Source organism: Mya arenaria, chromosome 3, assembly GCF_026914265.1.
Source record: "Mya arenaria isolate MELC-2E11 chromosome 3, ASM2691426v1".
Taxonomy (NCBI): domain Eukaryota; kingdom Metazoa; phylum Mollusca; class Bivalvia; order Myida; family Myidae; genus Mya; species Mya arenaria.
In genome coordinates this window covers 54,507,051-54,795,408 of record NC_069124.1, presented here as the reverse complement: position 1 = coordinate 54,795,408, position 288,358 = coordinate 54,507,051, and the positions used below count along the sequence as shown (strand labels likewise).

Sequence of the window (288,358 nt, the reverse complement as noted above, 5' to 3'; positions counted from 1 at the left end):
AATTAGTTATAGCAATATATAGTAGAAATCGTTCTTCAACCATCATACATTCAAGCATTATCTCTTCGATCAAACCTATTCTTACTCTTAGTAATACAACAAATTACATATTAAAGATCATATTAAGATACTGTTTCTATTTATAGCAACGACGCAAAAAATCTCTGAAATAAAGGTACGTTGGCAATTCATGTCATTTTAATCATTATGGTTATATAATTATAATTCCTGACTTCAACAGATGTTTTCTATGCATTAAGCTGAAGTTACTTATACCCTCAAGTAATTTAGAAATCAAACGGTTAAGATTCAATAACAAACAATATACAAATGTAACTTTCATGTCTGGTTATTCTGGATGGATTACTTAACAATGATAGTGCTATATACATATCTATTTGTTTATGCATCAGTATATAAACTGTCTCTTTTTCTTCCAGATGCAGCTCACAGATGTCGATGTTGAGATTGGTGCTACCGTTGTAACGGTCTCCGTTACCAAGGCCACCACGTGTCGTGACGTTATCAACATGACCACCAGTGTGGAAAAGTCCCAGTACGCCTTGTTCGAGTCGAGCCGTGGTGTTGAGCGGGTGATGGCGTCTGATACAAGGATCCTGAAGCTGGTTCGGTCCTGGGGCGCGCACGCCGGAAGCTACACGCTAAAGATCAGACCGGTAGAGAAAGTCACCTCAAAGTTGCCGTCAATATCTCTAGCCAAGAGGAAGCTTCTTCGACTGAAGTCAGCCATCTTGAGACACGAGCTTCCCGCCAAAACAAAGCTGCAGACGACAATCCACGATAACTTGGACCGTGATGTCCAGAAGACGTACACTAAGAACATCAGTGTTACACGTGTTCCCACTAGTGGTGTGAGTGGTAAACTGGACATAATGAAGCGGTTCATCCGAGATACAGAGATATTCCAAGCCGCCGAAGTAGAAGACATGACCATAGCCCTTCCGGTCAGGACATGTGGTGATGGTATGGACTTCAGTGAACTAGCGCATAGGACACGCGGTGATGGTATGGACAGTGATTGCGAGGAAGAGCTCTGGGATGCTACGTGTGTTGGAAGTTGTGACATGGACGCTGCCTTCCTATCCGAGGAAAGTAGCTCCTCTGACACCAGCGAGCTCAACCAGTGTGTTCTCCATGACGACGAATTGACGTCAGGCTCTGAGAGTGGATTCAGTGACTGCAGCAGCGCGTGTGACTTGGAACGTAACGTGTACGATGGATGTGACGTCAGCAGTGGCATGATGACGCATCTGAGGGCTATGTTCAGTGACGGCGATCCTGCTGCGTGCGTGGAAGACGCGGCGCTTGAGAGTTTCATGAACACCTTGATCGAGACAGGAAGTCTGAGTGACGAGGGTCTTGGCTCGATGTGAAGTGATGCGTTTGTTTGACAATGCCACTGTTCTTGTTAAATGTTGCTATATTTACTCCTAATGACGTTTACTTGTTCACCATTTATGTCATTTTGTTTTGATAATGTGCTATTAAAATGTTATTCAATATAGATGTTGTGTGGTTATTGACACAAAAATACAACTAAATGTGTTGTATGGTCAGGCGACATATACATTGCATGCATTACCTTTGGTGGTGTCGCCGGTGAGAGCTTAACCATGTACAAAACTTAACTTATGGTAAGTAGTTATTAGCCGATTGTCATGAAACTTGGTGACAGTTTATGTAGGCACAATGTCTTAAACAGATAAATCGATCGAGTTATGTCCTCTTTAACAGAAAATTTAGATGGGAAAATCAATCCTACTGTGACTTACCGACAACGTTTGTAGTCACAATGTCCCGATCAAACCAAATCGTCAGACGAATCTCTCCAGTAACACAAGAGTAATTCCCCTTTCAATCAGAAATAAAGTTTGTCCATTTCTTGTGCAGACAATAACTTTTCAAAGGTTAACAAATACAATCATGGTGAAACTTGGTGTACGTATTTGTGGTTATTAAATCTATAATATATGTCTTAGTTACACCAAAATTGGCGTATAGTGTTGAACACTGTTATGTAGCAAGCTCATATGGAGATGTACCTTGGGATTGCATTGAGTGTATTTGGAGGCGAGTGTTTCTTCAAATATAAAACTGTATCTTCTCAATAACTTAATAGTCACGAGTGATGTATAGTGTTGGAACTTGGCTTGAATCAAGCCTATATGGAGACGTACCTTTGCATAAGGTAAAAACCCTGTGCTACACTTACATGTAACCCTTAAAAGGGACTTACTCGCACATTTTATTATTTACGGAAGTCGAGTTATTTTACTTATTTTTTATGAGCAAACAGCAACTGAAGATACCCAGCTTAGCAGAATTTTGTAAATACAAGCCTGAATAAATCGTTCATTCTTTAATAACGTTACTAAAATTGAGCATATTCTTTAATTATTTACAATACAGCCTTCATTTGAACCTTTGTAATACATTTGGATCTAAATTGGCTTTGTTTCAGTATTGTTATAGATTTACATAACTTATTTATTTAATATGCCAGTCGATTTTAGTGTTATTAATCAGCGTATACTGGATCATTATCATCAAAGCTGATATTCATCCATAAATAATTCCGGTCATCTCGGAACATGTAGTCTATTTACATATACATTTCTTTATTATAGATCTACATAACACATTTATTTAATATGCCAATCGATTTTAGTGTTATAAAACAGCGTGTACTGGATCATTATAATCAAAGCTGGTATTCATTCATAAATAACTCCGGGCGTCTTGGAACATGCTGTCTATTAAATATACATTTCTTTGTTATAGATCTACATATCACATTTATTTAACGTGCCAATCGATTTAAATGTTATAAAACAACGTGTACTGGATAATTAGCCTCAAAGCTGGTATTCACCCATAAATAACTCCGGACGTCTTGGAACGTGTAATCTATTTAGATATTCATTTCGCATAGAAAACTATCTAAATGCTGTAAAAGACTCAACGTTTAGAAAAGCAATGACTAATTATAGGACTTCCTCACACGATCTATAAATTGAACGTAGTAGATACGTAAATACACCGAAAGTGAATATCACTTTTTACTTATATGTCCGATATACGCAGACTGAAAAGCCAACTATGTATAAAGATATTACTACACGTGGCCAACGAAGCAAAATGTTATTACTTAGCAAAATGTTATTACTTATCATAAAATTCAAATAAATCTCTAATAAATTTATCAAAAATTTATATACTTTGCAAACATCTTAAGAAACTAATAAATATTTTGTTGTTTGTATCCATAAAAAATGTTCTGCTCTTCGATGTTGCTATAAACATGTTGAATATGTTTAACGCAATAAAGATATTAAATAGTAATTAAAATTATTTAACTCGACGCGGATATGTTTAACTTGGTTCCAAATATCTATTATTACAAGAGGTACTAATTTTGGTCTGTTTGAGACAAACACAATTTATGAAACAAAACGTTCAATAATCAGTGAATTAGAAACTAAGTTAATAAGCAATCATTTAAACCAGCACTCTTCACACTAAGGAATCGGCTAATTATCGACTGTCTGTACACGGCACGAGTTTTCCTGGTTTTAACTGATCCCTAATTGGCGTCAGACGGGAACGTGCCAATTACCACGGTTCAATTAACGCGTGTCATCCCGCGGAAATACTTACCACGTGGGGATGTTTACTTTATAATTAGTTATAGCAATATATAGTAGAAATCGTTCTTCAACCATCATACATTCAAGCATTATCTCTTCGATCAAACCTATTCTTACTCTTAGTAATACAACAAATTACATATTAAAGATCATATTAAGATACTGTTTCTATTTATAGCAACGACGCAAAAAATCTCTGAAATAAAGGTACGTTGGCAATTCATGTCATTTTAATCATTATGGTTATATAATTATAATTCCTGACTTCAACAGATGTTTTCTATGCATTAAGCTGAAGTTACTTATACCCTCAAGTAATTTAGAAATCAAACGGTTAAGATTCAATAACAAACAATATACAAATGTAACTTTCATGTCTGGTTATTCTGGATGGATTACTTAACAATGATAGTGCTATATACATATCTATTTGTTTATGCATCAGTATATAAACTGTCTCTTTTTCTTCCAGATGCAGCTCACAGATGTCGATGTTGAGATTGGTGCTACCGTTGTAACGGTCTCCGTTACCAAGGCCACCACGTGTCGTGACGTTATCAACATGACCACCAGTGTGGAAAAGTCCCAGTACGCCTTGTTCGAGTCGAGCCGTGGTGTTGAGCGGGTGATGGCGTCTGATACAAGGATCCTGAAGCTGGTTCGGTCCTGGGGCGCGCACGCCGGAAGCTACACGCTAAAGATCAGACCGGTAGAGAAAGTCACCTCAAAGTTGCCGTCAATATCTCTAGCCAAGAGGAAGCTTCTTCGACTGAAGTCAGCCATCTTGAGACACGAGCTTCCCGCCAAAACAAAGCTGCAGACGACAATCCACGATAACTTGGACCGTGATGTCCAGAAGACGTACACTAAGAACATCAGTGTTACACGTGTTCCCACTAGTGGTGTGAGTGGTAAACTGGACATAATGAAGCGGTTCATCCGAGATACAGAGATATTCCAAGCCGCCGAAGTAGAAGACATGACCATAGCCCTTCCGGTCAGGACATGTGGTGATGGTATGGACTTCAGTGAACTAGCGCATAGGACACGCGGTGATGGTATGGACAGTGATTGCGAGGAAGAGCTCTGGGATGCTACGTGTGTTGGAAGTTGTGACATGGACGCTGCCTTCCTATCCGAGGAAAGTAGCTCCTCTGACACCAGCGAGCTCAACCAGTGTGTTCTCCATGACGACGAATTGACGTCAGGCTCTGAGAGTGGATTCAGTGACTGCAGCAGCGCGTGTGACTTGGAACGTAACGTGTACGATGGATGTGACGTCAGCAGTGGCATGATGACGCATCTGAGGGCTATGTTCAGTGACGGCGATCCTGCTGCGTGCGTGGAAGACGCGGCGCTTGAGAGTTTCATGAACACCTTGATCGAGACAGGAAGTCTGAGTGACGAGGGTCTTGGCTCGATGTGAAGTGATGCGTTTGTTTGACAATGCCACTGTTCTTGTTAAATGTTGCTATATTTACTCCTAATGACGTTTACTTGTTCACCATTTATGTCATTTTGTTTTGATAATGTGCTATTAAAATGTTATTCAATATAGATGTTGTGTGGTTATTGACACAAAAATACAACTAAATGTGTTGTATGGTCAGGCGACATATACATTGCATGCATTACCTTTGGTGGTGTCGCCGGTGAGAGCTTAACCATGTACAAAACTTAACTTATGGTAAGTAGTTATTAGCCGATTGTCATGAAACTTGGTGACAGTTTATGTAGGCACAATGTCTTAAACAGATAAATCGATCGAGTTATGTCCTCTTTAACAGAAAATTTAGATGGGAAAATCAATCCTACTGTGACTTACCGACAACGTTTGTAGTCACAATGTCCCGATCAAACCAAATCGTCAGACGAATCTCTCCAGTAACACAAGAGTAATTCCCCTTTCAATCAGAAATAAAGTTTGTCCATTTCTTGTGCAGACAATAACTTTTCAAAGGTTAACAAATACAATCATGGTGAAACTTGGTGTACGTATTTGTGGTTATTAAATCTATAATATATGTCTTAGTTACACCAAAATTGGCGTATAGTGTTGAACACTGTTATGTAGCAAGCTCATATGGAGATGTACCTTGGGATTGCATTGAGTGTATTTGGAGGCGAGTGTTTCTTCAAATATAAAACTGTATCTTCTCAATAACTTAATAGTCACGAGTGATGTATAGTGTTGGAACTTGGCTTGAATCAAGCCTATATGGAGACGTACCTTTGCATAAGGTAAAAACCCTGTGCTACACTTACATGTAACCCTTAAAAGGGACTTACTCGCACATTTTATTATTTACGGAAGTCGAGTTATTTTACTTATTTTTTATGAGCAAACAGCAACTGAAGATACCCAGCTTAGCAGAATTTTGTAAATACAAGCCTGAATAAATCGTTCATTCTTTAATAACGTTACTAAAATTGAGCATATTCTTTAATTATTTACAATACAGCCTTCATTTGAACCTTTGTAATACATTTGGATCTAAATTGGCTTTGTTTCAGTATTGTTATAGATTTACATAACTTATTTATTTAATATGCCAGTCGATTTTAGTGTTATTAATCAGCGTATACTGGATCATTATCATCAAAGCTGATATTCATCCATAAATAATTCCGGTCATCTCGGAACATGTAGTCTATTTACATATACATTTCTTTATTATAGATCTACATAACACATTTATTTAATATGCCAATCGATTTTAGTGTTATAAAACAGCGTGTACTGGATCATTATAATCAAAGCTGGTATTCATTCATAAATAACTCCGGGCGTCTTGGAACATGCTGTCTATTAAATATACATTTCTTTGTTATAGATCTACATATCACATTTATTTAACGTGCCAATCGATTTAAATGTTATAAAACAACGTGTACTGGATAATTAGCCTCAAAGCTGGTATTCACCCATAAATAACTCCGGACGTCTTGGAACGTGTAATCTATTTAGATATTCATTTCGCATAGAAAACTATCTAAATGCTGTAAAAGACTCAACGTTTAGAAAAGCAATGACTAATTATAGGACTTCCTCACACGATCTATAAATTGAACGTAGTAGATACGTAAATACACCGAAAGTGAATATCACTTTTTACTTATATGTCCGATATACGCAGACTGAAAAGCCAACTATGTATAAAGATATTACTACACGTGGCCAACGAAGCAAAATGTTATTACTTAGCAAAATGTTATTACTTATCATAAAATTCAAATAAATCTCTAATAAATTTATCAAAAATTTATATACTTTGCAAACATCTTAAGAAACTAATAAATATTTTGTTGTTTGTATCCATAAAAAATGTTCTGCTCTTCGATGTTGCTATAAACATGTTGAATATGTTTAACGCAATAAAGATATTAAATAGTAATTAAAATTATTTAACTCGACGCGGATATGTTTAACTTGGTTCCAAATATCTATTATTACAAGAGGTACTAATTTTGGTCTGTTTGAGACAAACACAATTTATGAAACAAAACGTTCAATAATCAGTGAATTAGAAACTAAGTTAATAAGCAATCATTTAAACCAGCACTCTTCACACTAAGGAATCGGCTAATTATCGACTGTCTGTACACGGCACGAGTTTTCCTGGTTTTAACTGATCCCTAATTGGCGTCAGACGGGAACGTGCCAATTACCACGGTTCAATTAACGCGTGTCATCCCGCGGAAATACTTACCACGTGGGGATGTTTACTTTATAATTAGTGTAGTGTGGGTGTCCCAAGACAAAACCACTCAACTTCGGAGTTCGAATATTATTTATTTATACGTAGTCGAACGAAACCTAAAACATATAATAAAACATATAAAAGAATATGCTAACATAATCATATTATTAATAGCACAAAATACAAAGACAATGGACAGTGATCGGTAAATATATCAAGGGAGACTTCGCGGTTAAATACATAAAACATTCTAAGAACTATGAGCAATAAACTTACCAGGCACGTCTAAATAATAATTAAATATGAATGAATATTTGAGCTCAAAGATAAGAGCGAATATTAAATAAGTAAGAATATAGTAACAACTGTTACAATTGAAAATCTTGACTTGCGTCGATGATGATTCAGAACGGAATGATATATGTGTATATATAAATAAGGGCATGTGCAATGAAGCGGGAAAAAGGGGAAAAGGCATTATGAACCAATCAATCACTCTATAAATTTAGACAAACTCGCATAACCAGTATTCACGCTCTGACGCACTCGGACATAGACGGACATTGACGGACATAGACGGACAGTAACGCACAGAGGGACAATAACTACGTAGCACAACACTAAACACGACGATACACAAACAATACAAAACGATATACGATATAGAACCATACCAAACACACAAACTAATAAAATACTGAAATATGCACCTTGCTACATACTCCCCCTCCTAGTTGGAATGTACCCTACATTCAGGAAACATACTTTCCGGGTAAAGAGAGTAAATAACTTTATCTCAAGGAAATGAAATATGATAGATATCAATATTAAGTGTCGACGATATTGTATTCAAATAATATTACGAGAAGAATAAAATCTCATAATGTATAGCAAAGGCTTAAGTATTGTTTATAAAACATGAGACAAAGGATGTGGCAAATACAATAGAGTATATCTCAAACAGATACAACTGTTAATACATATATGTCACAAAGGGCAGCCGTCACTTCGCAATGAAAATGCCTGTAACGCAATATGAATATTATAATGGGTAAAACCATAGTACACTACGCTATAATAATAAAACTACTAATACTGTTGTGAAAACTACCTGAAATGCTATAATGGGAGCAGTACAACTCATACATAAGCCTACTCAATCTACTTAGTCTCAAACAAAGAATTCAGCTGTTTGCTGATAAGCCCACTCGCCATACCTATCAGGTGGACGTTTAGTACGTCGCGGCCTGGGCACGGGTATGGGAGTAACAGGACTCGGACTTAGTCTAGAAATAACTGGATCAGGAGTACGTAAGGACGGGACAGGACTGGGCGTAGGTGGAGCGTCACTATGAGGGGTTTGGACTGGAGAGGACGGGGCTAAAGAATTGACACGTGTGGCCGGTTGAGAAGGACTGAAACGACGGAGACCTCGACGCTGAGGGATGATATAGACAGCGGAGGAACTTGACTCATCCGAGCTAGTGTCGCCATCATACTCCTTGTCAGTAGGGGCTGCTCTGGTCCTCGGTCTGGCTTTTGGGACAGGTTGAGGTGCAGGTGACTCCTCGTCAGTGGGAATTGACTGAAAAGGGAGAAGCATGTTCCGGTGTAATGTTCTTACAGGTCCGTTGCCGGACTCCAGGCGAACCTTGTACACCGGCTGACCATCGTACGGAACGTCTACGATAACGTAGGGGCTACGTTCCCATCGGATGGCGAGCTTCTGCCTTCCCTGGAGGTTGACATTCCTGACCAAAACGATATCACCAACGACAAGCTTATTCTCGTGAACACGACGGTCATAGTGGGCCTTGTTCTGGCTGGCTCGCTTTTGTGCGGCTTCTCTGGCAACCTTGTATGCATAGTGCATACGTTTCTGTAACCTTGCGGCGTAGCTGGAATAATTAGAGTCAGCAAGGTTACCCGGACTGGTGCCCATAAAAGCGTCAACGGATAAACGGGGATGCCAGCCAAACATCAGGAAATGCGGGGAGAAACCTGTAGAAGAACTTTTAGTTGCGTTGTAAGCTTGAACAAGGGCTGGAAGATAATCTTTCCAGTTGGCCTTAAGATCATCGTTAAGCGTGCCAAGCATACGTAAAAGAGTGCGGTTGAAACGTTCCGCAGAAGGATTACCCATAGGGTGAAAAGGTGTAGTGCGCGTTTTGCGGACATTCGCAAGAGTACATAACTCCTTAATAACCTTGGACTCAAAATTACGCCCTTGATCAGAATGCAATTGCTCGGGAAAACTGTAATGCACGATAAAGTGCTCATATAGGGCCTTGGCGGTGGTAGTCGCCTTTTGGTTGCGACATGGAATCGCCTTAGCATAACGAGTGAAGTGGTCCGTTATGACAAGGACATCCTCGTACCCACCCTTGGACCTCTCGAGCTTCAAGAAATCCATGCATACAAGCTGCATCGGTCGTGTGGTGTTGATGGGTACGAGTTCTGCACGTGGTACCACAGGCGTCTTCCTACAGACACAAGATAGACAGGAAGAAACATGATCCTTAATAAAGGATTCCATACCAGGCCAAAAGAAGCGTTGGCGGGCGAGCCATAGAGTCTTGTCGACGCCAGGATGACCGACATCATGGTGGATACCACGAAAAGCAACAGATCTGTAAGCAGCAGGAACAACTAACTGACGGACCTGCTCACCATCCACGGTAGCGGTTCTGTAAAGTATACCATTATCAAGAGAAAGAGATGAAAGATCACGGAGTAGACAACGGACTTCTCGAGACAACTCCTCCCCCCTCGGCCGAGAACCGGACCGCAGGATGGAAACAACCCTGGAAACATCAGCATCCTTGGCCTGCTCCTGCACCCAATCGACAGGATTAACTGGGACAGTATCTGAAAAAATATCATCTCCAAGGACTGCATCACTATCACAAGAAAGACTCTCAACATCAGCAAAAGAAGTAGTAGCTGCCAGACAAATAGCTTTGACAGCTTCAGCAAACATCTGTGGCTTACGACTCAAACCATCACAGTCGTTATTAGATTTGCCGGACTTGTAAACAATATCGAAGTTGTACGCAGACAAGGCCGCCACCCAGCGGTGACCTGTCGCGTCAAGCTTCGCAGACGACAAAACATAAGTCAATGGATTGTTGTCCGTGAAAACAGTGAAGGTGTTACCAAACAAATAGTCGTGGAATTTGTCGGTGACAGCCCATTTGAGCGCGAGGAATTCTAGCTTATGAGCGGGGTAATTCCGCTCACCTGCCCGAAGACCTCGGCTCGCATAAGCAATCACCTTCTCCTCGCCTGTAAAAGAACTGCGCCTAAACCGGTCCCACACGCGTCTGTATGGACGATGAAGGGTTTACTGAAGTCAGCGAAAGCTAGGACGGGAGAAGAAGTAAGTGAATATCACTTTTTACTTATATGTCCGATATACGCAGACTGAAAAGCCAACTATGTATAAAGATATTACTACACGTGGTCAACGAAGCAAAATGTTATTACTTAGCAAAATGGTATTACTTATCATAAAATTCAAATAAATCTCTAATAAATTTATCAAAAATTTATATACTTTGCAAACATCTTAAGAAACTAATAAATATTTTTGTTTGTATCCATAAAAAATGTTCTGCTCTTCGATATTGCTATAAACATGTTGAATATGTTTAACGCAATAAAGATATTAAATAGTAATTAAAATTATTTAACTCGACGCGGATATGTTTAACTTGGTTCCAAATATCTATTATTACAAGAGGTACTAATTTTGGTCTGTTTGAGACAAACACAATTTATGAAACAAAACGTTCAATAATCAGTGAATTAGAAACTAAGTTAATAAGCAATCATTTAAACCAGCACTCTTCACACTAAGGAATCGGCTAATTATCGACTGTCTGTACACGGCACGAGTTTTCCTGGTTTTAACTGATCCCTAATTGGCGTCAGACGGGAACGTGCCAATTACCACGGTTCAATTAACGCGTGTCATCCCGCGGAAATACTTACCACGTGGGGATGTTTACTTTATAATTAGTTATAGCAATATATAGTAGAAATCGTTCTTCAACCATCATACATTCAAGCATTATCTCTTCGATCAAACCTATTCTTACTCTTAGTAATACAACAAATTACATATTAAAGATCATATTAAGATACTGTTTCTATTTATAGCAACGACGCAAAAAATCTCTGAAATAAAGGTACGTTGGCAATTCATGTCATTTTAATCATTATGGTTATATAATTATAATTCCTGACTTCAACAGATGTTTTCTATGCATTAAGCTGAAGTTACTTATACCCTCAAGTAATTTAGAAATCAAACGGTTAAGATTCAATAACAAACAATATACAAATGTAACTTTCATGTCTGGTTATTCTGGATGGATTACTTAACAATGATAGTGCTATATACATATCTATTTGTTTATGCATCAGTATATAAACTGTCTCTTTTTCTTCCAGATGCAGCTCACAGATGTCGATGTTGAGATTGGTGCTACCGTTGTAACGGTCTCCGTTACCAAGGCCACCACGTGTCGTGACGTTATCAACATGACCACCAGTGTGGAAAAGTCCCAGTACGCCTTGTTCGAGTCGAGCCGTGGTGTTGAGCGGGTGATGGCGTCTGATACAAGGATCCTGAAGCTGGTTCGGTCCTGGGGCGCTCACGCCGGAAGCTACAACGCTAAAGATCAGACCGGTAGAGAAAGTCACCTCAAAGTTGCCGTCAATATCTCTAGCCAAGAGGAAGCTTCTTCGACTGAAGTCAGCCATCTTGAGACACGAGCTTCCCGCCAAAACAAAGCTGCAGACGACAATCCACGATAACTTGGACCGTGATGTCCAGAAGACGTACACTAAGAACATCAGTGTTACACGTGTTCCCACTAGTGGTGTGAGTGGTAAACTGGACATAATGAAGCGGTTCATCCGAGATACAGAGATATTCCAAGCCGCCGAAGTAGAAGACATGACCATAGCCCTTCCGGTCAGGACATGTGGTGATGGTATGGACTTCAGTGAACTAGCGCATAGGACACGCGGTGATGGTATGGACAGTGATTGCGAGGAAGAGCTCTGGGATGCTACGTGTGTTGGAAGTTGTGACATGGACGCTGCCTTCCTATCCGAGGAAAGTAGCTCCTCTGACACCAGCGAGCTCAACCAGTGTGTTCTCCATGACGACGAATTGACGTCAGGCTCTGAGAGTGGATTCAGTGACTGCAGCAGCGCGTGTGACTTGGAACGTAACGTGTACGATGGATGTGACGTCAGCAGTGGCATGATGACGCATCTGAGGGCTATGTTCAGTGACGGCGATCCTGCTGCGTGCGTGGAAGACGCGGCGCTTGAGAGTTTCATGAACACCTTGATCGAGACAGGAAGTCTGAGTGACGAGGGTCTTGGCTCGATGTGAAGTGATGCGTTTGTTTGACAATGCCACTGTTCTTGTTAAATGTTGCTATATTTACTCCTAATGACGTTTACTTGTTCACCATTTATGTCATTTTGTTTTGATAATGTGCTATTAAAATGTTATTCAATATAGATGTTGTGTGGTTATTGACACAAAAATACAACTAAATGTGTTGTATGGTCAGGCGACATATACATTGCATGCATTACCTTTGGTGGTGTCGCCGGTGAGAGCTTAACCATGTACAAAACTTAACTTATGGTAAGTAGTTATTAGCCGATTGTCATGAAACTTGGTGACAGTTTATGTAGGCACAATGTCTTAAACAGATAAATCGATCGAGTTATGTCCTCTTTAACAGAAAATTTAGATGGGAAAATCAATCCTACTGTGACTTACCGACAACGTTTGTAGTCACAATGTCCCGATCAAACCAAATCGTCAGACGAATCTCTCCAGTAACACAAGAGTAATTCCCCTTTCAATCAGAAATAAAGTTTGTCCATTTCTTGTGCAGACAATAACTTTTCAAAGGTTAACAAATACAATCATGGTGAAACTTGGTGTACGTATTTGTGGTTATTAAATCTATAATATATGTCTTAGTTACACCAAAATTGGCGTATAGTGTTGAACACTGTTATGTAGCAAGCTCATATGGAGATGTACCTTGGGATTGCATTGAGTGTATTTGGAGGCGAGTGTTTCTTCAAATATAAAACTGTATCTTCTCAATAACTTAATAGTCACGAGTGATGTATAGTGTTGGAACTTGGCTTGAATCAAGCCTATATGGAGACGTACCTTTGCATAAGGTAAAAACCCTGTGCTACACTTACATGTAACCCTTAAAAGGGACTTACTCGCACATTTTATTATTTACGGAAGTCGAGTTATTTTACTTATTTTTTATGAGCAAACAGCAACTGAAGATACCCAGCTTAGCAGAATTTTGTAAATACAAGCCTGAATAAATCGTTCATTCTTTAATAACGTTACTAAAATTGAGCATATTCTTTAATTATTTACAATACAGCCTTCATTTGAACCTTTGTAATACATTTGGATCTAAATTGGCTTTGTTTCAGTATTGTTATAGATTTACATAACTTATTTATTTAATATGCCAGTCGATTTTAGTGTTATTAATCAGCGTATACTGGATCATTATCATCAAAGCTGATATTCATCCATAAATAATTCCGGTCATCTCGGAACATGTAGTCTATTTACATATACATTTCTTTATTATAGATCTACATAACACATTTATTTAATATGCCAATCGATTTTAGTGTTATAAAACAGCGTGTACTGGATCATTATAATCAAAGCTGGTATTCATTCATAAATAACTCCGGGCGTCTTGGAACATGCTGTCTATTAAATATACATTTCTTTGTTATAGATCTACATATCACATTTATTTAACGTGCCAATCGATTTAAATGTTATAAAACAACGTGTACTGGATAATTAGCCTCAAAGCTGGTATTCACCCATAAATAACTCCGGACGTCTTGGAACGTGTAATCTATTTAGATATTCATTTCGCATAGAAAACTATCTAAATGCTGTAAAAGACTCAACGTTTAGAAAAGCAATGACTAATTATAGGACTTCCTCACACGATCTATAAATTGAACGTAGTAGATACGTAAATACACCGAAAGTGAATATCACTTTTTACTTATATGTCCGATATACGCAGACTGAAAAGCCAACTATGTATAAAGATATTACTACACGTGGCCAACGAAGCAAAATGTTATTACTTAGCAAAATGTTATTACTTATCATAAAATTCAAATAAATCTCTAATAAATTTATCAAAAATTTATATACTTTGCAAACATCTTAAGAAACTAATAAATATTTTGTTGTTTGTATCCATAAAAAATGTTCTGCTCTTCGATGTTGCTATAAACATGTTGAATATGTTTAACGCAATAAAGATATTAAATAGTAATTAAAATTATTTAACTCGACGCGGATATGTTTAACTTGGTTCCAAATATCTATTATTACAAGAGGTACTAATTTTGGTCTGTTTGAGACAAACACAATTTATGAAACAAAACGTTCAATAATCAGTGAATTAGAAACTAAGTTAATAAGCAATCATTTAAACCAGCACTCTTCACACTAAGGAATCGGCTAATTATCGACTGTCTGTACACGGCACGAGTTTTCCTGGTTTTAACTGATCCCTAATTGGCGTCAGACGGGAACGTGCCAATTACCACGGTTCAATTAACGCGTGTCATCCCGCGGAAATACTTACCACGTGGGGATGTTTACTTTATAATTAGTTATAGCAATATATAGTAGAAATCGTTCTTCAACCATCATACATTCAAGCATTATCTCTTCGATCAAACCTATTCTTACTCTTAGTAATACAACAAATTACATATTAAAGATCATATTAAGATACTGTTTCTATTTATAGCAACGACGCAAAAAATCTCTGAAATAAAGGTACGTTGGCAATTCATGTCATTTTAATCATTATGGTTATATAATTATAATTCCTGACTTCAACAGATGTTTTCTATGCATTAAGCTGAAGTTACTTATACCCTCAAGTAATTTAGAAATCAAACGGTTAAGATTCAATAACAAACAATATACAAATGTAACTTTCATGTCTGGTTATTCTGGATGGATTACTTAACAATGATAGTGCTATATACATATCTATTTGTTTATGCATCAGTATATAAACTGTCTCTTTTTCTTCCAGATGCAGCTCACAGATGTCGATGTTGAGATTGGTGCTACCGTTGTAACGGTCTCCGTTACCAAGGCCACCACGTGTCGTGACGTTATCAACATGACCACCAGTGTGGAAAAGTCCCAGTACGCCTTGTTCGAGTCGAGCCGTGGTGTTGAGCGGGTGATGGCGTCTGATACAAGGATCCTGAAGCTGGTTCGGTCCTGGGGCGCTCACGCCGGAAGCTACAACCTAAAGATCAGACCGGTAGAGAAAGTCACCTCAAAGTTGCCGTCAATATCTCTAGCCAAGAGGAAGCTTCTTCGACTGAAGTCAGCCATCTTGAGACACGAGCTTCCCGCCAAAACAAAGCTGCAGACGACAATCCACGATAACTTGGACCGTGATGTCCAGAAGACGTACACTAAGAACATCAGTGTTACACGTGTTCCCACTAGTGGTGTGAGTGGTAAACTGGACATAATGAAGCGGTTCATCCGAGATACAGAGATATTCCAAGCCGCCGAAGTAGAAGACATGACCATAGCCCTTCCGGTCAGGACATGTGGTGATGGTATGGACTTCAGTGAACTAGCGCATAGGACACGCGGTGATGGTATGGACAGTGATTGCGAGGAAGAGCTCTGGGATGCTACGTGTGTTGGAAGTTGTGACATGGACGCTGCCTTCCTATCCGAGGAAAGTAGCTCCTCTGACACCAGCGAGCTCAACCAGTGTGTTCTCCATGACGACGAATTGACGTCAGGCTCTGAGAGTGGATTCAGTGACTGCAGCAGCGCGTGTGACTTGGAACGTAACGTGTACGATGGATGTGACGTCAGCAGTGGCATGATGACGCATCTGAGGGCTATGTTCAGTGACGGCGATCCTGCTGCGTGCGTGGAAGACGCGGCGCTTGAGAGTTTCATGAACACCTTGATCGAGACAGGAAGTCTGAGTGACGAGGGTCTTGGCTCGATGTGAAGTGATGCGTTTGTTTGACAATGCCACTGTTCTTGTTAAATGTTGCTATATTTACTCCTAATGACGTTTACTTGTTCACCATTTATGTCATTTTGTTTTGATAATGTGCTATTAAAATGTTATTCAATATAGATGTTGTGTGGTTATTGACACAAAAATACAACTAAATGTGTTGTATGGTCAGGCGACATATACATTGCATGCATTACCTTTGGTGGTGTCGCCGGTGAGAGCTTAACCATGTACAAAACTTAACTTATGGTAAGTAGTTATTAGCCGATTGTCATGAAACTTGGTGACAGTTTATGTAGGCACAATGTCTTAAACAGATAAATCGATCGAGTTATGTCCTCTTTAACAGAAAATTTAGATGGGAAAATCAATCCTACTGTGACTTACCGACAACGTTTGTAGTCACAATGTCCCGATCAAACCAAATCGTCAGACGAATCTCTCCAGTAACACAAGAGTAATTCCCCTTTCAATCAGAAATAAAGTTTGTCCATTTCTTGTGCAGACAATAACTTTTCAAAGGTTAACAAATACAATCATGGTGAAACTTGGTGTACGTATTTGTGGTTATTAAATCTATAATATATGTCTTAGTTACACCAAAATTGGCGTATAGTGTTGAACACTGTTATGTAGCAAGCTCATATGGAGATGTACCTTGGGATTGCATTGAGTGTATTTGGAGGCGAGTGTTTCTTCAAATATAAAACTGTATCTTCTCAATAACTTAATAGTCACGAGTGATGTATAGTGTTGGAACTTGGCTTGAATCAAGCCTATATGGAGACGTACCTTTGCATAAGGTAAAAACCCTGTGCTACACTTACATGTAACCCTTAAAAGGGACTTACTCGCACATTTTATTATTTACGGAAGTCGAGTTATTTTACTTATTTTTTATGAGCAAACAGCAACTGAAGATACCCAGCTTAGCAGAATTTTGTAAATACAAGCCTGAATAAATCGTTCATTCTTTAATAACGTTACTAAAATTGAGCATATTCTTTAATTATTTACAATACAGCCTTCATTTGAACCTTTGTAATACATTTGGATCTAAATTGGCTTTGTTTCAGTATTGTTATAGATTTACATAACTTATTTATTTAATATGCCAGTCGATTTTAGTGTTATTAATCAGCGTATACTGGATCATTATCATCAAAGCTGATATTCATCCATAAATAATTCCGGTCATCTCGGAACATGTAGTCTATTTACATATACATTTCTTTATTATAGATCTACATAACACATTTATTTAATATGCCAATCGATTTTAGTGTTATAAAACAGCGTGTACTGGATCATTATAATCAAAGCTGGTATTCATTCATAAATAACTCCGGGCGTCTTGGAACATGCTGTCTATTAAATATACATTTCTTTGTTATAGATCTACATATCACATTTATTTAACGTGCCAATCGATTTAAATGTTATAAAACAACGTGTACTGGATAATTAGCCTCAAAGCTGGTATTCACCCATAAATAACTCCGGACGTCTTGGAACGTGTAATCTATTTAGATATTCATTTCGCATAGAAAACTATCTAAATGCTGTAAAAGACTCAACGTTTAGAAAAGCAATGACTAATTATAGGACTTCCTCACACGATCTATAAATTGAACGTAGTAGATACGTAAATACACCGAAAGTGAATATCACTTTTTACTTATATGTCCGATATACGCAGACTGAAAAGCCAACTATGTATAAAGATATTACTACACGTGGCCAACGAAGCAAAATGTTATTACTTAGCAAAATGTTATTACTTATCATAAAATTCAAATAAATCTCTAATAAATTTATCAAAAATTTATATACTTTGCAAACATCTTAAGAAACTAATAAATATTTTGTTGTTTGTATCCATAAAAAATGTTCTGCTCTTCGATGTTGCTATAAACATGTTGAATATGTTTAACGCAATAAAGATATTAAATAGTAATTAAAATTATTTAACTCGACGCGGATATGTTTAACTTGGTTCCAAATATCTATTATTACAAGAGGTACTAATTTTGGTCTGTTTGAGACAAACACAATTTATGAAACAAAACGTTCAATAATCAGTGAATTAGAAACTAAGTTAATAAGCAATCATTTAAACCAGCACTCTTCACACTAAGGAATCGGCTAATTATCGACTGTCTGTACACGGCACGAGTTTTCCTGGTTTTAACTGATCCCTAATTGGCGTCAGACGGGAACGTGCCAATTACCACGGTTCAATTAACGCGTGTCATCCCGCGGAAATACTTACCACGTGGGGATGTTTACTTTATAATTAGTTATAGCAATATATAGTAGAAATCGTTCTTCAACCATCATACATTCAAGCATTATCTCTTCGATCAAACCTATTCTTACTCTTAGTAATACAACAAATTACATATTAAAGATCATATTAAGATACTGTTTCTATTTATAGCAACGACGCAAAAAATCTCTGAAATAAAGGTACGTTGGCAATTCATGTCATTTTAATCATTATGGTTATATAATTATAATTCCTGACTTCAACAGATGTTTTCTATGCATTAAGCTGAAGTTACTTATACCCTCAAGTAATTTAGAAATCAAACGGTTAAGATTCAATAACAAACAATATACAAATGTAACTTTCATGTCTGGTTATTCTGGATGGATTACTTAACAATGATAGTGCTATATACATATCTATTTGTTTATGCATCAGTATATAAACTGTCTCTTTTTCTTCCAGATGCAGCTCACAGATGTCGATGTTGAGATTGGTGCTACCGTTGTAACGGTCTCCGTTACCAAGGCCACCACGTGTCGTGACGTTATCAACATGACCACCAGTGTGGAAAAGTCCCAGTACGCCTTGTTCGAGTCGAACCGTGGTGTTGAGCGGGTGATGGCGTCTGATACAAGGATCCTGAAGCTGGTTCGGTCCTGGGGCGCTCACGCCGGAAGCTACAAACTAAAGATCAGACCGGTAGAGAAAGTCACCTCAAAGTTGCCGTCAATATCTCTAGCCAAGAGGAAGCTTCTTCGACTGAAGTCAGCCATCTTGAGACACGAGCTTCCCGCCAAAACAAAGCTGCAGACGACAATCCACGATAACTTGGACCGTGATGTCCAGAAGACGTACACTAAGAACATCAGTGTTACACGTGTTCCCACTAGTGGTGTGAGTGGTAAACTGGACATAATGAAGCGGTTCATCCGAGATACAGAGATATTCCAAGCCGCCGAAGTAGAAGACATGACCATAGCCCTTCCGGTCAGGACATGTGGTGATGGTATGGACTTCAGTGAACTAGCGCATAGGACACGCGGTGATGGTATGGACAGTGATTGCGAGGAAGAGCTCTGGGATGCTACGTGTGTTGGAAGTTGTGACATGGACGCTGCCTTCCTATCCGAGGAAAGTAGCTCCTCTGACACCAGCGAGCTCAACCAGTGTGTTCTCCATGACGACGAATTGACGTCAGGCTCTGAGAGTGGATTCAGTGACTGCAGCAGCGCGTGTGACTTGGAACGTAACGTGTACGATGGATGTGACGTCAGCAGTGGCATGATGACGCATCTGAGGGCTATGTTCAGTGACGGCGATCCTGCTGCGTGCGTGGAAGACGCGGCGCTTGAGAGTTTCATGAACACCTTGATCGAGACAGGAAGTCTGAGTGACGAGGGTCTTGGCTCGATGTGAAGTGATGCGTTTGTTTGACAATGCCACTGTTCTTGTTAAATGTTGCTATATTTACTCCTAATGACGTTTACTTGTTCACCATTTATGTCATTTTGTTTTGATAATGTGCTATTAAAATGTTATTCAATATAGATGTTGTGTGGTTATTGACACAAAAATACAACTAAATGTGTTGTATGGTCAGGCGACATATACATTGCATGCATTATATCTGACCCTATAAGACGTGAATGAGTCCCATCCAAGTGCTGCTCATAAGCATATACGAAGGCTTCACCGTTTCTAAGGATTTTTAAACTGATTTCGTGTTAGATTGTTTTACATTGAATTTGTTTACTTACTTTCACGAACAAAGATCAAAGAGCATCTGCCAGATACTCATTAAAACATAATCAACAGATGAAATATTTGTATCTTACTCATGTCTCATTAACCTCCTAAACATGTTAATCGTTACATAAAATGCATATTCAGCCTTCTGTTCTTGTACCTTTTTGTAAGACATCAGATACGGGGTCGTAGGTTAGACGATTTAAAACGACATGCTTTTGGACTTATGTTCGAAATCAACGTCCCACACTAAAATCAAAGTCAAATTCAAACATTGAGGTCAAGGTTCATGTCCCACATTGTGGTCAAGTTTCATGTCCCACATTGAGGTCAAGGTTTATGTCCCACATTGAGGTCAAGGCTCATGTCCCACATTGAGGTCAAGGTTCATGTCCCACATTGAGCTCAAGGTTCGGTAATGTTGTAAAGTGAATGATTATATCGTTCTTGATACCATGCATAAGTCCATAAAGTCCTTTTCGTACTATTCGATAATTTCAAACAGCAAAATATGTTAAACAATAAATATTCTATATACATTTGGCTGATCACTTTAGAATTTCGTTCTTCGCGTAGATCACGCTCGTGTTTGTCACTTTTGGTGTCAAGCAGTCTTGTTTACCACCCTTTGAAATACTATTTCATGTTTTTGTTAGTATATATATTATATTCCCATGATTAGTGTTATAAACCTACTCAAATAATTTGTAATGTAAGCAGTCATTATATTACTACCCTATTGTATAGTGACTAAATTGACCAAATAATTGATTCTCGGAAATACAATGATCGTCCTCGTCATTTTAAGTTTACGTTAAATTCATTTCTTGTATATTTTTTTGTTTTAAATTGACCGAACCTGCGCTCTGCCTGGGCAAGGATCGCCTACACAATTAAAGATGTATTACTTTAGTTAGTTGATTTTCGAAACTGGTAGACTGCATTGAATACAAGCATTGAATCTGTATGTGATAGCAATGATACTATTTCGGACGCACAATTCGGATTTTGAAAGGATCATCAAACAGATGATGCCATATCCACTGTGCAAAAGTGGCCTTCCGCAGTGCAAAAGTGGGCGGGAAAGGCCCACAATTAAAATGTTTCAAAAGTGCATATTTGAAATACCAGGTCGTTGATGTGTTATGCATCTAAAATTTAAGACAAATTAAAAATCCAATCAATGAAGTTGTAGGTTCGAGCTCGGACTCTGCATTGCGTGTAAAACGCGAACAAGTAAGATCGCGTAAGTCGCTGGTTCATTCCAGGGGTGTTTTCATCATCATCATCATCATCATCATCATCATCATCATCATCATCATCATATCAAACGTAAGACGCAAACAAAATTAGGGCAATAGGTGGTATTTCGAAAAAGTTCAATATTAGCAGTTGCATGGCATCCAATTTTAATTAAATTATAGTATGACTAAACTATAAATAATAACCTGTGTCAGGAAGGCGTGTAGGGTAGTCATGATGTTATGATTCAATGAGCAAACAATTATAATAACAAAGTTTTAATAGCACATTTTTTTTAAACAAGACAACAAAAAATGGTATGTTGAAATATGAGCAAATATTATTCATTATGAATAGAAATAACGATAAAACAACATTGATCAATAACAGTGGGATTATCAAACAAGAACATCGCTCCCCAAAGAACCAAGCCCCTCGTCACTATGACTTCCTGTCTCGACCACAGTGTTCATGAAACTCTCCAGCGCTGCGTCGTCAGCGCACGCCGCCAGGTTGTCTTTACTGAACATGGCCCTCAGAAGCGATAACGTGCCGCTGGTGACTTCACTTCCTTCGTACACGTTACGTTCCAAGTCACACACGCTGCTGCAGTCACTGAATCCACTCTCAGAGCCTGATGTCAATTCGTCGTCATGGATAACGCACTGGTTGAGCTCGCTGGTGTCAGAGAAACTACTTTCCTCGGATAGGAAGGCAGCGTCCATGTCACAACTTCCAACACATGTAGCATCCCAGAGCTCTTCCTCACAATCACTGTCCGTACCATCACCGCGTGTCCTAGGCGGTAGTTCACTGAAGTCCATACCATCGCCACTTGCCCTGACCGGAAGGTCGATTGTCATGTCTTCTACTTCGGCGGCGTGGAATATCTTTGTATCTCGGATGAACCGTTCCATTATGACCAGTTTACCACTCACACCACTAGTGGGAACGCGTGTAACACTGATGTTTTTAGTGTACGTCTTCTGGACATCACAGTCAAAGTTATCGTGGATTGTCGTCTGCAGTTTATTGTCGGCGGGAAGCTTGTGTTTCCAGATGGCGGATCTAAGATGCTGAAGCTTCCTCTTTGCCTTTGATATGGACGCCATCTTTGATGTGACTTTCTCTATCCTTCTGATCTTAAACGCGTAGCTTGCAGCGTGAGCGCCCCAGGACCGAACCAGCTTCAGTACCTTTGTTTCGGACGACAACGCCCGTTCTTCACCTCGGCTCGACTCAAACACGGCGTACTGGTCCTTTCCCGCAGAAGTGGCTATGTGTATTAGGTCACGGCACGTGGTCCCCTTGGTAACGGATACCTTAACAACGGCACCGTTAATCACGACCTCGACCTCTATGAGTTGCATCTGGAATTAGAAATTATTAAACTTTATAATTTGATGTTTCAATGTATTTGTTTTAGTAACATTACATTATAAGTGTGTGATTGATTAATACGAACATATTACTCTAGAATAGAAACTATAAAATAAAAACTGGATAAGCAACAGTAGTATATTACTTCAGCATTTTTAAAAGCATATGGAAAATTGACATACCTTAAATTTAAAAGGGAAATTAAGCCGCAGCCAAATAAACAAAATACTCTTTTAGTACTGTCTTGATAATATTATGATCTATGATATCCAATTTGCATTAATTAATTCAAACTAGATGTTTCTGATCGTAGAGATAACGGTTGAATGTATGATGTTTCCAGAACGATTTCCTTATATGTATAATGCTAATACTAATTAGTAAGTAAACATCCACATGTGGTAAGTATTTCCGCGGGATGACAAGCGTTAATTGGCACGCGTTAATTGACACGTTCCCTTCTGCCGCCAATTAGAAGCCTTTTAATGTCAGTAAGGCTCGTGCCGTTGATTTTAATTGGCGACAGACACACGGACACACGGCAACAATAGCAGGTGATAATGCAATTCGTATTTTATTTAAAATCATTGCACAACCATTGACTCTGTCTGTGAGGATATAAGTTTAAATTTATTATTATTTGTCGATAATATAGTTATACTTGATGAAACCATAGGCCCCAATTTTTCGAAACTGCTAAAGCTTAACAGGCTTATTTCATTAAATCAAAATAATACTTAAATTGGATTTTGATTAATGAAACTTGTTTTATCTTGATAATCATACAGATAATTCCTATCTTAAGTATAAAAAACTTATTTAAAAAATATTTACTGTAATAGCTGGGTTTAAGAGGTAGACATTGTTAAAAGAAAACGTGTAGTGCTTTGCCAGAGAGGTGGTACATAACAAAATGAAAACTATGTATATTGAAATGAACATTTTCTGGATCAAATGTTTCGTGTTTAGTTTTTATCAAGGGGAAGTAACTACAATGCATTTTAAAAGTAGATCTTAAAGGGGCTAGACACCAGATGGTCCAAAAGTCGGCAAATGCAGTATTTCCTCAAAAGTTAATGATCATACAGCGCATCACTCTGGTGAACAAGAATGCTCAAAACCAGCCTAGAATTGTCAATGTGAGCTAGAAAGAGGCCGATGATACGTCATTTTACCTGACTAAAATAATAAACGTTCCAATCATGTTGCAATCTCATCTATGTGTTCCCCGTTTAAAATAGCGCATAACGGTTTCCCAGTTTAAATCTGTTTATGGATGCAGATATATATACAGACGCTATTTTTAAACTTACTGGATTTGACGTGTAGGATAAACGAAGTAAATTTCGAACTGGTAAACTGTGCAAAAACTGTAAAAGATGCATGTGTCGTATGCGATGTGATTCGTCAGTAGGTACTAGGTAAGATTCGATAGTTTGTAAACAGCGATGTAGGTTTTTCTCTTGGAATTGTATCACCTGGTGTTTAACCCCTTTAAAGTTGATATTTTAACTCTTATTTTGCAGTGAAAATATCAAATTAATATTTTCACTGTTGTTATTTCACTGATAAAACACTATATTTCTTCGAAAATCATGAAAGTAATAGCTTTAAATACTGATAATTTACATGTTTACTAAGAAGTAGTTCGTTTAATTATTTAAAGAAAAATCCTACTTACACATTTATTTCCATAAAATATTTCAATTAAAAGCTAGATTATATTAATTTGAAGAAAGAGAGGTAACAAGGCAATCATACTGCCATGCTTATTGCATAGTAAGTATTTAGGTTACGTACAGTTTCTACATTCATATAATTCATACCGTTTTTGTAATTAATTGACATCTTCAAGTTTACCATCTATAAAATAATAGAACAATGTATATTAGCAAAGCATCCTCTGAGTTTTGATGAATCGTGTCCTTACGTTTGAAAACAAAGCTATAAAAGCTGAGTTTGTGGACAAGTTATTAAATACCCATTATATGTGTCCAGGGGTTTGTTATACATGGTATAAGAAGACTTCTAATAAGTAATTTGTTAACTTAAGTCGAATTCTTAAAAAAAAAATCATAGTCAAATTTAAAGAAATATATGTGTGTTTTTAAGGGTTGAGTAGGGATGTGTTTTTTTAAACGTGGATGAATTTTAGAAATTTAACCAGTGCTATACGTAAAAAAGGAAAGGGAGTTAAGTTAAGAAATGACTTAGGATGCTTTAATGATTTGTGTATACCCGCCACGGGATATTATAAATGGTATAGTTTGATAAGCAGTTAAATAGTCAACAAATGCCATAACTGAAGTTTATTTGATATATTTCATTGACATCAAACCCATTGAGCGGCGCACATACGGATCAACAGTTACGTAACAGATTGGCTACTTAAATCTGGCGGTTATTATATGAAACTCCCCCGACCTCTATTTTTACAACGCCCCTTATTTGATTTTGACGGTGTCCATTTCACTGCAATGGGCTCAGACCTACTTCTAAACGAAGCCGAGCTACATTGAGTTCCCTCATACAACTCTTGTGTCCCGTAAACCTCTCAAAACGGCAATATCTTGCTCATGTGGCTGAGCTTAACGGTATAAATCCGTCGTTGGTTGCCTGTTTGATATGTTACATTCGATTCGTTATTAAAACAAGAGAATTAATGGCTACTTTCTCCTGATATAAATTAGATTTTAATCAATAGATTCCCGGCTTCGTTTGGCACATCGACCGCCAAAAGGGTAGCATAACAAGTGTCCGAATTTTATCATAATTACTTACATATTGATATATATTTAGCAGGGTTTAATGAACCTTTTTTGACGGTGTATCCATTAAGGATGCATATGGTGGCATTCGATGTGACAAAATATTTTATATAATAAACCGCCGTACGCAGACTGGCACTAACTGTTGAACGGGGCCCGCAAACGGATTCTAAATTTTAACATGTGAAATTCGCATTGTGTGAAACATGTGATTTGAGTGAAACGTGGTATAGTTTGTGAACATTGTGATAAAGGAAGACATTCATGGTCGAGTGTAAAGACACCGTCACCCGCTTTCATTAAGCCGTGCATTTTCTGCCAACCTCAAAAGACATTTTTATCGGTGTAAAAAGAAGTAAATCAATGCATTGTAATAAGTATCAGTTACTGTAACTCGTTTTGCCATGTAATAAAGAAGTTGAACGTGTGCAGTCAGATATTTTACCGCAAAAGAAATCTCAGAAAGGGAAGCTCATTTTGTAGCACACCCAGGGGACGTGAGGTAAAAGTTCTGCTGGTACCGTTTTATTTATTTTCGTCTTCCCTATATTTCTTTGTTATTTTACACATGTATAAATTTATAGACTTACGCTCGTAATGGCCACAGTGCAAATATTGGCGGGAAGGCCCACCATTAAAATGTTTTAAAACAACAACATCATCACAAACGTTAGCCGTAAACAAATGTAGGGCAACAGGTGGTATTTCAAAAAATGTTAAATATTGGCTATTGCTGAGCATCCGAATATTATTTAATTATAATATGCCTAAACTATAAATAATGATAACCTGTGTCAGACGACGTGTAAGGTAATCATGATGTAATAGTTCAATGAACAAACAATTATTATAACAAAGTTTTAATAGCACATTTTTAAACAAGATAACAGAAAATGGTATCCGAATTTAATCATAATTACTTACATATGGAGATATATATTAAGCAGGGTTTAATGAACCTTTTTTGGCGGTGAATCCATTAAGGATGCAAATAGCGGCATTTGATTTGACAAAATATTTTATATAATAAACCGCCGTACGCAGACTGGCACTACTGCTCAACGGGGCCCCCAAACGGATTCTAAATTTTAACATGTGAAATTCACATTGTGTGAAACGTGTGATTTGAGTGAAACGTGGTATAGTTTGTGAACATTGTGATAAAGGACATTCATGGTCGAGTGTAAAGACACCGTCACCCGCTTTCATTAAGCCGTGCGTTTTCTGCCAACCTCAATAATCATTCTTATCAGTAAGAAGAAAATAAATGCACTGTAATAAGTATCAGTTACTGTAACTCGTTTTGCCATGTAATAAAGAAGTTTAACGTGTGCAATCAGATAATTTATCGTGAAAGAAGTCTCAGAAAGGGAAGCCCTGGTCAGGTGATAGCTTGGAAAAGAACTGTGGCCTTAGAATAATTACGAGGTCTGTCGATAATGTAATCTTAATCTGTGTGAAAACGTCAACTAGGGTAGTCAAAATATAATTATGCAATAAGCAAACATTTTATAAGAACAGTTTTAATAGCACATTTGTATCAAGATGACAGAAAATTGTATGTCAAAGTAAACCGCATCATAAATAAATACATACAGATAACAAGATTGATCAATAACAGTGGAATAATCAAACAAGAACATCACTCCCCATAGAGCCAAGTCCCTCGTCAGTATGACTTCCTGTCTCGATCACAGTGTTCATGAAACTCTCCAGCGCCGCGTCGTCAGAGCACGCCGCCAGGTTGTCTTTACTGAACATGGCCCTCAGAAGCGACAACGTGCCGCTGGTGACTTCACCTCCGTCATACACGTTACGTTCCAAGTCACACGCGCTGCTGCAGTCACTGAATCCACTCTCAGAGCCTGACGTCAATTCGTCGTCATGGAGAACGCACTGGTTGAACTCGCTGGTGTCAGAGGAGCTACTTTCATCGGATAGGAAGGCAGCGTCCATGTCACAACTTCCAACACACGTAGCATCCCAGAGCTCTTCCTCGCAATCACTGTCCATACCATCACCGCGTGTCCTATGCGGTAGTTCACTGAAGTCCATACCATCACCATATGTCCTGACCGGAAGGGCTATGGTCATGTCTTCTACTTCGGCGGCGTGGAATATCTCTGTATCTCGGATGAACCGTTTCATTATGTCCAGTTTACCACTCACATCACTAGGGGGAATACGTGTTACACTGATGTTCTTTGTGTACGTCTTCTGGACATCACGGTCCAAGTTATCGTGGATTGTCGTTTGCAGTTTATTGTTGGCGGGAAGCTTGTGTTTCCAGATGGCGGATCTAAGATGCTGAAGCTTCCTCTTTGCCTTTGATATGGACGCCATCTTTGATGTGACTTTCTCTATCCTTCTGATCTTAAACGCGTAGCTTGCAGCGTGAGCGCCCCAGGACCGAACCAGCTTCAGTACCTTTGTTTCGGACGACAACGCCCGTTCTTCACCTCGGCTCGACTCAAACACGGCGTACTGGTCCTTTTCCGCAGAAGTGTGTATTAGGTCACGGCACGTGGTCCCCTTGGTAACGGATACCTTAACAACGGCACCGTTAATCACGACCTCGACCTCTATGAGTTGCATCTGGAATTAGAAATTATTAAACTTTATAATTTGATGTTTCAATGTATTTGTTTTAGTAACATTACATTATAAGTGTGTGATTGATTAATACGAACATATTACTCTAGAATAGAAACTATAAAATAAAAACTGGATAAGCAACAGTAGTATATTACTTCAGCATTTTTAAAAGCATATGGAAAATTGACATACCTTAAATTCAAAAGGGAAATTGAGTCGCAGCCAAATAAACAAAATACTCTTTTAGTACTGTCTTGATAATATTATGATCTATGATATCCAATTTGTATTAATTAATTCAAACTAGATGTTTCTGATCGTAGAGATAACGGTTGAATGTATGATGTTTCCAGAACGATTTCCTTATATGTATAATGCTAATACTAATTAGTAAGTAAACATCCACACGTGGTAAGTATTTCCGCGGGATGACAGGCGTTAATTGGCACGCGTTAATTGACACGTTCCCTTCTGCCGCCAATTAGAAGCCTTTCAATGTCAGTAAGGCTCGTGCCGTTGATTTTAATTGGCGACAGACACACGGACACACGGCAACAATAGCAGGTGATAATGCAATTCGTATTTTATTTAAAATCATTGCACAACCATTGACTCTGTCTGTGAGGATATAAGTTTAAATTTATTATTATTTGTCGATAATATAGTTATACTTGATGAAACCATAGGCCCCAATTTTTCGAAAGTGCTAAAGCTTAACAGGCTTAATAAGCTTATTTCATTAAATCAAAATAATACTTCAATTGGATTTTGATTAATGAAACTTGTTTTATCTTGATAATCATACAGATAATTCCTATCTTAAGTATATAAAACTTATTTGAAAAATATTTACTGTAATAGCTGGGTTTAAGAGGTAGACATTGTTAAAAGAAAAAGTGTAGTGCTTTGCCAGAGAGGTGGTACATAACAAAATGAAAACTTTGTATATTGAAATGAACATTTTCTGGATCAAATGTTTCGTGTTTAGTTTTTATCAAGGGGAAGTAACTACAATGCATTTTAAAAATAGATCTTAAAGGGTCTAGCCACCAGATGGTCGGCAAATGCAGTATTTCCTCAAAAGCTGATGATTATATAGCGCATCACTCTGGTGAACAAGAATGCTCAAAACCAGCCTAGAATTGTCAATGGGAGCTAGAAAGAGGCCGATGATACGTCATTTTACCTGACTAAAATAATAAACGTTCCAATCATGTTGCAATCTCATCTATGTGTTCCCCGTTTAAAATAGCGCATAACGGTTTCCCAGTTTAAATCTGTTCATGGATGCAGATATATATACCGACGCTGTTTTTAAACTTACTGGATTTGACGTGTAGGATAAACGAAGTAAATTTCGAATTGGTAAACTGTGCAAAAACTGTAAAAGATGCATGTGTCGTATGCGATGTGATTCGTCAGTAGGTACTAGGTAAGATTCGATAGTTTGTAAACAGCGATGTAGGTTTTTCTCTTGGAATTGTATCACCTGGTGTTTAACCCCTTTAAAGTTGATATTTTCACTCCTTAGTTTGAAGTGAAAATATCAAATTAATATTTTCACTGTTGTTATTTCAGTGATAAAACACTATATTTCATCGAAAAGCATGAAAGTAATAGCTTTAAATACTTATAATTTACATATGTTTACTAAGAAGTAATTCGTTTAATTATTGAAAAAAATCCTACTAACTCGTTAATTTCCATAAAATATTTCAATTAAAAGCTAAATTATATTAATTTGAAGAAAGAGAGGTAACAAGGCAATCATACTGCCATACTTATTGCATAGTAAGTATTTAGGTTACGTACAGTTTCTACATTCATATAATTCATACCGTTTTTGTAATTAATTGACATTTTCAAGTTGACCATCTATAAAAAATAGAATAATATATATTAGCAAAGCATACTCTGAGCTTTGATGAATCGGGTCCTTACGTTTGAAAACAAAGCTATAAAAGCTGAGTTTGTGGACAAGTTATTAAATACCCATTATATGTGTCCAGGGGGTTGTTATACATGGTATAAAAAGACTTCTAATAAGTAATTTGTTAACTTAAGTCGAATTCTTAAAAAAAATCATAGTCAAATTTAAAGAAATATATGTGTGTTAATTTAAGAGTTGAGTAGGGTTGTGTTTTTTTAAACGTTGATGAATTTTAGAAATTTAACCAATGCTATACGTAAAAAAGGAAAGGGAGTTTAGTTAGGAAATGACCTAAGATGTTTTATTATTTGTGAATACCCGCCACGGGACATTATAAATGGCATAGTTTGATAAGCAGTTAAATAGTCAACAAATGCCATAACTGAAGTTTATTTGATATATTTCATTGACATCAAACCTATTGAGCGGCGCACAGACGGTTCAGCAGTTACGCAGAAGAGAGAACACTTTAAACGGCAATTCTTTGCAGAGCTTGCCGGTATTAATCGGTCGTTGGTTGTCTGTCTGATATGTTACATTCGATTCGTTATTAAACAAGAGAAATAATGGCTATTTTCTCCTGTTATAAATTAGATTTTAACCAATAGATTCCCGGCTTCGTTTGGCACATCGACCGCCAAAAGGGTAACATTACAAGTGTCCGTATTAAGTCGTCATTACTTACATATGGATATATATTAAGCAGGGCTTTAATGTACCATTTTTGGCGGTATATCCATTAAGGATGCATATAGTGGCATTCGTGACAAAATATTTTATATAATAAACCGCCGTACGGCACTATCTGTTCAACGGCACTATCTGTTCAACGGGGCCCGCAAACGGATTCTAAATTTTAACATGTGAAAATCACATTGTGTGAAACGTGTGATTTGAGTGAAACGTGGTATAGTTTGTGAACATTGTGAAAAAGGAAGACATTCATGGTGAGTGTAAAGACACCGTCACCCGCTTTCATTAAGCCGTGCATTTTCTGGCAACCTCAATAATCATTCTTATCAGTATAAAAGAAGTAAATAAAATTCATATTATAATTAATAGTATAATGCATTTATTTAATAAATGCATTATAATAAGTATCAGTTACTGTAAGTGTTTTTCCATGTAATAAAGAAGTTTAACGTATGCAGTCAGATATTTTACCGTGTAAGAAGTCTCAGAAAGGGATGCCGTGGTCAGGTTCTACAATGTGAAAGCTTCGAAAAATACTGTGGCCTTAGAATAATTACGAGGTCCGTCGATAAAGTTTTATAATATTTGTTTTATGAGATGTCATAATTTTAGTATGCCTAAACTATAAATCTTAATCTGTGTCAAGACAGCACATGGGGAAGGCATAACGTAATAATGCAAAAAGTAGATGTGAAATAACACAGTTTTAATAGCACATTTTTTTATAAAGATGGCAGAAAATTGTTTGTCAAATATGAACAAATAAACCTCATTATAAATAGATAAATATAACAACATTGATCAATAACAGTGGAATTGTCAAACAAGAATATCGCTCCCCATAGAGCCAAGGCCCTCGTCACTATGACTTCCTGTCTCGACCACAGTGTTCATGAAACTTTCCAGCGCTGCGTCGTCAGTGCACGCCGCCAGGTTGTCTTTACTGAACATGGCCCTCAGAAGCGATAACGTGCCGCTGGTGACTTCACCTCCGTCGTAGACGTTACGTTCCAAGTCACACGCGCTGCTGCAATCACTAAATGCACTCTCAAAGTCTGACATCAATTCCTCGTCGTGGTGGGCTGACTTGTTAAGCTTGATGACGTCAGCGAAACTACTTTCTTCAGATATGAAGGCAGCGTCCATGTCACAACTTCTAACACACGTAGCATCCCAGAGCTCTTCCTCGCAATCACTGTCCATACCATCACCACGTGTCCTAGGCGGTAGTTCACTGAAGTCAATACCATCACCACATGTCCTGACCGGAAGGTCGATCGTCATGTCTTCTACGCCGGCGTCGTGGAATATCGCTGAATCTCGGATGAACCGCTTCATTATGTCCAGTTTACCACTCACACCACTAGGGGTAACACGTGTAACACTGATGTTCTTATTGTACGTCTTCTGGACATCAAAGTCCAAGTTATCGTGGATTGTCGTCTGCAGTTTCTTGTTGGCGGGAATCTCGTGTTTCCAGATGGCGGACCTCAGTCGCTGAAGCTTCCTCTTTACCTTTGATATGGACGCCATCTTTGATTTGACTTTCTCTACCCTTCTGATCTTAAGCGCGTAGCTTCCGGCGTGAGCGCCGCAGGACCGGACCAGCTTCAGTACCTTTGTTTCGGACGACAACGCCCGCTCTGCACCTCTGCTCGACTCGAACACGGCGTACTGGTCCTTTCCCGCACAAGTGGCTTTGTTTATTAGGTCACGACACGTGGTCCCCTTGGTAACGGGTACCTTAACAACGACACCGTCAATTACGACCTCGACTTCTATGAGCTGCATCTGGAATTAGAAATTATTAAACTTTATAATTTGATGTTTAAATGTATTTAGTAACATGACATCATAATTGTGTAAGTGATTAATACGAAAATATCGCTTAAGCTGAGGTAGTAAACAAACTATATAAACAGAAATTGAATAAGCAACAGTATTATATTATGTTTGCATTTTTCTTAAATCATGTGGAATATTGACATACCTTTATTTCAGAAAGTAAATTGAGTCGCAGCTAAATAAACAAAATACTCTTTTAGTACTGTTTTTATAATATTATGATCTATGATATCCAATTTGTATTAATTGATTCAAACTAGATCTTTCTGATCGTAGAGATAACGGTTGAATGTATGATGTTTCCAGAACGATTTCCTTATATGTATATTGCTAATACTAATTAATAAGTAAACATCCACACGTGGTAAGTATTTCCGCGGGATGACAAGCGTTAATTGGCACGCGTTAATTGACACGTTCCCTTCTGCCGCCAATTAGAAGCCTTTTAATGTCAGTAAGGCTCGTGCCGTTGATTTTAATTGGCGACAGACACACGGACACACGGCAACAATAGCAGGTGACAATGCGATTCGTATTTTATTTAGAATCATTGCACGACCATTGACTCTGTCTGTGAGGATATAAGTTTTAATTTATTATTATTTGTCGATGATATAGTTATACTTGATGAAACCCCAAGCCCCAATTTCTCGAAACTGCTTAAGCTTAACAGGCTTAAGAAGCTTATTTTATTCTATCAAAATAATATTTAAACTAGATTTTGATTAATGAAAATTATATTTTGATAATCATACAGATAATTCATATCTTAAGTATAAAAGACTTAAAGAAGTAAATATTAAGCAAATGATTGAAAAACAAAAATAGTAAGTTTAGCTTAATCCTGTTATAAGGGACTTCAGAAGTTTCGAGAAATTGGGAAGATTTACAAATGTCACTAGATATATTGCATATTTACTGTAATAGCTGGGTTTAAGAGGTAAACATTGCTTAAAGAAAAGGTGAAGTGCTTTGCCAGAGAGGTGGTACATAATGAAATGAAAACTATGTATATGGAAATGAACATTTTCTGGATCAAATAGTTCGTGTTGAGTTTTGATCAAGGGGAAGTAACTACAATTCATTTTAAAATTAGATCTTAAAGGGTCTAGACACCAGATGGTCCAAAAGTCGGCAAATGCAGTATTTCCTCAAAAGCTGATGATTATACAGCGCATAACTCTGGTGAACAAGAATGCTCAAAACCAGCCTAGAATTGTCAATGTGAGCTAGAAAGAGGCCGATGATACGACATTTTACCTGACTAAAATAATAAACGTTCCAATCATGTTGCAATCTCATCTATGTGTTCCCCGTTTAAAATAGTGCATAACGGTTTCGCAGTTTAAATCTGTTTATGGATGCAGATATATATACCGACGCTGTTTTTAAACTTACTGGATTTGACGTGTAGGATAAACGAAGTAAATTTCGAATTGGTAAACTGTGCAAAAACTGTAAAAGATGCATGTGTCGTATGCGATGTGATTCGTCAGTAGGTACTAGGTAAGATTCGATAGTTTGTAAACAGCGATGTAGGTTTTTCTCTTGGAATTGTATCACCTGGTGTTTAACCCCTTTAAAGTTGATATTTTAACTCCTTAGTTTGAAGTGAAATATCAAATTAATATTTTCACTGTTGTTATTTCAGTGATAAAACACTATATTTCATCGAAAAGCATGAAAGTAATAGCTTTAAATACTAATAATTTACATATGTTTACTAAGAAGTAATTCGTTTAATTATTTAAAAAAATCCTACTTACTCGTTAATTTCCATAAAATATTTCAATTAAAAGCTAAATTATATTAATTTGAAGAAAGAGAGGTAGCAAGGCAATCATACTGCCATACTTATTGCATAGTAAGTATTTAGGTTACGTACAGTTCCTACATTATATTATATAATTCATACTGTTTTTGTAATTAATTGACATTTTCAAGTTGACCATCTATAAAAAATAAAATAACATATATTAGCAAAGCATACTCTGAGCTTTGATGAATCGGGTCCTTACGTTTGAAAACAAAGCTATAAAAGCTGAGTTTGTGGACAAGTTATTAAATAACCATTATATGTGTCCAGTGGTTTGTTATACATGGTATAAGAAGACTTCTAATAAGTAATTTGTTAACTTAAGTCGAATTCTTAAAAAAAATTCATAGTCAAATTTAAAGAAATATATGTGTGTGTTTTTAAGTGTTGAGTAGGGTTGTGTTTTTTTAAACGTGGATGAATTTTAGAAATTTAACAAATGCTATACGTAAAAAAGGAAAGGGAGTTTAGTTAGGAAATGACCTAAGATGTTTTATTATTTGTGAATACCCGCCACGGGACATTATAAATGGCATAGTTTGATAAGCAGTTAAATAGTCAACAAATGCCATAACTGAAGTTTATTTGATATATTTCATTGACATCAAAACTATTGAGCGGCGCACAGACGGGTCAACAGTTACGCAGCAGAGAGAACACTTTAAACGGCAATTCTTTGCAGAGCTTGCCGGTATTAATCAGTCGTTGGTTGTCTGTCTGATATGTTACATTCGATTCGTTATTAAAACAAGAGAAATAATGGCTATTTTCTCCTCCTATAAATAAGATCTCAATCAATAGATTCCCGGCTTCGTTTGGCACATCGACCGCCAAAAGGGTAACATTACAAGTGTCCGTATTAAGTCGTCATTACTTAGATATGGATATCTATTAAGCAGGGCTTTAATGTACCATTTTTGGCGGTATATCCATTAAGGATGCATATAGTGGCATTCGTGACAAAATATTTTATATAATAAACCGCCGTACGGCACTATCTGTTCAACGGCACTATCTGTTCAACGGGGCCCGCAAACGGATTCTAAATTTTAACATGTGAAAATCACATTGTGTGAAACGTGTGATTTGAGTGAAACGTAGTATAGTTTGTGAACATTGTGATAAAGGACATTCATGGTCGAGTGTAATGACACCGTCACCCGCTTTCATTAAGCCGTGCATTTTTTGCCAACCTCAATAATCATTCTTATCAGTAAGAAGTAAATAAATGCATTGTAATAAGAATCAGTTACTGTAAGTCGTTTTGCCATGTAATAAAGAAGTTTAACGTGTGCAATCAGATAATTTATTGTGAAAGAAGTCTCAGAAAGGGAAGCCCTGGTCAGGTGATAGCTTGGAAAAGAACTGTGGCCTTAGAATAATTACGAGTTCTGTCGATAATGTAATCTTAATCTGTGTGAAAACGTCAACTGGGGTAGTCAAAATATAATTATGCAATAAGCAAACATTTTATAAGCACAGTTTTAATAGCACATTTTTATCAAGATGACAGAAAATTGTATGTCAAAGTAAACCGCATCATAAATAAATACATACAGATAACAAGATTGATCAATAACAGTGGAATAATCAAACAAGAACGTCACTCCCCATAGAGCCAAGTCCCTCGTCACTATGACTTCCTGTCTCGATCACAGTGTTCATGAAACTCTCCAGCGCCGCGTCGTCAGAGCACGCCGCCAGGTTGTCTTTACTGAACATGGCCCTCAGAAGCGACAACGTGCCGCTGGTGACTTCACCTCCGTCATACACGTTACGTTCCAAGTCACACGCGCTGCTGCAGTCACTGAATCCACTCTCAGAGCCTGACGTCAATTCGTCGTCATGGAGAATGCACTGGTTGAGCTCGCTGGTGTCAGGGGAGCTACTTTCCTCGGATAGGAAGGCAGCGTCCATGTCACAACTTCCAACACACGTAGCATCCCAGAGCTCTTCCTCGCAATCACTGTCCATACCATCACCGCGTGTCCTATGCGGTAGTTCACTGAAGTCCATACCATCACCACATGTCCTGACCGGAAGGGCTATGGTCATGTCTTCTACTTCGGCGGCGTGGAAAATCTCTGTATCTCGGATGAACCGCTTCATTATGTCCAGTTTACCACTCAAACCACTAGGGGGAATACGTGTTACACTGATGTTCTTTGTGTACGTCTTCTGGACATCATGGTCCAAGTTATCGTGGATTGTCGTTTGCATTTTCTTGTTGGCGGGAAGCTTGTGTTTCCAGATGGCGGATCTAAGATGCTGAAGCTTTCTCTTTGCCTTTGATATGGACGCCATCTTTGATGTGACTTTCTCTATCCTTCTGATCTTAAACGCGTAGCTTGCAGCGTGAGCGCCCCAGGACCGAACCAGCTTCAGTACCTTTGTTTCGGACGACAACGCCCGTTCTTCACCTCGGCTCGACTCGAACACGGCGTACTGGTCCTTTCCCGCAGAAGTGGCTATGTTTATTAGGTCACGACACGTGGTCCCCTTGGTAACGGAGACCTTAACAACGACACCGTTAATCACGACCTCTACCTCTATGAGTTGCATCTGGAATTAGAAATTATTAAACTTTATAATTTGATGTTTCAATGTATGTGTTTTAGTAACATTACATTATAAGTGTGTGAGTGATTAATACGAACATATTAATCTAGAATAGAAACTATAAAATAAAAACTGGATAAGCAACAGTAGTATATTACTTCAGCATTTTTTAAAAGCATACGGAAAATTGACATACCTTAAATTCAAAAGGAAAATTGAGTCGCAGCTAAATAAACAAAATACTCTTTTAGTACTGTCTTGATAATATTATGATCTATGATATCCAATTTGTAAACATTAATTCAAACTAGATGTTTCTGATCGTAGAGATAACGGTTGAATGTATGATGTTTCCAGAACGATTTCCTTATATGTATAATGCTAATACTAATTAGTAAGTAAACATCCACACGTGGTAAGTATTTCCGCGGGATGACACGCGTTAATTGGCACGCGTTAATTGACACGTTCCCTTCTGCCGCCAATTAGAAGCCTTTTAATGTCAGTAAGGCTCGTGCCGTTGATTTTAATTGGCGACAGACACACGGACACACGGCAACAATAGCAGGTGATAATGCGATTCGTATTTTATTTAGAATCATTGCACAACCATTGACTCTGTCTGTGAGGATATAAGTTTAAATCTATTATTATTTGTCGATGATATAGTTATACTTGATGAAACCCCAGGCCCCAATTTTTCGAAAGTGCTAAAGCTTAACAGGCTTAATAAGCTTATTTCATTAAATCAAAATAATACTTAAATTAGATTTTGATTAATGAAACTTGTTTTATTTTGATAATCATACAGATAATTCCTATCTTAAGTATAAAAAACTTATTTAAAAGATATTTACTGTAATAGCTGGGTTTAAGAGGTAGACATTGTTAAAAGAAAAAATGTAGTGCTTTGCCAGAGAGGTGGTACATAACAAAATGAAAACTATGTATATGGAAATGAACATTTTCTGGATCAAATGTTTCGTGTTTAGTTTTGATCAAGGGGAAGTAACTACAATGCATTTTAAAAGTAGATCTTAAAGGGTCTAGACACCAGATGGTCCAAACGTCGGCAAATGCAGTATTTCCTCAAAAGCTGATGATTATACAGCGCATCACTCTGGTGAACAAGAATGCTCAAAACCAGCCTAGAATTGTCAATGTGAGCTAGAAAGAGGCCGATGATACGTCATTTTACCTGACTAAAATAATAAACGTTCCAATCATGTTGCAATCTCATCTATGTGTTCCCCGTTTAAAATAGCGCATAACGGTTTCCCAGTTTAAATCTGTTTATGGATGCAGATATATATACCGACGCTGTTTTTAAACTTACTGGATTTGACGTGTAGGATAAACGAAGTAAATTTCGAATTGGTAAACTGTGCAAAAACTGTAAAAGATGCATGTGTCGTATGCGATGTGATTCGTCAGTAGGTACTAGGTAAGATTCGATAGTTTGTAAACAGCGATGTAGGTTTTTCTCTTGGAATTGTATCACCTGGTGTTTAACCCCTTTAAAGTTGATATTTTAACTCCTTAGTTTGAAGTGAAAATATCAAATTAATATTTTCACTGTTGTTATTTCAGTGATAAAACACTATATTTCATCGAAAAGCATGAAAATAATAGCTTTAAATACTAATAATTTACATTTGTTTACTAAGAAGTAATTCGTTTAATTATTTAAAAAAAATCCTACTTACTCGTTAATTTCCATAAAATATTTCAATTAAAAGCTAAATTATATTAATTTGAAGAAAGAGAGGTAGCAAGGCAATCATACTGCCATACTTATTGCATAGTAAGTATTTAGGTTACGTACAGTTCCTACATTATATTATATAATTCATACTGTTTTTTGTAATTAATTGACATTTTCAAGTTGACCATCTATAAAAAATAAAATAACAAATATTAGCAAAGCATACTCTGAGCTTTGATGAATCGGGTCCTTACGTTTGAAAACAAAGCTATAAAAGCTGAGTTTGTGGACAAGTTATTAAATACCCATTATATGTGTCCAGGGGTTTGTTATACATGGTATAAGAAGACTTCTAATAAGTAATTTGTTAACTTAAGTCGAATTCTTAAAAATAATCATAGTCAAGTTTAAAGAAATATATGTGTGTGTTTTTTAAGAGTTGAGTAGGGTTGTGTTTTTTTTAAACGTGGATGAATTTTAGAAATTTAACCAATGCTATACGTAAAAAAGGAAAGGGAGTTTAGTTAGAAAATGACCTAAGATGTTTTATTATTTGTGAATACCCGCCACGGGACATTATAAATGGCATAGTTTGATAAGCAGTTAAATAGTCAACAAATGCCATAACTGAAGTTTATTTGATATATTTCATTGACATCAAACCTATTGAGCGGCGCACAGACGGGTCAACAGTTACGCAGCAGAGAGAACACTTTAAACGGCAATTCTTTGCAGAGCTTGCCGGTATTAATCGGTCGTTGGTTGTCTGTCTGTTATGTTACATTCGATTCGTTATTAAAACAAGAGAAATAATGGCTATTTTCTCCTGTTATAAATAAGATCTTAATCAATAGATTCCCGGCTTCGTTTGGCACATCGACCGCCAAAAGGGTAACATTACAAGTGTCCGTATTAAGTCGTCATTACTTAGATATGGATATATATTAAGCAGGGCTTTAATGTACCATTTTTGGCGGTATATCCATTAAGGATGCATATAGTGGCATTCGTGACAAAATATTTTATATAATAAACCGCCGTACGGCACTATCTGTTCAACGGCACTATCTGTTCAACGGGGCCCGCAAACGGATTCTAAATTTTAACATGTGAAAATCACATTGTGTGAAACGTGTGATTTGAGTGAAACGTGGTATAGTTTGTGAACATTGTGAAAAAGGAAGACATTCATGGTCGAGTGTAAAGACACCGTCACCCGCTTTCATTAAGCCGTGCAACCTCAATAATCATTCTTATCAGTATAAAAGAAGTAAATAAAATTTATATTATAATTAATAGTATAATGCATTTATTTAATAAATGCTTTATAATAGGTATCAGTTACTGTAAGTGTTTTTTCCATGTAATAAAGAAGTTTAACGTATGCAGTCAGATATTTTACCGTGTAAGAAGTCACAGAAAGGGATGCCGGGGTCAGGTTCAACAATATGATAGCTTCAAAAAATACTGTGGCCTTAGAATAATTACGAGGTCCGTCGATAAAGTATTATAATATTTGTTTTATGAGATGTCATAATTTTAGTATGCCTAAACTATAAATCTTAATCTGTGTCAAGACAGCACATGGGGAAGGCATAACGTAATAATGCAAAAAGTAGATGTGAAATAACACAGTTTTAATAGCACATTTTTTATAAAGATGGCAGAAAATTGTTTGTCAAATATGAACAAATAAACCTCATTATAAATAGATAAATATAACAACATTGACCAATAACAGTGGAATTGTCAAACAAGAATATCGCTCCCTATAGAGCCAAATCCCTCGTCACTATGACTTCCTGTCTCGATCACAGTGTTCATGAAACTCTCCAGCGCCGCGTCGTCAGCACACGCCGCCAGGTCGGCTTTACTGAACATGGCCCTCAGAAGCGACAACGTGCCGCTGGTGACTTCACCTCCGTCGTAGACGTTACGTTCCAAGTCACACACGCTGCTGCAATCACTAAATGCACTCTCAGAGTCTGACATCAATTCCTCGTCGTGGTGGGCTGACTTGTTAAGCTTGATGACGTCAGCGAAACTACTTTCTTCAGATATGAAGGCAGCGTCCATGTCACAACTTCCAACACACGTAGCATCCCAGAGCTCTTCCTCGCAATCACTGTCCATACCATCACCACGTGTCCTAGGCGGTAGTTCACTGAAGTCCATACCATCACCACATGTCCTGACCGGAAGGTCGATCGTCATGTCTTCTACGCCGGCGTCGTGGAATATCGCTGAATCTCGGATGAACCGCTACATTATGTCCAGTTTACCACTCACACCACTAGGGGTAACACGTGTAACACTGATGTTCTTATTGTACGTCTTCTGGACATCAAAGTCCAAGTTATCGTGGATTGTCGTCTGCAGTTTCTTGTTGGCGGGAAGCTCGTGTCTCCAGATGGCGGACCTCAGTCGCTGAAGCTTCCTCTTTGCCTTTGATATGGACGCCATCTTTGATTTGACTTTCTCTACCCTTCTGATCTTAAGCGCGTAGCTTCCGGCGTGAGCGCCGCAGGACCGGACCAGCTTCAGTACCTTTGTTTCGGACGACAACGCCCGCTCTGCACCTCGGCTCGACTCGAACACGGCGTACTGGTCCTTTCCTGCACAAGTGGCCATGTTGATGACGTCACGGCACGTGGTCCCCTTGGTAACGGGTACCTTAACAACGACACCGTCAATCACGACCTCGACCTCTATGAGCTGCATCTGGAATTAGAAATTATTAAACTTTATAATTCGATGTTTAAATGTATTTAGTAACATGACATCATAATTGTGTAAGTGATTAATACGAAAATATCGCTTAAGCTGAGGTAGTAAACAAACTATATAAACAGAAATTGGATAAGCAACAGTATTATATTATGTTTGCATTTTTCTTAAATCATGTGGAAAATTGACATACCTTTATTTCAGAAAGTAAATTGAGTCGCAGCTAAATAAACAAAATACTCTTTTAGTACTGTTTTTATAATATTATGATCCTTGATATCCAATTTGTATTAATTGATTCAAACTAGATCTTTCTGATCGTAGAGATAACGGTTGAATGTATGATGTTTCCAGAACGATTTCCTTATATGTATGATGCTAATACTAATTAATAAGTAAACATCCACACGTGGTAAGTATTTCCGCGGGATGACACGCGTTAATTGGCACGCGTTAATTGACACGTTCCCTTCTGCCGCCAATTAGAAGCCTTTTAATCTCAGTAAGGCTCGTGCCGTTGATTTTAATTGGCAACAGACACACGGACACACGGCAACAATAGCAGGTGATAGATATACCGACGCTATTTCTAAACTTACTGGATCTGACGTGTAGGATAAACGAAGTAAATTTCGAATTGGTGAACTGCGCAAAAACTGCGAAAGATGCATGTGTCGTATGCGATGTGATTCGTCAGTAAGTAAGATTCAATGCGTTGCACACAACGATGTAAGTTTTTCTCTTGGAATTGTATCACCTGGTGTTTAGACCCGTTAAAGTTGATATTTTCACTCCTTAGTTTGCAATGATATTTTAACTCCTTAGTTTGCAGTGAAAATATACAATTAATATTTTCATATTTTCACTGATTTTATTTCACTGATAAAACACGATATTTCATCGAATAACATGAAATAAATTGATTTATATATTAATAATTTACATACTTTTATTAAGAAGTAATTCGTTAAAAAAAGTTTAAACAAAATAATTATACTTACACGTTTATTTTCATAAAGTATTTAAATTGAAACTTTAATTTTTATATAAGTTTGAAGAAAAGGAGGTAACAAGGCAATTATACGGCCATGCTTATTGCATAGTTGGGTTACGTACAGTTCCTTCGTTATATAACACTATTCATACTGTTATTTGTATTGACTTGTCATTTCCAAGGTAACCCATTTATCAAAAATAAGAATAGTCTAAATAAGCCAAACATTGTCCGATACTTTTTCTGAGATTTGAGGAATCTTGTCCTAAGGTTCGTTAACAAAGCTATAAATCAAATCGCGAGGCGCTGAAAGACAATCTGCGGGCAAATATGTGAGAGCTGCAAATTTTATTTGAACTATGGGAATGGGTGAAGGGCACATTGATAAAAGTGAAAATTGTGTCGAGGGCCAAGAGCGCTTTTGCACACACTGGGCGAGGACCCCTTCCCATGTATTTAATGTGACAATGCATGCTAAAGATTTTTCGTTGCTTTTATTAGATATCATGCGATAGGAAAATACAATAGATCATATATCATTTCCTTTAATGAACATACACGTTTTGTTTAAAGAAAATCATTGTTTTACAAACAACTTCAGCAATAATTCCATTCAAGATGCACAGCTTACCACTTAAGTCGACGTATTCTTATGCATTTAAAGATACAATCAGAGGCGTAGCCAGACTTTACCGAATGTTACACACTAAAGGGGGAGGGTGTGGGATGGGGAATATCCCTGTAGTCGGTTGGGGGTTCGGGGGGGGGGGTCTACCCAGTGGAAAACAATGGAAAATGGAACGAACATGCTCTGAGGTGTATTTGGAGGGATTAATAGGTTCGAGGCCGCCGACTTTGTAGTTACCAAGTGATTAATTTCGGCTCAGAAAGCTATCTATCACATTTTCTTTTGCTGCTCTTCCTTTTATTCTGATATCAATTTTTAGCTTAGTCCTCGACCTTTCATTTTTCAAATTAATGTTACGCACATGCGTAAGTGCGTAACGCTGGCTACGCCCCTGACAATGCATGCCCCTTTCAATCGCTTCTAAAGATTTTCAGTGCTTTGATTATATATCATACGTTATGCAAGTTTTATGAACATACACGTTTTAACTGTTTAAGGAAAATGATTTTATTTTTACGAATAACTTTTAATAGCAATAATTCCTATCCGATTGAAAATGCAGAGCTTATCAGATGGTCGTTTTCCCGCGGTGAGGGCAAACATGTGGTCATTTAATGTATGTAGAAACTATTTTTAGAAAATCAGTCAGTTAATGTAGTTGAAACTATTTCTAGATTATCGGAAATTGTCTGTTCTAAGAATGGGAATATGATTGTGCCTTTTCAAGTTTTATTGATAAATAAATGTTATTTATGTTTTATGTAAGTATCTGTGTAGAAATAATACTAGTGCTGTTACGAATGCTTCGCACTCTTTGGGTGTTTTACAGGTTAAATCCGAACTACTTTGCTTCATTAAAAGTATGCATAACTCACTGTCGTATCAGGGAACGTGTGTTAGAATAAATTGAAAGGCTAATGTCCAAAACTATGCCAAGAATACACCGGAACGAAGCTTTTACGCAAAAAATGTGAACATCTTATTAGAAAAGTATACGCCTAAAATCATAGAATGAATAGTATTTTGTTTTTGTATAGCAGGCAAATCATAGTATTTGAAGCATTAGCAACGCGAAACCTGGGATACAACTATTTTGACTTTCAATCATTTTTGTTTCTTATCTCATAAAAGTTATATTAGAAATACACCCTTACAAATGAGCGTGCTTCATGGTTACACAAGGTTATAATAACAAACCCTGCATGCGATGGTACACTTGCGGTCGGTAATAATTTCTAAAACATCTTGGTCTGAACTCAGAGTGAATATCAGTATGTTACCTTCCTACCAGATCATCTATTATATTGACCCACACCAATCTGATAAATATAACGATCTTTTTTATTCTGCTAAAAATAAAACGCCGGAATACAGAAATATAGCGCGGAAATAGCCGAACAAGCAAGAACTCATACTCGGATAATCTATTTTTATGGTTTCGACGTCATTCTGCTACTAAACATAGAGCGCATTGAGACAAAATGGGTTAAAACGACATGAATAGAAGTAGTTCTTTGGAGTTTGCGGTCTTAAGACAACCTGCGCGCATGCGCAGATAGTCTAAAAACCGTAACCTACGAGTTTGGGGGCAAGTTATTAAATGCCAATTACATGTGCCTATCCATATATATTCCTACGTCAAAAAAGGAAGGGTTTTGCCATTGAGCACCAAAGTCTGATCCGGGCTAGATTGTTTGTGGTAACCCCACTTTCACCTTTTGAGGGCTTTTGCCATTGGTTATCAATGTCCGACCCGTCTGAGATTAGTAGTTACTAGGAACAATGATAATACACCCGCCACATAATGGCGCTCCACCCATTCTTACTTATTTTTTGGCAGCGTTCAATCATAAACATAAGCAGTTTTAGCATGGCTGTTTTCAACTGCTTCCGTCCCGGCCAGGTGGTCTAAATCTCCACTGTAGGAATTTTAAAAAAGTATGGCAGGGAAAAGCAGGCATGAATCCCAAACAAGTCACTCATGTCCTTTCGATTTAATTAAGTAGTATGAATCCCGCTTACACACTATCTTGTAGTGCACTGCGGGGCAAATGACTTTAGGAGACCAAGTACCAGTGACATGATGGCAGAGTTTAATAACCTTTTACAGTCATCTAGTCAGCAAATGCCAAAAACAAGTTGAGTTGGTCGCAAATGATGCCCCATAAGGATTGGACATATTCAATTGATATCAAACCAATGGAGGCGGCGCACAGACATGTCAACAGTTACGCAGAAGAGAGTACACTTAAATCTGGCGGTTATTATATGAAATACCCGACCTCCATTCACACAACGCCCACTTATTTGCTTTTGACGGAGTCCATCTCACTGCAGGGGGGTCAGACTTCCTTCTAAACGAAGTTGAGCAACGTTGAGTTCCCTCATACAGCTCTTGTGCCCCGTAAACCTCTGCCTGATATGTTACATTCGATTCGTTATCACAAGAGAATTAATGGCTACTTTCTCCTGATATAAATTAGATTTTAACCAATAGATTCCCGGCTTCGTTTGGCACATCGACCGCCAAAAGGGTAACATTACAAGTGTTCGAATTTAATCGTCATTTAACTTACATATGGATATCTATTAAGCAGGGCTTTAATGAACCTTTTTTGGCGGTTGATCCATCAAGTGCAAATAGCGGCATTCGATTTGACAAAATATTTTATATAATAAACCGCCGTACGCAGACCGGCACTAACTGTTCAACGGGCCCGAAAACGGATTCTGAATTTTAACATGTGAAATTCACATTGTGTGCAACGTGTGATTTGAGTGAAACGTGGTATAGTTTGTGAACATTGTGATAAAGGAAGACATTCATGGTCGAGTGTAAAGACACCGTCACCCGCTTTCATTAACCTCACTTATCATTCTTATCAGTATAAAAGAAGTAAATAAATGCTTTATAATAAGTACCAGTTACTATAAGTCGTTTTGCAATGTAATAAGGAAGTTTAACGTATACAGTCAGATATTTTACCGTGTAAGAAGTCACAGAAAGGGATGCCGGGGTCAGGTTCAACAATATGATAGCTTCAAAAAATACTGTGGCCTTAGAATAATTACGAGGTCCGTCGATAAAGTATTATAATATTTGTTTTATGAGATGTCATAATTTTAGTATGCCTAAACTATAAATCTTAATCTGTGTCAAGACAGCACATGGGGAAGGCATAACGTAATAATGCAAAAAGCAGACGTGAAATAATACAGTTTTAATAGCACATTTTTAATAAAGATGGCAGAAAATTATATGTCAAATATGAACAAATAAACCTCATTATAAATAGATAAATATAACAACATCGATCAATAACAGTGGAATTGTCAAACAAGAATATCGCTCCCCATAGAGCCAAATCCCTCGTCACTATGACTTCCTGTCTCGACCACAGTGTTCATGAAACTCTCCAGCGCTGCGTCGTCAGTGCACGCCGCCAGGTCGGCTTTACTGAACATGGCCCTCAGAAGCGATAACGTGCCGCTGGTGACTTCACCTCCGTCGTAGACGTTACGTGCCAAGTCACACACGCTGCTGCAATCACTAAATGCACTCTCAGAGTCTGACATCAATTCCTCGTCGTGGTGGGCTGACTTGTTAAGCTTGATGACGTCAGCGAAACTACTTTCTTCAGATATGAAGGCAGCGTCCATGTCACAACTTCTAACACACGTAGCACCCCAGAGCTCTTCCTCGCAATCACTGTCCATACCATCACCACGTGTCCTAGGCGGTAGTTCACTGAAGTCCATACCATCACCACATGTCCTGACCGGAAGGTCGATCGTCATGTCGTCTACGCCGGCGGCGTGGAATATCTCTGTATCTCGGATGAACCGCTTCATTATGTCCAGTTTACCACTCACACCACTAGGGGTAACACGTGTAACACTGATGTTCTTATTGTACATCTTCTGGACATCACGGTCCAAGTTATCGTGGATTGTCTCCTGCATTTTCTTGTTGGCGGGAATCTCGTGTTTCCAGATGGCAGACCTCAGTCGCTGAAGCTTCTTCTTGGCGCGTGATATGGAAGCCAACTTGGATGTGAACTTATCAACCGGTCTGACCACGAGCGTGTAGCGTCCAGCGTGAGCGCCCCAAGACCGAACAAGCTTCAGAACCTTCGTATCAGCCGATATCACCCGCTCAATACCTCGGCTTGACTCGAACACGGCGTACTGGTCCTTTCCTGCACAAGTGGCCATGTTGATGACGTCACGGCACGTGGTCCCCTTGGTAACGGATACCTTAATAACGACACCTTCAATCACGACCTCGACCTCTATGAGCTGCATCTGGAATTAGAAATTATAAAATTTTATAATTTGATGTTCAATGTATGTGATTTAGTAACATTGCATTATAATAATTGTATGAGTGATTAATACGAAACGTTTACTAAGGGTAGAAAAAATAATAAAAATGGACATAGATGTAACATATTATGTTTGCATCATGTGAAAAAGTGACATACCTTTGTTTCGAAAATAAAAATGATTCGCAGATAAAAAATTGCTATCTTAATATGATCTTAAATATGCAATTTGTAATGATTTATTAAAACTAGTTGTTTCTGATCGTAGAGATAATACTTGAATGCATGATGTCCAGCACGATTTGCATAAATTATATAGTGCTATGCCCAATTATAAATAAACATCCACACGTGGTAAGTATTTCCGCGGGATGACACTCGTTAATTGGCACGCGTTACTTGACACGTTCCCTTCGAACGCCAATTAGAAGTCTTTAAATGTCAGTAAGGCTCGTGCCGTTGGTTTTAATTGGCGACAGACACACGGACACACGGCGACAATACCAGGTGATAATGAGATTCGTTTTATATTCAGTATCATTGCACGACCATTGACTCTGTCTGAGACCGCAGACGGACCTCTATCACAGCAGCGCGGAAACACCGGACTAGCATCGTCTAGCGACTACCAGACGCATACTGGAGGTGCGCCAAGCACCAACTAGGGATGCGCTGAGGCTGGACTTGCCATATTATCATGGAACATTAATGGTTTAACTAGTGCTAAACTAAATGACCCTGACTTTATTGATACAATTTGTAAATATGACATTATTTTTCTTTTTGAATCTTGGGGAAATAAAAATTCTAATTTTGAATTTAGTGGCTATAAATGTTTCAATTTATTTAGAAAATTTCAAAATCGTCGAGCGAAGAGAAATAGTGGCAGGGTTGTAGTTTATATCCGCAATAATATTTCAAAAGGTGTAAATATTGTCAAAAACCATTTTGATACCATTGTTTGGTTAAAATTGGACAAATCGTATTTTAAACTTGATGCTGATTTATATCTGGCCGGTGTGCATATTTGAGTTGTGAGCTCCCCTGCATATAATTTTATTAATAAAGATTTATTTGATATTGTTCAAAATGATATTAGTTATTATCAAATGCTTGGTAAAACAATGTTAATAGGTGATTGGAATGCGAGGGTCACAAACGGGGACAAAAGGGATTACATTGAATGTGATCGTTTTGTGCACAGTATTGATGATGACGAGTATTGTCCGGATTTGCCCATTGTTCGTCGTTCACAAGATCAAATTTGTAACGGTCATGGTATTAAATTATTGGATTTATGTAAATCATGTTCAATTCGCATTGCTAATGGTAGATTAGGTAACGATTTTCACAATGGGGATTTTACATATGTATGTTCCAGGTGCCAGTGTTATTGACTATTTACTGTTAAGTGACCATGATTTTAATTTAGCACAAAATTTTACCATTGGTGTATTTAACGAGTGGTCAGATCATGCCCCGATTTATTTTAGCATACCTATTGGTCATGATCTATTATATAATTCTCACGAATATGTCAAATCTAGTATTCGTTGGAATGGTGCACTTTTTGACACTTTTCGACGCAATATTATTGCAAAATTGCCTGTATTTAACTCAATTGTTAATGATGTTACATTTGTTAGTCGTGTTGCAGTTAATGATTGTATAAAAACATTTACAGATGTTATTAATTCTGTAGCAGAGCCTTTGTTTTCAAAAACTACCATTGTAACCGATAAGCCCATTGTTGATCAAGGCGTATGTAAAAAGGCTGACTGGTTTGATGAAGAATGCTTTAATGCCAAACGTTTGTATATCAATGCATTGAATAAATATAATAGTAGTAAACATGAAAGTAATAGGCGATCATTTTGTGAAAATAAAAAGCTTTATAAATGCCTTGTTAAAAAGAAGAAAAGACGTTGTGAAATTAATACATGTAAGATAAAGGCAATTGAAAAGCTAAGGCACTGTAAACCAAAAGATTTTTGGAGGCATTTCAGTAAAAAGAAATCTAATAGTAATGATATTAGCACTGATGAATTCTTTCGCTGTTTTTCAACTTTGAACGATGATATGCCAACTGCATCAAATGTAAATGCAGAGAATTTCTGTAATAATCATGATTTTGATAGTAATGATTGTATTTTTGAAGAGCTTGATACTCCAATCACTGTGCAGGAAATTGAAAATATAACAAAAGTATTAAAGAAAAATAAAGCTTTCGCCGGGCCGGTGACAAATTGTTAAATGAATACTTCATTGCAACTATTGACGTTTTATCGTCTCATTTGGTAGATATTTTAACGGTATTCTTCGGGTGTTTTCCCGACCAATGGATGGAAGGTATTATAGTTCCTTTGTTCAAGAAAAATGACCCCCTTGATGTAAATAACTATAGAGGTATTACGCTTGTCAGTTGTTTCTCTAAAATATTTACAGGAATACTTAATAAACGTATTACAGATTGGGCTGAAAATAATGATATTATAAGTGATGCCCTATTCGGTTTTAGAAAAGGTCGCTCAACAGTTGGCTGTAACTTAGAAGTTGTTGATAATTTCAACTATCTTGGAACGGTGTTTAATTATACTGGAAGTTTTATATTGAATCAATCTACGCTTGCTGGTAAAGGTTTGAAAGCTCTTGATGTCCTTCATTCAAATGTTAAGAATAAGCCTTTAAAACCAAGTACAGTGTGCCAACTGTTCGATGCATTTGTCTCATCAGTTCTTCATTACGGTTGTGAAATTTGGGGATTTGGAAAAAATAAGGAAATTGAAAGGGTTCATCTGAAGTTTTGTAAATTATTATTACATGTTAAACAGTCCATATCGACAATGTCAATTTATGGTGAAATATGAAGATATCCATTGTAACAAGGGCAGTAATGTCAGGTGCGTCCATGCTTCCCGGTTCATTGTTTTGAGTGATAAACGTCCTCGATTCGGTGAGTATTACCACTGTTTTCTATATGTTTCAACGATAATTTTTAGAAACGACCTTGTGCACCGAATGGAGAGCAATTGCTCGTTTACGAAGACGCTTGTTTTGGATCAAAACAATGTCTGTATTAAAATATCTCGTGAAAACAATGCACGTTCTTACTAGGCTTCCCGACTCACTCAATGCATTTTTTGCGTCAAAACAACTATTTAATACCGTTCTCTTGCGTACAAACCCAACCCCATGCTTTGTTTTGGTCATTAACAGTATTGCTATTATTTTCCGAATGCAGACAGCCAATTTTGGAGTTAAATCGGCTCATTTACGAAAATGCTTGCTGGTTCATTCTGTACATTTTTAGAACCTAGGTTCATCCCAAATCTGGAAGATCTATGGCACATTAAAATAACGAATAAAAGGCGTCGATTTTTTTAAAATGCATGTATATGTTCTAAAGCACGTCATAGAAAGGTAATTTTGTTCAGGCAGTGTGTGTATACCTCGTGATAAATTACGTTATATATACTACGTTGGAAGGCAACTTTTTGCTTAAAATGAAGACTTAAATCGAAGATAACTTTTCAATCACTGCACCATTTTAAATGAAACAAAGGGCAGTCTATGCCTCCTAAGGAGTCCCGCCTTCGTTGTTTTACCGGAGTTTGATAAGGTGATTAGTTTAATCAAACACTTCGACAAACCTGTTTCCAAAATAATGTTTTGACAGTGCTCTGTCAGACGGCCGTATTGTGAAAAGTTTTATCAAAGTGTTTTAAGAAACTAAACCCTCAATCAAACACTGGTAAACGACCGAAGGCGGGGCTCCGTTAGGGGCGTAGACTGCGCTATATTTCATTTAAAATAGTGAATAAATAGGAACGTTATCTTTGTTTAAAGTCTTTATACGAAGCAAAATTTTGTTTTCGGACGTAGCGTTTATGACAATATTTATCACGTGGTATACACACTGACAGGGCTCTCTACTCAGAGTAGAACTGTCATTATTTTTGGAGGTTATATAGTAAGTCGAGACACGGTTATGTCTTTACATAAAACAGTTTTAAGACCTTAAATTGTTGACTGTTTCCTGCAGGCTGCGTCCCTTTTTATTTCGATTGCCAAAGTAAACATATAGCACACTCTTTAAGGTAAACTCTTAGTTCCTTTTCATTGCTATTTCCTAAAAAGGTAGTTTTAAAAAATCCACAATTTTACCTTACATTATTACATTAGCAATTTTAAAGGGGCTGTACTCCGTATGATGAAATAGCGAAACAAAGAAAAATTTGTCGAAACCTGACATAAACTTCGTATCGATTTGTACAATGCATTGAAACTTACTAACCGAAGTACCACATATTTCACGTCTCTAAACACGAAAAAACACATTAGAAACCCCAATTTGGACTCCTCAATTTCTTATTAATTTCCCTAAACACCCCCGGGGACCCTACCCCCCCCCCCCCCCTACAGCTCGAAAACGGTTAAACATATTTTTATGCGTTTTTTTTTTATATAAAAGGGCGTCAAAAAAACTGACATAGCAAAAACAGCCAACAATTTCCAGTGCTCAGAGAAAAAAAATAACCACGCCGGAAAAAAGGTCTTAAAGATAACCTTTTTGTACCCCCGGGGAAGGAGTGGTAACATTTTTCTAGACCATTTTTTGACACTGAACACGAAAATGAACACGAAAATCCACGAAAACCACGATATATTTGAGAGGTCGAAACTGACCAGGGCGATAATGACCAGTCTAGCGCAATATTAACCACCTGGGATATTTCCAGGACGAAAATGACCATTTTCAGCACAATAATGACCAATAGACTCTAACCAAGTTAGGTATATAGCTCAAGTATTCCAACCGTTTAGGGTCAGCCTTCGTAGCACAGTGGATACCACACTGGACTGCAATTTTGGCGACACCGGTCCCAACCCGGTCTCTGACTCGATTTCTTTTTCTACATCAATGATATGAAAGAGTAAAACAATTCCTTAAATACTTGTCTTGAATTTCTGTACAGAAAAAAATCTTTTTTGGTGCCAGTCTGGTGTGTAGTGCCTTCAATATATGAAGAACCTCTATTTTTATTTTATCATCAAGTATGCAGAGTTCATTTATTATGTCGTTTATATGGACTACCTTAAAACGTCTTGTTTTTGTCTATTTAGATTCATGTTTGATCTCTTCTTTCGTTTCATCTTTTATTCCCTGAAAATATAAATTATATATCTGTACACCCTCTTGTTTAATTAAATAATTAACAAAATTATTTTTTTGTGAAAAACTAAAACAAAACGACTGGTAATTCGGGTAAATACAGTGTGCCATAGATCTTCCAGATTTGGGATGAACCTAGGTTCTAAAAATGTACAGAATGAACCAGCAAGCATTTTCGTAAATGAGCCGATTTAACTCCAAAATTGGCTGTCTGCATTCGGAAATCAATAGCAATAACTGTTATTGCCCAAAACAAAGCATCGGGTGGGGTTTGTACGCAAGAGAACGGTATTAAAAGTTGTTTTGACGCAAAAAATGCATTGAGTGAGTCGGGAAGCCTAGTAAGAACGTGTATTGTTTTCACGAGATATTTTAATACAGACATTGTTTTGATCCAAAACAAGCGTCTTCGTAAACGACCAATTGCTCTTCATTCGGTGCACAAGGTCGTTTCTAAAAATTATCGTTGAAACATATAGAAAACAGTGGTAATACTCACCGAATCGAGGACGTTTATCACTCAAAACAATGAACCGGGAAGCATGGACGCACCTGACATTACTGCCCTTGTATCAAGACATACACGAATTATAAAATGTTTGTGTAAAACACTTAATAGCGATAATCTTATCGTTAGTACATTGTATAATAATCGTTTAACAGATTGTGCGAAAGGGAAAACTAATTGGGCTAGTAATGTAAATCTGTTGCTTAACACAACTGGTTTTTCAAATGTTTGGATAAACCCTAGCTGTGTCGATGTGAATACGTTCTATTTAGTTTTTAAGAACGCCTTATTGTTCAATTTAAACAATCTTGGTATAATTCTATACATAACAGCCCAGTCTTGTGTACTTACAAACATTTTAAAACTTCTTTCGAACGCTCTATGTATCTGGATAAATTTTCTTCAAAGTATCGAATTCCTCTTACTAAATTGAGACTCTCGTCTCACCAGTTACGTATTGAAACAACTGGACGTTATGGAAATAACAGAATTGATCACCATGAATGTTATTGCACCATATGTAATAATGGTGACATTGAAGATGGGTTTTATTTTGTTTTTGTTTGTGACGTATATGATGATTTACGTAGAATGTATTTTAGAAGAAAATATATCGTTAGGCCTAGTATGATGAAATTTATTGATCATATGCAAGATACTAATTATTCCGAACAGCTTAATTTGTGCAAATTTGTTTCTAAAGCATTTGAACGTCGTTATAACATTGTAAATATTGTTTCATGATCTTTATTAAGGTATACATTTTTTTTTTGCATACCATAATATATCTTTAAAAATCTAGCTTTCATCATGAAAATTATTATATAAATATTTACTAATTAGTTGTTAGTCCATTCTCACTGTGTAAGTGAAATGTTAGTGTAATGTAAAAGTATCTAATGTTAAAATATTAATTATCAGTTCTTTTCTCATGTCTGAGATTTCAAACCTATTATGTTATCGTTGTATATATGTTTAATTGGATGTATTATATCTATCATGTAATGAGGAGCACTTTGTGTTCAAGTTACTTAATAAATAAGTTGAATCTGAATCTGAATCTGTGGGGATATCATATAAGTTTAAATTTATTACAAAGTACATGATTGTTATATGAAACGCCACTCTTCGTGACAAAAAGAATTTAAATATTTTGCTTAACGCTTGTTTGTCCATCCTCAATGTCAGTTTAAACACTATTTAGTACATATTTAATGTGCAAAATACTGATTATTAATAGTGATCATATTATAGCTGTCGTGTCTCACATTCAAACCTTTTATGTTATCATTGTATATATGTATAATTGAATTATATTTTGATCATGTAATGAGGAATACGATTGTGTTCAAATTACTTAATAAATGTATTGAATCTTGAATCTTTATTATTATTTGTCAATGGTATAGTTGAACTTGATGAAACCCCAAAATATTTACAAATTTCACAAGATAAATGGCATAGTCACTGTAATAGCTTGGGTTAAGAGGTAAATATTGCTATAACATAAAAGTGTTGTGGTTTGCAATTGACATGATACAGAACCAAACACGATTTTAAATATTTAGGTGTACATTGAATTACACTGGTAATTTTAATCTAATGCCCAAACTCTGTACGGTAAAGGAAGCAAAGCACTGGACACGTTGTTGTCAATTTTAAAAGGTATGACTGTAAACCAATGTTAGCACTGCAGTTATTTGATGCCTTTGTTTCATCTATTATTACATACGGATGTGAAGTATGTGAATTAACAAAAATTCACAGTTGGAAAGGATACATTTGAGATTTTGCAAAACTATAATTGTTAATAAACAATCAACTTTAAACGATGCTGTATATGATGAATCGGGTAGATACCCGTTACATATAAATAAATACGTACTCGTCTTAAAATACTAGTTTAAACGTAAGAAAAGTGATAATGTAGTTTTTCAATCGGTCATAAAGATGATATAGCAATGTTAAGAATCTTCTCACTCGATTTGGTTCCTATTTTATATCTTGTGGTGATTCAAAGATAAACGAAAAACATTTTATTCGTATTTTCATGCAACGTCTAATTGACGAATATTTACAACAATGTCAAAGAAATGTCAACGAAAATTGTAATCTTCATTTGACTTTGAATCTTATTTTGACAATATCGCGTCGATAAATCTTAAAATTGATACTAGCATTACAAAATTACTTATTTTTCGCATAATTTTAGAATACATACTGGTGTATATTACTAGGAAGGAACTTGCATCATTGTCAAATATGTGATAGTAATGAAGTGTTCACCGTATGTTCTGTTATGACAAAATTATATTAAACACTATTAAAGCGTTAGACCTAGTAAGTAAGTAAGTAAGTTGTTTATCATAGTGACATGTGCATAACACAAATGATATTCACAATACAAATATAAATGATGATTACACCCAGCCCATCGAGCCTATAAGTCACTTTAATGCTAACATTTCTCAAGCATGTTATTAACATATATAAGTATGTAAGTCGCGGTGCTGTTTCTCTTTAGCAAATCGTGTGCACTATTAAAAAAAAAGTAATTATAATAATTTCCAGAATACCGAACAGTTAACGTGTTTATCTATCTTCCTTCAGTTAAATGATGATACTAGGTCGTTTATGGAATGCTGAAACATATAGATGTTTAATACAAAATTTAATGACACAAGCCATTTAAATAATACAAATATAAATGCTATGCATATATTGTACTTCTTCTTAAAGCACAAGTTTTCACAGTGTACTTCGCTAACTGCCTTATTTTTTTTCATTAAAAACGCTTTTTTTCAACGTCAGTAAGATTAATGAAATGATCTTCAGAAATCACGGGACAAAAACATTAAATTCTCGTATTAGTATACAATGAGCACTTGAATACAAAATGACACTCATTCTCAACCTCTTGGGCATCGGATAGCCTACAAAGTCTTGCATCCACAGGTTCACCTAGATACCGCACAGTTTCTATTCTTAAAGGTACTATACCAGTACCTAATTGGGCCAGCAAAGAACGATCATTTTTGGTAGTATCTTTCAACTTGGACAGCTGTTGAATACACACAATAAATATGAAGCATTAACGTTAATATGATAATTAGTAGCACACCAACCTTATATACACATCTCGTAATCTTTCTCTGAGCATGAGGACATATAACCGAATATAAACAGTCTCTGGAAATATCCATACAATGCAGATTTCAACAACGTACATTTTGGAAGCGTTCAAATTCATATTATGCATTTTTCCTCTTCTGGTAATCTCATTTTGAACTCCTTATTTCGTGGGGGGGGGGGGGGGGGGGGGCAACGAAGGTAGAAGAAACCAGGGGCGCCGAAAGCAGAATGACATTATTGCGACAGAGGAGATGGGTTTGGGAGGGTGTCACCCCCCTCTATAGGTTGAGGAAATTTTGGGGGATACCGATACAAAATGGCGGTTAATTCTAAGAGTACATTCTAGTACAAATGTACGCTGTAATGTTACACATTTTATTCATACCATAAATTCATGGATCGACAACATGGTTTATAAATAGCATACAGATGATCATTCATGGCATACAAATCCAACATTGGTTCAAAAGCTGTACTATCAGATCAAGTTTTACTTAAAAGGCTGACACAACTAAGCTTGTCAATTAAAATCTGCCGAAAGTGGATTGGCGTGTTTCCTTCCATCCAACGAACTCATTAGGCCAATTAAAAAAATAGCTGTGTTTCAGGTAACACTGCTAAAAAAAATAGGGTAGGTAGGTCGGAATATTTTTTTTTTTTTTGATATATTGATTTCAGTAACTGTTGACTCAGAAAGTAACAAAAATAAAAAGTCATCAATTTTCAGGTTTATCAGTAGTTTTTAAACATGTTACATGCTTCAAAGGAAACATTCTTTATTTGTCTGGTTAAATACTTTTGACAATGATGGTTAGATTTCAACTAAGTTATGGTACACCACTCTGCTATTATTTAAGACTTTCCAGGAACGGTTTTACTTTTCTTTTTGACCGACATAAACTCACGACAATGGTCGCTGTCCTTGAGTGACTCCTTTTCTGTAAAATATTGACCCCCCACCCCAAATGATAACATGACTCAGAACGATCGTTACTGTAAATAGGTATTTAACCCCACCGAACAGAACCGACTATGTTGGTCATTTGATACGTGTGCTCTTAAGTCTTAGTAATACAGGTGGTAATGCTGCAGCTATTGTTGTTGATACTACCACTACTGCTTCTGCTATTGCCAATGTCAACACCACCGCCACAACACCACCGTCAGCACCACCACAACCACCACCACCACCACCACCGATGATGATGATGATGATGATGATGATGATGATGATGATGATGATGATGATGATGATGATGATGATGATGATGATAATGATGATGATGATACCCCTTAAACTACTGCCGCTCCTGCTGAATTGTTGTTGTTGTTGTTGCCACTTCTAGAACAACAGCTACTACTATTCCTTCTACTAACTATCATATAACTTCTACTGATGCTGCTAATCTTGCGTTAATCAACTATATGTTGCTGTGAATGAAGGAACTAAGCTTTTAGTATCAATGCGAAGACCCTTCATTTATCTATTTATAATGAGCGCAAAGTACAATGAACCCTTAAAGGGACTGTACACCAGATTTGAAATAAAGGTTTCTTCTGTAACGAATCTCAGGACAATTATCTAATGGACTGTGTTACGCTTTATCATAATTGTAAAAAAAAAGTACCAAAATGTAAAAAAACTGTGTCGGAGACCGGGTTCTTCAGTTAGTAAGTTTCAATGCATTGTACACATCGATGCCAAGTTTATGTCAGGTTTCGAAAATTTTCTCTTTTTTAGCTATTTTATCATACGGAGTATAGCCCCTTTAAGCAGATTTTCGACAACCACAGATAAACAACTCCCCGGTATCATTTTATTAAATATACATGAGTCATAACATTTTGAGCCGGAAGTTGATAAGTTTGACTGGGGTTTGTGATTCTATTTGTTTCAAAAAACATCCTCACGCCGGCCAAATCCTAAGAGCCTCTTATAGAACAATACCGTACTCAAGTTGTTAAATTAAACGACTTGATTACGGTATTGTTCTATAAGAGGCTATTATTGAATTTATATTTTTATTTTTGACAAGTGTCGTAATAAACAAAATGAGATGAAGCGTTAAATCTAAGAACCATGCAATATAGAAAGATTTTTCCGAAAAATGACCAAAATTATTGCTCCCCTGAATTTCATGCTGGTCGTAATGGCCATTAAATGAAATGAATTAGCTGTAACAGCAGATAACTGATAAAAATTTCATGGAGAACCAAGTCAGCCCTTTAACCCTTAGCACAAAACCACTGAATGGATCATAATGCATATGCTGCTAAAATCCAGGTATATGCTGACATACAGGGGTTTCCTTCTTAATCGAAAATTGGATAGGATTTCTTGGCATGAAAACAATAAAGTCAACACATTCAATGATACAGGTAACTATTAAATGTGATGAATTAAAGTTATAAATGCAATACTTAAGTTACAATAAAAAAACACCAGACACATTAATCCTGCATTACAATATCCATGCTCTCCATGAGATCCTCGTGGGTATAACTGAGTTATGTGACGTCACACAATGTGACTGTTTGAATTGAAGCCGATAAAAGGTGTTTATTCATTTCAATGCATAAAATGGTGTTGAATGGGATTTTAATTATCTTGATGAAGGAGCTACAGTGACTTATAGGCGTAATAACCATTGATAACTACGGATAAATTAATAAGTGGTAAAATGTAGACATGAAGAAAAAAGGCAGGTTTACCATACATGTAAATAAAATGTAAAAATGGTTATTTTCTATGAATTCGTAGAGCGAAAAATTAATTATTTTAAGGTGTACGAACCCTAAGGTGAAGTACGGTAAATACATTCAGAAATCCAACTCTAATATTGTCAACTTTACGTACATACATTTCGTAACAAATGCTTTTCGTACCCAAATCACATTTTTTCCAGGGAAAATAGATTAGGGTCGGCGGGAAAAAATAGGATCGGTCGGGTAACCTGAAACAGACCTATTTTGGTATTTGGCCTTAGCAGCCCCGCGTTTAAGCTGCAAGTTGCTTCCTGGTGCACGTGCACCTATATGAAAAATGATTCAAGTCTATGATATTAAGGTAACCTCATCATAGTGAATCCAGGAATGCTTCTTAATTCACTGAGAGTTAAATGAACGCTGTTCTGTACTTTATCTCGATTGTTGATTTTGCATATATAACGAATAAAGTTCGTAATGTATTTGAACATAGCCGGCCATCTATAAATAATGGTGTTTCGTAAGAGAGGTGGGTTATTGCCCAACGAAAGATGATCTAATAATGGCCGTGATATGCAAGTTGTTAACGACTTTAACTATGTAGGTGTTGTGTTTAATTATACTGGCAAATTTAGCCTTAACCAGGAACACTTGATTGGTAAAGCCCTTATGGGCAATGAATGTTTTATTTTGTAAATGTCAAGAGTATGACTTAAAACCAAAACTATCGTGTCAGTTATTTGACGCCTTTGTTGGGTCAATATTAAATTAGGTTAGGTTTGAGGGTACACCAAATTTAAGGAGTTAGACAGAATTCATCTGAGGTCTGGTAAAAGATTATTAAGAGTCAAAACCGATACTAACAATGTCACTGTTTATGGCGAATTAGGAAGATACCCGTTATATATTCAAAGATGAGATCCGTATATTGTCATATTGGTTTAAGGTTGCTTCCACTGATAATATTATTTTTTATTGTAACGGTCCGCTGTAGGCGGCGGATGTGCGTTGCTTAGTTGGTAATATGCAAATTAGCAAAACTCAGGCTCTGTGTGGATTGAAAATTTAATGTATATAAAGATCAGCGGACACAGTCAGGGTCGAGCATGCTTTTCCCTGAAGGAATCTGTTGGCCTTGTTAGGCTCGCATGTTACATTATTATTAAAAATGTTACATCGCTAGCTCAGTATGATGTGATAAGGGTTGTCGTAATTGGGCTAGCTCAGTATGATGTGATAAGGGTTGTCGTAATTGGGCTAGCTCAGTATGATGTGATAAGGGTTGTCGTAATTGGGTTAGCTCAGTATGATGTGATAAGGGTTGTCGTAATTGGGCTAGCTCAGTATGATGTGATAAGGGTTGTCGTAATTGGGTTTATAACATTAGTGAGATATTAAATGATTTTGGTTTTAGTTATGCTTATGATGGTATTCACAATGTTAATGTTGATATAATTATGACAGTCTTCAGATGTAGAAATTTCGATACGTTTAAACAAGATTGGTATAGTTCTTAAGAAAAAAGCACAGTGTTTGACACTGTCTGTCTGCCTCTGTCTGTCTTGTCCGTGCGTCCGTCTGTCTGTCTGTCTGCTCCATCGGGGAATACAAAAAAAAAAAACGATTTTAAGTCTGTCTTCACTAAGGAAACACACAACCTTTCATGGATAACAGGTAAAATCGATGAAGGAAATTAAGTTTTGAAAAATTATGTAATGAAAATTATTTGATAAGACTCTTTTGCCGATTATTTTTAGTTGCCGAAATATTGTGACGGCGGCCTTGCTCCAGCCCCTCTTAAACTAGTGTATGATGACGGAACATCACTGACATTTTGTCCAGGGGTTGAGGGGGTCCGAACCCTGATTGATTTTGCATTTTTGTAGCATACGTAGAATAAGACGGTTTTGAAACAATTAAAATCTGTTTAAAACAGCGAAAACAATAAAATTACGTAGGGATTAGAAATCATAATAACCCGTAATGAGAATAAATTTAGGTAGTGGTTAAACTACATATTTTTGGTTAAGAGTAACTCCCCTTGGTAGCAAAGACGACATTTCCTAGTGATAACATATTCCAAAAAAGCGCGTTATTTAGGCAGGGGTCGATATTTAGGTATGGCTTTTAGACTTCATTTGGTAAATGAATCCTGTTTTTTTAAAAAAAAAAAAAAAATAGCTTATTGATACATTATTGACTTAATTAGCAATGGAATATGTGCACATTGAATAGACCATTTCACAAACGGTTCCTGAAAATGACGACATTGCCCATGAATCATCATTTCATCAAAAGTTCACAAGTTTATTAGTCATTCTAAAATGCCGTCCAGGCTTGCTTTTTTAATGACATGCATTGATTGTTGTTCAGACGGGCAGGCGGGCAGCATCAAACTCACCTTTGAAACTGATGAACATTAGTAAGGGTTAACATATCTTGACTTCTCTTCATACATAGGAAGAGTTAATTGAGATCTTTCATGGGATTGCATTTGGAACCCATAGGGTCCTTATGGTCAATGTTACTAAAAATATTTCACAGAAATGTTCCTTTATCAATTTAATTGTCTTTATTTTTTTTATAGGCCTGTTTTAAAAACCCCTGTCTTATTATAGATTTACCTAATGCATACAGGCCATCGGTCAGGCATTTGGGTGGGCGGGCGGCTGAACACCACATTTGGTCAAAATGTGTAATTGCATAATATCTGTTTGGTAACAAGCCATATCGCTGTAGTCAATTGTTTAAAAACAAAATAATATTTTTCATGTTCTTAAACGCCCGTTAAAAATGGGACGACGATTATTGTTTCACCTGCAGTATATAGGTGGTTTGTGGTTTGTTGTCTTATCAATAACTTTAGAACCCGTTGTCCAAATTTAATAACCAAATTTGGTGTCGTCCGCTCAATCACTTGAGAATCCTTTGTACAGTCATCATCAAATTTGATCAGATATAATTCATATTCAGAATGTATGTGGCCATAATATGTATGAGGGGTGATCGCGAAGTTTGTGTTCTATTGTAAATAAATAAATAAAAAATATACCACAATAATGTTTAATGAATAACAATTCTCCATGCTAAATATTATACAAAATCATTAAAAAGTTTGATAGGTACATGAATTCCAACACAGTCACTATGCGTCACTTGAGGCACGCCAAAAACATAAATGACTTTAGTAAGCGTCACACGTCATCCATGTTCAATGAATGGCACACTTTTTTACGTAGTCACTGCGCAAGGCTATCCATTTCTGACGTCTCGCAATCCACTTGGTAAATGTCTCTCCAGTACCAGTCTGTGTCAAGTTGTTAAACTATTCAACGGGTTGTCAATGTCTTTCAGCAACTTCCTAGAAGGGGTGTCCACGGAGGGAATGTTTATTTCGGGAAAGGTCCTGAAATGCATGGGGGCTAAGTCAGGGTTGTAGGGAAGGTGGTTTTAGGCTTTGAATCCCAGTAATGTAATCTCTAACTGTGTAGAGTTGGCCCTATGTACAGGAGCATTATCCTGGTGCAAGATAACCCGATCCTATCAAGCAATTCGTCACCTTCTGCTGCGTACCGATCCAAGTATGCAGCTGAACACCTTGCATGCGTCTGCTTTTCTTCGTCGGACAGCAACTTCTGGACCCAGCACCCACTGACTTTCGACATACCTAACTCTTTTGCAAGAATCCCATGCATAAGTGAAGGAGATTTATCGAGTTCACTAGCAATCTGTCTCTATATTTTTCGTCTGTCTTCCCGGATGATACCCTTCACTTTTTATCAAACACTAAGAATAACTATTGAAGGCATACCTTCTCTCTTATTGTCTTCAATTGATTTCCTGCCTTTCTTAAATCTTTTGTGTCATCTGTAGACGAATGCTGGGCTAAACTTCTTCAAAGTATCGCTCGTTTTCATAATTGAAATCGTTTTAGCTGGTGTCATTCCCATTCCAACACAACATTTAATGACGCTCCGTAATTCAATCGTCTCCATTTGACGACATGAGGCTAGTTTGGTTTCCTCGACTGTTCAAATGAACAAGCTGCTTTTTTCAATCCGGATGTATTAAACAACGTTGAATTTTACGGAAATGACGTTAACATTGAACGTGCAAGATTTTTGCCGTTTAGAACAGTGTACAAATTGCATTGCTTAAGGTGAATGAATGATAAAATGTATACACATTATGGCATGTGCCGACTAGGGCCTGTTGTGTTGCCAAGGTTACTGTTTATTTTTGCTTTTGTTGGCCGATTATTTTTTTGCTGCATATTTTATCTCTTAATAAATTGATCTTGTTGATAATACAGTTTAAAATGTATTGGAATAAAATCAAAAATGTTATGAGCAATTTACACGAACTTCGTGATCACCCCTCGTAACACAAGTTTGATAACCAGCCATATTGCTTAAGTCACTTATGAGTAATATTTGACCTTTTATTAAAAAAATAACCTAAAATTGGTCATGTGTGATCAATATCTTGAAAAGCCTTTGTCCTATCATCATAAAACTCGGTCAAAATGTGTATGGACATAATATCTAGGACAATATGATAACTAGCTAATCGCACAAGTCACTCAAAAGCTATCGCCCTTTTATTATGGAAATGACCTAGAATAGGTCTTGTCGGATGAATATCTTTAGAACCCTTTCGTCCAATCATCACCAAATTTGGTCAGAATGTGTATGAGAATAATATCTGTGAAAAATTTGATTACCAGCCTTTTGGCATAAGTCATTGGAAAGTTATCACCCTTTGATTATAGAAATTGACCAGAATAGGACATATAATAGTTTCACCTGCACTGAGTACAGGCGGATGTCTTGGTTGGTGGCATCCAATAAGTTGTCCAATCAATAACTTTACAAGCATTTGTCAAATCATCACTTAATTTGGCCAAATTTTTATGTGCATACATGTAATACCTCTGATGAGTTTGATGAATAGCCAAATCCCTTTTGTCACCCTAGTGTTATTGCCCTTAAACTATAGAAATAACCTAAAATTGGTCTTGTCTGATCAATAACTTTACAAGCGTATGTCAAATCATCACCAGATATGGTCAGAATGTATTAGGGCAAAATACCTCAAATGAGTTTAATAACTCACTAACTAGCCAATTTGCTGTAGTCACCTGAGAGTTGTTGCCCTTTAATTATAAAAATTTCTAGAGCACTATTTAAGTTCTAAAACTCGTTGATTCATCCACCCCTTGTCACAACACTTGAAAATTTCCATGGTTAAAACGTTTTGCTCTGTCATCCATTAACATTACGAGTTTTGCAACCAGTTACCTAACATACCATATTTGGTAAGATCCTTGCTTTGTTACATTGTACATTTTATCACAGCCAGTTGACAATTCAGTTCTGTATTATTATTCTTAACATTGTCATGAAATCGCTGTTGTATTCAGTATTTTGTCTTAAAATGTCTTTCTCACACAATTTAAGATTGAGCACTGAGTGAATTTCATGTGCCATGATGTGGTTCCACAACATTCCGATATCTAAAACTGTCATGTCCCAAACTCCACATAACATGTGACACCATTTGTTTAACCCTTGCTTTACCAATCGGAACGCCTCTGCCATTTTCCATCGAAAACAATCTTGGATGTATATACCGGTGCAATAGAAGATGTAGTCCATGAATTAATAATAATAATATTAATTATGTCTCCCCCTCTCTGGGGGAGACATATTGTTTTTGCCCTGTCCGTCAGTCCGGTAGTCCGTCAGTCCGTCAGTCCGTCCGTACGTCACACTTCGTTTCCGATCAATAACTGGAAAACCGCATGACTTAGGATCACCAAACTTGGTAGGGAGGTTGGTCGTGAGGTGTAGAGGATCCCTATTGTTTTTGGGGTCACTAGGTCAAAGGTCAAGGTCGCGACGACCCCCAATATAAAAACATTTCTGCTCAAAATCTTGAGAACGGTTTGACCTAGGTTCACCAAACTTGGTAGGGAGGTTGGTCATGAGGTGTAGAAGATCCCTATTGTTTTTGGGGTCACTAGGTCAAAGGTCAAGGTCGCGGCGACCCCCAATGTAAAAAACATTTCCGCTCAATATCTTGAGAATGGTTTGACCTAGGTTCACCAAACTTGGTAGGGAGGTTGATCATGAGGTTTAGAAAACTCCTATATTTTGGGGGGTCACAAGGTCAAAGGTCAACGTCGCTGTGACCTCTAATGTAAAAAAATATTTCCGTGCAATATCAGGAGAATGCTTTGATCTAGGTTCACCAAACTTTGAAGTGAGGTTGGTCATGATGTCTAGATGATCCCAATTGTTTTGGGGGTAACAAGGTCAATAGTCAAGGTCGTGGTGACCTTCCATGTAAAAATCATTTGCGTGTAATATCTTTCACATATGTTTACCAAAAATTGTAGAGATGTTACTCGGGTGTACAAGACCCGCATTGTTTTTGAGGTCACTATGTCAGAGGTGAAGGTCACAGACACCTGAACATAAGAAAAGGTTTCCGATCAATAAGTGGAGTTCCTATTGCCTTTGAGTCTTGAACTTTTGCATGCTGGTAGGTCTTCTTGGACAGATGATCCGTATTGATTTTGGGGTCACTGGGTCCAAAAAGAGAGTGATGATGAAAAACGGTTTCCAATCAATAACTTAAGTTCTGCTTTACCTGGAGTCTCCAAACTTTGCATGCTTGTAAGGGTCATGCAGTAGTTGGGGTCACTGGGTCAAAGGTCAAGTCCACAAGGGCTTGAAGATGAAAACCATTTCCGATCAATAACTGGCGTCTCATTTCAACTTTCGTGCATTTTGTTTATTTTGTTTTTTGTCCATAAAAGACCTGCCGTTTTTTCCCTATTGAATTCTCACACCCTGCTTTCCAGCCAGATGTATCAGTACTTTACACCTCTAAGTCTTACTAAGCCTTCGGGGGAGACATGCGCTTTTCTCAAAAGCCCATTCTAGTTAATTTTAGTGATTAAATGTGTATTTGTATAATTAAGTTCAAATTGATATCCAGTGAAGTGCATTATTGTATAAATAATTAAGAATCTTACCCTGTGACAAGTGTGTTGGTAAGAACCAATGGCCCAGTTAGCTCAGATGGTTAGAGCGCCGTGCTAGTGTTCTTGCAGTCGTAGGTTTGAGCCCATCACTGGGGGCACTTCCTCCCAGGTTTACTAAAATAATGACATTGTTAAACAGCATGAGTGCCTCCGTCTGCCTAAAAGGTCAATGGGGAGAGGGGTGTAGTTGGTTAGAGCAGCTTGCTCGTTTTCCAGTGTTTGTGGGTTTGAGCCCCACACTGGGCGCATTTTTCCTTTCTAGTGCTTAGGTTCAACTATTTTTTTTTTAAGTACTCTACGATCTACTGGCAGCGAAGTTAAATGTAACAATTACTGACATTGTAAACCTTCCATATACATCAGAGGTTATTTTCAAGGGAAAATGGCCTTGGTGTTCCGATTGTTGCTTTGCCTATACTGCTTATATAATATCAATGAAGGGAATCATTGTAAGTGGACGCTTGGTTTTGTTTAATTATAAAATTACGAACTTAGCCTATCTGAATTTGAATTGTTGGCAAACATGAACGCAGTGGAATTGAGATAATTCAATGTTGTTTTTTGTTTCTTCAAAATGTCTTGCTTTTTTGTTGGGATATATTCTGAATATGGGGAACTTCAGAGGCTATATTTTGGGGAAAAATTGGGGTCAGTCACAGGTACCAGCTATTAAAAAGAAGCTAGGGTAAAATGTCCCGAGCTATTACTCTAGCAAATATCAATAGTTTACTACAACCTTTCAAAGATTAATTTGGGTAATTGAATATTTGATTGAAAAAAAACACACCAAATATTTGAGTATCAATCTTGTCATTCGTTTTCGTCCCTTAGGCCTTTTTTTAAATAAATTGGTTAACAGATCCGCCGCCCAATATTTTCGAAAACTTTTGGTGCACATGAAATGATATAAAACCTGTTGCCTGTTCCTTTGCAGCATAAGGATGCAGTTTTAAAAATTGTTTTCAAAATGGCAACCTCAATTGAGCTGAGATCATACAAAAAAAAATAAAAAAAAATTAATAACTGACATCAAGGCTGATGTCTGTATCAATGGTAACAAATCACATATAAACCATAGAAATTGATAAAATATATTGTCCTGGGTTTGTCCCAGGGGGCATAAATTGTTAAACAAATTATATGTAGACTACTATTCAAGTAATCTAAATCTGGGGTAACTTAAATTTTGTTAAAGCTGCAGAGAAATATGTTAACTTCAAAGACTTCATTACTGAATATAAAGTCATTTTAAGCTCGACTATTCGAAGAATAAGGAGAGCTTAGTGCTACTCACCCTGGCGTCGGCGTCACACCTTGGTTAAGGTTTTGCATGTAAGCACCATTAAGTCATTATCTCAGTAAATACATCAGTTATTGCATTGAAACTTTGGATATGTATTCCCAACTATCTTACATACTAAATTAACGAAGTTAGATAACAATTATTTGAATATAATGCAAATAATAGGCCTTTATTATTCGACTTAGAAATTCTGGTTAAGGTTTTGCGTGTAAGCACACATAGGTTAATATCTCAGCAACTACTTGAGGTATTGCATTGAGACTTTATACAATGGTAATCAACCATCCAACCTACTTAATTAACCAAGTTAAATAACTCTAGTTTGCATTTAATGCAAAATAATTGCCCTTTTTTATTTGACTTAGAAATTCTGGTTAAGGCTTTGCATGTAACCACATTTAAGTCAATATCTCAGCAAATATATCATGTACTGCATTGAAACAGTATTAGATATGTATTCCCAGATAACACTTTTTAGAATATAATGCAAATTATGGGCCTTTATTATTAATGACTTAGAAATTCTGGTTAAGGTTTTGCGTGTAAGCACACATAGGTTAGTATCTCAGCAACTACTTGATGTATTGCATTCGTTGAGACTTTATACAATGGTACTCAACCATCCAATCTACTGAAATAACCGAGTAAGATAACTCCAGTTTGCATTAAATTCAAATAATGGCCCCTTTTTTATTCGACATAGAAATTCTCAGGTTAAGGTTTTGCATGTAACCACTTTTAAGTCAATACCTCAGCGAATACATCATGTATTACATTGAAACTTTACACACAGGCTCCCATCTATTTAACCTTCTTATTTAATTAAGTAAGATAACTCTATATTTCATAATATGTAATTTTTCCCCATCATTATGCGACTTAGAAATTCTGGTTAAGGTCTTGCATGTTAGCACACATAGGATAATATCTCAGCAACTATTTGATGTATTGCATTGAAAATTTATACAATGATATTCAATCACCCAACTTAATTGAATAACCAAGTTAGATAACTGTATTTTGCAAATAATGGCCCTTTATTATTAGACTTAGAAATTCTCATTAAAATTTTTGCATGGAACCACATTTATGTTAATTTCTCAGCACACCATGTATTGCATTGAAATCTAATCTAACAGTGATCCATGCATGTTTCACCAAAACTTTTCAATCCTTACACTGAAAAGCGGCAGAATAGTCGAGCGCGCTGTCTCTGTGACAGCTCTTGTTATTATTTACATTTCATATTCCATTTAATAAATAATTGAGTCAGTGAAATTTGTTGTGCTTTTTCTGTTGAGAAGAAGTAGTGCCCAGCAATGAGGAGACACAGGCATATTCATTGTAAGGTTGATATGTGGAAATAGTGTTGCAAATAGGAGAACTCTTGCAGTCAGGATGTGCTTCAAAAAACATCAACAAAAAGTGACATTAAAACTGAGAGTTTGTAATAATATTGGCTTAAAATGTGACACTATTATAAGGTGGAAGTGTATAAAATGCTTATATAATGATTACATTAATTTGTAGGAGAGAAAATTGGACTATAAAGCCAAACATATGTGTATGACAAAGTTGAGCATTTGAGCATAATATCAATATTCATTATAATATTGAGGCATTGAAGACATTGTGTTGCATAGAAATCAAAACATACTTTTGCAATTCAAATATCATTCATATGTATCTATGAACATGTCTTTCCTGTTCGTTGTTATTTTGATCTTTTGGTTTTGGGTTTCGCCACAAACGCTATGAAAAATACATGTAAAAGAATTAGTATGAGTATGAAATCCTTTTTTTTTTTTTTTTTCGCACCACCCGTCCAACATTTTTAAAAAAAAATCTGTTTAAACCAATTAATACAAAAAAATGCCTTAACTAATGGTTACACACTCTGTAACGGCGTAAATGGAAATCCCTAAGCCCTGCATTTTGTTTTGTTTCTGGGACAGTGAAAACAGTGCAAATTGGTGTTGTCCTAGTGACTGGTTCATGATGTTTAAGTGTCTAAAAGCTGAAATAGCAGCATGATAACAAAACAATGATTGAGTGTTCATTTAATTCCCCATATTCCCCCAAATCTTTGACAAGATTATTAAGCATTAAAGTTTCCTCAGGGATTTCACTTTTTGTTGAAACAATATTAAAATTTGTAATATTGATTAAAATCTATTTTCTGTAATCTGGGAGAAATATTGTTATTGGTCCAAGTTTGTTACAGGTCCCTGCTGTAATAAACTGTTAATTAAATGAATTGATCTATTAATACCAGAGAAACATTGCAGTGAAACCTTTTAAATGCTTTTAGCTCATAAATGTTTCTGTTTATTGTTGCTATTCCGAATAATTGCAATGTAGGAATTATTGCAACATCATATTATAAAGCGACCATCCTTCCTGATTATAAATATTCACATATATGCATAATGGTTGCACATCCAGTTATTGAGTTCTTCATTCCTGGTACGTCACATGTAGTTTATTGGTAAAGAATTGTTAACGAAATATTTTCATAGCCTCTTAAAACCTCACCCATTATTCAGGCTAGTACAGTAATTTACTTCTGCCATCATTACACAACATTGAATGATATTTAATGAACATATTGATACCAGCTAAATTCTTCCCCCTGTGTAATTCCCATCAAGGACTCACCTCAGTAATTAACCCAGTAATAATTACCTTGTGAATATACCTGTAATTAGGATAATTAAAGGAAACAATGCTATCTCCGGATTTATATTCTCTCCAGTTTTTAGTCAGAGCTTATAATTCATACTTGTATTATGATTATATAATATGTTTTGCATTATGAAATATTACAAATCTGTTTATGCGTTATAATGGAGAAATAATGAATTTTGTCAGTAAAACAACAACAGCGAAGTATATTTTTGATATTTCATTGCAAACTAAGAAAAATAAATTAAAATACCAACAAATCTCCGAAAATGAGCTTCAAAGAATCTTGTGATCATTAATTGTAATTTCAACATTTTCATGAGTGGCAATAAGCAGTGAGTGAAAATGTAGCTTTAAAATGATCAAAGGATTTTTCTATGACACCCTTGAAATAAAATGTGATCTTACATTGAAATCAACAGATATAATAACCTCTATATATTCAATAAAAAATATAATTTTTATTTAAAAATTACAAATATACCAACTCGTGCATTTCATTAAATTGTTAACTATCACATATATTTAACATGAAAAATATATTTCTCTTTTCATGAATTCTTTTATTTCACTAATACTATTGTATCTTGATGATTTTTACAATATTAATTTCAATTCATTTTTTCCCTTTGCAAAGTTTAATAGCTTACCAGTCATATCTTAATTCTTAAGCAAACACTAAATTCTTACATCTGACTGTTTTCACTATATTTTACACCTTTATTATTTTTTGTCCTGGCTTCCCTGGCTTATCATAAAATATAAGCTTACATATCAACACAAGCCAGACAAGCCATGATATCTATTTACTGGACAAAGATAAGACTATTTTAAAGGAAACTATCATTCTAAACTAGCTTGTGTAAAACACAACTAATCTTCCGAGTTTTTGTACCCATGCTTTCTTAGCCCAGGTGTGACAGTTTACCTAAGACATTTCTACACTAAAGTCAGTTCTTGTCATCTTTATTCGCCTGACATCTCTGCTAATTCCTACTTGGTGTGTCTCTCAGTCAATTTATTTATTACAACATAAAACTACATGTAGTATGACATAAATGTAAAAATATATCAATTATTGAAATGATCAGATGAGATAAAATTGCTTTTTGTGGTATATCAATTATTGAAATGATCAGATGAGATAAAATTGCTTTTTGTGGTGGTAAAAAAATGACTTTTTCGGATAATACCTATTGTGATTGATGATGCTACCACTGCTGTTGCTGCTGCTGCTAATGATGATGGTTGTGGTCAATGGGGATGATGGTTGATTTTGTGGAGATGGTGGTGTTGATGGGGGTAGTCAGATAGTGATTGTGGTTGTGTTGGTGTTGGTTGTTATTGCTGATGATCACAGCAACAGCAGAAAAAAATATTTACATTTAGTAAAAGATATATCAATTATACCAGTAGTTGTATCTTAATTATGTGATTTTTATTGAGTAATTTCAGTATTTCATTTCTGGTTTGATATTTCCCCCCAACTGTTTGATGATTATCTTTCCATTATTTCATAATGATGGTAATCATATAATAAAATAAGTTCATATTATCATATTGTATAATTACAGCAGGTCTCCAATGAATTCACAGGTTCCTACAATGTGGGAAAAGTGAAATGACTGGGAGATGATCATTGGGTGAACCTATATCGAGTGCCAGTATCTCCTGTTCGTCCCTATGGGAGAGATCCACAGTGTGAAGTCAGATAGTCATTGTATGAGCCTTTGTCAAGTTTCTGTCTCATCTTCAGTGTAATCTGATAAAAAAATGTATTTGTATTAATAATAGTAGATATTATGATCTTATACTTTAATAAAAAGGTAAAGAGATCAATAGTGGGGATTTAAATGATTTTCATAAAATGCTTACTGGTAATGTTTAAGAATGTTTTGGTGATGAAAGAAATGTAGAGGAAGGATACAAGTGTTGTTGATTTTAATTGGATTAAATAATTTAGTTCTTTTTCGTTTCATTTAGTGTTTACATGGCAATACTGATTGGATTTTCAACATTACCTAATAGCTGATGATCTGCATTGCTCCATTTAAAGGTAACTATCTTTGATGATGTTGTTAAACTGAAAGTAATGGTTATATTATGTGATAATCTCAGGATGTGGATTAATCAACACTTGAAATTATACATCAGTGGACTGGGTAGGTGTAAAACTTCAAACAGGTGTAATCTGTTTATATTTTGCTTGTATAAAAGTCTGTTGATAAATGTGAGCTAAGACTCAGCAATTATTTAAAACAAACACTATGTATACACAGGGTTCTCAAAATGAACCGGCCGCCGGCCTATTTGACCGGTTAAAACCAGAAATCGGCCGGTTAGAATTGTTGTAGAAACCATAAGGTCACATTCTTTTCTGACATATTTAATACTGATGATCTATTCTTACTTCGGCATATGTAAGAGTCTTCAGGTTCGAAATCGTATTGGTAAGAATTCTCCATAATTTGCGCATGCGAAGTTACGGTTACCTCTTAGAAGAAAACATTGCCGATGTCAAAAACATAGACACCCCAATAAAGTGGCAAAATTATAACCATCAGATTAACGCAACCATCTGCTAAAAATAGATGTTTCGCTACGATGAACACTCGATATCTTCTAATTGGCCGTGATTGCAGATGGGTGTAATCGGTCCAAAAACTTGGTAGATCATAGGAGACACATTTTGCTGACTGTATAATGCAAATATTTCTGATATTGTTCGCCGAGTTAAATTTTTTCCACGTCAGAAATAAAACTTACTTTTTACTTATGTATTAATGATAAGGCTTTGCGTATACACAGGCTAAATGGCAGGTTTTATTAACATTTCATTAATCGTTATAATAATTAATCGGCAATAATCAATTGTTATTTATTTCGCCTAATCCAAGTCCCATCCCATCACAAACAGCTGCGAAAGGATAACTAATTAACACATGTATTGCAATGTGTCGTGTTTGTCGGCAGCAGATCAAACGATTCACTTTGTGATGTCAGAGCAAGAGCACACCACATTTTTCCGTTTGATATGCAGCCGACATATACAACACAGTTCAATACCTCTGTTAATAAGTTAAACTTGAGATTAAAGTCACGTGGCAATGTATTGTATTTAAATCGGTCAGTCGAATACCGTATGATCCCATTTTTCTCTAGGCTAGTTAACCATCTACCGTGTTTACCGCGTCTGCATCTAGACTTGTTAGATTATCGGAAAAATTATAGTCAATAATTGTCGTGTGAGAAACTTCAAATCACGTCTGAAATGTTTGAATTCACTGCAAATATAAAAAACTTTTAGGATTCGCAAAATATGTATGTATTTCCGAATTATAAGTGCTTTTTTTATTTATTTTTTCAACCCCCCCCCCCCCCCCCCCCCCCAGAAAACCTGTTACAAATTCAATTTGGCCTGTTCAACTCAAACATTTTGAGAACCCTGTATACATCATGCTATTCTTAATAATTCTTCTCAATATTGTTAAATCTCATATCAATACTGTGTGCCATACTGTCAGTCCCATACTGCAACATTAGTGTATAATAATCATACATATGTTTATATCTTGTACAACAATACTATATTCTTTACCTTGTGGATGTTATACAAAATGTATGGGGGTTTAATGCACTTACTATTTACATACATTGACATACACGGGATGATTTCATGTGTTTAGACAATGTACTTATGTATAAGACCTTAATTAAATAAAAGTCTGGACCCAGGTATTCATACCATTAAAGCTTCAGTAATTTCCTAACTTTAGTTGATTTTTCGTAGTAAAATATTAAAAAATGTGTAAGTGATTTTAGAATTAAAGAATGTGTATTTAATAATATCAATGAAAGTTTAGTATTTCAGATATTATTAATTATTGTATCAAGTGAACAGTGAGAGTTTAACTTTGGAAATAAGATAAGTAAAGAAATGATGTAAAAGGAATACCTGTCTTGATCTGCACTGTTATATATATATATATATATATATATATATATATATATATATATATATATATATATATATATATATATATATATATATATTATTTTTTTAAATTACATGTAGGTAATCGGTTATTTCCTTGAGAAAAATTTAGAACTGGTATGTTTTTACTTTCTTCATGGAATATCCAAAAGTGTAGTATGTTGTGCTTTTTTAAGCTCTGTGACTGTCTTTTGTCTATCACCTTTTTGTTGAACTGTAGGTCTCATTGGAAATTTTGTCAGAGTGATATTGAGTTTAAAATTTCGTTCAAAATTAAATGCCATGGTTTTCAGTGTTAAAAAGTAGGTCAGTAGGTCAAATCAGAAAAAGATGTATTGAGTGTAAACCGAAATTTATTTTAGAAATATAATTTAACCACCTTATAACAGATCCAATAGTATTCATAATTTCTGGAGTTCTGTTTATTGGTCATGATTGGTTGAAAACCAAGGTCAATAGGTTAAATATTAGAAACATTTTGTAAACAAAAAACAATCACTTTATATCTCATTTGATAATCAGAAAACAAACTGACATATTAAAAATGACTGTCTTTATATCAGTTTGTTATTGGGTCATGTTGAGTACAAAAACTAGGTTACTAGGTCAAACTATAGAAAAAACATTATTAACACATGTGGCCTCATTTTCTATCCTACATGTATATGGCAGCTAGTTATAGGGGGAAAAGTCTGAATCAGAATATTATAATTGTTGATGCAATCATGAACTTTAGTATTGTCTACATGTATAATTATATGTCTCATATTAAAAGACTTCTTTCATTGTAAGTAGTTAACTCCTAAAGACATTTTACACAGAAGATCTACATTCTGTCTATATATGTATATGGATATGACTTCATAATAAAGGCGATATTTATAACAAACATTCTCGGAACAAGACCGTCAGTTGTCATACAGGTTTATTTATGATGATCAATTATGAACAATGAGACAACTCAATATGAAACATTAACATTATCTTTTGTCTCCAAGTCTGAACAGCGGCATATTTGTTATATGGTTCATTGATTGGCATAATCCTCTACTTGTAAGATATTTGTCAGCCTTTTTTGGTCCTTAAAAAAATTGCAACAAGGGAAAGGTTTTCATTTATTTATTTTTCAAATATGTAAAACAATACCCCAACAAGATTGTTCAAATGTCGTCATTGTGTTTGAGTGTACTTTCTCACTGTTCATTAGCTTCTAAATACACTTTGCAAAATACAGAAAAAATGTTCATTTTCAGCATGGAAGTATATCCTTGTGTGTGAAAGTGTTCGTAATTGTGTGCTATTTTTTATTAAAAAATATACAAAAGGTTAATGCCATAAATGATACTTCCATATCAGTAAAAATCTATTTGCATTTACTTTCAGATGTTGAAATGATGTGATCAAATACTTGGTGAAAGTCCGAGAAAGATGACAGTTTTATTCTGGATTGTTTTATCAGGTTAGTTTCCTTGTATATGTTATTCAATTAAGACCTGAATGCTGTGTTTTCTCAGTTTCATGAAGTAAGTAAACATTAAGTTTTCATGCTGCAATGCACATTTAATACCGTGCTCAACTTGCTTATACTGTTCGAGTTATTCCCCTTTATGTATACCAATGAAACAGCATCATCAACTGCGTGGTGTCTCAGCTTGCCTGTATCTGGCAGACATTGATTTAGAAATGAGATGTACTATTTCGTAACAAAATTCTGTTATTTCAAGGGCAATTTGTGCAGGCACTGCATGTCCTTCAAGGTTATTGGTCCCTCCATTTTCCTGCCAACAGACCAATGCTTTAGTTGGCAGATTCAGCCAGTCATCTTTTAGCTGAGACTGGTATTTACTATCATTTCCTGTACTAAACACAAACTAGTTTAGTACCAAGTTAATTCCAAATTATCTTGTTTTATTGATTACAATTAACTTCATGGCAAACTACATTTGTTATAATTGAAGTTATTGTCTTTGCTGAGTATGTCAAGCTTTTTTGTTAAAATGATTTTTTTGTACAACATCATACTTAAATTATGTAGTCTAATAAAAAAAAGTGTTGTTTAAAAAAATAAAATAGTCAAGGTATGCCAAAGCACTGGTGTTATCCTTGGTGTTGCCATCCTGCAACAGCCCTGGTCAGTCATGAAGCTTGGTACTTAAATAACAGTTATCTATGACAATGCACACAAAAAACATGTGAATTTAAAAGCCCATAACTCTTACTATATTCATTTATGAGTTTCGTCACTTGGCCTATGGAGACAAATAGTGTGTTGGTATTCACATGTTTGTAACAGCTATTGTTTTCCTATTGCGAAATTGATGCCAGAAGTCAGTAAGATCTAGAAGTGTGTACAATTCTTAGTTTTATGAAAACAATACTGTTTTTTGTTCTTATTACTATAAATGTTTTACCATAACCATGCATTCAAGCATGATCTTGACCTTCATAGAGGACTATGTTAGCTGAAACATCTTGGTTGAGTTGTTTTCTAGTGATGTATTTGCCTGTGTGTATGGAAAACAGTAATGGTGTACTATTTATTATGTGCTAAGCATTGTTGTTGGTGTTGGCTGATATGCAGAAACTGTAACCTAAGCTTGCCATTACTCTAAAATCTATTGACATTGATAAGAAACTTGGTACACATGTTGCAAGAGACAATACACACATACATAGCAAGGCCCATAACTCTGGCTGTAATAATTGTTGAATTATGTCCCTTGGTTGACTGAAAACAACAACAGGTGGGCTTTGGTGTTTGGTCCACAGTTCTCTTGCTTTTTAAGTGTTGATGTAAATACACATTAAGAAACTCCTTTCCAAGACTCACGGGTGGTCTCTCACAATTCTAGACATAATTCTAGGCAAAATCTTGTACTTTATATCTGTGTTCCTGATTTGGTAGATCACTTCTGACCATCAGGCAAATCAGTTTCAGAATACTCATAAAAGCCATTTAAAGACAGATTATAGACAGAGACCTTTTTTGTACAAATCGGAAGGCATATGAAATGCCAGGTTACTGTCACCCAGCATTGGCCAACATTGATTATGTGCCAAGCATAGAAAGGTTTATGAGATTCTTTATTTTCAGAACTATATAAATCATTTACTGTGTTTGGAAACTTGCCTTGTAGTACGTAGGAGTATCTGGGGTAATAGTTGTTTTAAAACTCATTTTGACGGCTTTTATTTCAAACCAGTATATTTTTGGATTCGTTGTTAGAAAGGTATTGATTTTGATTGATTATGACTGTTCAACATTAAAGTACTCATGGGAGTATTTACAATGTGAATTGTTTTATAAACTAATTACAGTAACTTAAATGTTTTTTGTACGTGTAGTTAGATGATCGCTTTGCAGCCAATAATGAGGGCCTGTGTTACATGTCTTTGATAATGAAGTCACTTATTGTGGTCTACCGCCGTTGCTGGCGCTCCCTTAGCATGAATAAACCTAATTTGTGTAATACATAAGTTATATATAACCTATCCATCTTTGTTAAGTAAAGACTAATATGATGCTCTACAAAGTTGTTTTCAAATAGTGCTCAAATCTATGTCAAAATGAGCTCCACCCAGAGGTAACTTTTTTCACTGATGTTTTGCATAGGAATATATAGCATAAACTACTGATACCCTACCATTTTGTTTTAAAATTGCATGTTGGATCAAAAAAAGCCCTGAGAATGCTTTCCCGCGCCCTGTACTATATCTCGTATTGGGTCACCTACTTACCCTATAACATATATATCATGGCAACTTGTTTTCATTTGTCAATTTATGGGAAATGTTTCGGAATTTGAAAATAGACGCCATATTGGTATGATATATATTAGTGACCCAAAATGGAAATTTATCACACCTCCAACATAATGACTCAATGCCATTGGTCCAGGACTGGTCACACAGTGACCACAATTTTTTCCATATTGGGTCACCAAATTTATATCTTGTCAATTTAAGGTTGTCAATGTGATATATATGGCTTCACTCTCACACGATATGATTTCCTTTGCCCCGTATATCCCATAGTGGTATTCCAACGGTATACAAGTGGTATACCAGCGGTAAATTTTGGTGGTATTTTACTAAAAGTTTACCACTGGTAATTCAGTGGTACCACTTGAGTACCAGCAATAAACTTTTTGTGGAATACCACCAAAATTTACCGCTGGTACTCCAGCGGAAAACCGCTCGAATACCAGTGGTAATTTTTGGTGGTATTCCTCTAAAAGTTTACCACTGGTACTCCACTATACCACTGGAAAGTGTCCACCGGAAATCAAGTGGTATACAATGTGTATTTATGTTTACCACTGAAATGCAGTGGTATTCCACTGGTATTATGTGGTATTTCATTGGAATACCAGTGTATAAATGTTTACCACTGGAATGTAGTGGTATTCCACTGGTTTTCAAATGACATTTTACTGGGGCAGTCCTGTACCAATGGAGTTGCTTCACTCATGTTGGAGCTGTGATATTGGAATAGACTCTCAGTAATTGTTGTACTCAATATAACCAGTTGTAGACTGCCATATCATAACTTTCTCATTGGGGAACATAACTGTACATCCTTCACTTATGAAGCATGATTAAACCTCAGATGTTAACTAATTACAAAATGTTGGTTATAAAATGCAGGATTGTGTGTCAATGTTGACTGTGTCAGTCGTCAATAAACAGATCTGAGACAGTTATTAAGTGTTCTTAAGTAATCAATTCATGACTAAAATTATGATATGAAAATGAGAAACACGTGACAAGGAATAATGTGCAAGGCCTAAACAAGTCTTATTCGTCGTTAGCACTGGTATTAAGGTCAAAGACAGTTTAGCGTAAAAGTACCGATCAAGTAATAATCAACTTCACTCAATGAAATCAAATGAATCTTGATCATTCAAATAATTATACAAATAAATTAAATACACTTCAAATATTTGCTGTTAGCATTGGGTCACCAGAAAGTATTTTAATTTTTTATAGCAGTAAACTATATAAATCAGTGTACAGTTATTTCATGGTTATTTCAGGGTAAAAGTCATAAAATAACTATTTATTTCCTGATCAAAATTTAAATTGAACCAAGTGTGATGCTGTCTTACTTTGAAGCATGAAATTCCAATGACATCATATCGCTTGAGAAAAAGTTCATACGTAGTCAATCCAAGACAACAATCCAAGACGTATTGATAGCTTTCATGTAAAACAGCAATAAATAACTGATTTGACTGATAACAGAATGACTGACTGAAAACAGCAACATGGGAGCATTTGGGTGCTCATATGCCATGTGGTTGGTCACATGTCATGTGGTTGGTCACATGTCTAGTAGTTGGTCACATAGTGTTTGGTCACATGTCAAGTGGTTGGTCACATGTCAAGTGATTGGTCACATGTCTAGTGGTTGGCCACATGTCAAGTGGCTGGTCACATGTCTAGTGGTTGGCCACATGTCATGTGGTTGGCCACATGTCATGTGGTTGGTCACATGTCTAGTGGTTGGTCACATAGTGTTTGGTCACATGTCAAGTGTTGGTCACATGTCAAGTGATTGGTCACATGTTTAGTGGTTGGCCACATGTCAAGTGGCTGGTCACATGTCTAGTGGTTGGCCACATGTCTAGTGGTTGGCCACATGTCAAGTGGCTGGTCACATATCTAGTGGTTGGTCACATGTCAAGTGGTAAGTCACATGTCAAGTGGCAGTAACATGTCAAGTGGCAGTCACATGTCATGTGCTTGGTCACATGTCAAGTGGTTGTTCACATGACAAGTGGCTGGCCACATGTCCAGTGAGTGGTTGGTCACATGTCAAGCGGTTAGTCACATGTCAAGTGGCTGGTCACATGCCATGTGGTTGGTTGCATGTCAAGTATTTGGTCACATGTTAAGTAGCTGGTCACATGTCAAGTGGCTGGTCACATGTCATGTGGCTGGTCGGATGTCAAGTGGTTGGTCGGATGCCAAGTGGTTGGTCACATGTCAAGTGGCTGGTCACATGTCAAGTGGTTGGTCACATGTCAAGTGGTTGGTCACAGGTCAAGTGGTTGGTCGCATGTCAAGTGCTTGGTCACATGTCAAGTGGCTGGTAACATGTCATGTGGTTGGTCACATGTCAAGTGGTTGGTCACATGTCAAGTGGTTGGTCACATGCCAAGTGGCTGGTCACATGTCATGTGGTTGGTCACATGTCAAGTGGTTGGTCACATGTCATGTGGTTGGTAACATGTCATGTGGTTGGTCACATGTAAAATGGTTGGTCACATGTCAAGTGGTTGGTCATATGTCATGTGGTTGGTCACATGTCATGTGGTTGGTCACATGTCTAGTGGTTGGTCACATGTCATGTGGTTGGTCACATGTCATGTTGTTGGTCACATGTCATTTGGTTGGTCATTGTGGTTGGTCACATGTCAAGTGGTTGGTCACATGTCAAGTGGTTGGTCACATGTCATGTGGTTGGTCACATGTCAAGTGGATGGTCACATGTCAAGTGGTTGGTCACATGTAAAGTGGTTGGTCACATGTCAAGTGGTTGGTCACATGTCATGTTGTTGGTCACATGTCATTTGGTTGGTCATTGTGGTTGGTCACATGTCAAGTGGTTGGTCACATGTCATGTGGTTGGTCACATGTCAAGTGGTTGGTCATATGTCAAGTGGGTGGTCACATGGCATGTGGTTGGTCACTGTGGTTGGTCACATGTCAAGTGGTTGGTCACTTGTCAAGTGCATGGTCACATGTCATGTGGATGGTCACTGTGGTTGGTCACATGTCAAGTCGTTGGTCACATGTAAAGTGGTTGATCACATGTCAAGTGGTTGGTCTCATGTCATGTGGTTGGTCACATGTCATTTGGTTGGTCATTGTGGTTGGTCACATGTCAAGTGGTAGGTCACATGTCAAGTGGTTGGTCACATGTCATGTGGTTGGTCACATGTCAAGTGGTTGGTCACATGTCAAGTGGTTGGTCACTTGTCAAGTGCATGGTCGGTCACATGTCATGTGGTTTGTCACTGTGGTTGGTCACATGTCAAGTGGTTGGTCACATGTCATGTATTTGGTCACATGTAATGTGGTTGGTCACATGTCATGGTGATGTCCACATGAACTTCTGCCAAATGGATTTATGATATAATCAAAATTTGTTGCTATGCTATATTTGCATGTCTGCATGATGGGTGAATGAATATTCAATGAAGGACACACAAGTGAAAGCCCCCCCTAGGGTACATATATTACAATAGAATCCATCAATTTCTGTCCTAGAATTTCAATGCAGATGAATACTAATACAAGTTATTTTCCACCAATGGAAAATGGAAATAATTTATCTTCCTGATTCATGCAAGTGAGTAGCATCCCTTTACTTTATAAGAATATATTATTGAAAGTCTACCATATGAAGATGGTTAAAGAGTATCTTTTATGTTATGCCATGAATCCTGAAATGTTAATGGTTCCCAAGTTCAAAGAAAAACATGGAAACATTTTCTAGTACATGCCTATTAATTGATTCGTGTTTGAGAGATATTGATCAGAGAAGCATTGAATCACTGTTTGAAGGAGTCATCAATGGAAGAGTGCAATAGGATTTAATAAAGTGGGATTTCTGTTATAAAAGAAAATTATGAAGGAGATTGTAATGAAGTTATGGGAATGACCTCAAACTACAGTAAGGAAAGATCAATGTAATTATGTTTATCTATTTTGATTTAAAAATAAATAGCTGATTTGCATCATTTTGCTATATTAAGTAAACTATTATAGATTCTATTGGTTCAGGTTTTTTTTAACTATTTTGATATTGATAATAATGAATAATTGATGTTTGGTAATGCAAAATAAATATTGTTTTTGAAATATTGTATCAATAGTTGTGCTGAAGGTCAGCAAATGAACATTTTATATTGATTGCTTGTAGAGACTAGACAGACTAAACAAATGATGCAGTTTCCTGAAGCTGCATAAGTTAACAAAATGCATACAGATCGAGACATACATCTTATTAACTAAAAGATGGACCTGCTAAATCCTTTGCATAATGACTATGCCATCAGAGAAAGACCAAAAAATGAGATCTTAATGGTAAATTTGATAGGTCATCTGCAAGCCTTTTTAAACCCCCAACAAACGGAGTTTGAAAGGGGTAAATTGGAGTCGCCCTGTGGTTGGTCCGTCGGTCAGTTGCAAATTTCCTTGTGTGGAGCATTACATTAAAACTATTTGTTGGAATTTAATTAAAAACTTCACACAATGGTATTAATGACCATAACTCTATTTCAGATAAGTTAAGAATTATTGCCCTTCATTAATTCTCCCATGTTCGAATCATAACTTATAAACTACTAGATGGAATTTATTTTAACTTCATACAATGGTAAAGAACAATGAGAAGAAGTGCAGGACCATAACTCTATTTCCTCTAATTACAGAGTATTTGCCCTTTGTTACTTGGAAATAACTGGAAAACTACTGAATAGAATTTAATTACACTTCATAGAAAGGTACAGCTGGTGAGAGTAAGTGCAGTGAACAAATATTTTTTTTTTTTTATATTTTTCAGCTAATTACAGAGTTATTGCCCTTCGGTACTATATCTTCTCGGGAGTATAACTTGAGAACTACTAAATGGAATTTAATAAAACTTTATACAAGTGTAAAGCACACTGAGGAGAAGTGCAGTGTATATGGACCATAACACAATTACAGCTAATAACAGAGTTATTGCCCTTTGTAATATTTTCTTGTTCTGAGCTAAAATTGAAATTTACTGGATGGACTTTAATAAAAACTCCATACAACGGTAAAGCACAATGGGAGGAAGTGTATTGTACACAAGTTTCAAAGTTGTAAACATGAGGAAATTACAAAGTATAATGAGGTTTTATGCATGCACATAATAAAAGCATATATGAAAACAAAGTATTCAATGAATTACAATTGTCCAAAAGGAATTATACATTAAGATTCAAATGCTTTCAAATTACAAATAGAATTACAGTTATCAATAATTAGAATTTTAATTATGTCAAGATGAAACATTTCAAAACAGAAAAATCAACATTATGCCAATTATCAAAATATTCCTGAAGAGAATGTATATATAACTTATAATTATATTTCATGGTAGAATTCTAAAAAAACAAACAAACAAAAACAGCGTTTAAGATAATAAACTTTATGTGTTTGTGTGGTTTATTTTATTTATATTAATGGGAGTATTCTCCAATTCAAGAACACCAAAGAATGAGTGATACATGTATGTCATTTACATATTAAACTATTTTTAACACTATGTGCTAATGATTTTAAATGTGTTTAACAAATACAGTCTCCGTAGCCTAGTTGTTAAGGCGTCTGCTTACAGAGCGGGAGGTCGAAGTTTCAATTCTCACACAGGACATTCTGACATGGCCAGTTGCCGACCCAGCAGCTAGTTAAATCAAGGGGTACCGATTGCCTTCCTGCCAGGCGCCTGGCATATGGGATAGAAATTGAGTTTAAGATGTTCACGGATGTAGGTGTCTCATAAATGATAAGCTTAATGGGCAGGCCCTTAACAAACAGGGGTGACACTATAATAAACAAACATTTTACTATTGATAGTTTCCTGAACTCATTTTCACTTGTAGTCGTAAAGAGGTTCAGGAATTTAACATAACTTAGTGTAACATAAAATACAGGTTTTATTAATGTTTTTCTCAGATTTAGAAAAATCAGGACATTCTAATATATAGTTGTATTTGTCACCTATATCTCACTATCATCTAAGCAATGTATGGGATATAACTCCATCCTGTTTCACATGGTAAATTGTGATTTCTCGTTTGTAAATTTGCATAACTTCTTGTATTTATGTCGTAAGTGTTCTTAAGATATTTTTCCATTTCAAATTTTGTTTTATATGTTTTATAAAATCAGAAACTTTTAGACGCATCTTTATAATGTTCTGTACCAGTCATTAATAAACAAATCTTTTAACTTAGTGTTACTGAGAGGGTTTAGCCATCTACAGTTACTAAATGTATAATATGATCACCAAATTCCATACAATCCTGTTTATATTAACATACTTTTTATATTATATATCCAGATGAACTTATTTTGATCATCATAAAGACAATAATATATATGGCATAAAAAAGTTTTGTAGACAGCTTAATTGTCGAAGGTTGGACTAGATTTGCCCAAAACGCATTCATCCATGTTTCTATGTCAGTTACACCATTGTGTTTGGTGTTGAGGACTGAAGGTTTAAAATGTGCTTCAAAAATTTAAGTTGTACCTTTTCCAATAACTACCAAGTTTCCAAATCCCAATATTTCACATTCATAAAGATGTATTGGTTGAAGGAGCTGATTTTACAAGTCAATTTGCATATTAATTGGGAGGTATAACCGTAAAATTATTTAGCCTTTTTTATTTGCAATAAATTGCTTTTGTAGCTAATGGTTTGCAATATATTTTTTGGCAGAAGGAAGTGATCGACTAAAATATATTCCAAAAGGAACTACAACTCTATTTTATGCTAATTACAGAGCTATTGTCCTTTGTTACTTTTTCTTGTCCAGAGCATAACTTGAAAACTTCTGGCTGAAATTTAAGTAAACTTCATACAATGATAATTCACTATGGAAGAAAGTGCAGTGTACAAGAAATATAACAGCATTGTCAATTTTAGGTGGGATTTCTAAATAGTTCACTGCCATTTTTTATGAGGGCGGCATTCAGGGATATTAATCACATTCAGTGATAGCTCAAGCTAGAGAAAAAAAATGTTCAAGCAAACACAAAATCTTCATGGGTTTTCATTCATTGAAGACATAGATGATGATTATGTAATGATAAAAGATTGTGACAATTATATTGGCAATTCAGGTTGTCTGCAGCCAATGCCATTGACCCCTGGCGGTCAATGCCATAATATTAACCCCTGGCAGTGGTCCATACTCTCAGTGGTAATTCAGCATGGTCATAGCATGCTCATATATAACACCTGAAATAATTAATAGCAGAATTGTGAAGATATTTAAAAAAAAAATGTGTGTGGTCATAGTTAATATAGATAAGTATTATATAGAATATTCAGGTAATTATTAGCATTCCTTGTGGGTTTTTTAAACTGTTGTAATAATAATAATAATACAATTTCTTGTCAGGATTTATGCTATAAGAAGTAGTGATCTGTTGTCTGTTTACTTTTTTTTAATATGATCTGTTTGACTGGAGTTACAGCCCTTTAAGTTAAAAATGAAGCTTCATGAAATTTTCAGCAGAATAAAGAAACCATCCATACACCACATGTACATGTATTTCTTTGTAACATCCTGTTTCCAAGCTTTTATACCACAACTGACAGCTTGCGGAGGATTATGTTGTTTGAGGTTTACGGAAAGCAGTTGTGATATTGTGGTTAATGTTGCATTTATGATCGTTATGAGTGAAAGGTAATTATATTAATAACACCATAGATAACTCCATTATTTTGAGTGTGTGCCGTTTTGAAGGATTGTACATTTTATTTCACTTATGGAACATTGAATTGAAGATGCATAGGAATAATGTTGTCCGGTGACTGTCCATGTTATCACTCTTATCAGTGTGCTCTATAATTTTAGCATTAATTTTCTTTTTTCAATATTTACTGAATTTGGTAACACTGCTGGTGGGCATTATATCTCAATTTAGTTCACTTATCTGTCAAATTGCACTATTTCTTTGAGTTAAGTCAAAGCCAGAACAATTCTCACGAAAATCCAGATTTTTACGTTGTCAACACTAACGTCTAGCAAGTTATGCAAGTTCTAGACGATCAGATATTAAATTTTATTCAGAACTTTTACCTTTAGAACAACTCATGGCCATTCCTATGTGGAACTATATTCTCCAAATTTTTAAATTTACTCGTATAAACCTCTAAAAATTAAAAATAAGAAACCATACTCACTGTTTACATCCATATTCCACTCATTGGCACTACAACGGAAGACGCGTTGGAGCATTTTCAACACATAACAAAATGTTATGGCTCCAATGATTACTCGGCATGCAAATGAATTTTCCAAACTTGACCAAAATAATCTTGTCTGCTTTTTTACGTGAGTATTTCTTATCTTTTGTTTACCAAACTTCATAACAATGCCTAAAATTGGGTTAAAACCAATCTCAATATCCAGCCAGATCGCACTATATTATCTCAGAAGCTATTATGGCCCTGTATACCGTATTTCCTCGACTATAAGACGGGATAATTGGGTCCCGATTTTTAACCTGAAAGTAGGGGGCCCCCATCTTATAAGCGAGTCGATAATATATTAAAAAAAGATTCAAGTCAAAATTAATAATATTTTACATAGTGTATTCGACTAACCTGTATATTGTCTGCTGATGCAAGAATGGGGTGATTAAGTAAACAACAACACGAAATCTCTTCACCGCGCGTGCTCTGACGTCATAGTGTACCGTTTGATCTGCATTTTTTCTCATGGTGCGTGTCTGTTTATTTAGTTTGACAGATATATAAAAACAGTAAATTGGAAACTTAATATGATGTAGGTGCCTAACTGCCAATTTGATTATGCAGACAAATGACAATGCAATTATAAATCCTATATGATCGTCACCAATCAAGGGACAATATTATTGTCTATTAATTGCTAAACAAACACCTATTCGTGCGTAATTGCCACGGCTTTTTGCAGTTTTGTTATTGAAGCCATTTATTTTCATGGTATTGATTACGGTTTATTGATCACAACATAACGGTCAATCTTTTTATTGTAATTGGGTTAAATTATTTCAATTCTGATAAGTAACGTCCTGTCTTGCAACCTTTAAAATAAACGCGTTACCGTGTACTAATTATTAATCTACCTCCAAAAAGAGCTCACAGTTGCCTGCCATTTTTTTCAAGCAAAACAACAAATTTACCGCATAAGTCGATAATTGTCTGTTGACCATGAAAATTTTCACACATTTGGAGGAATTAAAGGATTTTAGATTTGCTTAAAAATTTACCCCGTCTTATAAACGAGCCGAAACAAAAAGTATCAGATTTCATGGGCAAAGTTAGGGGGGTCGTCTTATAAGCGGATCACCTTATAGTCGAGGAAATATGGTAATAAGTATATAAGTAACCATGTATGCTCCCCAGCTTGAGCAAATAATTTTGTTTAAGATCACCAAATGTGTTAACAATGTTTCTTTGGTAATATAACCATGTTGATTGGCATAAATGTATCCCTCTATCATGTTCCTCCACCTAATGTGACACTTTTGACTAATATCAGAAGGCGACAAGTGTCCTCAGGATATATTTTTAGTTAGGTCTCTTGAGCATTATTAGCTCTAATAGAACGCACCTGTGTCTGTCAGATGTCATCAGTCAGGTCAACATCATCTCAACAGCAACATGGTATATTGAAGCATCAAGTAGAGATTCTTTTTTTCTGAGAGCCTAGTTTTGTCAGACAACCCTGAACATGACAGGCTCATTTTTTTGTATTTAGAACTTTCTTTTACGGGGGATAAAAAAACTATTTTTCTAGAACAAGACAGTTTTGCCTTAAGATCATTTGGAATAAAAAATTACTTATTTTTACTTTTCTAAATCATGCCTCGATAATCAGGAATAGTGCAAACTGTTTATATCATCAGTTTTTAAATAGTAGTTCTACTTCTTTGATGTGGTTTATTTCTAACTTGCCGATGGTTTTCCAAATGTGAACCTGAAATTAGAATATCATATGTTTTGTTATAAAACATGGATGCAATGGTTCACGGTACATCTAAATGCTCCATTTCAATGTGTTAAACACATGTTGCAACATCATCGATTGAAACCTTGAACACTTTCTATGGCAGTGTACACTGTTTTTCTTATGTTTGAGTGATACTTTGGCCAGGGTTCCATGGTGCATGTTTTTCTGATTTTCTTGCACAGTCTTCAAAGCAGTTAAATTTAATGGAACTCTTACTTGATAAGAAAGCTGCAGCTAAATTGGTTTATATCAAATGTCTGGATCAAAAGCTCAAAGACATATTGATTGATTTATATAAAAAGGTTTGTAACTGCATTTTACGGATACTGTAAAAGATCTAAAAAAGATGTTTTGTAATATAATAGTAAATGTTTTTTCTGTGTGTCTATTCTAATTTAATAAAGTGAAAATGATATTGATAAGAGGAAATAATAAATCAAATTCAATTGCTTGATGTTTGCAATCTTATGGTTTCATTTTCGCAGATATTCCCAATTCCTTTATGCAAATTAAAAGTATTGCAAAGAAAGAACCTGTTCTGATATTAAGATCCTCAGTGAAGTGCCAAACAATTCTTGCTTAAAAGAACTTAATACAAAACTCATGAAAAAATTCCCTGGGCATGGGAAATGAAGCATAACACAGTATTCATTTGTATATTGTTCTAAGAAAATTATGATACTCAGTTGCATTATAAACACATTTAGTTAGATATTCATTTCAACTGAATGTAAATAAATATACGAATGAATCATAGTAACACACAAAAAGAAAGGCTGAATGCTGCTTTTGGCGTCATGGTTTTTCCTTTAGCTTGAATGTCATGTTTGATAATTTACAACAAATGATGGTGATAACTAATTGCCCCTTGATGTACGTCACATATTTCTCTTTGAGGCTTTCTGGCTAGCACAGAACATATGGATGTAAGTAGGGATGGCATAATGGCTTGCCCTTTTTTTCCAAACAATTTGTCATATATAGGTGAACTATGTTTTACCTGAATATAAACATACAAAAATAATGAAAAATATATATTGGACACTTTTCCATTATATTTTTAGAGAATGAAGGTCAAGGTGGATGGCATGAGTGAGAAGAGGTCAAGTAACTCTAGTGTTGACCACTGTGACCCTAGTCACAATGGAGAGGATACCAGTGATCCCAGTCCCCATGGTGATGAACTCAGTGATCCTGGTTGCGAAGTTCATGATACCTGTGACCCTTGTTGCCATGGAGATGTGAGTGAATGCAATCTACACAGAGAAGAAACCAGTGACCCTAGTCTCAATAGTGATGGCCTGAGAGACCCTTATCACACTTGTGATGAACCCAGTGACCATTGTTCTCATGGTGATGACTATAGTGACCTCAGTATCCATGGTGATGACCCCAGTGATCCTACACTCCATGTAGATAACCCTTGCAGTGATGATGTCATGGATGAAGAGAGCGCTGGCATTCATGAGGGGTCTGACCGTGACCCTAGGAACTTTAAGTGTGGGGGTGAGGCTGTAGGGCAAATAGGGGCCATAAAGGGACAGTATATTCAAGAAGAGGAGGGATCTGAAGAGACAGAACAGGTTTGTGTGTTGAGTAATGTTTCCAGAATGAAAGAATTTACGAATTTTGTGATTGATTAATGTGTGGATAATTGATGTCAATGTATGACAAATGGTCGATTAACATGTGCCCCCCTTTCTTGAACAATTAAGTGGCAAAAGGAATAAAATTACAGTTGAGTGATCATACATTTTTGAATGGCATATTGAAGTGAATATTACTTTCTGTTTCCCATTTACTTAGGACCTGTCAGATCTTGGCACAATTGAGCTCCCCGACTCAGCCAGCAAGCCTGACCCACCACCTCGCACTGACAGTCATGGTGTAAGCGGTGGGGTAGCACCCCAGGGGAGACTGATGGTGGACAGCCTGACCCAAGGGGATGGGGAGGAGTCATTTTCCTGGGACAAACAGAGAGATTACCTGCTCACATGTATGGGCTTCATCAATGGGCTCGGCTGTCTGATAAAAGCTGGAGTGTACATTATGAAGCATGGTGGAGGTATGGTTGGGTTTGAATGTGAATCTCAATGTCTGTGTGGGAAATTCGTTTTCATGCCAATTTCTGCTTAGTTTGCTCCATAACAAGTTCTATAAAAGATACCATATTTACTTCTCTCTCTGTTGCGTTAAGTAATACATTAGATGGAAAACTTAGTTGCACCCCACAGAATACATTTGATGATCTGAGCATTGTACCAAAATTGCTCAATAAAAAAGTAACTTGCATCAGAAGCAAACTATTACTCTTGATATTTCTCCTTTATGAAAGTGATACAAAAGAATAGCATTTTTATTGTAGTTGGTGAACCATGATATTATTGCTTGGCATCATGCAAGACACTGGCATTTAAACTTGATTTGTAATAATTGATTCCGACAAAGTGCCATTTGGCGAGGAATGTACGAACACAGTATTGTCACTATAAACCTCGTGCCTGGCAACAGATTCTGGGAATGGAACCTTTCCAAAGCTCGGCATAAATAAACTAATACTTATCCTATAGAATACATTATTAACAAGAATATAGGTAGATCGCTTATTGATTGGTAGTTTTTGTATAAGTGTTAATGATAATTATTTACCAGGTTAACAAATTCATTCTACTTTCTTATCAATACAATAACCACTTCAAGCACATTAAGTACGCTATATCAAGTGTGAATATATTGATAGTGTAATTAGATTAAAGAATTACTGCTAATTAAGTAACTCTTACCAGTTATGACATTAACATGATGACACTGTTACAAATGTCAGGCCCCTTAATTTTCAAATTGACTGATCTATCAGAAGACGGCATTCTCTGATGCTGATGTTGAGGATGATGATAAAGTGATATTCTGCTTCTCTTGAAGACGAAGATGTTGCTGCTGATGATGATTATTTTGATAAGAGGGTAATGTTTTGTTGCTGCTGCAGCTGATTATGGAATGGTATGGCAAGAATAGTTCTTATAATGGAATGAAATGTTTTCATATTTTAGGTGTGTTCTTCATCGCCTACCTCTTGTGCATGTTGGTGATTGGATGCCCTCTGGTGTTCCTGGAGACCGCCCTGGGGCAATATGTTGTTGGGGGGCCACTAAATGCCTGGAAGGTCATACCATTATTCTCAGGTTAGTAGGAGGGTGGGGGTTGAAGTAGGGAAAGAATAAGGTGTTCAGGGTTAGTGAGGTGTCATACTGAGGAGAAGGGTAATGAGGGTTAAGAGTCGCTGTTGCTTGTTGGTTTCTCACAGCTGAGAGGTTAGGTGAGTTCATAGATAGCTTGATGCTGAAGGATACCTTTTTGTGTCCTGAAATGTTATTTTGTGGTTTGTAAGTGAGGCAGAATTTAATGTATCCTTTGTATCATTATTAAAGGTAAAAATGGTGTTTGTAAACAGGGACTCAGGGGTTTGTAAGTCAAGGGTTTGTAAGGAAAGACTGAAGGGATGGCCCTTTTTATCAAGGAATGTAATAATGGGGTTTGTAAGCAGGGACTGGGGTTTGTAAGCAAGGGTTTGTAAGGAAGGACTGAAGGGATGGCCCTTTGTATCATGGAAGGTAATAATGACGTTTGAAAGCAGGGACTGGGGTTTGTAAGCAAGGACTTAAGTGACGTCCCTTTGGATTCTGGAATATTATTCAGCTGTTTGTTAGCAGAGACTGAATGGATCCCCATTTATATCCTGGAAAGTTATGCTGAGGTTTGAATGAGACTGAAGGGATGTCCCAAAATATCCTGGAATGTAGTACTGAGGTTTATAAGCAGGGACTGAATGGATGGCCATAACAATTCTAGAATGTTATGAAGAGATTGAAGGTATGCCTCTTTGTATACTGGAAGGTTATTCCGAGATTTGTAACTAGGAACTGTAATTAAATTGGAGAACAACAGATGAAGTAAATTGGCTTAAGATAGTCTATATAAGATATTTACATGAAACTAAGTATATAATGTCATGTTAACAATTAAGCTACTCAAACATCAAACTTGCGAGGTCTTTCATAGCCTTTTGTTGACATTGTTGTTGGTGTCTTGCAAAACCTGGGCCCCAAGTCAAAAACGATTAAAGATACTCAAATGAAACTTGGAACACATGTTTACAGATACAATATGCACATTGATATTGCCCATAATTCCGATTCAAATAATTGTTGTGTCTTGCCTGTTTTCTACTGAAAAAGGATGCACATTAGACTTCAATATTTGACCATTGGTGCCTGCTTACTGTTCATAACAGATAATTTCCCTTCTATTATTCATTTAAGTGATTGTGCTATTTCCTACTGTTGTATTTCCTATAAATATAATTTTATATTTCTAGTCTGCCTTTTCTTGCAAAACAAGGTGATATACAACAAAGTATCAGGCTAATTCATCATTAAATCTCTAGAAGCAGGGATCAATCACTATAATGTCAAATTAGCAGGGAATCATCATTTAATGTGAAAGTAGCTGGAACTAATTTTTGTTTATGCCCCCCATCGAAGAAGAGAGGTATATTGCTTTGCACAGGCATGTCGGTCGGTCCGTCGGTCGGTCCGTCTGTCCGTCAGTAGACCAAAGCTTGTCTAAGTGATAACTCAAAAACTCCTGGACGTATGGTCATCAAACTTGACATGAAGGTTGGGTGTGACCAGTAGATGACCCCTATTGATTTTAGGGCTCATCAGGTCAAAGGTCAATGTCACAGTGACCTTTAATGGTAAAATAACTTTAAAGCTTGTCCGAGTGATAACTCAACAATGCCTAGACCTATGCTCATCAAACTTGATATGGAAGTTGGGCCTGACCAGTAGATGACCCCTTTTGTTTTGGGGGTCATTGGGCCAAAGGTCAAGGTCACAGTGACCTTAAATGGTAAAAGGTTGTCCGAGTGATAAATCGACAATGCCTGCACCCATGGCCCTCATTCTTGACTTGGAGGTTGGGCCTGACCAGTAGATGACCCCTTTTGTTTTAAGGGCTCATCGGGTCAAATATCAAGGTCACAGTAACCTTGAATGGTAAAAGGTTTTCCGAGTGATAACTCAACAATCCCTGCACCCATGGTGCTCATAATTGACTTGGAGGTTTGGACTGACCAGTAGATGACCCTTATTGTTTTTGGGGGTCATCGGGCCAAAGGTCAAGGTCACAGTGACCTTGAATGGTAAAAGGTTGTCCATGTGATAACTCGACAATGCCTGCACCCATGGCCCTCAAACTTGACTTTCTGGTTGGGCCTGACCAGTAGATGACCCCTATTACTTTTGGGGGTTATTGGGCCAAAGGTCAAGGTCACAGTGACCTTGAATGGTAAAAGGTTGTCTGAGTGATAACTCGACAATGCCTGTACCCATGGCCATCAAACTTGACTTGGAGGTTGGGCCTGACCAGTAGTTGACCCCTATTGATTAAAGAGGTCATTGGGCCAAAGGTCAAGGTCACAGTGACCTTGAATGGTAAAAGGTTGTCCGTGTGATTACTCTTCAATGCCTGCACCTATGGCCCTCAAACTTGACTTGGAGGTTTGGCCTGAACAGTAGATGACCCCAATTGTTTTTGAGGGTCATTGGGCCAAAGGTAACAGTGACTTTGAACGATAAAAGGTTGCCCGAGTGATAACTCAACAATGCCTGCGCCTATGGCCCTCAAACTTGACTTGGAGGTTGGGCCTGACCAGTAGATGACCCCTATTGATTTAAGGGGTCAAAGGTCAAGGTCACAGTGACCTTGAAAGCAAACTCGACAATTCCTGGACCTATGGTCATCAAACTTGGCATGAAGGTTGGGCCTGACCAGTAGATGACCCCTCTTGACTTTGGGGGTCATCAGACCAAGGTCAAGGTCACAGTAACCTTTAACACAAAAAAGTTAACAAATTTTCTCCCAGTGATATCTTAACAATGCCTGAATCTATGATCATCAAACTTGATATGTAAGTTGGGCCTGACCAGAAGATGACCCTTATTGATTTTAGGAGTCATTGGGTCAAAGGTCAGGTTCACAGTGACCTTGAAAGCGAAAATGTTTCAAGTGATAATTGGACAATGCCTGCACCCATGGCCCTCAAACTTGACTTGGAGTTGTGTCTGACCTGTAGATGACCCCTTAAGATTTTAGGGTCATCGAGTCAAAGGTCATGGTTACAGTAGCAGGGACCCACCATTATTTGTCCAAGTTTATATAGCAGGGACCCACCATTAATTGTCCATTTAGCAGGGAACCATCGTTAATTGTTGAAGTATATATAGCAGGAACCCACCATTAATTGTCCAAGTAGCAGGGAACCATCATTAATTGTCCAAGTAGCAGGGACCCATTATTTATTGTCCAAGTATATGTAGCAAGGACCCACCATTAATTGTCCAAGTAGCAGGATACCATCATTAATTGTCCAGGTGTATATAGCAGGAACCCACCATTAATTGTCCAAGTAGCAGGGACCCATTATTTATTGTCCAAGTAGCAGGGACCCATTACTTATTGTCCAAGTAGCAGGGACCATTTACGGTACTTATTGTCCAAGTATATGTAGCAAGGACCCACCATTAATTGTCCAAGTAGCAGGGACCCATTATTTATTGTCCAAGTAGCAGGGACCCATTCTTATTGTCCAAGTAGCAGGGTACTTATTGTCCAAGTATATGTAGCAAGGACCCACCATTAATTGTCCAAGTAACAGGGAACCATCATTAATTGTCCAAGTAGCAGGAACCTATCATTAATTGTCCAAGTATATGCAGCAGGGACCCACCATTAATTGTCCAAGTAGCAGACCATTGTCCAGACTTATATAGCAGGGACCCATCATTTAATGTCAAAGGTTAAATGTTGTGATCAAAATTGTCTGACATTATTCTAAAATGTAACAAAAAATCTTTATTGACAATACCTTTTTTGCAATATTCTTACCACAGAAATAAAGTTTTAATATTGTACATTACTTATCTTTGACGATTGTGATAAATTGATTGTGTATGTGGAAAAACAGTAACCTTATGAACTTTGTATAATTAATGAATGTTTGTTCCAAGAGGGATGTCATGATAACTAATCAGAAGATGTCTTCCTTAATTGGAAGAAACCATTAACTTTGTTGTTTACTAGAAAGATGTGTGAAGTGAGGACTTGATCTTGGAGGAATCAATTGTATTTTAATTAAGCTTCCCAGAAAATTCAGGATGATGTTGGAGATTATTCTTAATTTAAAACACTGTAAATATGAACGATTAAACTCTGAACAATTATTCTAAATTGTATAGCAAAACCTAGAACATTATATGTCAAATGCAGTCAAACTTTTCTAGATCAAAAATGTCATTCTCTATAGGACGGCAGACCCATTAAAAAAATATTTGCAAAATTAACATTGTTATTCTCTATAAGACTGCCAATTCAGATATAAATTGCAATAGCAATACTGTCATTTGCTATACCATGACAGGCACAGTCATGAACATTGTCATTTGCTATATTACGGCAGACATTTATCATACATGTGATAATTTCTTGGGTTGATTCCGGGACACTCGTCGTAATGTCAACGCACACTAGGGGGGTCACCCCCGGAATTTTTTTTAAATGGGGAACGCTGTGGTGCATTCTATAGCATATCTGGGGCTATTGTAGTCGTTTTTAATGTCGGGAAAATGTACCTATTTTGACTGCCAAGACGTATTTTTTACTTGACATGGTTGTTTTTTTCTGCATTTTCTTGAAAAAATAAAACCACCAGATATTTTCCCAGGCTTTTAAATGAAGTGCTAACCAGGAGGATATGCAGTCTAATTTCGGTTTCATCAAAACAGGAAATAGACAACTATACGGGCACCTGTTTTCCCGCGCTTTTGAGAACATGCGTTACAAAATATTTATTTTTTTATCACATTTAAAACGTTTGCAATTTATGACACACAATATTTTCCAGACGATAAAGAAGATTTTCCAGTCGATGAGCTTTTTTTCCGTTTGGAGATGCATATAATTTTGATAGAGACGTGTCAACAATCGGCTGTATAAAGCGATCATGTGACTTACCATGGTCACGTGATTAAAGCACTCTATATAACCGCCTGTAAACCCCATATCGTCAGTTTTATTTCGGCGTAAAAATACACAGGATAGTTCGGAAAAAAGGTCAAAACACTAAAATTCCTTATGGACGCGTAAGTTGTTTAAAGTATAACGACGTATCGACTTTGAAATTTGAAAGGAATATGGGATGTTTTTCGTGTTTTAATTTTGTTTTTTTACTCATTTTGTCACTTTCTTTGAACTTACCTTCATGCTCGTTTGTTGGTAAAATGTGTGAAAAATATCAATTCATCAATTAAAAGCTATCATTCATAAGACCAAACAAATCCATATGAAAACAATGAATTTGTATACAAGAACCCTCCCCCACTCATTAAGCACAACAATAGGCCGATAGATCAATTATCGGGTGATTGACGATGACCTCGACGACACTCGTACCAATTAACGGATTAGTGTCAACATGTCCTGTGTTTTATGACCAGTGTCCCGGACAGGCAAAATAGCTGACTTACATTGGTAAAATTAAGATAATCGATTCTGATTCCGAGATTTTTTTTTTCGTTTTTTTTTTTATGACTTTCCGGGACAAATATGCACCCTCCGTGACTCCGTGACAGAGATACGATTTCTGGGACAATACCAGACGTCCGGGACGTTATCAAATGTATGCATTTATATGATGGCAGGCACAATCATGAATTGCAATAGCACCATTGTCATTTGCTATATTATGGCAGACATTTATATGATGGCAGGCACAATCATGAATTTCAATATCACCATTGTCATTTGCTATATTACGGCAGACATTTATATGATGGCAGGCACTGTATAAAGTGCAATATCAACATTGTCATTCTCTATTCCACAGCAGACACAGTATAAATTGGCTATTGGCTAAATATCAAGATTGGCAATCGCTATACCACGGTAGGCACAGTATAAATTGCAATATCATCATTGTCATGGACTTTATCATGCAGGGCTTCTAAACACCAGCAATTTGCCGGTCTGGACCGGTTTGACCAAGCCAGACCGATTTCAGTTTCGAAAAGAGTCCAAAAAATCGGTCAGAAATGTTGTTGTTGTTTTTTTATAATTTCGGCTAAGTCAGTTAAATTTGTCGAAATTATAACATACAATCCTTCTTGGGTCATTCACACATTCAAAATTACCCCCAATAAAAGTGTTCTGATTACCAAATGACCAAGGCACCCAGCTGCTTTTCCAGCCATGCTGAACACACGGTATCTGTTAATAAGCAGATGCTCTTATTCTATAGGACATCCAAAGCGACGCGCTTGATTTACTAAAGTATCAAAGCTGAGTGTGCCGCTTACAGTGTTCTCAATAAGAACCGGCTGCCGGCCAAAATGGAGGGTTCAAATGACAATTGGGCCAGTTCAAATTTGGAAAACTAAATGAATTTTAAATAGAATAAGTAGTAGCTGGTCGGTTACTTTACTATTTGAGACGGTTCAACTGAAACTTATTGCAAAACCCTGTGCTTACGTCATTTTAATAAAATATAATGTAAAATTCGTTGTCTATATCTGACTAAAAGCTAGAAGCCTTGATTATAAATATAGATATATTTGTTTATTAAATATTATCAGTTGAATGTTGATCCCTGGAAGTGGCATCAAGCAAAAAAATGACAATACTGTTTCACTTTTTGTCGTCTGACCGCTTCCCGCCGGCCGCAATTAATTACAATTGCAGGGTTTCTTGTTAGAGACGCTGCAGAATTCGATAAGAATCTTATTTAAAATTAAGTTTGTATCAAATACTATCTGAATTGCCTATTATGGTTTTAAAGCCCTCTTACGAGTTGCCACATCGCAAAAAGATATTGACAGAATACACATCACGAAAATGTGTGACATACTTCTTCAGACATTTCCTTTTCCATATTTTGGACTTTGTAACCTGTCTTCTTCTTTTTTGCGGGGGGGTGGGGGGGGGTGGGGGGGGGGGGGGGGGCGGCGATAGTCGCCGGGTCCGGACAGATTTAGGTTTAGATTTTAGAAGCCCTGATATCATGGCAGGCACAGTATACATTGCATCACATAATTGTCATTGAATTGCAATATTATCATTGTCATTGGCTTTGTCATGCCCAGGCACAGTCATGAATTGCAATATCATCATTGTCATTGGATATATCATGGCAAGCACAGCCATGAATTGCAACATCATAATTGTCATTGGATATATCTATTATCATGCCAGGCACAGTCATGAATTGCAATAGCATCATTGTCATTGAATATTTCATGGCAGGTACAGTCATGAATTGCAATATCATCAGTGTCATTGAATATTTCATGGCAGGTACAGTCATGAATTGCAATATCATCAGTGTCATTGAATATTTCATGGCAGGTACAGTCATGAATTGCAATATCATCATTGTCATTGAATATTTCATGGCAGGCACAGTCATGAATTGCAATATCATCAGTGTCATTGAATATTTCATGGCAGGTACAGTCATGAATTGCAATATCATCAGTGTCATTGCCTATATCATACAAGGCACAGTCATGAATTGCAATATCGACATGACGGCATTGCCATTCTCTATATGAATGCAAGCCCTGTCAAAATACAAATTGCAAGATCATTTTTAGCTGGACTTGTTTAATAACTTCTATACCCTTCATTCAATTGACTTAATACTTTACACAATTGTTCAGGACCATCACCCAATGAGGTTACATAACTTCATATCCTTAATACAAGTTATAGCCCCTGATTGACTTAGGTTAAAGTTTTAGGCAAGTAAAAGTTAAGGGCAAGTTGGGATTTAAATAAAAAAAACTTCTATACCGTTTATTAAATGCTCTTAATAAAATTCAAAATTATTTACGACCATCTTACAAAAAGAAACATAACTCTGTTTTAAGCCTAAATACAAATTATGGCCCTTGATTTTTTTATTTTTTATTTCGTTTGAAAGGCATATTTGTATATTCTTAACCACATTTTCATAATGGGAAATCAAGTTATTTGAATGACTTGCGTCATTGTTTGGGCGGGCTGGTGGGAGGGCAGCATCAAAGTCACCTTATGTATCGAATAATTTTAGTAAGGTTTGACATAAAGAGACCAAACTTGGTATTATTACATCGTTATTGTATTCTAAGTCAAAGCGGCGTAGTCGAGCGCGCTGTCTTACGACGGCTCTTGTTTTCATTCTTTATAGGGCTGCAAGTGCAGTCAAAAGTTCGAGATAAACATCTCATGCCCAGCCTGGTTTGTCAAGCTTTGTATGCCCGCCTTATGATTACGCATGTGGTTCTTAGTATAATGCCAGTGTTTTGTAACAACAAGAGCTGTCAGGGCTTGAGCATGCATTGATGGCTTTAACTTTTAAATTTTATCACATTTTAAAAGTGGGTTAACAACACATCAGAAGGGAAAAATATAGTAAAATCTTATTAGTTCTGTTGGTTTTGAGAGGAAATACAGATGATTAAAACAGATTAGTTCACAAAGGAGATTCACATTTCTGAAAGCTGTGTGATTAGACTGTTTATTTGTATGATTTAAGTCTACTTCTTGATGGCACATAGTTTTGTAAGAATAGGTCAATAGCTGCTGAAGAACATCTCCTAATTACACAGTCAGACACATTACAAGAGAAGTGAACAATTTGCTTGGCAGTTTTTGATTGATAAGCATCTGCAAATGGTTCAAATATAGAAAAAAGCATTGAACTTCGTGTTACCATCCACTTAAGGAGATTTTGAAACACCTTGCAAAAATGCTTCCAATATTGGCTTTAATTTGGAATCAAAAAGTCTGGTTTTCTTGCAAATCATTCAAGTTACATTGATTTAAGGTCCAGTCGAAACCGATTACCTGTAAGAGGCGATTGTCACACAAACTTAAGTGTCTGGTCTGAAATTGCTATCTAGTAGTTGTATGGGAAAAACCATACGGGAATGGTAAAAATATAGTTCCAGGTTACTGAAAATGGGAACATGAAAGGAAAAATCCATGGAAAGTCTGTTAATCTTTTGGAATACAAATAAAATAATCAGTTAAAATCAATTAATCAGCATGATCAAGTATTTCTTAAGAACAGAGTCAACACTTAGATATTTATGAGAATCTTTCATCTATCATGAGGAGATTTGAAATTAGAAGAGAGAAATTAAAATGGCTACTTTTACTTTTACTTTTGTGACTTTTGTTTTACTTTCTGGCTTACTTAAGTGCCTCATTATACCCCCAACAAACAAAGTTAGAAGGGGGTTATTTGGAATCACCCTTTTGTCCGTCAGTTGGTCTGTTGCACTTTCCTTGCCTGGAGCATAATGCCGAAACTGCATATTGGAATTTAACTTAACTTCAAATAATGGTAAAGCACAATGAGATGAAGTGCAGTATACCAGAACAATAACTCTATTTTAGCTTATTTCAGAGTTATTGCCCCGAGTTACTTTTTCTTGTCCAGAGCACTATCTGAAAAATACTGGATTGCATTTAATTAAACTTCATGCAATGGTAAAGCACGATGAAAAGAATTGCAATGCACAAGAACAATAACTCTATTTCAGTTTATTACAGAGTAATTACCCTTGTTACTTTTTCTTGTCAGGAGCATTACTTGAAAACACTGGATGGATTTTAATTAAACTTCTTGCAATGGTAAAGGACAATAATAGAAAGTTTAGTGCACAAGAACAATAACTCTATTTTAGTTTATTACAGAGTATTTGCCCTTTTTTACTTTTTCTTATCAGGAGCATTACTTGAAATTACAAGATGGAATATAATTAAACTTCATGCAATGGTTAAGCAAAATGAGAGGAAATGCAGTGTAGAAAAACCATATTCTTTTTCAGCGAAATACAGAGTTATTGCCTTTTGTTACTTTTTCCATGTCCAAGAATAACTTGAAACATCTGGACATAATTTAATCACTCTTCAAACAAATTGGTATAAGAGAGACAATGCAATGTGTAAAACCATCACTATACCCACAGCATAGTCAATATCAGCTGGTATTTCTAAATATTTCACTGCCATTTTCTAGGAGGGCGGCATTTGGGGATATTAAGGTAATCACATTCAGTGAAAGCTCGAGTTTTCATCAGCATTGAAAGTGCTAAAATCTTTAAACAGTGATATGACATGCAGAAAAAACGGTTTTATTTTCTGATTTTAGATAAATTCATCTCAATGTTAGAAACTGAAAAAAATGGAGTTTAAGGCAAACATTCTTAGTCAGGTTTTAAATTTAAAAATTCTGGGTCATCGATTGTCTAAACTGGGTGGACTTTGGGCGGATTTGTTTTCAAGTTATGCTTAATATTTCCTTTTTCTGCGTCCTTAACAAAACAGTTTTATCCAATCTTTTTGAAACTTGTCCGCATGATATTTATGATGATTGTAAATATGGGTCAGCTCATAAATAAAACAAGGTCACTAGGTCAAATATTTATACAAAATCATGTCATCCAGATTCATGTTTCTTCACAAATTTGTTGGTGTTCATTCAAACAAAAAAGGGTCACTATTTCAAATCAAGAAAACAATGCTTTCATACAATCAACAATGTTATTACAATCTTCTGAAACTTGGTCAGAATATTTGTCAACATTATATTGAAGACCTGAGTGTGAATATGGGTCATAATCCTGGAAACAAAAGTTAACATAGTCAAATATACCGGTAAAGACAAAATTTTGTGTTAAAAGTATCTTATTTTTTTTATAAGTTAAACAGTGTTCATCCAATCTGAAAGAAACGCAGAATAGATATTTAGTTATCAAGTCAGAAAATTTCTCAACATGATATTTAGGGCCAGTGAATATGGTATGGGTCATCTCCAGTCGAAAACAAGGGTAAATATGAGTCAGTAGGGTTTACATTTTCCTCCATAAATACAGTTTCCACATAAACGCATCAACTGGTCTCCTTTTTGTCATCCAATCAACTTCATTTATGACCTCTATTATATATTTATTAAAGGATCTTGGATATTTATTAGAATACATCATTAATTTGTATGTCCTTCGAATACAGAAGCTGCTGTTGAGTTATAATTATTCAAGATCATTCACTAATGAAGCAGTATTACAAACAATGATTGCTAGACAGACTCATAAAATGATAATAATTAGGCCTGAAATTATTGCTTGTACAACCAATGAGATCATTTAATCTTGCTTAAGTATACAGTAAAACTGCGATCGCTCGAGGTCACCCGGGACCGAGCCTAAACCTTGAGGGAACCGATGTTTCGAACGACCCGATATTCAATTCTCCAGTCTGTCATGAATTAGTTCAGTGTATTTCAAGTTTGAAGTCGTCTGTTTACTAAGACACCGATTATGTGTTGCATTGTGGAAATCGCTCATATGTTCAAAGGCTGTCGTATACTATATGTATACTAAATATAAAATGTAAAAGAAATATCAATAAATGAATAAATAGATTTTTTTACTTTTACAAAATTGCCATATTGAAAAGCAGTGACAAGAAGGAATTCATTTCAGAGATTCTGATGTTGGATCGATATGGTAGTGTTTATTCATATTTTTATTACTATTTAGCCATAAGGTTTTGTGCATGATTTGTGTACTTAGGACCGAGTATATTACTCGACTCCTCGACATAATTAGGTTTCGATGCAGCGTAGGTAAATTTTATATGAAAATAGAAGGAAATAGTTCGGGACCAAACTCCGACCTCGAGGGAACGCCAGTTCTCGAAGGACCGCTTGTTCGAAGGACAGCAGTTTTACTGTAGAAATGTTTACCAAACCAAATGAATAATACATTATTTGTTATATGTATATATATATATATATATATATATATATATATATATATATATATATATATATATATATATATATATATATATATATATATATATATATATAATTATCTACAAAAAAATGTTAATAAAAATCACATTAACGCTAAAACTGTCCTAAGAGCTTTGAAAAGATGGATGGAGAGTGAGACTTTGTATTTATTTTTCATTTGAATTTTTATTCAGGTATTGGTCCATGTATGGTGACCTTGACCTTTCTGCTGACCTGTTACTACGCCATGGAGGTCACATGGGCTGTGTACTATTTTGGGATTGCCATGGCAACAGCCCTTTCAGGAAGCCAACTGCCCTGGCAGTGTGGCAACATGACAGGTAACCGCAGCACTTTCAACCAAATGTATTTGATGACTGCTTGATAACCTTACATAAGATAATGCTTATTAAGTTGCAAGATGTTGCATAACATATTGATGTGCCTTCTTTCTGAAAGATAATACCCATTGTTCAGAACTTGATTTAAGTTAACAAGGGGATTAACGACATCGATGTTAACTTAAGGAGGTGAACAATTTGATGATGTACTCATATTTAAATAAAACAAATACAACTAAAACTGATGTCTAAAATCTTGTTAGGAGCACTGCAGATTACAAGACTTTTAAGTGTTCATTAAACTTCCAGATCGGTAAAGATTTAAAAGTTAAAAAAGATGTATATATAATTATCTACAAATAAATGATAATAAAAATCACATTAACGCTAAAACTGTTCTAAGAGCTTTGAAAAGATGGAGCTGAGAGTGAGACATTGTATTTATATTTCATTTGAATTATTATTCAGGTATTGGTCATGTATGGTGACCTTGACCTTTCTACTGACCTGTTACTAGATTACTGTTAACAAAGATTTTTAACCTTAATAAAGGTCATTAACAATCGGTCCATGGTTTATCATTTCAATCATGGTAGCAGCTGGTTTAAAAAAAATAAAACTTGACTAAGTTTGATTTTTTAGGCAAAATCATTTTGAACAACTTTTCAGCGTTCAACATATTGTTATGATACATGAATGTGATTGAAACAGAAATAAGACCCATTTCTCTACTTTCAGATGTACAGTGTTATTTAGATTCCTACTCTGCTTTAACCAACTCATCAAGGGACACAACTCTTGGAACATTCAACAACACAGATCCACATTCCAAAATATATAGAGGGGCCATACAGTATTTCTAGTAAATATGTGGTTTGTTATAAGTTATTATTGACATTTGTGTCTAAATATAATATTAATTTAAATGCATTGTTTAAAAGTAGTAAGAAATTTATTGACATTGAAGTCTTAGGAACTTTTTTCTAGTAGAGTTCATATAAAAAATTAATGGAAAGCTCTCATTCAAACCATATTTAATGTGCATTTCACATGCCATGTACAGAGGAATGTCCTGCATCTGATAATAACAATGTAATAATTGCATAGAAAATACAAGGGGTGTCCCTGAAGTTTGTAGACTTTTCTCATAAGTTTTGTTTTAACAAATAGAATATTAACTTGTTAGTAAAAAAAGACAAATATTGGACTTCATGAAACAAAAACAGTAAATTGTTACATTTCCATTCAAACTATACCTTAAATCTTTTCTATGGAACCCTATAAATGTTCACATGGCGCATACCAGTTTAACATTACTAAATACAAGCAAGGTCTTCTCCTAAATGCACAAAATAACACTTTCTCGAGGTGTTTTTTTACGTGTAATTTTGCCTGCCCTTTATGCGTAGTCACAACATCGTTTCCTGTTATTTTAATGTGTGTAACAATTTCATGTACAGAAATATAAAAACAACCACCTCCTATCTAAGAGAGACTTAAAACAATTATGACCTCATTTGGTGACGCGAATCAAAGGGCAGTGATACAGTTTTGTGAAGCGCTCAGGAAAACACCTACGAAGACGTTTAATATGATAAAATAGTCCAAAGAATTGTTGCAGTTGTTTGATGTTTAAGTGGCATGGACAATTTAAGGACAGCATCAGTCAATCATAGACGATGAATATGATGGTGTGAAAGATTATGGACATGATTCTTTGAGACACGGGCCTTTCACTGGAGAATTAATGGGCACAAGGTCACAGTGCCCTTGTTTCAATGTAAAAAAAAATCCTTGTTTTTTAGCTCAACTATTCAAAGAATAAGGAGAGCTATCCTAGTCACCCGAGCGTCGGCATCGGCTTAACCACATATGTTAAAGTTTTTGTAAGAGTTTTGTATCACCTCAAATATTTTCAAAGTCCATTGACATATGACTTTGAAACTTTGCACATTTGTTCACCATCATGCCTCCAACCTGTACACGGGAGGAGGTAACTCTATCAAGCATTTTGACAAAATTATACCCCTTTTTCTACTTAGAATTTATGTTAAAGTTTGCGTACCACCTCAAATATTTTCAAAGCCCATTGACATATGGCTTTGAAACTTTGCAAACTTGTTCACCATCATGCCCCCAACCTGTACACAGGAGGAGGTAACTCTATCAAGCATTTTGACAAAATAATGCCCCTTTTTCTACTTTGAATTTATGTTAAAGTTTGCGTACCACCTCAAACATTTTCAAAGTCCATTGACATATGGCTTTGAAACTTCGCACACTTGTTCACCATCATACCCCCAACCTGAACACAGGAGGAGGTAACTCGATCAAGCATTTTGACAAAATTATGCCCTTTTTTCGACTTAGAATTTACGTTCAAGTTTGCGTACCACCTCAAATATTTTCCATTCAATTTATGTAAATATCTCAGCACATCATGTATTGCATTGAAATCTTATCTAACAGTGATCCATGCATGTTTCACCAAAACTTTTCAATCCATACACCGAGAAGTGGCGAGCGGCCAGCGTGCTGTCTCTGTGACAGCTCTTGTTGTATTTGATAGATTTATAAGAGTACTAAAAAAGAGATATTAAACTTTGTATTTGTATAATTAATTATTCTTTTCGTTATCTATTATGAAGTTTAGGTGAAAACTTTTGAGACACCCCTTGTAAACTTAATTTATTGTCTCATCATTGTCAGGTGAAGATACATGTTGCAAGTTATGAATCACAACTATTACCAACTGGTTAACTCTTCAGTGAGGAGGTGCTGGTTGCTGGGGTTGACATGGAGGAACTGGGACCACCTGTCTGGTATCTATGTCTGTGTCTGCTGCTCATCTGGGCTTGTGTTTATGCCTGCCTCATGTATGGACCAACATCTATTGGCAAGGTTAGTTATTCAATTGTTCAATAATTCCCTGGTGTGGAGGCTTGGTTGCCATGGTTAACTTGTAGTCCCTGGGATGGCTGTCTGGCACTGGAGACTGGTGTTTTTCTAGGCATCTGTATTGGCCTGTCTCATATACGAACCAGCTGCTATTGGCAATGTCAGGTAATAAATCCTCATTAATCTTTCCAGTGCTGAGGAGATCGCCTGCCTGGTACCTATATCTTTGCCTTAATGGTTTCCTGTAGTCACAAGGCTTTAAAAAAGCTAGTTCCCTGTTAAATATTTAATCTTGTTTTAACATATTTAGTGGAGATTAATAATTATAGGTTAGCAAATGTCTCTCAGTCATACAGTAAGTGGACCAGGTCTTGCCTGCTCAATAATTTGAGATCAGTTTTACCTGAGGACCATCATAACTGGGGTGGTAGGTTGCCCTCATAAGACTCTTATCAAAACTTGTCTGCACAATAAGAGATTGAGACCAGTTTGACATAGGTCAATCAAAGTTATATTGTGGGAGGTTGCCGTTGACCATTAGATGACCCCTATTATTTTTGGAGTCACTAGGTCAAAGATCACAGTCAACAGTCTTATTAAAACTTTTTCCACACAACAAATCGAGACTGATTGAGCTACAATCATGAATCTCCAGGATTAGGTTGTCATAGCACTAGCAGAAGGTGCCTTTTGGTTTTACAAGTAGTAGGTCAAAGGTAAATAATCAATGCTTTATTTTTAAAATACCGGGTTTAAATCACCTTTCACATGTTTCTGACACATTGGCGCTCAGGGGGCATAATATATGACAAACATCTTACATTTTCACAAAAATTACTTGTTTTCCAGGGTTTTATCATTAGGAGTTTAATATTGTGTTCTTTAGGTGATGCATGTACTGGCCCCCTTCCCCTACCTGGGTCTACTGGTACTGTTTGTGATGTCGATGCTGCAAGATGGCAGTCTGACTGGGGTACGATACTTCCTCAGTCCAGACTGGCACAAACTAGGAGCTGTGGAGGTTAGTGAAGTCTAGACAGAAGGGAGATAATTTTGCAATGTTAAGCTGAAATATAGGATGGTTTCATAAATACAACTGAAACTGATAAAGATGACAATCTGATATGGCTACAATACTTCCTAATTACTGACTGGTAGAAACTTAAAGCTGCCAAGATGTTGGAGACTGGTTCATTATTTCATGTGAATAACACAGCTGGGTCATGTCCATTCACAAAGATGGTTTTCTGGTGGAATAGTGCAACTTTCCTAGTACTAAATATGTATTAAATCTGGTATTACATAATAATGTTAACCCTTTAATGTCTCTGCTGGAAAGTAATTTAGTCATGTAGTGCATAGTGACATTAAAACTTTACTTTTCTATTTCTTAAGATTTGGTATGATGCGGGTAAGCTTCTGTTCTACACGTTGAGCCTAGGTACGGGATGTTTACACACGCTGGCGGGATACACCCATTTCCATAGTCACTGCTACAGGTATGTGGCCTATATAACCAGTGTTCCATGATCAGAACCTGTAGTAATGAAACATCTGGGAAATAAATGTTCAATGAGTTGAAAATTGGCTCTTTTGAAAGTTGAATTAAACTAAACTAGAAATTGTTTTAAACTAAAAAGGTTGAAAATAAGTAGATATTGGTCTAATTAACCAGTTCATATCAATGAACTTCAATTAGGAAGAAACAATTCAAACTAGTTCATGGTAAAAAATCTGCAGGGCTCGACATTAACGGTGGTCCGATGGTCCGCGACCACCAGATTCATGGTCCGGACCAGTAGAAACCAGTTCTGGCTAGTCCGACTGGACCAGTGAAATTTCCAAGAAGAAATAATTTAATCAGAAATGTTAAGCACGATCCCTGACTAAATCTGACAATATGTATAATCCAACAAATAAATGCAGTGCAAGCAGCGTTCGTTGTTTTTATTTACATTCCCTTGCGCATGCGTTACATCTGCGACCGGAAGTAAACAGCACAGAACAGTTTACGATAGCTGTGAAATCATCGGAATTAGGTCAATCTTTATTACGATGTAAAATTCCAATAACTTATTTTAGCAAATCATTTCGTCCATATTTATAGCATTGAATTTGGTTTTTAAGTATTTATCTTATGCATAGTAAATTAAAGCCATTTGCTAATGTGATTGACAAATTTTAATGTACATTCAAGTCAGATATGTACTATATATCTTTTATTGCTGCCTGATAATCCAACGTATATTCTAGTCAATCCTCATACTATTGTTTCATTGTTGTAATGTTAACCAGTTAAAGTTTTATATTAAAATTAAAAGCTCACTATTATTTTCATCATGTGTGTATATAATAAACCTTCACAGGCAAAGAATTAAAATCATATCATCAAAAAGTATCAATTTGGTCAGGACCAGTGGATATTAGGTCAGGACCAGTAGAAAATATATCTACTAGTCCGAATTGACCAGTGGATTTAAAAGTTAACGTTGAGCCCTGATCTGGCAATTTAATGTTGAAATTTTCATTGAAGTTGCTTTGTGAAAAAGGACCCAGGTACCAGGAAATCTTTTACTGTTCTGTTGCTAAGACTTAATTGAAATTGTATATTTTATGAAAAATTATACAAGCCAACTTGCATGATTTTCAGACGTAGGACTTATTAAACCATCAATGTTTAAAACTGCCTAAAATAATGAATTTTGAGCTTGACTATTCGATGAATAAGGAGAGCTATACTACTCGCCCAAGCGTCGGCGTCACACCTTGGTTAAGGTTTTGCGTGCAAGCACACATAAGTTAATATCTCAGCAACTACTTGAGGGATTGCATTGGGACTTGATACAATGGTACTCAACCATCCAAGCTACTTAATGATTCAAGTTATATAACTCTTGTTTGCATTTAATGCAAATAATTGCCCTTTATTATTCGACTTAGGAATTCTGGTTAAGGTCTTGCATGTTAGCACACATAGGATAATATCTCAGCAACTACTTGATGCATTGCATTGAGACTTGATACAATGGTACACAACCACCCAACCTAATTGAATATCCAAGTTAGATAACTGTATTTTGCAAGTAATGGCCCTTTATTATTAGACTAAAAATTTCTGGTTAAAATTTTGCATGTAACCACATTTATGTTAATATCTCAGCACATCATATATTGCATTGAAATCTAATCTAACAGTGATCCATGCATGTTTCGCCAAAACTTTTCAATCCTTACACTGAAAAGCGGTGGAATAGTTGAGCGCCCTGTCTCTGTGACAGCTCGTGTTCAATGTGTTATACTTCTTTTTTTAAAAGGATTATTTTTTTGAACATCAGTTTCTTGATGATGATGACAATTACTTTACCCATGTTTCCATAACAATCACAGCTTTCTTCCCGTCTTATTTTGATTGAATTCAAAGTCTAACACCATGATTGTGTAAAAAAAAATTGAAATAATTCCTCTAACTTTTCCTTCACATTCCATAAAGATTACTTGTTAGGACAAAAACTCTAAATCATAAGCTGCCGGGAGTTAGAATTTTGATACATGGAAACTTTGTCCACATATTACTAGTGACAATGTAAACATATAGCTGGACCTGTGACATTGGATAAAGGAATTGTAAAGTTATTCCCCTTGTTTGGCAATATGGCGATATTTGAAACTTTGTTCACATTTTATGTCTAGTGACATTGTCAAGCATGTTACTAAGCCAGCATGACATTAGATTAAACAATTGTGAAGTTACTCCCCTTGTTTGGCAATATGGCGATATTTGAAACTTTGTTCACATATGACTAGTGACATTGTGAAGCGTGTAGCCAGACCTGTGACACTGGGTTAAACAATTGTCAAGCTATGTCTCATGTTTGACTGCAAAAAACTAGACCATCTTGGTGTTCTTATCACATTTCATGTTATATATTCCAGGAACTTTCTGTTGATCTGCATGTGTAACGTTTTAGCAGTGCTGTTTAGTGGGTTGACAGTCTGCTCAGGTCTCGGCATTCTAGCTAACATCACCAACACCTCAGTAGAAAACCTTCCACATCACACAGGTATTGTATAACCTAATTTCAGTTACCTTTGTGTTAGGCCTAAAAAAAAATATGTCTGTTTCCTGTAAACCGACCGACCATAATTTTTTACCAACGACCGCAAATTTTTTATGCCCCAAAATTCGAAAAGTCAGATTTTTAGCGATCTCTGACCTGTGATGACAACGATAATTTAAATAATTTAGTAGTGTCCGAACTCGTCGCATAGTTACAAACGTTTCCAGTTTGACAAGTTGAAACAATGGCAAAAAGCTTAATGGCTGTGACATTAAACTGCAGGGCTTTCAATTGACCCAAGCTCCCGGGTTTTGACGCACTGAAATCATAAATGACCCGATATTGACGCATCATACATTTGTAGTATGTGTCAGTTTTGACCCGGGAGAATTTCGGTGTGAGAGTCGGTATCATCTGAAAGGAGCCTCAATTCATGATCTGAATGTTTGTTTAACCCACAAGAGCAATAAACACCCAAAGTGACAAGTGATTATTGATCTGGAATCTGATCGGTTACCATGTCAATTAGCAGCACTCAAACGCAATGACATAATATTAACTCCACCCATTAAATTAACAGAAGCCTTCCGCTTTTTCGCTAAGAGCGATAGTTTTGAAAAACAACAATGCTAAGATATGTTTTGTTCATTTATTTTAAGTTGTTTTATTATATCTCCTGTTAATTAAAGAAATATTCTTATAAGTTTTTAAGGAGTTAACAGAAAAGTAAACATTGTTCGTACCACATGGTCTAAAAAGCACGGAAAACAGGTGCACGCTAACTTCCTGTCAATTTTAATGAAAGTGAAAGGAGAATTGCGTAGATCGTTGTCACTCAGTGTTATAGTTAAGTTCTGTAACAAAACAGTATTGTATAGTTATGGTTATGCCATTTATTAAAAATACAATGTTGCAATATTGGCAATAGGAACGTTGAATGTTTTTGTTTACTTCTGGAAAAAAAGATAAACGTGAAAGTGAAAGTTAAAGTAAGAAAGATGTCGTTGCAACAAAACAATCGCTGGTACATATTGGAATTTGACAAGGATGCATTAGGTTACATAACGAAGATGCATTAACTAAATAATACGTTCGTCAGAGTCAGAACATATTTTTCCAAATTTTGACTCTGGGAATTTTTTAACCACCGTGGTCCAGTCAAGTCCAGAAAAGGAAATAAGACAAGGTATTCTATTAAAAGTTATATTGATTTTGCGCATGCGCTAGTAATGGCGGTCATGTTTTTTTCCGGGAGTCAGTGAATCTAAATAAATAGGTATTATAGTAGTTATCACAGACTTTTGGTACCTGGAAAACATCTCTAGACGTGCAACATGCTCAGAGGAACGTCATGGCATGTGGAGTAGCAATATTTCTGCTTTATATTGATATGAACATTTTCTTTCTGAGTGCAGTACTGCAGATTGGCAGAACAGTCTTCTGGTATATAGAGGTGTTGTTAATTGTCGTGCTAGTATTCAGTATTGTCTCCGATGTGTTCAAATGCCTCTCGTACTATGTCTTCAACAACAAACTGGAAGTCACTCAGATACAGAAGCGACTCCTTGGGGTCAAGGACAATGACCCATTCGCAGCTCTGCTCCATCTAATGGCGAGAATAGCCTGGTATTCTCCAGTAGTACTCCATCCAGCTCTCATACTGCTTATAGTCCGTCCAGCCATTGGAGCAGTAACGCGGCCATGACTCCAACCAACCTTGGGTCATTTACTGCCTCCCACAGTTACGCAAGTCCGGGAAACTCCTTCCTATATGCTAGTGGTCACGCATCTTTAGGCAGGAGTGGCTTTCAAACCAGCGGTGGTCACTTGTCAGGTTTTTCCAACTCTTCATTTACTCCGTACTCGCCCGTTGCGTCACTGTCAAGCCTGGATGGCAGTGGACTTCGATCCAGACTTTCACTCTCATCATGTTTTAGATCACCTTCCCCATCTGACAAGATGATAGACTTACAGTCCTTGTCAGTGTACTTGAAGGAGCAGGATGAGAAAGATTACAAGGCAGCTCTCAGTTGCCAGGACATGTCGCTGAACAGTTCATCATTCTGGAGTTACGGCCGTCCAAGCCTGGATCTGAGCCATGTGTTCCGTAAAAACCAGTACCAGCTTGCCAGTCTCTCCCCACAGAGCCATAAGTCGCGGACGGATGATAGCGATGATATGGGAGAAGAGGTCTGGAGGCCTCTTGGAGTGACAGATGACGACCTGTTTCTCTGGATTGAGCGTCTTAGAAAGTGGCTCGGCAATACAATAATGGTGAAACTATCATGGGAAATTGACACCATCAATTCACAGCTTCGGAAAATAGGCAGTGAAGATACAGAAATTGGGGAAGTTGGTGTGTCAACATTGAAACAGCTGGCTCTGACCAAAGTGGCGCATGTTCCAACCCTCAATATGATGGTCCCCTATCTCTACTGTACATCAGATCAGGAGTACATGGTCAAGAGGATTAAAGAGTTGGGTAGTGATGGGTGTGTCAGCGAGTTCTTGTGGAATCGAGGTGGTGGTGGGGGCAAGTACGGGAAACCATGGAGCGAACGCTTGCCCACAGATACTCAGTTGGTGATGCATATGTTCTGCACATACCTAGATTCGCGGCTTCCACCGGACCTAAGGTACCCCGATGGAAAAATGTTCACCAGCCAACACTTCCTCAAAACTCCAGGCAAACCTAACCTTGAGAAGGATAACTTACTGCTATACCAGACCAGCATTAACCCAACACATTTCCAAGTGGTCATTAAAGACACTGTGTTCAACCTGCCCAAGGGTAGAAACAACATGTTCCATGCCATCCTGTTTTTCCTGTACCACATACAGCACAAGGAAAATGGAATGTTAGGAAGAGTGAATCTTGGAATGTTGGGGGTCAACCTACTATGTGTCCTGGACAAATGAATGTTAGGTGCTTACAATCATTGGGCCTTTAAGGGAGATAACTCTACTTGGATAATGGGGATAACTCTCGACATGGTATTGGCGTTTGCCTCTTTAATGGTGGGTAAGGTTACATACCATCTTTTATGACCAATGGACCTATGAGATATTGTAAAAAGTGTATAGAAAAGGGCAAACTAGTTTGACATTAGTGAACAACAGTTTTAAAATAAGTGAAGGGATGTAACTCCCTGGAAGAGTATTATTGCTCAGAGGACAATTGAATAACATGACTAAATATGGTGGTAGTACAGCAATAAAAGCATGATGTGTAGAAGACAGTGATGAACTCTGAAGGAAAGACTGCAATGTATGGAAAGAAACGACAGAACTTCTTATATTTTAATGGATGTGTTACAATGATGGCAAAGGAAGAGATGCATGTAAGCACCCCTAAATCTTGTTGAATGTGATGTCTGCATTGAATGTGATGTCTGCATTGAATGTGATGCCTTCCATTCAAAATGAAAAGCTTCATTTGAGTAAAATGAGCAATTATCCTATTTCTAGTTACAATGTTCACAATTTTTTTTTGTACATAAAAATGGATATACAGATATAAGAAAACACATAAAATTGTTATTATGACATTATTGCCTTAATGTATGTGCATTGATTTGTACTCTGTGTAAAAATGAATGAGATAAAAAAAGAATGTTCAGCTACTTTCAGAAAGGATAAGTTTATATAATTATGCTACATTGTATCATAGTAATCATTTAGTGTTTTATGACTGTAAACTTGAATAAAATTGTGTGACAAGAAAAAAAAAAAAAAAAGTTAAATTGATTATATTTTCATCGTGCTTGAGATTTTTACAGAATGAACAGCAGATCTTTTTAAAACACTGGAAATTGTTTTAAAAAAATAAGTTGTGGAAACTATTTAATGAATGAACTGTACGTTTCCTAGTTTTGCTGTTTTTATCCCTCGAAAAGGTGAGGGGATATAGTAATGGTAGGCGCGATTCCGTGCGTGTGTGCATCCGTCCGTCCGTCCCACATTCATTTCTTTGCATCTTCTCTTACATTTCTCGTGCGATTTCTACCAAACTTTCACAGATTGATGATCGTAAAGTGAAGCAGCGCAAATTTTCTGGCTTTTGCGATTCGACCTTTTTTGAAAGAGTTATAGCCCTTTGTTTAGTTTACATTTAAAATTGGTTTCTTTGCAACTCCTCTTACGTTTTTCATGCAATTTCTACCAAACTTTCACAGATTGATGATCATAAAGTGAAGCAGCGCATACTGTCGGGCTTTCCTGATTTGACCATTTTTGAAAGAGTAATTGCCCTTGGCTTATTTTACATTTAAAATTGGTTTCTTCGGAACTCCTCTTACGTTTTTTAAGCGATTTCTACCAAACTTTCCCAATTCGCCCATTTTTGAAAGAGTTATTGCCCTTTGCTTATTTTACATTTAAAATTGGTTTCTTTGCAACTCCTCTTACGTTTATGACTATATAGTGACACAGTGCATATTGTCAGGCTTTTGCAATATGACCTTTTTTGAAAGAGTTATTGCCCTTTCTTAATTTTACGCATTTCTTATATTCCTGAGAAACTACCCTTACCATTGATTGGCTTTCGTTACAAAAAATGTCCCCATGAGGCGGGGGATATAGCTGTCTGTGACCGCTCTTGTACTGTTTACAAAAAATGGTCAGTCCAAGCTTTTTTGATACTGATTCTAGTCTATTTAAACTTATTCCAGTCCAATCTATCATTTTACACTGTTCGCTGCTGAGTCAGTAGGTTAGGTTGAAGTGTCTAAGCAGTGAACAGGGTAGACCATGTACAATTCTGACAATGCTCTAAGAGTTAAATTGTTTAGTCATTGATTCTAGTCATTTATCACTCGAAGTATTGATTTATGTTTTGTGGAGATTCTTGCCAGTTCTTGCTGTAACAGCATTTTATTTCATAATACTTGTCATGTACATTTAATTGTAATACAACTTGATATTATTACACAGTCTATTTTAAAATAGTTTGTGCAATAATATCATGTTTTATTACTACAAAATGTATGCATTTTGAAAGTTTTGTTTAAAACATTTGCCAAAAATAAATTTGCTAAATGTTATTTGATTCACTTTCTTACTGGGTTATATTTGCAAAGTCTAAAGATGAACTGCTTCCCTGGTGAACATACTGACAATGCTCAAAATTGCACATAATGTTGCCACCGCTGGGAGTCGAACCCATGGCTTGCCCTTCAAAAGAATGCATTCTACAACTAACATACATGTACAATGGCTGTCAAGCTAGCAGTTTTAGTTTATTTATGGCAGAAAGTTTGAATCTATATATCACACTGAATTCTTTTTAAAATAATTCACCTGAAATAAACATGAATATTGGATCATTCTGACATTTTAAAACAAGAATTAAAATTTTTTTTTAAAAAAACCTAGCTACCGACCCATCTTTTTTTAGCATGTTACAGGAAACATTTTTTATTTTTAGGCCTTATTAAAGATGGTCATGCCATAGACTCACAGCCGGAATCTGTTCATGTGCACTTTTGCTAATGATTTGACCTTGACAATGCTTTCAATGACTCTTAACATAGAACTCGTTTCTCTTGAATTGTTTTTATATGTTACCATGTAAGATTCTATACCAGGTCAACATGGAAGCCACAAGTTTTGTATAGTTTTGCCATAACATTTCTGGATTTTATTTTCACTTTATAATAATAATTTAATAATAAAAATGATAATTCTCTTAGAGGGATGGACCAATGTTTGTGGGTTAAAGATCAAGGTCTCACTAAAGGGTCATTGGTAAAAATTCTTGAGTTTGGTTTGTTACATCAGTATATGCAAATCGGGCCTTTACATCCAGTTCGAGCCAACAAGGAATTCGAGCCTTGTTTGAACCAGTGGGGTATGGCTGTACCTCATGAAATAATTGCAAACTTCAATATAGTATCTCTTCTTACATAATGCTTGATTTTAAACTAAGAAAAGTAAAATATCATGTATTTGAAATCAATTTTAAGTCCTGTTTTTTCACAGAATATGAGGTTGGTTATGCCGTATACCCCTACATCTTGACACGGGTGTCAGACTCCACCGCGTTCCTCATGCTGTACTTCTCGGTTGTGTGTGTAGTAGGCGTGTCTTCCCTGCTCGTGCTTGTACAAACTCTTATTGAGGCGGGACTCGAGTGGCACAGGGGACGAGGTGGGACTGTCACCAGGCAGCGTCGCTGGGCATTACAACTTGTGCTTTGTATTTTCTTTATGGCGGTTGGCATCCTTCTCACAACCAAGGTATTATCCTCGTTGACAATCATGAGGTTTAGTGGTCTAGTTTTAAAGAAACATTTTAATACTTTTATCTTAATTGAAAGTAAACATACTTTACTAAATCCTGTAAAAATTTACAATATACTTCAGGGGCGGTAGTCATAAAACATCTTAAGTCTTTTCTTAACTTAAGTCAATTTCCTAAAAACATAAAGTCAAACTAAAAGAAAAGTGTTTGTTTACATAAAAGTATGTACATGTAGCTTGAATCAAGTCAATGAAAAAAGTATTTCAGATAGTATGGGTTATGAAGCAATTATATGATAAAAATAAATTATTGCGATATCGGGAAAAAATATTGACAGAAAAGAGTCGAGAAAAATGTGTGACATTTCTAAATAATCGGACTTCTGAACAGGCCTTTCTTTTGGGGGGGGGGGGGGGGGGGGCGCCGCGTCCAGACCGATTGTGGCCGGATCCGGACATACTGAGGATCCAAAATTTTAGAAGCCCTGTAAAATAATGATAAGTGAGATACATAACATAAGAAAATGACTTAAGTTAGAAAATGACTTAAGATGTTTCATGAATACCTGCCCACTCGTTTAAGGTTAGCTATAAATTATAATAATTGTTTTATGGCACTTTGACTCATATTCTCTGATTGGTTAAAATCTGCTCACATTAAGCTATGTTTGGGCTATTTTTAGCTGGGTGTGTACATTATCCACTACCTGGACGGGTATGTGACCCTTGTCATGCCCTATATCGTGGTGCTGCTCGAGTGCTGTATCCTCATGTACGTGTTTGGGGCCCAGAAGTTCCTTCACAACATCGAAGATATGACGGGACACAAGAATTCACTCTGGTGGATGACCAACTGGAAATTTGTTACACCATGTGTACTTATGGTAAGTTGTTTACGCCATGTGTTCTTGTTGAAGGTTCCTTACACTTGTGTACACGTTCCTTTTACTTGTGTACTTTTGCCAAAATTTGTGGGGTAGATTTCATGTAAGTTCCCTTACACCATGTGTAATTGTGGTCGGTTGCCTTACAGTGTGAATACTAATGGTAGGTTGTCTTACAACATGTGTGCTTGGGGTAGTATTCCTATACCATGTGTGCTTGCAGTAGGTTTTCTATTTACTTAATCATCATAAAAAAGGTAGTAGGAGGTTTTTATTTGAGTCATTCAATGGTTAATCAGTTAGATTTATGTGTGATGTTTAAAAAAGTGTGTAGCAATGTTAACTACTAAGGTACTACAGTTAATCACACAAGATCATTATGCTGCTGGTGCCGAACATTTTTTTCATGAGCAAGGGCCAAATTGTCGTAAAGTTTTTTCTCTTGGACTTATATTTTACTCATAGCTCTAATTTTTGTTTTCTGTTAGTACTTAATACATTTATGTTGTTGTATTTGTTTTCCATTCAGGGCCTGATCACATGTGCGGGAATAAATGGTGGACCTAGTCACTACGGTCATGTCCAGTACTCAGGCTGGTCAAAGGTGTTGGGCTGGTGTCTTGCCCTAGCACCTGGGCTTTGGGTGCCTGCACTTGCTGTATGGGCTCTTATTTGGGAACATGGAAGCTTGGTTGAGGTGAATGGTATTAGATTGACTTCTTCATTTATGAGCTCATGGTTATACATGTACATTAAGGCTTTAACAAAGAATGCCAATGTTAAGGCTATGCGTATTTTTATGAATCACAGTAAGATTGACTTTCTTGAAAGGTGGGCTGATTCTAGTCGCTTCCCTTTTAGTAGTAAATGTTATTTGAAAAGTTTACATTGGTGTTTTTGGTTGTATGCTTCATTTTCTGTCAAAATCTTAAATGAAAATAAGGATGCAAAGCAAATGATTTTTGCAACTTTGAAACAATGAAAAATAGTAAGTTGTGTTATCATTACATTTCTTCTATACCTAGAGGGTGAAAGTGCTGCTGAAGGTTCCGGATGGTTGGGGTGCTGGGCTTGCATTCGGACACGAGCACACACCGGCCCCAGACTATGTGATCTGCCAACCGGACAACCACCGCCCCATACACGGCCTCGCCATGATCACAGCCAGTCTCTACATTCCCCAGATGGTACAATTGACTGCTGAGGAGGTGAAGTATTTGGCCACACTTATAACTTAAAATGCAGTAGTATGACTTGGGCAATTATTAGCTGGTCTGAAAAGTGAGAGAGCTATGTGCTATATATGCTGCTTTGTCTGTCCATATATCTGCCTGCTTATCTGTTTATCTGTCTCTGTGTATCTCTGGCTGTATGTATGTCCGTCTGTTTTAAAAACAAATATTTGAATTACTTCATCATCATCTTAAATGCTTTTTTGTCAAGTTTAAGGTTGATGTGATATTCAAAATAGTTGTAGTTTTAATAGATGTATGCCTCCAGTACAATGATATACCCCCCATTGGCATCTGATTTTGCCATAAAGGTATTTTAGGTCTCTTAGTCCCTTATACAGCTCTGTAACAAAAAAATAATAATTATATTTCTCATCTTCATGTTACCATAAAAACATCTATCTGCGCTCATTAGATTTAAGCTTTCTTTTTAATTCTGTGTGTAACAAGCCGATATTTCCGGTAATCAGAAAGTTAAACGTCGGGGTTCAGGTATAAATAATGTCCAGGTGGATTAAGGATTAAGTGAATATAACACCAAATACAAGTTCCTTTCATTACATTTGTATTCCATGATACTGGTATAACAATCACAACCGTGTCGTTCTATAATATAACTGAACATACTGAAAATAGACAATGGAATAACAATTAATGCATAGTTATAATTATACATTGCATGTTTATACTTTTACTATTAAACATGTTACTTCATTATAATCTTGTACACAAATAATAATCTTGTACACAAATAATACTGAAGTTGTAATACGTCTAGTGGCCGTAACAAGGTATAATGGTAAAATCGTATGATATGACCTAACATAAACACAATGAAAACTTACAGGTATGTGGAACCAAATGTCCTATAAATATCTCAAAACGTCTCCTATCTCACCCCATAACCGTGTTGTCAGTGTACTGTTAATCTGTAAATCAACATATTATAAACATGTGCAAAATGTGCAACAAAGACAAGAAAGAGACATCACTGCTATCTTGAACTAGTATTTCACAAGAATCACGAAAATACATGGATTGCTCCGAAAATACAAACAAAGCATCCAATACAACTCCTTGCACCAAATGCAGAATTAAACAATGAAGGGCCAATACATACCAAATATCATAATGCTAAAACTCCTAACTTTAAAAAGTACAATACAAGATGTCTCCCAAAAGTAATGTTTGAAGTGAGAACATCTCACGAAAATCTTCGTGCGTGAAAACGCTAATTTCACAACATAATATTCTATCAAGGAAATAGTAAAAACGGCAAATTAGCACCGGGTTACATGTGTCTTTTATATATATTTTTTTTAACTGTAGGGCGTTTTCATTCTGTTTTTCATAATTTGCTTCCAATTTGCTATTTGTCTGAGCAATTAGTATGATTGTGTTTGCAGAAACTGGCATTTATAAGAGTCATTACATTGGCCAGAAGGTAGATACCATATTATCCAATACTTATAACTGCTATGAAACTATAGGTATATTCTATAATGTTATGACATTACCATGACAACGCTTCATGTCTCCCCAGACAGTTCATTACTTAAAATTGTCATCTAAGGCCTGCTGATGTTTAAATCATTGTTTTTAGAATCAGTATGGCCAGTGATTATTTAAAATTCACAAGTAATCTACAAAACTGTTACAATTAATCTTGTGATTGATCCCAGTATGGAGATATCCGTGAGACAGAAGAACTTTTATGAGGATTTCCGTAATACCAAAAGTGTGCTTTTTTAAAGGATTCCATCGTTGAATTTGAAGGTAACTGAAATGTTTGACTGTATTAAGATGTCATGAATTGAAGAAATGCCAAGTAATTCAAAACTTGATTTCAATTATTAGTCTAGTTATGCCTCTGATTTGACTGAGAAGACCAGGCCCCAATTTCTCGAAACTTCTTAAGCCTAACAGGCTTAAGTCGCTTATTCCAATTAGCCAAAATACATACTGAAAATAGATTTTGATAAATGAAAAATGGTTTATTCTGATAATCATACAGATTATTTCTACATCATTTTGAAAAATTCTTGAAGACGTAAATATAACACATTTTATAGAACAACAATAATAGTGAGATTAGCTTAATCCTGTTATATGGGACTTAAGAAGTTTCGAGAAATTGGGGCCTGACGTCTTCACATTTGCTAACTCTTCATGGTTATGAAACTTGGTGTATATCAACTATATATTAAGGCAGCTGGGGTCAAGGTCAGGGTCAAGAGTTTTATGCTTAGTAAGGCTACACAAGACAAAACAAAACTGATTAGACATAATTTTCATGAAGGGTATATATATTATACATAATCAAGGCTTATAAGCCCTTTAATTCTAAACCTTGAAGTTTTTCTTAATTCACAATGTTATTGCAGCTATACTGTTGCATTTTTTGTCTTGAATGCCTTTGATCAATGAAGTCCTTGAAGCAGTTCATGTAGTGATAATGGTCATTTTTATTAGAAGTAAACTAAAGTAATTCAAACATATGTATTATAATTGTCATGAAGTTTTTCTTTGTGTCTAATGTAACATGTACAAGCAGTGTGTAAGCTTATTTATATTCGCACTCGGGCCTTGCCAAATTCAGCAATTGCTCCAATAAGATTGTAAGTCGTTTAAGATTTTTGGAGCATAGTGCACAGGCAGAAAGTACCTCTAGATAGAGCTACCCTGGTTCTGTCACACAGGACCCCCATTTAACCTCCTGCCCGGAAGACAATAAGTAATGTTTTAGTGGTGCGACGGAGAATCAAACCTGCGACCCCTGAATTGACAGTCAAGTATATACCACTAGACCATGGACCAGCCTAACATACAGCAGCATCACGTTTGGTTTAATAGTTCAAGGTTAAGGTGACACTTTCTAAAAATAGACATACACATGTAGAGTATAGGTGATAGATTAGAATGGATATAAACATGACTGTGTTAACCAAACAGTCATATGGCAGATCCATGGTCTAGTGGTAACATACTTGACTATCAATCAAGGGGTTGCAGGTTTGATTCCCCATCTCATCACTACAAAATACTAATCGTCTTCCGGGAGAACGTTAAATCGGGGTCCCGTGTGACAGTGCTATACACTGGTGCTCGTTAAAGAACCAGGGTAGCTCTAACCACGGTTACATTCTGTCTGTGCACTTTGCTCCAAAAACCTAAAATGACTAACAATCTTAACGGAGCACTTGCCGAATGGCCAAGGCTCGAGTGCGAGTAAAAATATGCTTACACACTCCACGCCCAAACAGTCATAGACCCATGTGGCCAAACAAGCTAATTATAAAAGGTGACAAATACAACACATGTATAGAACATGCATGATAAATGCTTAAAGTGACACTCTTATTCAAAATCAATACATACACATGACTGTATAACAAACATAAATTTTGACTGATAAACCTTAAAATACTTACTAAATAATGCATTTATGAAAAATATTAACTACTGATAACAAGATTGTAACCATGTATTTTAAATAGCTGAAAAGGCAAAAATATTAAATGATTTGTGAATGATTAAAGATTAACTGTGGTTTATAGGCTCATAAGGTAGAAATACTGTGTTTTATGCTCATTTCTTTCAAATTAAACACCGTATTCTTCATAATAACCATTTTTCTGACATTTATTCATCCTTTGTGGTATATTTAAACAATTGTAATAATTGTGGTAAATCTTACTTGGGAGTAACAGTGCATCTTTAATTTATGAAACTATGGGGAACAAATAACTTGAAGGAAGGGATGAATAATAATTTAGTTCTGTAATTCCAAAGGTCATCTTGTTAAGTACTTGTTTAGAACGATTGTTTAAATCAATCCTTACAGCAGTCATTATATCAATCACTGTCATCAGTACGATGTTATGTGAGACTGTGGTCTTGTAATGTGGAAACCTGAGTACCCGGAGGAAACCCACATGTCTGGCTTGGTGACCACACATCTAACTCAGAATTAATTAGCTTTCAATAGTCAACTGGCACTATTGGAAATCTCCCTTGTTTAATTTCTGTTGGCATGTGATTCCCCAGAACTGGTACATGTAGGACATGGTACAGACTGGTGCAGATTTTGACTGCATATGTATATATAAATACAATAATAATACTAATGATAAAGATAAAAAACATCTTTTTTAATAATTTCTTTTATCAGTTTTGTGTGTTTCGTTATATGATTGTGTGGTTAAAATGAAGGTAAGAATTTTGTTCAACAGTTTGAAATGTAGAAATGCTTAAAGCATTATAATCTTTTCATAGGTGAACTATTGAACTTCTTCACTATCTGTCATCCAAATGACATCTTCTAAACCTCTCAGGCCAAACATCACAGGAATAACTTCTTTGATTGGTGTTGTCACTGACACTAAGTTGGAGAAATAAAACATATTGGCAAGTTTGATGTTCCTTCAGATTTAAGAGATATGTAGTTACAAACAAAACCCTTCGTAGAAACAGGGCCAAGGGGGCGTGGCTAGTTTTGCACATTCTGGCTTTATGTCAAACTTTGAAAATCTTTCTCTCAAAAATTGCTGACCTGATTTCAAATAGTTTCACAGAAATTTTCTTTGGGTGACCTTAGCTACCAAATTCCTTCAAGACATGTTAGGTATTAAAAAACATGGCTGCCAGGGAGCTAGCTTCCACTAGAAAAATAATTTGTCAGACACCACACACATGATAATAGAAAAAAAATCAGAAATGAGCCTTGTGTTACCCTTTACCAAATCCTTCCAGTGGTGATAGTTTCATGCAGTTAACAATAAATGGCCGCCAGGGGGAGGGATTTAAGTTTTATATAGACTTATATCAGGATTGTTTTAAATGCCCTGTGAACTGGGAGCACTTGTTTAACATAGACTTATATATTTAAAAAATAATCCAAAACTTCAGAGATCTGATATATTTACTATGTAGATTTGTCTAGTGGCCTTGTACCAACTTTCTTCAAATGTCTTTATTTCCATAGCAACCATGACTTTTCTCAGCAATTTTTGACTTCTATAGCAACCCCAATCTTTCTTGGCAACAATCATCTTTCTATGTGACCTATTAATGTCTTAGCAGCAGCATGCTTCCCTAGCAACCATCTCTTCTCTTCACAAGCATACACCTCCTTAGCAACCATATTTTTTAAACAACCATTGACTTCCTCAGTAACAGGATGTTTCCCTACCAACCATCTGACTTTTTTTCACAACCAAAAACCCTGAGCAACCATCAACTGCCTTAGCAACCATCTCATTTCTTAGCAACCATTCATTAACAACCTCTAACTCCCTTGGCAGCAACCTTTTGTCTATGCAACCAATGACATTCTTTGCAATAGCTTGCATCCATATTTTCTCCAGGTACTTTGTCGAGTTATATAGGGCCATATATTATTTCAAAAAGAATCTTTTGGCACCTAATACAGATTTCATATTAGTACATCATATTTTAGTATTTTTGGATTTTGTAATTTTTAGCTAGTCTGATTTTTTAAGTGTTGTGCTTGGGTCACTTACATGCAAACAATCAAAGCTATCACTTTCAGACTTTGGAATACTTGTTCAATGAAAAATAGTATAAATGAAGAATTTTACAAGTTCCATAACCCTGTAATGTATTAGGCTGGATTATTGCCCCTTCTAAACTTACAAAGTTTCACACACACAATATTTGTAACAGTCAACATAATGCAACCAACAACATGCAGTTTGACTCAGTAATGACTTAACTATGTTTTGTACACCAATTCTTTTTGTACAGAAACTTACAATATTTATCTAACCATTCTTTTCTATATAAAAGTAATAAGCTTGTAAAATATATAGTGAATATAGTCAAAAGGAATTAATCAGCTTATCTCATTTGGCTGTTCAAACAAAAACTCATCCTATGAAGACAGCCATCTGTCCGACTTGAGATCTCATTTTCATGTATTTAACTTGGATTTATTTTCCACATGGTAAATTTTTGTTAGACACTTCAAAAATAGCAGTTGTGTGAAGTTATTGTAAGACATAAATACATTGTATTCAATCCAAATTTAAAGATTTTTCATAAATAAATTATGAAATAAATAAACCGTAAAAGGATAAAATCAGACGAGTGTTCTGCACCTGCAGGCTGTGCTCTTGTTAAATATCTTTCCGACTCTACAGCTACCAGGAGTTTTGGGATTACGCGGAAAATTTTGTAATTTTATCAAACTTTAATTTCCACGTCAAGTTTTCTTTTAAAAACTTCTAAATAGGTCTTTCAAGTGTTTGCTTTGTGGATAATTGTCAGGTCAAGTCCAATTATTCCAATACTTGACTGCCCATATTTCTCGGAAAAGGTTGTTGAGAGATTGCATTTGATATCTATTTAAGGTAACACAGCTATAACAGAGTGATTATTATATCGTCATATTTGAAGAAGCCAGCATTTTGCCTTTGGTTAAAAAGCTCCTTGAAAAAAATTGCCAGCTCGTCTATGATAAGGTATCTTTTTATGGAATTCTGCCTCGTCCGCTTTAGGACATTGCTTTGGCCAGTCATAACTCAGTTTGTTTTGTCTGGCGTAGATGGAATGTTTGATATGGAAATAGTAGTTATTTGTCATTTTTCAAATAGTTCTGGATTTTTTGCTGTTAACATGTTGTTGGAATCAGAGGAAACCATTTTAAAGGTACTTTTTGTGACATTGTTCCAAACTTTTAATTGACACTATCATTTCATAGCTGTTTTTCATCCCTTGTGTAAGGACAATGGATTATTAATTATAATGGGCCGTGACCATCAGACAAACTTTGTTTACATTAGTTAAATCAAAATATGATTCAATTCGACAGAAAAGTTTCTGTATTCTTTCAATGAATAAAACTTCTTTTACTGGTTGCTGTCTTAGGCATTGACACATATTTTCTTTGAATTTTGCTCTGTGTTTTTCACCATTATCCGCAAAATTATTGAATGTGACATAATTACTGAAATGTTGATGTAAAGGCAGTTACTGCATGATTATAGAAACAAAAGCATATACCTACGACAAAGTTCTTACTTTGGTGTTATAATATAAAGTGGATATTATGACAGGATGGAGTTTACGGAGTGTAAATACGTATCTGTCGAGATCGAGTAGCAGTAGAGACTGGTGCATGTTCATACACCAAACAAGACGTGATGCAGGTTGACAGAAAAGCGACCTGATATTCTTTTTATAATTTGTCTCCTGTTATTATTAAAATGTTTAAATAAAAATTTAAACCAAAGAAACTGCACTTCGATTTACACGACATTTCCATGTCAGAAATGCAACATAAATCAAATAAATGTTTTAGTGCATTTTCTGGAATCTAAATACAAATCGTTAATAGAAAACATTCAAATTCATTTCTTATTTCTATTATAGTATGTTCCTAAAAAATTATGTTATTGAGTAGTTTATGTTATAAACAACTTGAATAAATATCAGTGTGTAAAAGTTAGCACCCAACACATGCTACAAGCGGTAGCCTGATACAGGTTTGGAAAATGACGGTAGCATCGATGATACTGATTTTTGGACTAGGGCATTTGTGGCCTAGTTCATAGCCGTAATCGCGATGTCTGCATTTTCAAGCCGAATCTGGGGATTCACTGACGTAATGTATTCATACGCTGTATTTTGATTGGATTGCCGTTAGCAAATTTGAATAATCAAAGTAGTACCAGAACTGATTACAATGAAAACATCCAATAAAAATATTTCTCCTAACAAGACAAGCTAATTGTATGTTCTTTTAATGAAGCACAAGAAATGGGTACGTAGCGAGTGAGTTAATCGGGTTAACTCCATGAATGTTCTTGCATATGGTCAGATTAAATGCAATAAGAATATGAACATATTGGAAAAGTACGCATCGACATTTTCCATCCAAAGCTCTTGATTGATAGACTGGTAGCCACTTTCTCTTTTATCCGAAAAGAGATCAGTATCAGCTAACCACGGTGCCCGTCGCGCATTCGAAATGTCTTGTGGGTACGTAAAACGAATCAAGCTTGCGGTCTAAGTAGTAAACAACCAAGATATTTGTTATTGTTTTTTTTAAAAAGTATTGTTATCCTTTGTATAGAATGTTGGTATTAATTTATTAACAGGGCTGTTCTTTTTTCGACATAATTTGCATGTTGCCGTGACATTTTCTTTTTAAATACAAAGTTTATTTTTTAACTAATCATTGCATGTCACTCTTTTTTAAATACAGCATGATTTTTGGTATTGATTGTTTAAATACTATTAATGTAAAATAAAAAACCATATGCCGCGTACCTTTATAACGTTATAACTTGTGTTCTTGAGGAAAAGTAAATTCGGGTACCAGTCTACTGTATTGACTCATTCACTCTGATCAGAGCGGTCGAATGATTCACACATGTACATGTTATCACTACTTCCGGATGCTGATGATGTGAATTTTATAGGATGCTGATGATGTGAATTTTATACGTGTTATATTGAAGAAATTTATCAATAAAGTCGCCATTGAATGATTACCACCATCAAACGGATTTATTGTCATCTTACCGTGGATAGCATGTTTAATTTGACACGTAGAATTTCAAGCAATACAAGTTCGTTTGATAAAATCATGTGATTTCAATTTTGCAAAATGGAGATAAAGAAATATCAAATATGCGCATACTTATTTATAAAGAAATATCAAATATGCGCATACTTATTTATAAAGTTTCATTTTAAATGAAGCCAAATGTATGAATATGTGCATAGCATCTGGCTTATGAATATGATGAGTGTTTACCTATGTGCATAGAAATGTCTTGGAGCCATTCTCAGTGTAAGTGCATTTTGTTCAATGACATTGTGTGATAAACCATCGCCATTTGCCTGCTCACTTTTGATTTCTACTCTTATTATGAACCAGTCAATTGTTACCACCCCCTCGGGGTATACTAGGGAAAAGGGCAGTGTTTTCACCTTTCAGCGGTGTCCTCGCAGTGCCTGATGATTGCGGTGGTTTTGTCTTCCCGCAAAATATAGCGGGGAATTACCCTTACCTAAGATCCTTGGGATGCGAGGTTATTTGGCAGGGATTTTACCACCAGTTCGTTCCCGCAGGGTAGGGCAGGGATTTTATAGGGGATTGGTTGGACTGAAAGTCAAAGTATTCCCCAGACCTGGAAAGGGGGTGGGTGGGCGTGGTTACATTTGACTGGTGCATAAAGTTCTTTTTCTGAAGACGCTTTGAGCTCACTTTTTGTTTCCTCGCCAAGAATGAAAATCAGTAATCACCCAATGTTGTGGCATAGTGAAGTTATGAAGATTTACCCTCACAACAGTCTTTCTCAAATGCTGTCCAGGCTTTTTTATGCTTAAGAATAACTTACCTGGAGATGTCAGACCAGAAATCGTCTTGGCATGAGATTGGATTACTATGGATCAGCATGCACCAGTGGATTGTAACCAGGGCCCCCACATCCGGGGGTATACCGGGGAAATGGGCCGTGTTTTTACCTTTCAGGTGGCCCCGCAGTATCGGGTCTTCGTGGAAAATACAGTGGGGATGTGGCTTAACCTAATGTCCCTTGGGTGCTGGGGGGGGATTTGGTGGGGACTTTGCCATCAGATCATCCCTGCAGGGCGGGGATTTTAGCTTGTGTTGGCTGGACCGAAAGTAAAAGTCCCCGCTATTCCCTGGACCGGGGGGGGGGGGGGTGCATGGTTACAATTAATTGACTGATGCATAAGCTTGCGTATACATACAGATTCAGTGTTTTGGTGCGCAGTTGACAAATTAACTAATTACTTATTAGAAGTTAAGAATATATATTTATTTATATAAGTTATACTTTGCAATCTAAATCATAGATTTGAAAAAAGTAACCTGTATTAATAAATGCAATTATACAAAAATAACTGTGCAAATCTTTATGAATAATCCAAATATGAGTACCTTGCAGGGTCTATGTTATTTTTTAAAAATTATACTAAGGGAGCTTTCAAGATTAGCTTTCCAATCGCATACACAATGCAGTTTGAAACCTTGATAATTCAAACAAATCTTGGTTGCAGACCATTACTATTAAATATTTGATAAGTCACAGACATTATAAGGTACATTTTAAATGGGCTGTACTCAGTTAATAATGGAAAAGAAATAACTTTCTTTTTTTATAGAAACCTGATATTAACTTGGTATCGATGTGTACCGTCAATTAATGCATTGAAACTTACTAACTGATGATGCACATAGTTTACAAATGATTTATTAATAGCAGTTATTTCGTGTTTTTCCATTAAAAAAAGATTACCGAGTATAATTCATTCCTTATGCGTAATCTGCCGTTGATGTTATTACGTGATTTAAGCGAGTTAGGTATATATCTGGAAATTCCACCCAGTCTTCATAGCATAGTGGATTCGACACTGCACTGCAATTTTTTTACATTTTGGTATTTTATTTACAATAACAATATCAAAGAGTAAAATAGTTTATTAAAAAATTGTCCTTAGATTCGTTAAAGAAAAAAATCCAACTTTTTTGGTGCCATTCTGGTGTACAGTCCCTTTAATAAACAACAGGTGAAGCCAATGCTGTATTAAATTTGAGACAGACAAAAAGAAGACAGTACAAAGTTCAACAAGTGTGACCAATTTGAGAATACCCGGTACCTTACGTAATTTATAAATATTCATGCGATTCAGACAATTTAAATGCTAGAAATCACAAAAAAAACATTCCCTTGAATTATTCCTGTCATAGTTTAAACTCATAATCAAATTTCAATGCACAGCATTTGAAATAATTTTAAACAGATGAAAAACTGTTATTTTTAAAAAGCACAATTCATTGTTTATCTTTTATGTGACCTAACATTAATATAAAAATTTATTCAGATCATAATTTAGAGACTTTTCTTGCACTTAAATGTGAACAAGTATGCTTGGGATTGAACACTAAGAAAAACAAATTTCAATGAAATTAGATGAAGCACAAAATATACAAAAATTGAAACTTTTTAGACTTTCAAAACTTTAACATTTATACTAAATACGGTTACATAAAATGATGAATACATTTGTAGGATTTGATATCCAACTAAATGTAACCGTCGGCTTCGTTCATTCTAAACTTTCTCTCAGTGATAAGGAATAACTTTTATTCACTGCAGTTGTTTTCTAACTTTATGAAAATAAGAACAATGGAAACAATGCATTAACTGTTGATCAGTGCAGATTGTGGGAGGTCATGGTTGATTTCACTGAACCACCAGTAAGCCCTGCCGAAATTGGATTCTTATTGGTCAGTCAGGTGTTTTTGGTAGGCACGATTAGTATGAATCTTAATTTTAACCATCATTTATGATTGTTTACCAAATCATTGAATATTGAAATAACAAGCGAAATGTTAGTTTGAATGATGAAAGCCATGAAATATGTGAAGTATTCAAAAAGAGACCATTTTCCAGCTTGTGTAAGTATCGAGAAAATTATTAAGTAAAATTATTTATTGTTTATCTGGAAAATGTTGAAATCTCATGTTTAGGCTTGATTGCCATGTTATTGCAATATGTTTTATTCATTGCAATATTAATGTAAAACATTTTTATGTTGACTTAAGTTTGTAGATAAAAACTAATGGTATTGGTGATATGAGAATGATCTCATAAGTCTTTAAAATCCCTTTTGGTATTGTGAGGATTTTGCTCCAGTCTTGATCAGTTTAGCTTTTGAAGATTTTCAAAGTAACTGCAAAACAAGTCCAGCTGCCTAGAAAGACTATGTCAAACCCTGACCAGATAAAATTTCTAGTGTTTTCAAATTACCACCTTGGCAATGGTTTTATCATAACATAGGATATTAATGCTAGTGGTTTTAAAGAAAATGCTAGTGTTTTTGTATTCGGAATGATATATTATAAGTTGCACTAAATTGAACATAATTTATAGTTCTCATTGATAAAACACATAGCCCCAAGTACATGTTGATCTAAGATTTAAGGCTTGGATGGAGTCAGGTCAAGAAAATTGCATGTAACATCGTCAATACCTTGTACTTTCCAACGCAAAAACTGTTTGTTTATTCAAGTATATAATGCAATCCCCACACCAAGGAAATGCAGTATTGCTTAACCAGCTCAATTGACATCACGAGTTGGACATTAAATTGCTGCAATTAAAGGCACATCTAGATATCAGAATTATTCAAACTCTGATTGAGCAACCTTATTATAGTTTAATATATGAACTACTTTTGCGAAATGAAAGCTTTTTTAGATTTACAAGGACGGGTAAAAGTATTTGTAGTAAAGTAAATGTACTCCAACACCTGATACATGTTGCCTAGGAATCTTACAAATTCTAGGCACTCCAAATGTTACAGTTCTATTCAATTTGGAGTGCCTGAAATGAAAGCTTCTTGATTTTACATTCAACATCTTTCTGTATGACCAATGACCAGGAGATTCATGAACCTACAACCATTTGCAACTATTGAGATAGGGAGCTATCAGGACAGAGACAGAGGACAATACAAGAATGGCCTACTGTTGCATTTATTGATGTCTTTTACAAATATTATCCAAAGTATGGCCCTGTGGTTTAAAGCTCCCCTGAAAAAGAGGTGACAGGTTTTCTATATAGGATATAATTACATCATTGAAAATCTTCTCTGAAACTGCAAATAACAAACCTTTGATATAAAATGATTTAATCAAATTAAACAAGTATGTGTACTTTGGTTAACATATGCCAACCACGTAAATTAATTTGTTTAGGTCTGATTTAACAACATTGAGATTTTCAAAAGAACTATGACTTTATCTGATTAAACACTTTAGCCCCCCACCCCCCTCCCTCTACCCACACTTTTAAAATTTCCTTTGCAGCTTGCAAGCAGTTTTAGTCTAAAGTTTAAGCTAGCCCATTAAACTTGTGATGTGAGCCGATTTGTTTAATGCTTAGAACATGGTTATCAACATTCCCCTAAATGAAGCCCTAGTCCATCAGTGCTTTCAGCACTTTGATTCAATATGACATGCTGTTTTTTCATTGTCGGATATGGAAAAGGAAATTCATAATGCACATTTCTTACATATTATATATGTATGAGGCAAACAATGTCAAAGGTTGATATGATTTTCAGACATGCATATAGTTATCTCTAGCTGTTCGAGATGTCAAAACATGCCTTCAGTTTTTGCGTCAGAATATCATGATTATCTGCTTATACCTTTTTTTTTAATGGAATGATATTAATATTAACTTTTTGGAATCAATTCCTGAGAAATAAGCCAAACATAAATTAATATGAAATTTGGTATAAGAAAACTCTCTGAACACCCAAATTTTTATTCACAGCTCATATGAAAATGGTCTGGATTAGTTGTTAGATGAATGTCTTACAAACTGCTTTATCAAAACCATTTTCTCTCTCTAGAGAATCAATGAATAGATATAAAACAAATCACTTAAAAATAAGTTTTCTGATATGGAAATAAATCACATGTTTCAACTTCGTCAGCAAAAATTAGAAAGGTTTTATGATATTGCATGCAGTTTTCTGTTGGCTTCTGAATGCATATCTCGTGCGCATTCTGTGTCACTTGGGGTGATAAAGTAAAAAATATAGGTCTTCAAGAATTGGTCAATGACGATGTTATCTCGTAAAGAGGACAGATTACATTGTTCATGTTAAAAGTTCTGTAATTATATTTAAGGGCCAATTTTACTCATGTTTCTCATTAATTGTAAGATGATAATATTTCGTTTCTAATTGAGTTTCAATACTGTTAAATCATTTTAGTATATAAATTTGTATCATATTATTATTAAATGCCATAGTATCTCTTTAAGTAATTAAATTAACATCTGTAGTTTTATCTAGAATAATGAATGAAAGACAATTTTAATGATATTGACCAACTTATGGCTTCTGTTTTTTGTGTTTGAACAGTTTGATTTATAAGCTTATTTTGCCTATGTTTCTGTGATTTTAGTTAATTTCTACATTCTGTGTATATTATGATTCACATGTCATATATCACATGACCTATGATTGTATATATAACTTGATTGATCATATTTTTAAAAGGAAAGCTCCATGAATTTTGGTTTCCTTCTCTAAGTAACAGTAAGATGACAAGAAGTAAATTCTTAATGATTAAGAATGTGTGGAGTGAGTGTAGCAAATGAGATCTTCTTAAATTTTAAAGATATTATTTAAGGTCATTTACTCATCTAGAATACAACCTCATAGACTAACACATTGTCAATGCAAAATCTGACGCAGGGATTGTGTATCCGATGAGTGGCGGAGTGCGGAACTTCACGCTCAAAAGTTGAAATTCTTAAATCAAGAACTTAATGCTTGCCGCCTATCTGCAAATTCATTGACTGAAAATGAAGGTTGAATTCTATTTTATGAAACAGTGTTTATAAAGTGTAAACTGTAAGATGCACTAGTTCCATGACCTTTTTTTTCGGCAGGCAGTCACCATGTGAGGCCCTTATAAATTTATACTTATAGATTTGCTTGAAATTCATCCGCAAAAAGCTGTGGCCATCGAAAACCTTTTCTGGGTAAATCAACTTTGAGGGCCTCAAATATTTAAATTGGTAATTGTTTAAATACGGCTAATCCATGAGACTGTCCTCATTCCTTGTGTTAAATCAGCAGGGAGCTTTGCCTTTAAGTCGTACAATATTTGCAATATTTCATCATAGTATTTAATATTCTTATCTTTTTATGGATAAATTGCTCGAAATATTACTTCGAGTATTGGCAGGTCTTGCGTAGGATGCCAGGTGATTTTGTCGCGTCAGAAACAATACCATTAATTACAGACTGCTGACTTTATTTACCCGATGTTATTATTCAGTTCCACAATATTGATTGGTTGTTCAGGTTTGATTTTATCAGAAAGTGTAGAATTTATAATGCAATACAATAATTGATATAATATGTTGCATATATAACTAGTAATCGAGTCTGGCATGGTGGCATCAGGAAATAATGCCTTTAGCTTTACCTTATGTGAAATACATTTAAACTGCTTGACTGTTCGTGTTCTGAATAATTTGGGAATACTGGGCAGTTTTGTTTCTTGAAAGTCTCAAGGCAAGACCTGTTTTGTATTAACATAATGAGATTAGTTGTTTGTATTGATTTTTTGATTTATTTAATATTAAGTGTTAAATTCTTAGAGAGTGATGTGGTCGAGTGTTAAAGATGTCTCTTATCCCAAGGTTGCCAGTTTGACCTTGGCTGGCTGGGCACTTTTTCTAGGTGTCTTAATGTGCAGACACCAGGGATGACTTTCTTTATGCAGTGACATGTACCTCTGAGTGCTCTTAGATAGTAGACAACACCTATGCAACAGTATGTTCAAGAAAGCCCTTCATAGTTCCCTGTGGAATTTTTTTGTTGCTTCACGGATAGTGCTTTTTAGTAGCATGTCATTGCAATCATTGTTGTTAACCTCTTTTACATTTTGAAGGTTCAGACTAACCTTCCTGGTGTACTGCTCTTTCTTCTAAAATGTTCAAAGGCATTTGAAAATCTGTTGTAGCTTACATGCCATATTTTTGGAACACTTCCCAGTAGATTATGTTAAGAAAACCAGGGAAATTTTGCTCAGAGAACCAGGGGATTTTGCCCTCAATTTAAAAAAGGATTTTCATTGATTGTCATCATAGAATAGCCCCGGCATAGGCATGATTATTTTTGCTTGTTCTATTTTTAAAAGCATCTTACTTTAAGTATCATTTTGTTTGAACTGAAAGCTCTGTATTAAGTATGTATGTTGTAATGTTGAAAGAAAATGTATTGTATGGAGCAATGTAGCGTTGTCTATATTTTATCCAAATCACACACACACATATACACACACGCTTGTGCGCGCACGCACGCACTAACTCGCATACACACATGCACGTGTGTACACGACTGTAGACAATAGATATATATTTTTAGCTCACCTAACAATTGGTCATAATCATCTTCTTCTCCTAAACCGCTTGGACAATTTTGATGAAACTTCAAAGGAATGTTCCTTGGTTGGTGCTTTTTCAAAATTGTTCAAAGAAATTAATTCCATGCAGAACTCTGGTTGCCATGGCAACCTAAAGGAAAATGTCAACAATTGCTTATAATCATCTTCTTCTCTTAAACCGCTTGGACAAATAATGAAACTGCATAGGAATGACCATGGTTGGTGCTTTTTCAAAATTGTTCAAAGAAATTAATTCTATGTAGAACTCTGGTTGCCATGGCAACCTAAAGGAAAATGCCAACAATCAGTTATAATCATCTTCTTCTCCTAAACCGCTTGGAATTTTGATGAAACTTCATAGGAATGATCCTTGGTTGGTGCTTTTTCAAAATTGTTCAAAGAAATAAATTCCATGCAGAACTCTGGTTGCCATGGCAACCTAAAGGAAAATGTACACAATAGGTTATACTCATCTTCTTCTCCTAAACCGCTTGGACAATTTTGATGAAACTTCATAGGAATGATCCTTGGTTGGTGCTTTTTCAAAATTGTTCAAAGATATTAATTCCATGCAGAACTCTGGTTGCCATGGCAACCTGAAGGAAAATTTGCAAAACTTTTTTTGGCAAATACTATGAAGCCAAGTGCTTAAATATTTGGTGTGTAACATTGTCGATTGGTTATCTACCATGTTTATTCAAATTATGCCCCTGGAGAAAAATTGGCCTCAGACCGTTGGCTACAAGTTCATTATAAATACACTTTGTTAAAATCTGATAGTTATGTAAAGTTTTTTCTTGAAGCAAGGGCAGCAAGTCTTGCTATATGGTCTCCCTTTTTGTTGGAGATTCCACTACTTTCTAATTTTAGTAACAAGGGAATATATTTTAAATTTTATTAAGTCTTCAACATAGTCACTTCTGAAGTAATTATTGTTCTATTTTTAGGTTCATAGATTCAAATAATTATTATACACTCTATTTTTTAGAAGAAATTTCATTTTTACTTAATAATAAATTTAATAATCAGACTTTTCCATTGAACTTCATGTAGATTATTGTTCATGCAGATGCTATAATCTTATCATCTGTGTGGATAGTGTTATTCACTTATAACTTATATAAAGAAAAACATTATTATAAACATTAGGAGATGGTGTTGAATGTGATCTGAGATTTGATTTTTAGAGCTTAAGGCAGTTTATTGATGGGTTGTGCACTGTTTGTTATTTGTGTATCTATACTAAAAGTTCTTTCAGTGTGCAAGCAATTTAACATAGTTTTGTCAGTGTGCAGGCAATTGAACAAAGTCCTGTCAGTGTGCAGGCAACTGAAAAAAGTCCTGTCAGTGTGCAGGTATCTATACCAAGTGCTGTCAGTGTGCAGTCAATTATCAAATCTTGTCAGTGTGGTGCGCAGGGAACTTAACAAAGTCCTGTCAGGTTGCAGGTGAGAATCAAATTCTGTCAGTGTGCAGTCGATCATCAAGTCCTGTCAGTGTGCAGGCAACTGAACAAAATCCTGTCAGTGTGCAGTCAATCGACAAGTCCTGTCAGTGTGCAGGAAACTGTGACAAGTCCTGTCAGTGTGCAGGCAACTGTGACAAGTCCTGTCCGTGATTATCCAGGCAACATGTTTGACCAGTATGTTTTTATTACCCCGAAGGTGTCCATCTGTCCGTCTGTCCTGTGTCTGGCTCAATAACTCGTGTCCGTGCTGTAACTTTCTCTTGTATGGACAGATATTAATATAACTTGCCACATGTGTTTGACATACCAAGACGACGTGTCATGTGCAAGACCCGTGTCCTTACCTCTAAGGTCAAGGTCACACTAAGTGTTTATTCCCAATGGAATGCTGCATATAAGTACATAAGAGTATTAGTTATCATGTCCCGGCTGTAACTTTCTCTTATATGGACAGATTTTAAATTGACTTGCCATGTGTGTTTGACATACTAAGACGACGTGTTGCGTGCAAGACCTGTGTCCCTCCCTCTAAGGTCAAGGTCACACTTAGGTGTTTCTGCACAATGGAATGCTGCATATAAGGACATAGAGTATAGGTTGTCGTGTCCGGTCTGTAACTTTCTCTTGTATGGTCATAATTTAAAATGACTTGCCACATGTGTTTGACATATCAAGACAACGTGTAGCGTGAAAGACTTGTGTCCCTACCTCTAAGGTCAAGGTCACACTAAGTGTTATTCACAATGGAATGCTGCATATAAGTACATAAGAGTATAAGTTATCATGTCCCGGCTGTAACTTTCTCTTGTATAGACAGATTTTAAATTGACTTGCCATGTGTGTTTGACATACTAAGACGACGTGTTGCGTGCAAGACCTGTGTCCCTCCCTCTAAGGTCAAGGTCACACTAAGGTGTTTCTTCACAATGGAATGCTGCATATAAGGACATAGAGTATAGATTGGCGTGTCAGGGCTGTAACTTTCTCTTGTATGGACATAATTTAAAATGACTTGCCATATGTGTTTGACATATCAAGACAACGTGTAGCGTGCAAGACTTGTGTCCCTACCTCTAAGGCCAAGGTCACACTAAGTGTTATTCACAATGGAATGTTGCATATATAAGGACATAGAGTATAGGTTGTCGTGTCCGGGATATAAATTTCTCTTGTATGAACACATTTTTAAATAACTTGCCGCATGTGTTCCACATACCAAGAAGACATGTCGCCTGCAAGACCTGTGTCCCTACTTTTAAGGTCAAGGTCACAATTAGTGTTTATTCACAATGGAATGCTGCATATAAGTACATAGAGTATAGGCTGTCGTGTCCGGGCTGTGTCTTTCTCTTGTATGGTCAGATTTTAAAATGACTTGCCATATGTTTTTGACATACCAAGACGACGTGTCGTGTGCAAGACCCATGTCCCTACCTCTAAGGTGAAAGATACACTAAGTGTTTATTCACAATGGAATGCTGAATATTAGGACATAAGAGTGTTGGCTATCAAGTATGGTTGGTATTTTTTCTATGCTCAGGGGCAATTTAAAATAAATTTCCATATGTATTTTACACATAAAGGGAAGATCAACTTTTTATGTACTTATTCATAGGTCAATGTCACATTCGGGGGCATTTGTCACGTACTGTGACAGCTCTTGTTCAATATTCTTTGAGAAACAAGCTATATTGATAACAAAGGATAAACTCTTTAACTCAGGTGAGCAATTTAGGGCCATCATGGCCCTCTTGTTTTTTATTTTGTGGAAATATTCAGCTACTGCCACAATTTATGGCATGTATACCATTGCTCAGGACAGTTGGTCAAACAGAAAAGCACTCTGCTTGCACAACTTGCCAAGGAGTGTAATAACGGTACTCTCAGATTTTGTTAAAAGTGAGCCCAAATATATTAATATTTAAATAAACATACAAATGAATTATAATAATATTATAAAATATAATAACCTTGCCTTATGATATACATATATTGTAATTGCATTCACTAATATTGAAATGTTCATATTAAACTTATAAAAAGATGTGTTTTGATGCTCATTTATTTAGTTTGCAGGTCATTTATTCAGTTTTTGAATTGTAAAGTCAACAGTCATGAATGCAAATTAAGAAATTTTAGTATCATTGGATTGGCTTATTGCAAACATTGCTATCAGGAGTCTTTGTGTTACATTTTTTAAAGCATTTAAAGTGCAAGATAGGTTAGAACTCTTATCGGTGTGTTTTCAATGTAATATGTATGTTTGATATGCAAAGCTTAACCTTCAGGTGTCACTCTGCTGACCATTTCAAAAATTTCACTTTGTTTCAGTTAAAAAGAGACAAAAGAGGAAGAATTGTTGTGGTAATAAATATTGTGGTGATAAGTTTGTTTCATGATTTTATTATGATATTATTCAAACTTATAAAAGGTGATTAAGTGATGTTGGAAGTGTGTGAGTTAGTGTAGCTAGGTGTCTGTCACTCACTGAAGAGGTTGTTGGTTCAAGCCTTACTAGCCTCACTAGTGGCCAGATGTCTGCCTCACTGAAGAGGTTGTTGGGTCAAGCCTCGCTAGCCTCGCTAGTGGCCAGATGTCTGCCTCACTGAAGAGGTTGTTGGTTCAAGCCTCGCTTGCCTCGCTAGTGGCCAGATATCTGCCTCTCACTGACAAGGTTGGAAGTTCAAGCCTCGCTAGCCTCTCTAGTGGCCAGATGTCTGCCTCTGAACGAAGAGGTTGGAAGTTCAAGCCTTGCTAGCCTCGCTAGTGGCCAGATGTCTGCCTCTCACTGAAGAGGTTGTAGGTTCAAGCCTCGCTAGCCTAACTGTTGGTTCAAGCCTCGCTAGCCTCGCTAGTGGCCAGATGTCTGCCTCTCACTGAAGAGGTTGTAAGTTCAAGCCTCACTAGCCTGGCTAGTGGCCAGATGTCTGCCTCTCACTGAAGAGGTTGTGGTTTCAAGCCTCGCTAGTGGCCAGATGTCTGTCTCTCACTGAAGAGGTTGTGGGTTCAAGCCTTGCTAGTGGCCAGATGTCTGCCTCTCACTGAAAAGGTTGTGGTTTCAAGCCTCGCTAGCCTCGCTAGTGGCCAGATGTCTGCCTCTCACTGAAGAGATTGTGGTTTCAAGCCTCGCTAGCCTCGCTAGTGGCCAGATGTCTGCCTCTCACTGAAGAGGTTGTGGTTTCAAGCCTCGCTAGCCTCGCTAGTGGCCAGATGTCTGCCTCTCACTGAAGAGGTTGTGGTTTCAAGCCTCGCTAGCCTCGCTAGTGGCCAGATGTCTGCCTCACTGAAGAGGTTGTGGATAATCAACCCTCTCTTGTGGTTAGGTTACTTAGACTAACAAGTAAAACAACATAAATTAATATAATAGAACAAACATAAGGAAATACCAAAGTGCAAACTAACAATAGTAAGGACATAAACAGGATCGAGGAATGCATATATAGCAGCAGGTGTCAATTGATAAACAATCACAGTTTGAATGTTTAAAAGGATTACAGAAATTTTTAGATAAAGTAAAAAAGGCTTTGATATTAGGAAATAAGTAATGGGGATCAAATGAAGCCAATTATGGACCCAAAAGATTATTACAAAATGTTATGAATTAAGAAACAACCATTTAAATGAAAACAGTCAATAAACTGATTATTATATAGTCAATAGTTAAAATATGCATGTTGCAATTTATTCAAATGCCTAAATCTAAACAATATCTTGTAAAACAGTTTCTGGAGAATTCTGTCAGAACGGTACATCATAATGTTGGATTAAGTGTTCGTGCAACGCATGTCTCAAAGGTATTTTGACTTAAGTTCAAATTTAGTTTCCCAATTTTCTTTTCTATTTCTGCTTTCAATTTGTATAATGAAGTAGATGTGGACCATATCACTTATTTTTGTATTTTCCTTGATATAATATAAAGAGTAAGTTGGCATGTGATATGATATATCTATATGGTCAGTTATTGAATGCTAAGTTGATATATGCAGGAAATAGTAAGTTATTGAACTTGATTTATATGTGCAGAATATATTGAGTTATTGAACTTACTTTATATGTGCAGAAAATAGTGAGTTATTGAACTTAGTTTATATGCGCTTATATGAGCAGAATATAGTGAGTTATTGAACTTACTTTATATGTGCAGAAAATAGTGAGTTATTGAACTTAGTTTATATGTGCTGATATGTAGTGAGTTATTGAACTTAGTTAATATGTGCAGAATATAGTGAGTTATTGAACTTAGTTAATATGTGCAGAATATAGTGAGTTATTGAACTTAGTTTATATGTGCAGAATATAGTGAGTTATTGAACTTAGTTTATATGTCCAGAATATAGTGAGTTATTGAACTTAGTTAATATGTGCAGAATATAGTGAGTTATTGAACTTAGTTTATATGTGCAGAATAAAGTGAGTAATTGAACTTTATTTATATGTGCAGAATATAGTGAGTTATTGAACTTAGTTTATATGTGCAGAATATAGTGAGTTATTGAACTTAGTTTATATGTGCAGAATAAAGTGAGTTATTGAACTTTATTTATATGTGCAGAATATAGTGAGTTATTGAACTTAAATTGCATGTGTTTATATGTGCAGAATATATTGAATTGTGTTTACTGTGTGCAGAGCATTGTAAGTTATTGAATTTCGTTGATCTATGCAGAATATGGTGAGCTATTGAATTTTTTATTATATCTGCAGATTACTTGTGGTTAATTACATGGTTGATCACAATAATTATGTTAAACCTTAATCCTATTAATCTTTGTCTTGGTGTGACTTATTTCAACTATTAAATCATTATAAGACCGCAATGCAAAATGGAATGTGTTGAGGTAATTATACTGCTTATAGTCATTTATAATACCAAACACCCTCATATTTTGGTTGGGAAACAAATAGTCTGTGTTCTCATTCAGGTGTGTTTTTCGTTTTCATGTAGCTACATTATGGTTTGATCAATGTCAATTTGTTTAATATTTGAATTGAAATTTTAGGCATTGCACATCACAAAATCCTAGTTACCGAATTCATCATATTGATGTCATGTATTTACTGCTTATTTCTCATAACCCATATCCATAGCAGTCTTCATCGTAACTGGGTTGCCCAAAGCCCGGGACAAGTAAATACTGTTTTGGGCAAGTCAAAATTCCAAGGTGGTTGCCCGAATGGGCAAGTGCATTTTTCCGAAATTTAGAATCCTGTTTTCATAATTTCTTCAGCAACAATTCACAAATCCTGATTAAAAGTTATTATTATATTGAAATATTGGCTTTTGTAAATTTACGCATGAATTGGTTATTTTGGCCATAGTGACTGTAAAAGGCCAAAATGGCATCACATTAATCATGTGACTGTAGAATGCCAAAGTTTCTCGTGAAAAAGTTAATAAGCTAAGGTATTGATTATTCTTTCGCCTTAATTTCAATAATATTTCATTATAAAAGTCATTTTATTATTTGCAGGTGCCCCCAGAGACTGGCTCAGAGATGACGGGGGGTTTCATGTCTGACTTGATGACGATCACGAGCTCTGACAGTATTGGGAGCGGGCCGGAGAACGAGGAGCGCGGCAACTGGCGGGGAAAACTGGAGTTCATCCTATCCTGTCTCGGCTATGTTGTGGGGCTTGGTAACATTTGGAGGTTTCCGTACCTGGTATACAGGAATGGGGGTGGTGAGTTCAGGTTTATCAGATTTGACTTAATTACTTTTTTCAGCACTGGTTAATGTCCTATGCTTTTATAATACTGTATATTGCTTCAATTTTCACATCAATTTATAAATTTACCGTTTTTCCCATTTGATCAGATTGCAAGTGTAAAAACTAGCAATATTTATTTGAATGACTTGCTGTAGAGACTAGAGTCTTCACATTTATATTTTTCTTGGTCTTGGTCAGTAGCAGGATCTTTTTAAATTTGCTGTCAAAAGGTCAAAGGTCAAGGTAAAGGTGACCCTTTGACATTAAGATTGGTATTAATCTGGGTTTAATGAGGATAGTGATGGGCACACCAGACAGGAGACACATCAGATTTCTAGTTATTAATATATCCCCCATTTTCAGACCCTACCTGGTAGTTGTTATCTCCAACGAGATTTTGTGTATATATTGTATACAAATCAGCATTTTCTTACCTTATTATCTATTTCTTATTCCCAGGTGCATTTTTCATCCCCTACTTTGTGATGGTAACACTATGTGGAATTCCTCTCGTGTACATGGAGATGGCTTTTGGTCAGTATGCCAGTCTTGGACCAGTAACCATCTGGAGGGCTTGTCCTATCTTTAAAGGTAAACAGATTGTGTGCGTATGAAGAACAGATAGGAAAATAAATGGGTGGCTGCTGATGTGCATAAGGCAAGGGCATATGGGGAAAGCAAGAGCATGTGTGAAAGGAGAGGGCTTATGGGGAAGACGAGGGCACTTTGGGAAGGCTAAGGGCATGTGATAAAGGCAAAGGTACATGGGGAAGGCCACCATATGTAGGAAAGATGAGGGCACATGGGGGAAGGCAAGGGGATATGAGGAAGGCAAGAGCATGTGGGAAAGGCAAGAGTATGTGAGGGAGGCGAGCCATGTGGTGAAGGCAAGAGCATATGAGGGAGGTGAGCTATGTGGGGAAGGCAAGGGCATTTTTGGAAGGCGACAACATGTGGAGAAGGCAAGAGTATATGAGGGAGGCGAGCCATGTGGGGAAGGCAAGAGCATGTGGAGAAAGCAATAGTATGTGGGGAAGGCAAGAGCATGTGGGGAAGGCAAGAGCGTGTGGGGGAAGGCAAGAGCATGTGGGGGAAGGCAAGAGTATGTGGGGGAAGGCAAGAGCATGTGGGGAAGGTAAGTGCATGTGGGGAAGGCAAGAGTAGGAAGGCAAGAGCATGTGGGAAAGGCAAGAGTATGTGAGGGAGGCGAGCCATGTGGGGAAGGCGAGAGTATTTGAGGGAGGCGAGCCATTTGGTGAAGGCAAGAGCATGTTTGGAAAGCAAGAGTATGTGTGGGAGGTGAGCCATGTGGGGAAGGCAAGAGCATGTGGGGAAGGCGACCACATGTGGGGAAGACATGTAAGGGCATGTGGGGAAGGCAAGGGCATTTTCGGAAGGTGACAACATGTGGGGAAGACAAAGGCATGTGAGGAAGGCAACACATGCTTGTAAGATGAGGGCTTGTTTGGAAGCTGAGGACATGTTTGAAAGGTGAGGGCATTTATGGAAGGTGAGGGCATGTTTGAAAGGTGAGGGCATGTTTGGAAGGTGAGGGCATGTTTGGAAAGTGAGGGCATGTTTGAAAGGTGAGGGCATGTTTGGAAGGTGAGGGCATTTATGGAAGGTAAGGGCATTTATGGAAGGTGAGGGCATGTTTGAAAGGTGAGGGCATGTTTGGAAGGTGAGGACTGGAAGGTGAGAGCATGTGTGGAAGAAGGTTATGAGGCTGGATTGAGATAAGCAGGATGGTAATCTTAATTATTAAGCAGTGTTTAATCACAAACCTTGTTTCTTTTTTTAAGCAACAAAAGTCATTATAAACTACATGTACTAAAAAGTGATAAAAAAACTGAATATTACATACATTTAGTTATGTAGTTTATCTTGAAATAATTGAAAACCATTCTTTCATTTATAGGTTCTTTATCAATGAGTTTTACAATATTATTTTCCTTCCCCCATTACACAGGAGTTGGGTATGCAATGGTGGTGACAGTGGCAATCATCTGTGTGTACTACAACATTGTGAATGCCTGGGCCCTGCACTATTTGTTCTCCTCATTCTCGGCTAGTCTGCCCTGGGCCTCCTGTGACAACCCCTGGAATACAGATGGTAAGCATCTTAAGTTTGTATGTTGTTTTTTAAGAATAAAAAATTGAGGTACAATTATAATCTTGATGTTGTTGAAATCGTGCCATCATGCAAAAAAAAATCCATTTCTATCATAACAGAAATAAATCAAGATAATGAACCTGAACATGGTACACGTTTATTAATTAATGACACACATTTTGCTGCAATTTTTTAACCGTGGACTGGTTTTCATAAAACTCTTAAGACATTTCTTAACTTAAGTTGATTTCCTAAACTTTTCGTCGTCAGATTAAAAGAAAAGTAAGAGTGTTTTTAACATTAAACAGTATGATTATTACATAAAATTAATGAAAATAAAGTATTTTTGATATTATTGAGTAATTATACTATATGACCAGTGAGACACTTAACTAAGGTTATAAGCTATGACAACTACTTGTGGTTCTCCCTTTAAGTTAATTTTATCTGATTAAAAATGTTTTTTCAACTTTTTTTTTTTTTCTTTTAACAGAAGAAAAAACTATTTCTGAATTTCATAGTTGTGTACATACTTGATCTTTCTTCAGCGTGCAGACTTAATCGCTACGAGGTGACAAACTGTTCACTGGTGAATGCCACCTACATCCTCAGTTCGGACACAGAGAATGACAACTGCTCACAGTATCTACTAGACTGCATGCATGCCACTAACCAATCAGCATTCCCTAAAGAAAATACCACAGGTAAGATTATGAGAAGAGTGTTTGAGCTCAACATATTTGTACCAGTATGGTTTTTTTTGTGTGTTGTTAATCTTAGGTGTTATAATATATGAATAAAACATGTCAATGTATCATTCGTGTGGGCCGAAACTTAGTAGAAATTGTGTTCAAGAATCTATGATTAAGAATCTCTTAAAATGATAAAAAAAATACTATCATCATCTGCTTTTCTGCTTATCCCTGAATGAAAATCTGTTTGAAGTCAACAATATCTTGCTGCATATAATATCTAGTTTAGATACTTCCTCAACCCAGACATTGATGGTACAAGATACTCCAGAATGAATAACATTGTCTTATATATTTTCCTGTACTTCAGTGTGTATCGAGTGGTTAGAGGACCAGCATGGTGAGGCCATCTATCTACCAGAAAGGCAATCGCTCATGGCCACTCTCAAGGACCCAAGTGCCGAGTACTTCTAGTGAGCGGATTATTTATTTAGCCCATTTGTGAAGATACTTTAAATACTCAATATATCAGAAGTGTATCATACTGCATGGGTTCCTTAATCTTTTGGCTATAAATGAGCTAAACATTAGAGAGCACTCATTTATGTTTCCATAGCTTCCAGTGCTAAGGTTGGAATTTTTAAAGACTATTTCCACCATGACAGAGGATGATTGACCATCAAACCATACAGAGCCCTAAAATGTACCCTTTAACACTTCCTAAAATGACATCAAAGAAACAATCTGGGTGACATAAAACAACCATTATTAATTTTCATCCAAAAACCTCCCTTGAATACTAAAAAGTAGTTCTTGTAGCCATGTGCATGCAAACTAGCTTGTATTCCCTTGTCTAAATTTAGAAATCCCCGTGTAAAACAGTCCAAAGCTTTTCCCGCAGTTATCTTAGTATTTCAGTGATTTATTAAAATACATCACACTAGTATATTATACATCTTATAATTTTGGAGCAAAGAAATATCAAGAATACAGCATGTAACTAAATACTTAAATAGCATCCAATTTGGAATACTTTGCCCTAAACTCATAACACCATGTCATCCCATGATACCTACCATTTTTGATAAATTAAATATTATGACTACTTTTGGCTTGAGCCATATTGCAATGAGCTTCCTTCATTTGTCAATACGGCATGAACCTGTATTACAGCAAAGAGGTGTTGAACATATCAGACGGCCTACATGAGATGGGTGGGGTACAGTGGCAGCTGGCTCTTTATCTGCTGCTGTGCTGGGTCATCGTGTTCCTATGTCTTGTCAGGGGAATCTACTCTGCAGGCAAGGCATGTAAATCTAGCATTTGATGTTTTCATAAATTTGATGTTATCCCTAAATCATTGTGTATAGGATGCTATCATATATAGGACGCAGGCAAAAAATATATAAGAAAAATCAAGAGACAAAACTTAGTTCTATTAAAAGCATACTTAGGACATAGTGAAAAATTGTCAAAATTGGCAGCCGCCATATTTGGTAAAATATTATAATGAGGAGAATACAAATAAAATATATACACCAGATCTAAGTAAATTTCTTAACCTGAACTATGAAATCCTTTCAATCACTAATTTTGAGACATTTTTGCTGTTGATCCTGTATTTACTCAATTCAAAAATAGTTCCATATACCTCCCCCCCCACAGGTAGCCTACTTTGTGGTAATCATCCCCATCGTCATTCTGGTCGTCCTGCTAATCTGCTCGATGCTGGTGGACGGCCACCTAGAGGGAATACGTTTCTATGTGACCCCCAAGTGGGATCACTTTTTGTCATTCCGCGTATGGAGTGATGCTGCTTCACAGGTGTTCTTTTCCCTGTCTGCGTGTAGTGGGGGGCTGACCACACTTTCCAGTTATAACAAGTTCCATAATAATATTTATAGGTGGGTTATGTGACTTATTGGTTCTGGATTTGTAAACTAAAATTCTGATAATGTCTTATTTTCATGCATGTTTTTACTTATTATAATTCTTTATTATAAATGCTATGGTAGTATAATAATTGACACAACTCACTTAAATGATTAACATTGATATTCATTCACTGTATTTGCACTCTAAAGTATGTTTTCATTTCTTAGCATAATGGTAATAAATTCAGAAAATATAACCTTATACGCTATACTCTTCAGTTAAATTCAAAGCGCTAAAGTTGTTTCAAAAAACAGTTTATAGTACAAAACTAGCACATCGAATACCGATTTTGTCATTCGAATGCCAAACGTTCAATCGAATATTCAAACATTAGAATCTTTGTTTGCATCCCTAATTTAGACCATTCTTACTATATTTGTTGTGTTTCAGGGATGCAATAATCATCTGTGTAATAGACACGCTGATGAGCATTCTGGCTGGGTTTACAGTATTTGCCTCCCTTGGCATTCTGGCTCATCAGCTGGATACATCTATAGAAAATGTTGTGACATCAAGTGAGTAGATATCTGTATGTTCTATCAAATGCGACAAAAAAGTTCACCTTGTAGTATCTCCTTGTAGTGTGTAAAGTATTTCAAGATCACAAATTGCATTTCACTTATTTGGCAAACTATAAGTCTGCATGCAAAGCAACTTGTTTTGAACATGTTAGGAAAACACAAACTTCATTTATTTAGTGGAACCAGCCAATGCTAAAATAAAACTACTGTTGTTTTGGGTGATTGTTTTTTGTTTCAACATATAGATTTATGCATGCTTAAAACTTTAATGTGATAATCTATTTCAGATATAGGCTTGGTGTTTGTAGCATTCCCGGCAGCAGTGACCAACTTCCAGCCATCAGCCATGTGGTCAGCTTTCTTCTTCTTGATGATCATCATGATGGGCATGAGCTCGCTGCTTGTCATGACGGAAATCATCGTCACAGTGATGATGGACGAAAAGGTGGAGGTGTTCCGCAAGTCGCGGATTCTTGTCCTCCTTGTGGTGTGCTCCTTGTTGTACCTTCTTGGTCTTCCACTTACAACTAGGGTAGGTGTTGATAGTGGGCTTTTCTTTTCATTGAAAGCTGGTCAGTATGTCAAGGAAAAAAGTTGAGGCAGTCTCATGGCCTTAGTGCCATTGACCATAACTCTAGAATAGGCATATAGTTCAGTACCATGTTAACAGCAATATTTTTATCTTGTCCTGGGTTTTTTAGGTAAATAGTGCAGGCCCAAATAGCATGATAATACTTAATCATATTACAATCTCAACTTATTTTACCATGTTACATCCAAAATTCTTATTGCTTGTTTCAACGCTTATTAAAAGCCTTTTCTCTCATAAAATATTCTGATTAAAAACTTTGGTCAAGATTCGAAAGAAAAAATACTTTGTCATTTAAGGGTGGCCAGTACCTACTCCAACTGCTAGATGAGTTCTGTGGGGGTACCCCCAGTGTGGTTGTAGGTCTCTTCATGTGTCTTGGGCTTGCCTGGGTTTATAGGGTGCGACATTTCTGCAAGGACATCCAGCTGATGATTGGTCACCCTGTCTCCTGGTGGTGGCGGGCAATGTGGTGTGTCGTCTCGCCACTCATTATGATGGTAGGTTTGTGTATATAATGGTCTCTGATAATAGCCAAATAATAGAAGTAATAATATGCCACTACTGATATTACTGATCATTCATTTACCCTTATTATACCCCACAAACGAAGTTTGAGGGGGGTATATAGGAGTGAGCTTGTCGGTCGGTCGGTTTTCATGGTTTCCGGACGATAACTCATGAAAGGCTAGACAGATTTGAAAAATTTTTGGTACACAGGTGTAACATCAAAAGATACAGGTCAAGTTCCATATTGGGGCTGGTGGGGCCAAGGTCAAGGTCACTGTTACTAAAAATAGAAAAATGGTTTCCGGACGGTAACTCATGAAAGGCTTGACAGATTTGAAAAAATTTTGGTACACAGGTGTAACATCAGAAGATACAGGTCAAGTTCGATATTGGGGCTGGTGGGGCCAAGGTCAAGGTCACTGTTACTAAAAATAGAAAAATGGTTTCCGGACGGTAACTCATGAAAGGCTTGACAGATTTGAAAAAATTTTGGTACACAGGTGTAACATCAGAAGATACAGGTCAAGTTCGATATTGGGGCTGGTGGGGCCAAGGTCAAGGTCACTGTTACTAAAAATAGAAAAACGGTTTCCGGACGATAACTCATGAAAGGCTTGACAGATTTGAACAATTTTTGGTACACAGGTGTAACATCAGAAGATACAGGTCAAGTTCAATATTGGGGCTGGTGGGGCCAAGGTCAAGGTCATTGTTACTAAAAATAGAAAAACGGTTTCCGGACGATAACTCATGAAAGGCTTGACAGATTTGAACAATTTTTGGTACACAGGTGTAACATCAGAAGATACAGGTCAAGTTCGATATTGGGGCTGGTGGGGCCAAGTTCAAGGTCACTGTTACTAAAAAAAGAAAAACGGTTTCTGGACGATAACTCATGAAAGGCTAAACAGATTTGAACAATTTTTGGTACACAGGTGTTACATCAGAAGATACAGATCAAGTTCGATATTGGGGCTGATGGGGTCAAGGTCACTGTTACTAAAAATAGAAAAATAGTTTCCGGACGATAACTCATGAAAGGCTTGACAGATTTGAACATTTTTTGGTACACAGGTGTAACATCAGAAGATACAGGTCAAGTTCGATATTGGGGCTGGTGGGGCCAAGGTAAAGGTCACTGTTACTAAAAATAGAAAAATGGTTTCTGCTTCATAACTTTAATTGGGCATGAGATATTGTGATGAAACTTGCTGTATAGGCAGCCTCTGTGAAGATAATACTTGTGATTGAAAATGGGGCCAGTGGAGTAAAGGTTTTTGTGCACTGTTACAAAAATAGAAAAACGGTTTCCGGACAAACAATACATGCATGATAAAAGAAGATGCAGTGTGCAGTAATCTTGGGAGTTATGGCCTCTTTTCAAAGGAATGGTTTGCCATTCCTGTGTCCAGGCGGCATTTGGGGGTATTCGTCACTCCTGTGACAGCTCTAGTTATTGAACAACCTTTGCAAATTTGATCAAATGAAATTATATTTGTTTTGAGTTAGCAAACTAGCAACAACAACAGTCAACATTAACTGGCTATAACAGACTTTAAAATGTTTGTATACAGTCACTTGTTACACTGTCGACAACTGCCCTTCATATTCCAGTAATTCCACAACCACCCTACATATTCCATTAATTCCTCAACCATCCTTCATATTCCAGTAATTCCACTTGCATATTTCAGTTTATCTTGGTGTCGACCATCGTCTCGGGGGTCGACCTGGAGGATGAAGTATACCCTGCCTGGGCCGAGGGGCTCGGGATTGTTCTCGTTACATCTACAGTCATTACCATTCCTATTTACGCAATCAAGAAAGTCTCCAGTCTAGAGGGATCTATCATGCAGGTGGCTCTAATAAAAATATTTTTGGTTGATTCATGTTAGATCAAAAAGTCACTGTCTGAGTGTTGAAGTGAACAGTTGCTTAATTGTTATTGCCATATATAGAGTACCGGTATAAGGCTTAGAACTAAGATTTCAACATCATTGATAATAGGAGACATTTTAAAAAGGAAAACTAGTGCCTTATGGCATATTGATTGCTGTACAAATTATATTACAATCAATTCATGTTTCTGTGAATTTTCCATCCCAAGAGAACAATCTGAAAGTGTATTTTTTATTATTTAAGCGTATCCGTGAGTCATGCCTGTCAGCCGAGAACTGGGGCCCTGCACTTGTCAAACACTGGAAACATGTGGAGTACTACCCTGCCGTCAACACTCATACGTTGTCTTTAGACATAGAACACAGCCCAGTACATGCCATAACAGGTCAGTCAGTTATTTATATTCATCTCTTGCTAGGAGACCGGAGGAATGTTTCGATTTCTGGGGGATATTTCCCCCACCCTGGGAATATGGCATGCTTGTAATGTCATCGTCTATCTAAATAAAAGAGATATCAAGTTATAAAAAATTTATAATACCCCAATTGCAACTATTACAAATGTTTGAAACCTGATTTATTTGAGGGGTTTAACAGTGGATACTGTGTTAAGAAGAAAGTTTTTTACGTGTATTTTCATTGTATGTTGCTTACAAAAATTACGTCACTTATCGTTAGCACAAAAATATGTTGACAGCGCATAGTAATGACCTTTGTGCATTGTGTTCTGAGATCGTGTTGACTTCTCCACAAACGATGTACGTGCTCCAAAGCTTTCTGAGGCTAGTCTACTGTCTCTGACGCGGCAGATGTCACCAAGGAAACCACAACAGCTTCGACAGCGAGCAATACTCAACCACGCATACAGCAACCCACAGTGCCACATATCAAATGGTAATTTTCATTAAATCAAACAATTATTTAGGCAACAACAAATTCGTTTTTTTAGTGCGACCACACCTTAATTTTCACTGAAAATGGGTCTTCTGTGGCAATTAGCTGTGTTTATAAAGCTGCAAAATTCTCGATTGAACAGGTTAAATATTAGTATTACTCATGACAGCAGCCGGTAAACTTGAGTGTGGTGAAATGTTGTTTTCTCACTGAAAGAAAAGTATTGACTAGAAGAAATATTTTAGAAGGGCAACAGTTGCCTCAAGAGTGCCTATTATTTTACTGTTGAAATGTTTGCCTTGAAAAAAAGAACATACATTACCGCTTTTTAAAGTTTTTGCTATCTATGTCTTTTTGCTTATAAGGCTAAATTATCTGATTCAAGTCATGACTCTTTTGACCAAAAGCCTGACCAAGTATAGACAATAACAACAATTTTCGGCAGAATATCAAAAAATAGTAATCAGTATAAAGGGATAAACACAGGTTCAGACCAACCTAAAAGTAGGTACGACTACTTTGGTATCTGTTTTCTTTAACAAAATAATCTGGTATTAATAACCTTGTACTGTACATTTTGGTAAGCACATGCCATTGCATTAACAGTTATAATCACAAATGAGTTAAATAAAAAAAACTGAAATTTATAATAGACTCAAAGTTTGATGTTAAAAAATGATATAAAAGTTGTTTCTCACATTTTTCTCCGGCAATGATCATCAAACTTAAAACCTTACTATCGTAGAAATTGGGTTGATTCATTTGAGTGCTTAAAATGGACCCAGCAAACCCATTTGTTTGAAACATTCATTTCGAGTATCTTGAATATAATCAGATAAAGTAATGTATGGAAACAAGTATTAAAACTGTATATAAGATGCTTGAATAAATATTTAACATACATTTAAACCCTTTTGTTAATTAATTTTCTTTATGCTTAAGATTCATGCCCGCATCTGTGTGTTCGGCACAGTGTACCAAGTTCACTGTGGTAACAGAGAAATGTGTTGAAAAAGTAATTTACAAAAATGTACCATGCTAAATAGAAAAAAACATCAATGGAAATGGATCTCTGTCAAAACTGGTCATAATTTTGATGTCGCCATCGACATCAAATTACTTTGCAAAACTCACAAATATCCCATGTCAAATCCATCCACTTGAAGGTGTTAAAGCCCTTTGTTTTATAGTTTTCATCATATCCTTTTAAAGTTTTTAAATACCCACTGTTTTGATGCACAGGTTCCCTGGACCAGGTCAAGCCCCACCAGCAGGAGGCCCCACTCCCACAGACTCATGGGTATACTCTCATCGTGTCCCCCAGGCGATCCACTGTGGTTCCAGGGGTTGATGTCGCCACACAGACAGATGCACGCAGCTTTACACTTGCTCTCAAACATGGGGTGGGTTGAAATTTGTTTCCGTTTCATTATTGTCTTCTTAACTGAGTATCAGATAATAGTGTTTGAACTAAAAAATGTTTATCATTCATGAATTGTCATAGACTAATCAACAAGAACAAGTAGTTCTTAAGATATTATTCCAGTGTGTGCAGTCTGAAAGAGATGAAGGTAGAGACAGGACCAGAAGTTGGAGGGCGTGACAAACACTTCGGCGGTTTGTTCTGGCCTTTAACATTGTGTGTGGGTGTCTAACAATACTTCCATTTATTGCAGAGTGTACGCAGTCTGAAAGAGATGAAGATTGAGACAGGGCCAGAAGTTGAAGGGCGTGGCAAACACCCAAGCAGTGTGTTACATGTAGAGGTCACCAGGTTTTGACCTTCAACTTTCACACCACCAACAGTTGGTGCGATTGTTCTAACAAGCGCGGGCGGTTGGCAGGAGTATACATTGAAGTTGATAGATGCAGCAAACTCCTCACCCGTGTATTACATGTTAAGGTTCTGATCTTGACCATTGGAACAGTGAACACTTTCTTAGTTGTTCTGTTGGTTAATAACTTCAGGCAGTATTAACAAGAGAATACAGTGTTTCAGTGTAACCATGTAAATCATGGAAACCTTATGCAAGAACAAGCATGATGCTTGTGATGGTTTAAAGAAGTAGCGTTGTCTTCATATTTTCAACTGAACAGTGTATTAGGTCAATACAAGGCTGCCCATAATAGCCAATTCAAGCAAGGAAATCACAGATGAGAAAATTTGCATTTGCAACACCTTCACAGCGGACTTGTATGAAAATGATGGGTGACTCAAGATTAAGTACAGAGCAGTGTCAAAAAAAATTCACAATTTTAAAAATTGGACCAAGGGCTAGTGATGGACTATAGGAGAGGGGTGTTTAGATTTAGGTCGGAATTTGTTTCCACCGGTGGTGTTCATTCCAGTTATTTAGTTAGTCTCTGTCTGTACTGCATTGCTGACCTTCTATGATATTCGAAGCATATTTCATTGGAAATTTTCAATGTTGCAATTAAACTATTGTAATATTATTGTCTTAATATATGCCAAAAAAGGGGTATTATTGATGGTTACTTTGCAACTGAGAAAAACGTATGCTAAAATGCAAAGAATGTATGACTATTTATCGTAGTATAACTTTATTTATATAACCGTTCAATGAGCAAGTTTCTTTTGTTTCACTACGAGGTATCTTTTTGTCATATTATCAAGTTGATCTCATTTTAGTAGTTCGTTTTTTGCTTGAGCATTTTTCAAACAAATATACTTTAATATGTGCAATATTTAAGCAAATTCTTATGATCTGGTATCATATGATCTACGTATTATTAAATCATTGAATTATTTGATTGTAACTACAGTCGAAACTCGTTGGCTCGGTATCTCATGGCTCGATATCCTCGTTGGCTCGAACCAGATTAAAAGGACCGTTTTTTTTTTACTCTTTGTTCATATAAAATTCGATCGGATGGCTCAATATCATGAGGGTCGATATTTCTCCACGCTCGAAGTTGTTTTCGCGTACCCAAACAAGAATTTCTCACTTTGTTTTGTTTGCTTGGGTCGATGTCATTTTCGCGGGTTCTGTTTAGAATCTCGCACCTTGATTTGTTTGCTCGGCTTCATTCAGCACAAGGCCCTAATCGATTAAAATTGCTTGACTGGTAGTATAATTATTATCAAATTTAAATAGTTGAACAGTTTGAATAAACATGCCATCACTTAAAGTTCTGTCTCTAATTGTTATCCATCTATAAATTTCTATGCATTTTGATATAACTTATAAGCTATGTTTGTGTTACCAACTGTTTACAATTGCTTGTTTGTTGTTTTCGCATAAATGTATTTTTATAATAAATAAAAAAATCAGATGATATTTTCTAAAGTAACGAATAAGTCATGTTACGAACTTGACGATGCTTAACTATGTCCAATAATAAATACTCTTCTTTTCTCTTGCGGAGATAGCATAGCCAATTACAAACGAGGTAAATAAGACTTTTTGTAACAAATAAAAAAATAACATTCTGTAAGCAATCCCGCTTGGCTCGATATTCTCAAGGCTCGAAGTATTTTGGCCGGTCCCTAGAATATCGAGCCATCGAGTTTCGACTGTACATGTATGATAATGAACATATGTATGTTGAATATCAATCAATTAATTTGTAGGTAGTCAGCACAATCAAATCATTGTGATTTTTGCACCATATCAGATATTTGCTATGCATAATTTGTATATATAATATAGATGTAAGTATTTTTCAGAATTCATTTGTTAATACCACTTCATTCCCAACATACTGTGATCCTGTTGAATAATAAACGTTTATAGTTGACATGGAATACTCTTTGTTTTTATATGACTTATAAATAGAAAGTCTGTAATTGGTTCTGACAGTCCATCCTGTTGAATAATAAACGTTCATAGTTGACATGGAATACTCTTTGTTTTTATATGACTTATAAATAGAAAGTCTGTGATTGGTTCTGACAGTCCATCCTGTTGAATAATAAACGTTCATAGCTGACATGGAATACTCTTTGTTTTTATATGACTTATATATAGAAAGTCTGTGATTGGTTCTGACAGTCCATCCTGTTGAATAATAAACGTTCATAGTTGACATGGAATACTCTTTGTTTTTATATGACTTATAAATAGACAGTCTGTGATTGGTTCTGAAAGTCAATCCTGTTGAATGATCAACGTTTATATAGTTGACATGGAATTATACTCTTTGTTTTTATATGACTTATGAATAAACAGTCTGTGATTGGTTCTGAAAGTCAATCCTGTTGAATGATCAACGTTTATATAGTTGACATGGAATTATACTCTTTGTTTTTATATGACTTATAAATAAACAGTCTGTGATTGGTTCTGAAAGTCAATCCTGTTGAATGATCAACGTTTATATAGTTGACATGGAATTATACTTTGTTTTTATACGACTTATAAATACACAGTTTGTGATTGGTTCTGACAGTCAATCCTGTTGAATAATAAACGTTCATAGTTGACATTGAATACATTTGTTATTATATGACTTATAAATAGGCAAACTCTAATTGGTTCGGATTGCCATCGATGAAGCAGAATATATATCATATTCACTCGGGTTTTACTAATAGTCTTGATCTAAATAAAGATTGTTATTAAATTTATTAATGCAATTTTTTTTTTTTTTTTTTTTTTTTTTCTCAATCTTGGTTGTTCTCTTCATATTTTTATTGGTTGGTGAAAAAAAAAGGAATCAATCAATTCAAGAAAACTCTGGTTTGGTTCGGATTGTTTTTCTATTACCACCTTGTTTGTTCTCAATTTTAAACCGGAACCAGTCTATTAACATTTCCGGAATCAACATAATTTAAGCAAATGGGATAAAACAAAGCTGTAAGAGTTGGCATTTTAAAAATATATTGTCATATAAAAATATACTTGTGGAGTGAAAACAATCTGATATTCACTGGCAGAAAGTCATATTTACCATCGGGCACAGCTATCTGAACATTAGATCATATTCAGTGGCTCACTAGTCAATAATTGTATATTATTTTTTTACTAGTCTTTACTTTGAAGGATGTTTTTGTGGTAGCCTTGGGGTTGTTAGCTTGCAAAATCTTTGACCTTTGGTCATAACTCATTTGTTTTCAAGATATTCATTTGAAACTTAGTACACGTGTTATTAGTGACAATACAAATCTGTTGCAAGGCCCACAACTCCTGCTTAAACCAGAGTTGTCACAGGAACCTAACAAATGCCCTTGACTTGACCTTCCCTTGACGGATAGCCATTTGTATGATAAACATTTTGATATAGTTACTAAGCTATAGCTGAATAATGAAATATTGCTATGCAGTTTTTTGGGGCAACATTAAGATCGAAGTGTGACCTTGACCTTTGATGTTGGAGATGGAATGCCATGCACGATAGACCTTCCCATGCTGCGCTACAATTCTGTGTTGTATGATTGAATCTAATTAATAGTGACAAAGTGATCTGGGAAATACTATTATTTCTACGGAATACCTTACAGATTCCATTGACCTTTAAAGGGACTGTACACCAGATTGGCACCAAAAAAAAAATTTTTTCTGTAACAAATCTCAGGACAATTATCTAATAGGATGTGTTACGCATTGATACCATCATTGTAAAAAAAAGAGTACCAAAATGTAAAAAAAAAATGTGTCGGAGACCGGGTTCGAACCCGTGTCGCCAAAATAGCAGTCCAGCTTCATAATCCACTGTGCTAGGACGGCTTACTCTAATTGGGTGACATAATTAAGCTATACACCTACCTCGGTAATATCACGTGATAACACCGGCTAGCCAATCACGCATAAGGAATGAATTTAACCTGGTAGACATACCCAGTAATCTTTTTTAATGGAAAAATACGAAATAACTGCTAAACTTAAATAAATTGTAAACTATGTGGTACTTCAGTTAGTAAGTTTTAATGCATTGTACACATCGATGCCAAGTTTGTCAGTTTTCGACAATTCAGATGGTCCCTATTGGCAATAACATTATTTCCACAAGACAAGCCTAGAATTGTCAATATGAGCTAGTACGAGGGTGATCATTCATAATTTTACATGATTAAAATAATATTTTGTCACTGTCTCAGCTGAGTTAACCCGTTTAAAATTAGCATGTAATGATTTCTCATTTTAAAGTGTGTACATTTAGCATTTGAAAGTCATGTGATTGGTACAGATACATATACTGACGCTTTTTTAAATTAACTGGGAATTACATGATAGACAGCCCCTGTAAGCTTTTGACAATTTCCTTTACTTCTCCCAAATGTATCATCTGGTTTCTAGTCCCTTTAAATGCTTTACGCATCACATACTAATGCTGCTCCACAAGTCCCTGATGTTTGATGAAAGTATGATTGAAAGTAACAAAGTTACAGATGAGACACAAATTATTACTATGGAATCTTTATGGGGGTTGAACATGTCTGAATGGTGGTGATGATGGCGATGATTATGTCGGTACTTCAGGATTGCAAACAATACACCACTTTAAACTACATGATTGTTAATGAAGCTATCCATACACACGTGACATTCTATAGATGATTGCATATGAATAAGGACTAATTCTTAAAGATTGTGCACATTTTATTTTACCTACAATATTAACAGAAGACAAAAATTCTTCTCCATCCTGGTAATGTAAAAGAACAAATCGAGAATCAATTCCAAACTAATACATAAGCACTACTTTTACAAATACACATATTTTTCATATTACCGGGTAAACAAATCCCGATATATATATATACAAAAACAAGATTATACACCATTAGACATCTTTGGATTATACAAGGCAAGATTAAACACCGGTTTTCCGGAACAATTTAGGATCTTTCAATCTGAGTACATGTTGAATTTAAGAAGAGCTATTAGAAACAAGAGCTGACACAGTTAAGTGATGAATGCCCTCGAAGTTCAATGGATTATGCAACTATAATAATATGGATACATTCAGGAAGGGTGCTTACATAAACTGTAAGCATTTGCCAGACCCCATGATGGTTGACATCCAGTGTAGGGAGTGATGAAGCAAGCGGTAAGGAGCTCGGTCTTCCATGTGACACATACAAAATGGTTTTTGTAAAATTACTGAAAGGCATTTAAGGAAATCTAGAACATGCAAGTTGTTACCCTGACCTTTGATGTAGGTAGTTGTGACCTTGACCTTTGATGTAGGTAGTTTTGACCTTGACCGTTGACGTAGGGATGCGAGTTGTGTACACATCATCTTTAATTATCATTCTAACCTATAGCAAGGTATTGTAAAATCCCTCTATGCATGACAAAGTAACAGCGAGTAGATGGACTTCAGGGCATAACCTTTGTATGATGATATAACAGCCTAGAAACAAACGCTTTCTATCTTTGAGCATATATGCATCAACCCATAATGATTAACTTATAATCGTGATTTAGACCTCAGAGTTAGGGACACATATTGACGTGACACATTTCCTTTATGTACTAAACAAATTATGTGCCAAGTAATTTTATAATCCCTCGGTGTATGACCAAGTTACAGCTGGACACAACCAACTATACTCTGTGCATATATGCAGCATTCCATAATGATTGACCTCAAAGACTTTAGTGTGTCCTTGAACTAAATGTAAGGTTGTGGATCTGGCACTCAACACATCACCTTTTTGTATATGAATCAATCACTCCTGTAACAAACAGAAAATCGGAAAAACTGATGCCGGGACAGGCGGACGGTGTGATTTGAATATGCCCAATGTTTGGGGCAAAAAAATATTTATCACAGGATGACATAATAGTTTTTAAATTAAAGATATTAATGAGAGGAATTAAAAAAAATGTTTTGAACATCTTTGGCAAAAATTTTAAGGACTTATCAATTCCCTTTGATAGCTTTGAGATGTTTACTTCAACACAATTAAATGCCTTTGAAACAGAGTGAAACCTAAAATTAGAGTTTGTTTTCATAACGTATAAAAATACACTTGATATGTGGAAGACCTACCCTAATAATGTTGAAGCAAGCATGGCAGACAGGGATGAGAATCATGTGATTTCTTTGTCTGGCCTAAAATGATTATAGAAAGATATGTGCTGAGTAGTAGTAAACAATATAAACTATGTTGAAAGCTGATTGAAATAATTTTAAATTTGTATATATTTATGAAAAAATGATAAATAAAAGCTCTCAATGTTCATTTTATTTACATGTATGAAAACAGAGTCAAGATGTGGAATACATTTATCATACAATCATGTAGAAGGTCCAGAACCACCTGTATGTTGTAGATCTTTCCAAAAAGGTATCCTATTTAAAAACATAATATATAATTAAATGTCTCAGTTTCATAATAAATCATAACTACAAATACAAATCTAAATCAATACAATGTACATAACAAGTTGGATGAGAATCTTCAAATAATGCTTTAATCATATGATATGAAATACTGTTAGTTTTATCATAATTTTGGTAAAATTATTTCAATCTAACATTGAAAATGATAAAAACACCAGCAATTGGGAAAATACACAAAATTTACATGTATTATAATATATCCATGTTTCAATAAAACATTACAAAAAATATATGTATAAAACAACAGCAGCATTGTTGAAATCTACACAGGTACCTCAAACAGTACACGATCAATACATGCACGCCATAACATTTCAAAAAATTGCAAGTTTCAAATCAAAACAGAGTGAATTAATTTAAACTTCATTTGTTTAAAATAATTGTTAAGGGTCAGTTATATTCTTTGCTAAGTCACTCTTGTTGACACAATATTGCTGGCCCCAATTTCTTGAAACTTCTTAAGTCCCTTATAACAGGTTTAAGCTTAAAGCTCACTATTTCTGTTTTTCAATAATTTTCATTATATTTACTTCTTTGAGAGTTTTAATACTTAAGATAGAAATTACCTTTATGATAATCACAATTAATAATTTTTCATTTATCAAACTTTAATTAAAGTATGTATTTTGGCTAATTGAAATAATTAAGCTACTAAGCCTGTTAAGACTAAGAAGTCTCAAGAAATTGGGGCCAGGAGAGTCTGGTCTTGTTTTTGTTGGACGAAACAACTTGTCTGGCTTTGTGAGCACCAACAAAACTCACAGAAGACCAGACCGAGAATCAAACCCAGAATGCCTTGGTTAGAAGCGAGTGCACTAACCACTGCGCAAATTAAACAACTTTTACCAAAAAACATTCCTTTTTCTGCATCTACATCAAATCTACTGAAAATGATAGGACAGAGACTTTCTGAATACATTTACATACTAGAATATTGTTTCAATTGATAATCTCAAAATAACTTTATGACTTAACAATCATTCAACCAGCACATTAATAAACAAACCAGATCACTAAAATATACCACTTTCAGAATACTCAGTTTTTCTAGAATCGCCATCACAGATTTGATTTAAAATGAACAAAATATATCACAACCGGTAGATCTTATGTTACTCAGCATGACAGCTTAACTATCTTTATTCCATTGAAGACTCGAGAATCTTAGTTTTTACTCTAGCAATCCATTCTTATACAGACTTAAAAAAGGTATGTAAAAACAGGACTATAAGTATCTTCCATGGCCGAGAATGAAAGATTAAGTTCATCTCAACCCGAGCGGAAACAAGGTTTACCGAGTTTCCATAGAACACCCTGTGCGAGGGTTTGGATGAACCTATCTTACACGAGTGGCTATAGTAGATGCTTTTCCCCCCCACCTCAGTTAAACAAAACAAAGGTAAAATGTATTTTTTCGCTGAAACTATTTTGTGTGTAATGCTTTAGATTACCATATGTTAATGGTAAAATCGTTTTTTAAATAGTTCTGAGGAGAGTGCAGCATTATTTTTTGAATGCAGCGTGAAAATCTTTTTATGGTGCAATTTGAAGTGAGAAATTAGAATTTGGATTTTAAATATTGCCACAAGACAAGGTTTCCATAATGCTACAGACAACAGTCTTCAACAAGGGAGGTAATTGTGTGATGACAATAAAAAGGGAGTTCCAAATGGGTACTTGGTTTATCTTTGCCCGAGGTCAAGATGGCCAAATTTTTAAATCTACATATCTGAGGTGGGAGAAGATTGTTTCCTACATGTACACCAGTTCTTCCATTGTACCAATATTTCCCTGAATAATTATCCAGCTGTTGGCCAAATGCAAATTGCCTTTACCACTTAATTAGCATACATAATAATAATAATACATAAATTTATATCTTTATTTATATCCTGGCAACAATCATTATGATATTATGATTACAGTCAAAACTCATTGGCTCAATATCTCGTGGCTCAATATCCTCATTGGCTCGATTGAATGAAAGAACTTTTTTTACTCTTTGCTCATATAAGAATCACAGATGGCTTGATATCTTGAGGGTTGATATATCTCCACGCTCTATGTCATTTTTGCGGTCCCAAGAAAGAATTTAACACATTGTTTTGTTTGCTTGGGTTGATGTCATTTTCGCAGGTTCAGGTAAGAATTTCACATCTTAATTTGTTTGCTTGGCTTCATTTAGCACAAGCCGCTAATCAATTAAACTTGCTTAATTGGTATTATAATTATTATCAAATTTAAATGGTTTAACAGTTTGAGCAAACATGCCATCACTTTAAGTTCTGTCTCTAATTGTTATCCATGTATAAATTTAAATGCATTTTGATAAGGCTACTTTCACATAAAAACACACTGCGAAACTTCCTTGAAGAAAGAGAAAATACAGAAGATCTACAGAGCCACCTGGATTACCTAGACCAATAAACGACAAGCCAATACTTCAACAAATCAGCCCAAAAATGCATCACCTCATTTTTGTAATGCTGTGTAACATGTTACATGCATTTTATTTTAGTGCTAAAATATTTTAACAGTAAGATGTGCTTAATGTTTTATTCATGTGATATCTATGTTTTCAGTGCTGAGTTAATGTCTTATGAGCTATGTTTATGTGTTACTCACTGTATAAAATTGTTTTTTATTTTTAATATGTGTGTACGGTAATTATGTGCAATAAATACTCTTGCGAAGATAGCGTAGCAAATAACAAACGAGGTAAACAAGACTTTTTGTAACGTATCAAATACAAAATCACATTCTGTAAGCAATCCCGCTTGGCTCGATATTCTCGAGGCTCGAAGTATTTTGGCCGGTCCCTAGAATATCAAGCTAACAAGTTTCGACTGTAATTAATTGGTATCACAGGCTAGTTTATACATTGGATATACAAGTGATAGACATTTTGAAATCACTACCTGTGTTTCCATATATCAACCACAACATTAATAAGACGAATATGATATTTAGTGCATGATAACCTTGTTTCCATAAATCAACCAAAAAAATAATAATATGGATATGACTACAGTGACCCCATGTATCAACCACAACATTAATAATATGAATATGATATTTAGTGCATGACTACAGTGTTTGGATTTATCAACCACAACATTAATAAATGAATATAATCTCCAGTGAACCAGCAGATGATGCTACAGCAATAAGTGAATACCAAAAATAGCAATGATGAACAAGCAAATATTTTAATTTGGCAAGTTTAGTTTGGAGTATGGTTATGATGGCCGAGTTATGACATATTCAGCCAATAAAGATAATTTAGGACACTATCTGCTATTGACTGATAACCTAGGAAACATACATCAACATAACAGTGAATGCCCTTGATGATAATGCACTTAAATATTGCTAAATAAGTTGAAATGTGTAGCAAATTAATGAAATACCATTTGACTCTAAAATGCCAGACTCTTAAGTTATTATAAATCAATTATTCCACAGACTACATGTAGTTTATTGGACTGACAACAATTTTTATTTTATCAAAAAAATTGTTATTTTGCATACTAAATCAATCTGAACATGATGTTAAGTTCCAAATATCTTCCTTCTAAATATTATTTTTTGTAAAATTAAATGTTAACCACACCATGATTTTGTCTGACACTCATATTCCCAGTTCAAGTTCACAAAGAAAAAAAGAAAGAAAAAAGAAACAATGACACATAATATAATACCACACTCCTTTAATATTGTTCGGTATGATAAAAAGAATATGGGCTTCCTTCTCGGGGATGGGGCATCATGTAAACTTGAGGGAACACTATTGACCAGCTTAAGCCTCATTCAACAATATTCCCTCGGGTTGAAAAGAGGTACCATCCCCTGAAGGAAGGCAACATTTATATACTGTTGTTGTCCTTTCAATTTTTTTAACAACAGAGCAGCAGATTATTTTAAACCTTATCTTGCTAGGTGGAGCATTTATGCCAGTCACATGAGCCATCAATAAATTGCAAACAATTAAAGATGACTTAAAGGCAGTTCTATAAAACTTATATGAGATCTTATGCACATACACAATGGCTTGCTTTGCTGTAGTTGCAGGTTGATTCGGTCCAACTTTGATCATTTAACGACTGTAATCATACTGGATATGAAATATGTTCGAGATTTTCTGCCCATAAACATTGTAACCAAGTTTGGTAAAGATTGGAATAGAACTGCTCCAGTAAGAGAGCAGACAACTTTGTGAACATCATCGGTCAGCGGCCCATAACCAGGCTGCCATGGCCAGCCCGTCATAGCCTGCCCGCCATGGGTGATCCTTTAATACATCCAGATAGACAACTGGCATATAAACACTTGAAATATGTACAAAGAACCAGTACACAAAACCCAAACTCTTCTAATATATCTAGTTATGATCTTCAAAGATTGAAATTCAACACTATTGTGACAGCTAATTTAGTGACTGAAAATCAATCATGCTAAGAATGGTTTCGCTTCTTGAGCTCCATTATGGTTTACAACATTATTGGTGTCCATCATATGTTGTTCAATAGCGTGGTCTACGTCTAATGAAGCAAGGTATGTCTCCCTGTGTTCCTTATTTCTAGGACCCCATTTTGTTGAGGGTTTCTTTAATTTCTGCATCCTCTGAAAATCCAATTCAAAAGGAGTTATATGTATAACATTTAGTCCCCCCCCCCCAAAAAAAAAAACATCCTGCATTTCTGATACCTTATTTGAGCTCCTATACTTAAAAAGAAGCTACCGTAAATCATTGAATATCGGCAGGCAGAAAAATGTGTGAAAAGTTTTGACAAATTTTATTGAATCGTGAAAACTGCAAAGGTTATTAAATAGTACAACACACGTACATAAATAATAAAATGTTTTGAAATAACAATGGTACACAGCACATAAATAGTTAATTGCAATACTGTATTAAGTAATCAATAAACAACAATTCAAGTTCAATTTGACAACTGAATCCCACATACATGTATCTCATTCTTAAAATCTGAAACAGCATTAAATATAATGTAACCCAAAAGACCAATGAACACACCCATATCGATACACTAGCATTCAGATAAGTATTCTCTTAACAATAAAAACACTACATGTAACATCATGAAAATGTCCTTACCTCCCAGAAGGTACCCTCTTCTTGCCAAATGGCGAAGGCCATATACGTGGGGATGGGGATGATGGATATGGAGCCCAGGCACCATCCAAACGTCACTGCCCACTGGGGATATGCTTTGTCTCCATAAGTCACTGGGCCCAAGGTAATGATGCTGAACAACCATATTAACTAAAAAACAAGCATTTAGAATATACTTCATTATTTATTCATGCAGGGTGACAAAATTAAAACTGGAGATTGAATATTCATACAAAGCTTGCTAAAAGTTGCATATGGACTTGGGTTACAAAGAATTTCTAGTAGTCTCCCTTTAATCAAGTTTTTTCTACATTGAAATCTGAGCATTTTGAACACCTAACCAAAATTTTGCAATGGAGTAACTGTACAAATCTATTAATACAAATGCAATGTGGTATTTGCCTCTTAACCAAGAGGTTGTACTTCAAGCCATATGTGGCTGGCACATGGTGAAGATGGTGTATATCAGTTAAATTTTGACATCAGGACATATTAAACCCTTGAAGACAATTAAGGTTGTTTTTTTTAGTACAATGTGTTCTTGGTCTCATAGTTTTTATAATATACCATGTGCTGGCCTCCTTTGATTCTAGTCGCACAGGGTCACTGTTCTTATGGCTTAAAAGAACACCAGTACTTGGGCACTCAAGTTTAAACAAACGAGTGTGGTTAAACTAATATCCAACTCACCAGAATGGCCGTTGGGGTGACAACGAGTGTCACATAACTTATATCCAACTCACCAGAATGGCCGTTGGGGTGACAACGAGTGTCACTTAACTTATATCCAACTCACCAGAATGGCCGTTGGGGTGACAACGAGTGTCACTTAACTAATATCCAACTAACCAGAATGGCTGTTGGGGTGACAACGCGTGTCACTTAACTTATATCCAACTCACCAGAATGGCCGTTGAGGTGACAACGAGTGTCACTTAACTAATATCCAACTCACCAGAATGACCGTTGGGGTGACAAATCTCCACATATAGCTCCACAGCCTGGATGGCTGATAACCAATCATCAGCTCTATATCCTTGTAGAACCGATCTACCCCTGAAATACGGAAAAAAGATAATTGTAATCGAACACAAGTTAGAGAGTGGACAAAGGATGTTGTTTTGTTTACAATTAAAGGGCAAATAACAGCGCAGATGTATGGCAACTGAAGACAACATTATCCTTGTGTGGTTACATAGTACTATGCTTTATTAAGGGCAGACAACATTATCCCTGTGTGGTTACACAATACTATGCTTCATTCAGGTGACACAAAATCTACACTGAAACAATTTCAGGCAGTAAGTAAAAGGAATTTCAAAATATCAACAAATACTGAACATAGTTAAAGTTTAAACTAACTTTCAGGCCGTGGTATTTTTGTTGTTTTGCAAAGAAAAAATTGTATAATGTTACAAGTCGACCTTAAAAAATAAAAAATGTTGAATTCTTCGACAGTAGACAACATGATCAACAAACTCTTTTCACTGATGTTATTGGGAATGCAATAAGTGTCCACCTACCATATACCCATGCAATAGCAATCACTTCACAGAGTGAGATCAGCATGAGTGAAAAGCTTGCACAGTACCAGTCAATCACTTGTAGGATGTAGATTCCTCCCTGTAAAAGTCAAATTTGAAAGTTGAAAGTTTATTGTACAATTCTGTTGACACTGACAGAAACTTTCTTGATAGGCATGAATTGCACATAAAATTCAGCAAAGAAAACAAATTGGTTTTCAAAAGGTTTAAATATATATAATTTTGAATAACTGTTGATGTTATGTGTTGACTTGAAGCATGACGTACATACCACATCATTAAAACATCACATAGACAATTTTCAGCTAGACAAGGTCAATTTTCATTCATTTTTTCTACCCAGATACTGTGCAATGTGACGAAAGAAAAGCAAGATGACTGCATAGAAATTTGGTATTATATGTAGGTACATGCTAACCAAAAACCGTCCAGTATCTTAAGCAAGGAAATGTGACAAAAGTGTTGAAATTTACACAACATTTGCTCGCCCCACTTCCTCTCTTTAGCTACTGAATGATTTTAATGGGCGTCTGTATGAGCATGCCTAACACATATGCAGTTGTCCTACGTTTTTGTTTGTATCATTGTTCATGTGGAAGTAATAATAATAAGTAAAACAAATTTATATCTGGCCGAGAAGAATCCAAAATACTAATGAAAAAGCTTATTACTTATGATGTTAAATCACTGTGTATAGACCAACATTCAGTTGGAAATCGAAGTTACAGCAACTAAGTGAACAAACCAGCCACGTACTTCTGTAATCAGCGGCAGACCCAGCAGGAACTCAGCAAAGCATGCGATGGCAGCCACCATAACGCGACGTTTCCTCAGCACATTCGGGTACTCATCAATAATTGCACTGAGGCATGTCTCAAACATTCCAAACTAGAAAATACACAGAAAAAAAATGTCAGTGCATCAGTAGATACGTTTGTTTATATGACTCTCACAAACAAAACGTGGCGGTACCAGAAAAATACTCACATTGTGTATTTAGATGGCATGCCATAGTGCAACATACAATGCCTTTATAGATACCTCTATTTTGGTAATCTGTTTTGGAAATCTGAATAAATATTCCTGCTTATTCTTTAAACATGCATCATTACTTGCTTAAGGATGCATGATCAGCTTTAGCAAAATTTACAAAAAAAAAGCATAGCAGGTTGCACGAGATTGTCCTTGAAGTAAAAAAAATAGAACGACCACAGAAAGTTTGAAATGTTATTGCAATTTTTTTTTAAAAATTATTACAATTTTACAGGAAACTTCTTTTTAACTCAATATTCAGTCAGTAATCTTAAAAATCAGTCATTTCAGTATAAACTGCTATATCAATATCTGACAAAAGATCATTCAGCTTTTACACTTTGCCGTTGAACAGTCGAAAGAAATGAGTACCATTATATTAATACTCAGCAATCTACTTTTTTAAGCAAATCAGTCAGGACATATTATGATAATGACATGATATGACTTTCAATGAGTTTATGATCAATATGATTTTAAGATATAACCAGAATATCTTGTTTTGAAACTACACAAATAGGAACAAACATTTATGTCATACAGTTGGGTATTACATGTAATTTACACAATATTATGATGGCCATGGATAATACCAATGTAACTATATAGCAATGAATGTTTGATATATTTGTCAGTCAACAAAACAACAGTTTCTGCAAACAAAGATCTCAAACAAAATATCCTGCAGAGTTATTAAGTTGGGGGTTTTCTACTTACTTTTTAACATGACAAAAAATACTGGTTTCTGGTTAAAATAATGCTCTCCTTAAGATTTGGTCAGATTTTTATCAACAGTTACTTTGTGATTAACCAATATTACCTATGCTTACAATGTTGAAAATTGTGGTATAAATGTAAGGCTTATTTATATAGTGGACAAAATGTTTTTTTCGGTGTTTTTTGGCCACAATATTAATCAAAGAAAAAAAATCAAAACCCCTGAAAAAGATTAACGTCCAAGCTTAAACATGAGGCTTCCGGTAGGTCAGGGAGGAAAACCAGAAACCAGCGTATTTTTGTTCCAAGATTTTAAATAATTGATGCAACACTGTGCAGAGAATCTGTCAGAAAACATGGCTAATGCACTTTCACCATAACTCTTTCACCCATACCAATAAATATACATTCTATTCTTTCTTTCATGTAACATTTTATATAGTCACATGCAACCATATTCACACATTCTCTTATACAGCAATGGTCAAGTGTTCTGACAGCAACATTCAACTATTAACCTTATCTCTCCCCCCCTTTTAAAATAGAATAAAAGTAGAACTTCTTGAAAAGCAACTCTGCAAGACAGTAACAATTAAAATACACAAGAACTGATTCATAAAATCATCTATGCACATAGGTGGCAGTGTCAAGCTGGGATGGTTCAATAAAAGCTTATGTTACATAATTATATACATAATAAGGCTAGTGTCTTTACAAGTACATAAAATTATAGTAAATACTGAAAGATAAATCTTTAATTTATACAGGAAAATTTAGTTTATACTAAATACAGCCTGTGCATGGAAAAATGGACGAACGTATGGACGGATGGTGTGATTTTAATATGCCCACCTTCGGGGCCATAAAAGTGTTTATATTTTAAAACACATTTTACGTCAAAGTGTGTGCACCTCCAAGCTATTCCAGGAAAATGCAAGTTAGTGCTCATTAGTTTTGGTTTATTGTTCTTAAAGTTCAGACAACAGATGAAAACAGTCTTGGATGCTATTTATTGTGTATATAATTATATGTATAAAAAAGTAACCAACCCAGACTGATACTTCCTCCTACGCTCAATGTACAATAATTGATCTGTTTCATTAAAATCAAGCCGAGTAAATTTTTGATATTGTAATTTTCCATTCATTCGATAAGGCCAAAAATAATTCTGTTTATTAGCAGATCAACTGTGAATATAAAATGCAATATAAAAACTTTCCAAGGCTTGATTCTCCGGACAAATATTGCAACCTCTCTCTTTCATGATAAAACCATCAAAGAAAGCAAACCAGAAATATATCAAGGCATGTACGATTTCTCATTATGTATATATCTACACTATTTCTTAGTACCACTGAAGGACTGGGCGTGTTGAATAATGGTCGTCATGATGATGACGGAACATCTGTGGCGAGCCTGACGTCTTCACACACGCCCGCCCGGGCGCCCTGCCCTGCACTGAACAGAAAACGGCATTTCGAAAATTTCGTCTGCATTGCAGAAATTATTTTGACCTTTGAATAGCCCTTGAAAGGAAGTTAAGTACGAAGGGAGTGTTACTTTGTATGTCACGGTTAGGCTTTATTCATAAAGCTTCAAAGGAATAGATAAATGACCATGTATTTAAGGAAATGCTTAGGAAGTTAGTCAAATCGTGGTTCATTTATTAATCTTGAAAATTATCTTGAAAATTTCAAACCATTCTTTTGGATGGCTTTGAAATTTCATAAGAATGCCAAATTAATTAATATTTCCTATATTGTTATTATCTTTTCTTAAGATTTAATTAAATAAAATAAAAAGTTTAAATACTCTATATATATTTTTAATATATGAACATTACATTAAGAAGGAAATTTACACGAATTGCTTGTTTTTATCTGAATTGTTCTAATGGTCTTTAAAATCTCTTATAATTATTATTTTGAATAGATGTCAAAGTTAATTAAGAAATGTACATTAAATATTTTTTGCATTTCAGCTCTTCTAAAATAAGCTATATATAAGGCCAAATTTAGTTAAATTTTGGTAATTTCTACATAAGATTTGGGCCAATCATTCATAAAAAATATAAATTCAAATTGAAAGAATGACACAACCTTAATTCTTAAAATGATGAGCAAGCAACACAAGTCAAACCAGACTGTCTACTAAGCAGAAAGACCGGATGTGTGAAACAAGAGAACGTAACTCTGCATTAGGTGCGGTAATGTGTGATATTAGTGACTTATCTTTTCACACCAGGGGGCATCTCGCTCGTCATGTTCTATCAGCAATTAAGTTTTAATCAAATAAATAAAATCAATTTACACTATAGGAATAAACTTTCAATCATGAAAGTTAACCTCTTAATGTGGCCATGTTTAAATTAGCTTACTCGGGTAAAATTCAGCATCACTGAAAAAAAAAAATCATGTGCTTTTAAAATTGGAAGAAATCTCCTACCTTAATAATATTTTTTGTCTCCAACACGGAAAACGACTCGCTCATTTACTTACAATATTAAACGTAGCCCTATTTCGATTGTGTCACTCAACTGAGTTAATGTCAATTTCAGATCCTATTTTAATTCACCTTTTTTCTTACCTTACATGGTCACGATACTGATACTGTAATATTTAAAAGTAAAAAGAATAGAGCATCATTAGTTACATGGTGAAATAATTCTTCACTTGGAAGTAAGTCGTCAGATTTTCTTTTAAAAATTAGTTTTCTGTTTTACGAAAGGGCATGTAAGGTTTCTACTGTATATTACTAGAGTAAACTGTATATGATATGGATATGGAGGGATGATATTTTATTTAGCCCCCAATGAAGTTACTGATCTAAAATGGACATTTTAATAAAATAATAATGAACATAGGGTCTTAATATGAGACATACAAATATAACTATGTTGTGGAATACACATACATGTGGAGGTCAATTAGTTTTAGCCAATTAAGGGCCTTTCACATGAAGATTGCAGACATTACAGTTTCACTAAACCTGGAAAAACAAAACATTCCAGCCTCTTATAATTTTATCTACTGTTTTACTGTTCACCTTGCCGAAACTTGGGAAATAATCAGCTGAATATCACAAGTTTCGGCAATGTTGCACCCTTATTCGTTTACTGTCTCACAAACGTTGTACCTATTACAACATTTGTGATTTTTCAGCATCCATCATTCATGGACAGTTGAAATCTAATACATCATTTTTTTTCGCAGGGCAAATGAAAATGTTAAAATTAAAAAAAAATCCCTAAAATAATCTTAAACAAAAAATATTTATAATAATATGCATCTTGAGATAAAATGTTATTAAAAGTCCATCATTTTAAGACTTTTGAATATAAGAAAATTACAAAGAGTCGGTTAAAATAAATGATTACAATTTGGGAAAAAACAATTTATAAAGTGTTTTTTTTTTTAAATACTTAAGTTTCATTGATCCCATTTGCCCCATCACAACAGTGCTGAAATGAAACCACTTAACACATTCATTAGACCTTTACTTCTTGCATAATGCTTGTGTACAACTGCAAACATTTCAAGTAACATGTTTATCAAGATTTTTACAAATTATTATCGTATTAATAAAATTTATTTTCGGGCATACCCTAACTTCATTAAATACATATTTAAAAAAATATATACGGTACCTGTTTTGTTTAATTCTATAAGCGGTAGAATTATGCATCAAGATAATACAAAAAAATACTTATTAAAGTATATAATGTGTAATTTATATATGTTCATATCATAGTCACTTCAGAAAAAGCAAAAAATGCGCACTTTATTTTGTGTTTCAACCCTCCAAAATGTTTTATATCAGACTTTAAAGACAAACTTGCAGCCGAAATGCTAATGCTTAAGTATTGTAAAGAATGTAATTTATTTAGAAACAATTGATTTTTTACAATATTAAAATTTATAAATAAATTTATTTCACAACGTGCTGCATATTCTTTTAATATCTTTCGAATGTTTGCCCACTATTTCACAACTAGATAAAATTTTGAAATGGAGATTTGTTTGTGACAGTAAATACACAAGCCTGATCCAAGAGCCAATCATATTAAACCTGAAAAACCAATCACATTGCTGCAGTACGCTTTCTGGCCAAAAGTTTCGTCAAGCTTAAAAAGATGAATTGTAAAAAAGAAATAAATCCAGTTAAAGAACTTAAAATGAATATTTTTTCTGGAGTGCAGGGTATACATTGTGTATTCTTGACCTATTTTAGATAAAACACAGTTGAAAATATCTGAGTTGAAAATAATACTCTTAACAATTTGCAGGATGTAAATTTTAAAGTCAGTAAAGTACATAAAAACAGAAGTGCTTGTAAACCGAACCCTACACCTTATCACTCATTTAAGAAATAATCAAGTTTTAAAGAGAATTTTGTTTACATAACAAACTTGATAAATTACAGGGAGTGTAAAATGGTGAGGATATTAATTAAAGTGTGAGTGTTTGTGTAAGGTTTGTATGGTTGCAATGAAAATTGTTTGAATAAATTTAGCTTTGAAAGAAGACCTTATTTTTGTTGGTGAAAGCATATTGCAGCAAAACATGGGTTATGGTCTGCAGACTTCATGGAAATCAAACAATATCTTCAATTTGGGTAAATCATATGAATTTTTTGTTCAAAGATAAAAGTAAACAAACTTTTTTTCTCAAAAACATCATACGTCTCTCAAAAAAGAGAATAGTGGGATTTTGCTTTTACAGTTCCTGAAGAGAAAACTTTTCAGTTACAATTCTAACTGAATTTTTTTGCAACTAAAAACAGTTTTATATTTTTCCTCCACATGTTTGTTAGTTAGGCCCAGAGATGATGTGAGGGGGGTGGGGGCAGAGGTGGCTGCAATGGTTACCTGACTGTCAAGGCCGATGATGAAGAGCATGAGGAAGAAGAGGACGGCCCAGAGTGGCGAGATGGGCAACATGGACACAGCCTCCGGGTATGCTACAAACGTGAGGCCGGGACCTGAAAAACAAGAATTGCTGAAAAAAATTTGCCACAAAAGTTGAGGACATGTAAAAGGAAAATTTCCTTCAGCATGCAAAAAAGCATGTGTCAGAACCTGAAATATAACAATTGGTTTCATTTAAAAACAGAGAATTTTAAGCAGGTAACATGGAGACAGCATCAGGGTTTACCACATACATGAGCCCCGGACCTGGGACGAGACACTGATAATTTAGTCTTAAAATCATCTCATATAAAATTCAAACTTTTCAATGCTACCAATAATTTTATACCCCAGTAACATGGTCACTGCCCAAGAGTAGTTCGTAAATGCAAGTCCACGTCCTAAAGAGTGACAGTTGGTTCATTTATTAAAAATTTGCATAAACATCAATGTTTCTATTCATACATTTGAAAACTACCTCTTGACATTGTGTATGTCTTACAGTGAGGCCAGGCACTAATATCGAAATTCTCTCTGAACTATCTAACATTCAGACTTAGCATTTTTTTCCCTTTAATAAAATAAATAAATTTAGGCAGGTATCATAGTACAAGTCATTATAAGTTTCCTATTTATAATGTAATTAATACACAACTATAATCTGTACACATTTAGACTCCTAAAATATGTAAATTAAATTTAAAAAAATGTTGCACACAGATATTTATCAAGGCTTGAAAGAATTATCATTAATTTTGTCTGCACAGCCTGATGTAAAATTCAATAATCATCTTGCACTAGCTCAGGCATGTCATTGGCACGGCTCCAGTCTCTTTTACTTGTTTGCAATATTATGCAGATGCAAATAAAACTCTCTTTTTTCTGACTGATTTTTTTCTATATTCATAATTTAAGAACCCTGGATGTAGAACAAAATCAGGAACAATGTAACAGTTCCCAGATGTGCAATATCGTCAAGTCTCCTGTAACAAGACTTGGCATTTCCAAGATGTGATAATGCATGCAGGTTCAGATATATAATGTAAGAACAAAACAGTCTTCAAGTGAATTCAGAGATTAATTACTCATAGATTATACAACATATTTCCTGACATCTAATAATGCATCAAGCAGATGGTATTTTTCAAGCAAAGATATTTTCTAAATAACATCTGATCAATATAAGAACACTATTATTCTTATTGTTTTCCATGCATTTGCTTTCAGGTTAGAAAAGGTACATATTAACAAGAATTACATAATATTGTTTGAAAATTTGCAATGTTATTCAATAATGAAATAATAATGTAACACCCTGTGAAAGCTAGTAGGCTATTTTTTGTAAACATAATTTTATCTTTGCATTTAAACTTTTTTCCTGTCAAATGCCTCTGTTCAGATGATGTCACAAAAATTACCTTGTGTAACGACATCCTCGACTGATTTTCCGGTCTCGTGGGCCATGAAGCCAAGAATTGAAAAGATGACAAAGCCGGCAAAGATGCTAGTTCCGCAGTTAATTAAGGGTACCAGCATAGCGTCCCTGAAAATAGAATTTACAGTAATTGTGGTTAAATATCTATAAAAATATATTATGCAGTAAATGACTTTGTAGAGGGTATTAAATTCTATTTCCAGGAGGTGAGAATGTTTTCCAGGAGGTGAGAATGTTTTTTAATACTTTTATCAACTTTAATTGGGCCATGTCTTTGTGACTCTCAGACTTTATAAATTTAATAATGATGATGAAGATTGGTAAAGCATTTTTTTGTTCTAAAATATGACCTAGAGATATCACATGAGAACCATGCTTTTATGACTTCATAGATGCTTTATGTTCATTTAAAATGTGTGGGTTGTAAACCTGACTCTGGCATAATATACAATACAATTAAATGCTTGAATTTCTAGAAAATCCTTGCAAGATTCAATTTGCCTGTTAAAGTGATTTTTGATGCCCTGAAACAGCAGCTGTTAATAATGATAAAGCCTTCATTTCATATCCACAAAGACACTCTTTGATAACAAAGACGTCCATGATAATGAATTTTGTTTAAATACACGCCTTGCTTGACTAAAGGTGTACAAGAAGGCACAACTATTTGTTTAGTTTAAATTTCACATTCAGTCAAGGTTCACAGTGAAAAGCCATTATATTCTACCAGTATAATTAAGTTACTGAATGATTTCAAACAATCTGTATGTAACTCTTTTTAAAATATTGAAGGGGCACTTAGGCCACAACAAATTAATAACTTGTTCATCGGATTTCCTGCACCTATTTTTTCAGAGAAAAAAAAAAAATATATTTTTTTATCACTTGCGCCCGCACCATCTAAAAAAAATAGTTATTTTTTTTACGAGCGCTAATTTGTTTAGTAGAATGTAGCCTTTCTCTTAAAACCGCGTTTTTCGATTGTAACAATAATCAAAGCACCGGCTCATTCATGCAGCCGCTCTAATTAGAATCAATGAACAATATGGACCTGGATACAAGCGTCTAGATGATCAAGACTAAATTGGCAACATTTCACTTCCTGATTCTTGAAAATTACGTCAACAAATGACAATTCTACCACCATTTAAAGTTTCATTAAATTTTGGACAAATGTGTTTGTTTTAATTTGGCTCACGCTAAAAGTAAATGTATATATACTGGGCAAGAAGTGCTTAATTTTATCGTGAATGACAGTGATTATCCAAAGTTTAAATTTGGTTCGGACATGTTTGACAGGAATTCAGATGACCGTTCAGGTGTGTATTTTAACTTCTTTGTTGTTTTGCTGTTAATATAGCAAATATGATGTATTTTTTGTATTATTTGTTTCCTTAAAAAATAATTATACATTTAATGATTTATGCATGTTTGTTTCAAACTGTTTCAGTAATGCATACTACATTATACTTATTAAAATTTCAGATTCCTCCGACTCAGCGGATCATGAAATTCCTGTCCTGATGAGGCAACAAGGGCGTGCTTGTGGTGGAGGCCTTGGTCGCTGATGAGTCAATGTTCGTGGACAGAAGGATGACGCAAAAAATTAACCTGACTGACATTCATATGTGCTTCATGCAATCCCATGAGTTTTACCATTCACACAAAAACATCAAACAAGCCGGATTGTGTATATTTTGTAAATATTAGTCAAAAAGGATAAAAAAAATGGTGCCAGACTGTGTGATTGGAAAAAGGTATTAATCACACTTTGTGTTGCGAATAAATGTTTGTAGATTTTTTAGATGTTCATGTGTATATCTAATCTATATAAGGAAAACATTCAAGTGTTACTTATTTATGCTGATTGGTTTTTGTCTATGGAAAAATATTGCATATTCTTGTATTTTTAAATATTTTTTTGCTGTATATGAAAATTGACACAATCAGTATTTGCAGTACAAAAGAAGTAAAAGTGTTTATGTTTTCTATTTTGAACAAACATTATCTAAAAAAAATAAGAAAAATCTGCAAATTTAAAAAAGATAGGCGTTAAATTCTGAGAAAGCCTAAAATCAAACTGGCGCTGGCTGGAATTTTCTGTGACATATTTTCAGCTGAAATGGTTTACAACACAGTGTAGGTTTTTTGTAAATTCTATTCCAGAACTTAAATGGCTACCAAGGCCAATCGTGTAGTCAAAGCAAGAGTGATAGTTGTAGTTTATATTTGACTGCAAATGCCTTTATTCATTTTGTGAGTTATTTTTGAAGTCACCTTGTCTAGTCATTTCCATGGCATGAGATATGACAATGTATTTTAATAGAGAATTATTTTAAACCAAGTTTTCTTAAGGAAAAGTGGAAAACTTAGTTAATTGATTTGGATATGCCATTGGGCAGGCAGGTGGCTGTGACCATTGGCGCTTGTGTCCAGGCTTAAACTTAGCCATGCATAGGATATTTTGAAAAAAACTTTTCAAAAAGGTTTAAAAAAACTGGGAAACTGTGGTTTTGAGTTCTCTCATTTATGAAATAGTTTAAAGAAATACATTTGCTTGATCTCAAATATCATTTGTTTGATCTCAAAACTAATATTTGTATAGAATTATCTTTTAGTGTTATCATTCTTTCACTGGATGTTATCCATGTACAATTTACAATATCATTGTTTAGTTAATAAGTGAATAAAATGTGAGCAAAAATGAGTTAAATCACTATATATATTTGTTCGCTCTTCGCTCGCTCCTCTTTTTTGCTAAATGCAAAACAAATAATTTTATTATTATTTCGCTCACTCACCCCATTATTTTTTGGAAAAAATCCGATGAACAAGTTATCAATTTGGTGTGGCCTTAGGCACATTTGCAAAACTTATCTTAAAGTTCAAGAATGAACTTCGCTAACTTGACCGAGTTTTCAGTTTTTGACAGCAAATGTTACTATCTCGATTTTTTATCACTGATAAAAGGCATAGCCTACCTCTGCATGGGAAAACATCATTCTCTGCCAAAATTGTTCACTTTATTCACTTATGATTGGCATTAACATGATATCATGAGACAGTAAACGCTGTAAGACACAGTTACTCAACTGCAGATCATAATCGGCATGAAGCGTATGGGGGCACATCACTCAGTCTGACTTCAGAGCGGTGTAATATTCCATCAAATGCATTGAAAAGGAACAACATTTGACCTGCATAATTACTAACGGAAATTATCAGATTTCAACCATCAACCAAGATGTCACTGAACATGGTGGTTAAAGGTAACTGGACACTAAGAACAGAATGGCTGATTGTTACTTATTATTTTATTTTTTTAAATCCTGTGTATTTTTAGTTTTTACACAGGTACAAACATATATGTAAGTAAGAAATGCTTTATTTCCAATTGAGTTCTCATTTAAAAAATAAGCCACACAAAATCATAAGGTCTGTTTTGCAGAAATGCCAGCTGCCAATGTTTGTGGTTCATACAAGCTTTCCTGCCATTACCCATTAAATCTTCCTGCTATAAAGAATAGCTATCATACAGGCTATCTATTGTTTGAGGAAATCTATACTAGGTCATGTACATCTTTTTTGAAGTAAACAAAACATGACAACAGTTATTTTTTCCAAGAACGATGTAGCCATTTTGCATAGCAGCAGAATAGTTTTTCCCTGAAAACACTTGAGGGTCTCGAATATATATATTTTTCTGATAAAAGATTATGTAATAATACTGCATTATGTCAGTGATCTACACATATATCAAGATGACAAGCATGCCTCTTATCCTTTCAAGCTGAAACAGCACTCTTACAAATCATACATACGGACGCACGGTCAATGTGTTTAAAGCCATTATACGACACTGTGATAACAATTAACTAGTTATCACACCTGTAAACGCATTTAAAATCGCTACACAGTGTCCAACTGACAACAACAATACATACCTATAAATGTTGTGTTTGAAGTCGTTATATGACGCCATGGTGATTATACCGCCCCACGCCATGCCAACGCTGTAGAAAATCTGTAAGGCTGCGTCACCCCAAACCTGCATACAGACAATTATATCTCCATTTATATCATATATTATACAACAATCACAACATGTCTCATAATAACCACAAATACGTCTTTTTAAAAAGCATTAATTTTATAGAAATCACCTTTAACAATCATGCACATAAAACAATAATCTTAATAATCTTGAGGGTCTTTCGGGGGGGGGGGGGGGGGAACCATCATTAAATTTTTCTCAGAGCTGATTGCCAAGTCTGCTACTACCAGCATAAATGCAGCATTGTGCCTCTGTTTTTCCTTCAAAGGAATCAACCTACATGTCTTATTTTCACTGCTAGAGATAACAAGAATGACTCAAACAAATGTAAACACATTTGACATGTAGTTGGCACAGTGTTATGTAAAAACATATCCATTACCTGGAATGTTGCAAGTTTCTCCCATCTTGGAATAATGTAGAACTTGATGCCATCGATAGCGCCATCTAGAGTCACTCCTCTGATCAACAACACCAACAGCACCAGATAGGGAAATGGCGCACAGAAATGCATCACCTAAAATGTATATTATATAGAATGCTTTCATCAAGAAAAGAAGTTGACATCTATTTGTATGCATACGTTATATAAACAACTCATCAATTTTTGTTCATCAAAACCATCATCATCATCATCACATCTCATCATAATCATCAATATCATTATCATCAATATCATCAATATCATCATCATCATCATCATCATCATCATCATCATCACCAACATCCATACATTTTAGATTTATTAATTTCTGGTCTAGATTTTTCACAAACAATTGATTCTCAGTTTAATTTAATTGAATTAAGCTTACGTAAAATAATCATTTTTGCTATTGAACTTTATGAATTGAAACACAATATAGGGCATATAGTCAATGAAACAGTTTTGTATGAACATTAACATTATGAACAATAATCATTGAGGAATCATTTTAACAAATACGTTGACCTCGGGGTTTCCGGTATAAAACAAGCAGGTTTAAATCATTATCAACCTCAAGCCGATAAGGAGAATGATTAAGTAGATTTTTTGCAACAGTTTGCATTTTAAACCAAATTAATTTCGTAGCATATAGGAAATTCTATCTATCTGAGCCCGCAAGAAAGGCCATTGATCTGTTCGTTGTCTTCTTTGACTCACTTGTCAAACAAAGGGTGAGCTTACAGTCCCACGAGTACACAGAAACTTAAAATATTGGGTTTCACCCACACAAATTTTCCACTACCATTTCTATGACTGACCACAGGAGGCAGTATCCGTCAGAATGGCGAGTTTTATATTACAATTATTTTATGTACCATACCACAAATGGAAATTAAAGGGAAACTACATATATTATAGCATCATATAATGATTTTACCATAAAACTACATCATATTTATATAATCATTTTTTGCTAACTTCGGGTAAAAAAATATTCAAATAAGTGGTTTAAAAAAAAAAAAATCCTTTCATTTGAAAAATGGACCCCCAAGCCAACATTATCTTCTTCATTTATCTTTTTCTGTTTACTTCTTAGTGTTCTTATTCATTTCTTGGATAAATTGCAGTTCCAAAATTTAGTTAAATTGACAGTTTTTTCCATACAGAAAGAAAAGAGGCCTCGAAACCAGTCCAAAACACACTTCACTGCAATCACAGACTTGCATAATAAGTAGTACTAAATCATGTTCATTGATTTTGTAATCAATTCATATTTGGCCCAATGTCACATTGAGAAAATCATTGCAGCCGACTTTATATGGTTAAACTTCTGCATCAAGGACTTGAATTAGAAGCCTGTGAGTCATTAATTGGCTTTGTGAATTTTGCAATTCAGCAGATTGCTGATGTGCCCTGGGTAGTACACAGACATTCACGCAACACTAATCAAGTTAATATTTATAATTGTTTTACTAAACAACTAAATTGGCAGTGGGAGCATGCTTGTCTTATGCAGATTTAATCATTTAAAATTGCAAAAAAATATTAATAACAAGAGATTTTCTGATTCACATGGAAGGTAAAGAAACGTGTCTACCTGTTCCATGGGTGATAAAAGATGATGAAACTAATTTTTAAACGCTGAAATAAGAATATCAATTAACATGCTCCCAATGCGAGATGATACTAAATAACAGTGGAGGAAATAAAAAATGTAGCATTTTTAATTATATTTTCCTTCCAGATCGGCTATTTTTCAAGCGGCGGGCTTGTAGCACATAGACATAGAATAAAAAAACAGTGGCATAAGTGCAAAAACAATTTTATTAAGGCTGTGTCTGCAGGCCTGCATGTTCTATCATCAATCACTGAGGTAAATATGATAGAAAAAGTCTCCAAACATCATTTGCTCTTAAGCCCTTATACCTTGCCCAGAACAGCAACGCCCTTGAAGAGACAAAAGAAGACGCAGATCCATGCAAGAGCCAAAGTGATTACAAGTTGCCATCGGAGACCTCCAAGGTGGTCGATACTTTCTGTCAACTGGAGAACGTGACGCCTGAAAATATAGAGAATAGAAATTAGTGCATTGGATAAAATTGACGTCATTTCCATGTAAAAACAGCAAAGCCAAATTTTTGCCATGGTTGGGAGGTTGATATGATTATGTCAACATTAAACCTAAATCTGTAATACAATGTCAGTTATTTTCGTAACATAATAAACTTATTTTCGCGACATAATTAACTTATTTTCGTTACATAATTTAATCTGCTTTGTGTGAATCATTCAGGAGACCATATTGTCATCATGAATTCATAAAGTTGCGCTTTAATTTGGACTTGTTTGCACTAGCTCTTACACAGAGAAGCCAGTGTTTGCTACTATATGTTGTATCTTACAACTACATGCTTAAGAGGAAAAGAACAAAATTAAAGATCCTAACCACTGGCTTCTAGCTCGCCTTCAATCCCACATTATAACTTCATCGTAACAAATGAGTGTTTTATGTTGCACAGCAATAGACTGGAAATTTTCCATATACAGAGGCTGCGTGCTCCAAGATCAATACAATGTCTCTGTCTCATACCGTAAATCTTCCCTCTATTTTTACAATTATATGGAAAGATGTGCATTGTTAAAGGCCACTGTTTTTTGTTTCCTTTTTAAGTTCTTTTTTTCTAAAAAGGAATATAAACAAGAAGTGATAATTGCACAGGCGCTACACTAACAAATATAATAGAAAAAAAAGAAAAAATTGTGAGACAGAGGTTGCATGTGTGAAACAAACAATGAATGTCAAACAGTACCCTCATTGTACTATTGTACATCTTTATAGGGAAATTTTGTGATATATTTGATCATTAACCTTATTGAGAAAGTCAAAGCCAAAGAACTTGAATTCAATGAAAAGTTAAATTATGTTACTCAGGAAATTGATTATTGTGACAATGAATATAAATAGCCATACGGTGTTGCCACAGCTAGTAACAGTTGGTTGCGGCATGTTTTACCATCCTTTAAAAATAGATTTTTTTAAAGAGGCTCCACCCAGATTTTAGCAGTGAGTCAGGCATAATAAATTAAAAAATAATTTCTTTTTCGAAATGAGTTATGATTGTACTGAACCAGAGAACAGCACAGCTTTAATAATATGTTATGATCATCTTGTTTGGTGTCTTTCATAATATTGCTCACCATAGCTAGTGTCCATCTGTGTTTTTCATAGCACTCAGGGTGTAACCTTCCTTGAATGTCACTTTCTTTCAATCTATGTTCACCAGGTCTTATTTCATGTGACTACTGTTACCGCCGATTCTATTGTTGGTATATATCATTGCACTACCTGGTCTGTCAGTGTTAATGTCGGTACAATAATGAGCGATCAGGGATACTTTTTTTTTTTAATTTTGACATTTCTTATGTATCCCTGTAATGCACCAGTCAATTGTAACCATGGCCCCCCCAGGTCCGGGGGTATACCGGGGATAGCTGAGAAAATGGGCCGTGTTTTAAGCTTCCAAGTGGCCCCGCAGTGCCGGGTGAATGCGGTGGTTTTGGCACCAAAAATAGCGGGGAATGGTCCTTATCTAGGGTCTCTGGTGTGTGGGGGCATTTGGTGGGGATTTAACCACAGTTCGATCCCGCAGGACGGGGATTTTTCCTGGGCTTGGCTGGGAGCAGTGGTTACAATTGACTGGTGCATAATGCTACAACTCTCTACCAGGCAAAAGAATATAATGTAATATTATGCTTCGATGTTGAATAATAATGACAGAATTGTTCAATATGTGCCTGACAATGATCTAAACTCGATTGAAATTGTCATTAGAGTTGTTATGTTCACATAAATATATTCTGGGTCACGAATACTGTTTTATTTGTCCTAGATTTACAGATATCGGGATACTTGATATCAATCGACACATGTAAGTGTTTTATGATATCTGCACATGTTTTTTGGCATAATGACATAAATAGATATGTGTTTAATAGTCGGCAATAATATTTTCGTTGAAATTTTAATTTATAACAGAGATTATTTCAAAATTGTGGCTGCGAGAATTCTCTTCGCAAGGATCATTCCCTATTTTTTGCTGGGATGGTGGAGTCTGCCATAGTAAAAAAAAAAATCAAAAGCCTCGTTGACGGCCATTTAGGTGGACTAGTATTCCATATAGCCATGCATCTACAGCACTTTTCATATCATTGCTTTGTTAGTAAATGCACACACCTCGGTCATTCGATTACTTTGCCAGTTTTGTATTATTTTACAGGTCTGGTAAGCCTGTTTCATTTGTAAAAACAATGTGTTGAAAGTTACCCAAATTTTTCATTTATTTGTTCATTCACATCAACATTTCATTTTCGTTGTTCCTAATTATCGCTTTGGTATAATTGCTTTTAATTCAAATTGTAATATGATCTAAATTTAGTCATCAATTTTAATGTCATCCCTAGAACCCATGTTTTAACAAAAATGTGTCCTACAGATTTAAATTGTCTACAATATAATTAAAAAAAATACAGTTGTAGGCAAAGCAGATCACTTGGTTTGGGTCAATCATACATGTTTATTACACAATGCACGAATACAGATGATAATAGTAATAGATAGTCGGATGTAATAAATTTGAAATGAAATTCTTCTTTTAATTGTTTTCAATCGCCAAGGTTATAGAGAATATTTTGTGATTAAAATAAGGCTAAGAATTGTCTCAAAATAACTTTTATTAAATTTTCAAGGGATAAAAGATAACATTTCAAATTCTCAACAGGTCAAAAAAGAAATTGAAATAAAGCATTAACAGTGAATTGGTCGAGCACAATGCTGCAAACAAAGAATTGTTTCAGGATGGCCTTACATTACACTTTAACAGCACAAAGAAACTATTTCTCACAGGCAATCAATAGTTTAGGGTTTCATTATCATGTCCTCAAACTCCTTGATAATTCAAATCTACTCTAAATTTCTTTGTTCAAATTTTACATCCGTGAGGATTGCATACAAGACTGACATAACTCCCTTTATAAGGCAAGGTCGTTGGCAAGGTCGTCGGTTATTCACTGACACTCCAAACCCACTCTTTATTTATCTCTCTAAAGTCTGCTTTAGAAAATTGAAAGCTCTTTTTCTTAAAGCTGCACTCTCACAGATTAAATGTTTTGACAACTTTTTTTATTTTAGGTCTTGGAACAAGCCAATTTATGCGAAAATGCATGGAAACCAGTATAATAAGACTGCTAACAAAAAAACTCAAATCGCGTATTTTCATATGTAAGTTTAAAAATGATGTTTTACGCATTTTTCTTAATCCGTTAGCCATTAAAAAATTGGCTAAATCAAAGACAAAAATAACAAAAATTGTAAAAACGGTAAATCTGTGAGAGTGCAGCTTTAAATCAAATTGCTTATCCACTGACTGGCTAATGTCATTGAATTGTTTAAAGGCCAAATGAAGATCTATTTATAATGCTATGCTTAAGTATAATCCATAGTTTGTGTCATTTCCTGAATTATTTCTTATTTATTGTCAACATAAAGAAAAATAAAAGGCAAACTAACATGGAGAAGATGCGAGTAAAGATGATTAATTCCTTGGAATATTTCTCATTTGATTATTTGATGTTCCTGACTTTACTAATAATACATAACACTATCTAATTATAGTAAATGCAGTACATTTACATGTAACCTTATAAGTAGAAAAAAAAAAAAATCAAGTCAAGATTTAAATTAAATTATAGAAAAACTAAAAACATGAGAGAAGTCTGTTGGTGGTCTTAACCAATGAATGCCAAGAGATACACTTTTAAAAGCATCAAGTGTCCACTGCTCTGACCTAAGTGTTTGAGTGATCACGTGTCCACCGCTCTGACCTAAGTGTTTGTGGTTTCCCCTCCCCATCAAAGGCACTTCATCATGGCTGATCAATATGAGTGCAGGAAACAGAGCCCGATTTGAATAAGATATCTTGGACGTTTTGAATAAGATATCTTAAGATGTTTTGAATAAGATATCTTACACCTAAACCTCATTCTGCTTAGAAGTGCTCTAGTACACCAGTAAAGTAACGGGCAGAATCTATGGGATTAATTTCCTTACAATATTTTTATTGAAATGCCTGAAAAATAACAATAATAAAAAGCCTTTCCACCTTTATGAAATTATGAAATCTTGGCCCCAGACTCCAGTTGACTATCTTGCAACTATTTGACAAGGGTGCAAAATAAAGAAGTATAAACTAAATGGTAAATACTTACTCCCAGAATTCTTCGCTGGAGGAGACCAGGGACTTCCTGTCCACAACAGAATTGGCCATTACTGTATAGTTAGCCAATGATGTTGACATGTTAGTCATATTGGTAAGGAAAGTTGAGTTGCCGATTCCGAAGGATTCATTGTTGGATGCCATCAACACCTTGCGTTCAACATCCACGCAGTTTTTGGTGTTCCACCAATTGCCGCACGTGCTCCATGGGAGGACCGCACGCAGCGACATGAACAAGTAATAGAGCGTCCAGGCCACAATAACGTTATAGTAAACACACACGAGGCCCGATACCATCACCATACCAATGCCCACACCTGAAGTGAAAAGAAAATGTGTGTTGACAGTCTTTTATCATCGATACAAGATTTGAAAAACCCATAAAGGATTAGAAGGGGGGGGGGGGGGGGATATGCCACTGATAAGGATGCACTGTTTCACAATATTTTTGTAATTGTGTAAGAAACTATTGCTAATAAATTCTAGAGGCTAAAACAATGCTGCAATAAGGGTATCTCTAATCTCGTGGCCAGAATATGAATATAGTTATGTAGTTGTACTTTTATTTTCAGTCAAGGTCTTTATCATTTGTGAGTTGGCTCTTGATCTGGCTCTCCTAAGCTGACAACAAACAAACTTGATCTCTACCATCGGCCCAAAATAAACACTTACTATTTCCTGTTATCTGCTTCTTTTTCTAATGTTACTCAAAGCGCCTTTGAATTATTATTCACTACTTAAAAGATAAACAAACTCACGGCCTGGGACATTATTAAAATTCTCCATTCTCAATAGAAATTTCTCTCATGCCTTATTCAAATTAATTCCGCACTTATGCACCAGTCAATTGTAACCACAGCCCCCCCCCCCCCACCAGGTCTGGGGAATAGCCGGGACTTGGACTTTATGTCCAGCCAACCAAGGGTAAAATCCCAACAAACTGATGGTTAAACCCCGGCCAAATGCCCCCGTACCCCAGAGACTCTATATAAGGCCCAATCACCGCTAAATTTGGCGCTATGACAAAACCACCGCGGTCACCCGGCCCTGCGGGAGCACCTGGAAAGTACAAACACGGCTCTTTTCCACGGCTATCCCCAGTATACCCCCGGACCTGGGGGGGGGGGGGGGGGCCGTGGTTACAATTGACTAGTGCATTATTAACACACCTGATGGAATATTTACTTAGACTTGTCATGAAAACAAAACGACATAACCAGAAGTCTAGTTTGTTTACTGAAATAAAGAAAAGTTTGAAATAAAAATGCTCAGTGTGAGGATGATAAAATAGCCAATCTGAAACTCCTGTCTACCTAACCTTGTTTACTTAATAATTAATTTTCTTTTACGGCCTAGTCCTCAATCTGCATTTAACTGATTATACATCCTTTTTTTTCAGTTTAAGCCAGACTACCTCGATCTTAAAACATTTATATACAAGCTGCTATATATATGTGAAATCATTCTTAAACGCCAAGAAGGATATTTCTTACCTTTGAACAGTGGTGAACATCGCCAAATAGCAATAGGACTGAGGCTTGAGAACTGACCATAGGCTGTTTCCATGAAAAACAAGGGAATCCCGCAGATACACAGGAATAAGATGTATGGAATGAAGAAGGCTCCTGAAAAAATAAATACAATTTCATCTTTACATGATACTAATTTAGCTTAATACTAGAAGAACATTGGCAAGTGCTATAAGTATAAGAAATGTTGTGATTAATTCCGAGAATCGCAGGTGAAGTAGCTTATCAGCGTTGTTATTTTTGGGATGGGAATTTATACTGTATCGTATATCTACAATTTCACTTGTTTTATACAAGCACACATTGTGTTAGCATTCTGGCCAGAATTTGATATTAAAATCCTTTTAGAACCCTTAAAAGTGTAACACAATTAATCAAATACCAGTCATAAATAACACCTAGAAATGATGTATTTTCAAGTATTCCTCCAGAAAACAGATGCTGGACTTGTTCTCTTGAAACCTGTAGACAGAACTTAAAAAGTTTGAGAAAAAAATGCCTTGTGCAAGTGTTATTAATTATGAAACAGACACAACATCAGTTGGGGAATGTGCCTTGTTTTTCTTTTGTTCTTTATACAAGTCATGTAGTCTCATATAGTTCACTGATATACTTCAACATGTTGAAGAGTAGAACACAAGATGTTTACTTCAAATCTCTTTGTTTTAAATTGGAGTAAAATATTTGTTTACATTTTAGCACGTGCCAAAAATGATGACAGGTATATAGACCCTGGGCGTATTATTTAATATTATATAGTTATCGTATAAAAAGCAACCGGAGAAGAATAACTATACCTATAAAACAGTAAGGCCTAAAAAAAAATACATTTGGTTCGGGTTACCCGACCCTACCTACGGAATAGGCGCCGACCCTACCGTTTTTATAGTCAGTTTGAAAAAAAAATGAAAAACTAAACAAAACAAAAAATAAAAAAATATTTTTTTTTTTTTTTTTTTAATTGCTTTTCAATGTGTAGTTTAAAACCTTAAATGCTTGTACAGGAGATAACTTTAACACCATTCTCCAATGATGAAAATAACATTCTTACATAAAGCCTAATAAAAAAATAAAAAAAAGCCTACCTACCCTACCTATTTTTGAAAAGGATGTAACCCTAACCAAACAAATTTTTTTTTTAGGCCTAAGTATCAATTAGTGGTCCATTATCATGAGATGCTTCCAGTCAGGTATACAACGGCACATGCATTAAGGAAATGCACTAACAGTCCGATCACTGTCACTTCTAATTAATGACATTTAACATACCTCCACCACTCTTGTAGCAGAGGTATGGAAACCTCCAAATGTTGCCTAGACCCACAGCATAGCCGATACATGTGAGCATGAAGTCAAGGGTTCCTTTCCATCCTTCTCGTTCCGTCTGCTTTTTTTCGCTGCTCGCCATTGAGTTGGAACTACTGGTTTGTGAGCTTAAAGATGAATGATGTCCACCGTCCTGCTTGAATAACATAAAGAATACTTTGATTGTATAAAAAATCAATAAAAAATACAAATAAACTCATAATGTAGTAGACATTTTATGAAGAGAATTCTCTGTCACAACGTCTAGTTACTCAAGAGGTTGTCTCCTCAAGGGTCTGTGTGGGAGTCTTGGAACGCTAATGCTAATTTAAGGAAGTCCTTGTACACCGTTTCTCAAGTTTTATTCACAAGCTGGATAACCAACATTTATTTACAACATACAATGGATACTCCACAGATATTACTTAAAACTGATTCTCTTAGGAGGTCCTAACCATACGGCTGTCAATTCTAGACTGATGAAAGCAAGTAACAATTTTAACCAGAAAGCTTTAGAACTAACATGGAATACCAAAGAGCATATTATTGTAACAACATATTTCAAGTCGCATAATAAAGGGGCAAAAATGATATAATATGAAAGATAGAGTTTTCTCCCACCTCAGATAAGTAGATCCAATAATTTAACCATGCTAGAAATTCTCAACTTGCCCACGGGCGAAGATAAAATGACCGTATGGAACTCCTTTTTAATTGTCACCACATTGTAATTACCTCCCTTGTTTAAGACGGTTGTCTGTAGCATCATGGAAACCTTGTCTTGTGGCAATATTTAGAATGCTAATTAATTATTTCTCGCTTTAAATGTCACCATAAAACAGTTTTCACGCACCTTTCAAGAAATAATGCTTCACTCTCCTTGGAACTATTTAAAGACCGAGATGACTATTAACATAATCTGAATCACTGCGCACATATCCATGACAACCTCGAATGATCGTATATCCATACGCAATTATTTTCACTATGCACTGCAATAGAGTTCCAGCAAAATATACATTTTTACTTAATTTTGTTTAAACGGAGGTGGGAGAAAAAGCATCTACCATAGCCGATCGTGTAAGATAGGTTCATCCCGACCCTCGCGCAGTGTGTTTTGCGGAGACTTGGTAAACCTCGTTTTCACAAAACACCCTACGCTCGGGTCAGAATGAACCTATCTTACCCTCTTGGCCATGGAAGATACTTATAATCTTACTTGATTAAATAAGAAGGTTAAATGGTTGGGAGCCTGTGTGTAAAGTTTCAATGCAATACATGATGTATTCGCTGAGGTATTGACTTAAAAGTGGTTACATGCAAAACCTTAACCAGAATTTCTAAGTCGAATAATAAAGGGCAATTATTTGCATAAAATGCAAACTAGAGTTATCTAACTTGGTTAATTAAGTAGGTTGGATGGTGGAGTACCATTGTATCAAGTCTCAATGCAATACCTCAAGCAGTTGCTGAGATATTAACCTATGTGTGCTTGCACCCAAAACCTTAACCAGAATTTCTATGTCAAATAACAAAGGCCTATTATTTGCATTAAATGCAAACTATAGTTATCTAACTTGGTAAATAAGGTAGGTTGGATGGTTGAGTTACATTGTATCAAGTCTCAATCCAATACCTCAAGTAGTTGCTGAGATATTAACCTATGTGTGCTTGCACGCAAAACCTTAACCAGAATTTCTAAGTCAAATAATAAAGGCCTATTGTTTGCATTAAATGCAAACTAGAGTTATCTAACTTGTTTAATTAAGTTGGCTGGATGGTTGAGTACCATTGTATAAAGTCCCAATGAAATACCTCAATTTGTTGCCGAGGTATTTACCTATGTGTGCTTGCACGCAAAACCTTAACTAAGGGGTGACGCCGACGCATACGCCAACGCCGACACTTGGGTGAGTAGTATAGCTCTCCTTATTCTTTGAATAGTCGAGCTAAAAAGTTGGTCAAAAGGTCAAAGTCAAGGACATCCGAGGACAACATTGATGCTCGTTTGCCAAATTGTGCACATGGTCAACATTTCATTGCTGTAGCTTTAAAAATTAACTACAACTCCGCGAGTCGGATGTGTTGCCTGACGAATTATTTACTGTCGACATTATAGCTGTTAGATTGGCATTTTATTCATTTATAGACAATGATGTTGCCATTTAACTTTCAAGTGTAGGTGGCATTTGAACCCTCAATCAGATATACCTACGGAATAAGTTTCAGGTTGAAACCTCCTATAGTTTACGAGATATGCCACGGACAAAACCTAAGCAAGAAAATTAACAAAGGGCAATAACTCTAAAAATATGGCAGCAAGAGTAACGATTCTTGTGCACTGCACTTGCCCTCAATGAGATCTATCTAGCTATGAAGTTTCAAGTTGATACCTCTTATATTCTTCAAGATATGCCCCGGACAAAACTTTAAGCATGAAAATTAACAAAGGGCAATAACTTTAAAACTAAGAAAGCAAGAGTTACTGTTATTGTGCACTGCACTTGCCCTCAATGAGATATATCTAGTTATGAAGTTTCAAGTTGATACCTCTTATATTCTTCAACATATGCCCCGTACAAAACTTTAAGCATGAAAATTAACAAAGGGCAATAACTTTAAAACTAAGAAAGCAAGAGTTACTGTTATTGTGCACTGCACTTGCCCTCAATGAGATCTGTCTAGCTATGAAGTTTCAAGTTGATACCTCTTATATTCTTCAAGATATGCCCCGGACAAAACTTTAAGCATGAAAATTAACAAAGGGCAATAATTTTAAAACTAAGAAAGCAAGAGTACTGTTATTGTGCACTGCACTTGCCCTCCATGAGATCTATCTACATATGAAGTTTCAAGTTGATAACTCTTATATTCTACAAGATATGCCCCGGACAAAACTTTAAGCATGAAAAATAACAAAGGGCAATAACTCTAAAAATATGGAAGCAAGAGTAACAGTTCTTGTGCACTGCACTTGCCCTCAATTAGATCTATGTACATATGAAGTTTCAAGTTGATACCACTAATAGTTTAGTAGATATACCCCGGACAAGCGAAAATGGGACGCGGACGCCGCCGCCGACAAAAGTAACCCCTATATGTCGTCTTTTCAGGCGACACAAAAAGTAAGTCAAAAAAGGTGGGGCCAGCTTTTGCCCAAGGGGCAAAATTTCAAATGTTTTGCTCCACAACAAATATCAAAGGTATGGGCCTTGTGGTTTGAAACAAGAAGATTTTGAAAATATATCTTAAATAAGTCTCTAGGAAACTTGTGACCCCGGGGGCAGTGCCAGTTTTGACCCAAGGGGCATAATTTGAACAACCATGGTAGTGGACCACTAAATAAAGCCTTGTTCAAAATAGCAAGAATCTGCTAGCTGTTTCAGACAAAACAAAAAGGTTAACATTTCCCAATTTAAGCATACCAAACCTGTGAACCCTGGCAGGGTTTGAATTTAACTTTGAGGAGCACTCGCAAAATTTTGCGACTGCATTTTGAGGCAACTCGCAAATGAAAAATCAACTTGCAATTTTATTATTTGCTTTATTCCCTTATAATATTGTCTTATTAAAGTAGAAATTAACACCAGACATATTATGAATATTAAAAAGTATCAATCTTGAGTGACTCGACTACTAGAACTTGTTGATTGCTTATTCTATTTGGGGGGTACGGAAATACTCATCTGATGCTGGCAGCTTTTTGATAACAAAGCTGTCCAATAATTTGACATTGGTCACTTTGTATATTTACCCTCGCCATCGGGTAATTTTAAATACCCATTCGACAAGCAAGCTACAGATTTCATTAAGTCTGTAAGTATTAAAATCAATAACATTATAAATTTGAAATAAAAAAAGCAACAGTAAATGTAGCGTGGATACTTTGGACCATGAAATATATTGATCAACGAAATCTATTCATTTTGACAGCTGGGCAAAATTATATTCAAAGGATGATGGGGTTTACATATAGTGCGCGAAAGCGCTAAATTTAGCCAATGATTGAGCTAGGTCATTACGTCATTCATATTCACTTTGTATAATGCACGCCTCGGAGCATCCCTGAAAGATTCGAGATAAAACTCGGCCTTTTCCGTTTTTGTTCTATTTTTGAAAACTTACTGGAGCGTGACTCCGTACTGTCTTCTTTATACTGATAGTGTAAACATGCCACTTATAGGCTGTTTTACACTCGACTACGTAGCAGAGTTAAGGTTATGTTTATTCTACTTTCCTTTTAACATTTTGTGGTCTAGAAAAAGCCACTCGCAGAATTTTGCAAGCTTGAATAAAAGTCACTCGCAATTTGTAAATGTCGCTCGCATTTTGCGAGTATGCGAGTCTAAATTCGAACCCTGCCTGGGCGTGGCCAGTTATGACCCCAAGGGCATAATTTGAACAAACATTTACAAGCAATTGTGACTTTACATGTAAACTTGGCATAAAATAGACTTCGCTCATGTAGACTTGGCTAAAAATAGACTTAGCTAAAAATAGCATTTTTTTATCCTTTCAAGATCCATAATCTAGGCATGCATGGGCGGATCTGGCTGGTTTTCGAAAGGAACCAAGCTCTTATGGATATCTAAATACTGTACAAGTTTCATCGAGATACAATAAAAACTGAACACAGTATCGTGTTCACAAGCAATTTTTTACACAATAGCATTTTTTAATCTATCAAAGCCCATAATCTAGGCATGCATGGGCGGATCTGGCAGGTTTTTGAAATGAACTGAGCTCTAATGGATATCTAGATACTGTACAATTTTCATCGAGATACAATCAAAACTGAACACTGTATCGTGTTAACAAGAAATTGTTTACAGACGCACAGACGCATGACGCACATACTACGTACACATTACAATCACATAAGCCTTAAGCTCTTCTGCGAAAGATGCATGTCTCAGAAGCGATGTGATACTTCAGTAAGGGTTAGATTCAATGCCCTGGACACAAGGATAACAATTTTATGGAAGTTTTTGACAATTTTCTTTTTATCTTGCAATGGTACTATCTGGTGTCTAGTCCCTCTAATGTTAGAAAAACGTTTTGATATCATTAACAGGGGGATGGTGACCAGTAAGGTCTGGATTACAAATCAACAGCATACCTATCAACTGCAGCTTTGCTCTGAATGCAAATGATTCGCTACCCTGTACAATTTTGAATTACAAGCTATTCACAACCTATGCTTTCTAAATAAATTTAATTTGTTCAAAATATATACATAACCCCCTTTTTTGTCATATTGCTGAAATGTATCGTTGTGCACACACGTGTGGGGAGTGAAAGTGTGTGTATCTGTTTTAATAATTTCCTCCAGAGAATCATAATAATGGAGTCGTTAAGTCTCAATTGGCTTGTTTTGTAGATTGTACTAGATACCCCCTTTTTCCTTGGCCTAGTTTTAACCTTACATAAGTAACCCCCCCCCCAAAAAAAAAAACATGTATAGTACGCAACTGGGTATTTATCTTTATCTTAATCGCCTTGTGCTGCTTATCAGATCTCTAATCTGAGTGTCCATCTGTGAAGTTAGAGAGGTTTTATTATAGAAATGGACAATACATATTGTCTTTTAGTTGTTGTTTTCAAATGATAATAATATTATTATTACCATGCCTTTGAATAATATAAAGAGTTATGTTATATAATAGCCCATTTATATGATTTAACCAGGATGCTTCACAACTGACCTTATGACAGCGGCTTCTAAGCCACGCCCCCTGATATCAAGGGAGCGAACTCTGTCTATGTCTGTCAAACAAACAAGGAAGCAATGGCGTCTCGCGTCGTTTCGCTTTCCGATATTCCTGACAAATTATCATGAATGTGACATTTCACTGCGAAAAAAAATAGTAGTCAAAGGAATTTGTAACTGGCTGCTACATCGGAAGGCTTTAGAGGATGACGATATCGAACATTTACGGGGTGAAATCTATCCAAGTCAGAGAAAATCGGATAGCCGCCATGTTGTCAACATTGACATCGATACAAAGTAAAAGCGTGTGTGTGACGCATACTGTAAATGCTCACAAGGGTAAGTTTAACTTTTAATAACACCGGTCATTCTTACAGTATTGTTGAAACAAAGATTAAATCATCGCACAATATAAGTAAATCATAAATGGCCCCTACTGTGACACCAGTGCAATAGTGAGGAGATGCACAGCAGGGGATTATCATGGCCTAGTTTAAGGAATGTTTGGCATGATAATCCCCTGCTGTGCATCTTCTTCTAATCGCACTGATGTCACAGTACTGGGGCCAATTTCCTGTGTATTCATTTATTGGCTCAGGGCCATTTAGGGGCCATTTTTATACTAACACATCCAAAACTGCACAGCAGGATACTCAGATTGGAGATTTGATAAAATAATTAGGCAATAAGATCAAGATCAATTAACAGAGGTTGTGTACAAATACACGTTTTTTTTTTGGGGGGGGGGGGGGGGGGTCACTTATAGAAGGCTTAAACTAGGCCTTTAAGGGCACAACATTTTGACATTCGCCCTTCCCACAGAAGCAAACATTACATGGTTTAAAATGTTGGCACAGCAGTTTGAGAGAAGAAAATTTAAACAATTTTTAGTCTAAAATAGTGCATTTTGAGCTCATTTTATTACTTTTTCCCTAATATTGACATATAAGAGTACGTACATACGAATGATTTGGTTTTAGGTGAGGCATGCGCCGGTAGCACCCCCTTATTTTTATAAAAAAGTATAAATACACAGCACCAATGTTTCAGGTCATTGGAGTATACGGTTTATTTCAAAATTAGCAAGGGAGTATATCTTTTAAGCTTTAGCATAAAAAAACAGAACAGGGTCACAAAGCAAACAGAATAGTCACAGCGCTACTACTGTATTTAAAGGTCTATTCGAAAAAGGTTCCTACAGAAACCAAACAAAGTAAAGATTTTTTATAAACTTGTAAACAAAGTAAAACAGCATTAACAGAGGTTTTCTCACAAAAGTCAGCAGAGTTAGAGCCTTTGACTAAGAAAAAACATTCTTAGCATGTGGAAAACATTTTAATAAAGTTTTTTACTTACAGTCCAATAAAAGTTAATCAAACGAAATTACTTGCAAGCAAATATTTCAGACAGTTTTGAAGGTTGAAAAAATGACACAACAGTTGGTGCACGTATTCACTTGTACTCTTTATTGGAACCAAGATTGATTTCAATTATCAGATTGCATCAACCAACATATACAATTAATAAATTCAATGAAGTATGACCATAAGATTGACTAAGTTTGATGTTGAATCAGGGTCAGTTTTCAACATTAAAAACTGCTCCCCCATTCAATGAAAAATGACCCCCATTTTGTGTTACGATCACCACCTCTAATAACCATTGTAAGAGTGTTTTTGTAACTATTCGGTCTGCCATTTGTTTCATGCATGCCCGAACACTTACCCATAATTGTAATCCTAATCTTGCCTAACTGACAACCTTAACTTTCAAAGAAAAATATTAATTTCATTTAGAAATATTGAAATAATCTAGATACTTAGACATATATTATATATAACATTTGTTGAAATGGAATAAATATCAAGCACATCAATGTTTTTTAATAAATCATTTGAAAATCTAGGGCCTCGTTTTCTCGAAACTTCTTAAGCCTAACAGACTGAAGTAGCTTATTTTGTTTAGCACAAATTGTTACTTTAACCGGATTTTTATAAATTAAACTTAAATAAAAAAAAACAAGTTTTTTCGTGATAATCATGCAGATAGATAATTTCAATTAAGAATAAAATATCTTACAATATAGTGAATATTTCACAAATAATAGAAGTATAAAAAAGTGAGCTTAGCGTAAAATAATATTAAATACAACGTCAAAATTTAAACAAAATATTACCATGTACATTCTATTAGTTGCCTGCGACGCAGCGTACATTTATTTTAGATCATAATAGAGTTTTTCGTATTCTGAAAGTTCAGGGCACCGTTTTAATAAGATCTGCAAAATCTATGCAATCAATGGTCCTTGAGATATTTATATTGAAACGCAGTTTCCGCAAAAAAACAACAGAACTGAAACGTGGCCTTGAAATGTATCACAAATTCACCAAAATCGCGCAAATAAAATGAGACAAGTATTAGAAAAGACAAGTACCTCTTTCAGACACATTTTCGGAGTATTCCTTTATTTCAAATGTGCACACAGTTTCACCGACATTCACAATGGCATGTGTTTCATACAGCTGCACGTGGTTATATTTAAGCAAATCGCTGTAAGGGCCGTCTTAAAAACTAAACCAGGTATATCTCTACAATAGTGTATCTAACTTGCAATGGGAAGTTTAAGAACGGTATTTTTTCAATCAAACTTGTGCAAATGATATGTTTGAAAATATTGCAAAGTTTGCTCAAAATATGTATTCTTAATAGCAGACTTAATATTGATTAACGTATATGCGCACTACTGTTGAAACGGCCCACGAAATTTTCCATGACGTCCGCGCGCCGCTGCGGAGGCAGCTTGGTGTATTGGCGCGATATTTCAGTCACTAAATTACGTAAGGAGGACCTGCCGGTTGTTGAATTATTGACCAAAGAATGCTCATAATTTCCATAGTTTTATATTGATTATAAGACAAGGTACGATTATATACATTAACGTTTAAATCTAAATCAATCGAACTAAAACAAACACACACACTTGAATCTGTCTTCTGTGTCTCTGCGAAACATCGCTATCAAACCTTATTTTAATTTTCCTCAGGATATTAAAATTTTATCAGACAATCAATCATTGTTTATCGAGAATTTATAAGTGGTGTTATTGATTTATGACTGCAATATTGCACGACACAAGGGGATGATGGGATTTTCAACAATTTTGTGTCATTGACATTTTAATAGTATGCACAATATGTGTTTTGATTGAAGCCTGTGTGTGCTATTGGTAAATAACCGATCATACCGTCGACCTGCATGTCATGATTTTAAAATAAAAAAAACAAAAGTTTCGTTGTTGCATTTCAAATGTCTAGCTGACGAAAGAATTGCTGATGTTGAAATACCATATGGTGCAGCCAGTGCGAAATACGAAACAATATACAACTAGAAATGTCAAAACCCATGTTTTATGTGGAGCAATTTATTCATATTGTGGTTAGGTGAAAGCATGACACACATGGTCTGACATGGCATTAATTACCTGCATTTAAACGCTTTACTACATAGATAGAACACTCCATTGAGCAAACTTAAATGTTCCCACTGCAAAAAGTTCTTAATTTCAGTGAAAATACGACAAAAACATTGCTAAAGTACTTCAACATAACCACAAACCCTGCTTATTGTAAACATCAGTCAATGTCACACTTCTTAAACGCAACAGCTGTACACAAGTATACTAAATTTCAGCAAATCTAGTCAAGGTCACCATTTTTTTACCATTAACAACAGAATTACATTGCCCCTTCTGCATGCAGTATTAATTTTTTAAATCATAATGTTTTATACATGTTCACTTCCCTCAAAACTAGGGAAGTTATCATTGTAAAGCTTTGAAATATTTTTCTTATCCCGATTCAATTGTGTCATATTGACTTAGGGTGCATTTTCATTCATATATCCCTGTTATAGTTCCAGTGCCCCTTAAAAAACAGACTAACCAAAATACCTTAAAACTTTCAGGAAATGTAGTCACAAAACTTGACAGAGTGTTATTGTGTGATTTACAGTACATTATAAGCCATCATCATTTCATCACAGTAGACAGCTATAAAATATACAAATAAAAAAAGCTGTGCACTAGATTTAAAGAAAAAATTACAATAATTATGTTCTTGAGTTTAAGTGTTATTATTGAAGAGATTGAGAATAACTTAAAGATGCACTCTCACACCCAAATAAGATGTACCACAATTGTTTTAATTTACCGAAAAAAAATGAACGATATCGAAAACAATGGTTCTTATGAAGAATACTGTGTTTAATGTGAAGGTAATTTAGTGCCGAAAGGTGCCGAAAACACATTATTTCTACCTTATAAGACGATAGTTGATCACTGTAAATATTTAATCACTCACCAGTCATTTAATATTTGTGCATTTTCAGCTATTAAATACATGGTTACAATCTTGTTATCAGTTATAAATATTTTCCAAATACATTATTTAGTAAGTAGTTAATGGTTTATCCTTCAGAATTGATGTTTGTTATACATGTGTTTGTATTTATTTTAAATGTGAGTGTCACTTTTAGTATAAGTGCAAGAAAAAAACTTATCTGCACCTACTTCCATATCGCCCTTATTTCAATTCCTTTCTTCAAATACTTTTAGTTCAGTCTTTTTCCTGTGAAATCTTGTGAACTGCAGTATGGGAATCTTATCATAAATGACAGGCTGTCATTCTTTACCATTTGTAATCTTCTCAGTGTTTCAAAACCAGTAAAAACCAGCACCTTCCAGTAGAAGTACATAAATGACCAGTTTAAACAAGAATTAAGTCCCCTTAATACAAGAGGTCAAAAAGTCATAAACCTGCAATACTTCTTAAAGGTTCAACATTTCCATCAGTCACATAACATGTGCTAATTGGAAAATTGTTTACAACTTCAAACAATAATTGTTCTTTTTTTTAAATGAATATTCTTGGACCATGACCTCAATGCATGTCATAATTCATAAAAGAACCAATACAAGTATGTCTATAAAAAGAACTCAACTAAAAGAGATACCATATTTATTACAATAAAGATTGACAGCAAATCTAAATGAGTTCACATTTAATATGACATACAACTGCAACTTCCCTGCATTTTGGCAAACATGATTGTTTGTGGGCGATGATGAATTATGGTATTTACAAATACAAATTGAATGTCAAATTCTTAAAAATAAAGAAAGAATATTATAAAAAATGTGCTACATTATAACATGTAAATAAAATTTACAGACTTCAATGCTAATGACCATTCCTGATATGTTAGTTTATATAAAATAATGTTAATATGGTATAAACATATGTATGAGAACAATGATTTTTAATCAAATAAAAAATATACAGTATTTATAAAGGCATAAAATGCATTAAAATGAAATCCATTAAATAATATAAAAATATTAGTACAAAAATAAACCAAAAGCTGGCTGGAATGTCTAACAATAGCTGATAGGCCAATTTACACACTTACCAGAGGGGCCTAAAATAAAGATGTCAAATGAACTTCTTTAAAACCCTTGATTTTCATAACATATATACCAACATTCAGTAAAAAATTGAAAAGCTGAGATGGAAAAAAAGTTATGGAAAAATAAAAAGGTGAATACAATAATATTGAATGTGATGAATGCAATGCGATGGTCCTCTATTATTTGTCAAAACATTTGCCAATAATACAGTCCTCTATGTGTTCTTCATGAAATTAGATCTTATCAATTGTTTGAAAACAAACTGGGTCAATATCACAAAGAGTAAATATTTACAAATTTTTAAAGCGGCCTGTGTACTCTGCCTTGAAAACACATGGTTATCAAGAGAATAAGTGATCGTCTCTAAACTTGTCTGTACTTGAATGAATAAATAAATATCACAAAAAAAATAAAAATGAAGGAGATACCTTTCATCACCATTAGAAACCCTAAGGACCTTCACAAAACTCAAATACAAATGGATGCCATACACAGAGAAAGTAACGACAAATGAACGAAACTGTCTACATATATAGGTCATAATGGACACTACAAAAAAGTACCGAAACATTTAATCATGGACATGTATAAACAACTCTTTAAATGCTCTTAGAATATCACTCAAATTACATTGTAAAATTCACAGATATTAACTTGATATGTTTATCTAAATCACCTGATATATAAGTTTTATAATCATCACAGAAAACATTGTTCTCTACAGACATAAGCAAAATCTCATAATCCAAAACCCATGCCCAATCCATTAGGCTAATAAAATTATCTGAACACCCCTTGCGATTTTCTGTTGTTTCCTTATTTAAACGTAATCAGTGTCTGTCTGTTTTTTAATCCATAGGGCAAGTAATTGGTATCACTGCTTAATCTTTTTCAGTTGACATTTTCATAGATGTCACAAACAGACAAACAACATAATTTCATTTCACTTTCCCTAGACATATAAAATGTTCTTGTTGTAAAAACTGGAAATGAAACGCAACACGAAAAACATATGTTCGCGTAAAAAAAAACATACAATTACATTGGCAAAACAATATCTGACTCTACACCATTCATGAATAACTGAAAATTACATGAACAATTTAAAACTGATAATAAATTGTATTCAAACTTAGGGTTCATTTTGTTACAATAATTCAATGCTTATTTGAAAGATTACTTATAGTAAAACAAATACTTTAGAGTAAATAAAATGTTTCACCTTTAATAAAAATATTTTTTTCAGATTTCAAACTATTTTGTCTTTAAGAGGCATTAGTTTATGTAACAAATAACCCTGAAGAAAAGTCACATATACAATTAAATTTACCAACCTCTTCGGAAACTGAGTGTATTCACAGTCACAAACAAGGCACTTTATAGACTGATAAAGAACTACTAAACCTCCATATAAAGAGGTGATAAAGTTACACTTTACAACAATGTGGGCAAAATTTAATTCAATACGCTAAATCGACCCGAGACTTGTGAAAGTGAAATGACCCACTTCAGGGGCTGTATTCATAAAACATTTTTGTAAATTTTTTCAACTTATTTCATAAAACATTTTCGTGAATATTTCAACAAATTATTTTTTTTGAATGTCAAAAACATTTTTTTTTGAGTACCCTCTTTTTATCATCAAATTTATATCTAAGCCTTAATTATTTGTTTTTCTTATTCTTCCTTATTTTCATAACTTTGGTGTAAAACAACTATTTTGAATCCTCTCTGGCGACAGTAGGAAATCTGTTTACAATAATATCAATTTTCAAGAGGAAATTAATATTGTGCACAATAAGATACAAGAATCTTTATTTAAAGATGGGTAGGCTTACAAAAAACATTAGCTCAATGATCTATTTTCAGACATGAAAGGATCAAATAGCAATGAAACATCATATTGAGAAAAACAGTACTATTATCGAATATCATGACATATATGACGAAGTGGTTTTCATTAAACTAAGCTAAAAATATCATCGATAAAAGCAAATAATTAGGACATCTGGGGATTCCTATCAATAAAACTATCATAAATACAGTGACTCTAATTGTTTAAATGACATCTGTATTGCTTGTTCATTGTTTGCAAGCTATAGGCATAATTGCTTGAATGTATTAAATGTTGTTGCCGTATATGTCTATTTGTTTTCTATGTACATCTTTTAATTAAATGCAGTTCAACAAATTATGTGCACGTTTTATTTTGCAGAAAAAAATATCTTCAATCTGTCATAAGACAAGAAACTAGTTTATGATAAACTATAATATGTTTCCTCAAGTACAACCTTAAAAGAGTATTGGGTGATAACAATGCACCCTGGTGCTGAAAACATAAATATATTGTGTTTCATCACACTTAGTATTATATACATTTTGCCTAAATACCTTTAAAGATCAACATAGGAAAGATTATGATGGTATGTAATGATGGTATGTTGTGATGGCATGTTATGATGGCATGTTGTGATGGCATGTTGTGATGGTATGTTATGATTGTATATTTTGATGTTTACAATGCGGGAAAATGCATCAGATGTCATGAAGAAATATTTGTTAAAGGAACATTTTTTATGAATGACAAGTGGAAAAACTCTTGGGTGTTTTTCTTTCATTCATACATTTATGAACAACCAACACGGAATGATACTTTTTCCATTCAAACTGGCCCATGAACTGAATATGTGACCCTTAATCTTCCTATCACTATGCACATACTTGGGTAAATCACTATCGAAAAGTTTAAGTGTCATTTTTAAGACCAGGCCCCAATATCACGAAAATGCTTTTATAAAATCTTAATCTTAACTCATTTTATCGTATAAAAGCAAAAGCTATTAAATTCATGTATGTTTTTACACCCTATAAGAGCGCATTCTATAATCTTCGGTCAAAATTCCAATGGAAAAATATTCAACACCCAAAATAGTAATTGAGTACTATTTATTATTTTTCATCAATAACTCAAGTATATTTTTTGCTTTAGAATTATATTTTCTTTGAAATATTTACAATTTATTTTTACCAACACCTTCTATTTAAAAAGTATGGTTTCAAAAAGTACAAAAACATGCAAGATTTACTATCATACTATGCTTTTATGATTTAAATTGAGTTGAGTCTGAGAATGAGATTTGACTGTTTTCATGATATTGGTGCCAGATGTCAAAATTAAGGGTCACAAACAAACACTAATGTTAGACCACCCTATCGTCTTGTAATTTCAGCGACTTCATTTGAGTGCACACTGCTATCTTCATCCTCATCATCGTCATCGTAACCATTGTCTTCCTGTGCCTCAGTGAGTCGTGATGTGGGGTCCAGCCAGCGCTTCGTATGTCAGTACTGGGAGGAGCCTTTGTCCACTGCAGAGTGAAGCTCCAGCTCCTCCATGTCCACCGCATCACGATAGTCTGTCAGCTCCTTCGAGATTCGGATTCTTGTGTAATTGGCTGCAAGGCTTATCATGAAGTGCAGCTGAATAAAGGATGAAATAGGCATGCTTTAAAGCAATGGCTTAATATAATAGTTTCATTCCTTATTTTATAATTAATAATATGCTATAATAGATATGCAGAGAAATAATAAAGAGAAAAATTTAGTGAAAGTTCTTAATACTATTTTTAGTAGACAGGGGAAAAATAAAACTGAAACAATTCATTACACAAGACCATTACTATAAGTACATGATCTCTAGTATGCAGGCAATAGTTTTGATCGTATTCTGGAGAGAATAACTGCATTCAATCAATGGTAGTATTCCGTAACTGGTTGGTCGAGGCTAGAAAGTACCCAAACCACATATGTCCTGGCCCAAATATCTAGAAACTCATTAAGCTTAACAGGGTTCAGACAGACAGACAGACAGACAGTTTATTTCAACTTGTACAGTGTACAACGTCATCAACACATATGTTTAAGTAGCCTATTTCAAATAGCCAAAATACATACCTAAATTGAATTTTGATAATTGAAAAATGGTTAAACTTGATTATCATAAAGATAATTCCATTCTTAAGTATAAAAACTCTTAAAGAAGCAAATGTTATGCAAATTATTGAAAAACAATGATAGTGAGCCTAGCTTAATCCTGTTATCAGGGACTTAAGAAGTTTCCAGAATTTGGGGTTGGATATTGGCATGTGGCTTGTTATATTTAAAATGATATTATAACAGTGTTATGTATAAGTTATAGGTTTGTATATCATTTTAAAATATGTAGAAATTATACATGAATATCCTAAAATATGTAGAAATTATACATGAATATCCTAACATTTAATTGAAATAAACTACTAAATACAAATGTTTATATATGTTTATATAGTTAAGCAATATTTCCAATACAATTGTAAGTATCTATACAAGGGTGAAAGTGGGAACCTAAGAGAGTGTTTATAACTAAATTATCCTTTTTACAAATCATTTTATTGCAAAATTTTCACAACGAATTATGTGAAAGCAAAACAAAACCATATCAACTTCACCCATGTATATGATATACTGCAAAGGAATAGATTTTATACTAACCATGCCAAGACAGATCAACACAGACCCCACTAGTGCTACACAGAACATGGGGCCAGATTCCTCGATCTGAAATGTATCACAAAACTGGCATTAATTCATGAGGATTAGGAGTAAATATAAAGTAAACCCAGGTAGATATACAGCTGGTGCATAACTTCTAGTATAGGGAGTTTCTACTTTTAGTTTTAGCAACAGCAGCAACAGTAGCAACACAATCACCACTACCCCAACCACCATCTTCAGTCAGCAAGAGAGGAAAGTCTATAATAGTTTAATGTAATGTCCTTAAATAAAATATGCGTTAACCAATGTGCTCCACATCCACCTGATCATCATTGTCCATATCTGTAGCATGAAGCTATGCATAATTAGCTGCATGACTAGCCATAATTAACTTATTTAAATATCATTAAATCAATTAACAATGTCACCTTCATTAGCAAAAATGCGTACAATGACTTCTGGTTGAAGTCAATATTTAGGAGCCTGCATGAACCAAAGAAACTTTGAACTTTGAAATACCAGATAAATCCAGTTACATGTAGGTCAGGTAATATTGTCCTTTGGTCAGGGCATGACATTACATTAAAAAAAATCATCAGAATTATCTCTGGTATAAGACCTTATGTACATATATACATGTTCATAATATATTCATAGGCCATAAGTCACTGATATTCCTATTAGTGGAACGGATCTGACTGATTCTTTGCTGATGAAGAAAATGAAAATGAATTCATCAAATATACATTTCCACATTGTGTGGTAGCCCGGCATATTCACTGTTACGTACTGAGGCAATATACCTTATCACAGAAGCGTCTAAGCTCCGTATGGCCGCAGAGTTGTTCCCGGCCCGGTGGTGTGATCCCCAGGGGGTAGGATTGGTTTCTGTATATACCTGAAACACAAACAACACTTTCTTCTTTTCTGTATACTTTATATACATGTACAATTATTTGGTATTTTCTACTCTAAAATTTAGAATTTCCGGGAATTTTCCCCCCAAATTTGTTTAGGGTTTAACTCAGGAAAATTTATATGCCTTACAGGATCACAAACATTTTTTAAGCCTGTCCAGCCCATTTCAATTTCTCACCTTGAGAAACACCATGCCATCAATCAATCTACTCTGTATTCATAATTTTACAGTTGGGACTAAAAGCAAAGAGCAGCAGAACAAATTATGCACAGAACATAGAGTGTTAATGTTTCATGAAATATTCATAACTGTAGCAAAAACTATGTCAAGGTACTATGTACGCAATTTCAGATACTAAATGTTTTTGTATAGGTTCAAACTAAATCTGACAAACATGGAAAGATGTACAATAATGAACATGTAAACAGCTTCAATCGTCCTTGCATTTATCAGAACTATCATTATCATATAAAAGCCCTCACTGATGATTGAGTCACACACATATGTGGTGAAAAGTTTCAATATGGATATTCAAACCAGCAAAGGGAGGTCATGCTGCAGATATTAAAGGGACTAGACACCAGCTGATACAATTGCAAAAAATGAAAAATTGTCAATGCCTTACATGAAATTGATATCGTTGAGTACAAGGCATTAAATCTTACTTACTGTATCTTAGTGCAATAACGTAATAACTGCATATAAAAATAGAAGCAGATATTGAGTTCTTGCACTATGGTGACGTGTTGTAACACATCACTTATGACATGTATCTTTCGCTTTTCTTTTTTGTTTTTGCTTTTTTTCAATTCAAAATTTACTGGGTTTGTCTACCACATAAATACCAGTAGATTTTAAAGTAGCTTCAGTATATGTTTCTGGACTAATCATGTTACTTTCATATCCTATATATACACTATAAGCTGGGAAACCAATATTCAGCCACATACTTATATTACTAGCCCATATTGACATTTCTAGGCTTGTTTTGATAAAATACTGTATTGGCTGATTTGCTGGTCCCTTAAAAGGGGCTGTACTCCGTATGATAAAATAGCGAAAAAAAAAGAAAATTGTCGAAAACTGACATAAACTTGACATCGATGTGTACAATGCATTGAAACTTACTAACTGAAGTACCACATAATTTACAATTTATTCAAGTTTAGCAGTTATTTCGTATTTTTCCATTAAAAAAGATTACTGGGTATGTCTACCAGGTAGAATTCATTCCTTATGCGTGATTGTCTAGTCGGTGTTATCACGTGATATTACCGATGTAGGTGTATAGCTTAATTATGTCACCCAATTAGAGTAAGCTGTTGTAGCTCAGTTGATACGACGCTTGACTGCAATTTTGGCCACACAGGTTCGAACCCAGTCTCCGACACAATTTTTTTTTTACATTTTGGTACTTTTTTTTAACAATTATGATATCAAAGCGTAACACATTCTATTAGATAATTGTCCTGAGATTCGTTACAGAAAAAAGCTTTTTTTTGGTGCCAATCTGGTGTACAGTCCCTTTAATTAAATGATCCTATAATAGGTCTCATAGCGGACTATAAAGAGAGAGAGAGAGAGAGAGAAATTACCACATTATTCATGTATGCTGAATTTAAATTCTCTCAAAATACATCTCAGTGGGAAATTTTAATGTGTAAATAGGGAAGTTTAACGACCCCACTTCCAACAAATTCAAGTGTTTTTGCATCAATTTAAGCATAAAAGAAATAGAAAATCAGCTGAATTTCAGTGTGAAAAATTAATAGTTATTACACCAAAATCAATAAATATTCTCTATATAGTTAACAAAAAAGTTGCGTTATAGAAAACCTTAGCTGATGTAACTAGTTTTCATATTTCATTTTAGCTCAATTGTAAAAACATACTATGAATCAAGCTTGGTTCCCTTAACTGGTCAGTGGGTAGAAACAAGTAGTGGTGACTGTTTTCAGAGGCTTGGAGAAAGCACCTCAGTTCAGGCTTAAACCAAAACTGTCCAACCACTTAGTGGGAAGCAGACACACATACCAGCACTTCACCAGAAACACCTCCATCCACATACCAAAATTAGTGAGTGTGAAGCAGTATCCGTTGAGACTGTTTGCGTCCTTACTGTAGACCTCAGTGGCGCAGATGGAGTGGACCATGAGGTAGCCGACAATTGGAATCACACACACGGCAGAGATCACCAGCCACACCAGGTTCAGTAGGTAGGAGATGAACATGAACTGAAATACAGTGGATAGGGTAAAATGTACATGTTTGATAATTAATTTACAAGGTGTCGTGTCAACCGTGTCATATAATTTAGTAGGTATGATGTGAATCAGGGGTTTATTCATAAAGCTTCTAAATTTTCAACTTAGTGACTTTTCAGATTTTTTCCTTTTTTTTCATCATTTGCCTTTAATAAACGGACCTTTTTCTTGGTTATTTACAGGATGTTTGGTTTAAAACACATTGTAAGTCTTCTTTAAATTTGACCTAGACATAATACATAACTAACATCACAAAGATGCTTTATAAATAGACTGGTATCAGGCATAAAGCACAGGTGGAAGTGTAATCTGAACCACCACCATAAAAAGTGTTACTGGTAAACTGAGCAGTTACCGACACAGATTGAGAATCTAAGGAAACCTTGTATTGGATTCATGAATGAAAACATTGAAATAAGTCAAACATCCTACAGTGAATGTAAAACATGAAAGTTGATGTTGATTAAAGCTGCACTCTCACAGATTGAACTTTTTATATTTTGTCTTGGAACTAGCCAAATTATGCGAGAATGCATGTAAACCAGTGATATTAGACTGCTGACAAAAAATCCCAGATATTTTCATATTTAAGTTAACAAGAACGGTCACAGACAGCTCATGGGGGCATTTTTTGTAACGAAAGCCAATCAATGGTAAGGGTAGTTTCTCAGGAACATAAGAAATGCGTAAAATTAAGAAAGGGCAATAACTCTAGGACTTACGAAGAGAAAAATGTAGTGATAAATTAACAAAAGGCAATAACTCTTTACAAAAAATCAAATAATAAAGCTGGACATTATACACTGTACCACTTGAAAGTTTCGTAGAAATCACATGAAAAACATAAGAGGAGGTGCGAAGAAACAAATTTTATATATAAAATAAAAAAAGGCAATAACTCTTCCAAAAAAGGTCAAATCGCAAAAGCCTGACAATATGCGCAGCATTATTGCGAAGAAACCAATTTTAAATGTAAAATAAACAAAGGGTGATTACTCTTTCAAAAAAGGTCAAATTGCAAAAGCCTGACAATATGCGCCGTGTCACTATATAGTCATTAATCTGTGAAAGTTTGGTAGAAATCGCATGAAAAACTTAAGAGGAGTTGCGAAGAAACCAATTTTAAATGTAAAATAAAGAAAGGGAATAACTCTTTCAAAAATGGTCGAATCGCGAAAGCCCGACAATATGCACTGCGTCACTATAATATAGTCATCAAATTTTTAAAGTTTGGTAGTAATCGCATGAAAAATGTAAGAGGAGTTGCGAAGAAACCAATTTTAAATGTAAAACAAAGGGCAATTACTCTTTCAAAAATGGTCAAATCGGTAAAGCCCGACAATATGCGCTGCTTCACTTTTATGATAATCAATCTGTGAGAGTTTGGTAGAAATGGCATGAAAAACGTAAGAGGAGTTGCAAAGAAACCAATTTTAAATGTAAAATAAGCAAAGGGCAATAACTCTTTCAAAAAAGGTCGAATCAGGACGACAATATGCCCTGCTTCACTTTATGATCATCAATCTGTGAAAGTTTGGTAGAAATCGCATGAGAAATGTGAGAGGAGATGCAAAGAAATCAATGTGGGACGGACGCACGCAAGGCGGGGGATAAAAAGTTGATGTTTTATGCATTTTTCTTAAACTGTTAGTAATGCCTTTAGCCATAGAATATTATCATTCTAAGATAAAACAAGAGCACCGCGAAACGGAGCATTATACGCCCAAAGAAGATTCGGCTTGAGGTCTTTAATAAACATTTAGGTTATGCTAGTATACTGCTTACTAAGTTTAAAAGTAGCAGGACTTGGAAAGTGCTCACAACACATCCTTTTAATGTAGCAATAATTTGTATAAAGTTATCTAAAAATTGTTTTATTGGTTACAAAGTTGTGGCTAGGACACGTTTTCTAAAAATTCCTTTATTAGTAGTAACACAAAGTTGTGGCCTGGACACAGATTGCTAACGGAATTGCTAACGCCCCCCAGTGAAATTAGCCTTTGAGGTACGGACCTGGAAAGCATGCTTGACAAATCCTTTTAATGAAGAGATGATTTGTATCAAGTTATTTGAAAATTGCTTTAGTAGTAACCCTGTTATGGCCTGGACATGGAATTGCTAACGTCCCCCCCCCCATGGTGATTCTAGTGTTTGAGGTATGGACCTGGAAATTGCGCGCGACACATCCTTTTAATGTAATGATGCTTTGTATAAAGATATTTGAAAATGACTTTATTAGTGACCAAGTTGTGGCCCGGACACAGATTTGCTAACGCACCCCCATGGTGATTCTAGTCTTTGAGGTATGGACCTGGAAATTGCGTGCGACACATCCTTTTAATGTAGTGATGATTTGTATAAAGTTATTTGAAAATTGCTTTATTAGTTACCAAGTTATGGCCCGGACACAGAATTGCTAACAGACGGACAGACAATGGAGGCCATAACATAATACGACCCTTCGGGCGTATAAAAAGTTGCCAAAACCATTAATTTGTGAGAGTGCAGCTTTAAAGATTTAATGCTTTAGTATTGCAATTCATCGGTATGTGAAAACATTGATCAGTGAATGGTAAATAAAGTCCAAAAGAATTCTGATGAACGGTGCACTAACTTAACTTTTTCATACAGAGTTGCGAGGCAATTTTAAAATATTCAATGTTTATATTTACACTGATTATTTACAAATTTTCCTCAGATAATTCAACCACTTCTCTGAAACATAATACTTCAAAGACAATTGAACATTTTTTAAATTTGTCTGTTAGAACAGCAGCAGTGTCAATGATGTCACTATTTTCAACAACGTCACATACTGTGGAATCATTAACATTCGTGGGACATTAATTTCTATGGATTTCATGGGTTTGCTTATCTATGAATTCAAGATCCCAACAAAAATTTGACCTTCTCTTCCGAAATTATACTGTCTATGTAAAAGGGTATATACATGTATGTGTATTCATATGAATAAACATGATCGCGGTAAACAATTTGTAAGTACCTTATCATTGTTTATTTTACTACTAATATGTTTTATATTATGTATTATTTAACCTTAATGATAATTAATTTAAGTCAATTATTAGTACTTGCATTCCGTTTTTTGTATGACATTGCCAGAACATTAAAACAAGCTGATTATTGATCTCCTGTGCAGCACATGTAAAACGTCATGGTTATTAAGTTCTTCAATTGTAAAAAATGCCTGCGTCCTATCAATAGGGGCTTCTGACATTTTTTTTGGAGAGCATTTCTGGCAGAATTTGCTTTAATAGAGAAATAGATGTAAAAAAAGGTGTTTGTTTACATTTTTAACTATAAAGGGACGTATCTCACATCAATTGATGGATTTAGTTATATTGGCAGAGTAAAAGGTTAGCATCACTTGGGAGAAAACATATTTCATTATTTGACCAGTGGTCTGGGTCAGTATTCAATATTAGTCTTATCCTTATCCGTAGATATTCATCAGTGATTACATTCAGTCTATTGGCCAAGCATTTTTACAGTCCAAAAACACTCAGATTCTACTTTTAAATCTACATTAAATCTAAGTTGTTTATTGAATATGGCAAAAGGTCTCTCATCAATGTTTAGTAGTAATTTTCCTGTTTTGTTCCTAAAATAACTTATCAAGCAAGGACACAAACTGTGCCAGTCTTTGGATTTAATCTCTCAATGAAGGTGAATTACTGTACATTTTTGCATGTCAAGAGAGTACTTGAAGATCGTCTCAACAAAATCATTATACATTGACAGAGACAGCAACCATAACTTAAGAGTGAGGTTTGTTAACATTTTGAAATCTTCACTTATGGCCTGCACATATAGTTTGAAGTCTATATCAGGAAACATAAAAAGACTAGAACTCCGCGAGTCGGATGTGTCGCCTGACGAATTATTTACTATCGACATTATAGCTGTTAGATTGGCATTTTATTCATTTATAGACAATGATGTTGCCATTTAACTTTCAAGTGTAGGTGGCATTTGAACCCTCAATCAGATATACCTACGGAATAAGTTTCAGGTTGAAACCTCCTATAGTTTACGAGATATGCCACGGACAAAACCTAAGCAAGAAAATTAACAAAGGGCAATAACTCTAAAAATATGGCAGCAAGAGTAACGGTTCTTGTGCACTGCACTTGCCCTCAATGAGATATATCTAGCTATGAAGTTTCAAGTTGATACCTCTTATATTCTTCAAGATATGCCCCGGACAAAACTTTAAGCATGAAAATTAACAAAGGGCAATAACTCTAAAAATATGGCAGCAAGAGTAACGGTTCTTGTGCACTGCACTTGCCCTCAATGAGATATATCTAGCTATGAAGTTTCAAGTTGATACCTCTTATATTCTTCAAGATATGCCCCGGACAAAACTTTAAGCATGAAAATTAACAAAGGGCAATAACTTTAAAACTAAGAAAGCAAGAGTTACTGTTATTGTGCACAGCACTTGCCCTCAATGAGATATATCTAGCTATGAAGTTTCAAGTTGATAACTCTTATATTCTTCAAGATATGCCCCAGACAAAACTTTAAGCATGAAAATTAACAAAGGGCAATAACTTTAAAACTAAGAAAGCAAGTGTTACTGTTATTGTGCACTGCACTTGCCCTCAATGAGATTTATCTAGCTATGAAGTTTCAAGTTGATACCTCATATATTCTTCAAGATATGCCCCGGACAAAACTTTAAGCATGAAAATTAACAAAGGGCAATTATTTTAAAACTAAGAAAGCAAGAGTTACTGTTATTGTGCACTGCACTTGCCCTCCATGAGATCTATCTACATATGAAGTTTCAAGTTGATAACTCTTATATTCTACAAGATATGCCCCAGACAAAACTTTAAGCATGAAAAATAACAAAGGGCAATAACTCTAAAAATATGGAAGCAAGAGTAACAGTTCTTGTGCATTGCACTTGCCCTCAATTAGATCTATGTACATATGAAGTTTCAAGTTGATACCACTAATAGTTTAGGAGATATACCCCGGACAAGCGAAAATGGGACGCGGACGCCAACGCCGACAAAAGTAACCCCTATATGTCGGCTTTTCAGGCGACACAAAAACCATGCTCCTTGAAGCAGTTTTAGTTCTTGAGACAATGTAATGAATACAATAGATGTATTATTATCTATCAATTAAGGCTGGTGATTGTGCTCAATATAGCCATTGCTCAATATTTACCATGTAATAAAACATATCAAGGGGGATAATGAGAAATAAATATAAACTGATTTTCAATCAGTAATTACTGGCCTTTCAGTTTGTAATAAAGATTCATTTTCCAAATATCTGAATGTATTGAAGGAACTGTTCATTAGTGAAAATCAATCTGACCATTTTTCTTCAAATGTTTTTACCAGGTACATTTTGTGAGAACAAAAGCTGAATAGCACTATATGAATAGCACTATCTCATCTTATAAACTATTCCTTAAATGAGAACTCTTAAGAACATGTAACCTACAAAAGCTGCCGAGATACGGCCTCCCATGATGCAACTGGCCCCAGAATACACGTTTTTCCTGGTTGCTCCAGTTGCAAGGAAGGCGAAGATCAACAAGAGAATGGCAAACAGCCCCATCACACATGCGATCACAATAAACACGATCTGCAGAACCTCCAGCCTGTAAACAAAAAAACATTGTATAAGTATTATGCCAGGCACATATAGAGGACAGGTATTCAACATAAGAAACATGTTTCTTTACTGACATCATGACACGCAATATTTTTAAAAACACATTTGAGATTTTTTTAATGATACACATGTATATTTTTTCAAAGACAATTCATTATTTATATGATATTGCTCTTTTGATATGTCATAATTTCAATTGCAGAAAATAATTTAAACATTGTTTTTTTAAAATTGGTGTGCTGCTGTGCATGACTCATCTTCAATGGAGTATAGAAGACCAAATTGTCCAGAACTCATCAATGACCAGATCTAAACACTTGTCTTGTAAGCAAGAAAAGATTATATTAATCATTACAAAGCACCACTTTATATTACAGCAGCAGTGAGAGTTTACCATGATACATTGAATCCAAACAGCTCCTGCATAACAGACTTGATGATGATAGTGAGGGCGCGGTACAGGCCCCCACAGAACAGCCCCACACCCACAAACACGATGATCGATGCAATCAGAGATGCAAATGGGCAATTGCCCAGCCTCTCTGTGAACTCTGAAATAATAGGAATATACAGTTATGTACTTGACATTGTGGCACTGTTCTGTTTTAACAATTATAACCATAGAAGTCCATCTTCATAAATTCTCTGATTATCAGTGGCTGGGGATGATAAATCCATTATGACAATAAACATAAAACAAATTATCTGAATTTCTGTCTGCCACTGAGGAAGGGTTATACTGGTTGAGAAGCAGTTTCCGACGGAAAGCAGTTTCTGACAAATCGCTTTTTCGCGTACCTTCCTTAGATCTTCATAAAGAAGCTACTGCAATTCAACTATATGGTAACTAGGCAATCAAAAGTTGAAATACTTACCGAGACATGTAAGTATCTTTTATTATTATTTAATGTTTAATGTTTATTTTTCATTTTGTACACAAACTTGCACGTGGGGGATCTGCACGCACAGCGTATTACGCATGCGTGTAAACCTAATTTGCATATCTATGAATAGCTACAAGGTTTTCCTTAACTGACTTATACAAACGATTATCATTGTGTACATATTTATGAACGCTGGTGTCATGCTTGTGGACTAGAACTAGCCACTGGGTTAGCTCATTTGGTTAGAGTGTTCCGGCGTTAGTGAGTTCCAGGGCCAAACCTGGCACACTTTTCTTCCAAGGTTTACTTTACTGGTGGCAGCAGTTAACAGCAGGAGTCCCTAAAAGGTTAATTGGGGGCGGAGTGTAGTGTGTGTGTGTGGGCAAGAACAAGCCGCCCCGTTAGCTCAGTTGGTTCGAGCTCAGTCCAGTGTGATCATTCACAAATTTATCCTACATTTCTTCATGAGATTGGCAGAAATGGGCCTGCATTACACGCTTTAACGATAAGCTTATTCAAATATTTAGTAGTAAAATGGCTTTAACATAGCATTTCTGAACAAACAATGAGTTAAATTTCTTTGTTTACATTAACAAATATGAAACTCACAACATGTCCGAATTTTTAACACTCAATTTTGTAATGTTTTGGAATGGTTCAACCAAATCAATCTTCTATTCATTTTAACGCCTTATTGATATCATATTTACCCATTGATTTGAAGATAAGACGAGTATATCGCTAAAATTTAAAGCAAAACTATCAAAACTCATCAAATTTCATTTCTGCGGAAGTGATTCATCCGAAATTAGCTGTTCTTGAAAAACGTCTGCCGTAACTGCTTTATAGGTTACATTTAACTATTTCAAATATGAGTATAAGTTACACACACAAAAATACAATTATTATTCACCATGTACACGTAATAGATACAGTACGAGTTTTTCTTCCAAAGTGTCTTCTTACAGACGTAAGAAGCCGTTTCGCTAGGACGAACACCAATTTTGGAAAATGGAGAAAGTAAATATCTGTCTTTCAATTTTATTTGATGTATTACATATTTTATGTGTAACACAATGATTTATATATTTTAAATATGTGCTATGTCTGTTATCACGTAATATAACTACAAGTCGGCTTTAAAAGCTCTTCAGAGCTTGTGTTCTGTCTGTTGTAAACCCGACTTTATAAATAAATATTACTTGACTTGACTTGTCCGAGGCGAACTTTTGAAGAAAAAACGAGTAACTGTATCTGACTTATATGACGATGAGTGTTTTGCTTATATAAGTGAGCAAATAAATGCATTGATAGATAAATAAATAAATACAGATTTATAAATAGATAAATAGAAATATCTTTCCGAACGATAAACATTAGATTATTATCATGGCCTTTTTAAATTGACAATGTATCGGCTAATGGGATTACTCGAAATTCTCGTGCACGGTCCGCTTACAACCGTAATAGCTCTGCTGGGGGTATAGTTGTATAATCAATAATATCACGGACCTGCAAACCATAGCCTTAAGTTAGGTCCGTGATGATATACTAAAAAAAGACTCAAGACGAAATCATGCATGTACTTTACCTGAAATATCTTTATTGTAGTAACAAGAGCTGTCACAGAGACAGCGCGCTCGACTATTCCGCCGCTTTTCAGTGTAAGGATTGAAAAGTTTTGGCGAAACATGCATGGATCACTGTTAGATTAGATTTCAATGCAATACATGGTGTGCTGAGATATTAACATAAATGTGGTAATATGCAAAAGTTTAACCAGATTTTTTAAGTCTAATAATAAAGGGCAATTATTTGCAAAATACAGTTATCTAACTTGGTTATTCAAGTAGGTTGGGTGGTTGAATACCGTTGTATAAAGTCTCAATGCAATACATCAAGTAGTTGCTGAGATATTATCCTATGTGTGCTAACATGCAAGACATTAACCAGAATGTTCTAAGTCGCATAATAAAGGGTAAAAAATTATATAATTTGAACGACAGAGTTATCTCACTTGATTAAATAAGAAGGTTAAATGGTTGGGAGCCTGTGAGTAAAGTTTCAATGCAATACATGATATATTTGCTGATATATTTACTAAAATGTGGTTACATGCAAAACCTTAACCAGAATTTCTATGTCGAATAAAAAAGGGGCCATTTTTTGAATATATTTCAAACTAGAGTTATCTTACTTGGTTCATTAAGTAGGTTGGATGGTTGAGTACCATTGTATAAAGTATCAATGCAATACCCCAGGTAGTTGCTGAGTTATTAACCTATGTGTGCTTGCACGCAAAACCTTAACCAGAATTTCTAAGTCGAATAATAAAGGGCAATAATTTGCATTAAATGCAAACAAGAGCTATCTAACTTGGTAAATTAAGTAGGTTGGATGGTTGAGTACCATTATATGAAGAATCAATGCAATACATCAAGTAGTTGCTGAGATATTAACATATGTGTGCTTGCACGCAAAACCTTAACCAGAATTTCTAAGTCGAATAATAAAGGGCAATTATTTGCTTTTAATGTAAACTAGAGCTATCTAACTTGGTAAATTAAGTATGTTGAATGGCTGAGTGCCATTGTATGAAGTCTCAATGCAATACATCAAGTAGTTGCTGAGATATTAACCTTTGTGTGCTTGCACGTAAAACCTTAACCAAGGAGTGACGCCGACGCCAACGCCGACGCCGACGCCAGGATGAGTAGTATAGCTCTCCTTATTCTTTGAATAGTCGAGCTAAAAAAGTTGGTATATCTATCTCAGTGAGCGCTCCAATCGTTGCCAACGCTGAGACGAATGGGGGCTTTTATACAACATGATCAAATCGAGATTTGAGGGCTTTGACTCTAATTTGCGTACTGTTTCATAATAAAATGAATGGGGACACTCATCTGGCTCGCGCCACCGGCCTTAAATTAAAGCTGCACTTTCACAGATTGAACGTTTTGACAACTTTTTTTCTTTTTGTCTTGGAACGAGCATTTTTTTACGTTAATATCTGAAAACCAATGATAAAAGACTGATGACTAAAGATCAGATCGCAGATTTTCATATTTCCTCTTCAAAATTGATGTTTTATGCATTTTTCGTAAACCGTTAGTTACGGTTTATAAGCCATAAAACATTAAATTTGGAATGGAAATAAGAAAATCTGCGATCTGATCTTTTGTCAGCAGTCTTTCATCACTGGTTTGCAGATATTTATCTTACGTATTTTTCAAAAAATGGTTAGTAAATAAATTGGGTTAATATCTCAACTCTCAAGTACTGACTGTTAAACATTATTGATTCACGGTAAAAAACCCACAACGTTGACATACCATCCAGGAAGTTTTTACTTTTCTGAACAAGTTTCAGATAAGATAGGGTTTATAGTTATGAGTGAAAAGAGTTATATATGTTTTAAATAAAGCCAGTTTATACAACATATTTCAATGCGAAAATATTGGATTTACACCCAAAAATAGTATAGATGTAGTTAAGGATGAGATAATGGCATTAGTTTTGTGTTTTAACTTATCAATAATGAGTCATGGAGAATTGTAAGTGAAAGGGATAAAAGGTGGAGCAAAATAATCACTTTGAAACAATGTGAACATTAGAAAATAATCAGACAAAATGTGAAATCTGGATGAAACGGTAAAACAATAATAACGTCTTTCAAGGGCTAGGAACAAGGGCCCTATACTGCTCAAAAACGTAAAAAATGACGCATTATACACACGATACGTTAATGGGAACATCAAATATGTTCAAACTGAAAGTGGTTTTGATTGGAGATATAAGCGTAGGCAAGACGTCATTAGCGTTACGGTTTACGTCAAACACGTTTCGGGATGGATATCAGGCAACAATTGGAGGTTTGTAGTTTATCAATATTTTTAAAAACCCATCACGGGCCCGTATTAAGTTCTTTATTCGCAGCATTCAACCTCACAAAATCTTCCACTAAATTACCGTTGCTGCTGTTGTTGTTGTTGTTGTTGTTGTTATTTAAGACGAAGAAGTTCATTTTAAATTGAAGTGTAACCTTAATTTAACCGTCAGTCATGTATGCTTTGAAATTAAGCAACGTAGCAACACCTTGACGTTATTACCAACGATATGTTGGTGAGAAACAGACGCTTTTATTTACATTGCATTTTCTTTTTGTGTAGCGACGTTTATTTCTAAGACAACAGTCGTGGATGATGACGTCATTTGCTACCAGATCTGGGACACGGCGGGCCAGGAACGTTACAAGAGCCTCGTTCCCATGTACCTGCGTGGGGCTCATATAGCACTAGTCGTGTATGACGTCACCGACCCGGTAGGAGGGCAATCCCATTAAAATAATATCGTGACGTTTGCTTTATTGCCTTACGCGATGTACACGTTGCGTTTTGAAGCGGTTTATAAATATATATCTTTCGTTTTGAGTTTTTGACTGAATTGAAGAGCTGAATTGAAGAGCTCGTCATAGCGTAACCAATGCACTCAACAATTGAATTAAAGAGCTCATTTTATTAAAATAAATTAAAGAGCTCATTAATAATATAAGAGAAATCTTCAAATTAATGATGGATAATTACGAATCAGTTGTTTGAATCGGGGCTTTCTACAAATCATTTGTGCCCTCATTAATTAAACTTGAGATCTATTCAATTGATTTAAAGAGTTAAGAAATTGTTGAGAGCAACAATTGAAATGAACCGCCCAACACAGGGGAGACAAATCTGCTATTTAGATAAAACCAGTGAACGCTCGACCCATGTTAGACAAATGAAATACCCCTGCGCTTCCAAATCGGTCGCAGGCAATCTTTCGAATTTTTTTAAAAGTATGGTTGCGTCCAATAGCACATTGCGACCACTCATAAACTTTGTAGCGACACCAGCAAAACTTTTCGACGTCTGAAACCCCTTAACGATTGTCATATTTGTTTTCATTGCGAAAAGGTCTCATCGCAGTCTCAATGTTGATGTCACTGGGGCTTTAATTGCCAATGCAAAACAATCGTGAGTCAAGTACGGCGGTTCCACTTGATTGCATTTTATAACCGAAAGTACGCACTTGAAGCAGCGTGAATACAAACACATCGCAGATTACTTGATTTCCGGACGCTTATTACTGTTCGATTGTTGGCGGCTGTGGTCAGAATCTTGGAGGATGCATGAATTCTCGTACACCAGAGCGATGATGTTATGCCTACATCAGATTAGATGTATCATTATCAAACCTCTGGTGAATGAAAATGGATGCATGGTGTGATATTAAAGCATACCAAAACCATTCCTATGTTATGCAACAAATGTACAAGGGTTGTCCGGAAAGTTTTGAGACTGCATTCATGAAAAACATTCGACGCATAGGATGCATTTGAAATTTGTATATGGGTGTCATGTTAGAATGCTTGTGAGTTATTGTACATGTAAATCATATTATATCACCAAAGATCCACCAACAATTGTACAGTTAAGTTAAGTAACAAAGAACAAATCAAGATATCATGCATATTGTGTACATGATAAACCCAGGGTGGATCCAGGAATTGATGTTACAGGGGGCGTAGCTTAGGGGCGCAACCGTGGCTTTTGACATGCACCCCTCCCTCTGAACCGAAAGTATATGGCATTAACTGTTTGCATAGGGATTTGGGGTTACTCAATCAATTTTTGTTTAACAATTTGCAGTCGAAAATGATGCATTATGGGCGTATTTTACTATTTTTACTCTAACATTGACATTTAAAGTAAACTTGTACGATTTCGCCTCTAAATCGCTATTGAAACCTTTCCCGTTTTTGCCTTTAATTCTAAAACACTAAAACATACCAACACCCTCATCATTAGTTTAATTTTAAAACGCCAGATTAAAACAAAATCAAACATGTCGGATAAAATTGTGGTAGGTAAAATTGAATGTTGTATTTGATGTTTCAGGAGAGCTTTGCCAACCTGGGTTGGTGGCTGGAATGTCTGAAGGAACACGGAGGGGTGCTGAGGGCGGCCGTAGTCGCCAACAAGTGTGATCTCGTGGATGAAGTCGGCGATCTGGTATGTCAAAGACGTAGTTCTCTACACTTGTCATGTTATTGGTATCAAGTTATTTTGCATGCTAGTAATCCATTGTACATTTACAGCTTTTTAATGTTTTGAATTTAAAAAAAAATGATTTCGTTCATGCGCAGTATATACTCTGAATGGGGATACTGCGGTTATCTGACTAGTGAAGTGTAATCCTCACTACAAAACATAACCATAGAAATAACGATTTATCCGATAAAACTAGGACTGGTGGCATGAAAACAAATAATTATATTAAATATTTTACAGTCCCCGGTGAAGCTGGCCCAGGAGCACGGTCTCCAGTTTGTGACGGTCTCCGCAAAGACAGGCGAACATGTTGAGGAGCTCTTCCACAGGATGGGTATCACATACCTTTAGCTACAATACTTGACTTGATAGGGCTCACCCACAGTCGTTTGAGGAGAATGATCTCCTGATTTAGTGACATATGACTTGTACAAAATGTAGTGACATTTTACCGAAACATATTTAGGTTTTCTCCAGATTTATCAATGGGGTCACTCCTACCAACGATCTAGCATATCTCATTCGGAGCTCCTCTGCCATTTTTACCGAAAACCGACAACCTCGGATGTATATGGACGGTTTACAATGTTAAAAATCGGGTCTTTTTTAAGTACGCTGCAAGAAGATCGCTTGGTACTTTAATTAAGCAGTTAAACATAATGACTTAACTCTTTAGAATCGTAATTATGTTTGCAATAAAACGCTTCACTGGCAATAAATTTAAACTTAGATCGACAAATACAAGCTAAATTATTACATTTAATTAACGATATAATTTAAAGTTTTACGAACTACTTCTGCTGATGTACCGGCATTTATCCGGGGTTGTTTTCGATAAAAATGACCGTGGAGTTCCGAATGAAGAGAAATAAGAATTACAGAGTACTGCAGTCTGGTAGTAGGATTCTTGTTATTGGTTCCAGTTGCAGTTCAAAAATGTCAGAAAAACTCGAAAGGCCTAAATAGTTAAACGTAACTATTATTTTACAGGTCATTTGACACCAAAACAGGAGTTTATTCCCCTCAAACGATTGTGGGCTCATCTGTGTTTAGTTATTGCTGCCAGTCATATCACTTATTAATGGTAATGTTTAACCAAACGAGTGATGATATTTTACAAAATACGAAAACTTGTCTTAATCTTAAAGGATTTAGGTCAAGTTACTAGAAATCTGATAACAAAGTTTGATACGAATACGGTTTTTATGACCATATTGTCATAATATGACTTCCTTGTTTGCACAGGAGTGAAGGCAGTTGAAGACATCAAACGACTAAACCAGAAGCCATCGAAATTTGACACCATAAAGCTGACAGAGAGTACTGAGAGTTGTGGGGAGAAGGACGAGAAAAGGGGAAGAAAGAAGTGCTGCAAGTCGTAGAGTTATAAGACAGTGGTTGTGCAATAAAACATAGTGTGCATGTATATTATATTTGATAACTGCATTTTTATATAAATATTTTTTATATTTTTTTCAATAAAGTCCAACCTTTTCTTTGATCGAGATGTGGACATTTCATTTCATTCCATAATATGATTGTGAATGAGGTCGTTTTCGGCCATTTTTGAGTAGAGGAATCTTGTTTAGGGCATATTAATATCATTTTACGCCATGCGAAGTCCAGGTTTGATAGCATGACCCTTTATATCGGACATGAGCATACCACGAAGTGTCTTGGATACAATCGTAAAACGAGCATATCCTGAGTCAGGGGCGTAGCTAGCCCTCTATTCATGTGGATTCATTATTGTGCTAGAGGGGTCCGGGGGCATGTCCCCTCGGAAACTTTTGAAAACATGGGTATTCTGTGCGTTCTGATGTGCTTTATTTAGTACTGGAAAATGGACAGTTTTAGGGCCATGTAGTCAAGCACGCAATACTGCAGCTACACGCTTGTGAGTATCTTCAACATCAAATGTTCCAAGTGTAGTAGACAAAGATACCTTCGGGATGGCAAACCAGTGTATTCGATTCAAATTGTTCATCACCTGATTTCAAGGGATCAAGTTTTAGACAAAAATGCCCAAACCTTTTATATATCCCACGCCAACTTTCTTCAATATGGAAGCTATATATGTATACGTTTCAAAGACATCTGAAAGAGATCAAGTCGAACCTCTAGTTGTGAAGGTATTTCAACAAAAGTTGAATCATTCAGACTGAAAGGTTGAAAGTTTGAAACCCCATTAGCTGGATCATATTTGCACTTCATGCAATTGACCATAAATCAATTAACTTATTCAAGTTTAGGCGAAGTATCTAACATACTGAATATCCCACTGTGTTTTTATGCCATCAGGGCTCTTGCCGAATTTAGATATCTTGATATAACCTTTTAAATGCCGTGCCGGTCAAAGGCGTACATTTTCCTCTCAACTAGAAGCAAGACCTGGCCCCAATATCACAAAAAAACTCAAGTCAAACCTCAATCTCTACGTATTTTACCACATAAAAGCAGAGCACGATTCAAAATCTCGGATGTTTTTTTTTATAAATTTCGAAAACGCATTTTTCTGCTAGATTGTTTTGATAAAACTATTTCAAAGAAAACTTATTCTAGAGCAAAATATATACTTTTTTGTTGCGTAATTGTTAAAAAAAAACATTTTTGGCTTTAGAATATATTTTCCATAAAAAAAACCCCATTATACATAAAAAAATAATAACATTTGATGCTATATATAGTAAAATGAGTTTAGACTGAGACTGAGATTTGACTTAAGTACTTTTGTGATATTGGAGCCTGGGGTCATTTTTCCACTCTCCAAGAACCAGTAATTTTATGTGAAGGATGGACGTAGGTCATAACATTTTACGATCACGAACTTATCACTTGAAGTTTAGTGTCATATAGTTTCATTATTACAAATACGTTGTTTTTAATTTCCCTGTTAACAATTGGTTGGCCGAGTCTTAACGTGTTGTATTTTATACACCATTGTATCATATATTGCAGACGTCATCAGATAGTTTTTATGTGAAACTTCGTTTGGTTTATATGAGTTATCGAATGGATATGATCCCTTCTTAACAATAGCTACATGCTAGTATTATACATAAGAGGTTATTCAGAATCGTATTTATTTCAGTTGTGCATGTCTTAATGGTGTCTTATATGAGTTATCGAATGGATATGATCCCTTCTTAACAATAGCTACATGCTAGTATTATACATAAGAGGTTATTCAGAATCGTATTTATTTCAGTTGTGCATGTCTTAATGGTGTCTTATATGAGTTATCGAATGGATATGATCCCTTCTTAACAATAGCTACATGCTAGTATGAGTTACCGAATGGATATGATCCCTTCTTAACAATAGCTACATGCTAGTATGAGTTATCGAATGGATATGATCCCTTCTTAACAATAGCTACATGCTAGTATGAGTTATCGAATGGATATGATCCCTTCTTAACAATAGCTACATGCTAGTATTATACATAAGAGTCTATTCAGAATCGTATTTATTTCAGTTGTGCATGCCTTAATAGTGCCATACTACAGGAGCGTACATAGTTAACTGAATAAAAAGTATTTTTAACTTCAGGTTTTGCGAACAAAGTTACAATGAAAAGTACGTTTAAATGAGTGTTTGACTTTAAAATTGAACAGCATCAAATAGTTAGGTGATTGTATGCCCCTTTGTGATTGTTTTACCCCTGATGCATTTAAACAACTGGCACTGAACTATATTTATTATTAAAAAGAAGTTTTAACTCCTGAGTTTAAGCGTGAATTACGAAACTATGGATTACCATTTTATAAGTATTAAAACTGCACTTGATTTTAGATGATACCATCATCCAAACATATAAAACTTTTATTGCAACTATTACAGCATTAAAGAAAATGACAAAATAGCTATCAATATCACAACTGCCAATGCAACAACAACAGCAACAACCTGACCAACAAAACAACAGCAGCAGCATCAACAACAACGACGACTTCTACTACAACTAGGTTAAAATTATACACCTGGGGGTTCCTTTTTCTACATTTTAACAGACAGTAATACTATATAAAGGAAAGAACGTGGGTCATAAAATTACCTGTCCGCCCGGTTAGCTCAATCGGTAGAGCGTTGGACTCTGAATCGGACAACCCGGGTTCGATTCCCGGGCGGACCAGGTCACTTCTGTTGTGATTGGTTATGAAATCCTTTCTACGGCCATTCGCACTGTACCACTGCCCCTGGCATGTACAGAAGTTGTCAGTTCCTTGCAGAGGTGAAGGCACCCAGTACTGGTTCTGCCCAGGATAGGTGTGCGGTGGTTGAACTGTCACTATGGGACCCTTCAATGTGCTCACGCCGGGACCCGGAGTATAAACTACTAACACCATCATCATAAAATTACCCACCCACCATCGGTCATTATTAATTTATTATCTCTCTGCTGGTGATAATAATAATGATTATTAATAATTAAACTCAAACGACAGAGTCAATGTCGCCTGTCGTCATGATTAATCTAAGTTGTCACTCAATATTTGATATACGAAATGTCGTTCGTCAAATCATTTGAAGTGTAACGTTTTTTAAGACATTGAATGTTATTTGCCAAAACCACATGACCCACCTGGCATTTATGTTTGGAAATGTGGAATGATGTTTGTCGATAGTTTCTGAATGTCAAATGTATTGTATCGACCACGCTCGCCATTTTATGTCCTTTTCTCAGCAATCATTTTCTGAACACTGGATTTGTATGTAGTCATTCAAAACTATACTTATTTACTGTAATTTGCGTTCTCAACATTCGTTGAGCCAGCTCAACATTCACTTTCTTTATGTTAAAGTCTTAAAGAACGTTATGTCAAGCCAGCTTCCCTGCTTACTGATATTCCATAAGGTATATTCCGATAATGATAGTGTTAGGGGAAGGTACTCCAGACCAGCTTGACATACTTTCAAAATGTAAAATGGCTGGTAACGTATCTTGTAATGTTAAATGTATGTTGCTGAGCCAACATTTTTTAGTACAAACTGTTGTATGTTCTATTTTTCTGTTTTTATAAATATACTTTAACTTTCCGATTCTTAAAAGTTCTGTTCGAATTAAGTATATAGGCTAACAAACAGTTTAATTCCTATTTTATGATAGAAAAAAGTACATATGCAAATATCCATTCATAGACTCTAGCTTTGTAACAAAAAAAAAAAAAAATATGATGATGTGCTGCAAAAGTTTGAATCGGCTGTGTCCAGATCATTTTTGAAAAAAAAAATATACCGGCACGTTTGAAAACCAGAACACCTGTCCTTCATTTTTGTGCTAAACCTGTACATATTATATGTGTGTGGGGGTGGGTGGGGGTGGGCGTGTGCGTGTGCGTGTATAATGGTGTTTGGTGTCCTGGAAAGTAACAATATATTATAACCTATGCTATTTTTGGATTTTAATTTAGGACATACTTCAATGCTGAAGTGTGTGGTATATGGAAAATATACATACTTTTACATGTTTTTTTTGTTGTTGTAAACATTCGGCTTCAAGCCAGTTCAACAGTTTATTATACTTCGACAAATGTGTAATTTCTCTCAAGAGTGACTTGTAAGTGAACTTGACTGAGTTTGGTTGAGATTGGGCATAGCCATGTTCATGACCTTTGACACCAGCAAAGTTTTACATGTGTTTTTTTCGGTATTTGGGGTTATGACCTGCACCCTTAGAATTGGGAATTTTCGCGTCGTTTTCACAAATTCATGTTTGTTGAATATACCCAAAAGTCTTTATTGTAGGCCTTCAACCACAATAAACTAAAAATTTTCAAACAGAACTTCAATGATCATTTTCTTTTTAGAAAATCTGATTATGATTTTTTAATCAACATGTTGGGGAAACATACTTTTGAGCATTTGAATATAACCGAATATGAGGAATTAAAATGTCCATAGGCGGGCCCGTAATTTTTTAATACACACTTTTTTATCCTATATTTTAATAACAATAACGATATTAGGCACTTCTTGATACATCAAAGGGGACTCTATATAAAACAACAGGAGAAATCGCAAGGTGAACATAACGAAGTACGCCAGGGGACTCAACTTAAATTCAAGTTTATTTGACGAAATGAATAAATAGATGTCAAGAAAAATCAAGAACATTGTTAAAAGTTGTTGTATAGGATCATCTCAACTGAGAAATCTCCACCCTTTCCTCATGTAGGATCAGTTTAAGCGGGAAAAGGCTGGCTGGATTCCCAGACCATTTACACAGAGGGTTTGTGGATGCTACTTACGATGCTCTCAGCGGCGTACCTGACCATACGCCTATACGCCCATGCATATAAAGGAAAATAAGGACTTGAAAAAATAAAAATGGTTTTAAAGGGGAAAATGGACTAAAAATCGAGCCCTTACTCGGATGAGGGGTAGACTATACACAACTGACGAACACATTTATAATAATTTTTAATCATGTATTTTCATTTTTTACGAATATATAATTAATGATTTTACTGTAATTTTATTACTGGTTTTATTATAAAAATCACTCAAAGTGGCTCTGCGAGCACCCCTAAATATTTTTTCCCGTACTCCCACCTGCAAGAGGGGGACACACCCTCATCGAACCTCCCCAAGGGTGTATACCTCAAAATAGCCCAGGAACGCCCCTGGCTCTCTGCATCGATCAGGCACGAAGATTTCTGCGGACACAAACTTGGCTTAATAAGTTAATCAAAGAGTTCGATGTAGTTATAGTTATATAAAGAAATTTGCATAAACATTATCTTAATTTGTATATAAATACATCGGTGTGTTTTTCATGATCACTAGCAATTTAGAGCGGAGATGTTCAATTAAATATTAAATATAGTGTAACGTAACCTAATATTCCACTGCGGCAGTGTACAAAATTTGACAGATGATTTGCCGTCGATGCTATTGTCTATCTCAGATTATTATACGACCTCTTATTGGGCATCACAATTATTAATATACTGTAAAGTAATGTAAAGTAGCTCGACTACCGTAAATTGGTCGTTTTAGGTGATACAACATGGCGGCGACCATGCAAAAAAGTTTATTGGAGGCTCTGGATGCGATTCGAACACATGAAATTGAAACGACAACTCGTTTTGTGTCATGGTCTTCGCCTAAAGGAATTGGAAATCTTGGTAATGGTTTTAATATTGCTCTAACTTCGAGTTTATAGACGAAAGTCAACAAAGGAGAAACACATTTTGAAAACAAATTATGAAAATTTTGTAGTTGAACTTGAAGCATAAAAAAGTGGTCTTATTTGTCATATTATCTATCATTCATGATCAACGCAGTTCCTCTTGTCTATCGTTAAATATTATTCTTGAAATGTTGAACTTTAGCTGTTTATCCAGATTTTTTCTTATTATCTATCGTAAAATATGTTTTTTTTAATTTATGATAGACAATAAGAATTATTTATATTTTTCTTATTTGTCCTATAATTACATGAAAACACAAGTAGTAAGTTTCTTACAGTCAATCATGTTTTTTGCTTTACTGTAATTATGTATAATTTGTTTTCGTATTGTCTATCATAAAATATATTTATTAAAATTTATGATAGACAGTAAGAAAAATATTTCATGATAGATAATAATGAAAATAATTCCTGATAGACAGTAAGAAAAAAAATCATGATAGACAATAAGAAATATTTTAATTTAAATATATGTATTAAAATTTATGATAGACAGAAAAATATTTCATGATAGACAATAATAAAAATAATTCATGATAGACAGTAAGAAATATTTTTCATGATAGACAATAAGAATTATTAAAAAAAAAATTCTTATTGTCTATCATAAAATATGATAATATTTATGATAGACAGTTAGAAAAATATTTCATGATAGGCAATAATAAGAACAATTCTTGATAGACAGTAAGAAATATTTTTCATGATAGACAATAAGAAATATATATTTCATGATAGACAATAAGAATATTTTTTCTTATGTATCATTTACATAAAAAATATTGTCTATCATAAAACATGATTTTCTTAATTGTCTTTCCTAAACATATATATTTTATTTATTTTCTAATATAAAATGAATCTTTCATACTGGGATTAATCTTATCAATAAAAAAATAGAAATGAACATTACTGTTCATTTAACTTTAACCATTGTTTATCTGCCATCACATGGCTTCAAGATAAGTTTAATGAATTTTATTATAATAATAAGGTAATAAGTGATATTGGTTATGAAAGTTTATCTTAAAAGCAGGGGAGAGTTCAGGAATAGACGTTAGAGAGGGCATACCTAAAGGGCGTACTCCACTCTCCAAGAAAGGGCATACCTAAGGGGCGTACTCCGCTCCCCAAGAAAGGGCATACCTAAGGGGCGTACTCCGCTCCCCAAGAGAGGACATACCTAAGGGGCGTACCCCTCCCCCCAAGGGTCCGCTAGACGTAAGCAATTTGTGAAGAAATCAGAAAGACATACAAGTGAACATAACACATCAGTGGCCTTCAAGTAGTGGGGATATTGACTTCATGGCATATCTTGCACATGTTCAAGGATTGCGTTCTGCTACAAGACTGGAGAAAATCAACTTTTTTCTCAGTTTTATGGCATGTATGCTTTTCTTGTTTTCAACAAATATCACACGGATGATGGATACATTTTCACCAGTATTGGAAATTGTTGGAAGACGTGGAAACTGTTGTTTATATACGGATGAAGAAACATCAAGAGGACATAATCAAAGGAAGTTGCGCTGTTTGAATTTGTTGTTTTTATGAGTTCACATCGCCTGCACATGATGGCATTTGAAAGGTGTAGTTTATTAATTTCCACTCCTTTGAGATAGAATGCAAACTTTGAAGACTTTAGTGATGGGGCATGTGCCGGGTGTGCCATCCCCCCTTTCACGGAAGCGTTTGTGTTAACTGTTGGTCATTGCAATTGCTCATTGATCTGTGATAGACTGCAGACTGTGAGCAGAAATTATTGATTGGCAATTGAAGCCAATTCTTTTTCTTTCTCACTTACACTTGTTTGATCAATGTACTTTTCTTTATATTATCAAAGAACATATTTGATGCAAAAATTTAAATATATCAATTGATTTTGTTAATATGTACCTTCAAATGTCCATAAAAGAAATGGTATATGATAGGGTTATTTTTGTATGGCATACATAAATATCAATTAAAATATTTCTTTGATAGACACTAACAACTTCGTATTAAAAGGTACATATTATTGAGATGCGGACAACAGTTTCATAAACGTGATACTTTTAAGCCTAAAATCTGTTTGCTCAATAGCCTATTCGTCAAGCTAAATAATCTGTGATAGACAACAGTTTCAACGTATTTATAAACGTTGCATTAAAATAGTTCATGATAGACTCCTAAAAAAGTATGGAATATACTATAATATAGTAATATTGCCTTTCCTTTTATAACATAAAAGTAAAAAAAAATATCACGACAAAGATGAACGACATTAATAATTCTGATGGCCTCAAGCAGGTCCGATCATAATTTAGGATAGACAACTGGGCCGACCATGATTTGCAGGTAAATAAACAACATTTTGCTTCGTAGTTTATGTCTGTTCGAAGCCTAATTCGAGAGTATTTCTTTTATTTATTTTAGGTCTTATATATTGGGAATCTGTTGCAAAAAATAAATTAGTTGTCACCCAATACTAAAAAAACACAACTAATACATGTATGTAGATTGAAAATCAGAACACCTGTCCTACATTTCTGTTTATAGTGACTCTAAATATACATGTAACCCAGTAATGTTTTACAACTCAGTCCTAGAAAGTCGTTATATATAACGAACTGTTCTAATTATTTTGCATTTTTATTAATTACAGGATTTAATGCTTAGGTGTGTGTATATAAGTAGTCTAGCAGAATAACATTAATGTACAGTAATGTTTCAAAATAATTACTGATCATTTGAGTTAACCTTTAAATGTTAATTGATACATTTTTTTGTTTAATCATAACTAAACATTTAACACAATTGCTTTGTTTCCAGAAACAGACTGTATTTCAAATGCTTTACATTCTTGACAATTCCACAACTTCTCTCATCATGTGACATCAATCCGGCACGATTCTGCAGCAAAGGAGACTCTGAATGTGAAGAACAGAAGACGCAAGGTGAACAGAAATACAACAGTGGACTCAACTTTAATTCAAACAAATTTGACAAAACAGATAAAAACATCATGTCAAGAACAATCGAGAACATTGTTGAAAGCCGCGAGCAAGATGAAGGTATGGGGGCTCGTGTACGTCGGAGTATCGGCTCATCTCAATTGAAAAATCTTGACCCTTTCCTCATGTTAGATGAGTTTAAGGTGAAAAAGCCGGCTGGATTCCCTGACCATCCACACAGAGGGTTTGAGACGGTCACTTACATGCTCGGTGGATCGTTTAGGCACGAAGATTTCTGTGGACACAAAGGAATCATCAACCCCGGTGACCTGCAAGTAAGCTTGATTTTCAAATTCTAACATGTGTTTATATGCCCCCGAAGGTGGGCATGTTAAAATCGCACCTTCAGTCCGTCCGTCTGTCCGTGCGTCCGGCTCAATAAATCGTGTCCGGGCTGTAACTTTCTCTAGTATGGACATATTTTAAAATAACTTGCCACATGTGTTCAACATACCAAGAAACGTGTCGCGTGCAAGACACGTGTCCCTACCTCTAAGGTCAAGGTCACACTTAGTATTTATTCCCAATGAAATGCTGCATATAAGTACATAGAGTATAGGTTGTTTTGTCCAGGCTGTAACTTTCTCTTGTATGGACAGATTTAAAAAAAACTTTTCTGCATGTGTTTGACATACCAAGACGACGTGTTACGTGCAAGACCCATGTCCCTACCTCTAAGGTGAAAGATACACTTAGTGTTTATTCACAATGGAATGCTGAATATAAGGACATAAGAGTGTAGGTTGTCAAGTATGGGTGGAATTTTTTATGTTCAGAGGCAATTTAAAATGACTTGCCATATGTATTTGACAAATAAAAGCAAGATCAACTTTTCATGTACTTACCTTGTTCATAGGTGAATGTCACGTTCAGGTGCATTTGTCACATACTGTGACAGCTCTTGTTTTTATCTTAGTTCAGTGTTTTTTTCCACTTTTAAGGGAATGGTGTCTGGGCCAATTGGCGTCAATTTAGAAAAAAGCCTTTTTAAAAGGGGAAAATACTTACATTGTTTTCGTACTTTTTATTCAACAAATCCTATCCGCATATTCATGAATGGCACTTTATTGATAAATGTTAAGGGGTCAGTGTTCCTAAAATAAAAGTAATTAATCATTTTTCAGTGGATTTTTTTTCCTGGGTAGGGCAAAAATATATGCTTTTTCAGCTGGGGAATGGGGCAAATTTTTGGCCACAAATAGGGGCGTTAAAACACACACTGGAATGTAAATACATTTAAGAGGTGCAGTTTCTGTATTGTTTACACAAACACTTCATTTCTTTACAATGGTTCTTTAATATAATTATCAAACACCAAATGATTTAATAGGTCTTGTTAATGTAATTTATGTTTTTATAACGGTATGCAAGAAGGTAGATTATTTCTTGAAATTTCTTTACACCTGTAATTAATTAACAAGGAAAATGTACAATGCACAATTTTTGCAAAAAATGCTCAATTATTTTAGATTATAAATGTATAAACATGTATTGATGATTGTTATAAACGATTACCTGACCTATTTACCTTTTAGTGGATGACAGCTGGCCGGGGAATCCTGCACTGTGAAATGCCGGAGGGGGAGGGGCTAGCCCATGGGCTCCAACTGTGGGTGAACCTCAGTCGCCAAAACAAGATGACAAAGCCCGACTACCAGGAGCTGCTTGATAAGGACATTCCGAGGACAACAAAAGATGGGGTCACTGTCAAGGTCATTGCAGGGGAATCTCTGGGGATCAAGGTATAACCGACTAATACTGAATTTTTTACTTCTCTACAGTAAATTTGTTTTTATATCCCCACCACTTGGTGGTAATGGGGGCTATATAGAAGTCACCTTGCACTGTCCGTACTGGGATATCAGGATAATTTTATTTTCGAAGAAGATAGCTCTAGTTCTTTTTAGTTATGTTATTACAAGTGTATCACCAGAAAATAACGGTTTTACTAAGATGATATCATGTTAATGTAACTCCATTTTCTAATCTCAAGTGTTCACTTGCACCCTGACCATGTACTTTACTTTAAAATTGAGAAGGGAACCAAGCTCATAATGTGTCTATCATCTTTATATTGCATTGAATGTTTGTGTTTTATCAATTTACAGTCTCCAGTGAAAACCCGGACCCCGACCATGTATCTGGACTTCAAGCTGGAAAAGGGGGCCACCCTTGTACAAAATGTGCATGAGGGCTGGACGGGATTTGTGTACATCCTATCAGGGTCAGCCATGTTCGGTCAGTGACATGATGGGGAAATGTATTTTGAATTTGTTATTAGCACAGTCTTTCTGTTATCAAATAAGGCTTATGACATAAATCCATACGGTTTTCTGTGTGAATGAAAATATACATATTTTATTTTTACATATCCTGTTTTCGTTAACTTTTGATTTAAATTCCATCATGAAGGCAACTACATATTTATTGTCAAGTCACTCTGGTATTTACTTATGTACAGTATGTGAGTGCCCCAACCCCTCCAAAAACAAATCATGCTAAATGTGACCTTAGAAGTTTATTGACCATAACAAGCATTGTATTCTCGTCTTTATATATTTCACTATTATGTACCGGTACATACATTCTCCTGACAGGTCCAGATGGACAGGCCAAGAAAGGACCAGCCCACCACACACTGGTGATGGGACCAGGGAACTCCATACAAGTCAAAAATGATGTGAGTGCAAGCAGAATAGGGATTTTGTTTCTTCTTAATAGTGTGGTTTTATATCAAGATATCAATGTTGCCAAAGCCATTCATAAAGTTGAGAGTGGTCAAGTGTTTAAGGTGGTCACCTCTCACCAAAACGGTTGTGGGTTCAATCCCCAAAAGGGCTATCTTCTCATGGCTTCAAAAGGACATAGTACTGATTTCTGCCCAAGAAACAGACTCCTGGTCCCAATATCATGAAAATACTCGAGTCAAATCTCAAACTTTAACTCAACTAATTTTACTGTAGAACATTAAAATTAATTGACACATATAGATGTTTTAAAAAAAAATTAAACCACGTTCTATCATTGAATACGTTGATTAAAACCTTTGGTATAGATTCCAATCGAAAATATTCTACAGCCAAAAATTTGCTACCATTCATTGCCCTTTAACAATTACTCATGTATATTTTTCATCTAGAATAAGTTTTCTTTGAAATATTGAAAACTCTTTCAAAACACATTTTATGAGAAAGCAGATTTTCAAAGAGCATAAAAACATGCAAAATTTTGAATTATACTATGCCTTTATGTGGTAAAATGAGTTGGATTGAGATTGAGATATGACTTAAGTATTTTCGTGATATTGGAGCCAGGTTGAGTCATATCAGCTCTCAGCTGTCTTTACAATTGAGCTTAAATAAATTAGTATAAAGTATATATATATGTATATATATATATTTAAAGGTGTAAACTATAAACCAATGTTGACCAAAAAAAAGTATTTGAAAATGTATCCATCCAACTTTTTAACTACTTGTGCAGGGAGGTGCAGTGTGCCATTTTGTGATGATAGCAGGGCAGCCACTAGGTGAACCAATTGTACAGTATGGTAAGGCAGCTTTATGTTTTCCTTCACAGAAATGTGTTTGACATAAAATTAACCCAATTCTAACTATGATTTGTTTCACATGACTAAGTTTGCCCCATCACTTTAGTTTTTTTTATAATGTGCAGATTACAAGCTGGGAAAAGGGTGAAAGTAGTCTCGTGGTACAGGTGTCAGCCACTCATCATAGAGGTTGTGCATTCGAGATCTACCAGGGTCCGAATTCACTATTGTATTGAGTCCGAGTTTCAGACTCAGGCTCAGAAAATTGAATTCTTAAATATTTTAAAATATCCCTAATAAAATTATTTTGCACAAGATGTGGGCCTGATTATGGAACAGATAATTTGAAATACATGCATCATTTTTTACCAGCTCCTTTATTAGAATTTTTACAACAAAATTAGAATTTAGCTTTTCTGAGCCTGCCCCTCAAACTCAGACTCAGGTTGTGATTGTATACAACCCTGGGGTTCTTTCTCAACACCTCTTAAAATGGATATCAGTACTGGTACCTACCCATCAAATGAGTTTGAGAGTGATCATGCTATCTGTTTATAGTATCGTCACAATAGAGCTAGAAGAAATTAGTATAATCTATCTATACAGCAATCTCAATTAGATATGATGTTGGGTTGGTAAAAACAAGATGAAGGTCCTTGGTTGTATTAAGTTACCCAATACAATGTAGCTAAATTTGCCATCTTTTCTGATTGCATAAATTAACAACCTGGTTTCAGAGCATTTTAGTTAATACGATAAATAGCCACGCTTGTATAGCGCTTGAATGATGAATGGTAAACTGGACTGCCATTTACAGCCTATGTTGGTAAATATAATGTATCATTTTTTATAAACAATTAACATTAGCTGTATTTTTTTCAGGCCCGTTTGTAATGAATGAACAACAGGAAATACAGCAAGCCATAAACGACTATCGGTCAGCCAGAAACGGCTTTGAAAATGCTGATAAATGGCAGTCTGGAGCTAGCAGGGGATAGACATTTTACCTGTGAAAACTTTTTTGAAAGTGTCTATTGCATAATACATTAAAAAAAATAACCTTTTATTACTTTCTATACTTTTCATGAAAAAGTTAAAAAAAAATTATGTTTTACTTAAGATATTTAAAAAGTATGTTATGTTCAAGATCTTATATTTATTTTACTGTTTTAATTAATGTTTTGTAGGTTTATTGTGGATGTTGAATTAAAAAACTAATTAAAAACATTTATGAAATGAAAAGGTATAAGAATAATCTATTAATTGCTGATTGGCCTAGGCTAAGAAACTGCTGTTTATAAGATTTAAAGATATCCCATATATTTATACTTACTTCATTTATTTTTACTATACTAGATAGCAGTTAAATGAACAATCATTTGTGTCAATTGTTTCTGTTTTGATTTACCAAGATGAAGGCGTCCTACACCAAGCCATTCCTCTGTTGCACTTTTAATCTCTTGTGATAACTAACAATAATTTTATATTTTACTATGCATTTCGTTAATCCATATATTTCAGTAACATATCATGCACATTGTTTAGAAATATTTAGTCTACAGCCAGCTCATAGACAGTAGAAATAAGTACAACTACTGGTATTTAAATAAGAACACACATTGGAAGTCCTTATATGTGTCAGGTCCTTGGGCGATGAACACGGAGGAAGAGATACAGGAAGCAGAGCGTGACTACACGTATCAGCGGAACGGCTTCGAGGGCGCGCACGCCTGGAACTCTTGGGTCGCATATGAGTGACTGCTGGAAAAACATTGTAAAAAAATGGTTCCAAGAATAGAGTGTATTTCATCTGTAACAGACTTTAACTTACCGTATTGAGATTTTAATTATAATAAATAGTATAAAAATGTGTGCCATTGTTTGATGTATTGTCAAATTGTGATTTAGTTCACTTAATTAAGGATGATTGTATGAAGAAATTACATTTGATGGAACGGATTTACTAGTGTGATGTTTTGTTTATTTTGTTTGCTCAGGATATTTAGGGAAAACTCATTTACAACACATACTGTAAAGATATCATACTTTGTTAAAATGTCTGTATCGGGTATATTGTTAAAATTTGGTGTTTTAACTTCTGAGTTTGTCAATACATTTAATTTATTTTTAGCTGGTCTTTTTTTTTAAAGAAAAGAAGTTTTGTGATAGCCTTGGTGCCATCATTATGCAAAGACCTTTGCCATGTATGAAAAAAATGGTACACATGTTGCCAGGGTCAATACACACATGAAGCAAGTCAATTAACTCTTGCAATAATAAATTTTGAGTTATTCCCCTTTCAATTGAAACAAAGACAGATGAGCCTTGACATCCTCTTTTGGTGCTTTTGTTTGTTCTAACTGTTGGTCGATTATTTAGATTCTACTGTTAAAATGGAGGATATAATTTCAATCTTCAGCAGAAGAATACACTTACTCATAGCAGCGTCACCATGAATCTACAGCTAACTTGATTTCAGTATTTATTGTGAAACTATGAATTTGTTGCATGACAGACAAAAGTGTTATTTCAATAAAAAATTGCTGACACTGTTTTTGTTTTTTATCGATCATAATGCTCCACTATGCAGGAAGGTACATAACACTCAGTCATAGCTGCTGATTATTGTTCTCTTAGTTTGACTAGTTACGTCCCCTACTCTTGATTGGGTTGTTTAAACAGTGTTTTGTACTACTTTTAAGGGAATAGTGGCAGAGCCTGTTTATAGGGGAAAAATAGCGTCTTTTTGGCAAAAAGGGGGAAAAATTCTAACATGATTAATAAAATGTTCAACTTCTTTTCAAACCCATTATTCAACAAAATTATCGACATATTCATGAATCAGAATGGCACTTAATTGCTACATTTGCTCAATGTCAAGAGGTAAATGCTCTGAAAAAAAAACTAAAGGGGATTTTATTCCCTGGGCAGGAGAAAAATAAATGTTTTTTCAGGAGGGTAATGGGTCTGAATTTCGGCCCCAAAAAGGGCCGAGCTGTCTAGATATGTTGTCCTTAAAGCGAATCATTTTGGAGGTGCTCATTTATATGGGTTGTTAATATTAAACTTTGATAAAATGAAAAGTTTTAATTGAAGTTGTAACATTCAATATGAATTATTATCCTGCGTTTGTTAATATAATTATTAACATGTATCTAATTGTTCACATACAGCTGCCAGTATAAAATCATTCACATGTAGCAGTGAATTTGAGTCACTCACAAGTAGCTGGAAATATGAGTTGCTGTCTGCATGAGTTGTTCACATGAAGCTGTCTGTATGAGTTGGTCATATGTAGCTGTCTGTATGAGTTGTTGACATGTAGCTGTCTGTATGAGTTGTTGACATGTAGCTGTCTGTATGAGTTGTTGACATGTAGTTGTATGTATGAGTTGTTGACATGTAGCTGTCTGTATGAGTTGTTGACATGTAGCTGTCTGTATGAGTTGTTGACATGTAGCTGTCTGTATGAGTTGTTGACATGTAGCTGTCTGTATGAGTTGTTGACATGTAGCTGTCTGTATGAGTTGTTCACATGTAGCTGTCTGTATGAGTTGTTCACATGTAGCTGTCTGTATGAGTTGTTCACATGTAACTGTCTGTATGAGTTGTTGACATGTAGCTGTCTGTATGAGTTGTTGACATGTAGCTGTCTGTATGAGTTGTTCACATGTAGCTGTCTGTATGAGTTGTTGACATGTAGCTGTCTGTATGAGTTGTTGACATGTAGCTGTCTGTATGAGTTGGTCATATGTAGCTGTCTGTATGAGTTGTTCACATGTAGCTGTCTGTATGAGTTGTTCACATGTAGCTGTCTGTATGAGTTGTTCATATGTAGCTGTCTGTATGAGTTGTTGACATGTAGCTGTCTGTATGATTTGTTGACATGTAGCTGTCTGTATGAGTTGTTGACATGTATCTGTCTGTATGAGTTGGTCATATGTATCTGTCTGTATGAGTTGTTGACATGTAGCTGTCTGTATGAGTTGTTGACATGTAGCTGTCTGTATGAGTTGTTGACATGTAGCTGTCTGTATGAGTTGTTGACATGTAGCTGTCTGTATGAGTTGTTGACATGTAGCTGTCTGTATGAGTTGTTGACATGTAGCTGTCTGTATGAGTTGTTGACATGTAGCTGTCTGTATGAGTTGTTGACATGTAGCTGTCTGTATGAGTTGTTGACATGTAGCTGTCTGTATGAGTTGTTGACATGTAGCTGTATGTATGAGTTGTTGACATGTAGCTGTATGTATGAGTTGTTGACATGTAGCTGTCTGTATGAGTTGTTGACATGTAGCTGTCTGTATGAGTTGTTGACATGTAGCTGTCTGTATGAGTTGTTCACATGTAGCTGTATGTATGAGTTGTTGACATGTAGCTGTATGTATGAGTTGTTCACATGTAGCTGTCTGTATGAGTTGTTCACATGTAGCTGTCTGTATGAGTTGTTCACATGTAGCTGTCTGTATGAGTTGTTGACATGTAGCTGTCTGTATGAGTTGTTCACATGTAGCTGTCTGTATGAGTTGTTCACATGTAGCTGTCTGTATGAGTTGTTGACATGTAGCTGTCTGTATGAGTTGTTGACATGTAGCTGTCTGTATGAGTTGTTGACATGTAGCTGTCTGTATGAGTTGTTCACATGTAGCTGTCTGTATGAGTTGTTGACATGTAGCTGTCTGTATGAGTTGTTGACATGTAGCTGTCTGTATGAGTTGTTGACATGTAGCTGTCTGTATGAGTTGTTGACATGTAGCTGTCTGTATGAGTTGTTGACATGTAGCTGTCTGTATGAGTTGTTGACATGTAGCTGTCTGTATGAGTTGTTGACATGTAGCTGTCTGTATGAGTTGTTGACATGTAGCTGTCTGTATGAGTTGTTCACATGTAGCTGTCTGTATGAGTTGTTCACATGTAGCTGTCTGTATGAGTTGTTGACATGTAGCTGTCTGTATGAGTTGTTGACATGTAGCTGTATGTATGAGTTGTTGACATGTAGCTGTATGTATGAGTTGTTGACATGTAGCTGTCTGTATGAGTTGTTGACATGTAGCTGTCTGTATGAGTTGTTGACATGTAGCTGTCTGTATGAGTTGTTCACATGTAGCTGTATGTATGAGTTGTTGACATGTAGCTGTCTGTATGAGTTGTTCACATGTAGCTGTCTGTATGAGTTGTTGACATGTAGCTGTCTGTATGAGTTGTTGACATGTAGCTGTCTGTATGAGTTGTTGACATGTAGCTGTCTGTATGAGTTGTTGACATGTAGTTGTATGTATGAGTTGTTGACATGTAGTTGTCTGTATGAGTTGTTGACATGTAGTTGTCTGTATGAGTTGTTGACATGTAGTTGTCTGTATGAGTTGTTGACATGTAGTTGTCTGTATGAGTTGTTGACATGTAGCTGTCTGTATGAGTTGTTGACATGTAGCTGTCTGTATGAGTTGTTCACATGTAGCTGTCTGTATGAATTGTTCACATGTAGCTGTCTGTATGAATTGTTCACATGTAGCTGTCTGTATGAATTGTTCACATGTAGCTGTCTGTATGAATTGTTCACATGTAGCTGTCTGTATGAGTTGTTCACATGTAGCTGTCTGTATGAGTTGTTGACATGTAGCTGTCTGTATGAGTTGTTGACATGTAGCTGTCTGTATGAGTTGTTGACATGTAGCTGTATGTATGAGTTGTTGACATGTAGCTGACAGTATGAGTTGTTCACATGTAGCTGTATGTATGAGTTGTTCACATGTAGCTGTCTGTATGCGTTGGTTAAATGTAGCTGTCTGTATGAGTTGTTCACATGTAGCTGACTGTATGAGTTGTTCACATGTAGCTGTCTGTATGGGTTCTTCACATGTAGTTGTATGTATGAGTTGTTCACATGTAGCTGTCTGTATGAGTTGTTGACATGTAGCTGTATGTATGAGTTGTTCACATGTAGCTGTCTGTATGAGTTGTTCACATGTAGCTGTATGTATGAGTTGTTGACATGTAGCTGTCTGTATGAGTTGTTCACATGTAGCTGTCTGTATGAGTTGTTCACATGTAGCTGTATGTATGAGTTGTTCACATGTAGCTGTCTGTATGAGTTGTTGACATGTAGCTGTATGTATGAGTTGTTCACATGTAGCTGTATGTATGAGTTGTTCACATGTAGCTGTCGGTATGAGTTGTTCACATGTAGCTGTCTGTATGAGTTGTTCACATGTAGCTGTCTGTATGAGTTGTTCACATGTATCTGTATGTATGAGTTGTTGACATGTAGCTGTCTGTATGAGTTGTTCACATTCAACTGTTGATTTGAGTTGTTTGCATAAAGCTGTCGATTGACTTGTCCATTATGTATCTGTCTATATAAGTTGTTTGCAAAGTAGCTGTCGATATGACTTGAGCATGATGTTTCTGTCGATATACATTGTTTGCGATGTAGCTGTCGATATGACTTGAGCATGACGTTTCTGTCGATGTTCATTGTTTGCCATGTAGCTGTCGATATGACTTGAGCATGACGTTTCTGTCGATGTTCATTGTTTGCGATGTAGCTGTCGATATGACTTGAGCATGACGTTTCTGTCGATGTTCATTGTTTGCCATGTAGCTGTCGATATGACTTGAGCATGAAGTTTCTGTCGATGTTCATTGTTTGCCATGTAGCTGTCGATATGACTTGAGCATGACGTTTCTGTCGATGTTCATTGTTTGCGATGTAGCTGTCGATATGACTTGAGCATAATGTTTCTATCGATATACATTGTTTGCAATGTGGCTGTCGAAATAACTTGAGCATGAGCCGGAAGCAGTCGGTAAGAATTGATCCAAAGAAATGATAAATATGATTTGTTTATACTTCGGTCAAGAAGATGAACTGGGTTTGGTGCAGTCGTCTGAGAGGAGCTTTCTTATGCTTGCATAATTGAAGATGGAAAATGATATTATGCTTGCTTTTAAATTGTGTAGTCTAGCTGTATGTCTCAACCCGGAACTTACATTGCAACAGACGAATAAAGTGTGTATAGATGCCTGAACGGAACATGCATTCATCTTTAAATCGTGATTGTTTCTTTGTTTCTTTAACTGAGTAACCCTTGTTATGTTCGCCGTGTCAATTTATAAAACGTTTTAAATGTTTGTGAACGACTACTTCACATTAAATTTGTCAGGAATGACATTGTATTGTATAAATTTTGACAGGTTGACATCGCAGTGGTAGAAAAAATGGGACTTATCATTCTAGTAAACTTATTAATTTGTTCATTATATTAGCAAGAAACTGGCTACGTTAGCCCGAAGAGAAACACTGATGTTGATTAAATTGTCCCGTTCCGGGCAGTGGGAAATGTGAGTTATTACGAGCAGTTTTTCATATTAATTGGCATGCTTAAAAGGTGTGGTTTGTTTATACTGGCATAATTAAGGGTTTCAGATTTGTGTGGCATTTCCATGCATGCTTAATAAGGAGGTATAACTTGTTGATTGGCACCGAGTCTTTGAATAGAAATTGCTCCTGCAAAATTAAGAGATGCAATCTTATGCGGATCCAGGCAGGGGGAGGGGGTGCCCTCCCCCCTTAAATCATCAAAGTTTACTTTTAATTTCAATATAAGAGGAAAAAGGAATAAAATACACCCAAAATGCACCATTTCGGACTAGAATTGTTAAAAAAATCTTGGGGGAGCACCCCCCCCCCCCCGCCAACACTTTGAACCATATCAATTTCTGTTTTCAGGGAGGGTAGCAAGTCAAAAGTAACGCCCATAAGTCATGCCCCCTCTAACATGAATTCCTGGATTCGCCCCTGGCAATGTATGCAAATGTTTACTTTATTGGAAAGTTTCAGAACCAATATGAAGTGAATACGTATGGTGATCAACAGGCTAATATGGTTATAAATTTCAAGTTATTGTTTTACATGAGTAATTGAAATTCGATAGGCCGAGGGAAAAAGTTTACTTGATTCTTCCCCGAACGAAAGCAAATGTTTTAACTTTAAACCGAAAAGCCATTCATTAAATCTTTATTACATGACATTAAGACATATATTTTTATTAATTTACAGCAATATTTATAATTCGATTGCCCGACATAATGCATTGCCAACTTTGAAGAAAACCGCTGAAGCGAAAGTGCCTATAGAGTTATATAGGGAAAATATGGTTAAACGATTCTCTTACTTCCTACATATATGTTAGGATAATTCTTGCCCTTGAAGATGATGGTTTTGTATTTATTGTATGATTTTTACATTTTGGTCCCTTTTAAGAGTTTTGTTGGTCGTTAAAAGTTACATTGAAATAAGAAGGAGCTAAAAATTGTTTTGCTATTTAAAGTCATTATAGACATCCGATCGCTTAGCTTCCAGCGGATAACGATGCAGAATTTTTTCTCTCTTCCAAATGCACTTTTCGAAATAATGATTTTTTAAATATCTTTTGGTCCTTTTTGAACAATTCTGTAAAATTTGTAAAAAATCGATGCCCAAAAATTGTGTATTCAACTGTACGATAATGGCTTTATGGCCCACCCCGCGGCGTATTCACAGCAGGATAGAAATAATCCATCCGGGCAAGGTTATGACACTGGGTATGGCATGTGAAACGAAGTTTGTCATTTATAGCAATAAAATTATTCCGAATTATTTCGGATTTTTTTTTATCTTTTATCATTATTATATAATTGTAGAAAAAACAAGACACAAGCAATAAGTAATATATTTCAAATTGGGTTGCTTCCCTTGTTACTAAGCAAAATGTTTCATAACATGAACGAAAGAACCGCGTACTTTTGAAGCACAATTCGATTTAATATCTAAACAATCTAAAACGTTTCGCTATATTTCGATTCTAATTAAATGAAAGGAAATGCATTAAACCTAAAGAAACTATTTTACCCACAAGAAGATTCGGGTTCAAATCAAGCGTTGGATGGTCCTTACTGTGGTTTTGAGTTTATTTCCGGCGAGTGCTCCGAGTAAATTGTTAGTCATTTTAGTTTTTTTGGGGAGCATATTTCACATACAGAATGTAACCCTGGTTGGAGCTAACCTGGTTCTCCCCCCTGAAAGACGTTTAGTATTTTAGTGGTGTGACAGAGAATCGAACCTGCGACCCCTTGATTGACAGTCAAGTGCGTTACCGGACCGGGCGATGACCATGACAAATATTTATACCCCCCTCCCCCCCCCCCCCCTGTACACTCCATGGTCTGAGCGAAAGAGTCGAACCTCATTTTACCTGTAATAATGGCGCTCATTTGATGTATGACAGTCTCTTGATGCACCTGGTGAAAGTTTACACACTCCAGCTAATAATCTCATTAAGACAGGAAAGGAAAACAATTCATTTATAATAATACTAATGGTATGTGGCGAACAATTTTAAAGGTGCTGTCTCAGAGGGGCAAGTACAAAGGTCTCAAATGGCATTACAATACCAATTGCAATTACATTGGCATTCATATAGGGGCAGTTGATTGACACTGACCAGTGATTTTTAGAGGCCAGATATGTATAAAGAAATTAGAAGTCTTTGAATCACTCTAAAGCTGGGCTCCCACTGCCGATCAGATCAACTCGATCAAGCCCGATCAAGCGATCGGGTACTTGTCTGGGTAGGTCGGCATGATTGATCGGGAGTGGTCGGGGAGGTCTACCTTGGTCGGCATCGCTCGGGCTTTCTACCCGAATTTTTTTGACATGTCAAAAAAATTCGTGTAGCGATCGTGTAGCCAAGCGGTCGAGAAGAGCTCGGGAAGCGATCGTGTATTGATCGAGTTGAAGATCGAGTTAATCGAGAAACAATCGTGTAGCGATCTTGTTTGGTCGGATTGACATCTTTTACCCGATCTGTAACCGATCTTCTCGACTTCTACTCGAGTAATATACGATCGCATCCCGATTAAGTAGATCTCTGTTCGATCTCTTGTCCAGATTATCAAGACTGCTACCCGACTACTCCACGACCACACACGACCGCACACGATCAAACCCCGATCACTGTTCGACCATACACGAGCTCACGTGACTAAAGCAAGAAAAGCGTGCTGACCAGTGTCTCATAAGTTGTTTGGACGCTGAAGATATAACATCTTTAGCAAACCAATATCTGTTAAAACATCTTCAGCCAAGCCATTTCTACTACAAACTAAAGATGCCGAGAAAAGGCAAAAGGCCGATAGGCAGTACAATTGCGAGTAAATGTGCAGTTGCTGCGCCTCAGCCTGAAATCGTGGAACCCACCCAGGAAGAGAGTAATGAGTCGCCTATACCCCCTACTGACTCTTCTGCCGAGCAAACCAGAAAAGAGCAAGTAGAAGAACGTCCGACTTCTCCTGAGATAGAGGTACTAAGCTTTTGATTTTGCTTTCCCTTCGAATACGAACAAACAACTGTCATTAGACTTATATTTTGTGTGTCAAGTGTTTATAAGGATATAATGCATAATTTGTTTATTTTATCATAACACACTGCTATGTTTGTCATGTATTTTTACAATTAGTACTCTACATGTATATGTTTTTTTCGGCAATATTAATGAATTTGTAGTTTGCGTCTACGAGTGCGAGTAGTATTATGGAAAAGAAGCCTTTATAGTTATAGAACAGAGATCCAGAGTTCTTCGGGTTCTTTATCCTCACGTGCTTACCATCAAGAGCCCCGCAGACATGAGGAAAATTCCACTTGGTTCGGAAGTCATCTGCAATCTGCTGCCATTGTTCAGCAGTGACGACGTCTGGCAAAACCTCTTCAGAGTACTCCTGTATTATAGCATCCAAAACTTCAGGGACGAATTTACTTATTGTGTTACTTCCCACTCGGAATGAGTACATCAAGTCTGAATACGAGGCTCCAGTTGCGAGATGACGAAGAGTGACCGCCAACTTCAATCCAGGCTCCAGGGCTTCCCTGAAATAGAGATTGAACAATGATAAGTAATAACTAGCCTGCTATTATACAACGTATGAAAATTTCTTAAATATTAGTGACAATTGCACAGAGCTGTTGATGTCAATTGGTTGGAAAAGTAACTAGATGACTAATTATTTCAGAAATACGTGAAAATGATGGGGATCAAACCCATGATTTACCTGAAGTTGGTGTTCTTTTTCTGAATTCTGGGTGATATGCGATCAACAAGCTCCCCAAACATATCAGCGTCTACCCTTAGGAAATTTTTGTATCCTTTTGGGTCTTCCCTGTTTAGCTCCTGTAGCAGTTGCTCATAATGCCCATACAGGGGTCGTCGTGCAAGCCACTGCTTCATCCATATTTTCCTGCGCATTTGTCGCCTACGTCTATGCCTACGACCCTCAGCCTCTTCCTCTTGTTCCAACTCTAGCACTGCAATGGCCCTGTCTCTCTGGAGCTCTAACCATCTGGCCCACATCTGCAACTGCTCAATCTCCATAAATATGTATACTATGCTGGACACAACATATACCATGAAGTTTCAGGATGAAGTGATAATGATCAACACTGTTTGAAGTTTTTATTCTAAAAGTTTTGGTACACGACTGTTCACGACCTTCTACGACTCGAGTACGACTATGACGATCGGGTCGGGGAAAGATCTGACACCGATCGAGCAGAGATCCAGTAGGTCGAGTTGAGATCGTGTAGGGATCGTGTAAAGGTCGGGATGATCGAGCGGAAATCGGAAAGGTGGTCGGGTTGACGTCGTGAAGGAGTCGTGAATAATCGTGTGGAAATCGTGTGTGATCGACAAGAGGTCGAGAAGAAGTCGTGTATTCGCCTTTAGTCGAGCATGGTCGGGCCTGATCGGGGAATTTGGGTGATCGGGATGATCGAGTTGATCTGATCGGCAGTGGGAACCCACCTTAATGCAAAATTATCAACTTCTTAAAGTTTAGCGCAGAATACATCCACTCCACACAAACTCCCTAGTGACGACACGTCGGAGTAATGTTTTGACTCATTGTAACCGCATGCAAGTACAATCAAAACTCGTTATGTCGAACTCGATGAAACCTCTTGAAAAAAACTTCGGGATAACGAATACTCGACATAACCGGATTACAAAAAAGTATATAACTAAATATATATTTTTTTAAACTACGCCATAACCAGAACATCGAAATAACCGGGTTCGACATGAGCGAGTTTCGACTGTAATGTTTTGACCGAATTAAACCTACAGTGTTTACTTAAGTATTGTAGTTTTGAATATTTATGTAACATTGTCTCTTTAATACTCTGGCGCTAATGAAGGTAGCGGACAGCCGTGAAATTAGATTGATACTGCCTCTCAAGACTCCGAACAGCCCCGATCTACCGCCTAGGCGTTTTGTTAACAAATGGTCGTGTCCAAATTAATATAGTTATTAATAATCAGACCTGGCTCTATCGCTGTCTTGTTACATTATAAGCTTATGTTGTCATATGAAAGTGTGTTTGAAAAATAGCTGGTGAGTGTTTCTCTTTCTGATGTGCTTTTTATCATTTTTGTTCTTCGCCCCAAAAAATCCGTCTAATCTAGTTTATATCCTGTTTAATTATACATGTATGTTCATTTTCTCATGGTCAATATTTTCAGATGTTCTGACGTAAAACTCAGGCGCGTAGCTGCCTATAAGCGAGTACGCGGCTAAATCCACATGATTCTGACAAAAAAATCAGCCAAAGTATGCGTAGTTGTCTACATGATCCTAAAACCGACCATTTTCCAGAACTAAATAAAGCACATCAGAATGCCCAGAATGCCTCGAATTGCACCATTGTTTTTTTCAAGGGGACATGCCCCCGGACCCCCATAGCACAATTATGAATCCTCTTGAATAGAGGGCTAGCTACGCCCCTGAAACTATACGCACCCATTTTAATTAAATACAGTCAAAATTCGTTATGTCGAAGTGGTGACATGGGGAAATACATAGAGATAACGAAAAATTGATTTAGCCGAAAGAAAAAAAGAAACATGTCTTTCTTAACCCAACACATTCGAAACAGTTCGACATAACAAGAACATCGATATAACAGAGTTCGAAATAGCGAGTGTCGACTGTAGTTCAATTATTCCTTGTCCCCAGATTAGTATTTTATCACACAATATATTATAAATGAAAACATAACTGTAAGTTCATTTATACATTCATTGTATTTAATTTCATTTTGTAAGACTGATATTTGCTGATACTGTATAAGTCAATGAACAACCCTAAGAAACGCACGCTTGTTAAAGTTTTGTTCGCGTTCTAGACCGCCGTCGTCTGGCCTTTTGTCAAATCCTTCAAGTTGAATACTTGATTGAATTTCACCTTCTCCTTAAATAGAGAAAAGTTAGTCTCACTCCTTAGACCCCAATCAGCCAAAGCTGGATACATTTAAAACTGACTAACACAATTACAGTAGAAGAGATGGACTCTTTGCTGATTCAAATTGAAACTCTGTAACGCTCTTCCAATTTCAAATCCTTTCAAAGTCAACTTGTGTGAACTGATACAAAATCTCCGTGTTATTTAAACGTTTAAAAGAAACTAAAATGTTACAAGTTTATTTGGCTCTTAAAGGTTATCTATTACGCGTGTTTGGGCAAATGAACGCAGCGACAATGAACGATTCATTTATGTTTTAATGTAAAGAAGCAGTTTATAATTATAGCATGTGAACCAAACGATGTTTGTAATTGACAATTAAAAGTGTAACAAATTGTCCAGCGGCGTTCGTCATCCTTTGCTTTCATGTATGAGAGACATAGACAAAAAAGGAAGGAGAAACAAAGACAAAAAGGAAAAAGAAAATAACAGAAGAGACCAAATGAGCAATCTTATTTAAAAGTGTGTATACGGAGGCTATCACGGTTCCAATATTTCACCGGAGGCTAGTTATGGTCATTCCGAGAGAGTAAAAGAACTTCTCGCGCCTAATTTTCCAGATCTCTGCCCGAGAAAATCAGCGTCTATGCCCGGGCATTATTCGATCATTGTGATTTATACAAGCGCCAGAATATCACTTTCTCTGTCGGTCCTTGTGACTTATTTATGGTGTGGAAGGGGCGATCTTGATGAAGACAATCACATATCTTCTCTCGATAGTTGTTTGCGGACACTCCTTTAACTGACCAAGTGTATTTTGTAGATGTATGTCCGTCTCTGTGATAAGTCGGACTTCCACTTACTCCCGAAACGTTATAGACATTATCTAAAGCATTCAAAGAAGTCTACTGACCGAGGAAACCCCCAGGCACGCTCTCAGATGCCAACATAGACTCACACGGTGTATTGCATGATGGTACATTAAATGTCGGACTTTTACATACAGATTGACATAGAGACTGAGTGTCCATTGTGTCTTAATTGTATCATTTTCTGCTTGGCACATTCGTGTTTGCAGTTTTGTAACATACCTTGCGTCGACGTATCCATGTGACGTCATCGAAAAAGTTATACTTCGCTAAATTATATCATCAACGAACGAAAATAGTTCGATCATCAAATGGCCAAACTGACCAAACGGAACTTATTATGTACTGATGCAAAAAAATGGAGTTTGCATAGTTGTGTGGACCAATGGCCATCGAGTATTTCTAACAAAAAATGTTCATTGATATTACGTTAATGCACCAAAAAATAGTTTCATTGACTATATTTTAGTCAGTCTATTTTTCCACCATGGCTTACTAGTTAAAAACGTGTCAATAGTAAAAAGTAGCATATACTTGGGGTTTGCATTTTTGTGTGGGCCAAAGACAATTTTAAAATTTTCTGTTACTAGTTATTAATTTTACGTAGAATCATTCCGACGAATGCACCAACATACACCAAAATAGTCCAATTTTGGCGATGTAAGACCAAGGTACCACGGTGCATATCCATATCGGTACCCTCTTTGCGAAATCTACTGAAACGGTACCCTCTTTACACATGCCCCGGTCATTCTCTGCTGAAAACAAATCGGCGATGGACAACAAGCCAGTAAATGTTCATTCAACTGATGAAAGGTGGTATGTCATGTGCAAAAGAAGTATACCACGGAACACTAGAATGTTATAGCTATGTCTTATTTAGTAATGTGCCCATTTTTCAATTACTGCAACTCCACAATAAGCTACACAATATTGATATGTCTTGCCTCGCCCACCGCCTCTGCATGTTCTGCGGGCTTAAATGAACCATTGGTTTGATAATGTACACCCCATACATATTACATGTATTCATTTATATATCATATTCATACAAATGACAATTTAAAGTCTAAAATATGTGGTAAATTCATAAAAACACCATACATTCGGTTTAACAGTGGCACGGGATACCTCTTTGCTAGCTTATTGTGGAGTTGCAGTAATTGAAAAATGGGCACATTACTAAATAAGACATAGCTATAACATTCTAGTGTTCCGTGGTATACTTCTTTTGCACATGACATACCTCCATTCATCAGTTGAATGAACATTTACTGGCTTGTTGTCCATCGCCGATTTGTTTTCAGCAGAGAATGACCGGGGCATGTGCAAAGAGGGTACCGTTTCAGTAGATTTCGCAAAGAGGGTACCGATATGGATATGCACCGTGGGTACGCTCGCGTTAATTTCTATTGACCGCAACAAAAATCTCTAGCATATACGTAGTGTTCATAGAACGGCATGAAACTTTATGTGCCCATGTGATTCATTGCCTTTTGTAACACACAAACATATAGTGACGAATATTGTCAACAAATATGAAACATATCAAAAAACAACATTAAAACTCACGCTTACTAAACGTTAGCTCTGCCACTTATCGGTGGTGCAACGAAAATGAGCTATCGACACTTCCGTGGTGCAATTGTGCCCTTTGTTTTCATGTTTACTCGGGAGTATGACTTATTTTTCGTCTAATATTTTTTTATCCTCAAGCGCCTGAATGTTCTTTAAGTTGTGACTATGCACCGAAATGAAGTTGAAATGTTAGCGGATCTCCGTATATGTACACGTCCGAATTGGGCTTCTGACACCACATAGTGTTCTATATTGAAACAAAATCGTAGCCAACCTGTAATATGAATCTGTTTTTACACGGTACCACATTCTCCGATTTTCGAAATATGTCCATGTAATAAAAATATGAAAATATAAATCATATAAATGTAATTACAATGAAACAAAAGGCACAGCTGCACCACGGAAGTGTCAACAGCTCATTTTCTTTGCATCACCGATAAGTGGTGGAGCTGGCGTTTAGTAGGCGTAAAAGTGAGAAAAACAGAATAACTTCAAAAATATGACAGTTGTTTGTACGGCCTTTTCAAAGGAAGGCTGTGTCAGTGATTAACGTTATAATATCTTGTGATGTTTTCATCTTGAATAACATGAGCCTGCTAAACGGAAATGAAATAGTTAACTCAGGATACCTGCACCTCTTTGTTGCGTTTTATAATTACGTTTTTTATATGTACAGATCTACCGTGTATCTTTAAGTGCAATTCAACTCACTAGAGAGACTTTTTTCGGTGTACTTTTTCGGAAGACGTTAGAGTCATTTAAGACGGCTTTCTCCAGATCCTCTCAACCACTAAATCAAACCACAATAGTCAAACATTCGACCGAGAAGAACTCAAATGATGCCATGTCACGCGAAAAATCCCCCGGTAGAGCCACCATTTTTATATCCAATGACAAAATAAAAAACCCGAGCCGTATTTGGTTTCTGAAAACAAGGATAAAATCCACTGTAAACGATAAAAATCCGGTCCACGGTAAACCTGAAACGGTAATTACATGAAGTAAACATACCATCGTCCGGCAATCGCTGACTACAGTAATAATTGAAAGTAAATCAGTTAAGATGCTGATCTAATTAAGATTGCTGAAATATTGGTGATATTATACCAATACCAGGTGTCGTTGTTCCTTTTTTTTGTAAGTTTTAGTTTTCTTTTCGAACAGATTTCGAACACTATTTTGAGTCATTAAAATATGAAATAAAATAACGTGAAAAGGCGATGGCTTTGTGATAATACGGTTTATTAGTTATATAAGTCTACATATATATTTGTTTTCAAAATGGCATGAACTTTTTTCAATTCAACAAATGTGTATAGATTTATTAAAGTTCCACTACTGGTATGCATGTGTTGGTGTTATAATCCACAAGAGGATACAGAGGAGGGGGCGCACTCGCCCCCCCCCCACTAAAATCGCCCGTGTTTACTTTTAATTTGAATATAGGAGAAAAACAGTAAAGATACGCCCGAAATGCACCATTTTGGACTATAAAATTTCGTGGAGAGTACCCCCCCCCCCCCCCTGTTTTTACTTTAAACCAAATGATTTTGGTTCTGAGTGAGGGGCCCCTAAGTTACACACCGTCTAACATCAAATTGTGGATCCGCCCCTGTAGTAAACCAGAGATGGTGAATCATAAATGCATATAATTACATCATCTTTTTTACATATCCCTCACTGATACTGCAGCCTATGCTGGCACCCCACAAAACACTCGTAGGAATCCAGTTTGATTTTGAAGTCATCCAGTGACTGTGCGGAGGTTTTGGAGAACTCTGTTAACAGATGATCAGACGTTTCAGATGTGATGGAACATGTTTCAGTTACAGGTCGTTCAGCTTACAGACAACACACATACGCCCCCGGGAAGGACATCACGACATTTTGAAACGGCGAACACATTTATAAAATTTCCTTTCTCCTGAAAAATTAGTCTAGAATTGCCAATCGCCTTTTCATAAAAGGGTTGGGAGACCTAGTCATAATATTGCTGCTACTTTTTACGAATTATGATGTACTGTGCTAAGAGGCTGTCAAGCAAAGTCTGGGATATATGTAATAAATTGAATTACGCTGGGATTGTGAGCGAATTAAAATAGAAGTCTTGACAGCTTTCTATACAATTGTGTATATTATCTTGGAAGAAAAAATGTGATCTGTCGTTTTTTGCCTCTGTCGCATTTTTTTTTTAAAAAGTCCTAAAGTTCAAAGAACAGCAATACGAATCAGGCAAAATTAAAAATAATCTGACTTTGAAATACTGTGCTGTCATCGTTAACGTTCGTGTTTTTTTCGTATACAGTCTGTTTAAGAAAGATCTCGACTTGTAGTTGATCTCTGCCTTCACAGGTGATACATTTTCCGCCACTAGAATCGACGGCGCTAGAAGATTGCTTTGCGGTACCGGGGACATTGGGAATCGGTTTGGTTTTCCGCACAATTTCTGAACAAAACGGCATGTCTTCCATAATTGGGTAAATTACATCATTTGCTTCCACATGTGCCATTGCATGACGCCATTCCGCCATTTTCGTGAATATGATATACGGCGGAAAGCAGTGCCGCGCCGCGCCATAATAGATGCGATGTTGTTCTTCCGAGGGCTTGATTGTTGTGGCGGTCAAGTCATGGGGAGAATATCGAGGATATGGATGTTGGAATCAGCTCCTATTTTAGAACATTGGGAAACTGGTTCCGGCTTACCATGGTAAAGGAGTGATGTGCCTTTCAAATTGATGATCTTCACTATGATATTTGCCCGAGTTGTTCCAGAACTTCGACTAGAAACAATGCGGACATCGAACTGGATATTCATAAAACTTCTTAAGTCACTTTCCTAATTTCAGTTTCTCTTTAGTCATATGAAATAAAAAAAAAAAATAGATTTTCCGCCAAAATACACTTTTCTAATTGACCTAATTGAAAAAAATACATTAATGTAAAATAACACATATTTAAAAAAAAAATCTTTTAATTTGACAATTAAAAAGTTACGAAATCGACTTAAGTTATTAAATTAATTAAGATGCTTTATAAATACGGCCCGAGAACATGGACTCGAACGTTCTTCCCGATGTTATTAGCTTCAAACACGATCGAGCTTGAACATGTAAAAGAAATTAGTTTAAATTCCATTATTGCAAGAAAATGCAAGCCAATACAGCTTGCACCAGACCTGTTGGTAAAAGTTGAATAATGCATTCATTTCCTTACAAAACCTATTTAATTATCTAGTTAAAACAGGTTCCATGTGTTATTACAACATTATTCTTTCATGTGTGAAAATGTAAAACAAATGGAAAGTTAATAGATCATCAATCATAATCTGTATGTTTTGAAGTATTGCACATTTTGTATATCATTAAGCAGCGTAAACATTCAGTCTGAAAGATTTCCAATATTTTTGTAACGTCTTCATTCTAAGCAGCTCCATTATGAAACATAACACGAATATGCATAACATTTCAAAGAAAATTCAGAACTTGAATAGTTTACAAGCATTCCAGTGCCCAAATCGACAATTCTGTTCCCCAAAATGAATGTTTCCTTGCGTAAATTCTCCCCAGAAAAGAATCCTCGACGGAAGAATTGCCCATTCTAAATACTGGCGGTATTCAATCAAAGACTTGTTTATTTCAAAGAAATGTCAGTCACTGCAGACAGTTCACTTTTATCTCCGGTATAAAACGAGTGTTTGAATATATTTATTCCACACGTCCCTAAGATAACAACAGATAGACAGATAGACGGGTTAGATTTTGCGGTATGTTTAGCAAACAAACTAGATTTTGATGTAAACCATTTTTTTATGAACTGGGTTTTTTCTCTCGATAACATCTGTGATAAACGTCCTATTTATTTATTCATTTGTTAATAAAGATAACATCAGTTAATTGTGGATTAGTTGCAAACGGTTTGAACATTTACCCCGTCCCCATTTTGAAAAAAAGTCTATAAAAATAGTTATTTTATCATAGTGTACACCACAACCCTGTACTTTTACATAACATTACCACCCCCTCCATGCACACACCCATTGTACCCCATCCCCTTCACAACCCGCGGCTTCATACCCCACCCGTCCACAGCCCACCCCATCCTACCTCACCCCTCAACACCCCAACCTATCATACCCGCACCCCTTCCATCCAACCTCCCAACCATTTCCTCACTTTTCCATACCCAACACACTCTACACCCCATCCCATACTACCCCAACCCCTCCGCACAGTAACCCCTCCACCCCACCACACCCGACCCTAATCTGCTTCCGAAAGTATCAAACGCATACTTATGTATATCTACCAAATATGAAGGAGCCTTGGCCCCGGAGGCCGGGGGCGGTGGACATGCGGCACTACCGCCCACCCATAATAGCCTATTGATCCCAAGCATCCTCAGATGTAAGATAACTCACCTCCAACAATGCCCGGCCATTTGTTTTCCGTATAACGGAGTGAACGGTGATCAAGTTTATATTGACTTTCCGGGACTTTTTCCATATTGATCATATCTCCCCACGGGCAACTGTGGCGGTAAAATACCACGAAAGATAATTTCCATTTGACTTTTAATACATTTAATGCATTTTACCGGGCTAATTGTAATCGATTCCAACCATTGGCAGACAAAATTACATCAAAATATTGCCTTACAGAGAGAGCGCATTTAGAAAACAACTAAATGCAAAACTTCGATTGCAAGTGACGCGAACCAAAACCTTCCTCGATCTCTCGTGATATATGAATGTTACTTTGCAGAATCATTCATATCAACAAGATAATATCGAGAAACTTTCTCCAACGCATATTAATATTGAGTTTGCAGAGCTGAATAACAACCTGGTTTTGTTATTTGTTATATTGTATTGCGAGTATTCATTATTTTACCACTAAAGAACATATTTAACCAGAAACATGTATACCTTTTCTTTATTTAGCATAAGAGCTATATTACTCACCATGACGTCGGCGTCGGCGTCACAACATGGCTAAGGCTTTGCACGTAAGCTCATTGAAGTCAAAATCTCAGCAAACAAATATTGAAATTATTAATTGCATCGAAACTTTCGACACTTATTCCCTCATATCTATCCAACCTACGTAACTAATCAATTTAGATAACTCTTGCATCTAATTCAAATTATGACCCTTTCTTATTCGACTTAGAAATTATGGTAAGGGTTTTGCATGTTAGCACACACAAGTTAATATCGTAGCAACTACTTGATGTATAGCACTGAGGCTAAATACAGTAGTTCACAGCCATTTAACCCACTAAACTGATCAATAACAATAGCTTGCATATAATGCAAATTATAGCCCTGTATTATTCGACTAAGAAAATCCTGTGAAGGTTATGCATTTTTGCGTGCTTACAAATCAACATCTTAAATAGCTTAGCTTCTTCTTCTTCTTCTTCTTCTTCTTCTTCTTCTTCCTTCTTCTTCTTCTTCTTCTTCTTCTTCTTCTTCTTCTTCTTCTTCTTCTTCTTCTTTTCTTCTTCTTTTTCTTGTTCTTCTTCTTGTTCTTCTTCTTGTTCTTCTTCTTGTTCTTCTTCTTGTTCTTCTTCTTGTTCTTGTTCTTCTTCTTCTTCTTCTTCTTCTTCTTCTTCTTCTTCTTCTTCTTCTTCTTCTTCTTCTTCATCTTCTTCTTCTTCTCCCTCTTCTTCTTCTTCTCCCTCTTCTTCTTCTTCTCCCTCTTCTTCTTCTTCTCCCTCTTCTTCTTCCTCTCCCTCTTTGCTCTTCTCCCCCCTCTTCTTCATCTTCATCTTCTTCTTCTTGTTCTTCTTCTTCTTCTCCCTCTTCTTCTTCTTCTCCCTCTTCTTCTTCTTCTTCTTCTTCTTCTTCTCAATAAACGTACATAATATGTAACTGAAACTTCGTACAAATGTTCCCCATGACATGCATATATACAGTATTGCGACATGCTTTGAAAATCGTCATACGAACGCTGGCCTTCGATCTCCGGAGCTCTTGTCGTTATATATTATTGCCTCCGCAATGGGATATGTACGGCATGCTTAATAAACTAATTATAAAGCGTGTGTATCAATTCTTCCGTTTTCATTTTTGTTCTCGACCAGATATCATAAGGAACACAATGTTTTATTTTATTGCTGTTTTATTGCATGTAGCAGAACAAATTAAGTGTTTTATGTCCTATGATCTGATAATAATCATGTAGCCACGGAAGTGTTGGGGGTCTCTCTGGTGATATTTGTTTAGATATTTTTAGAGCAGCTTTTGGATAGAAAAATAATTCATATATATTGTGTTTGATTAAAACATAAAACATCTTTAAATCATAAAGACAATTACATCCGCTCAAACTGCAGATGCCGACGTCCATGTTTAATGAGGAAATTATATGGCATCAGTTATACGATCGTGGTCTGCGTGTACATACATACCTGTGTGTGACGGCCACTTACTAAAATACATGTGTATGATGTATTTGTACAGAGAGTCATTTTTACAACGTCTGTGTAGTGAGACATTTTGTACGACGTCCATGTAGGAATATTTACACCTCAACTTCCATTCCTTAAATGAACTGCCTTTCGGCTATTGCGTTCATCAATCGATGAACGCAACATCTTCGGATATGTTCGGATCGTAATTCATTGCATAACAATATACATGAAAGCTATTGATCTTATTATTGGTTGTATTGTGTCTGCAGGTCCCGTAAGATATAGATCAACATTGTTAAAAGTGTTAGTTTATTATATTTTAAATATATTGGTACCAGGAGTGTTTCAATTTTACGTTTTAAAGTGATTTCAAGTGGTTGATCTTTTCCCGCGTTATTGTGACGTCATTTGAAAAAAATGTTTCTGGTAATAGTTCTATTTACAGAATGGGTAAGAACGGATTACTGAAAGGTTTTCTTAAATAAAATGAAGTATTTTTTTAACAATTCTTGAATGAAATAATGAACTATTGGTGTAAATATAAGGAATGAATTGCGGGGTTGATGTCATTATTAGGGATATGAACGCAATTGGGTTGGTCAAAGTACGCGTGGAGTCCTTCGGACTCCACACACATTGACCAACCCAATTGCGTTCATACCCAGATAATGATATCAACACCGCAATTCATTCCTTAAAGATGCACTATTACTCCCAAACAAAATTACCACAATTAATAAAATTGTGTTTATAAACCAAAAAAGATGTATAAATGTCAAGAACAATGGTTCTTATGACAGATACCGAGTTTAATTTGAAAGAAAGGTGCAGAAAACACGGTATTACTACCATATGAAATAATAGTAGATCAGAGTAAATCTTTTAGCATTCACCAATCATTTAATATTTTTGCATGTTCAGCAAGTAAATACATGGTCAAAATCTTGTTATTTGTAATTAATAATTTCCAAAAGTGCATTGTTTAGTAAGTAGTTTAAGGCTTATCACTCAAAATGTATGTTTGTTATACATGTGTATACATGTAATAATTTTGAGTAAGATTGTCACTTTAAATAAGGTGTGTTTATACGACGTCCATGCAGAAAGTATGTGTGTTTGTACGACGTCCATGCAGAAAGTATGTGTGTTTGTACGACGTCCATGTAGGAAGTATGTGTGTTTGTACGACGTCCATGTAGGAAGTATGTGTGTTTGTACGACGTCCATGTAGGAAGTATGTGTGTTTGTACGACGTCCATGTAGGAAGTATGTGTGTTTGTACGACGTCCATGTACATAGTCGAGTATGTATGACGTCCATGAAGAAAGTATGTGTGTTTGTACGACGTCCATATAGGAAGTATGTGTGTTTGTACGACGTCCATGTACAGAGTCGAGTATGTATGACGTCCATGTAGGAATTAGGTGTGTTTGTAAGACGTCCATTTAGGAAGTAGGTGTGTTTGTACGACGTCCATGTAGAAAGTATGTGTGTCTGTACGACGTCCATGTAGAAAGTAGGTGTGTTTGTACGACGTCCATCTAGGAAGAAGGTGTGTTTGTACGACGTCCATGTAGGAAGTAGGAGTGTTTATACGATGTCCATTTAGGAAGTAGGTGTGTTTGTACGACGTCCATTTAGGAGGTAGGTGTGTTTGTACGACGTCCATGTAGAAAGTATGTGTGTTCGTACGACGTCAATGTAGGAAGTATGTGTGTTTGTACGACGTCCATGTAGGAGCTGGGTGTGTTTGTACGACGTCCATTTAGGAGGTAGGTGTATTTGTACGACGTCCATGTAGAAAGTATGTGTGTTCGTACGACATCAATGTAGGAAGAAGGTGTGTTTGTACGACGTCCATGTAGGAAGTATGTGTGTTTGTACGACGTCCATGTAGGAGCTGGGTGTGTTTGTACGACGTCCATGTAGGAGCTGGGTGTGTTTGTACGACGTCCATGTATGTAATAGGTGTGTTTGTATGACGTCCTTGTAGAAAGTATGTGTGTTTGTATGACGTCCATGTATGTAATAGGTGTGTTTGTACGACGTCCATGTAGGAAACAGTGGTGTTTGTACATCGTCCATTTAGGAAGTAGGTGTGTTTGTACGACGTGCATGTAGGGAGTAGGTGTGTTTGTACGACGTACATGTACAGATGCGAGTTTGTACGACGTTCATGTAGGTAGTAGGTGTGTTTGAACGACGTCCACTTACAGAGTGACATTTAAACGGCCACTGCGTACAAAGAGGTGTTTCTACGAATTCCATGGACAGATTGGTAATGGGAATTGTGCGATGCCCGTGTAAAGAGATGTGTTTCTACAATGTCCGTGTACAGATATGTGTTTCTACGATGCCCGTGTACAGAGATGTGCTTTTACGATGCCCTTGTACGGATATGTGTTTGTACGATGTCCGTGTACGGATATGTGTTTTTACGATGTCCGTGTACGGATATGTGTTTTTACGATGTCCGTGTACGGATATGTGTTTTTACGATGTCCGTGTACGGATATGAGTTTTTACGATGCCCGTTATGTGTTTCTACGATGTCCGTGTACAGATATGTGTTTGTATGACGTTCATGTACAGAAATAAGTGTTTACGTTGTCCACATACAAAGAGGCATATGTACGGCATCCGTGTTTAGAGAGGCATTAAAACGCCTCAATATACAAACAGATGTGTGTATAAGGGCAATCGTACGACCTAAGCTTGTTTCATTTTGTTGGCCGCACAAATAAGAATTATTTTTTAGTACAAACATTTAATGCACTTTGTTTGAATAAACATTGGAGGCATTAAGTAACTTGGGTAACTATGAAAATTAAATAATGTTACAGCCGATATTTAATCATCCAAAAGAGACATTCTATCACTGCTAGAAATCACCATAGGAGGCAAAGACCGGAATTTCCCATTGAAAACAGAGTCTCGTTCAGGGGTAAACATGTTATTTTCCGCGGACTGACGACATGACTGATGGCTTGGACCATTCTCTAGAAGAAAACTGACAAATTACCATCGATTATGACACCGGGTTGGATAACAAGTTTCTCCGAAATCTTTACTGATTTCATTTATTCCATTTTCCGTATTCTTCCTTATTCAATTTATTTGGATAATCATTTTATTACATTTTGCGTGAATTCATGAGGAAAATTGAAATGTTTTATTTGTTGGGATATAGACGATTTAACATCAAGTCGTGGCGGTAGAGGGCTTCCATTGCAGCTTATATAATTCACGTTGAATGACTTCTGTTGTATGATATTTTGATAGTTACCTATTAAATACTAGTACAGTCGAACCTCGATGACTCGAACTCACTGTGACCGGAGAAAATGCATCGAGCCTCGATATATTCGAGCCAAGCGGGTATGCTTACCTTCAAAATAAAGAAAATGGTCCTTTATATCCTTTACGTTCGAGCCAACGAGGAATTCGAGCCAAGCGATTTCGAGCCAACGGGGTTCTACAGTATATGGAATATATTTGCCTTGATGCTTCTAAATGAAAGTTCAGTTTTGCCTCTACATGTTTCTGTCACTCACGCGGCCAACCAATTGATATGTCTCATTCCATTGGTACCATGGGAAGAGATATATTGTACAATGTTATGATTTAACATTGAAACACATTTACTCAAAGTAACAAAGACAACTGGGAACGAACATTCAAACGTTCAAACCAATGAGGCGGCTCACAATGCCATTGTTTTTAAAATGAACCAAATTTCAACGTTAGCAAACTCCAGACGTAGTGGTTTTCCATGTGGCTGCGCTCAGTGATTTATTTAGTTTAGAAAGACATTCTTGGGCGTGGGTGAAATGGCTGGTGCCGCCACGACAAATCTAAAATTCAGTTACGTACGTTAGTACACATTCGATTAAAAATGTATAAGGACAAGGGTTTTCTGCTCAGAGTCATTGTTCGAAGGAAATATTGAATACCGATGTCCATAAGTCAAACGACACGATGTCGAACTGGCTTTACCTCCAGCAGGATTTTCGTGGAAACTAGTCATTTTTATCAGGAGATAAAGAATCAGAGGTCAACGACCACTAATGCCACGGTCATTACTTGCAAATCACGTGATAAATGGAGGAAATAATCGGCGAAATCCTTCCAGCAGTTTGTACAAGCTTTCTTGATAATGCCTACACTGATCGATGGCGCTAGATATAAAGTAGATCCAGATATATTACATGATACAATGGTCATGTCATGATTCACTTCTTCACTGAAGTATTTTGAAGCTAAGAAAATGAGTTCATCCCAATTTCGACAGCATACAAACCATTTAAAAAATATTGCCCCACTTTTAATTTGCTACATAATGTCTTTTTTAATGTAATGTAATTGGTTTTCATACAACTCTGTTTTATATTGAAGTGTTTTCGATAAAGTATTTGTTCGTGAAGAAAAGGCAACTGTTTATTTAAAGACACGAATGAAATAACTTATTTTGAGATGAGGCAAACTTTTCATTTTCTGTTAAACGTACAATTAGGATCGTCTCAGCTTTATAAATCATCGAAGTAATGATAACTGATTAGAGTGTTGATGAAAATTGATATTAATAATATGATAGCTTTAGAATTGATTGAATAAAATAGCTGATAATAGTAAAACTGGTATTCGTGAAAAAATCGACAAAAAATACAATATCTGTATTAAAGAAGTTTCTTAAATAAGATTTGAAAAGGCAACTTGTTAGCTGTTTATACTATCCTAACATCAGATTTCCAATTCATAGCTTTTCTTTAGAACAGATCTTTTAACCATTGTATCAAGGCATAAAATCAAATTTTGACACACTCGTGAAAAATAAATGCATTTTAAATGATTGTCCCAGTACAAATGAATGAGAGAGAATATTGAATTGGTGAATAGCAATTTAAGAATTTCTGGCGTTAATCAAGCTGGCTTGTTATTGAATGGGAGGTTTTAAATCATTCATTGATTTTAAGTCAAACAAGCGTTTTCTGGTGTCTTCAGTCTGGTCCAATCTGGTTCCCGCAAGCGCTCCATTTTCGGAGCGGCGTTAGAGACCGGCGAGTATTGTTCCATAATATCGACGCTGTATCAATAGGAAAACGGTTCGTATAATTAAATAATAAATCGCATACACACGAATATCTAAACAAGAAAAATGGCGCCAAATTCTAGTCTTAATAGTTTTGAAATCACTCATTGTGTTGCCTATAAATGTCTATGGGACGCTCTTATCGTATAACCCATCTTTTCAAACTTGCAAATCTAAGTAATAATGTCTTTCATTTTTCAATTTGTTTTATTGGGCACGCATGGCACATATAGTTAGATTTTTTAAACAACACTTTATTCAATATGTAATTTTAAGACAATATTTTATTAAACTAATTGAGGTTGACATTTGATTTTTTCATGCAGAGTTAGTGGGCAAGGTATTTTAACGTATGTTATGCCTTTGATTTGTGTGTCGTAAAGTTTCGTAAACTATCGTTCAGAAGTATGGGGTTATATTGAGTCGGAGTTGGTGAAAAGAGTGCATATACTATTTGCATATAGGCCAAACGTTCCACTAATTCCTTGTCCCTTTAGGAGAGCTACGCAGATTTCAATTATATAATGAGCGGTGCATTCGTTTTGTCAAGTATTTTCTTAGGTTATCAAACAAGAAAAAGAGGTTATTATATTCTCGGGACCTTAAGCGAGGAACAAAACAGAAATATAATTATAAATAATATAAAGTTTGTCAAATGTGCAATTACAAACGATTGGTATCATTCAAGAAATCCCAGTATAATGCAATTAATAACATTCCTTAATTCTGATTAGAAATCTTTGTTAACACATTCTTAATATTTTGTATCAGGTATATTAAAATACTTCAAAGTCTGTTGGCAAATAGGCATTTTGCCTAAGATAACAGAATCAAATGTATAGAATCCCCCTGAAAGAAATAATCTCATACATTATTGTTTAAATTATCTTCATGCTATTGTTGACATGTTTGTAAATATATAAAGCAACATTATTCATATTTTTCATGCATGTAGTTTTTGTCTTGGGCTTATAAAAATGAAATATATATGCTTTAAACGAATACATGAATGTTTAATTTCTTATAAATAACAGCTCTAGTTGTATTTTTTCTTACAACCCTGATACAAAATATCGGCAACTATGGCTCTATAATTTCTCGAAATTCAGGAGAGTATCTGTCTGAATACGTTTTGACATAGCTTTTGTCACAAAATACAATGGTTGATCTAATTACAACAGCAATATCTCAAAGATAAGTTTCATTTCAATGTGCCTTTTGCAAGTGAGTTTACCGGGTACAATAGTTTTATTTATTGATGCAATCTTTGTAACTGATTCACAAAGTAACAATTGAAAACCCTGAGCATACCTACGTTTTGTCTGTATACATTCTACTTCAATAGAAAGCTAGACCAAATTATAGGTTATAGTATTCCTTAACCCAAAGTTACTGACGCCAGCCCGTGTTCTACACATATCGAATTTCACCCATCGTCATCGTCGCATCCATAATCTCGCGCTCATGTTCTACACATATCGAATTTCTAAATCGTTATCGACACATCCCCTTATATGGCGGGAACCAGTCTATTGTCAGCGGAACGGGATGAAATGGATGGTTTTAAGGCGTCTGCATATTTTAGCCATTATCCGAGAGAAGAGAAAATTAGCTTTAAAGAGAAAATATTTGAGAGAAACAAATATGACTCCACATCTTTTCGGGGTCATCTTGAGGAGAAAAGTCAAGATTTTTACCGTCAATGAATCCCATTGTGAAATTGGGAGTTTCAGCGGGGACGTCCACTAGTCGAGAACAATATCCGTCAGCGGTACTTAGTTAATATCATTAAATTTTGGAGGTACAATCCATTCGCACCGATTTGGAAAAAAGAGCCAAGCCATCATCCTAAAATCATGACCTGTCATTTTGACATTGGATATTGCGTGACGCTGAGATTGCTGTCTGGTGCCGCGTATATCTTTAGTAACGTCTATCTAAAATGCTGCAATGCAATAATAACTTGTTTGCATCTGGTAGCAGACGCAGGACTTCGTGACACCAGTTCTTTGGTTTACATCCGAGGTTCTCCTTATGCAACTTTGGTAAAAAATGTATATATATGAGCTTATATTTATCAAGGGCGAATCAAAGACTTGACGTTCGTAGGATCGTTACTTGGGGGAGGGTCGGGCGGTTTAGGGGGAGGGGGTTAGTGCGCAACTCGAGCGCCTCCCTTCTCCCCTGTCCCAAAACATGTCTGCTTTAAATGAGATCATGATAACTTGGACAGTTTTAGGGGGTGCGTACCGGGAGCGCACCCCCACACCGCCCCCAGAATACGCAAGTCTATATATATATATATACAGTTATGTGCGCCTTGGTTGTGTTGATTAATGAACAACCTCTTTCAAACGTAGACTGGTATTTACATACATGTACGGGACGGTTGGATTTATTGTGTGCATTCTTAGGACCCGTCTTTCAAATTCCAAAATACAAGCTTGCAACTCGTAGAACCTTGAACACTTACTCGTGCCGATGTGTGTAACGACCCCATTGCCTTAGTCAATAGTTTGTCTAGGATAATGTCGAACAAATATCACTATAGCTTATAATAAAAAGAGATTTTGTTGTGAAACATTTTACGCAGCGAATTCCGCTGTCTGCAATGCCCTCATCATTCCGTGATCAGCCCAGAAGATTTCTGTCAAAGTGAAGCTAATATGGCGGTAATTTATGAGTTATCTTGTAGGGGCAATGTCGTGATATGAAGGGAAGATATGCTGATCATGATGTCCCAGATGAGCTATAAACTATACAAATAATAAAACTTAGACACCGCTGTCATAAACGCGAACAGTGTGTGGGGCAGGGCAACGATGAGGAGTGCCATCGATGGGGTGGGGTTTGGGGGAATGACTTCTCCGGACGGTATCAGAACAGTATCTAGCAATGATAATGACATTTCACATCACTGAAAACAGTTTACGATGTTGCATAATGTCAGTGCGACGAAGTCACAGCAGATTATATTTAAATAACTATCATTAAAAAGTCCACCAATCTTTGTGACAGTGTTGATTTGTTTTCTTCTTTGATATGTCTCTTTCGTTCTTTCTCGTGATCTAAATGTTAACACTTTGAAACAATCATATACAATATATACAGCAATACTGACACAAGAGAAACACGATGTACAACAGATAAAGCAGTCAATTCATGATCATGTGATAATAAACTATGGTGAATGAAATACAATGAAATATGCATAGCGTTTGCTGAGGTGATCCGATGCAGTAATGTTCAAAGTCTTGTGTGGTGGTTCCGCAGTGATAGGACAATCCCTACCTACTGCGAATCAACCACACCTATAGGTTACACACCACCATTGTCATTTCCTCTATAATTCGATGTGAAATGATTATTTTAGACAACATTTAAAGGCATTTCGAGCGAATGCAGACTATGATAATCATATATACTCTTAAAGTACAAGCTTTAAATTACCTTTTAAGCCAATAAAAGGGGGGGGGGTCAAGTTATTCCGAAGAAAAATCACTCCATTTGAAAAACAAACCCTAAAAATTGCACAGTCCGCCATGACAGTTCTTCCAAAATGACCTTTCAACTATAGGGCAGCAGTTTATGCTTCAATCTCTATTCTAAATGATAAATCAAGCAATAATAAATACTCAAGGTATAAAAGTTGCAGGAATACTGATATTTTCGCTTTACAGTGTATTGAGCATGTGAAAACATGTCTATCAGTCATAAAAACATTATTTTTTTATTGAGAATTTTCCACACAACGGAAGTACATATGACGTCATACATATATGCAAGGCTCCTGCTCAAATAACCCCAACAGGTAGTAGTTGTTAATGTGCTCAGTAAACTATTCTTGTTGTCGCACCTGTTTTTAAGAACTTGCCAACAGAAACGTGCACATATATCTGTCGCAACAAAGCATGTTTCCTTGAAAGTTTGCAAGAATTCGCTTCGTGTCTGATTTTCAATTTCAGAGCAATGCCCTTTTCACCGACACCCATTGCACTTTGAAACTTCCAACAGAATAAACCATATTTTTAAAGAAACAGTTTGAATATCGAATTTTATAAAGAAGTTTAGACTTAAAACTTTTACAAAACGTTGACACTAACGTTGACACTAGTTTTCGCGGTATTTTTATCGTTTAAATTTAAATAAAACCAATTGTTGTTTTGAAGAAAGTTACTTGAGAAAAATCGAAATTTAAGTTTCAAATTTAACTGCTACCATTGAAAACAGACTTCAGTTTTCAATATAGTTGTGAAAAGCTTTTTTTCTAAAATCAATTTGTTAAGAAACGAACATAGAATGTAGAAATCACGCGGCTGATAGTAGCATCATTTGCATATATTAGCTATGCATCTCTGTAGCGCTCACAATGGACTTATAGCAATAAATTACTAATCAATGACTGTAATTAGAGACGCCCCGATCGCGAGAAAGGTGAAATCAAGCACCTGAATATTTTTCAAGACCTCGCGGTCTGTCGGGAATAGCAGCTAACAACTTGATCGAACTTAGTCACATGATTGTGTTGTGTAGAACTGGCATCAATTTACCATAAAAGATGGTTTTATATCAGTTTTATTTGGAACGCATGAATCAAACTTTCGTTTGTCAAATTGAAACACGACCACAGAGCAAATTGCACATAGTATGTCTACACTAAACAGTTCCTCTATCCACCGATCCATTGATAGTGAGTGATGTGATTGTTTTACTACCGACTGATACCATACAGTAATTATATTATGTAACCACAGGATGACTGATTTAACAAATAAGAGCAGTAGTTTTAATGTATAACTTTGCAATGTTTTTGTGGTATAAAGATTTGTTCACTAAGTAAAATTGATACAAACTTCTTTCACGTCGAAGTGACACCGGCTTTAGTCACTCACTGTAATGCTGGCGAGATATCATCTACATTATTAACATCGGCGGACAAATCCAGTTCTGTAGTTAGATATGCATCGATCTCATTCTTGATATAGTCTCCGTTTTGCTGGTCATTCGATATTGGGCATTAATTCCGTGTAGTTAGCAGTATTGACATGTTGCGGGGTGGAAGAGGAATTGTTCCTAGGAACACTTGAACAAACAGTGCCCTTCACTGTACGTGTCTCGTTTGGCGCTGACTCGATTGTAGAGTGAACAGTGCATCTAAACTCAAACAGACGAATGCCAGAGTTTTTACAGTTTTTTAAACACTGGCAGCGATTTAATAGGCTCGTCGGTCTAAAGTCTCTGTTTCGATGAAAATTAAGGGTTAAGTAAGATTAAAACACTCCCTCGAGTGTATTAAATTTGCCATAAGCGTAGACACGTCCTATCCACGCATGCTGTACCGGTGGATGGGGCATCCAACGGCAATCTGGGGAAATGATGCTCGAGCCCTAATCTCTTTAATCTGTGAAATGCTGTTCGAGATCTAACCTCTTTAGTCTGTGAAATGCTGTTCGAGCCCTAACCTCTTTAGTCTGTGAAATGCTGTTCGAGCCCTAACCTCTTTAGTCTGTGAAATGATGTTCGAGCCCTAACCTCTTTAGTCTGTGGAAATGATGTTCGAACCCTAAACTCTTTAGTCTGTGGAAATGATGCTCGAGCCCTAAACTCTTTAGTCTGTGAAATGCTGTTCGAGCCCTAACCTCTTTAGTCTGTGGAAATGATGTTCGAACCCTAACCTCTTTAGTCTGTGGAAATGATGCTCGAGCCCTAACCTCTTTAGTCTGTGAAACGATGTTCGAGCCCTAACCTCTTTAGTCTGTGGAAATGATGTTCGAACCCTAAACTCTTTAGTCTGTGGAAATGATGCTCGAGCCCTAAACTCTTTAGTCTGTGAAATGCTGTTCGAGCCCTAACCTCTTTAGTCTGTGGAAATGATGTTCGAACCCTAACCACTCTAGTCTGTGGAAATGATGCTCGAGCCCTAACCTCTTTAGTCTGTGGAAATGATGCTCGAGCCCTAACCTCTTTAGTCTGTGAAATGCTGTTCGAGCCCTAACCTCTTTAGTCTGGGGAAATGCTGTTCGAGCCCTAACCTCTTTAGTCTGGGGAAATGATGTTCGAGCCCTAACCTCTTTAGTCTGTGGAAATGATGCTCGAGCCCTAACCTCTTTAGACTGTGAAATGTATCTCGAGCCCTAACTTTTTTAGTCTGATGAAACGATGTTCGAGCCCTAATCTTTTAAGTCTGATGAAACGATGGTCGAGCCCCAACCTCTTTAGTCTGGGGAAAAAATGTTCGAGCCCTTACCTCTTTTGTCTGTGAAACGATGTTCGAGTCCCAACCGCTTTAGTCTGTGAAACGATGTTCGAGTCCTAACCGCTTTAGTCTGTGAAACGATGTTCGAGTCCTAACCGCTTTAGTCTGTGAAACGATGTTCGATCCCTAACCTCTTTAGTCTGTGGAAATTATGTTCGAGCCCTAACCTCTTTAGTCTGTGGAAATGATGCTCGAGCCCTAACCTCTTTAGTCTGTGAAACGATGTTCGAGCCCTAACCTCTTTAGTCTGTGAAATGATGTTCGAGCCCTAACCTCTTTAGTCTGTGGAAATGATGTTCGAACCCTAAACTCTTTAGTCTGTGGAAATGATGCTCGAGCCCTAAACTCTTTAGTCTGTGAAATGCTGTTCGAGCCCTAACCTCTTTAGTCTGTGGAAATGATGTTCGAACCCTAACCTCTTTAGTCTGTGGAAATGATGCTCGAGCCCTAACCTCTTTAGTCTGTGGAAATGATGCTCGAGCCCTAACCTCTTTAGTCTGTGAAATGCTGTTCGAGCCCTAACCTCTTTAGTCTGGGGAAATGCTGTTCGAGCCCTAACCTCTTTAGTCTGGGGAAATGATGTTCGAGCCCTTACCTCTTTAGTCTGTGGAAATGATGCTCGAGCCCTAACCTCTTTAGACTGTGAAATGTATCTCGAGCCCTAACTTTTTTAGTCTGATGAAACGATGTTCGAGCCCTAATCTTTTAAGTCTGATGAAACGATGGTCGAGCCCCAACCTCTTTAGTCTGGGGAAAAAATGTTCGAGCCCTTACCTCTTTTGTCTGTGAAACGATGTTCGAGCCCTAACCGCTTTAGTCTGTGAAACGATGTTCGAGTCCTAACCGCTTTAGTCTGTGAAACGATGTTCGAGTCCTAACCGCTTTAGTCTGTGAAACGATGTTCGAGTCCTAACCGCTTTAGTCTGTGAAACGATGTTCGAGCCCTAACCTCTTTAGTCTGTGGAAATGATGTTCGAGCCCTAACCTCTTTAGTCTGTGGAAATGATGCTCGAGCCCTAACCTCTTTAGTCTGTGAAACGATGTTCGAGCCCTAACCTCTTTAGTCTGTGAAATGATGTTCGAGCCCTAACCACTTTAGTCTGTGGAAATGATGTTCGAACCCTAAACTCTTTAGTCTGTGGAAATGATGCTCGAGCCCTAAACTCTTTAGTCTGTGAAATGCTGTTCGAGCCCTAACCTCTTTAGTCTGTGGAAATGATGTTCGAACCCTAACCTCTTTAGTCTGTGGAAATGATGCTCGAGCCCTAACCTCTTTAGTCTGTGGAAATGATGCTCGAGCCCTAACCTCTTTAGTCTGTGAAATGCTGTTCGAGCCCTAACCTCTTTAGTCTGGGGAAATGCTGTTCGAGCCCTAACCTCTTCAGTCTGGGGAAATGATGTTCGAGCCCTAACCTCTTTAGTCTGTGGAAATGATGCTCGAGCCCTAACCTCTTTAGACTGTGAAATGTATCTCGAGCCCTAACTTTTTTAGTCTGATGAAACGATGTTCGAGCCCTAATCTTTTAAGTCTGATGAAACGATGGTCGAGCCCCAACCTCTTTAGTCTGGGGAAAAAATGTTCGAGCCCTTACCTCTTTTGTCTGTGAAACGATGTTCGAGCCCTAACCGCTTTAGTCTGTGAAACGATGTTCGAGCCCTAACCTCTTTAGTCTGTGAAACGATGTTCGAGCCCTAAGCTCTTTAGTCTGTGAAACGATGTTCGAGCCCTAACCGCTTTAGTCTGTGAAACGATGTTCGAGTCCTAACCGCTTTAGTCTGTGAAACGATGTTCGAGTCCCAACCGCTTAAGTCTGTGAAACGATGTTCGAGTCCTAACCTCTTTAATCTGTGAAACGATGTTCGAGTCCTAACCTCTTTAGTCTGTGTAACGATGTTCGAGTCCTAACCGCTTTAGTCTGTGAAACGATGTTCGAGTCCTAACCGCTTTGGTCTGTGAAACGATGTTCGAGTCCTAACCGCTTTAGTCTGTGAAACGATGTTCGAGCCCTAACCTCATTACATATACAACCTATAGTCGAATAAAAGCATGGTAGAGACCCAATCACTGGAACAAAACACATTTGAACATCACTGCTCCCGATAACGTTACAAATAATTTCAATCACAAGATCATCTTTAAACTAAGTTCCACTAAAAGTTCAAATGTTATGTACATATTATAACACGCTAATAAATTGTTTGTTTTAAATTGTGTACAAAGTGTTTCTCATATGCGTGTATTGTCGTATACATTAGCTGTTTTAATGTCTTAACCTTTAAATCACTGCATCAAAGTAATTTCGGGGGCGGCTTCAGGATTCGGCGTTAGAAGGGCGCAGCTTATTAAGCACACCCCTTCTCAAATAACAGAAACAATACTTGGTTTTATGATTAATTGAGGCTTGAGGTCGTTCCCAGGGGAAGATTTCGGCATTTTAGTCTGAAGTAATGCACCCCAGTGCATTATGTTCATACTGGTTCCTTGGATTTTGTTATAAAAAGTAAAACTTGAACAATTTTAGAAGGGGTGGGGGCGCCGGCTGCACACGCGTCTTAATCAGCAAGTGGATTTAAGTCACGGTAATTAAACTTGAACAATTTTATAAGGGGGTGGGGCGCCGGCTGCACCCCCGTCTAAATCAGCAAGTGGATTTAAGTCACGGTAAGTAAACTTGAACAATTTTATAAGGGGGTGGGGCGCCGGCTGCACACGCGTCTGAATCCGCAAGTGGGTTTAGTGACTGAAAGTAAACTTGAACAGTTTTAGAAGGGGTGGGGAGCGCCGGGTGCATCCCTGTCTAAAGCCGCAAGTGGGTTTAGTCATGGTAAAACTTAGTCAGAGCACATTTCAATCATTCCGATTCAATTCTTTAATCAAATGTGCCGTTTTATGGCGAGCTGAGTATGGGTATAGTCACAAGTTTTACAAATGAGGAGAATAGCTTTACAATGACTCAAAATGATTGTAAGCGGATGCGTAAATTACTGTGTTCGCAATCCGGACTCAGCGACCTGGATCAAGTTTAGTAGCTGTATGCCCAATCTGGATACAGATCGCTATCTTAAGTTATAAAGATAGTTTAAAGCCTCGCAAAACTCATATCCACACGCGTACAAGTTGAAAACTTTCAGGCCAAAGTTAATAAATAGGTTATGACACGATTGCATCTCTGTGGAACAGATTGGATAACGAATATACAACTGTGTGTGATTGTACTTCAAAACTGTTTCAAACTATACCCACTCGAACTAATATCTTATCATATAAAACTAATTTAATGACCGCGTATCCGATAAAGATCTAACATTGTTCCGATTTCGTGGAATACAAACTTTAACTATTTTATTATCAGTGCCTATCACGCAATTAAAACCAACCTAGATGCTTGACTTTATTATGACAATGTTTTCAAATGTCAAGCAAACATGGCTTATAGCCATTGTTATGAAAGCGATTTTATTTTAAGTGTATAAATCACAATAAGGATCGCCATAGGCGTTCTCAAATATTTAATAGACTATTGAGCAGTAAAATATCTTGTTCATAATGTTAACTTCGCGGACATTGTTAGCAGTATTTAATAACAAATACGAACCGGCCGTGGTCTTAAATAAATAGTAAATAAACTTTAAGCAAATAAGACAGAAAACTGTATATTATTTACTGTCACGAGATCTCCTATTTCCTAAATAATATTCGCGATGTATACTTCTAGATTTGGAGGCGTTTGTAACTTAAAAACCTACGAATATGGTTAAATGCACAAGACGGAAGGACAATGAAAGCGACACCGTTTATGTTTAGAACACAAAAACACCCTGAGAAAATTTAGTGTCTTGTCATAAAGTAATAATACACTCTTTGAAAGAGGATCGCTTTTAAAAGTTTGAGTGTACATAGCAATCAGCCTTATACTCTATAGGGGGACGATCAAGTCATCCACGTGTTCTGTAAGATAAAAATAAAAAATATATAATTTTTTATCATTTTTATCATTCCAAAGAGAAAAGAAATAAAGAATGCTTTACGAAACACGAATTCAATGATAAAACAATCGAATGAACTGAATTTGAAAATGTCTCTGGCAGTTTTATCAAAGCAATGTATATTGGCGTGCTTACAATTCTGAACTGAAAAATGAAGGATTACCCATCTGGCCGGGTGCAACTTTAAAGGCACTCTGTTGGCAACTTTTTTTCAACTATGTTGTAAATTAGTTACATTACATGTTTTTACTAACAAGCCCTACACAGTAACTAACTGTAACTCATTTGAGCAGAATTTTGAATTTCAAAGTCTACAACAACTCAAGTTTCGAAAGCGTAACTAAAGCTTTTTCGGCAAAAAGAGAGGATTTTCTGTCACATTTGAAAATGATGATTCTGTGTAGAGGTCAAATTTCAGGGCTTCCGTTAAAGGAAGTTTGGAAGTATATTACTCCATAGAAATGGGTTAAAACTTCCAAAATTGATTACTGAGAAGTACAAAAACTTCTATGATTTTTTTAGAAAAACTTCCAACTTTCATACTTTCAGTTTCAAATTCTTAAAGGAAGCCCTGTAATTTTAGCATTTTATCGTAGCAGGCATTTAGTTCACATTTCATATCGATGGCTGGCCCTCTTAAACATGACCATGCCCCCTTTAAAACACAGCCAAATACTGAAGAGGGAACAATTTTGATTCATTTTATTTTCTACATTTTAAATAACAATTTTGGAGATTTCATTACAATATATCAATTTTAACAAAGTGTACACGAACGCATTAAACAAATGATTTGTAAAATAAATAATTTTACATCAATAATGCTTATAAATCAACAAAACATGTCATTTAAAACAATTAATAAAGAACGGTATAAAACAGTGAGACAACTATTTTATCATTTTTCTTTAAAAATATAATAAACTGCTAAAACTAAGTGAAATTATTCATTGCAAATTACAAAACTCGTTTAGCTTCCTAAAAAAGGCTTAAAAGAGTGCAAAAGAATGGTCTAAAAATCATACAGAAGCAATGAAATGATGGATGAAATGTTTGCACCTGTTCTGAAGAAGTTTAAACTAATATATTAATCAGAGGTAGACATCTTAGAGAAATTAGGAAACTCATATACAATGCAGCACATGTTTTGAAGATACAAAGGTAATATTTCCATATAAAGAACCCTCTATGTACAGACAAAAATGCCTAAAGCTACTGAAAAATATTGTTGGCTCTTTATTACTAAGGTCAAAAAAATATATCTCATACATTGCATTTAACAAGTATGCCAAAAAGTTCACAGCAAGTATTTGGTTTATTCATAGCTGTTTCATATTTGATTTCAAAAGTTTTGAAAAAGAACACATGTGTAATATTTCATCTTAAGTATTTGTATAGTAATTTATCAGTGAAATATAAATGATATTTTACTGGTTCAAAATGAAAATATGGATTTGATACTGTTCACCGTTTTTTAATTTTAGCCCGCTCTAACGCCCAAATCAAATGAAGCGCGCAAAGGGCTGGGAAACAATTCAACAACGTCTGTTATGACGTCACGTTGTCATGCAACTTGGTGCGCTTTAAGAAAGAATACAGTTAACTTACCATTTAAAATCCTTTTAAGGCATATTATAGAAATAAGAGATGTTCATTGCGTGCAATATCGTGTTAAATTTCATTTCGCGAACTCCAAAAAGTAAATTCAATCGTGGCTTTAGCTTTTGATGCGCACTTGGTGAAATGATATTGTAATCTTATACTGAAACAAAACAACTATCCTTTTATGTGTTTTTGGAACTGTTATTTGATCAACACAAAACTCTTTATGTTCGTTTGTACATTCGAGAAAAAGATATCACAAGTTAAACTTTGATTTGATTCCTTGTTTTGAATGCTTCGATACATTCTGATTGCTGTTAAGTCTATGTACATAATTGGAACCTTGCACAAAAACTTGTACGCATAAATGAACTTATTCAAATTAATTTCAAACAATGGCTTGCGGTTATTCTATCTATTAAAATGTGTCCACTAAGCACAGACAGCGAAAACAGCACTTTCTAAACAAAAATAAGGTGAGTATCTACAGCAGCTACCATATCACCAACGATGTGATACATCAGACACTGTCACACCATTCCTCGACGACTCGACCACGCCTCAACAGGCAAGTACCGTCTCCCGTTCTCCAGAAGAGTGACCGCGGAATAGTTCGCAGTAGCACACTTGTGTAGCACAGAGCAAGCCCTTCTGTGGGCCTTACAGTCTTATATCACAGACTCGGATATAAGTTTAAACCACATGAACCATCATAGTGAACACTCGGGCGTGCTTTATTTCACTGCCGTGCCCAGTATATCTTCAATGTCGTACCAGTTGGCCTCACTGTTTCCACCCGACGTTTGAACATCGAAGAAGTCAGTGCTCTGATTGGGAGCGGAGTCAAGGAGGTTGAGAATGTCGTCCTGTGATGAGCTGGTTTGAGGGTATTGAGGCCCCGGGCCCTGTTGGGGCATACTGTATGGTGGGGTCTGTCGGGAACCGGAACTCATCTGTTGCGTCATCTGCATCCGCTGTTGTTGCATCATCATCTGTTGCGCATGCGCGTTGTTTTGCATCATGGCGGCTTGCTGCGATTGCATTGTGTCCATGTGCATAGAGCGGACGCCCGCGTGCTGCATTTGCATTTGAGCAGCACCACCGTCGGTCGAGTACGACCGGTAGTGCATCATGTTTGCCGACGTCGAAGGGACGCCAGGTCGTACGGCCTGAGCGGCCATGGGATTCATGCCCCGGGGCGCCCACTCCTGAGGGTGGCGGGGCTGAGAAATATTAAGTCCGTCTGGGCCAATATTCACATTCGGAGGTCTTTGGTTACGCATGATTGCACTGGTGTAAGTCGGGGTGTTCGGACGTTGAGGTCGACCGGCCATTTGATGCGCCAAGGCGCCTGGAAATGACGCCTGTCGCTGCATGGACTGATTGGAATAGTTCATTTGTGCCTGAGACATTGTTAAACCCATTTGTTGCTGATGCATGGCTGACATTTGAGCAGTCCGCATGCCATTTTGCATATCACTGGATTCACTTTTCACTGATGAGTATGCTTGATTAGGATGAGTATTTGTTTGATTAACCATGTTTTGAATGGTCTCTAGCGGGTTTGGTCCCATACCATTAGCGCCCATGCCGCTGGCCATTCCGTTACCGTGTTGCATTTTGTACTCCGGTGGCGGCCGATTTATATACTGAGGCGGCATGTGTCTTTGGTCAGGATGCATTTTATTCTGCATCATTTGTGCCTGCATGGACATCTGATCGCCCATGTAGCTCTGACTCTGGGTGGTGCTTGGTCCCATAGCGGCGGGCGAGGCCGAGAAGCCCTGTTGCTGCGTCAGTGAGATATTTGTAGGGAAGGCAGGTTGCCGCAGCTGTATTTGCTGGGTCTGCGACATCTGCATCCGGTGTGAGCCGTCGGAGAGCTGCATATGCTGCGTCTGAGTGATCTCCATCTGGGGACCGTGGTTGAAGTGCGCGACCTGGTTCTGTAGCTGTTGGAGCGAAGAAGGCCCTGCGTCCGCCTGGGTGGTTGGAGTGTAGGGAGTCATTTTATTATTGTTATATCCAGCCACAGACTGTTTGTTCGGATACGCAATACTAACCTGCCCCTGGTATGAGGAGGGTACGGCACCATTATAATATTCCTGAGGATAACCGTTTCTAGAACTGTTAAAGTTTCCGGTTTCGGACATGTCACTAAATGGGTCAATGGCTGCCTTGACAGCACCGTATTGCTTGTTCTGACCTCGTGGTTGGTGCTGCTGATGCTGTGCCGCCAGTTGCTTCAGCGTCTCCGCGGCCATGCCGCCTTCGGACATGGCGGTGTTTCCGGTCTGCCCAGGTGTTCCGCGATAGGGCGGCGAGCGCACCTGACCTTGAGACGAGTCCATGTACATGTTTGGAGCGAACATACTGCTACTTTCGGACGTACTTAGACCACTTTCACCACTACCTTCTGATTCTTGTAAATGCTTGTTATAAATTTCATCAAACTTTTTTAATTCGTCAATTAGATCGAGATCTTTGTCTTTTCCGAAAGCGTTCAGTATATCATCAATATCCCCTATATCCTCGTCATTGTTATTATCTTCAGTGCTTTTATTGATACCACCGTCTTCGTTACACGGCTCTTGCTTACATTCAACGCTTGGATCAGACTCTTTTTCACTTTGAGACCGGATTGTTTGATTGACAGTTACGTTAGTTGAGATCTTCTGATCCTGCTGGGGCCCACTGTTATTTATTTGGTGAACGTTTATATGCACGGAGACGATGGATGCGTTACCGCCGTCGGTGTTCGACGTTTTATTAGAGACAGACGCTGGGGTAGCCTTCGATGGAGTAGTGACGTCATCATCGTCGAAGCGGTAAACGTTTTCGGCGTGGTGCTGAATTTGCTGCTGAACTTCAGCTGACGGCGCCTCGACCTTGCCAAACTTTTTACGTATCTGTTTCTGGAAGCAGACAATGCAAATGTGAAAGCTTAACTTCAAAGAGCCATCCGCACTTAGTAATTACCGGTTACATGACTACATATATATACGCTATGTGCAGATCAAATGTAAAAATTGCAAATTAAAATGTTTTCTGACAGAATCAAAGACGCCTCATTATCTTTAAAAACATGAATGGCGTTTACATGTAGACAACATAAGCGCCGTTCAACTATAATCTTTCTGAACATTATAAGCAGAAATGTAAATGCATCTAAACTTATCATAACAAGAATAAATTGTATCATAAACTGCCGAGTTTCCACCAGAAGTATGCGAAGATCTGAGAGTTTTTAATTAATCATAGACAAAACTGAAATCTGGAAAATGTTTCGCGCAACAACTTCGCTGAGATTGGTCATAAAACATACAATCAGAAGTTTCAGAAGTTTTGTAAATATCTGATAGATAAGTTAGCAGAGCCACCTGTAGCCGACTGTAATCTGGTACCCAGGCTTTATAACGCGGGCGAACGCCATGGGATTTGTTTACTTCACTATACACCAGTTATTTTACCGATTTAATAAGCCATGCTCTTTTCCCGAGTAAAAACTTTTCCCGAGTAAAAACCATTACAAGTGTCCTTCTTGATAGGCCAAGGGGCTGTTACACTGGTGGGACTTAAACCTTCCACCTGGACACGTTTTCTGTTTTGTACTCGTGACGGAGACCTAGGATGCGCGCGTACAAGAATGCTTCCTATCAATATTACGATATCGGTTATTGTCTGATACATCTAATTGGTCCCTACCACGACATACAGATCCCGACTATTGCCTTATATCGATTACCGAGAACCAGAGAAATAAACGGAGTCTACATTTATATCTCCACTATAGTAACTAAAGATTGAAAGAATACTGTTATACACACGCGACCTTTATCGTTATCTGGTATCTTGTCTTGTTCAAACAAAAATCATCATACATAGTTAATAGACATCGATAGGACATGTAGCAGACAGCAGCAAACAGACAAGTAAATGGGCAAACCCCGTTTCTACTTTTCAACCCAACCTCCCCCGGGACACCTAGTCTGCGAGTGCAGGAATTATTAGACGACGCGAAAGCCTGATATCAATTCTGGTATTCAGCTGACTTTTCCGATCAATTAAAACGATTGCCTTTGTCATCTTTCAAGGCAATATAATTCCGTATAATAAAACAACCAAACTTGTATAAGCAGAGGGTTGGAGAAACATTTCATCCAAGTTGAAGCTCGAACGGTATCTACTGAAACATGAAATATTCCAACGTTCAAAGCAAAGTTCCTAAGCAAATTTCAAAGCAATGCCCCAACAACATTCAATTTCATTTAAAAACCAATCTTTTGCCAGACTAAATCTGGATATTTCAGAAGGTATTTTATCAAAAGGCATCACTTAAGCAATTCATGAACTTCTCCGATGCATCATGTAGGAGTTGTGTGTGCTCTCTTCAGGATTAATCAAAATAAACAGTGTAACGTTGATGACATCATTAGTCGTTAAATAAAAGCACCACTTGAGACCACACGGGAATGTGATCACAGATGTTTGGATAACAAACAGCATCAAAAAACTGTCGAGTGTTCAATAGAAGAAGCCAGACAACCACAGGTAAGCCACAACAACCCACGTTCACTGCTGCTGCAGGTCGGCCGGGTCCCAGCCTCTCGGTGCAGGCGAGAGGACCCTTTATCTCGCGAGATGAGAAGAAACAGAGCTGGCAGCAGCATCACACTCGTGTATCACCGCCTCATTATAAATCGTCCGCACCGTCTGAGCGCCCGTGCACCACAGAATCATGGGGAAAATATGCAGTTCGTCATGAGCAGCTAGATTTCGTCGAAAACGTCATAAACCGTGAGCGAAATGATCAACATACCATGTTTAATCGAAGAAGAAGTAATGAACATTCATAAATTAATAAGTAACGAATATTGCACACGAAACATCTGATTAACATTCAACCCCATAACTGTGGTTTTTGCACAATGGAAAATCAAACACGATACATTTGGAAGTGATCAATCTTTATTTGACCTCATAAGATGTCTTTAAACTCAAAGTGTAACATTAATTGCTTAATATTCACAGACTCCGCAAAAATCTTAATCGCTCTCTGCCTCTGTGAAATATATTAAAACTGTTTTGATAATTAAAACTGCTTATGCAATCATAACTAATGTACATAAGGAAGTTTAGAACAGAATAAATGTGTTCGATACGTAATTGAGTTACCTATGTTCCCGGTTGTCTTAATTCTACGTATAAAGCAATCCTGTGGTTTCTAATCGGGTGCATCCCAAATCTTCAAATAGAGGTCTTTATTACACAGTTCACAATATTTGAAATGTAAAACACCGTTTGAGAATACTCCAAGTGATATCTGAAACTCGTAAACACGGGTAGGGCTTGTTCAAATGACATTAAAACAGCGGAGAAAGCGATATTTCTTATCCGTTTCTCCCCACTGTCTCAACTAATCTAAAACCAAATAAGATCCTATGGAGGTATAATAAAACGCTGGCTAAATAAACATCTGATCTTTAGAATCAGCAAAAGGCAAAGATTACTCCTAACCAATGCTCTTATCGGAAAGATCGACTCTACCTGTTACAATTTGAACATAATAGAATAAAAGCTGCGCGACTGATATTGAAGTGGGGATCGCTGGTCACAATATTTAACAATTATTTCAAAATTTAAGGCTTCTGAGCGTCAGTCACACAGTGCATAATGGCAAAGCAGGCGTCTGTCGTAGCGTCTGAGAGCACGAAGTTTATTTTTTATACGTTACAGCAAAGTAAACGTGCAAACAACGTAATTTACATCGACAAACATTGACACAGTTACAATATTTAAAGCTTATAAAAACGCTATATACATGTGATTTAAAAGCATTTACTATTTCAGGCCAATGCCCAGTACTGGTAAAGCATTCATATGCAAAGCACCTACTGGGGATCGAACTATGGACCCTCTCGTCCAGAATCCTTTAAAAAGTGGTATATTTGCCATCGCCACCGACAACGAACTGAATTGGATGTTGTCGACTTTGACAACCGTGTTTAGCATGGCGCACTCAACAAATTTAACTTTCTTTTTATACATATCAAAAACACTTGGCTCTTAAAGAGTGGGGCAATTAGCAGGCATATAGACCACACGATTTAACCTAAGGCGTGACATGGACGCCGGTTTGGCTAGGTTCAGTATACATTTCAGTAATTTCACTGTTGGTTTCGGCTCTTCGAAAACTTTTCATACGGAAACATGACATCAGTAATCCGTTCTGTAAATAGGGCACACATACAGACAAGAAGTGGGAAAGGTGAACTAGATATAGCCTACATCTTGATTTTATACAGCCTTGTTAACCAATGTCATAACACCATAAATATGCATTTGTTGAAACCTTCTATGGACGCTGTACCATGTTTGCTTGTGAAGGTTATTACAATAAATAACACTGCTTCTTCCTGAATATGGTTGGGGTCCATTATGTATCTTATCAAAACACTGATTATCATAATTACTATGAGTTTCCGACTCAGGAAAATCTTTTTTGGGCCTATTGAAACGCCAGTGCTTCATATTGGATGGGCTGGTGTTTTGACCCTCAATACAGTACGACACTATATTTATATGTGTTTATGCATTTGATTTTGTTGTGCATATGTTGTTGAAATCGGTTTAAATCATTTGCCTAGTTGATGTTCTAACCTATCTCATGGTATATTGCTTTCTTATATCAATCATTGGTTTCTATCAGGCATCTACTTGGCTAATGGTACCCGAATAGAGGGTATTTTCAATGTTATGCTGTTGCGCTTGAAACGGAGAGATGTTGGCACACACAAATGCATATCTATCAATTGTATTCACAACCAAAGACAAGTCAAAATAAGCATTTCTATTTCTTATAATACAGCATTAAAATGATACTAAATTGTGAGTATCAATCGAATGGTTTAGAAACTATGAGAAATTTAGTAGAGGCATAGGTTCGTTATACATTTTCTATTTTGATATGAAAATGATGAAGTTAAGTCAAATGAAGCCCTTAACTAAACATTTAAGATGTTGAACAAAAGAAAAATATATATTAAAAAGTATTATGTTTACACAATAAACATACTTATAAGCTGTGCATCTTGTTTAAAGATCCGAAACAATTGTCGTGTCCATGGCGTATTATTAACTTATCCATATTTCACACCATCAACTAATTAATAATGAACCATTCTTTCTTGGTTAGAAGGACCTCTTGGAATATTCATCTTACTAAATTATTTAGATCTTTCTGTTTCTGATAAAGTCATAATGTTGATGCAAAACCTCGATGTAGTGTCCGTGATGCTGTAGTATCCGTGACGCTGTAGTGTCCGTGACATAATGAAGTTTCTCCCATTATTTGTACTTACTTTCATAAACTGTTACTTTGACATTCAAGCCTAAATGCATACATACATTGTTCATTAATACATATATATTTTTTATGGATATTAAAATGTCAGAAATATGAAATATTCAAGTTTATCTCCTTGAAATATGTTTACAGAAATGCAATACACTGAAGGTTATTTTCCAGAGTTCATGGTTTTAAATACATGAACGTTTTCATAAGAAAATAAAAACATAATGTGTATAGCTTTATTTTATCATGAAAGAAGAAGGAGAAGTTATCACGGACACTACAAATCGGTCCCTACAAATGACCATATCTAAACAAAACTGAAGTGTAAGACTGAAATCTCCTTAGATTATGGAAAAAATAATAGGGTACATAACTTCGGACGTAAAAGTAATACCATTTGGAGAGGTTTGGGGTTTTCCCATGTGCAACATGGCTGCTCAAAATACTGTGAAAATAGCGAATTAGAAAATGCTATCTTTTTGATTGCGAAGTTCAGGCCGCTAGATGGAGCCGTACTTGCAATGGATTGAGTCTATTGTATACATCCATATTAAAGCAACTTTGCAGATATTTTCCTTAAATTATCAAGATGCGCCAACAAATATTCCTAAAGAAGCTGCATGGTTAATCCCCTGTAGCAGCCTTTGTGGCGTTTTTTTTTTCACTCAAGAATTCGATTGCTTGACAGTAAACGCAAACTCTTAAAATCGTTGTCATCACAATTTAATAATGTTTGTATTTTAAAGGAATACTTTTATTTGAACAACCGAACTGCCACCGCAAAGACTAAGTAAATGGAATGTATCCATGAGTGTGGTGTCCACCTTTCTGAGCCTCTCAATGAAACAGACATACAGACACCTTGAAAAATCAATTGAATGTAAAGAATTCCAACACAAGAAGATAATGACACCAAACCCAACAACCGGATACCCGATAATCAGTTGTGGGGAGAGCTCCCCAAAATCAACACAATGTCATCAGTTTAATCAACTGATACCAGAAAACCCCCTGAGAGGCCAGAAGCAAATTACGCAGGGAACATCTGACCACAGACTGACCCTAAATACATGTATTTACGATCTTGAGCCTAGTCGGGGCCCTCTTAGCCCCATCTTAAATTTTGAATCTCTCGTAACGGTTGAAATAAATGCATGTATTTAAAGTGAAGAACAGCGAAACAAATCCAACTTCGCAAATTCATTTTGATGCAAAATTTTGTTTTGATGTCCCCAGAAAACAAGATAAAATCAGTTTATTAATTAAAGGGAGGATAATGTGCACTCCTTAAAATGTATTCAATAAAGTCATAATTGTAACAGATCCCTCTGACATAAAATTAGCTACATATGCATATTCTAGACACTACTTTTATTAAATACATATATATCAAACTCTAAATTATGTAAATAGCTAATTAAACTCGATTACAAGTATTTTTTCTCCTTAGGTTTACTTACGAAATATTTTACAACAAATTATTTGACAAAACGTTGATTTATCTGACAATAAATTTTTTGGTCTAGTTAAAATACTATGCCATGGAAAGCCAATAAATAAAAATCAACAATAAATGACAATGCATCACGATCTCTATCAGTTTAATAACTCAAGTCACGAAAACATTTTAATTACAAGTTAAAGCTTAGCATTTGCATTTTCTATGACTATGGTATGATACAGCGTATAAAAGAACATTATTAGCAGATAATTTAGGACGACATTCTTTTGTATATATGCATGTTTATAAAAAGACTCGATAAACGTAATCGATAAATTATAAAATTAATTACCTATAAATTTAACAGAATCTGTACCCGCCAATCTTGGCAAATCCTTAAGTACTCCAGTTTTATTTTAATTTTAAATTCCACACTGTGCATACATTAAACACGCTTTATTTATTGAATAATTAATTTCACAAAAAACTTCAATTAAGTTCATTAAGTCATTTGATTATTTAATATACAGTACAACAAGCGTGGTATCGGATTTTACAATGTTCGTGCAATTTGAGAGCATGTTAAATTTAGTTACACTTCGCTTACTGTATTATTGAAACACACTGTATGATTATTGCTACAATTTGATTGGCCAAAAGTGGTTTTCGGACGGTCCCACTTTACTCAGCGGGTCGATATGATCATAGCTAAGCATCCGATAATTTGTACACACTCAAACGCAGTATGATCGACATCGACCAAAATACAAAGAGACTTACAGCGACTTCAGATCCGGTGTTGTCTGGCTTTGATTTGCTCTGCTTTTTCGCCTTCGTCTTACTTTCTAGCCATTTTTGTCGAAGCATTAATGCATGTTGACCGCTTTGTTCATAAACAGCCTTGCTTCCATAATCGTATCTCTGCTGTAGCCCGTTTTGGCGACGTTTGTACATTTCCATCCGACGTCGCAGACGATCTATCACATCCCGACGTTTCGGGGACAAAACGTCCCCCATCGTATCTCGGTTATTCGTAATTGAGTCCGATGTCTACCTATCGAAAGTAACTCCTTAACACAGCCATCCTGACTAATAATCCATGTTTACATACATGTCAGAAGTGGGACACACGGTTGCACTAAACAAAGCCAATACTGTTTTGATAGATACACAAACGTAGCAGACGACAAACTGTTAAACCTGTTTCAATGTTTATAACTCCTTTGTTTGTTTTACACGTTTAGGAACCTTAACCACATCTTATACTTGTTTATTATGCATCCCTGTGAATCAAATGTCAAATTTCCAATACACTTTGTAACGCATTGATATAGCGAACAGTGAATACATGTACAGGAAGGCGACTATTGCATGAACGCTTATGTACAGATTTGGGAGAGTCTATTGTCTGAGTGGGTGTGTTAAGATGCGTGGGAAGTCTAGCGGAGTTTATCTAGGTCGATGTGAATCATTTTCTTGTGCATTGTGTTGACCAAAGTGACTGAATGTGACATACCCGAAACTCTCCAATTGAGCGTGGGGTTAAATATCTAAGCCGTTAGTATAAACTATGTCAATGTACCACTGATTTAACAACTATATACATGTACTTTGATCACAATAGCAAGTAAGAACCCCTTTGGGCAAAATACTGTCACAAAATTAACAGAAGTGTTATATTAATTATGTACAATGCACATACTTTACTGTAAAAATCATTAGGAATGCTATAATGACATGCCTTTTTATTATCATTAAAAAAACACAAAAAACCCCATCTTTTTTAAGGATTATAGTTTTATTTTTATATTAACCTATCGCATAATTTGGAAACTGTAAATATTGTTTTTAGGCTGCACAGGCAGAGTTCTGATATTTAAAGGTACTCGGTCACATCTTATAGGGTATGACACGGAATGTTATATGTAACAAACCAGGTGAACATTGGATCAACAAAGTTTTGATATGCGTCGAAAATGCTCCGCTGTCGTGCCAAGTACTTGAACATGGGGAGTTCCTTTTAAGGGAATTTATAATTTATTGGCATGTTATGGTGGCATAGTTCTGCCACCAGATAACCATATAACTAACTAGTTAATTAAGTGGTTAACTAGTTACGTAACTAGTTAACGTAACTAGTTAACCACTTAATATTAAGCTGGTAAACTTTTTTTACAAAAATGGCAGTTGTAGGCACTAACATGCATTTATTTCCCGCTATGATATTTTATTTATTGAAAAAATTAACTAGTTACGTAACTAGTTAACCCGATAATTAACTAGTTAATTAAGTGATAAACTAGTTACGTAACAGTTAACCACTTTTTTAACTAGTTAGTTATATGGGTATCTCGTGGCAGAAGTATGCCACCATAGCATGTAGCTCAACTCAGGAATGACTTAGCGGTGTGTTTACTAAATGTTTAAGTTCTGTTTAAAAATCAAAACAAACTGATCGTCACTGAAACTTGCACAATTTTATAATAGTTAGATAGCATGAAGTAAATTCTCTATGATTAAGAATGGGCGCAGTAAGCGTAACGAAATAGCCCTTCTTAATCAGTAATATTTTACTTTAGGTCATCTAACTGACTTAGAATACAACCTTGTTGTCTGATATGCTATCAACGCAAACCCTGGCACAGAGAGTGTATGTATAGAAAGAATGGCAATTGGCGGAATTTTAAACACTCACGAAAGTTAAAAGTCTAGTACTAAATGATTGCCTATCTGCAGTTTCAAAAAAAATGTATGTAATATTCTAAAAAAGAGTATTCAAAGTATGTAATTTCGTTCTGTAGGTATAAGCGTTCCACTGAAATATTATTTAGCTTTGTTTCCTCTTAACTTTATTTTTAATATGAACGTAATCGTGTATTGTAACTTATTTCGAAACAGGTTTCGAAACCGCCGAAACCATTGAAACCAAAACTGAAACTAGTTTGGTATCAACGTCTGAACGGGTTTGCTTGAAGTAACAAACGCATGGTTTTGTGTACAGCTTTAACAACATGATGGAGCCTCTGCGTGTAGCCATTATATCTAAATTTCTTCAAAACAATTATACTGCAGATGGTTATTTGCCTGTTGTAACTAAATTGTGTTTCAACGTCACCCGTGTTGGATCACTGTCCGCCATGTTGTTTTTTTCACAGTGGGCTTGTTTTCGGATAGAGCGAACCGACGAAACCGCATCCAGTTTGGGTTTTTGTAAATCCAACGATAAAACTAGTTTTTATATTATTTGAAACAGTCACAACAAATACACAGTTAGTGAAACCAATCAAATTTATTACCCGAACAGAAATGCCCATAGCAGGAAAAGTAAGGTGAAGAAAAAGGTTAATGCAGAAATAACAGCGTTGTTATTATGAAATTTGAGATCGTACAATTATTATGCGGCTATTACTTTTCTGACGCATTAAATTTATTTCGTACATTTGCTTAAATTGTGTTTCGTTCTAAAGTTGTCCAAATCAACTTTTCATGTTAGTTTAAAAAAACAGCATACATTACACCCAAATGCACCATACCATTTTCTACAAAACTAACCAGAGTTTCCAGTCTGGTAGTTGGAGTGGGTGGGAGAGGACCCACCCCCCTTCCCCCGGAAAAATAATCATCCTCTAACCACATTAAGATCCTCTTTTATTCCACTGTATGTGGTCATTTCTATTCTCAAGCAGTTAGTTTATTTCGTACATTTGCACGGGCGGCTTTGCGATGGTGGTGGTCACGGGAGGGTTGTGCCCTTCCCCCCAAGTGCGCCCCCTCTAACGCCAAACCTTGGTTTGTGACATGCCCTTTTTCAAATAAAAAAATCGAGGTATGATTTTTTACCGTTGGAAATGAAAGTTTTCCAAACGATTGAGGTCCATTCTTTATATGAATGGATTTAAAGCATTGATACCAATACCAGCTGATTCTGAGACAAAAACTAAAAACAGTGTCAAAATTGTCAATCTGTGAGAATGCAGCTTTAACGTATAAAACCTCACGATAATGTTCATCTTTTTAAGATGAGAGCACTTTGAAGGGGAAAGAAGACAGGACCTATACCTTGCATAGAAGAAATCTGACTTTATGCGTTAAAGCATATGTTAAGGACAAACATACTGAACTATCTAAGAAACATAGTTCAAAGCCTTGAAATATGCGCCATTTGCGCCTTAAAATGTCTGGAATAACAGCTATACATTTGCAATAAAGTATTAATTATCAAGCATCATGTGTGCCTTAAATGTCGCCAGTGCAGTGCGGCGATTGTTCAGGCTTTAAACAAGATCGGGAATACTATTAATTTACACACTGTAAAGAAAATAGATATATTTAGTTGATTACATTACGTAAGTTTTTCACATTAAGATTCCTACTAAGTTACATCAGAAGAGCGCCCTTGCGGATCATTTTCACCACAACTTTATATTGCAGTGCGAAGTAATGCTATAGGCTCCATAGTACATATGTCAATGTGTACGGTTGCCCACTTGATATTGCAGTACGGAGTATTGCTGTAGGGTCCATGGTACATACGTCAAAGTGTACGGTTGCCCACTTGATATTGCAGTACGGAGTATTGCTGTAGGCTCCATAATACACACATCAAAATGTACGGTAGCCTTTTTGATATTGAAGTACGGAGTGTTGCTATAGGGTCCATAGTCCATACGTCAAAGTGTACGGTAGCCCACTTGATATTGCAGTGTGGAGATTTGTTATAGACTCCATTGTCCATACGCTAAAGTGTACTATTGATATTACAGTGTGAAATATTGCTATAGGCTCCCTAGTCCATACGTCACAGTGTACGGTAGGGTCGGTAGCCCACTTGATACTGCAGTGCGGAGTATTGCTTTAGACTTCATAGTATATACATCACAGTGTACATTAGCCAACTTGATATTATAGTATGGAGTATTGATATGACCTCCATAGTCCAACCGTAAAAGTGTACGGTAGCCCACTTGATATTGAAGTGTGGAATATTGCTATATACTCCATAGTCCCTGCGTCACAGAGTACGGTAGCTTACTTGATATTGCAGTATGGAATATTGCCATGGTATCATAGTCCACACGACAAAGTGTCCGGTAGCCCATTTGATATTGAATTGTGGAATATTGCTATATACTCCGTAGTCCATACGCCAAAGCGTACGAAAGTCCACTTGATTTTGCAGTGTTGAATATTGCTATAGGCTACATAGTCCATACGTCACAGTGTACGGTAGCCGACTTGATATTGCACTCCGGAATATTGCTATAGGCTACATAGTCCATACGTCACAGTGTACGGTAGCCCATTTGATATTTCAGTCCGGAGTATTGCTATAGGCTACATAGTCCATACGTCACAGTGTACGGTAGCCGACTTGATATTGCACTCCGGAGTATTGCTATAGGCTACATAGTCCGTACGCCACAGTGTACGGTAGCCCATTTGATATTTCAGTCCGGAGAATTGCTATAGGCTACATAGTCCATACGTCACAGTGTACGGTAGCCGACTTGATATTGCACTCCGGAGTATTGCTATAGGCTACATAGTCCATGCGTCACAGTGTACGGTAACCCACTTGATATTACAGTCCGGAGTATTGCTATAGGCTACATAGTTCATACGTCACAGTGTACGATAGCCCATTTGATATTTCAGTCCGGAGTAATGTTATAGGCTACATAGTTCATACGTCACAGTGTACGGTAGCCGACTTGATATTGCACTCCGGAGTATTGCTATAGGCTACATAGTCCGTACGCCACAGTGTACGGTAGCCCATTTGATATTTCAGTCCGGAGAATTGCTATAGGCTACATAGTCCATACGTCACAGTGTACGGTAGCCGACTTGATATTGCACTCCGGAGTATTGCTATAGGCTACATAGTCCATGCGTCACAGTGTACGGTAACCCACTTGATATTACAGTCCGGAGTATTGCTATAGGCTACATAGTTCATACGTCACAGTGTACGATAGCCCATTTGATATTTCAGTCCGGAGTAATGTTATAGGCTACATAGTTCATACGTCACAGTGTACGGTAGCCCATTTGATATTTCAGTCCGGAGTATTGCTATAGGCTACGTAGTCCATACGTCACAGTGTACGGTAGCCCACTTGATATTTCAGTCCGGAGTATTCTTATAGACTTCATAGTACATACATCAATTTGTATTGTAGCCCACTTCATATTGCAGATCGGGGTATTTCTATATGATCCGAAGTTCATGCGTCAAAGTGGATTGCTAAAGGCTCCATGTCTATACGTCAGTATGTACGGTATCCCACTTTATATTGCAGTGCGGAGTATTGCTATCGCCCCCATAGTCCATACGTCAATGTGTACGGTAGCTCACTTGATATTGCAGTGCGGAGTATTGCTATCGCCCCCATAGTCCATACGTCAATGTGTACGGTAGCTCACTTGATATTGCAGTGCGGAGTATTGCTATCGGCCCCATAGTCCATACGTCAATGTGTACGGTAGCTCACTTGATATTGCAGTGCGGAGTATTGCTATCGGCCCCATAGTCCATACGTCAATGTGTACGGTAGCTCACTTGATATTGCAGTGCGGAGTATTGCTATCGGCCCCATAGTCCATACGTCAATTTGTACGGTAGCTCACTTGATATTGCAGTGCGGAGTATTGCTATCGGCCCCATAGTCCATACGTCAATGTGTACGGTTACCCACTTGATATTGCAGTGCGGAGTATTGCTATAGGCACCATAGTCCATTCGTCAAAGTATACGGGTGCCCACTTGATATTGCAGTGCGGAGTATTGCTTTAGGCTCCATGGTCCATGCGTCAAAGTGTACGGGAGCCCACTTGATATTACAGGATGGACTACTCTTTTTATATGGCACATTAAAACAGCTTCGTTCGTGACGTTAAAGAGTTTGGAGGCCTGCATTGTGTTACATTGCTCAGTAGTTATATTGTGGGGCATATTGCGAAGGCCAGATCCACTGACATGTACGGTAGCCCACTGAATATTACTGTATGAATTATGGCTTTAAAGCATATTGCAACGGTCAGATAAATAAAAGTGCCCAGTAGCCCATTTGATAATATATTATGAAGCATTTCTGTTAAGCTCACTAGCTCGGTACGGTAGCCCATGTCGTGCTGCCATGCGTAGTATTTCTATATCGTTATTTGCAACGGTCAGCTATGTCAAAGTGAAGGTTAACCTAGTCTGATTACATTTAAAATAGTCGCATATTCAATGCAGCCATAATACAGACGTCTCTTCTTTATATGAAAATTACATAAAAAAAACGGTGTACAGTCTACTTTAAGCCAACGGAACACTGCTGTACGTGAGGTAGTCTGCACACTGCAACGGTTACATATGTGAGATTGGACGGTAGCCCACATTATATTGGCATTTATAATTGCACTGTAGAATATTGTTTTATGGCACATTGAAGGGGGTAGGTTCGTCAAACTGTACGGTTGCCCTCTTAATGTTGCAATATTACAAAGACCAGACACGCCCTTATTGTAACAGCACATGGCATTTCGTCGGTTCGTATAGATACAAGGATGATGGATCATTGCTAGATGCCACTATCCCTGACTTATCACAGGTGAATGGACGTGTACTCGACCCCAATTCAAGTAGCAGTCTAAGACATTGCTGCAGCGTATGGCCGAGTAAGCAA

At 36.1% G+C, this 288,358-nt stretch overlaps 8 protein-coding genes across 15 annotated transcripts; 3 read left to right on the top strand and 5 right to left on the bottom strand.

The window, feature by feature from the left end:
* Positions 1–71,921: 71,921 nt before the first annotated feature.
* Positions 71,922–154,656, top strand: LOC128228425 (uncharacterized). Of its 2 annotated transcripts, XM_052939730.1 has the most exons (31): positions 71,922–71,994; positions 72,258–72,330; positions 75,652–75,727; positions 89,102–89,620; positions 89,844–90,102; positions 91,088–91,219; positions 103,131–103,277; positions 104,016–104,139; positions 106,046–106,178; positions 107,062–107,196; positions 107,571–107,674; positions 110,109–110,236; positions 116,213–116,469; positions 117,156–117,356; positions 117,886–118,053; positions 118,382–118,564; positions 141,501–141,711; positions 142,198–142,329; positions 143,708–143,851; positions 144,400–144,555; positions 144,914–145,016; positions 145,717–145,849; positions 146,209–146,447; positions 146,869–146,993; positions 147,287–147,531; positions 147,888–148,088; positions 149,793–149,954; positions 150,241–150,382; positions 150,729–150,890; positions 152,133–152,293; positions 152,567–154,656. In XM_052939730.1, the coding sequence occupies exons 4-31, from the start codon at positions 89,105–89,107 to the stop codon at positions 152,669–152,671; spliced, it is 4,908 nt and encodes a 1,635-aa protein (XP_052795690.1). In that variant the 5' UTR covers positions 71,922–71,994; positions 72,258–72,330; positions 75,652–75,727; positions 89,102–89,104; the 3' UTR covers positions 152,672–154,656. The 2 variants fall into 2 exon arrangements, with proteins under 2 accessions (XP_052795690.1, XP_052795689.1); XM_052939729.1 differs by lacking the exons at positions 71,922–71,994; positions 72,258–72,330; positions 75,652–75,727 and adding an exon at positions 83,929–84,085.
* A 2,781-nt stretch (positions 154,657–157,437) lies between these two features.
* On the bottom strand, positions 157,438–195,825 carry LOC128228092 (sodium- and chloride-dependent glycine transporter 1-like). Of its 2 annotated transcripts, none has more exons than XM_052939198.1 (14): positions 195,703–195,825; positions 187,523–187,715; positions 186,218–186,349; positions 184,717–185,041; positions 180,379–180,511; positions 178,411–178,545; positions 177,919–178,022; positions 173,958–174,082; positions 172,501–172,613; positions 166,641–166,772; positions 165,864–165,963; positions 165,296–165,396; positions 164,323–164,490; positions 157,438–163,826 (listed from the first exon to the last, which is right to left on the bottom strand). In XM_052939198.1, exons 1-14 carry the CDS (start codon positions 195,715–195,717, stop codon positions 163,653–163,655), a joined length of 1,950 nt encoding a protein of 649 aa, XP_052795158.1. In that variant the 5' UTR covers positions 195,718–195,825; the 3' UTR covers positions 157,438–163,652. The 2 variants fall into 2 exon arrangements, with proteins under 2 accessions (XP_052795158.1, XP_052795159.1); XM_052939199.1 differs by having other exon boundaries at positions 187,523–187,712; positions 195,703–195,793.
* A 2,441-nt stretch (positions 195,826–198,266) lies between these two features.
* Positions 198,267–213,831, bottom strand: LOC128228990 (neuronal membrane glycoprotein M6-a-like). The gene is made up of 7 exons (XM_052940600.1): positions 213,707–213,831; positions 212,507–212,663; positions 211,939–212,098; positions 206,256–206,421; positions 204,072–204,166; positions 203,266–203,331; positions 198,267–202,212 (listed from the first exon to the last, which is right to left on the bottom strand). Exons 1-7 carry the CDS (start codon positions 213,708–213,710, stop codon positions 202,075–202,077), a joined length of 786 nt encoding a protein of 261 aa, XP_052796560.1. The 5' UTR covers positions 213,711–213,831; the 3' UTR covers positions 198,267–202,074.
* Positions 213,832–216,213: 2,382 nt separating this feature from the next.
* Positions 216,214–220,583, top strand: LOC128228291 (uncharacterized). Its single transcript, XM_052939519.1, has 5 exons — positions 216,214–216,868; positions 217,166–217,317; positions 218,930–219,043; positions 219,323–219,416; positions 220,328–220,583. Exons 1-5 carry the CDS (start codon positions 216,715–216,717, stop codon positions 220,462–220,464), a joined length of 651 nt encoding a protein of 216 aa, XP_052795479.1. The 5' UTR covers positions 216,214–216,714; the 3' UTR covers positions 220,465–220,583.
* A 7,955-nt stretch (positions 220,584–228,538) lies between these two features.
* Positions 228,539–235,370, top strand: LOC128229349 (pirin-like). Of its 6 annotated transcripts, XM_052941218.1 has the most exons (8): positions 228,624–228,670; positions 229,089–229,545; positions 230,806–231,012; positions 231,379–231,508; positions 231,868–231,950; positions 232,754–232,820; positions 233,703–233,829; positions 234,463–234,575. In XM_052941218.1, the coding sequence occupies exons 1-7, from the start codon at positions 228,645–228,647 to the stop codon at positions 233,816–233,818; spliced, it is 1,086 nt and encodes a 361-aa protein (XP_052797178.1). In that variant the 5' UTR covers positions 228,624–228,644; the 3' UTR covers positions 233,819–233,829; positions 234,463–234,575. The 6 variants fall into 6 exon arrangements, with proteins under 6 accessions (XP_052797180.1, XP_052797178.1, XP_052797179.1 ...); XM_052941220.1 differs by lacking the exon at positions 228,624–228,670 and adding an exon at positions 228,539–228,614 and having other exon boundaries at positions 233,703–235,370; XM_052941219.1 differs by lacking the exon at positions 233,703–233,829 and having other exon boundaries at positions 234,463–235,370.
* Positions 235,371–236,034: 664 nt separating this feature from the next.
* LOC128226129 (homeobox-like protein HDP1) lies at positions 236,035–239,295 on the bottom strand. The gene has a single exon (XM_052936021.1). It carries the CDS (start codon positions 239,293–239,295, stop codon positions 236,035–236,037), a length of 3,261 nt encoding a protein of 1,086 aa, XP_052791981.1.
* Positions 239,296–243,320: 4,025 nt separating this feature from the next.
* LOC128226128 (uncharacterized) lies at positions 243,321–244,641 on the bottom strand. The gene is made up of 2 exons (XM_052936020.1): positions 243,906–244,641; positions 243,321–243,723 (listed from the first exon to the last, which is right to left on the bottom strand). The coding sequence occupies exons 1-2, from the start codon at positions 244,259–244,261 to the stop codon at positions 243,321–243,323; spliced, it is 759 nt and encodes a 252-aa protein (XP_052791980.1). The 5' UTR covers positions 244,262–244,641.
* A 26,334-nt stretch (positions 244,642–270,975) lies between these two features.
* On the bottom strand, positions 270,976–282,038 carry LOC128228767 (neurogenic protein mastermind-like). Its single transcript, XM_052940265.1, has 2 exons — positions 281,466–282,038; positions 270,976–274,805 (listed from the first exon to the last, which is right to left on the bottom strand). Exons 1-2 carry the CDS (start codon positions 281,700–281,702, stop codon positions 272,625–272,627), a joined length of 2,418 nt encoding a protein of 805 aa, XP_052796225.1. The 5' UTR covers positions 281,703–282,038; the 3' UTR covers positions 270,976–272,624.
* Between the last annotated feature and the right edge of the window lie 6,320 nt (positions 282,039–288,358).

What these genes read in the sequence shown, in the direction of transcription:
- LOC128228425 (XM_052939729.1), top strand. Translation starts at nt 84,056, where the DNA reads ATGGGATATAACTCCATCCTGTTTCACATG. An exon ending in CAACCCCTGGAATACAGATG is followed by an intron (nt 143,852 to 144,399) that starts GTAAGCATCTTA and finishes ATCTTTCTTCAG; the next exon opens with CGTGCAGACTTAATCGCTAC. An exon ending in CCCAGTACATGCCATAACAG is followed by an intron (nt 150,383 to 150,728) that starts GTCAGTCAGTTA and finishes TTGTGTTCTGAG; the next exon opens with ATCGTGTTGACTTCTCCACA.
- LOC128228092 (XM_052939198.1), bottom strand. An exon ending in CTGCTACAAGAGTGGTGGAG is followed by an intron (nt 186,350 to 187,522) that starts GTATGTTAAATG and finishes TTATTTTTTCAG; the next exon opens with GAGCCTTCTTCATTCCATAC. An exon ending in TCCAGCGAAGAATTCTGGGA is followed by an intron (nt 180,512 to 184,716) that starts GTAAGTATTTAC and finishes CTATATTTTCAG; the next exon opens with GCGTCACGTTCTCCAGTTGA.
- LOC128228990 (XM_052940600.1), bottom strand. An exon ending in GCCGTATCTCGGCAGCTTTT is followed by an intron (nt 206,422 to 211,938) that starts GTAGGTTACATG and finishes ACTGTATTTCAG; the next exon opens with TTCATGTTCATCTCCTACCT. An exon ending in CTTCACACTCACTAATTTTG is followed by an intron (nt 204,167 to 206,255) that starts GTATGTGGATGG and finishes TTTGTGTTTCAG; the next exon opens with GTATATACAGAAACCAATCC.
- LOC128228291 (XM_052939519.1), top strand. Translation starts at nt 216,715, where the DNA reads ATGACGCATTATACACACGATACGTTAATGGGAACATCAAATATGTTC. An exon ending in ATATCAGGCAACAATTGGAG is followed by an intron (nt 216,869 to 217,165) that starts GTTTGTAGTTTA and finishes CTTTTTGTGTAG; the next exon opens with CGACGTTTATTTCTAAGACA. An exon ending in GGAGCTCTTCCACAGGATGG is followed by an intron (nt 219,417 to 220,327) that starts GTATCACATACC and finishes TTGTTTGCACAG; the next exon opens with GAGTGAAGGCAGTTGAAGAC.
- LOC128229349 (XM_052941219.1), top strand. Translation starts at nt 228,645, where the DNA reads ATGTCTGTTCGAAGCCTAATTCGAGA. An exon ending in TCAACCCCGGTGACCTGCAA is followed by an intron (nt 229,546 to 230,805) that starts GTAAGCTTGATT and finishes TTTACCTTTTAG; the next exon opens with TGGATGACAGCTGGCCGGGG. An exon ending in ATCAGGGTCAGCCATGTTCG is followed by an intron (nt 231,509 to 231,867) that starts GTCAGTGACATG and finishes TTCTCCTGACAG; the next exon opens with GTCCAGATGGACAGGCCAAG.
- LOC128226129 (XM_052936021.1), bottom strand. Translation starts at nt 239,295, where the DNA reads ATGAACATCGACAGAAACGTCATGCTCAAGTCATATCGACAGCTACAT.
- LOC128226128 (XM_052936020.1), bottom strand. Translation starts at nt 244,261, where the DNA reads ATGGTATATGTTGTGTCCAGCATAGTATACATATTTATGGAGATTGAG. An exon ending in AAAAAGAACACCAACTTCAG is followed by an intron (nt 243,724 to 243,905) that starts GTAAATCATGGG and finishes TCTCTATTTCAG; the next exon opens with GGAAGCCCTGGAGCCTGGAT.
- LOC128228767 (XM_052940265.1), bottom strand. Translation starts at nt 281,702, where the DNA reads ATGGGGGACGTTTTGTCCCCGAAACGTCGGGATGTGATAGATCGTCTG. An exon ending in ACACCGGATCTGAAGTCGCT is followed by an intron (nt 274,806 to 281,465) that starts GTAAGTCTCTTT and finishes GTCTGCTTCCAG; the next exon opens with AAACAGATACGTAAAAAGTT.